Source organism: Lepisosteus oculatus, chromosome 5 (genome assembly GCF_040954835.1).
Source record: "Lepisosteus oculatus isolate fLepOcu1 chromosome 5, fLepOcu1.hap2, whole genome shotgun sequence".
NCBI classification, from domain to species: Eukaryota; Metazoa; Chordata; class Actinopteri; order Semionotiformes; family Lepisosteidae; genus Lepisosteus; species Lepisosteus oculatus.
This window is the reverse complement of record NC_090700.1, coordinates 1291555-1579912: the sequence shown is the minus strand read 5'-3', so window position 1 is coordinate 1579912 and position 288358 is coordinate 1291555. Positions and strand designations below refer to the sequence as shown.

General features: G+C 44.5%; 7 protein-coding genes across 19 annotated transcripts in view; 2 read left to right on the top strand and 5 right to left on the bottom strand.

Annotated features, from left to right (window-relative positions):
* Nucleotides 1-22955, bottom strand: part of pola1 (polymerase (DNA directed), alpha 1) — a 78029-nt gene extending 55074 nt beyond the window's left edge. For 2 of the 3 annotated variants that reach the window (XR_001477883.2, XM_015341474.2), the window contains exons 1-26: nt 22764-22954; nt 21860-21984; nt 21558-21654; nt 21228-21308; nt 20510-20628; nt 20258-20320; nt 19987-20088; nt 19722-19878; nt 19207-19375; nt 18863-19044; nt 18124-18236; nt 17547-17660; nt 17061-17135; nt 15854-15992; nt 15230-15384; nt 14133-14217; nt 13961-14022; nt 13595-13684; nt 13200-13316; nt 12892-13067; nt 12519-12648; nt 12063-12182; nt 11604-11703; nt 11162-11286; nt 10458-10607; nt 9928-10050 (exon numbers count right to left, since the gene is read on the bottom strand). Coding sequence is in view for 2 of the 3 variants with exons in the window: in XM_015341474.2 (XP_015196960.2) it covers nt 9928-10050; nt 10458-10607; nt 11162-11286; nt 11604-11703; nt 12063-12182; nt 12519-12648; nt 12892-13067; nt 13200-13316; nt 13595-13684; nt 13961-14022; nt 14133-14217; nt 15230-15384; nt 15854-15992; nt 17061-17135; nt 17547-17660; nt 18124-18236; nt 18863-19044; nt 19207-19375; nt 19722-19878; nt 19987-20088; nt 20258-20320; nt 20510-20628; nt 21228-21308; nt 21558-21654; nt 21860-21984; nt 22764-22812 (3018 nt within the window). In the remaining variant the exon portion in view is untranslated. Of the gene's footprint in view, nt 1-9927; nt 10051-10457; nt 10608-11161; nt 11287-11603; nt 11704-12062; nt 12183-12518; nt 12649-12891; nt 13068-13199; nt 13317-13594; nt 13685-13960; nt 14023-14132; nt 14218-15229; nt 15385-15853; nt 15993-17060; nt 17136-17546; nt 17661-18123; nt 18237-18862; nt 19045-19206; nt 19376-19721; nt 19879-19986; nt 20089-20257; nt 20321-20509; nt 20629-21227; nt 21309-21557; nt 21655-21859; nt 21985-22763 lie in introns of all 3 variants that reach the window. The other variant, XM_015341475.2, reaches the window with a different exon arrangement.
* A 1942-nt stretch (nt 22956-24897) lies between these two features.
* LOC102694276 (choline-phosphate cytidylyltransferase B) lies at nt 24898-38385 on the top strand. 2 transcript variants are annotated; one of them, XM_015341762.2, is made up of 8 exons: nt 24898-25413; nt 30631-30730; nt 31953-32069; nt 33045-33196; nt 33788-33866; nt 34413-34555; nt 35095-35283; nt 36389-38385. In XM_015341762.2, the coding sequence occupies exons 1-8, from the start codon at nt 25225-25227 to the stop codon at nt 36584-36586; spliced, it is 1167 nt and encodes a 388-aa protein (XP_015197248.1). In that variant the 5' UTR covers nt 24898-25224; the 3' UTR covers nt 36587-38385. The 2 variants fall into 2 exon arrangements, with proteins under 2 accessions (XP_015197248.1, XP_006627793.1); XM_006627730.3 differs by lacking the exon at nt 24898-25413 and adding an exon at nt 27606-28554.
* Nucleotides 38386-39538: 1153 nt separating this feature from the next.
* pdk3a (pyruvate dehydrogenase kinase, isozyme 3a) lies at nt 39539-61226 on the bottom strand. Its single transcript, XM_006627729.3, has 11 exons — nt 60853-61226; nt 52037-52178; nt 50620-50691; nt 48671-48855; nt 47949-48038; nt 47642-47719; nt 46121-46197; nt 45025-45126; nt 44480-44590; nt 43991-44104; nt 39539-43196 (listed from the first exon to the last, which is right to left on the bottom strand). The coding sequence occupies exons 1-11, from the start codon at nt 60956-60958 to the stop codon at nt 43053-43055; spliced, it is 1221 nt and encodes a 406-aa protein (XP_006627792.1). The 5' UTR covers nt 60959-61226; the 3' UTR covers nt 39539-43052.
* A 3216-nt stretch (nt 61227-64442) lies between these two features.
* Nucleotides 64443-80681, bottom strand: slc51a (solute carrier family 51 member A). The gene is made up of 8 exons (XM_006627878.3): nt 80227-80681; nt 73749-73900; nt 72893-72966; nt 71866-72024; nt 71103-71214; nt 70580-70726; nt 69696-69801; nt 64443-68630 (listed from the first exon to the last, which is right to left on the bottom strand). The coding sequence occupies exons 1-8, from the start codon at nt 80297-80299 to the stop codon at nt 68452-68454; spliced, it is 1002 nt and encodes a 333-aa protein (XP_006627941.2). The 5' UTR covers nt 80300-80681; the 3' UTR covers nt 64443-68451.
* Nucleotides 80682-84377: 3696 nt separating this feature from the next.
* On the bottom strand, nt 84378-97178 carry zdhhc20b (zinc finger DHHC-type palmitoyltransferase 20b). Of its 5 annotated transcripts, none has more exons than XM_015341333.2 (14): nt 96911-97178; nt 94874-94900; nt 94395-94489; nt 93526-93646; nt 93135-93204; nt 92680-92712; nt 92277-92397; nt 90754-90789; nt 90068-90200; nt 89315-89441; nt 88859-88948; nt 88292-88404; nt 87963-88010; nt 84378-87514 (listed from the first exon to the last, which is right to left on the bottom strand). In XM_015341333.2, exons 1-13 carry the CDS (start codon nt 97026-97028, stop codon nt 87967-87969), a joined length of 1128 nt encoding a protein of 375 aa, XP_015196819.2. In that variant the 5' UTR covers nt 97029-97178; the 3' UTR covers nt 84378-87514; nt 87963-87966. The 5 variants fall into 5 exon arrangements, with proteins under 5 accessions (XP_015196819.2, XP_006627940.2, XP_069045928.1 ...); XM_006627877.3 differs by having other exon boundaries at nt 88292-88407; nt 96911-97176; XM_069189827.1 differs by lacking the exon at nt 96911-97178 and adding an exon at nt 95588-96877 and having other exon boundaries at nt 88292-88407.
* Nucleotides 97179-98198: 1020 nt separating this feature from the next.
* micu2 (mitochondrial calcium uptake 2) lies at nt 98199-185352 on the bottom strand. 6 transcript variants are annotated; one of them, XM_069189824.1, is made up of 14 exons: nt 179542-179632; nt 146067-146218; nt 134904-135033; nt 120190-120222; nt 116413-116444; nt 115840-115915; nt 112681-112728; nt 111710-111792; nt 108749-108805; nt 105757-105857; nt 101755-101926; nt 101308-101416; nt 100880-101037; nt 98199-100145 (listed from the first exon to the last, which is right to left on the bottom strand). In XM_069189824.1, the coding sequence occupies exons 3-14, from the start codon at nt 134950-134952 to the stop codon at nt 100041-100043; spliced, it is 1023 nt and encodes a 340-aa protein (XP_069045925.1). In that variant the 5' UTR covers nt 134953-135033; nt 146067-146218; nt 179542-179632; the 3' UTR covers nt 98199-100040. The 6 variants fall into 6 exon arrangements, with proteins under 6 accessions (XP_069045925.1, XP_069045924.1, XP_069045926.1 ...); XM_069189823.1 differs by lacking the exon at nt 179542-179632 and adding an exon at nt 178932-179318; XM_069189825.1 differs by lacking the exons at nt 146067-146218; nt 179542-179632 and adding an exon at nt 185330-185352.
* LOC102693875 (fibroblast growth factor 9) lies at nt 183806-199055 on the top strand. Its single transcript, XM_006627728.3, has 3 exons — nt 183806-184872; nt 191961-192064; nt 197787-199055. The coding sequence occupies exons 1-3, from the start codon at nt 184611-184613 to the stop codon at nt 198030-198032; spliced, it is 612 nt and encodes a 203-aa protein (XP_006627791.1). The 5' UTR covers nt 183806-184610; the 3' UTR covers nt 198033-199055.
* The last annotated feature ends 89303 nt before the right edge of the window (nt 199056-288358 follow it).

The following is a 288358-nucleotide window of genomic DNA, read 5'->3' as shown; positions in this document are numbered from 1 at the left end:
GCCGGCGCAAACTGAGACAGCCGGCGCAACATCTTGTCATCAGCAATTGCCCGAGCTCCCTCTTTGCCCCCCGCGGGTCGCTGCCACCAAGGACACGGGGCTATTTCCGGCCGCAGGACTCATCTCCTTCGGACTGCAGTGCTGCTCGCGCCGCCGGCTTGCGGAGGGGGGCCAGCTGGAAAAGAGAAGGAAGGCGGTAGCTGGGGGACTGAGTTATTCCAGCCCCTCCATGGGGACTGACCGCACCACGCAAGGTCACCCAAGGCAGGAGGAGCTGCCAGCGGCGAGGCCGGCCCCCTTCCGGAGAGACGGCACCTTCGCAGCCCGGACCGCTCGGGGAAAAGAAATGCAAGACTAAATGTCGGTGGACACCCTCGCTAATTAACGAGCCTCTGCTAATGAGGCTCTGCGGATTATCCCCCGTGTCATGTGAACAGGTGCGGAGGGATGGCAGGTGGCCGACAGTCGGCCCATAAACACCCCTCGGCCAGCGCCTGTTACAGACTCACATCCAGCCGTTTACAAGAACAGGTTCGCAACACAGCGCTCTGTGGGGCAACGCCAACCAGAAACAAGCTCACTGGCTGACGGGAAGGATTTCTGACCTCCCTTGACCTCCCATGGCCTCCAAGCCAAGAGACGGATACTTCAGGTCCACTGAAGTACTGAAGGGAACGGTCAGCCCCTCCACGTGCTGCTAACACAGTTGTGCTTCAGATTCATTATCGAATGACCGAGCAGAGGCTGCTTCCAGACTAAAAAGCAGAAGGGAGGAAAAAGAATAAAGGGTCCTGCCGCTGAGCCCCATCAGGTGTGAGCGGGAGGAAAGCACAGGGACAAGGAACAGAGCAAGCCGAGCGAGCGAGCGTCCGGTCGCAAGGAGAAAAGCTGAAATCTGTCAATGAACAGAGGAGTTCTAAAAAGAGCTCAAGCATGGGGGTGAGGATGAGGATGAGTGTGGCTGCTGCTTATGCGGAGTGGGGATCCTGGAACCCCCTGGGAAAGGGTGCAGACAGAGGGGGCAGGGAGAGAGAGGTCTTCTCCCTCTGCCCCTCACGCCCTCCTGCCTGCCCCTGGGCAGGGAGTCAGCTGCAGCACCCTCGCGCCCGTGCGGCCCACACGCTGACCGGCACGAGCGACCGCTCAGGACGCTCAGGACGCTCAGGACGCTCAGGACGCTCAGGACGCTCAGGACGCTCGGAAGCGAGCCCCCACTCTCCGCCACTGAGCACACAGCCTAGCCCCGCCTCCAGCAGCGGAGCCAGGCGGGCGAGGAGCGAAGCACTCGGCACTTGTGGAACGGGCTCTCGGAATCTACTTACACTCATTTGGAAGTAATTTATCGGCACTCCACGGCTTTACATTCTCCTAATTGTCTCACGAAACGCATTTCATGTAAAAAAAAAATGGGATCCAGGTGTCCCCAGATTACAGACTTCCAATTACACGGAGAAGTCGCGGCCTGACATAAGTGATTGAATTAATTGCCCTCCTTGTCTAATTAGATTTCTGCTCAACCCCCCCCCAGCCCCTTGACACCAATCCGTGTCAAGTTAGTCACAGTTTTCATTAACCTCTGACCTCTGCGAGCAGATGAGCCGGCCAATATTTTGACAGGACTGACAGCTGGGGGAGAAGGCTGCAGCCCCTGAGAAAAACAAGTAGACCGCGCAGGGTCAAGGAATGCACTCGTTCTCCAGGCAAGGAAGGGGGGAGAGAGGGAGAGCCGCACCACCACCGAGATCGCCACCACAACTCAACTTTCTGAGCTGTCCGACAACTGGATTCCAAGAGAGAAAAGCCATCGACTTTAATTACATTTTGACTACCCTCTGCCGGGGTTAAATCCGCAGCTCGGCTAATGGCTTATTAATTGCGGTCAGAGCAACAGCGGCTCAACGCTGCGGCGCGCGGAAAAGCACAGCTTCCTCCTCGAGCCTCGGTGCAGCCAGCTCCGTTAGACTCGCTGACACTCTGCCAGCACGCACGCCTCACTCAACAGGGCCGGGTCCCCCGCGCGGTGCACCTCCGCGCCGTGGTGAGGTGGGCGTGGGGGGGGCGGCGGGCCAGCCTGTCGAGGCTGCCACACAAACCCGCTGCCTCCCGCGGCATCTGTGGGTCTCCCGCACACGCCTGGCACCCCCGCAGGATGGCAGGCAGGGGATGAGCTTCCTGTCAGCTGTGCGCCCCGACAGCAGGGCTGCCTAAAGAGCCTCTCATTCCTCACTCAAACCGGGAGGTGGGTTCAAGGACACATTAGCACACAGGATCAGCCTGATGTTTTAATGACAGACTTGTCTCTCTTAAAGCTCGCAGAAGGGCAAGCTGTAATTTAAAGACTCACGGCGAGCCATCATTAGGCCATCCACAGTGCCCAGGCGGGGGGGGAACACCGGCGCTCGGAGCTGCAGCCCGTGGGCACCAGCACAGCCTCTCTCCCGATCCTGCCGCCTTTTCTCCGACTCCTCATACAAGCATTAATCAGTAACACCCCCCTTTTCTCAGTTTTGTAGCCACAACGCTTAAACTTGTGGCTGGGCAACTACACGCTCATCGTGCCACAGGAGCTTCAGGCTGGGTGTAGTTTAGGTCGCAGGAGAGAAACGACCTTATTGAGGCCTTTTTTTCTAACAAGCTTCTCATTTCCGAAAGGAGACGCCGTATCCGTCCGAGAAATGTCACTGCCCCCCCCGGACTCTCGCGAGGGGCCTCTCTCCTGATCCGCCGACTGCACTTCCGCGAGGGGTGCTCTTCCAAGACGGGCCGCAGTGCTCCGCGTCTCCTTGCCACTTTCTGGGAACGCAAGTCAAAAACAGACCCAGAGGACCTCCAATCGCTACGCTTCCCATAACCTTCCCCACCACGCGCGGCACAAGCCACCTAACCACCATCGCAGGGAGGGGGCGCGGCCTGCTTGCACCCCGCCAGCATGCGGCCCCAACGGACTTTAAGACTGCCTCACCGCACGAGGCTCCTCGGGCCCGGAGCCCTGTGCGTCACAGAGACCGCAGCACAGCTCAGACCCCCAGGGGCGTGGGGACAGGAGCCTGCTGTTGCTCAGATGCCCGTTTCCAGGGCAAGACACCCCTCTTCTACCCTGCACCCCATTTCTTTTTCTCCCCTTTTTCTGCGTACGTACGCATCTCGCCGCCTGGCTCCCGCTCTGGGCTCAGACGTGGAGAGAGCCGTGACAAAAATAAGCTCAACTTGCCTTTTGCTTAAAAAAAAAAAAGAAAAAACAGGATTGTCCTGCCACCCTTTTGAGTGACAAAAGCAGACTTGTTGATTTACACACACAGTTAGCAGCTACTCAATGACAAACAATAAATCAGGGGCTTGGGCAGGATTCAAACCCAGAACAGGCCGCCGGTGCCAGTTCTGGACTCAAACCATTAAAGGCTGTTCGAGAATCGTTTATCTGGACCTCGCCTTGCTGCCAGGTTCAATTATCCATTTATTTTAATCACTGGTAAGCTGTAAGAGATACTCTTACAGCTGTGCCGCCGGTCCTTCTGATACAGTATATAAAGAATCCAATTCCTTTTCTAATGAGATGTGATAGAAAAAAAAGACCCCAGGCAGGCAGGCCGGCCGGCCGTGTGGTTGTATGTGTGGTCCTGGGTCTTATAAATAAAAAGATTAGTTATTCAGAACAGTTTGGCAGAAGATCCCCTCGTGAAGCTTGTGTTACTGAAATTAGAGCACTACAGCCGCAGTTCTTTGAAATGCTGAGATGCAGGGGATTAGCACTCTATTTAAGTGCTAGTCACAAATCAAATACTTCACCCCCTCTCTCCCCCCAGCACCAGGGCTTTCAGGCTCCCCTTGTTGACAAACAGAGGTGCGCTGTTACAGTTAAAAAGCATCTGCCCTTAATTAATGAGCGTAAGTGGCTCGGCTCCTCGTTAGGCATCGCGGAAAAGTCTCGGAATTGCCCCGGAGGAAGTTCGGATAAGGGAAAAAAAAAAGACGCCCATCTTGCCCTGCGACTGCAGGCAGAGCCCAGATCTCAAGGTCAGACCCCCCTGGTGAATTGGGCCAAAGGAAAACCCCGCGCCGCACGGAGAGCTGAGACTCTCCTCTCCTTCACTCGGGCTATGGGCGATACCCATGAGTGACCACACTACAGCACCTGTTGTTTTATCACATCTGAGCGCTTCCAGTGCTTCATACTGACTTCAATCGTCCGTCTTTAAAGAAAAGACAAAAGTTAAGCGAAAGCCTATAAAACTATTGAAACCTCTGTAACTGTACGCTGGTGACATGATTAAAATGGGCAGAGAGAGGCTTCAGAGACCATTCCCGAGGCGCTTTGTGAAAATCAGGAAAGTTTTCCACCCAGAACGTCCCTGCGCATCAGTAGCAGAGCTCCTGCAGGTGCTGAAACCCACCGGCCCCGACGCCCCGCTCTCCCCCAGCACACCCCGGGCTCCTGACTCCGCTTCGCGAGCCGAGCGAGAGCCAGCTGGACAGCGGAGGGGCCCCGAGAGCGGCCCCCACCTGCCGACTCCACGCCGCAGCGCTCGGGCCTCCCACCAGCGTCTCCCACACTGCTCCCAGGGCAGCGTCGGCACCGCCGAGTTCGGAGATCCACCCGCCGCAACCGGCAAGGCAACGGCCCGCGGACCGGCGTACGCGATAGACACAGTTCAGCGTCATCGCGCTCAGAAGCCTTCGCTGCCGATTCTGCGCTGGGCGAAGGCGTCTAGGCGCTTAAGTTATTCTCAATCACCTGCCACACATGCAGAATTCCAGATACACTCTCTATTGCACTGTAATCAAGCTTAATGTAACTATGACAGTGACTATTTGTAAACTATTATCGCCTCAGTTATGAAAGTGATATTAAATTCATAGTTGTAGCTACTAAACAGAGAGATAGCCCTTCTAAATTCCAGTGTTAAAGTCAAGGCCCCGAAATTCAGCTCGCGAAGCCTGTTCTGATCTGATACAGCCTCCAGAAATCATTCTTGTCACATCACTGGCATGCTGGAGATTCTGCTCCTAGACGCAATGGCAGATTAGCATTAATAATAGTACAAAGAGAAATTCCCCATCCGCATTCCCGGAATGGCAATCTGACACAGATTTCTCAAGAACTAGGAGACACGCGTGGCTCATGTGCTCCACCAGAGACAAGGACACACGGCTCATCGCAACAGAGGGGGGGAAAGGTCACATCAACGGAATACGAAGAGAGCAGGTCTTGGTGCATCGGCTCATTGTTTATTTCACCTGAGACGGACAATCACGAGCTGTCAGGTCGGAGGGAAAACCAACTTAACTTAAAAACAACCACCAAGTTGAGGATTCCACTGCAAGGACACTGAAAGACAACCATTTAAAAAAAAAAAAAAAAAAAAAAAAGACAAGACATGCCAAAGCAAGGCAAACCTCAGGTAGCGCACACATCTACAGTGTGTACAAGTGCTGCTCCTAACAAAGGTTTTTTTTTTTTAACAAAACAAGGAGATCCCTGAGCCATCACATTTGACTCAGACTTGAGAGCATTATCAGTCTGGACTCTCGAACCCGCGACCTTTCAACTTTCTAGGCAGCACACTCCACACAGCCGCCCGGAGCCGGTTCGGGCCAGGAGCTCCAGTGCTGTCCAGCAGCGCGGCGAGGGCACTTGGAGTGCCAATGTACTGGACACATTTCCCAATAAGGTTATCAGCCCTTGATGGGAACCAGATACAAAGACTTAGCGAGTCCTGTTTAGCACTGCCGTAATGCAAATCCAAAAATATTCAATTACACCTACTGTGACTATTTGTTAAGTCAAGTGATATCCAGCACAAATCCTCCTCTAAGCAGGGCGGCTGTGCTTGCCTGGACAATGCTATGCACGATCCTCGGGGCTGTGTGTCCTATTCCTGGAAACCCAGAAGTGCCCTTTGTAATTCTAACAAGCAGGCGCACACGCGCGGCCAGGCTCTGTTTACTTAGATCACGTTTCGCATGCCTCTGTCCGGCCCGCCGCAGCTAAATTACAGCTCTTAACATTGCAGTCATTTTCACACAAGGCCAATTTATTGACAAGGTAATCGGTTTAATTTTTCTCGGAGGAAGAAGGGGGGGTGGGGGAACGGGATTAGGCCGTGAAGCAGAGGCGTGCTTGGGAGGTGAAGTCATCCCATGAGACCTGCGCAGCAGAGCTACTGCTGGACAGACGTGGGGGAGCTCCCCCGGGCCCACACCGCCGCCCAGGCCCTGGAGGCAGAACCGGCTGGCCAAGCTGGGGTCTCCACACGCAGTCAGGCGTGTGGTCACAGCCACTCCTCCTCTCGCACCAGGGGCCAGGGGCGGCAGAGGCTCGCAGCTCCTTTGGAAAGACACCATGCTGCTCCCCGCTGTGCACGGAAAAAAGTGGCAAAAGAGCAAGTCGGGCTCCAGCGAAGAGGCTGGAATCCCGAAAGGGCAGAGCCGGGGCTGGTACACATCCCTCGACGCCCATAATCACCCACCCGTCAAGCCAGCATTCGGAAAAACCCACGTGGGTTCCCAGAAACATATAGCTGCACCTCGAAACGGAGGCCGTCTACAACGGCCAGGAGAAGCGGATCTTTATACTCGTTTCACTCCTGAACCCACGTCAGGGGCATCCAGAGAGCTGCGTTTTCCCAGCCGCAGGCCACACGGAGAACATCTCTGGGCACCTGGACTCCCAGACGTCCAGCTTTTTAAACCAGCCTATACTCATTAAAAACAATTAAACGGGGATGAAACAGTCGTATTACCAGTTTGATTAAGGATTCCATGGGGCAGCTGGACCCAGCCAGAATTAAAACGAGCAGAAATTGGGGTCTCAGGCCCCAGGACTGCAAGGTCTTGCCCTAGTGCGTTGCACCTAAAGACGGCTCAGACCCCGTCTCAGATTAGACCAAGAAAACCCGGGACCACCACCGCTGCACAACGGAATGGGCTGCTGATGAGAAAGTAGCTTTCACCAACTAGTTTGCTTCGGTGTAATAATAATCCCTGCGCAGCGCGTGAGGTCATGAGAACGCTGCAGCGGTCGTCAGGAGGGATTCTCATGCTCTTGCACAAGGAACAGGTATCAGCAGGCTGGCAGCTCCTGGATTAGAGCCTCCCAGCTCCGCACAGCTGTCCCGCCTGCCATCACCACCAGAAGCGCAGATCCAATTAATTTACACTGCCGATGGCACTTCTCCGAACTGCTGGGAGGACTATTAATAATGCCCTTCAACAGGCTCAGCAGATGCACACGACGTATTGCTTTCCGAGGTGTCAGCGCCAGAAAGGCCAGGGCCGACCGCAGCGTCAGCGGGGATACCGGGTAATTGTGATAATCTGCAGGCAGGCGTACTCGGCGTGCCTCAGCACCGCTGTGCCAGTCCGCTGAAGGTCGCTGGAGCCGGAGAAGCCCGGTACAGCGCAGCACCAGTCCCGGACAGGTGCCAGAGAGCAACGCGGAGCGCTGAGAACCTGCGCCTGTTTTATGAACAGCAGAAGTGGGCACCCCGCATGGTCTTGGGGACTTTACTGAAACAGTTAGAGGATTATTAATCTGGACTGAGCGAACTTTAGACACCGATAAAAGATTAAAAGAAGGCGAGGAGGATGGGGGCTCTGCAGATCCAGGGCAGGAGGCCACTGTTTCCACCAGTAAAAGTCTCTGAACTCGGAACCCAACCACAGCGACTCCCGGCCACCTCAGAATGAAGCACGAGCAGGACCGGGCACAATGGCTGGGTGAAACGGAAAACGGAAGCTTAGCGGGGCCTTCGTTAGTGTGTCCCAAAGGGGCTCAGCCAGCAAAGGCAAACAGCCGAGGGCAGGCCGAGCTCCGCGGACATGGGTTCGAGCCTGGGTCTGACTGCTGGCCCTCCCCAATGGCTCACAATCAGCTGAGCAAAAAAACAAAAGAAATCAAGGCTCATCTAACTATCAAACACAAAATAATAATCATAATAATTGCTTACACTTATATAGCGCTTTTCTGGACACTCCACTCAAAGCGCTTTACAGGACTCCCCTGCACCAACACCAATCTGCAGCCCCACCTGGATGATGCGACAGCAGCCATAGTGCGCCAGCATGCTCCCCACACCCCAGCTCTCAGTGGGGAGGAGAGCAGAGTCATGAAGCCAGTTCAGAGATGGGGATTATGAGGAGGAGCTGCCCTGATCTCCTAAGAGGGGAGACTGGAGCATTAAGGCCCAGTCATGCCAAGAATCTGGGACAAGACCCGCTTTCATCCGTTACTCCCGCCATCAGGAGGGTGCCTGAAGGACAGCGCTCCAAGCGCCCCCGGGCGACCTCACCGCTGCCCCGTCTGCAAAGGGGAAAAACGGAGCGCCGGGGCACACCACGTCCCCACCTGACAGGAGCTGGGAAAACGACCGCGGACCCGGACAGCTGGGCCACCAGCTACGTGGAAACTCAACCCACTGGCTATCTGAGGCCCCCCGAAAGGTTACGGGGCTCCTCTGGCAAGACATCAGAGAGCTGGCAGACTTCCCACGCTGCGCCAGAGAGCCGCCGCCGCCGCCGCCTCTCCGCGGGGCTCGCTCACGCCCGCGCTGGGAGCTCACACGGCTCAGCGCCCGGATCTCATTTCTTCAGGCCCGAAAATTTATTAGCCCTCTGAGCAGCCCAGCTGGCTGGATGGATGGTGCTGGAAAAGTGCAAGAAAATATCTAGCTGCTTCTCTCTGGGCCGATTCCAAAACGGCAACATCTAGGTGCCCTGGAATCAATATTCTGCGTTCTGACCAACATTCTTGAAGTCTTACTAGTGGATAGTACAATTTTAATAGACTTTAATTCAAATTCTACCCTTTTAATTCAATTCATTTTTATATAGTGCCTTTCACAACAAGGTTTCCACAAGGCTCTTAATGCAAGTGACCATACATGTTGTGAAAGTGGCCACTATATATTAACTATTTATATTCTAATTGTATTTATTGTTTTACGCTTCCAACACTGTTGAGATGAAAATACATTAACCAGTTCTAAACCTAAATATGCGTGTAGCTTGAATGCCTGCCGACTGAACTTTAAGAGTTATCATATCTGATTCAATCCAGTACTGCTGCAGGATGGTCACAATTCATTCAGGCCCAGGGGATTAATTTCAAGTGTGCCAAATACCTGTTACACATCTGCTTCTATTACGCCAATATTAAAAAACATGAGTAATTATTTTATGCAAGATAACTCACAAAGCTTTTAAAAAGAAAAGCAGAGCCCATTCTTTCACATGATTCAGACATTCAAAAGAATGACACCGCTCTCTAGTGGTTGAAACATAAAAACTTCAGACTCCCATAAAAACTTCAGACTGCTGAACACCAAATAAAAGCAAATAGTTTCATACCTCAATTAAGAAGACTATAAGGAGAAAGAACACACTTTATAAAGCAATTATAAAATGACAAGACGCTCCCTACGAAAAGACAGTGGTTAGTACTACGGAAAAGAAAAAACAGAGGAAGACTGTCAGGGTATACAGTTGGAAATGCTCTTTTTTATAATCAAGGGATGTCAAAATTATACAATTCACTAGCAAGACCTCATTGTGAAAACCGTGCTCTATTGTGATCACCACCTCACTAATTAACAGATGTTATTTCTCTGCAGTCCGTATCGGTCCGGAGAAGAGCAGGAATGTCCTTCCAGCGGTCAGGGTGGAAGAACTGAACCCTTAAAGCCTTGAGCGGAGCAGAACCGACTGCGAGGGAACCCGATACAAACAGTCGCAGTCCTGAAGGACCTTGAGGGAGTCAATCCAGCCAACTCCTCCAGCAACCTCTTTACACGGAGGGTGGTGGGAGTCTGGCACAAGCCGCCCAGCCACGTACAAGTCGATACCCTGGGCTCCTTCAAGCCACGGCCGGACGAGCAAACATCGACTACCAACTCCCAAGCAGCCCCCCGGCGGCAGGACGGCGCAGCCTACCTCTCGTCCTTTGTGCGTGACCAGGGCTGCGAGCGGCTTGGCGTAGAACCTGCTGAAGGAGAAGCCCAGGCAGCCGTACATGCTGTTCGCCGTCAGCTTGAGAGCCTTCTGCCGGATGTCGTACTGCGGAACACACGAGAGTCTCGGTGAAGAGGGCCGAGCTCACGGCCCCAGGCCAGACCCCTGCGGGGCCGCCGTCTCCGCGGAAGGCACGCGGCGGTACGGCTCAAGGTTTAGCTTCTGTAAACCGGTCCGGAAAAAAAGCGAGAGGTGCGATTTCCGATGTGGAGGGGGCCCGTATTATACAGCTGGGCACCTGGCCTGAATTGACGGAGGAAGATTCACCGTCGCGGGAGATCAAGACTGCTCTCTGGACGAGCTTTCATGAAGTTTCAAGCACGGCTGCACCTTCAGGGCGGAGCCGCTGCCTGATCACGACCGTCGGGAACACTAGATAAACGGGGAGAGGGAGCCACAGCCACAGGCACGCCTTCTGTCCCACACGGCACGGACACGGGGGGACGCTGTACCTGCAAGTAGAGGTCGGGGTTTAGATCGGGCTGCTTCATCATCTGCTTGACCTGCCGCCTCCTCTCCACCAGCTTCCTGATCTCCTTGGGCAGGACGCCCATCTCCAGGTCCGGGTCGGGCAGCTCGGGGATGTCATCCTGCTCCTCATCCTGAAACGAGACGCCCCGACATCCGAGGTGACGGCCAGCCCCCTGCATGCACACGCCCGCTCCTCACTGGAGCGGGGCACGTGCGGTGCTGCTTTGGGGTGCGATTTACTCACACTTTGGACAGACAACCTTACAGTTGGTTAGTAGATCAGTTCTGTACAATCCAAATAACTGAGAAAGAGCACTGTGAAGCACCCCTGTGGAAAACACAGATAAGCACCTCTGGGATGAACCCTCACAGCGCTTGGGAACGAGCCCCTTATTTACATTAACTCCCCACCCCACTCAAAACCACTGCTTCATCTGGGACATTGTCTATAAATACTTACTGCATTATAAACTGCGCTGGGCCTGAATTCGGCTACAAGCTCGTATGTCATCACGAGCTGGCTTAGCCACACTCGCGGGGAGCAGGATCATATCTAATACTCCTGCTGCACATACAGCTTCATCATTTGCAAAGGGAGGAAGGGCACTGAAGACTCAAACCACCGCAGGCGAACATCTCACAGCTCTCTGAAAGAGCATCCAATTACTTTTCAGCACAGATTTACCTCCGTCCTCTTCTGGGAGCCCGGCGCCACTCGATGGACAGTGGTGAAGCAGATGTTGAACTCCTGGATGATGGAGGGATACAGGCTGTTGAAGTCCAGCAGCAGCACGAACTTGTCATAGAAACCTGGAACACAGGAAGGCAAACCAATTGGAACCCAGCGCCTTCAGGGGAAAACTATGCCTCTCTCACCAGCCAGCAGCCTCCGCAGCGCTGCAGAAGCCGAGAAGACCAGTGCTCAGCCTTCCAAGGCTGTTTCCCATCTTTCCAACATGCGTTCCACACGGGAGCAGCACGATCTCTCGGACTCTGCACCCTACCCACAGACGAGCGCCAGCCAGCATTGGCGCTGCTGATGTCCAGGGGGTGAGGCTTTCCTCACACACGGAGCCCTGTCTGTATCCGCGGATTCGCAGGAGAGCCCTCTCTCAATCCAGTCTTACCAACTTTGGGATCCAGGACCAGCCCTCCGGCATAGGCAGCCTTCTTCCTCACCTTCCTGGACTTGCCCTTCCCCAGATCCACCTCTTCCTCGTCGTCCCCCTGAAAGCAGGAGAATCGGGGGTGTTCAGCAATGGGCAGAGAGCATGTCCCGTCGCTCAAGATGACCAGAAAGCCTTCCAGCCAACCAACCAATCCGGAGGAGCTCTGGATAAGCCACACCAGTAACGGAGAGGAGCCTGGGAACGCATGGACAACGCCCATAGCGGCCCTCGATCGTCCCCGTCACAGGAGAGGAGGGACACGAGGACACTAACCATCCCTCCGGATGGCACGCCAGGAACACCCACACCTAAGGTTTCCAGTTCTTCTACAAACCGAGGAGGATTTTTCCACCTAACGAGACCAGCAGTCGCCCTGGAGAGCCGCTGGGGCTGGGTGCTGAGGAAAAGGCAACTCACGGGGTCCTGCTGCAGCTTCCTGAAGACCTGTTTGTCAGGCACGATGTAGTCCCTCTCGTGGAAAGCATGGAGCAGGAGGAACTCGTTCCGCTCGGAGCGGCCGCCCATCAGGGTACGCGACTGCGAAGACAAACGTTCAGTTCTCAACGTTTTGTCGATTCGTTTTTCCCCCCCATTTGAATCGACTCAGCACCTGGCGTGATGGGCTACAGACCCGTCACACTGCAGCGGGCTGGGAAAATGCAGGAGCTGAACGAGAACATTAGTACTTAACGGACGCAAAAGCAACCTTTCTGGAAGAGTAACATCACAAAACCCCACCGGATACATCCGATAAAACGGCATATTCCAGAACTTCTGTCAACAGTTTATTTAACCTACAATCCATCCAACCCAACGTGTCTATTAGGCGTGTTCTGACATCGCCAGGGCCCAGCGCCCGCGGCGGTGGCTCACCATGACGTTCCCCGCGATGCTGGTGATCTGCAGCGCCAGCGGGAGCACGTTCAGCTCACACATGATCTGCAAGATGAACTTGGCGTCCATCCAGGTGTTCTCCAGCAGGTACAGCAAGCGGGCGGAGTCGCTGAGGAGACAGGAAGCGGGAGCAGGCTAGCAGCTGGGCACGTGGGAGGACAAGGGGCAGCCCGGGGCCCAGGGCCATCAGGTGCCCGAAAGAAGGCACCAATAACCACAGCCAAAAACTGAGCAAGGGCCAAAGTGGTGGAACCGTTGAAGAGGCATCCAGCAAAAAAAAAAAACCCGACTTAAATCACTAACTCGTGTCTGACAATCACAAGCGCAATCAATAAGCAGCACCCGGGCTCACCTGTAGTAGCTTTTGAGGTTGTCTTGAGGAATCGTCACCCTCTCCGTCTTGAGGATCTGTGCGACCAGCTCCGACAGGTGGTAGCTCTTGCAGCGGATCAGCTCTTTGGCCGAGATTTCGACATCGCAGATCATGCGGCCGCAGGCAGCGTTCTTCTCCGCGAAGCCGCTGCGCCCCTGGAAAGGCAGAGAGGGAAGACAAGTGTCTCATCCCATCCCTCCAAATACCACGCCCGCCCCCACACGGAGCGGGACACGGGAAGAAGGCTGCGGATCTCCGAGCCTTAAATGTGCGAAAAAGAAACTCACCCCAAGTTTAGGCATAGCAGACCTCCGCAGGCGGCCAATCTTGGACCAGTGAGGCACCTTGCACACACTGATTCTCTGCAGCAGGACTTCCAAATCAAACCCATAGATGTTGTGACCCTTCAGAAAAGGATAAAAAAAATAAATAAAATCAGTACAATCTCATGCCCAGATGTAAACCTGCAAAAGTTCTTGAAAGCAAAGAATGCAAAACCAAAGGTACAGCAGGACTGTCATGCGCTTACAATCACAATCTGTCCATCTTAGAGGTGAATTCTGCAACCTCAATGACAGCTCTTCTCCCCTTGACAATGACAGCCAGGACATTGCGGTCTCAGTGTAACTGAAGGTATGAATGTGCAGTGCACACTCCTCTTTCAAAAACCTGTGCCACTCACCACAATGACATCCGGGTCGATCTTGTGAACCTTGGCCAAGAAGAAACCCAGCAGGGTTCTCTCTGTAGCAGCTATCTCTACTTTAGCATTCTGGGGAGAACGGAGGAAGAAGACCATTAAATGTTGCACAGATGAAGCTAGCCCTTTCCAACAGGTGGCAAACCCAGAAAATCCATTCTTATCAAAAACCAACATTCCAATACCATACGTTACAAGAAATCCCCAAATAACAGGCGCACGCAGATCTTAAAGATGACACATGCTCTGCTTTACAAAACAACATTCTATGAATTTGAAGAAAGTCCAGCTTCTAAGCACGTGACCCCACCTGCACGCAGCAAGAGCAGACGGACAGACACCACTTGCCTTTCTATTCACAGCCTCCTTGAAGTCGTATGGGAAGATGCAGTCACTTGGTTTGCTGATGGCTAGAAGACAGAATCGGTCCCTTTAGTCAGCACCTCCGCCGCCTCCCGTGCTCAGACAAGGGGGAGCAGCCGGGCGACAGGGAGACAGGCAGGAGAGGGAGCACACTCACCGCAGAAGTGCGTCTGGAAGGGAGGCTGGGGGGGCGCTCTGTCCATGGGGAACCCCTGGTGGACCAAGGCGGCCAGGGACATGATCTGCAGCAGGGGCACAGAGCGAGAGAGAGGTTGCAGCAGGGGCCTGGACTGGACTGCAGGGGCACAGCCCTCCTGGGCTTTTTACAGGGTCCAAGAACACAGGAACAAAACTGAAATCTCAACGGGTAAAGGGTACAATACACTTTCTCCATGTGTTCTGTGCTCCCTGACTCAGGAATGCAGACCTATGAGGAAAAGTGCTGCAAAACATTGTGATGATATCAAGGTGTTTCCAGTTAAAGAGCACACTTGCCCAAAAACACCATATATTTTCATGAACACAACCCCAGTATTAGGATTTCCCACAGTGCCTTTCATACCGGTCAGCTGATGCCTTTGAGACAGGAAAGCTCAAAACCCAGAGCTTTTTACTCAAATCAGTCCCAGCAATTATGTTTCTCAAATCTCATTTCTCTCCCGCTGGGAATTCTGCCTGGTGTTTACCAGAGAGTGCAGCAGAGTGGAAGGTACACAGAGAAGGAGCAAGCTTGACTAATTGCATCCTCCATCAGAACTGTGTGAAGAAATTACAGCCTCAACCCCAGCTCAAAGAGCACTGCAGTTTAAGAAGGATGGCTCAGCTGATTCTCCCGAGCAGCCTGCAGGATCAACAGGGCAGCTCAAGGCACGCCTTTCTGATACACCAGCCGAGAGGACACTCTCATTTACAGTGACAGCCGGGAGACTGCCTGTTTATAAAGACCTGGAGCCCACCTGAGATTCGAACCCATGACCCTCCTGTGCCACAGCTCTTCCCACTAGTCCATGAAAACTCCCTGAACCGCGCAGCATCCCCCGTTTCTGATGAGGTACACCTGCCCAGATCACACACCTTTTTTGCACAGGACCTCCTCCTATTAATACTTTTGTCCATTTCATGTTACGGAACACCTGCTGGAAAGGCACAAGCCCCTTTATCCAATGCCCACGGACTCAACCATTCAGGAAACACGAAACCGGGAACCAGGGTTTTAGAGTGAGAGGGGAGAGGCTGGGTGGGGGGGCTCCTCACCTCGTTGTGGTGGGTTTTGGCATTCTGTGCGGTCTTCATGCTGATCGCCATGACAACCAGGGGAGGGGGGGGCAGGTCTTTCACCACGGAGACCAGCTCGCACTTCGTGGCGACGGCCTCCACTTTGCACCAGCTCACAGAGGGGCTGCACAGCTCTGGACAACATTCAACACAGCAGGACAGGCGGTCAGTACGCTCCGGCCCCCACTGGCCAGCACGCAGCAGGACAGGGGGGCGGTCATTACGCTCCGGCCACGCCTACATTTGCTTTCAGAACAAACGCAAATTGTAAACGCGAAGGTGTAGCAAATTGTAAATAATTTTGAAACTACCTTCCACCTTGTAAAAAAAAAAAAAAAAAAAAAGAGGTTCAAGCAGACAGCTGAACTCCACAATGATCTTACCATTGTGGGCATCAAGCACTTTCCTCAAGAGAACACTCAGCAAGCTGGGAATAAAGACAAGCCCTTTCCCGACGGAGACCTGGAGACCCATCCGCACAGGAGGGCAGCAGCCGGAGTGATCTGAACGCTCAACAGTGCGGCAGCTATGCCCTCACCACGGATTCAAACCCGCAACCCTGTGGCTGTGGAGTCTAGAACTCTCAGCACTCCCTGCACTCACGGGGGGCCCGGATGTCCAGCCAGCACGGCCCCCTGATCTTTCGGCCCAGCAGGAAGTGCTCCAGGCCGGAAGTGTTGGTCCCAAACACATGGGAGAAGGTTTCGCCCCTCAGGTCCGACGGCAACTGGGGCATCTCGGCCTGGAAGAACAGAACCGCACCAGGTCCACAGTCATCAGGAGGAAGTGTGGCAGGACCAGCAAGACCATACACAATACAGGACAGCAGGGACGTCCAGAGAGCCACTGCGAATGGCCAAGCTTGCATATACCCAAGTCCACCCCTCTGCTGTCGCATGATTTACTACAGAATACAGTCTGCATGGTAAAAAGACATAAGGAACCTTCCCTTAGGTGACACTCAAAGTACTAATGCACTGGCTTTACATTAATCAACTAAAACGGATGGTAACAGGCTGCGGGAAACTCGTTCAGTCTGTCCTCGAGGAGCCTCGGTCTCTGGGACTTGCTGACAACAGTGGGAGTGGGTCTGTGAGCTGTCAGCATCCCCACACAGCACTGCTGAGGCCTTTCCTGCTGGTTTTATATCCTGGCGTAGACGTCTCCTGCCTGTACACTTGGGCATTACCCGGGAGTGAACGCCAGGCGAGACGCGTCTCGACAGCACTGCGCAGCTGGAAAATTATCTTCAATTCCTTACCGAACAGTTCTCTCTCTTCGATCTCCACCACACACAAAGCTTCACCACAGGTTCTTTTATTAACTATACTGCGACTTTTACAAAATCACCAGGGCCATCCGTCACTGGATTTGAAATTCCACTGCATGTACCAGCTTCAGATCACAAGGCGACAACACAGACATCCCTTCAGTAGACAAAACCCCCCTTTTACCGGAGTTTCGCCATTATATCTGAAGTCTGTTACAGCAAGGGTTTACTGTACTTGAAATAAATTCTTTAGAAAATGTACGTCCGTGGCTCAGGTAAAGCTCTGGATGAATGCACCAAAGATTGAGAATCAATTTTTCTGTCCAACCTACTTGTTATTTTAACATCATTTACTAGTTGAATGAATAAGGCCTTCAAAAAAAAAATGCTGAATATATTAGAAGCTGCAGACAATCAGCTGACTTATCAAATGTGTTTTTCCTTGATTGCCTGCTCTACAGGGGTCAATTATAAGCATTCAGTCTGAATGTGATCACAGGAGGACTAGCACAGCAGGTCTGCGGGGCAGGATTTACTCACAGAATACCGCACTTCCAAGTACTCGGCCTGTGAAGGCACGTCTGGGATTTCAAAGGCATAGTTCTTCACAGCTTTCTGAGGAGACAAAGCGGGGAAAAAGAAAAAAAAAACACTGCTGTCTTGAAACTTTTCTAAGCAAAAACAAAACTTTTTTGAAATAATAGTCTTTCAACTGATGGCTTTTGACTATACAGCGAACCAACTGCAAATATTGATTACAGGTTCTGCTGTAACAGTTAAGGTACCGTTGGAGAGAAATGAACACGAGAAGACTCACTTCAGAGTCAGTGCCCAAGGGGAACGGAAGTAGGAGGAAGAAACAACAGAATGTTATTTCTATAGAGACTATTCATCTCAGACACTGCCAATACTGTATATAGCTCCATCCCCAAAAGAGCCCTTAACTCCTCCTTCCTGCAACTGAAATATCCCAGCACTCCCTGGTGCGCCCGAGACTCATAAGCAGGAGCAAACACAGTCCCAAACCTTCGACTTGAACTTCATTATCTTGTATTTTTCCGACAGCTCGCTGAACTCCTGGTAAACATCCATCATGGTGACTCGGACGTCCGACTCCTCTCCGGTTTTCAGGTTCACTTTCTGAAAGAGAGCACATTCCCTTCGTCCGACTCCAATCCCAGAAGGCTCCCAGGCAGCCTGGGGGGTGGGGGCTGACTGGACAGCGGACCTGTCGGACCCTGCCGTGGCTGCCACAGCCCACTCCTGCCCAACGCGTCCTGGCCTGCTGCTTTACACCCACTCCGCCCCACAGCACCTGGACCAACTCTGCGACGCAGAGGCTCCTGCCCTCAGGCAGAAGGAGCCGGATTTTCCCGGCTGGAAACCTGCAAGGCATGCCTCTTGGAGCCCTGGGCATCATCCTGCCTCACGCCGAAAAGGCACGGCTGCCCACCCACAAGCTCCTGCTCAGCATCTATCGTCCGTTAGACAGAAGGACACTTATGTGCTGCCAGAGCCCACTTCATCTGCTAATGGAGGCGCCCCGGACCCCCTGGCAGGGTGATAAACCTGACGATTTCTTGCTGGGAAGAGGGGTACTAACATGCTCCCGAGGCAGGATGTACATCGAGCGCTCGACATTCTTCACCGCGACGCAGCAGCTGACGTGTGCCTGGGCAGGCTCAATCCACACCTTTCCAAAGAGGTACACAACACCTGCAAGACAGCAGCTCGGAGTCAGGATAACCCCTTCCCACACGTCTGTCTGCGCTTGCTCAGCCCCTCCCCTCCTACGTCTGTCAAGCCGTCTGCGATCATTCGGGGAGTAAAGCACGATATACATGCAAGGAATTGTTTCTCATCTTAAAGTGAACTCTCTTCAGCAGGCGAGGCACCTTAATCTCACGTCACTGAGATAAGATCTATTGCAGATTTTCACCCACAGACTAATAACTAAAGTAATGAATATTTTAAAAACCAAAATGCTTTTGCAGCTCCGATATGTATACCTCAGTTAAATAGACTTAACAGCTAACAAAAAGACAATTACTGGGAATTTCTGAACTCAAATCAGAAAGCTCACCAAGTGTGTTTTTGTGCCAGCAAAGTGACACGCTGTCCTACACTGTGCTGTCCAGATTTCCAGGGAAAGGAGCAAAACATGAGCAAGCCGAAAACCTGTCCGATTTCCCCCTCACTTCGTGCACAGTACAGGGTTTAAACATCTTCCAGCGCAGAGCGCAGTGAGAGGGGCTGCCGTCCGGACAAGGGCGAGACTAGGGCTCCGGTCTCTCATCCTCACATTAAGGAGACGTGAGGGGCCCAGTGACAGCGCCGCTCACCTGGCTGGTTGTACTGGTCCTCGAAGGCGTCCAGCCAGTAGAAGCGGAAGACCTGCTCCCCGTCCGGCCCTACCACCAAGGGCAGGCGGCTGGAGTCCACCTGCACGTCCACGGCCGGCTCGGCGCCCCCGTCGCCCTCCATCCTCTCCCAGCACGACGCCTCCGGCGCCGCTGCTGCCCGCCTGCCGGAGAGAGCCGGTCACACCTCCCCGATCCACTCGCTTCACCAGCTACACTATCCCGCCAGGACTCTTTCACACAGCTAAGAACAGCTCAGTCAGCGAAGGAGAAGCTCCCCGAGGCCACCCCCCAGCCCCTGTGGCGAAGTGAGGACTGCTGCTTACTGGAGAGCGCCGTCCGGCCGCTCCACCTCCTCCTTCACCGCGGCCCGCGGCTCCAGCTCCTCCTTCACCTCCGCCGTCGAGCTGCCCCCCGCAGCCCCCTCGTCCCCCTCCTCCATGGGCTCGTCGAAGTCCCCCTCGTCAAACACCAGGTCAGCGGCGGCACCCCCTGCTGGGGGAGCACACACACACACACGCGCATGTTCAGGCCCCAGCGCGACTCTCCGGGCTCCGCCGAGCGCGGCTGCGGGCCTTCTCCCCTGCAACAGTCCTGTGGGCCGGAAGTGTACTGAGAAGGGGTACAAACGGACTCGAGTGTCAGCTAGCGTCTGAATGGAAACGCCCGCTGTTCACAAAACTCAGTGTGGGGAACATTTTGCAACGTAAACGTAGGCTTCTGAACCTCCACTTCAGGAGGCGAATCTGAACTCTGTACTGCCCGTCCCTGGGCTCTCGCTCACTGGCGGTGCAGTGTCCCCTGAGCGAAGAGACACAGCGGCCCTGCGGCCGGCGGGTACCTTGAGGCAGCTCCTGCTCCTCCACCTTCACTCGCTTGGCGTCAGCCGTGTCGGGGGTCTCCAGGGGGGCGATCCGCGCCCTGGCCCCGGGGCAGAGGTCAGCGGCGGCGCGCCGGCCCGCGGAGCTGACCGGTCTGCTGGGCGTCACGGCCGGGGCCTTTGAGAGGGGAAGAACCGTTACACCGGGCGGCAGAGCACACGTGCCTCGCTCATCCCCAGAAACGTGCCGCGCGACAAACTCGGCTCAGCGGTACGCTTCCTGTACCTTAGGAGTCGGAGTCCTGACAGAGAAGGGGTTCGGGGGTACCCCAGCGGGCTTCTTCTTCTTCAGAGCAATGACAGGCGGTGGGGTCAGTACAGGAGACTTCTGGAAAGGGGGGGGAGAAACACATCGATGCCGCTCCTTCACACCAAGAGCAGGAGACAGAATCCTGCCCTCCAATTACAAAACCTCTTGCTCCGAACTGCCAGGAGCAGAGAGGGGGGTCCACAGAAGAGGGGGCGCTCGTGCACGAGAGGTGCTCTCGTCACAGTACCTCAGAATGGAGATCCTGCAGGAGGTCACCCAGGAGGTCATCCTTGGACAAGTCAACATCTTTCTGAAACACCAAAGAGCATTTCATCCGAGTCAGTCATAAATAAACGCTGCTGTCTCGATTACCCATCGTTATCGTGCAATTTAACTTTCAAGCTAATCGAACAATCACAACTTTACCACACCACTGTTACAAAGTTCTCTTTAAGGTATTTTGGCTGGATGAAAAAGAGTGAAGGACACCAAGCCTGACCTCCTTGCTCTTTGCACTGTTGGCCATGAACATGGACTTGATGCTGCTGGGTTTGGACACTGCTGCCTTCTTCACACTCTTCCTCTCCTTGCTGCCCGTGCTCCGGTCGCCCCCCTTCCCTGCACAGGCACAGACAGGGCAACACGTTCACACAGCCGTCTTGCCTCCGAGGGGAACCGCTGTTGCTGCAAGCGTCATCGGCTTTACCTCTGGACTGCTGTTCCCAAGCCACTCTCCTTGCATGGTGACCAGGGACACAGCGGATCACACGACATGGTCCACCGAGGCCCTGACTACGTGGGCAATAAAGATCCCACAGCACTCTCCACAAGAACAGGGCCGTTGTCCTCGGAGCCCAGGCTTAAACGCCACTCTGGCCTCGAGCAATGCGGCCTCCCTCAAGCCCCACACTGCTCCACCCGCGCTGCCGTGCGGCAGAATGACTGCTGAATGGCACCCATGGGACCCAGGAGGGGCTGCAATTCACTGTTCCCACCTGTACATAAAGAGCTTTGGGGTCCTTTGAGATTAACAGTGCTACACTAACGCACACCGTTACAGGTATAAATAATAATAATTACTACTCCTGTTATTAAATGGAATTTGGCCGTACAGTAAAAACACCACGATACTCATTCTTAACCACAGCCGGGCATTTTGTAGAGCAAGAGCACCCTGTCTGCCCCCCAGCCCCGAATACACCCCAGACATCGGTCACCTCTGGGAGCTCTGTCCAGGGCATCCCCATCAAGGTCCTCGTCGAAGATCTCCCGCCCGTCTTCCACGTAGCCTGTCCCATCTGCTCAGAGAGGCCAAGCGTTAACGCCCAAGGGCAAGCTCAGTCACAGGACAGGTCAAAACAACTCATGACAGAGACTCCCTCCCTGCCGCTCTGACACCGAGCAGGAAGCCGGATCCCCGCACTGGAGGTAAAAAAGATGCCACCAGTGACTCCCGGTAATCTCGAACAGAACTGACAGACTCCCGGAACTGACTGCAGGCTACGAGCTCGACCGCCGGCGCCCTGCGTCACCGCACTCTGACTCACCATCGTCGATGATCCAGTCGTCGTCCTGCCTCTCCCTGACCAGCCGGGAGTACTGCTCCTCGTCCACCTCCTCGTACACGCTGGTGAGCTCCTCCACCTGCGCAGGCCACACAGACTCAGAGCACATCGCCACAGAGACCAGAGAGCTGAGAACCCTCACACACACTCCGTGTCATACTGACAGGCCCTGCTCACCCGACACCTTACTGAAGTGCCAGAGAGCGCGACGCCCCAAACTACCCTCTGTCCCCACAGCACCAAGAACGAGCATGCATGTCAGCAAGGAGCGGGCCGCCACAAACCTCATACTTGACTTTTTCTCCTTTCTTGGCTCTCTTCAGCTGCTCCAGGGCAGACCTGCGCCCAGTTTTCTCCTTCTTCTCCCTCCTGGAGCGCGACACCGCAATCCCACAGGAGTCTCCAGCGTCTGAGCACGACAGAAATCATCTCTCAGGCTCACGGGCGGGAAGGATGCCCAGAGGAGGACCAAATTAATCTGAAGTCTTTAAAAACCATCAACTACCCGTCAAACGCAAAGAAGAAAAGATCTGTTTAAGACCTCGGGCCTCTTGAGAAATAAAGCCCCTCAGACCCTTAAAGCTGTCCTGCTATGAACACAAACCCTCTCCTCGGACAGAGCCGGTCTTTGGTGTGACCTGTCACTCCGCCTGTCTCAATACTCGGCCATTCCGAAATAAGGTCTCCGGGTTTCCCGCTGCCAGCCTCTCGGAAGGGATGGGCGCTTGACTATGACGCAAGGGGATGTTTAAATCTCCACCACAGCGTTGCTCGTCAGTGCCAACCCGCAAAAGGCCATCACGCACGCCTGCGACGAGGGTCAGGCAGAGTGAGGGAAACGACCTCTGCAAGAGCTCTCCCGCACTCAGAACTGCCTGCGACCCCGGGAGGGCACCCTCACCACACGGGCAGCCGCCGGGGCCGCGGAAGAGGGACGTACGAGCCCCGGCCGGGCGCGCAAATCACTCGCTCAGAACTGCAGCGTCGTCCTGCTGCGTCCGAGGCTGCGAGGTTTCTCATCCCTTAAACACAACGGCCCGTCTTCGCGAAAAGCAACCGCTCTGATGAGGCAAAAGGGACAGCCCGCCCGCAACCTGCCCCAGACGGCAAAGAAATATCACCCGCAACGTGATTTAAATTCATCGCTGATCCACCGGTCTCCCACTGCACTTGCGGCCTGCTACTCACCACCGTCGTGATTATCGGCATCTTTATCTGATGTGGATACTGGAGCCATAACGATCTCCCTATCCTTCTGACACCGTAATCCTCCACTTTCTATCCAAAACAATCAAGTCCGCGCCAATCGCCTTTCCCGGGAAAACTTGCACAGCGGAAATGACGCGAGGAGACACCTGACCAATGAGCTTCGTGTATTTTTTTTATACCCACAGTACGTTTGTGCGCGGAGGCAGAAAACAGCACGCCCGGACGTTACGTCACAATAAAGGAAGATGGGACGGCGGATTAAGATTAAAGGAATGATGGTCTTTGTAGTTTCAGTCATTGAAGCGCTACAAAGCTTTTCCGTCCAACTAAACATACATTACAGCTTCTTCTTAATTTATTTATCTCTTGCAGTTGGATGAGTTTTTATTTTTTTAGTCTTTATGGGTATTGGGCAGTTTCATATTCATAGTATCTGAGGCGCTCATAAATCTGTTGTACTGTACTTTCTACATATTATTTAATTGTAACAACCCAACTGTACTGATGTACTGTTCTCGGAGACAATTGAATAAATCAAAAACCCACGTTGACCGATAGAGCTTTGGTTCGCCCTACATAGCTGCAGGTGAAGTACGGACCAGTCGGCATCAAACCACCAGAAACTTTCCCTAATTTTCTCCCATTCCCATTCCCTATACACCTGCATCTGCCTGCTACTGTGAATATAATTTATTTTGCTAAACCGTATAAACTCTGACACTAAAAGCAAAGGAGATTAATACGAACTAAACATTTCAACGACGATTAAAAAGATTGCGAATGATTAAAAAGGTAAAATTGCAAGAGTCCCTACAATACTGTTTACCGTTGGCACTGCACCGTCGTTACAAACATCACTGCAAGTCCGTGAGCAATTCGCTCTCGGACAAGCGCGTTCTGTACGTGTTTGTTTTTGCATGGAACAGAACGCGTTTTTAACTCGCTTGTTGTTACAGTCCTAACGCTCAAGAATCTGGCCAGACTTTTCACGTCAGTCATGCCAGCAGAGCATTTTCTTAACTGAAATTGAAATGACTGCGAGCCCTTCATCAGATTACCCCCCAGCCGCTGGTAAAGGCTCTCCAGTGTCTTGTCTTCTCTTACAGCCGGTGCCGGTGTCGTCTGTATCCCAGCTAATTCACCGAACCGTGGGAGAACCTCTGGGATGTTGGGTCAGATAAAAGAGATAACGCCCATCCAATCATTCGCTTTCCTCACCGCTGTATCCAACACAAGGCGCGGGTGTAGCCGGAGTCTGTGCCGACAAGCGAGAAAGAACGAATCCGATGGCATCTCTGATGTTCTCCCGGAAGATCACTTATACTCCGCAGGGTGGCGCTGTAGGGCTACATCTATTTCAAATAAACTCGTGCAGGTGACGCTGGTACACGGAAGCGCAGTTACTGTACATGTGAGAGAAAAAATAGTTTCTGATGGTTTTATTCATTTTTTACCAGCAAAAAAAAAATCAAGCAGTTTTATTTATTTGGTTAACAATCGGTAGGACACAGCTAATAAAATGATATTCAATTACACCTATGTTGTATTAGAGAGTCATTTTATTATTAGTTTGCTATAAAAAAACAGATATTGTGGAGAACCCAACACCATGGGTGTCCTAGTGTGAAGACGCCACAAAAGCAAGCCTGTCCCCGAGTCTCCGAAAGCAAGAAAATAACAATTACTTATTTCTTTACAGTATTATATTATTATTATACATATTATAATATTTAGTCGGATGATAGAGCTGCAATGTGCAGTCTCATTTTCTTTAGCACACAGAAGGCTTTATGTTTATTCGTGTTGCTCGTCTGTACACGTTTCAAACAGGCTTCTTGGATGCTGACAAGCAAAACTAATCATTTAATCAGGTACGCCTGTATCATAGTCTATCCAAGGAATGCACATCTCCCATCGGATACCACAGCTGTCTTTGAAATGAGTTTCCGTCTCACAGGCTGTAAGACCGGCAGACCCGCCACGGGTCAGGCCTGCGCCTTTAAGAGCTGAGCTGAATGGAAACGCTGGGAAAGCCGAGCGGGCGGGCTTCTCCAGGCGCTTGGTCCTGGCTAAATGGGGCGATTTATCCCGAGGAAGCAGTTGCCATGGCTACCACCCCGGGTGCTTCTGTCCCAACAATGGCAGCCTGTTTTCAGGAGCTTTTTCAGACCCTGCTCGCCGAGGCGTGCCGTCCCCCTCGCTCCCACACCACTGCGCTCACACCGGGCTGAGCGAGCGGCCCAGCGGTTTCAGGGCGTCGCTATCGGGTCCTAACCCCGAGTCCCTGCGTTAGGGGAGCGGGGGGCCCAGCGGTCCAGCGGTCGTTCCGTGCCCCTCCAGCGGCAGCAGTCCCGAAGCTCCCCCCCTCCCTCCTTTACATAAACTGGCCTTTCACCGCTCTCGCTGTCGATACCGAGGAGCCCGTCGCGACCAACTTGGCATGAACTTTGCACACTGTCGACTTCGTCAGCAAGGGTCAGTCAGGGTTCCCGAAACCGGCCTCCGTCGCGCTGACAGAGGCAGAGCCTGGCGTGCTCGGGGGCTGCCGCGGTCCGAGATGGTTGGTAGGAAACGCAGAGGCGAAGGAAGAGTTGGGCTGCCTCTTCCAGGCGTCAAAGCGCCCCGCAAGGTAATTCTGTCAATCTCAAGCAGGGGGGAGGGAGGGAGGCGAGAGGGGAGCCGTGTCACTAAATGTCGTTTAGTGTCACAGTGTAATACCTGCCCTGCGGATAGGCTTGGCAGGGGAATAAACCCCGTCTGCCGCTGGACTCCAGCCTGCCCCCCAGCCTCAGGATCGCGGCTGGAGCCGGGCAGACGACAGGTCCGACCGGCAAAACACGGCTCGGGTGTCCTGCCTTCTCGTAATGCGCGCAGGACTCCGGGTGGTCTGTTTAGTCGTGACTTCGATCTATAACTGGTTGACGAGAGAGAACCCGACACCGGGGCAGAGAGAAAGAGCGTGGAAACGAAGTTGACCCGTATGTTGTTAATCGGTACAGACGAATCTGAGTGACATTTTCTGCTTACATTCATATGAAGCTTCTGCATCACTCTGCCTCCGTTAGAAAACAGAAATAGAATAGAAACGCCACAATACAGAAATAAAAGGGAAACATTTAACTTGTCTGCGATTAAATAATAATTTGCATTAACGTGCCGTGAAGTGACACTTACGCATAAACTAGTCGGAGAAGGATATAGCGCACAAAAGGAGTTTAAAATAAGTTAAAATAAGTTTTTCCTGCTAACCAGTTAAAATTGGCGACATCATTTACATATCTTTTAACATGTTGGTGACTTACTGGTAACATATTTTTGGATTTTGGATTTACCTCAATTACACTTGTGGTCCAAGAAAGATTTTTGTTTCCGTTTCAAATCCTACCCTGAAAATTATCAAGGACTGGTTATATTTAATATTTTAAAAATATTCTTCCTTATTTTATCATTCTTTCTTTTCTTCTGATTATATAACGTGTTGAGCATAGAAAGTTCGGTTGAATACAAGTTTCAAACTTATTTTTTCATACACAGGACAGAATGTCATTTTCAGGCAAAATTAAACCATTGCCTTTATTCTCCTTCGAAGTACTTAGAAACCAAAGGGTGTCTTGAATTCAATTCGATCCCGTGTTACAGTAAAATCATGTAAAGAGTTTGTTTTTTGGGGGGTGGGCGGGCGTGGGGCATGGGGGTTGTGTTGGGTTTAAAGGGGCTCCCTGGTTCACTTGCGCTGAGAAAGTAACACTGCCCCCAGGTGTGGACACGAGGAATTGCCCTGTGCAGTATGTTATCGGTCTGTTCTCCTCCCCCAGTCACAGAACGGGATGTGTCCAATCCAGGACCAAAGATAATGATCTCCCATCCCTATGTCACCCTGCAGCTCCCAGCTGGCAGCTCACTGGAGCTCAGCAGTGTGAGCCTGGCCAGTACCTGGATGGGAGACTCCTGGGAAAGCTAAGGCTGCTGCTGGAAGAGGTGTTAGTGGGGCCAGCAGGGGGGCTCACCCTGGGGTCTGTGTAGGACCCAATGCCCCAGTATAGTGACAGGGACTCTGTACTGTAAAAAGGTGCCGTCCTTTGGATGAGACGTAAAACTGAGTTCCTCAATCTACATTATCATTAAAAATCCGAGGGTGTTCCTCAAAAACAGTATGGGTGTTACTCAGGTGTCCTGGCAAAAAATTCCCATTGGACTTTACCAATCACGGCCTCCTAATGATCCCCATCTCTGAACTGGCTTCATCACTCTGCTCTCCTCCCCACTGAGAGCTGGGGTGTGTGAGAGTACTGGAGCATCATCCAGGTGGGGCTATAATGGTGGTGGTGGAGGGGATCCCCATTACCTGTAAAGCACTTTGAGTGGAGTGTCCAGAGAAGCGCTGCTGAAGATGATGATTATTATCATCATCATCGTCATCATCACCCCTTCACCAGAGTATCTCTCTGGGAAACGCTGCAATAATGCATACTTTGCAAAAGTAGTGTGGAGCCTTGTGAAAGCCTCAGTATGTCATTTCACTTTCTTGGACTCCTAACTCCAAGACAGTACTGACAGCGCAGAGGAGAGAACTAACAGGGTATACGTTTCAGTAATCCAAGGCGATTGATATTCCCACAAAACACTGTCTTAGTTTGCAGTAACATCATACAGTGGCATTACTTTGTAAATAAATGGCCAATGCCTAGAAATGAGTAAAGGTAAAAATGCAATGAAAATTTTAAGGTAAGAATGTATTTATAAATGTGGGGTACAATGTCGTCTTTGTAAGCACTTTATGTCCCATGCACACCACCTGGGAAAAGATATCGTATGGGCCAGCTCCACCGGACTCTGTAACAGCTTCTTCCTGCAGACTCTCAGGCTCCTCAACACCCTGGAATCTACTTGCACCCACCCCAGCTCCAGAAACAGGGTTTAAATCCCCCCAGTGTGTTGTGTATAATGTATTACGTATTGCCTTGTCATTTGCACTATCTGCACTTTGTACTATGTGTATCCTGTCTATGTCAGTGTCCTGTCTGTCCTGCCTGTATTTGTTCCGTGGACCAGGAGGAATTGTATTTCGTTCCATTGCATACTTGTACTGTATATGTCTGGAATGAGAATAAATCCCTCACTATACAACTTGAGGTCAGCCAGCTCATTAGCTGCCTGTACCTGAGAGGGTGCCCCCCGCACAGCCTCCTCAACCTCGGGCTGAGTGAGCCTGGCGCATCCAGGGCACAGAGCTGAGCTCCACCCACACATCGACGGCTTCCCTCGTTTGCATATCCCATGACACTCCAGGCCTGTGCGAATCGCTTCCTGGTGGCGCTATGGCCGTGGCAGCCAATCAGCTCCTCCCATGCAAACGAGGGAGCAGCAGCTTCGGCGGGGCTGCTGCTCTCCCTGCAGACGCCTCCCCTCCCTCCCTGCCTTTTTTCTGCCTCCGTGAGGCTGTTGTTATGGTAACCGACCGAGGCTGTGGCTGTCCAGCCTGCATTTTACTACAATACGGTACAGAGGACCCCACCCTCTCTCGGCCTCCTCTCGAGGACATCATAGAGCAAACGAATTGCTAGGAAGAAGCTGCCAACCTTGGAGGGGGAGGGGGGGAGCTGGCTGGAGTGTGGGCAGACGTGTTGGGCACAATAGAGTGAGGAGGATAGCCATGCTAGTGCTCAGCCCTGATGCTGAGTCACAGATAGGTATCCCAAAATTCCCTTCTTTTGAGCCTCCTTCAGGAACCATGGAGGAGATAGAGCACACATGTCCCCAGCCGCGGACGGTGAGTGAATGTGTTTTTTTTCTCCTCCGTGTCTGAAATGTCTCCTTTGTCTCGGCGGAAGCAGCAGCAGGCTGAGGGCTGTGTCTGTGATGTGGAATGCTGAGCCGCTGCTCGCTTCCCCTCGCGGTGCCGCTGCCCGACAGCACCCTGGGACAGGGACAGGCTCAACCTCTTTGCTCTCGCTAACAACAAGCTCCTGCTTGGAATTGCAACATCCCAGCTACCTCCCGGCTAGCCATCCTGTTCCAGGGGGGATTGGGGTTGGATTGACTGTGGATGCGGCCTTTTAAGTTTCTCAGTTTCTCAGTTTTCTCGTCTTGCATGCTGGTGCTGCAGAGGATGTCAGACTGTCACAGCGAATAGGACCAGAATAGTAACCTGCAGGATAAGAGCAGTGTGTCTCAGCCGCCCTTCAGGACCTCCTGCAGTGCATCAGCCTTCTGGGAAGGGTCTTAAAAGGTCGTTACCATTGGCGACACTGTACTCAGTCCCAGCAGCCAGTATGCCTTTCCCCTCTGTTACCTCTGCAGCTAAGGAAAATTGAATATGATTTCTGTCTGACAGAAAGTCTGTAGTCGAAACAATCCAGGTCCGTTGATCAATAAGCATCTGTCACATGCACGTTATTGATTTCTGACCATTTCAGTTCTCTAACCCAGTTTTATCGAGGGCAGTCAGCCCAGCGTCAACAGGGGGCAGTCCAGCTGAGCCAGATGTGCTCTAGCTGTTTAATGGGCTCTTTTTCCGTGGAGCCTCATACTGGAGCCCCTGGACCTCCTCCAGCTGTGCACTGGACTGGATGCTTTTCTTCGCCTCTTGACCATGAGCGGGGTTACATCTTCTGAAATCCCACAACCTCACTTCTGCCAAAGATGTACCTAGAACACCCTTTGTCTGTTCTGGGCGAAATGAGCGGAGTTTGTAGATCTCTCTCCTGTTCCCAGTTCAACGCTGCCTGACCCCTGAACAGACATCTCCTTCAGTGGATTTTACACACCATGGCCAATATCTGTCAGGCAGAAAACTGCTGAGAACATTTGGTCTTTTATTGTTACATCACTTTCATTTTGTTCGTAAATCTATCTGTTACATCCCCGTAAATTTTCGAAACTGCTGAGCAGCTCTAGATCTGTGTCTTACAAGCAGTCAATATCCCTGATATCTAATACAATTAAGCTGTGGTGTGCTTAAACAAAACCTGAGGTCATTGGGGTCAGACTCTAACACCAGAGTTATTATTAAAAAGGCTGGTATTGACAAACATGTCAGTTTCCATCAGGACAAGACGATTTTTTCTACAGCTCTTTTCAGTCCTGTGCTGTTGTATTTAATGAATCACGTCTCCTTTCTTTGACTCTGTGCAATAGGGTACATCCAGAACCTTACCATCTGACAGCTCTGCAGATAATTTTCAAATCACAGTCAGGTCACACTATTTTGCTTTAAAACCGTGCTTAATAAAGGCTGCCCAAAGGCCTTACTCATAGGACTGCTGTAATTCCAGTGAGAGAAAATATGGACAGCTCCAGAAGACTAAAACCCAAGATGCTACGATGTTAGTTTTCTACTTGAACAAAAGGACATGTTTACACGAGTGTAGGAAGCTACAGGCGCTGAATTATTGATGACTGGAAACAGCATGTCCAGATGGACTGGCCCTTGACTTTTTGCCAACCCAGGGGCATGTCAAGGCATCCTGACCAGGTTATGCCGTGCTGGTCCCAAGTATGCATTAAGTGATTGTGCACATTCAAAACGACTATCATGCAGCTCGTCATTGCAAAAAACAACAACACACAACAACTGGACCATACGTATGTTATCTTTGTGTTGTACGCTTGAGCTATACCCAGCTTTCAAAACACCGGAGAAACTAACGGTTCTCAGAAGCATGGCAACAGTCAGCTTTGCAGCCAGTTAGGAGGATGCCTCTTTTAAGATATTGGTCCTACAGTACCTGTTGTTGAGCCTGCAGCACCCGAGGGAGATGCCAAAGACAGGGGAGGCAGGTTCCCAGGAATCTACCAAGCTTGCCAACTCCAAACACACGCTTTCCCCTCTTTTGTTCTATTTCAGACGCTGAGGGAGCCCGCTGCGTTCGCGGACGAAACCAGCTGTCAATGCAGAGCTCCTCACGAGAGGCTCACCGTTGCTCAGGCGCATCTGGGCACACCAGGTCAGGCCCGACTCTCTGGGGCTGCAGGTTTCTGTTGCTACTACCAGGTTCTGTTCTCTAGGTGTTCTGTCTTCCCACTAGCAACAAAGGAAGTGCAACAGGATTGCCACGGCTGTTCATTTTGTGTGCAGTGCCGGTAATTGTCTGAGCACACAAGCAATACCTTCCAGTAACAGCACTTGAGTTTCAATCCAGCCCCGCAGTTTGGCACCGATCTTTGATTCTGGACTGGATTGGAATGAAGAAATTTCATACTCAACGCATGTTAATATTTATTTATTCGAAATATAAATCCTGACAGGAAAAATCTATTCGATCTGAGATAGTCAGAGTCAGATCAGAGACCAGTTCAGTCCTTTCTGGCCAGTCGAACACACTTCAGCAGAAACCACATGGTCATGATTTAACCACACAGAGAGCTCTGTCTGAGGTCCGCTGTCAGGACAAGCCTTACTCTTAAATATGCTGACTAAGCACTGAGAAAAAACACTGCTTCAGCGCCCCATCTGATGCCCTTCTGTCAGCAAATCTGTCAGCCCACAGCAGCAGAAAGCACAGCTCCCCGGCACACTTACAGATAAGGACCACCGACGGGAAACCCCTTGCAGTTCTAATCCCAGTTTCATTCTTAATGTGCACACGGTTGAGCATCGCCTTTCTGATATTATTCCCGCACAGGAAGAAAAGGCTGGTATGAGCAAGTGAGGATAACAAAACAGGACAGTGAGATTTGCCGGAGGGGATGCTGTCCGGCAGTTTCCCTTTCTGGTGTGTGCTTACTGATTTCCCATGGCTTTCAGAGGGAAGGCAGAGCCCTTGAAATCGTACAGTGTATCAGGCGACCAGGGGAACGGCACAGCGCAGGACGAGCTGGGGAAGCCAGGCAGGCACAGTAAGGGGCCAAACCATGGTGAAACTGCAGCTTGGGAAGCAGTGCAAGGAGGATCTGTTCTGCTGTGACTTTATTTCCGTCACACGTTTGGAAGCACACAAGGGATGGGGATCAGCTCATCGAGCTCGTTTGGTTTCTGGAGGATCTCATCCAGACGCTTCTGGGAGGAAACTGGGGTATGATCTTCAGCAGCAGGGCTCTAGACTCCCCGACTCTTCCCTGTAGTTTGATCCAGGACCTGTGTTCATTAGAGGATGGGAAGGCTGGCAGCAGTACGGCCCGGAGAGGGAGAGAGGAGTGTCTGCTGACCGTGTCTTTCTCTCCTCGCAGTGGACAGGCCAGTGAGGGTGTACGCTGATGGGATATTTGACCTCTTCCACTCCGGCCACGCCCGCGCTCTCATGCAGGCCAAGAACCTTTTCCCTAACGGATACCTGATAGTGGGAGGTAGGACTATTTCAGTGTGACACTTCCAGCTTCTTTAAACCAGGCTTACTTACGAAATTATGAAATGCTCGTAGTATCAATATGGTGAACACAAAATCTGAAACTAATAAATGTGACTTACAATGTTACTGGTAGGCCTTCATTCAGAGTACTGCGTTCAGTTTTTATCGTCTTACCACAATAAGGGTAAAGTCTGGAGAATTCATAGAAAGAGCAGCCGGAATGACACCTGGTCTCAGGGATGGTCAGATAATGACGGGTTAATGGAGCTGAATCCCTTCAGCCTAGAACAAAGGAGACTGAGAGGAGATTTGATCCAAGCATATGGAACCCTATGGATAGGTATGGATATTGTCAACCCGCAGGAGTACTGCACACTAAATTGTGAAACAAAGTCTCAGGGTCACAGCATGGAATGAAGAGGGTTCTTTTAGCACAGGTGATAGGAAGCACTTTTCACACAAAGACTTGCGAGTAACCAGAACGGTTAGGTTGTTGAGGCCCAGACTCTGAACGCTTTCAGGAAGTGATGGTATTTTAGCTACTACAGTAGTTACTGAATGAGCCTGTCTTTATTTCCATGTTCTTACCAGAACACAGCTGTCTGGCCTGGCTGGGCTGTAGATGCACACTTTAAACACCACTGTTCCCATCCCCCTACTCAGTCAGAGCCAGGCTGTCAGAGGCTGACCTGAGCTTGATCTGGGCCAGCAGTGAGATACACAGTATACGATAGCAAGACATACTGCAGCAAATTACTGGAAGGTGGGGGGGTGGTCTGTCAATTCCTGCCGCGAATTTCAAAACGAGCTCTGTTGCTCTGAGTCTGTCCCTCTTTGAGGTTCTGGAGTAAACAAGCTCCTGAGATCCAGCACAGTGGGCTGGATGGGCACAGGCTGGACCTCCGTCCTGTAGTCCCGCGCCTCAGGACAAGCGCCCCCGGCTGGGGGTTAACGGCGGTTTTCGGTGTTTCAGTGTGCAGCGACGAGCTGACGCACAAGTACAAGGGCTTCACGGTGATGACGGAGGAGGAGAGGTACGAGGCCTTGAGGCACTGCCGCTACGTCGACGAGGTCATCAGGGACGCCCCCTGGACGCTCACCCCCGAGTTCCTCGAACAGCACAAGGTCAGCTCTGTGGACAACGTGTGCATATAGAGGAGATGGCTGTGATGGATGGGAAATGTTTGATATTTAGAGTGAAGCGAATTGGTTTTGCTATTTGTCCACTCCAAATATACAGATGGATATATCATTCTGTCACTCTGCAGCACTGGAACATCATAGTTTCCAAACCACAGGATGTTAAGGGATGCTGCCAGATTCTGGTACAAAAAGCACAGTGACTTCAGCCTTGATCGTCCTTGGGGCCAGAGCCAAGCTGTGTGAGTCTAAGTGCTCACCCCCAGCTAACACATAGCCATTCATCATGGACCACCTGACCAGCATGCAAATGAAGATTCATTCATGGAAAAAGTCCTTGTGTAACATGGCTCAGTGTCAGACTGTGATGCTATGATGTGCTAAATGGGAAGATGCCTCTTCTCTGTCCTCTGTCTGCAGAGATCAAAATCTAGCCATCAAGAATTATTCACTACAATTAAAGTGATTGGCATTTTGTCCAGGATTGTACTGGACAGTCAGAGTTCTGTGAAATAAGGGGAATTCCCTCTTCAGTGAAATCTTAATCAGATTCAATGCGTCTGTTTGTTTTTGCAGATTGACTTTGTTGCTCATGACGATATTCCATATTCTTCTGCTGGTTCAGAAGATGTGTATAAGCACATAAAGGAGGCAGGTGAGGAATATAAACAACCCTTATGGACTATTCACAATCCATGCCTTGTGTCATTTAATCAGTCACAAATACTCAAACCAAAAACATCTCAGTTTCTCCTTGAGAAGAATGCTGTTCTGTGCAAAATGTTTGAACATCAAGTGAGCTTTAGGTGTCAGTGATTGATAGTAGCATGGTAAAGTGTTATCTAGTCCAGTCAACAGGTTGATGGAATGACACCAAGCTCCCTAGAGGGAAATGAGCAAAGAGCTCTGTATCCCTCTTGTTCACACCAGCATTCAGTCAAATGTGCAAAATTAGAATCTTTCAGAGGAAGAAAGATAACAACACTTAAGAGAGTGGTACAAACGTACAGCCATTGTATGTTGGAAATTAACCTTTTCTGTCTCTCAGAACAGTACAAACATCTTGAGTTCCTGTTACAACCACCTGGTTTACTATAAGCCATGTAGGTATGGATGTGGAATGGTTTCACTTTAGATGGAGCACTACTGCTTCTTAGTAGTCTCTATGCACGTTGGGCCTCGTGTCTTTTTTCTGCTCCAGGCATGTTCGTCCCCACTCAGAGAACAGAGGGCATCTCCACATCTGACATCATCACTCGAATCGTGCGCGACTATGACGTGTACGCCAGACGCAATCTGCAGAGAGGCTACACGGCGAAGGAGCTGAACGTGAGCTTCATCAACGTGAGTGTCAGGCCTGCTGTTCCCAGAGCTGTCCAGGGAGGGGCTGGAGCTGGACTGACAACAGGCTGTTCACTGTGCTGAGCGTGGCTTCGCATCATGGCACCACAGCCCGATGTTCTGCTCTGTAGCCATGTGCACAAACCACCTTAAGTGTCCAACACTGTGTTCCTCAGGTGACATCTGGAGCCTGTCAGCCTGCGGAAGGCCATGGAAATGCACAGGCCATGGGGAAGGCTCAGATCAGCTCAGGCCTGAGTTTCAGGAGGAAGTATTCTCCCCCTTTCAGGGAGGAATGTGAAATACGTAGAGGGCTTCACACTGATGATGTTTAACACAGCCAGACACAGATCCGTAAACAGTCCATAAAAACGTGTCCAAAATGGAGCACAATGAGGAGCCTCGTACCGGCCCCTCCGACAGGGGGAATTAGTTTTTCTGCTCTTTGGCTTCTGCAGGGTGTCCCAGCAGCACGGCTGGGCCTCAGGCCCCTCGCTCCCCCACTGAGCGCCCGGCCCATCAGCTTCTCTTTTGCACCGCAGGAGAAGAAGTACCGCCTGCAGAACCAGGTGGACAGAATGAAGGAGAAGGTCAAGAACGTGGAGGAGAAGTCAAAGCACTTTGTGAACAAAGTAGAGGAGAAAAGCCATGATCTCATCCAGAAGTGGGAAGAGAAATCCAGAGAGTTTATCGGCAGCTTTCTGGAGCTCTTTGGCCCCGATGGAGCCTGGGTAAGAACAACACTTCTTCTGCAGTTTTGAGAAATGTGTCTTCTGACTGTTGCTGGTAAGATATAATCCCTCAATAGTCTACAACAAAATCACTATTAAAATGTCTTTTTTTGACAAATCTAAATGTAAAAATATGCATTTTAGCAGCTGCATGGGGGGGAAGCAAGAGTCATTTTCATACAGTTTATTGCACAGGTGACTTTCAAACTGCAAATGGTCAAACCCATTAATCAGCAAAGGTCTGACACTCAAGAAAGGAGAAAAAGGAATAAGCAGTCTTCAAACTATTTCTTTATTGATCAGTATTTGCTGTAAGTTTCTACATATTAATCAATAAAGTTGTTTCTGACAATTAAAGTGGTATTTGCAGAAGACCATCTTTCAGGTATAAGAACATTTAATCTGCACTTGGCTGCCTTGCAAATTCTTAATATTTACAGGTAAGTGCAGCAATGCACACTGTGAAAAGTATTAGATGCGAATACAATTAAATATTTCAGGTCTATTTTGGTTATATACTGTAGTTGTATTAGAGGTACTCCCACCTCCGAAGATCTCTGTATTCTTATTATAAATTGTTCCCCCTTGGGAAACACTTTTAATTACATGGATATTTTTTTAAACTTATCACACTAAAGCTGCTCGCAATAGATTCATTTGTGCCAAACGACTGTAATTAAAAAGCAGGTGTCTCCTGAAGGAACAGGGGACTCATTTAGCCTTAGTCCACCCAAAACGGCTTAAACCTCACGGATGACATGATTATTCAAGTTTGCCTTCAAAGAGGATGGTTCTTCTCTAAAACGCCCGGCAGAACCCTCAGTTTTGGGTTTTTTTAAAACGGAACCCACAGACCTCTGTTTCAAGCCCTGCTTGCCCCTGCCTGGTGCCTGTAGCACGGCAGGGCACGGTTATTTGAGGAACACACCCAGCACTTGCGTTTAAGCAGGGAGTTTTGCGAAGGCGGGGGGGTACAGATGTCAGACTTTGTCCGTCGCCGAACTCGCTGCCAGAGGTGAAATAAGGGCAGAGGAGACTCTAACGTCTTCTGCAGGGTTCAGGCGGGAGCGAGTAACGGCTGACCGCGTGTGCGTCTCCCCCGCAGAAGCAGATGTTCCAGGAGCGCAGCGGGCGGATGCTGCAGGCGCTGTCTCCGCGCCAGTCCCCCACGGGCAGCCCCACGCGAGAGCGCTCGCCCTCCCCCACCTCGCGCTGGGCCTTCAAGACCTCCCCCCCGGCCTCCCCGCATGGCGCCTCTGCCTCCGTCAGCAGCATGAGCGAGGGGGACGAGGACGAGAAGTAGGGACCGCCTGCCACCCCGGGACGCAGTACTGCTACTGTCAGACAGGGCGGCGCCCTGTGTCGGTCCTTCCACAGCGGCAGGCCGTGCTGTGAGTCGCCCCCGGATAAACACATTACAGGGAGATGTGGACATCGCACATTGAAAGGAAAGCTTAGCCTCATGGGTACCAATGAGAAAATGTATTTAAAAGTACTCACATGTATTCTGACTTGAAACACTTCATTCTGCCTGTCAATTTAATTACTATTAATCTTGAACCTAGAACTAACTAGAGAATAGCAGGTAAGTGTTTTTAAATTCACAACGGAAGTGTCAAAGATCCCTTGACCACTCAGGACCGGCTTACTTGCCAAAGACTGGTGTGATGATACTTGACCTGAATGTTAACCTTCGGTTTTGAACGAACTGGTACTTGAGCCGTTGAAGATAAGCTGGTTTTTGGACACACTTTGCAAAAATTGACATGTGCATTGAAAAAAAGTCCCTCGTTGCTTTTTTGTTTCAAGTCATCAGTAGAAAATGTAAAAAAAAATCTATATCTTAATGATCTTCAGATTGACACTGGGTTCCTGCCTACGCAGATATCGATGTATTTAAAAAAACGGAGGATTGAATTTACTCGCCAGGAGTGGAGCCTGGGGACTCTGTACTCAAGGTCTCAAGAGCCAGTCACCAACAATCATGGACTTTCTGACAATGCAGGAGCTCCTGATGGAATCACAGCAATTCAATACAATTATTGTGTCAAGCAGAAGGTTACTTGAGAATTCTAGAAAATGCTTTTAAAGCTGTGTAACCGCTATAATGTAACATAAAGAGAAAGCTCGTAGGGGGATGAATTTTCTCTGTAAATCTGATTTCTCGTGTTTTTTTGTGCAAAGTTTGCACGTTTTGTTTGAACAAATTCATTTAACTTAATGTAACAAGCAGTGGTGCTCAACTCCAGTCAAAAGAGCAGGTTTGCAGATTATTAGTTCATCATGACTGAGAGGAAAACTGCTCCAGCTGAACAAGTACTCCTGCTTACCTGCCACAGTGTGTCTCCTCTGACCAGGACAGGTGTCCGACGTCTGTTAAATGTGTAATGTTACTGTAACGATTAGTAGTAATGACTGCATAAATAAAAAAAAAAAAGCAAACCAAATTCAAATCAAAAACTTTTTTTTTTTACCACGGCACATTAATGACACTATGGTGTCTTTACTTCCAGTGGTTTAATGCTTTCGGTGCTGTTGAGTGTCGAGTGAAAATGTGACCCTGTTTTCTTTGATCTTCTATCATGTTCAGTGTCTCTGTGCATCATGCACGGATGTTTAGAGATCACGACTGCTGGAGGTCTTTCTAAGAGTGTGCAAGGGTGAATCCTGATCAAACCCCCGTATCGGAGCCCTGTGTTTTAAGGTTAATTGGTCACAATGTTCCATTACTCCAGCACATTCTTCCACCAGCTAACTGGACCTACTGGGGCAGGATATGGTCTGGGGTCACTCTACTTCCAAAAAGTGGCCCTGCAGCACTGGAGCTGTCCACCACGAGCCTACCTATTCAAGAATATCTAATAGGTGTTCACGTTAGGCCTTGATCCTTTCCACACGGAGTGCAGAGTGGGGTTTTCACGACAACAAAAAAAGTCAAGGGCAAAAAAAAACATCTTTTTGCCTCAAGAGTCCATACATTTTGATGCGCTCTGTACAAAGTCGATGTATTGAATGTTCTGGAAGAAATGTTTCAAATTAGATTTTTTTTATAATTACAAAAAAATGGATTAATATGTAACAAATAAAGGGTACAAGACAAGACCAGGTCTTCGTGTGTCTGTGTGTCACAGCCGGGATTTGCTTTGGGTGAGGATGGAAGTTACCTGGAGAAATTTCCCGCTCAGCAAGACCTCCATTTCCTTCTTAGAGCAGTCAGTCTGTCGTACAACGGCCGGAGGTCACGCTGTAAGTTCTGAAGGTGAACAGTGCTCCTTATCTCTGCTTGAACAGGTTAGAAATACAGTTCTCACATGAGACAGGGAACCAGGTGGCTCAGCTGAGTTGGGGAGGATCCGAGTGGTTGGTTTTGCAACTGGTTGGGTCCAGGGATGACAGGATGACACTCCTCAGGATGGACTCCTCAGCCACCAAACCTCCATGCTGGTGACACCGTCATCCCTTATCCACTGCTTGGCGCTACTGAGCCCAATATCATCAGGCCTGCCTGGCTCTACTGGTCCCAAATCATCAGGCCCGTCTGGCGCTACTGGGCCCAACATCATCAGGCCTGCCTGGCTCTACTGGTCCCAAATCATCAGGCCTGCCTGGCACTACTGGACCCAAATCATTTAATGTAATGTTAATGTTTCTTTATTAGCCCTATACAATTTCTTGCATTAGGAATTCGTCTTTTCGCATACCCCAGCTTTTCTCCATGAGACACAGACACACAGACAGGGAGAGAATCATCGGGCCCGCCTGGCGCTACTGGACCCAAAATCATCAGGCCCGATTGGTGTTACTGGGCCCAAATCATCAGACCCGCCTGGCGCTACTGGGCTGCACAGTTCAGTGGCATGTGAGCATGTGACGAAACAGGGCAAGGAAACTCAGGAGTTTCTGGAAACTCCTGAAAATCCATGTTTCACAGATGCCAGCTGAAGGAAGACTGAACTCCCCTATTCAGTCACTGTAGTGACCTGATGAAAAGGTCCAACTCTAAGTGACTAATATTCTGACAAGATCTGTCCAAAGTATATTGAGTGCAGTCCTGGTCCAGGTTAACAATAAAATCCCATAGAACTGATCAACACAGTCCTGAGGTCCAACAGCAGAACACGCTGGCTTTCAGACACTGAATTTACTGTTAGAATATTTATCACACCCTGTCATGCGTTTCTCAAGTTCTTTTGTATGAGTGGTGCAGAGCAGAGATAATCGCCACAGGGAAAGGGAGCAAGCCACACACAATCACTCATGTTTGAAATGTTACATTTTTATTGTCCCAAAACACAGTGAACATGTTCTTTCGGCCAAACCAGTAGCAACATGTCTACAACCTTTTTGGCAAATCGGTAATCAATAAAAATAGACTGTCATCCTCTGCTGATACAGACTGCACGTGTTGTATGTTACCGCACTGCCCTAACAGAGTGACAATGATCAAAGCCGCCTGAACACATCCTCGTCATCTGTGAACACGATCCTGAGCATTTCTCCTCCAGGAAGAAGGCAGCAGCCAGACAAGAGGAAAGCCGTTCTCCAGGGCTCCCTGTCTGTACAGGACACGTCAATCCCAGACCATCCCCCCCGGCTCACCAGATCGCAGCATTGTTTCTCATAACATTCAGCCAAAGACTTCAGCCTCTCAGCAGCCCTGGGAGAGAAGACCCTCTCTTGACTGACACCAGGCTCTCTGCTGTGCGAGAGCCGCCGCACAGCCTTTCCAACACTGATCTTTTCATCTCCTGAAGTCTGAGGGGCTGCTGTGAAGCACCAATGAGCCGGGTTGGCCAAGCTGAGAACTACAGCCTTGCACACAGCTAGTTCTGAACTTCCTTGAAAAAATAACAAAACTTGTTTTTGCATCTCTCTTACACCAGGGTGGGATTCAATGAGTAGCTTATTGGTTTGAAAATTTGCCCGCTTCCTCTGTAAAAAGTATTATCTTGCTTTCGTGTTTGGAATTGTGATGCATCCTGCCCAGAGGAGTGAAAATGGTGCCACTGTGTGAACAACACTGCACAAGCACTTGACCTGCTATGTGGTGACATGTAAGAAACTCGTAGTAACCTGTGTTTGCACTCTTACAACTCTCCACCACATTGTTTCTCCTGCAGAAAAGTGGCGATGACTACAAATGTTCCACAACCTGCACTAACCAAATTAAAAAGGCACCAGTTACAAAACTGAGCACAAAACCAAGCTGGAGAGGTCTTTACCCAAGTCGCTTCTTTCATTGCTGCATACATTTTCCATGTTATGGAATCTGTGGTCAATAACTTTCTCAGATCTAACTGCACTGCTATGCTGATGACGCCTCACAAGCAACAGAAAGATAAAATGGATGCAACTTTACTGGTGCAACAATAACACAGACATGATTGAACAACAGCAAAGTTTATGCCAGCAGACTAAAATAATGTGTGCACAATTGCAAAGATGCAAAGGTTTAATAATTCAATTTTTGCATTTAAGAAATAACCTGCATTTCAATTGATGCCCAATAAGAATTAACACAGCATTTTCCCATGATACCCACTACTTTTCTATAAATCTTAATTAAAAAACAAAAGCAGAAAATAATTAAAAATATAAGGATAATAATGAAGGTACAAGGCTCTCTTACTTATTTTCTGTTGTGCTAATAAGCAGGAAACCAGGAAAACAGGAAACCAAGTTCAGCAACTGAGCCTAACAACAAGGCAGAAAACATTTCATTAATCAAATTTCTATAAATTACACAATATCATTTCCCAGTAAGATTTCCATATCAAGTCAATCTGACAACAATAAAAATGTTCACGACCTGCACAAACACTATTGAAGTGGTAAAATGCAGAATAACTGCACTGGTAGTACAACTGTCAGCTGCCCCAGTTTAAAACACCAATAATAAAAACCTGGTTTTACAATCTAGGTCTTAAAAAACTACAAATAAAAGGCAAAAGAAAAGCAGTAAAACACCCAAACCAAATGATCATCTTTCCCATTCTGGGTCTTTCTTTAGAGTAATCCACTGTGGAGCCTCAGGGAGTCATCCTGAGACGATCTCTGCTCTCGTAACATGAGCTTCGTACTAAAAACACAGACAACTCGCTGCAATTGTTAACCAATGACAGTGGTCATATAGTCACACAGTAATGAATGCATAATTTAAATAAAGCAAATGCTCGTTGTTCATATATAATTATTCACTAGCTCGTAATAAAGTTTCATACAATTAAGGAACAACTCTGATGCATGAGAGACTGCGGAGTGATTTACAAACAGATTCTGCAGTATTCTACACTTGCCCAGTGAAGTCTATACACACTGTGGTATTCTACACTGGCCCAGTGGACTGTATACACACTCTGTGGTATTCTACACTGGCCCAGTGGACTCTATACACACTGTGGTATTCTACACTGGCCCACTGTCTCACGTGAACACCTGAACAACTTACAGAGAAACAACCCCAGCTGTAGCCTGAAATATATTCTCCTCTGGGCCTTGATGTAGCTACTTGGTCTCTACCTTTGCCTAAACAACTTTCCAGCATTGCTGGCCCACTCCATGTGTGCGACACACATCATGACCGTCTCAAAGGGAGCTCTGCCTTTCACGAGTCAAAATTCCCATTTCAGCCGCATTCTTGCGAACGTTGGCATCACCACTCTCCTGAGCGCACACACCTTGGGCTGGTCTGCATCCAGGTGTGCTCCAGATATGAGGAGAGACGCAGTGGGGAGCAGGAATGCAGAACAGCTCTTTTGTTTTTAAACAAAAGCGGAAGCAGCAGGAACTTAACTTACAGAATGCCAATAGGGAGAGAGGAAGACTGTTCTGCGACTGCTGCACACTCGTCCTCTGTTCTTCCTGTATGCGCCCTTCCCCTGAGCTCAAATAAGGTGCGACGATTGCTAAGAACAGCTGCAGTGCAGGCCAATGGAACAGGACTGGTCCCATCCTCACATCAGCAGTGAAACAGCCAGCTAGGCTTTTTGCGGTCTTAAAAAACATAATAACGAAGACCTACTGTATAACATTCTTTAAAATGCCCCAAACATCAACAGTTAAAATCAGTGCAACTAAAGTTTCAAACATCTTCTGTTATGAAACTCTCATCCTCAATATAACTTCCAACAATATATATTATTTATGTAAAATAGTGATTTGCATACACAGCTGTGCAATTTTTTCTTATTCATTAAAATTGTTCCGTAAAACGAACATAAGGTGCTTTTTTTCCCCCGTTCAACAGCAAATGAGTTTTTCTAGGAAAGAATCTGAAACCTTTCTATACCGTGTTGCCTCTTGGCCAGCTTCAGAGACAGAACGGCTCGTGACGACACAGGACAGAGACAAACTCTTCCGAGAGGAATCATCACCTCCTGCAGCATCTCAGCACTTTCTCATTCGGTTTGGAAAGGTAACAAACACCACTACAGAGAGAGATCTATGTGTAAAGTTTCAGCAAGGGCCGCTATTTTGTCACATTACAAAACAAGTGTACTTTTTCTAACCCACTGCAAACGAGAGAGGTCGCTACAAACGGAGACACTGTGTCACGCTCCTGCAGTGGAGGAGCAGCGCTCAGCCGGGCGGAGAGGCCCTGGAGGAGCTCCGCCTGAGCACCAGCCAGGACACTCTGCCTCGCGCTGCCCTGCGGCTGCCGACCACCAGCTCTCACGATGGAAATGTCAAGGAGTGAAGGACGCTGGACGCTGCTGGAGATAGGAACGTCATGTCAGGTGTGCGGGGGCGCGGGGGGCGTGGCGGAGGAGTTATCTGTTGGCCTTGTACTTGGAGGCGTCGCGGGGCTCGCTGCTCGGGTTGCTCCAGTCGTCCGCCTCGGGGCCGGTCTGGTAGTGCCGCCATGCCGACTTGTTGAACACAGGGAGCCGCTCAAAGGACTCGCTGGACAGGGCCTGGAACCCAGCAGAAAGACTGGTCAGCCAGACGGAAGCAGCAGCAGCAGCTGGGAAGGCTGGGATTATCCGGGTGACACGAGACCCCGTCCAGCGCAAGACAAATGAAAAAGACACTGAGCTGAGATCCAGGGTGGATCAAATGTGATCTGCACAAAGATCACGGGGTCAGATCACTTCCAGGCTATTTATTCTTTTATCAAGGGTGGGGCCATTTATATCTGCTAATCGATTCCCTGGATTGAAATTTCGCACTTTCAACTATAAATCCTAACAGCCTGTTTGCCTTTTTATTGCTTCCTCACTCTGTGTGGAAGGTGAAAACGACATGTCAGCATGGATACAGTACCTAAGTCATTTTCATCAGTAGCATCTTCACGCTCTGCATTTTCCATTTTATATTCAGTTTTTGATTCTGCATGTAAAACTCTGCCCTCATCTACATTAAATGTCATCCGAGATGCTTGCCCAGTCGTGAATTCTGTCAGATTGCCTTTGCCACTTCTACAGTGCTGGGTAATTCTCCTGATTTAGTTTCACCTGCCAGACAGTAGCTATGCAGGAAGTATTATTTGCCAACTCTAGATAAGATGAGCAGATAAACTTTGGATAAGTAGAAAACAGACACCTGGTAGCTGGTCTCCTGATCTTACAATGAGGTGTTTCAAAGTAAGAAATGGAATAAGACAAAGGATAAATTCAAGAAATTCAAAAGTGGGGAAAAAAGGAGTAATCAGTTGAATCAGTTGACTAGAACTGGCTGTACTGTCCACCCACACCCCAGCTGCAGGTACCTTCAGGTAGATCACAGCGTCCGTGCCCACACCCTCCATCGAGTAGAGCTTCAGGTCACCCTGGAAGTATCGCGCATACAGCTTGGAAATCGGCAGTCCGTACCCAAAGCCCGCCTGAAAGACACAGAGAGGTCACAGGCAGGAAAAGCACGGCCATGCAGTCTTTACACACAAGGGGAGGAAGACTTATTAGACCCACAGTTAGCAGTAAGAATGATAACGGCGATCCTGCACAGTTAAAACGGGAATAGAAATGTTTCTGACTAAAAGGCCTGGCCCGCACAGTGTCCGACCGCTGGGCCTGCAGCTTGCCAGCCGGCACAGACACCCGTCAGAGGCGCCACACCGGCAGCCAGTGCTGGCTGGCATCACGCCGCGCCTGCCTGCACAGAGGGGGTCCCCAGGAGCTGGCCTCTCTCCGGGCACCGAGGGGACCCCAGCTGCCGGCCCCCGGGGCCACGGGCCCAAGCGAGAGGGGGAGCTGCTCACCAGCGGGGCGGCCCGGGACGGCTCCAGGCTGGGTCTGGGCGCGGTGGAGTACATGTAGTTAAACAGCCGGTCGATCTTCCTCAGAGGAACTCCCCCGCCCTTGTCCGAGATCTGCCAGGCACAGGAGCAAGGAGGGAAAAAACATGAGACATCAGGTGTACCACTTGTCAACAGCACTTCATTAATAATCTGCACTGAAAGAATCCCCCCAAATCAAATAATATTAAGACCCAGAAATCAGAATCGTTAACAAGTGACTCCCATACACTGAAATCTTATTTCATCTGCAGATACGCAGCTATAGATTTTTAATTAATTTTAATTATTGTCCTTTATACAGACAGTTGGGAGTCATGAAAACTGGACTCACACAGACTCCCACTTCCACAGTGCAGATGACTCACGACAACGCATCGCTACACCTGTTTTAAACTCACGGCCCGAGTCCGCAGTGCCAGTTGGAAGGTAAGGAGGCGCCCGTCCTCTGTCAGGTTTTTAACAGCGAGAGGAAGCTGGCGGCGAAAAGAACCGGACAAAGCTCTCACCTTAATAGACAGATCCTCCATTCCCAGGGTGACCAGAGTCTTGATGGGAGGGCAGCCTTCCTTCTTGCCCTCATGGAGCTCCACTGTGGCGCGCATCGAGTTCTGGACACAGAGACACGCCACACTGTCACGCGACACCCCAGAGCACTGAGAACACCGCGTGGGGAGTGAACGACGGCCCAGCCTGCTCCCCGCCTCTCGAGGAGAACCACCTTACTGATCGGATAAACACATTCCTATCAGGTTCTCAGTGGTGCAACAGAGCGAAAACTGAAAAAACAAACCCCATGGACATAAGAGCACTTAAAGACGTAAAGATGGTTTAACAGGTCAAGAGTATCTGACACTGCAGTTCCGCCCTGCACCACTGCGAGATGCTCTTGTGATGTCTAGTGCTCAGGCAGTGTCAGCAGGGTGTACACTGTATATAACTGGTAATAAATGCATGTGCACTTTGGCTTTAATCTTGTTTTTGATCCACAACCAAAGAAACCTCCGGGCTGCCCAACATGCTTATCCACCCTGAGTGAGCAGGCAGTTACTACTGGCTTTTCCCCGTTCGTGAAAACACGACCCTCTTTTTACAGCAGCTGCGTCTTCCACTTGTCTCCGGCTGCGTTCAGGGACAGGTCCTCCGGACTCAGTGTGACAGCAGGATAGTCTGCAGGGTCCAAGGCATGGCAGGGGCACTCATTTCGATCCCTTGCCTCTCCAGTTTTGACCTGCTTTTGCATTTGTTTAGAAAGGGGGGAGCCAGGCCATACTACTCAGCAGTGAATCAAACCAAGCAAAAGCAAGCGCAGGAGTGTACGTGAGCTCAAGGATACCGCACGCTGCCAGGAGTAAGTCTCGTCTCGGCGTCAGCCTGTGCTCTTGCCAGCTGAGGAACAGTACGACCTTCTGAGGTCCTGTGACTGCAGTGGGGGGGAGCAGGCTTGTCTGTGGGGCCCCCACCCAGGACGGAGGTGACTCCTGCAGTGGTGGGGGCGCCCCAGAAACACTCCAAGCGCCTCAGCATCCAGGCTGTCCACAGTAACACGGGGGCTAGGGGCAGGTCTGGGAGACACGCTGCATGGCATTTCAGCGATATACTCACCTTGAACAGCTCAAACAGCATGTGGAAGAGATGGGAGGGCACGTACACTACTTGGATGGGCTTTTGGGGGGCCTTTGCTAGGAGAGGAAAGGAAAAACGAGTAAATAAAAACAGACTGTAAGACGATTCTATTGCAGAACTCTTAAGGACAGCAGCCACTTCAGCATGTGGTAACCTGATCTATTCTCTTTCAAACCAATTTCCCTCAGGGTTTAAAAAATAGAACAGTATGTGAAGCCTCACGGTTGTTGAAGTATATTTATAAAGCAATGAAATCAAATTTTCTTAAACACAGAAATTGTGGTTGACCTTCTCCGGCGTGGTGGCCAGCTGGGACAGCTGGCTAATCTCCAAAAACACTTCAGATATCAGGCTTTGACATTTCCAGTAGGGAAACTACAGGAAATTACCCACTTAATTAATTGTACTTGAGGAGATGAGAGTGTGCCTATAATTGCTTGCAAAGCAAATACGAACTAACTAATTTTCTCACATTTTCTGTAAACCATATTCTAAGGAGGTAGCAAAGCAATATTAGAAAAAGATTATCTACACTCCAAAATACTGGTTTTAATCATCCACAGGCTTGTATGACAAGTCCCGGTTCTCACAAGCTTTTTTAAAAAAAAGACTGATTATGGAAGAACCTTTACGTTTAACAAAAAAAAAAAGCCAAGAAATCTGACAGGAACTCTGGCACGCACAGACAGCTCATCTAAATGCCAGTGAAGAAACATGAATTTCATTTTTATCAAAGGCTCTGCAATTCTGCACGATGACAGCACCTACCGCAGAACACACTCAGCTAATAATACACTCTCCATCCCTTCACAAGAAAGCCTCTTGGTATATTTTAGAATTTTTGAGTGTTGCCCAGCTTTCCTTTTGGAACCAAAAACACAAGAGGTCAAATTTCCAGTGAGACTGGGAGCTGGACAAACAAGGCTCAGAGCTCCCCTGCTGTATTACTGTAGCTGAAGATGGAAAGGCTTCTGACGGAATACTGATGGAAAAGTTACCAATGGAAGGGCTTCCTCAAATACAGCAGGAAGGACTGGCGTTGTTGTCCTTGCATGAAACTCAAAGCAGACAGAATTCCTTCACAGGCCGAGAAGCCTCAGTGCGCTCCTGTTTCCCTCCTGACTTTCATCTGACTCTTCTTCTCCGCGGTGACCTTAAGGGCTTGTATAAATAGGCGCAGCTGTGTCTCTGACTGACACTTCAGTTGCTGGACAACAGTCTACTGAACATAAAAAGTATTCTGGGCGAGCAGTGTGCCATTTCCAGGAATGATTGCTCAAGGGCTTCTACTGCTGCCTCCTCAGGCGCCGAGATTCAGGCATCCTTTTCTAATATCTAATGGATATGCTGGGTTTGTCTCTGAGTGAATCGCACCTTTAAAGACTTAAAATACCCAATATATCCGATAACATCTGCACTGATACGGTGTTGGCAATGCTGAACTCATATAAGACTTTACACAGCACATGTTTCTATACGTACTGAAGCTCACATACATACCATTGAATTCTTCAATCTTTAACTCGGGAGCGACCATGTAGTACTGCTCACAAAGCATCTTGGCGGTCTCGTACGCATCTGAGGAATAAGACAAGACCTCATCAGAGCTAACAAGTAAGAGAGGCTCTGCACAACAGTTCCCAAAACAGAAATCATTCTATTTCATTCTTGTTTCATTTCACAAGTGTGAGCCAAAGCAGATGTCTGGAGACGCTGTCATGCCAAGGCCCTGTGTGAGCTCATCAATTTCTTATTAAATATTTCAGTGCAGCGTTGAAAACCAAACAACAACCAAAAATCCTTTTACCTTTCACAACCTCTGCAACGTTGCAGGTGGGATCAATGCTCCCTATGTGCTTGGGGTGAGCTGGGTTTGTGTCATTACCAAACAGGAGAGCTGGAACAGAGTTTTAAAATACAATTTAATGTGTCAATTAATCCAGGAAGACCAAGGCCCACAGCGTCAGTGCCCTTTATTCTCTACCTCACACAAAGCTCTGCTGAACCTGCATCACAACCAGTTTCAATCAACCTCTGACAGTGTTTAAGACTAGCTCAAAAATATATGGGGATTTGTAACATACAGTATTCTAATGTTAGCTCATTCAGGATGAGCATTTTGCTAAAGGTCCTCCTTTTCTTTTAAGTTTTCCAAACAAGCTTAATAAAAAGCCTCAATCAGGTGTCTCTACGCCAGTCCCTTACTGCAAGAATACAACATGTTTTCTATGTCTTTAAGTTATAAATGGCTGTCCAAGTGAGAAGGCTGATGTCAACCCAATTAATTAAATCCCTTCTCCACAGTCTTAGATATTGATGACTTAAAGATGCATAGAAAACCTGATGGACTCTGTGAACTACAATGTCTGAAGTTGGAAATCCCTGGTCTGAATTAGTTCTATAATACCAGCATTTACTTCTAAACACAACAGTCAAGGCAAGTGAGAGTTTTAAACTCAAGCTTCCAGGGGTGAGTCATGGTCTGTCCTGTTTAAGACTTCAGTCATGCAATTATCATCATCCACTCACTGTGCTGGTTGATGAGCATCCTGAAGGAGATCCGGTTGGTGTAGAAGCGATCCAGAAAGTACTGAATGTTGCTGCTTATGAAGGGGTCAAATCCATACTTCTCCTTGTATTCAATCACTCCCTGGGCCATCGTAGGGACCACGTCGTTGTGTCGGTTCCGGATCTTAATCAGGACGTCCAGGAAACTTCCAGGACGAAAGCCAAAGACAAAAGTTACAGTTCGACTTGCATCAGAGTGAATGCTCTGTACGCTGGATTCCTTTTTCTGCCACTCGCTAGTCTTATACGCCAGCTGTATCCAGAATACCACACATTCTGCACATTCTGACTAGCCATTACGTGCCACACAAAGGTATTCCAAATAAATCCAACCATATTCTGACAGCGGCCTTCTGAACACACGAGACTGAACTGAGAGTATGTTGATCACTCATGGCTACACACTGAATACTGAACACTGAAGTCTTTCTGCTGCTTTCACAAGAATAAATTGTATAAGAAAATTGAACAAGCATCATTCATCTCCTGATTAACTGAGATAAAGATTCTTCAGTGCACAAGATGGCCCTTGTGGACTAAATTAAGACATCTGTAATAGTACTGAAGAACTACCGATACCTAGACCTTTTCATGTGATGTTCACAGCATATGGTAGTACAAAAACCTCACTATCAGCTTACCCTGCACATTAAGGCCATATTTAGAAATTGTGGCCTTATACCACAGCATGTTATAACTACTGTTCTAAACTGATCGACCACTATAACAATGTATCCATACAGTTACACTTAAATAACGTATATATTCATGGACTCAAAGTTAAGACTTCATAATGTGGGCTAAAAGCCTGACCCATTTATTAAGGTCAGCTAAGGTTCAATTAATCAGTGCCTCTGCAGGACCCAACTTAAAAGCAGACACTGCCTTCAAATTGTAATAACACAGATTACAACATGTAACAATGGCATAAGCTATAACAATACTACATACCATTTAATAATATCACTGACTTGATGGAGAGTAATTTATTTAGTGTTACCCATAGATTGAAAGGGATATAGACTTTCAATATGTGACACAACTGTGGCATAATGATACTGCAATAAGGAACATAGCTCTTTCCACACCATACAGTGCCTACACTGTCGGACAGCACAGGCAAAACACAGTACTGCAGATTACTGCTTGAAAAAAACAGTTCTGCCCTAAAGTAGCTCAGCTGTGTGAGAGGGCATTTGAATTAAATGAGGTGTTTTTCCAAAAAAAAGGCTTAGGTAATAGGAAAACTACTGCCAAGTAGGGGGCAACTCTGGGTCACTGGAAAAAAAGACTTTTCTGCTTAAAGGTACATTTTGTTTCACTGTGAAACCCACATCTTTTCATGAAATAGCAGTACTGTGATAGGACAAGCAGTCAGCCGCACAGCTAATAGGTTCTGCCTTGCTTTTGTTGAATGTCTGAGGTTTTAAAATCTTCAGGTGATGACAATCTTTATTTTGTAAAGTGGCTTTCATGGGAATGTGCTGTATATCAAAACTGGCAAATATATAAGTGTTACGGAAAGCCCGATTAAACAAATGGGTTTTGAGGCCCGGTTTAAAAAAAGTCTCGATTCCATAACTCTATCTGGAAGTGTGTGTAGTGAAGTCTAGGCACACAGACGCCGACACCCCTGACACTGACAAACCACAGTCTGGCCTTGAGGACAGAGACAGCACCTAAGGATTCAAGGGTCAAAGACAGGAGCTGGGGGTGTCACTGGGCAGCAGGGAAGAGAAGGGGGGGGGCACTTTAAGATTGGTGCTGGTAAAGGTTTGTTCAATGTACCTTTACCATGGTAAAATGTACCTAGCAGTCTAGCTGACCACCATTTTTACTGACTCTACACACAGAGAAGAGCTCTCGTGCAGCTGCCTCGCGTGGCTGTGGAGCTCGATCTTCATACTTACTCATCCAGCACATGGGGGTCCTCCGGCCTCTTGTTCTCATACTGCAGAAGCTCCAAAAAGCTCTGCATGTACCTGAAAGAAGATGGCACAGCGTTTCAGAGCTGGTCCTGGCAGTCACGGTCAGGAAAGACAATGAGTCAGGGGTCTGGATGAGACACGACGCGCAACGGTTAGAACTTTCTGGTCCAGACCACAGAGAGGGGCTGTTTGTCTTCAATATCCAAAGCAGTGCATGCATTTCACACATACCTGTAGAGATATTGTACTGATTGTGCGTTTTGACCTATACACCACAACAACAGTCAATTAAACGATAGCCGATTCGTTTTGACTGAATGGGCAAGTAGCCTTTCACCTTTGGTCTGACACACTGTAATTGAAGACATTATCAGAGGCTGCACTTGGATCCTATTAAAGAAGACACTGCAAGTCACTCTGAACTCTCTTGGTTCAGGAATGTGTGGAGCCCTTTCCACAATAAGAAATATGCCTCTGTCGTTGGCCTGTGAAACTCACACAGTTATTGGGGTCTGAAGATACTTGGATTATGAGTGATGTGGAACAATAATCTGAAACAGATTACCCCAAATTAAAGCATAAAAACATTTAATGACATCAACAGTTATATGTGTTTGCAAGCTATGGTTCAGAATGATTTTGTTTCTCTGTTCTTATTGTGTTTAACAGGAAATGCTGTCTGCACAAGGAGGATCGGTACGACAACTCAGTGATCAGCTACTCTGAAGCCTTGATTGAATTCAGGGTTAAAGTTCAAAATCGTAATTGCAAGCTTTGCATTTTTGTTTAAAGAAACAAAGTACAACTTGTTTGAGAGAATATAATATCAAAGCCTTTTTAGAGGATAATAAAGCAATTTACAGAGATAATGGGCTGGACTATGAAACACCCAGGCCAGAGTCCCACGTGAACAGCATGCCAGTGGCTCAGTGGCTCAGGCTGGATTCTCACCACCTACAGAAGCTTCCACACCCAGGGCCTGCCGCTGTGCACACCTTGAGAGATGCACCCCTTGATGCAAAAAGGGAACAGGGCGAGTTATTAATAATGAATAATTCCTTACACTTATAGTGTGCTTTTCTGGACACTCCACTCAAAGTGCTTTTCAGGTAGCGGGGATCCCCTCCACCACCACCAGTGTGCAGCCCCACCTGGATGATGCTCCAGTCCTCTCCCCACACACCAGCTCTCAGTGGGGAGGAGAACAGAGTGATGAAGCCAGTTCAGAGAGGGGGTTTATTAGGAGGCCATGACTGGTAAAGGCCAGGGGGATATTTGGCCTGGAGTCCGAGATTCCACCCCTAACACCAGTACAGAGCTGAAGGCGAAGTGGCTCCCGAGCTCTGCAGGAGCCCAGCAGGAGGGCGCCTCCGCGCCCCGCCCAGCGCCGGACACTCACCAGGTCTGCACCAGCCGGACGGAGGGCTGGCTCAGCAGGTTGTCCGGCAGCAGGTTGACCTCCCTCATGGTGTTGGCCAGCCGCACGGGCAGCTCCTTCCGCAGGAACATGTAGGACGTCTTCTCGCAGGCATTGTCCCGGCCTGGAGGGGGCGACAGAGAGGCCCGCTGGTCATTACGACCAGGAAATCTCACACGGCCTATAAACCTCATCAATGACATACAGTGCTTCCCATTACAGGTAACTACGCTGCATACTGTATATAAATATACTACTTGTTTCCAACACTAAACTGACTCGTAGGCCTTAATAGCTATATATTAAGTATTCTGATGTATATGTGCAGCTCATCAGCCTTATGTCATTTGTAAATACAGCCAATTCCAAATTCAAGGGCAGGTTTAGTGTGGCGCTGCAACGCAGAGCAATTTGATCTGTCAGCTTTTCATCAATGGCTCCTAGACTTTACTGCAAGTGGACGGGACAGCTGCATAAATACCAGCAGCACAGATGTGGAATTATCTATATTTTCAGCTTGTAAATTATTAAAGGAGAAAAGTGAAACCGGAGCATTAAAAACTGTATGTATCTTTAATAAAAGTACCAACAAACCTTTCAGGAAGGCATGTACCAATGGACCGAGCATACTGTATATAGACTCACTTGCGAGTTCTGTAACTAGGCATCTACATTGCTCTTAGCAGAGGTGTTTATAGGTCAGTTCCTTTCAGGATAAGGAGCAATTTCAAAACCCGGCCTCTCTCAGAACATCCGCTAGATTATGAACCAGTATGGTTGCCTGTATTTAAATCTTATAAAAAAAGAGATCTCATCTCTTATGTTCAGGTTGAACGTCAGTGTCAAAGTGACAGATTGTTGGCAAAATATTACTGAAAATCCAAAACAGTGAGGTTTGATTTGTCTTGCTTTACACTGATTATATTTTGGAAACAATGACTCATGTTATCAAAGAGGCTTTCAAACTTTATTATTACAAATATTTTTGCATTAGGCTTCTGGCTGTCAAGATTTTCACTAGGAAAAGTGGACTGAAAAAGATTGGATTTTATTTACTTTACAAAAACCATGTGGTTGAGTTTTAATTGTTTTGTTATTTTTTTATTTTTCACTGTGTGTTGATTATTTTCAGTAAAAGCCATTAGAAACACATTGGTTTTTCACTGTATAACACCTTTGGTTTTTTTTTCTCTTGGTGCCTTACTCATTTTTCAGGTAGGATGAACAAACTACTAATAATATAATGAAAAGTATCTTCATAGAATAATTTTGTAATAAACATCTGCTGATAGTACACACTCTTTTATATGACATGCTGGCTCTGTGTGCTCGTGTGGACAGGCGTGTCCCTGCTGTATGTGTACCCTCTGTGGGACCGTGTGCCCCAGCCCCTGCCTGCACCCCCGCCCTGCGCACAGCGGGGTGACCCCAGAGGGCAGTCCAACAAGCCCGAGCACGTTCGAAGACAGGAAGAGTCAAGCTCTTAATTATTACACTCTAATTACCAAGAACAAAACGGCCACACCAGGTGCTGGACAAAAGCACATTCCTAACCCACAAGTCAAACATCCTTACTTTAAATAAAAAAACCCACACCAGCAAATAATCCACAACCCCTGGATGGGAGATACTGGGATGGTTCAGTGCTGTGTACTATTTTGCGTTGTTTTCCATGGGTTTTTAAAAACAGCCTGCGGATGTGCTGTAGTCCGATAGCCAGGCAGGCCTGCCTCACGCCTCTTCCAGAACGCCCCTGCCTGGCATGTTCCTGACCCGGCACACTGACGGACATCACAATCGCACCCTTTCACACCCCTGCCCATTCTGCTGACATGGGAACTTCCCGCCTGTTTACCCCACAGACTGGGCTGCCTTCGCCCACGCCAGTCGTCGGGTCCCTCCATTCTATTCACAGCAGCCTTTCGTGACAGGAAGCCGTCCTCTTGAGCGCTCCGTGAGCGCCGTCAGGCTGCGCGCCACGACGACGTGTCATGAAGGCTTTTCACGAGCTCTCCAGGAGCACGCTGCTTGCGCTCGCTCCCAGAACAGCTGCAGCAGCAGCAGGACTGCGCCCCAGGGAGGAGGTCCCCAGTCGAAGAAAGAACTGCCACCGCGCAGGAGGAAACACTCTCTCACACGTGACTAGCCACAGCTCTTTCACCCCAGTGCCGCTGCTCTGGGTGAACAGAAAAACGGCTGTGCTTTCAGTACAGAGGAAGGACTCGAAATCAGAGCAGGCCACGCGGACTGCCTTCTTCATTTGGCTGCTGGTGGCCGATGGATTCGGGGGGCTCCTGACAGCTGAGGCATCCCCGCGACGCAGCGGTGTCCCACTGCCTGTTCAGCTCTACCGAAGCTGCGGCCGCACAAACACAAGCGGAGGAGATAAAAAGAGCAGCAGCCCTGGCCCTTCGAGTGGGGAGCAGCTCCAGGGACCCGCAGGTGACCCCCGCAGCGCCGTGCTCCTCGTGACCCCAGCGTTCTGGGCCTGCCCTGCTGCAGCCCGGCTTGAGGCCAGGTGTGGGGAGAATGAAACGCACTCCGGCAGGGGCGCAAGACACACTGTAACTCACAAGCTGGTGCTGCTGCCTGCTGCTGCACAGCATGAGCTCACGTGAATGGGGCTCATTACCAGTCAGAACACAGTTCCCGAATGCCAGGAACAGCAGACCACACAGACAGCAGTTTTGCAGGGGGCACTTTAGCATCTGCTATTGTTTGCTTCAGCGCAGGCTGCTCCGCGCCAGGCGCTGGGTTACTGCTGTGCTCTTCTGGGCTGTGCTCTCTTTTTCCATAAAACACCCTCAACGATCCCTCATGGCCAAGTCAAAGAAAGACCGATCTCCTCTTCAGTCCACACAACCTTCACAGGGTTCCACCAGTGGACATCATGAGAAGGAATAAACACAGCTAATTCACTGCTAATTTCTTTCTTTGCCCAGTATTTCCTTTCACTGCACAGATATACGTCTCCAAAGGAGAACCCAACTCGTTTAACTACTGCAATCCTCTCTGGGCTCCGAGCCTCTGCTTCGCCTTCCTGGCAGACAGCCTCCTTGAACTAAAAAACAAACCCAGCTGGAAGCCATTAAGCAGGATGATCTTCGTTATAAGAATGTTTCAAAAACCACCCGAAGAACAAAACAAAAACCTCACATAAGCATTATGAAAACTTTAGAGATTTTTCCCACTAGTTTATGAACAACTTCATTGAAGGTTCTTATATTCAAACTTGAACTTTATTGCCATATGAAACTGGTAATGTACTGGAACAATGGAATTCTTACTTACAAAAATCTCTTGGTTGTTAAAACAAGTGTAAAAACACAAAGTGCAGACAGTGCATCAAGACAATATACAAACAAACAGCAGACAATGTACAAGTAAACAGTTGAATGTAAACAATGACTGGAGATGTGTAATAAATAAGAAATCATAATCATTAAACTTCATGGTCAGTTTTCGTTTGCAGTGGAAGAATAAAAGCGTCTTTTCTGGCCATATGGAAGGAAGTGTCTTTTTAGACTGAGCTCATCAGAGAGGAGGCCTGTTAACACATCACTGACTCCAAAGAAAGACCTCGTCAAACAGTGACTAAGGGAAAAAACACTTCACTATCACATTTGTATGAATGTGCGAGGGCTTTAAAATATATATTAGTCTTCAATGTTCACTGCAAAAATTAAGACAGCCCAGAAGAAGTAGAATTTTGATCTTTTTAACTGCAGAATTTTTGGATACCGGCCAGTGAAGAGCCCTGTTGAGGTGGAGGAGAAGCTAGCGAAAGAAGAGACCCCACGCCCCCTCCCCCGAGTGTGTACATCACCGAGGGAATGGCTCACAAAGGATTCCAGTCTCCGGCGGTGCTGTAACACAATAGAGCCAGCACACTCTGCATGGCCGAGAGACATCCGAGACACAATGGCCACCAGGTGAGGCATCAATGTTTTAACTGCCTTTGCTTCCAGTGAACCAGAACAACGAGCTTCGACAACGAAGCCAGTAGCTGACTCCCCCGAGGCTCCACTGGCGGCCCACACAGCCATGTCTCGTGCGACGTGTGACGTGTGGTGACCCCTGGGAAATGTCCCAGCTCATCCCTGAGGACCACCAAAGAGGAGACGGATGCTCAGAGTGAGGAAAAAGGTCAAACATCTGGAGGGCTTCAATCCTAATGCTCCTCTGGACCTTGTCTTCAGGACCAAGAGATCATGACAGAATTCCACCAGCAAAGGAAGAGCTGCACGGCTGTGTGACGCCGAAAGCCTGCAGGGAGCTCCCGGAAGAGCTCCGCTGTGAGACTCCCTGCACGCCTCACTGCCGATGGGAATCAGACTAATGATGCAATCTAAACGTTCGCAGATGGACACAGGTTTACAGTACCTAATCAGTGTAAAACCCACTTAGTGTGAGTACACATCGTGCAAAATTAAATAAGGATTTGCAGAACAAAAGAGTTACACACAAAAGCAAATATTGCATGGCCAGGCGCTGCTCTTTGCACTGTTTGCAGGCTTTGACTCTTCCTTGCCAACTGTTCCACTCCAGTCCCAGGCCTGTACTCTGTCACCTGGACTACTGGACCTCCCCCTCACCCAGAACCCTGCAGAATGCCCACTCTCTCCCCACCCTGGGGCGCCCCCGCCAGCTCCCTGCTGCGGTACCCCACTCTCTTCTGCTGCCGGCCCCCCCCACGTGCCTCCTGGAGAACTCCTTCACTCCCCACCCCCCGCCCCTCGGCCACCCACCCTGCAGACTTCGCAGTTGACTCTCAGGCAGGTAACGAACTCACCTGTCGCACTTATACACCCCAACCGCCTTGGGTACTGCCCTGCACCACCAGCATACCTGCAAACAGCCATGGACTGTTTCACACCCCAGTCCAGAACGCATTCGTTTCGCTTGCATGCAGCAGCTGCTCTGCATTTCCTAAACCAGCGTTACTGCACTTCCCTGTACCGTAGTTCTAGCATCCTTATTCCTATTTGTCATCATGCCTAATGTTCCCTTCTGTACCTGCAATGTATAAAAACTACAGAAACACTGCAAGTCGCCGATGAATAAAGTCAGCTTTATTGCCAAACCACAGCTTCGGGTTGTCGGGACTTTTTTGTGTTGTGACCGACGTAACAGATGGAAAAATAAAGAGACAGACAGAAGAAGAAAAAGGAAAATAAATAACACATATCATATACAATATACTACATGATGCTACACTACCGTGGAGACAGAATCTACAAACCAATAAATACTTTAATAAAAACTTTCAGAACAATGTTGAGTGGAGAGAGGGAACAGCCTCCGGACTGGTGATCTTTCGGAACCTCAGCTCCGTTCCGGATTGGATACATCTTATCCTTCTTCCCGAGGGAAGGAGCTCAGACAGGGGAGAGTCTGGGTGGGAGTGCTCACTGATTCATCTTCAGAGTTTTTCCTCTTAAACGTGTTGCGTATACGGAATTAATTTAGGAGCAGCTTGATTAGAGTGGTCCACACTGTTTCCTCTCCTGAGTGCCTAAGCTCCCAAACCAGACCGTGACACTAAAGGGTGAGATGCTCTCAACTGCTGGCCTGTGCAAACGGACCATGGCTTCCTGAGACACTTTGGGTCTTCTTCGCTGTCTGGTGTACACTGCTGTCCCAGGTCGAGGTGAAGGAGACTATTGTGCCAGGAAGCTTAAAGATGTTCACCTTCTCTACTGCCTGCCCATCAATCACAAGAAGTCATACTTTACTCCTGTCACATCTGATACCAAAGATTACCTCTTAGGTTTTACTAACACTGGCCCGGGGATCGTTTTGACTAAGAATATCCGCTAACCAAATCAGTACCATTTCCACATCTACCAGCCAGCGACAGAACCCCAGATCCAGCACTCAGCAGTGCAGACAGGAAGCCTTGGGCAGTCCAGACCTGTAATTAAATGGCAGGTTGAAAGTCTGACATGTTCCAGGCAGCAGGTCTCTTATCGCCCTCACACTGGCTCTCACACTGCAGAGAGCTGCACGCGTAGCATTCAGCTCTGCGATGGACTCTGTCCACGAGCAGCAGTATACGTGCTTATTTCTAGGAGCTGCCAAGAACTTTAGGCACGTCTGACACACGACCCAGAGCTGGAAACTGATCCTGGAAAATCTTCTGACCCCTAGGTGTGTCAGGGGATGGGCTTGATACTCAGTGCCGATTGGTTCTGAGCTCTTAATCCACTATTAAGCATGCACACCTCTGGCCAGTGCTGAGCTGTGATCTGAACATGTTGAAGGAGAGGCCCAAGGCTCACAGAAATGAGCAGGAAACCAGTTAATAGTGAATCGCTCCAGGGAATAATCTATGCCATAGTACTCAGTATTACGTGCCGTCACTTACAGTTGACCTTACTACTTGGAGAACTCCTGGATCTTTGACTCTGCATTTCCAATGTAACTACTTACTCCAGGAGAAAATCACATTTAACTGATATGCTTATAATCTATTAATTCTTCATTCCTAAAATACTTCCTGTAATGTGTATATTCCCTTAATGAATGAATGCTCACTTAATACAAGTATAAATTTCATTATATGAAGACCCAGAAATGCAGTTATTTTTATATTAGAATGGATGTTTGCCACTCTGCAAGCATAGAGCAAGTGAACAAACATGTCTAGAGTCAATAAGAGGGGTTTCTGTTAGTCTTTGCAAAGCATGCTACAATGCCATATGCATCCAGTTAATCAGGTGAAAAATTTGGCGACTGAATTCTGCTGTCAAAATGGTGTTACAATAAGGCACACAACTGGAGACACAAGGCTGTTTCCCACATGAAAATAACAAAAAACGGCTTATCCTCACAAGCCCTCTTCCCTGCGGCGCACACATTCCCAGGGCCTGCAGCCTGGGCTCAGTCCGACAGAGAACCCCGCGTGGACACACTCCGCAGAGCCCTGGAGCCTGTCCACTCCTGCGGAAACCTCCGCCTTCATCCGCTGTTTCAACTGCAGCTGGCCAGTGGACACACACCACACCAGACTTCAGACAAACCGCCTCATTTCTGTGAAGACAAGCTTTCCTCTTTGCTCATACTAAGGGGTGACAGTACAAGGGCTGAGCCCCACCTGCCCCTGCTACATGTCTGTCTGCCCCCCACGCTTGAAAGGAGTATGTTTCATGAAGGAATTTCTCTTGCTTAAATCGCATATAAAACCAGGCCATGCAATTCCTGGTGTCGGGACGCAGCTGCCAAGAGAATTGAAAATTTAAAAAGGATCGTTCCACTCTACGCCCACCCAAAAAGGGGGTATTTTGAGACCTGACCACCACAGGCTTGTCGGAAACCTTTCCAGCACAGACAAGTTCAGGCATGCCAATTTATTTGAAGAGGACGTCCCTTTGGGCTGCTTATAGGGAAAAAGTAACCCTGACTTCAGAAGACACGTCCGTCACGCGTATGAAAGAAAACAAGATTGTGAGGAAAGTTACAAACCACAGGAGGCCAGTTGGTCTAGCTAGCTCATTCGGAAGATGGTAGCTTATTGGACCGAGGATCTCGAGCAGCTGTAACCTGAATACGCCACAGTGTCAAGTGCTCTAAACGCACTGGGTGTTTCCACTAGGGCCTCTGGTTTGTGTTTCACAGAGACAAGTCCTGTTTCCTATTCTAACCCCTTCAGGCTTGAATCCCTTGCATTAGGAATTTGTCTTGTCACAGACCCCAACTTGCTCTCCATGAGACACACAGGCAGGGAGAGAGAAGCTTGGGGTCCGAGCACAGCCATGGTCAGCCATTTATACAGCGCCCCTGGAGCAGCTGGGGTTCAGGGCCTTGCTCAGGGGCCCAACGGAATAGGATTCCTCTGCCGGCTGCGGGATACGAACCGGCAACCTTCCAGACACAGGAGCAGACCCTTAACCACAGTGCCACCTCTCCGCCCTCTTCGACACGCTCCAGCTTGTGGCGTGACTTTCCCTTCGGGCCGTACAGGGTAGGTCATTCATCGCCACGGGCGGAACGCCTCACGACAGACGCAGGTCGCAGATCAGAGCTGCTGCCTCACGTCACCCCCGGCATGAGTCTGCTCCAGATCACACGCCGTGCGGAATCTATTCGCTTTCTCTGTGCAGACTCAATAGCGGTGAGGCTGGTTCTATTTTAAGCAAAGCTTAAGGCTGATGCGGTGATTTAGATTAGTCTTGGGTTCCTTTAAATTCAGACACTTATGAGGAAGCTGATTTGTGGCAGCAGATGCCGAATCGTTACATTTCACACCAAGCTTGAACAACAATCCCTGGAGTTCAGGCGATTCACCGAAACATGCTAATGCGTTCATACGTTCCTGCAAAATTTCAGCTTCAGGGCGTTTAAAACTGTTCAGAAATGAGTGTAATGTGGTCTTGACAACTATAAACACACTGTCCCCAAACAAAACGACAGCTGACGTGAAACAGGTTCAAATAAGCATTTGTTTTTGAGTCTGGCTTCTGAGCCTGTATCACTGGAGTGCGGTTAACTGTACTGGCGAGACCGCTCAAGCAGTAGGCTGTGCAGGAAGACTGCAGTTGTCATAGAAAATATTTATATGGTTACATATGTTATTAAATGAAAAACTGACGCCATAACCCTGAATTCAAGATTAAGCGTAGTTTCTTGGTAGCTCAGTATCGTCTTGAACATAAATGAGTTTCAGTTCATTTAGTCTCTATCATAACGGCTAATGACGCGATAAATAACACACAAATAAACACATTTGAATATTGATAGACAACTGATTAATTAGAACAACCAAAAGCTGTTGCTTATTTGGAAGTATTCCTACTTACCGAAATCCAGGAATTGCTTTATGGACAGCGGAGAGGGGGAAAATCTTGAATAATATTCTATCTGCTTCGGAGTGCTGTTTTTCAGGAGAAGTCGAAACAGCCTCATAATTGAATGTTGTTTTCACTGATGATGCCTCCAGTAAAACTGCATGGATGTAGTGATGGGAATAAATCGGGGGAAATTCAATCAAAACGAACAGCCGGTGATGTCATCAGGCCGTGCTCCTTCTTGCTAGCCGGTGCTATACCAGATTGTCTAAAAACTTCGTTATTGCTACATTTGATGCCCTCTAGGCAGTCTTCTGCGATACATTGTGGCATTAAACGGCACGTACACCACGTTCCGGTCAACCATCCTTGAGAACATATCGTCCTGCCCCTAGACCATTTCTAATTGGTCCTTAGCTGCAACGCGGAAAAGTATAATTTCGTTCTATTGGACCAGCTAGGTGTCGCTCACACCATTCTGGGTGGGCTGCTCGGGTCTTCCGCAGGGGTTAGTGTGACTGATGCTATTTCGAAAGTACTGGTGTCACAGTTGCACGCTGTGAAGGGGCTACGCAGGCTGGGGGGCTGCGTCCGTCTTACTGGCGTTTCCATCCGGACGACACGTGTGAATAGCTCAATACAACCACGCCAGGGAAGCACTGATTGCAAACCCCAAAGGCCCTTTCTTTCTCCGTGGAACAGAGCTCGCTATTTCTCCAAGCAGCTCCCTGTCCACAGGTGGACAGACTGCACTGCCACATAATTCGCCGCCCCCGGTATATTTCACTTAGGCTTGTAGGCTGCAAAAGATGTGTCACAAAGCTGGGGTTAGGCTGCTCAAGGTGTGCGTAACGTTCTGGCAGCCCTGACTGCATCTTGCGCGGAAATGGAGTAAAACCGAAATCACGATCCCACCGCCGGTGTCCCCCTTCGACACCGGCTGAAGCGGCGCTCCGGTACGTGTTGCGGCTCATGTTGTGAGTAAGCTGAATCTAATCCTCAGAATTAACTCATCAAGCGCCCAACCAAGGCTCTGCTCTTTCAAGTCACGACCCTGCAAAAGACGCATCTACTGTAAAGGCGAAGCCCAGGAGGAGGCTAATGAGAACGGCGGATTTACAGGGAAGCAAAATCTCATCTCAACAAAGCCCAGTCATGCAAAATCCAAACACATGAAAGGGTCCCAACTGAAATTTGCTAACAATGACTGATCCACAGTGTGGAGGGGCCTTCCAGCTAACACAAACCACAGAAATCCCCCCCTTTGTCTTCCAGACAAACTGAACCAGTTTTACTGTAGATTTGATAAGCAAACAAAATTCTTAACAATAGTTCATGCAATCTGTTGCTATGTCCTTTATTCTCCAGTACCTCACAACCCCCCTGGCTCCCCCCTGCCCCCTCTCCCTGCAGGCAGCAGAACACGCTGGATCTTCTCTCCCCTTGGTAAAGAGCAGGAAGTCCCTTAAGCTCTTTGCCAGCCCAAACTGCAGGAAGGCGTCTGGTCCTGGTTTGGTTTCTCCAGCCACTGAAGCACTGTGCTGCTCAGCTCTCCCCAGAATTCACAGACAGATTCCAGCTGTCCATGGGTCAGTGTGGGCCCTACCTGCTTCAGCCCCTCTGCTATCATCCCTGCTCCCAAGAAGGATCATGCAACCTGACTATTGCCCCTTTGGGCATATACTCTCTATAGACCAGTTGCACTTTCTTCTGTCAATGAAAACCTTTGAGAGCCGCATACTCAGATCCCTCAAAACTATCACAGATTCAATACTGAGCCAATAAGCCAGTGGATGATGCTGTTAGTGTTTGCCTCCACTACATACTACATACAGCATCTGGAATCTCCAGGAACATATGTCAGACTCCTACTTGTTGATTTTAGCTCTCCATTCGAGACCATCATCCCAGAAGCCCTCCGCAAAAAAGTGACTCATTTGAATGTTCTCCTCCCCACCTGCCAGTGGACACAAGGGAAGGCAATGAGTGCAGATTGGCTGTGATCTGTCAGACTGCGTATCTGTGAGCACTGGTGCACCTCAAGCCTCTGTTGTCTCCCCATGACTGTGCCCTCTGTATCCCAAGGACTGTACCTCCAACGGCCCCTCTGTCACACTGCTGGTGGGTCTGACGAGAACAGGCACAGACGGGCAGCGGATCGTCTGGCGGCAGGGCGTGTCAACAGCGCCCTTCAGCTCAACGGTCTCAGAACCGAAGAAATGTTAATTTGATTTTCTGAAAAACCCCTAGAAACGGTCAAGGTCGCAGTGGGTATGGTGGAGTCTTTCAAGTTCCTAGGAATAACCACCTCCAACACCTCCTGTATAAACTCAGACTAAAGAATCGAGCAGAAAACTCCCCTTGTCCAGGACACCACCTGTTTAATTAACCTTGGGGAGACGCTACCAGCCGATCGAAACCAACGCTGCTGGGCACCTGAACAGCTTCTTCCCTGTGGCCGTCCCCCTGGATACGAGACCCACTGCGTCAGGAACTGTGGTCCTCTGTGCACGTTCTTGGTGTGAAGTGTATTTGTATTATCGATTGTTTCTATCTGTGTTTTGGCACAACGACACAAGATCAAATTCCTTGTACATGTAACATATTTGGCAAAGAAAGTGATTCTGACTCTGGTTTATATATAGTATTGCATTTGGATAGGGGGTAGAAAGATCGCAACCCTATAAAATACCTTTAGCATCTGCATTGCGGTTTTACCGCAGAGCTGATTTTCGTTTTTTTTGGGAAATGATATTGTGTTTATTGTTAATCGCAGGTTTTGCTTTTAAAGCGAGCTGCGTGCTGGATTTGCTGTAAGACAGCATTTACACAGAAGATGGATACCTTACGCCACCTAATGGGAAGCAGCCAGTACTGAGCGTTAAATGACAGCAAAGATCATAGTACTGTATGTGGGTGCATTCGAAAAAATCCAAGACAGTGGGGGTTGTTTTTTTTAACAAAATAAATGATGTGTATAAATATTTATACCGCTGCAGTTATAAACATTGAACATTAGGTTACTTGCTAAGAAAGAGCCAAATATCCCTAGTTCTCATGGTCTGGATCTGCGAAGCATTCAGCGTTCCAAAAAAAGATAGGCCAGATCTATCAGGATGGACCTGGGAACAATCCCAAATCCGTGGGAACTTTCGGGAATCAGGGATTGAACAATGGAAGCCCAGAATAGAAAGTATTCCTGAAAAGCATATGATCTTTGGCCCAGTTCCTGTTCTCTGAAATCCAGTTCCTTGACACAGTGCTGAGTGAATGACACGATTTTATTATCATATACCACTGAAACTTGTAAATTGGCACATTGTTGCAGGATATGGATTTTATTAATCAAACCTCTTTATCTAAAGAGCACAATACACATCTTTTAATGAAACAGCAGCCAAGAACAGTTTTCATATCACAGGCAGTTTCAATTGTCCAGGAATATAATATTTAGTTTATACAGTAATTATAGTATACTGTATACATTTACATAGCAACTATTGTGCTTAAAATAAGATAAAATATTGAATAATATATTTTAGTCCAAAAACTGCCAATTAATGGATGTTATATCTTTCTTCAGAAAGCACTCACACACCAAAGAAATTCAACCGTTTATTAGCTCACACAACAACTGATATCTTGTAATCCCAGAACGCTCTCTCTGGAATTCTGATTCCACAAGTTTGCACTGGGAGGACTGCTCATTTTCTCACCTTAATCTCACCTCTTTACTTCGAAACTAAAAGCGTACTGCAAAGTCAAGGACACGACTCATTACAAAATATATATACTTCATATTTGTTATTGTTTGCCTGTTGGTACATCAATTAAGATATTAGGTATTATAAAAATACCCCTTTCTATTTCTTTTTTTTCTATTTATATGCACTTTTGTTTAAAAAACAAACCGATATAAACACACAATGGAAGATGGCATCATATGACAAAGAGCTTTAACAAGATGATGAAGATAATGATGACGGTGTCCATATCTTCTGAGCACAGAGTCTTGTATTATTCTGCAGCCTGACTCCTTTCTGAACCTCAGGCAGCCCTGGTGACTGTGCTGAAAATCCCAGACCAATCACCCTCAATAACTAGTGTTTTAATTCCTCCTCTCTAAATGGGTTCACCACCAGCCTGAGCCACAGGACACTTCGGAAATCTACCTCACCTTCATGAAGGCCCAGAGTCAGACTCTTCGGCTCCTGCGCTAATCACTGTTACAGGCCCAGTCCACCACGGTGAGTTTCCACTGAACAGAAGAAAGACACGTCTGTCCAAAGAAAAGCTGAGCTGGCAGTTTGTCCTGATTGAGTCTGAGCCAGTAATTGTGCACACTGCAGACTGAACACATGGCAACACAGCGCTAGTGGCATCACCTCTGACAACACCTGGAAAGACTGAGACATGCAAATAAAAGCAGATACAAAGAAAAACAAAAAGGCACAAAGCAGAAAATATAACTAGAACAAAACACACCTAAGAATTTGGATAAAACCAGACAAGACTGAGATGTTCTCCAGTTCGTGAATTTTATTCACCATTTGACTATGGAATTCTACTCGCACAATTTCACCATTGTGACCGGTTTGTCAAGAACACAAACAATATCCCTGTTTTTTTGTATTCTTTGTTTTGTCCTCATCTGTTCTGGCAATAAACAGCAAAAATGAAAAATTAAATACATTCAAAATACTTCAATACAGACTTTATTTTTTTTTGAATATTTTTCACTAACCCTTTGTTCATATCCTATGCTGTGCGATTTGTACTGGACTTACTATTCTATGAAAAGGTGCTCCAGTGTAAGTGTCCTAGCTCAGGGAGCTGGAATGTACATAAAGAAATACCTGCAGTGTTACATTTAGATAACAAGGCCAGCTTCAGGTTCCATTTTTATTTCAAGCAAACTGATTCTTGGGTTTATATTTTGGCTTTCTGTTTTTCTTTTTTTTTCAGTCCACACATTAAGCAGAATGATCTGATAACCATATCAGATACAATTTAAAGCAACTTTTATTTTTTTAACTCCAGTTCCTCTCTTTGATAAACTTGATAAACTTCAATGTGATCGTTTTTTTTTGTTTTGGATGTACTTTTTTGTTTACTTTAAGTTAATAAAAACAGGATGTATAAAAGCTTCCAACTACTATACAGTAATAAGAATTAAAGTTGTAGAATTTGTGTTAAAATGATACATAAGCAATTGTTGCTGTGTTTGCACCTCTGTGACATCCAGACTGAAACCTGGTTGTTCTGCTGCTCACTGTCTGTTTTCTCCTGTCGGCACTAGTGTGGGAGATCAATGACAGTGAGGGTGAGGTGGGTTTAGGAAAGACAATGTGAAATAATTCAGAATTTTTCTGTAATACGCAAGAAAATGAATGAATGCAAATGCATCTTTCACTGCTGACTGTGCAATACGCTCAGAGCATGAAAAGCAATGTTTTCAAAAGGGCAGTGTAAGCTGTACCTAAAGGTAGAGTCCAAGAGGATGTTCATTTTTGTTGTGAAGATTCCAGCGACTGTATTGTTAAATTTAAACTTGATATTTTAAGAAAAGTGTCCTGTTGTGGCCTTTTTACACTGGCTCACCTAGGCTGGGGCCAGACCAGCCCTCACAGTGAAGCTCACTGTTGACAACACACAACACACCGCACCACACCACACCACAACATAACACAACACTGTACTGCTGAGCTGAAACCAAATCGTGACATCAGTGCTCACGATGTGCCTGGTACCCATATCTGGTACTGGTGCAGGTCAGGGTCCGAGCTCAACGAGACTGTCTGTCACAACCCCTTTAATAAGAGAAGATACTGGGATCTTTCCTTGAGTGATCTCCAGCTGAAGATCATTGGCAAAAAAGGCTTTCTTGAGCAGGATAGCGGGTTCAGAGATGACCTTCTGGTGATATGATATCAAGTTTAAACTTAATAAGTAAAAAAAAAATCTTAAGGAGCTTGAAGATCAAGAACCAGAATATTAGGTGGTATGGATTGTATATTGTGGACTTGCTAGTGTAGCCTATTGATCTGTGGCTTGTTCAATTTTGGTAATAAAAACTAACGACATCACCAGGAGACACTTGGAATTTTTAATTTGCCTTTTCTGTTGGACACGCTGAGATCTCAATCTGTAGAGAATGAAGCCTATGGAGGAACTGGCACAGCAATTAGAATGGGGCTTTAGTCTTGTGGCTGAGTAAGAAGAGTTTCTTCAGGAAGTCCTGAAACATAATATGCTAAATAAATAAACAGTCAAATACAATGTTAATACTGGGAACACTTTAAGATACTAAGGTAAACACATAATTTGTAATTCTAAAATCAGGGTTTTCATTAATACACACGGCATTACCTTTAGTCTTACTGTGAAGCCCACTTATACTGTATCATGCATTATGCAGGTGCTTAATGTGACTTTAATATACTAAGTATTTTGCAGAGCTATCACTGGGGAAGAAAACACAGACCTAGACTACCACTGTTGTGTTTTAGTACATTTCCTGTCATTCCTGGACTTTCCCATTCCTCTGCGTCAAACGCACATGGCTACCATGATACAGACTTGATTCTGGGCAGACCCCATGGTCTAGGAGCAGGGGGAATCTCAGACAAACCCCAACCTGATGGACTTTTTCCTCAGTTCAAGGTTTTTTTATAATGCTGTGTCCGCATGAGTGGACATTGATAGAGCGCTATTTTTTCAGCCCAGAAGGAGGCCGGTCACTCTGCGGAGAGGAGCTTACAAGTAAAAGAACTTCCACACCTGCTCCAAAGGCGTTTTGTCCTGAACTCCCACCGGAGGCAGAAGAAAAGCAGAAAGAATAAAACAACTAGGGCTGCAGAGTGAAAAATCACCTCTGTGGTGGCGATTCATTGATCACTGTCCTACAATACAATTGAGAATGCTACAGCTGTTCCAACCATAACGTTCTGAACCCATCTGGAACACGAACTTGAAAAACGTTCGGGGAACATTCTAGGGCTCTGCTTCCGTGACTAAAAGGATCGTTTTTGTAACGGCCTGGGAGCCGATATTAAATTGTTACCTGGGCTGAGCCATGTGAAGTGCTTTCTGTAATGGGAATATTCCAGATAGTACACGTGGACACAACTATCAAATAATGTGTATTCTGCAATGTGAATTACTGAAACCCCCCAATTAATGGCATGAAGAAGTAGTTAAGGTTTGGAAATTGCTTTGCGCTGGTAGACTTGCTCGCATGATGAGCATTTTCTGCACTAAGCCCTTTACTGGGTCCCACTCCTCCTCTTCTCACAGCTGGTGCGCTGCTGGCCTTCACCTGCACTCAGCCACAAGACTAAAACGCCCTTCTGTATCAGTTGCATGCCCCCACCCCCCTTTGCCTGCACTCTGACCGGCGTGGGCTCGGGTGGGCCGCTGTTGGAAGGCCGTGGCCTTGGCTCAGCAGCAGCAGGAGGAGGACTGCTGGAGGTGTTGGCTGGGGCTCTATGTCTTGCAGGAATCCTGAATCCAACCCCCTCCCCTCGTGCTCTGGTGAGCTGTGCTGGTCCTGGGAGAAACACAGGGGAGGGGGTCACGCGCACACTGCGGACACCCAGCGCCGGCCTGCTCTCACACGCTCTGTACCCCATCTTCCCCGCAGCCCGCCTGCAGCAGGGTCTTGGCGTTGTCCTTGTTGTCCTCTTCGTGCTCATCTGTCTTGTCCAGGGGGTCGTACGCCCTCCTGTACAGCATCCTCGTCACCAGGGTGATGATGAACATCTCCATGATGAGCAGCTGCTGGTTCATAACTGAGGAGACACAAGGGCAGTGTACCCCAGTCAGTGCGGGGGTCTTCCCCGCGGCTCCCCCACAACCCCCCTGTGCGCTTGTGAGTGCGAGCAGCTCTTATCAGCGGCGGCCGCACTGTAGGAGCGGCCAGTGCACACGTCACCTTCAGCCACCCTGTCGCCGCTTTCCCTGACTTTGTGAACTTTGCTTTGACTTTACAATGCCGGTACAATCCCAGACAGCCATGCGCTGTCGCCTCATGACTCAGTGCTGTAGCCTCCCTGTCAAAGTGTCCCCGCAGAGCTCGCTTTCTGATGAAAAGCACAATGTTTGGTTCATGTTTGTTTTCAATACCTCATTTATATGACTGGCAACAAGTCATTTCCGTGAATATCTTTGTGAAACAAAGGAATGGTGTTTATCTGAAAAGGTGCAACCTGATAGGACTTGGCAAGGTTTTGTATAAACATGTGAATGGCTGAAGCTGGGCCTGTCTGAAGAGCAGGCTGCAGCAGAAGAACTGCATCCATGTTAATTTATGTCCTTATAATACTTGCAGACAGTTTTGTTTCTTTATTATAAAGCTATCTTTTCAGTGTTAAATTAATAAGCACCTTTGTTTCAGACAGCTTACAACACAGGGTGACGGACTGTTTTCACATTAGAATCACTGCTTGTTTCAGGCTTGACTTCACAGACACAAGCTGGAGGGGATGAGGACCTGCAGATGGGCTTCACCCCACTGCCAGTTCCGCAGGGCCTGACGGCTCAGACCGGCGTGTGTCTCTTGCTGACGTCACTGATGTGGCGAAATCACTGCGAGACTCTACTGTTCTGCCAGAGGCAGAGAGGGCCCTGGCACACTCACGCCCACTTAGGGCCCTGCTTATCCAGAACTCTGGCACATGGAGGTGGCAGCTTGGGAAACACCGGCTGCAGCTGGCTTTTGACATCACCTGCCAACATCTGGACCACATGCAGATGTCCAGTGTGGACCCAGGCGCGCGGGCGGGGACTCCTGGGAGTCCCCCACGGCCGTACCTGGAAGCGTGGTAACAAGGCGAGAGACATCAAAGTGAACTTACAGGTCCCCCGTGCTTGGGATGAAAATGGGGGCGCGCAGGCGATGGTGCCGCCCATGGCAAGGATGTTGATGATGGCAGATTGGAGCTGGCTTAGAATGAGCACCATCTGAGAAAATACGGAGCTTAACATCAGCCCAGGAAAACACAACCCCCACTAATCAGAGCCAGAACTGTTACGAGCAGCTGGACAGAGACTACTTCAAAGGTCTAAGAAACACAGGAACATAAGAAAGGATATAAAACAAGTGGAGGCTATGAGCGGACTAATGGTCTAGAGTCTTATATAGTAATCTACTCAAGTCTGCAGATGATACCACATTAGAGGGTTAGAAAACATTGTCAAAAATGAGATAAAATTCATGATTGGGTAGAAAAATTACAAAGGCCGTTTAAAGCAGACAATTGCAGAATATTGTGAAATATGAAATTCACGAAATGTGAGAGACTAATCTTGGGAGAACACATTTATGAAAGAGACTCATGTGCCTGTGCTGACACATCATTCACATCTTCTTGACAGTGTGAAGAAGGAAACGCGGTGTAAGATGAAAATATTGTCAATAGTGTTGAATTTAAATTGAGGAATGTTAAGTTAAAATTGTACAATATAGTAAGATTGCATTTAGAATATTATGTAAAATCTTGTTCCCCTTCTTATACTAAAGATATTAAAGTCCATTCAGAGAAGAGCAATGGGATCCATTCCAGGGAACTTGCCCTTCAGACTGACAGAAAAGACCATGAGGGGATCCGATTCAGACTCTGAAAATTGGGGCACTGACAACGAACGGCCTCTTCTCGTATGTAACCTTTGCTCTGTTTTTTGGAGTCTGGTTGACATTTCAGAAGCCTGAGAAGGAGGAGGAGGCAGGGAGAGCTCCTACCTGATACATGGCAAACTTTGGGATAATCTTCAGGCTGCGCAGCAACCCCTGGACATGTTTGAATATAATTGAAACGGGCCACAGAGCAATGATTGTGAGAATCCCAACAAAGGGATTTATCCATATAGCAGCACCGGTGATGGATAACTGCAAAAAATAAGAGCAATTCTTGTTATACAAATGCATAAACACTTTTGTATCCGACTGCCATGTGTTTGCTGAGAAAGTGCAAACTCCAGAATAAATATACAGTATATATATATGAAATAATGGCCAAGCGTCTGCAGACGAAACAGACAGGTTTCTTTTTCAATGCCTACAACTGGTGCATGTTTAAAAATATACGGATATGAATGACCAGTTCTGTGAATAAAGCTGAGACTTAAAGTGGTGCCTCTTTAATAAATGCAAACTGTCTCTGTCTGCACGTGGGCCTGACACTTGTACACTGATCTTCTGAAGAGCAGCAGTGGATCTCCATAGCTGGGACCTTGCTTGGTACACAAAAGGGACGTGTTCTTACGTCGGCGAGATCGAAGTTCCCATTCGCCCAGAGCACTATGGAAAGGATGGTGAAGACTGTTTTCAGTAAAGCAAACTGGAAAGATCCTGCCTTCAATAAGAACAGGGTTCGTCTGTAAAATGATAAAAAAAAATGACAGCACTTTTAAGAAAAGAGGATTCCTGTAACCCTGGTCGGTCACTTACAGTACATTGACAGCCAAGGTCACCAGAGCAGATGATCCGTTAGAGAAGTACAAAGGTGTTGTGGCACTGAAATACTTTATGTGTAAAGAAAAAGGGAATCCCTGCTAGACAGAGGGGGTGTTGACGTCTTTGCACAGCTGAAGGACTGACATAATATTTCCCTACTTCCTTACCCCTTCAGCATTGCTCACGTCTATTACCACAAACACGTTCTGTTCTATCACACCCTGACTACTCCTGAAAAAGCTTTTGCTGTCCTTTTGCATCGAGCGCCAACCTGTTTTGCAGCCTTTGCTGGAGTGAACGTGACCCAGTGGTGAGATGTACAGTATGTGCTAAACGACAACAGCTGCGCCCTCTGGGATTAAAGTGCTGAAGAATTACGGACAATCACTGGTGGAGGCTCTTCTCTCAAGCGCATGGACTGCCGTCTGGTCCTCAATGACCAGCACGGGGCTGTTCTCCGAACTTCACTGCACGTCACCTGTCCACACCAGGTCTGCGCTCCCCTGACGGAACACGAGGTGCTCAGAGTGGCCAGAGTGACCTCAGTGCTGCCCCAGGCCCCAGGGACTCACCTGGAGATGCCCGCATACGGCAGGCAGGGACAGCAGCAGCAGCAGGGCCCCGTGCTGATCCTCAGGCGGTCTCTTCCGCAGCGCTTTAGGAAGGCCTCGTCGCCTCCGCACTCCTCGATCATCATCACGAGGAACATGTAGATAACGATGGCGAAGTACCTGCAAGCGCAACACGGGGGGGCTCAGTGTCCTACTACTGCCTGCACTTGCTAGGAAAACACATCAGTAACTGGGGACAAATCTTTCTGCAGCAAGCACCACCTTTAATTGTAATGACATCAAGTGCCACGTTTATACACTAATAACCAAAACAGCACCTCGTTAAGGCAGATGGTTCCTGCAGCACCATGTGACTGTGTGCCGGGAGAGTTCAGCAATGTGTCAGACCACAGCAAGGAGTAAAGCAATTAACCCCACCAGCTCGTACAGCTCTGTCTCACGAACATGGCAGCACATAAAACACCAACGGCGAGGGGAGGTTATTCATTTTGTGTCCTACTGCATAGTGATTATTATTAGCTTGTTCCATTGTGTCTCTTATTCTAAATCCTTTACTTAATTGCTCTTTAACTACTGAAGACCCTTGTGTACTGAGTTTAAAGGGTCACTGGGTTGACACTATTAATCCCGCTCAGAACTGGGGAAACTTCAGTCTGATATCTCTACAATCTGTTTCTTTCTGGGCCCAAGAGCCTTTTCTGGCTATTTAAATCACCTGTGTCAGTGTAATTCGTCTGCTCCAACAGCAGTTTAGTAAATCTGTATTTCATTCTATATCTGCTGCACATCTGGCCATCTTTGCTCTGTGCAACACATTCAGCATGTTGTGCAGCAAGCAGGAAATTAAACTATCAAACTTAATGCATGAATGTTATAAAGAACACATTTACAAAGATTGCATGTGCCTATTAGATGTTCAGACAGGAGTCTTGGGCTCTGTTTCAGAGGGAAAGGATGCGCTTGTAAGAGAGGTGACGCGCTGGGGCTCCTACAGTAGAACAGCCCCCGAGTGATGACGAGCCCTTACGAGGCAGCTGTGAAGTCTGTGAACATGCTGGAGCGAGGGATCCACATGCCAACACAAGACGTGACGCCAATCACCTGAAAGACAGTATGAGAAATACTGATGCTAATAATTCCTTGCATTGACCAGGTATAGGACTGCTCACCCCAAAGGGTCTTTAGACACGAACCGCACAGGAAGGGACCCACTTCATCCCCACTGAAGAGCAGGTCAGGGGCAGGAGAGAGAAACTGCTGCACCAGACGGGTTGAGGGGGCACTCTAAACCCACAGACACTCCAACAGCACGGGTAGCAAAAGCGGCACCTACAGTAAGAGTTTCGGACAAACTCCCTATAACTGGCTATAACGTTGACTTCTTGTCATTTTCCATCACTCAGCTGCACCTGGTCCTCAGATGATTCATTCTTTCATCAGAGAACCCAGTGAGAAAGACAGGCTCAATGGCCTCTCGTTCAGTCCTTCTTGTGCTTTATGCCTGTAACAATGACATTCAGGATGGCCATAGGTGCAGTGGCTGTATAACTGTCTTTCCAGGCTAGTGAAAGTCGAATTGCTCTTTAAAAGCCAGGATAGGAATAATTCTGGCACCATCCAGTATAATTTGGTCAGTTCTATTCTTCGGCACATGGAAGGTCATTATGCAGTTTTGTTTTGATGTAAAAGGGAAATAACCACCAAATTCCTGTGTGATTAGTAAGTCCTTACTCACTTCTTTATTAATGGTTCTGACTCAAACTTTGACCAAACTATTTGTAATGTTATGCTCCCCAATCATAGATAAAATACTCCTTTAAGTTAGTGTACTAACATTCAGTTTGGAGGTTTAAATAATGTTAAAAAACAAACGTTTTACTTACAGGAGCTGCACCATTGACCCACATAATGGCCGATTTTTTTGGAGAGGGAACTTTCTTGTAGATGTAAACTGCTTCTTCCATGTATATGAGCACAGACAGCAGGGCCATCAGTGTGAGAACCGAATACAGGATAATCCCGAAGATGTCCAGGTCTGTGGGGGGGAGGAGGGATAAGACGGGTCAGGCTCTGCACGATGAGAACCTTCCACTGGGTAACAAACACAAGGGTCAATAAACTTGAATTTGCCTTCCGCCAAACACTTCTCCTGCAAAACACCAAATTAATCTTTCAGCCTGGAAATGAGTAGACCTCATTCTCCCTTGCCCTCCTGTTTCGAGTGCTACAACACTGTTTCTCAAGAGTAGCTGAAGGCTGATTCACACTCCCTTGCCTGTGCTCTCCACAGCATTTCAGGGAACACAGAGTGCCGTCAATGCAGCTGTGCTCACACGCAGCGCTCCCTGACCGCAGGCAGGCTCCCGAGTCAGCCAGGAGCACGAGAGGGAGAAGCAGTACACTGCGGATGGCAGAGCCACGTGATCTTCGCAGGCCCATCCCCTCAGGATATTTTTTATTGTGTTCAGACAGTTTGCTTCTATTGAAAAACAAAATTCCATAACAGGATAACAAATACAAGAATAAACAGAATTCACAGAACAAAAGCTGGTGTGTGGGGAACGTTCTGGCACACTATGGCTGCCGTCGCATCATCCAGGTGGATGCTACCTGGTGGAGGAGGGGATCCCCATTACCTGTAAAGCGCTTTGAGTGGAGTGTCTAGAAAAGCGCTATATAAGTGTAAGCAATTATTATTATTATTAAAAGAAATAAAAAAAACATCAAGTCCTAAATACAGATTGAATTAGATCTCAATACAGTCTTAACAAAGTGTGCATAAATAAAAGATGCATGAATAATTGAAACGTTACTGAAGTTGCTAAGACGCACAAGGATGATGTTTATGAGTGCTGTGAACCCACACTCGTCACTTAACTCACGCGGCAGACACAAACCCAGGGGAGACAGTCAGAATGAGCCTCTGCAGTTCGGCCCAGACTGTCCCTGGTGCAGGGAGGGACCTCGCTTTGGGACCTCAGCACCACGGAGCCCTGATCCTCCTGCCAGGCCCCTGGAGCAGAGCGGTTTAAGACCGATGCCGACAATCTACCTGCCTTGCTTGATTCAAGGAAATTCATTTGTAAGGTAATTTATATAAATGCTCCTTTACAGGCTGACCCACTGAACCACCAGTTTTAAAAGTGTAAAATCTCATGTGACCACATATTTGTTTTGTAATCTAATCCTTCTTTAATAGATTAACCCAGACATATTCCAACTGTATTGTATGAAACTGAACTATGAAAAACTCAAAAGAAACATTTGCCCCTCAAGCATAAATGACCATTGTCCTCACAGATAACAGAGGGATGTCCAGTGGGATCTGCAGCAGGAGAAAGTGGACTTTCCTTTAATTTCCCTCCCACCTTCCTTTATAACAGCAAAAACTCAGGTGTTCCAGGGAAGTCTGAAACAAATTCACATTTTTACATTGTGCCTTAAATATGTTATTGCATTTAGCTAGGTGTGAAGGAAGAGAGCTACCTTGTTTTCTTAGTTCTTCTTTGGTTAAAAAAAACTGGTAATGTGACCAAGTCAGTCAAATGAACGTGGAGACAGTGATTGAATAATGCACGTTTCTTCCTGCAAGTTGTCAAGTAGTTGTCAAACACGACAGAAGTTAATTACAAAAAGGGCATTAAGGGATTTTCACGCCTGCTGCCAATCGGAGTCCTCCACACACACGGTCGTGCCCCAGTCAAGCACCAGCTGGGGAAGTCCCTGCAGACGCCGCCGATCAGATCCGTTAACCAATCAGGAGAGCTTGCTGGTTACCACACCCTCCACATCCAGACACATTTAAACCCTCTCCCATTCTCACCTCATCGCATGGAATTGTTCCTTGCACTTCCTCTCTAATATAACTAGCGGTCTTGTATTCGGAACCTGTCCTCAACTCTCGGCGAGCGGTTTGGCTTTGGTCGTACCGATTACTTTCCCTGTTCGCATCTTTTCTGACCTGTGCCCAGAACTCTGCATAGGGTCCATGAACTGCATCAGCACCGCATGCCTTACAGGGATAAAGTGAGTGCATGTGCCGGAATAAGAAATGAGAGAATAAAGCATAAAAAGATAGAATTTGGGCTACATTTCGTATCCCAGAGATATGCTTTGAACTCCCCAGTTGCAAGCCTCACTAACCCACTGTGAGAGCTGACACCCCCAGCACAAGCCGAGCTGAGGAAACGAGAGACTCCTACATGAGGGAACTACAGGGACAGAAGGGAGACACACAAGGCAGAACACAGCTTGGGAGCACAATCACAGCACAATAACAAAGGGGAAAAAACAACGTAGAAAAATCCTCTAAACGGAAACGTTTTTTTAAAAAGTAGAATCTGTTTCCCACTCAGATCACCAACTCTCTTCGTCTTAATTCCTACTGAGCCCAGGACAAGGCACAGAGTGGGTTCAGCAACATCCTGTTCAGCTAGTGAGCTGAGCTCACTGACAGGGTTAGAGAGACAATCGTAACGTGCAGTGCAAGACGCGGAGAGACATCTCGGCATCTGAAACTGAAAACCTGCCCCTGGGGAGTGTTGAGAACTGTAGGGATTTGAAGATTACCTGTACTTTGATGAATCAGGCTCTTTTCCTGCCTTGGGCACCATGTACTGTATTGTTGTACAGACAACACCACATGACACACATTCCAAATTCGAAAATGCCGTTTTGTCTAATTCATAACATTCGGGGAGATACTGGCTACAGATTTCATGGAACGGAGACGGTGTTTTGATTCATTTATCTTGTATTTCAAGACGGAAATTAGTCAAGTTCTGAGGCATATCCCCCTTACGGCAGATATCCAGTCAGCAGATGACGTGATGGATAGCAGAGCGTGTTTTTTGGGATGCCCAGGTCTGCTCCCTCATTGTGCTCTCCTAACTGTCCACTCAGGGGCCCTGCACCACGAGGGGACAGTTGACAAGTGTTTGAATCCGTCTGTCATTTGAGCTGGCGCGAGCTCTGCTCCATGTGCCTCGTGGGAGAGTCCGTATCGACAAGAGAAGTGTCGCTTGCCCACGGTATTCCACACTTCCTGGAGATGCCGATGCTTCGCCAAGCCCGGCGATCAATGACGTGACCAGGGCTGCACTGTCAAAGTCTCGGCTACAGGTCTCAGCTGACTGGACAGGCTGTGACAACTCCCTGAATACCTTAATGAGTCTGAACACACAGCCAGCTGCCGTGAACCAAGAAAGTGCTCAGGAGGACTCATCTCCTGACGTGAGTTACTGAAGAGATCTGTGCGACTGGCTGTGGTCTTCATGCACCACGGTGGACCCATCTTTCCTATCATGCTCTATACATGTGGGCTTTCTAATCCTTCGTTTACTACTTGATTTGCATTTCAGGGGCAAATACATACTGTATGCTGGGAGATGTAATAGCTATGTGTGTGTCTACTTCATGAGCTTTTCCAGCCTAGTGTCATGGGGTTTGGCTGCAGTGAAGATGTGTATGTATGTTTTTCTCAATGTGCAGAAACATGTTATTCATAGATCATTTTCTTTCGCACTTCCTTCAGTATCTTTAACAGGTTAAGACAAGTGTGATGTTATTACTCAATACTGGTTCACAATGGCAATGCTGTAATGCTGTGAGACAAAGAGTTTTGGAAAAAAAATCTTTGAAAAAAAAATTTTTTGTCCAGAAAATCAAAAATGCTTTAAATGTGACGTGTCATTTTTAACCACATTTTGCTCTATTTAATCCTCTGCTTGTGGAGAAATGCAATTGTACTGTTGTGTTTTATTACATTTCTGAACCCTATAAAGTATAATAACCAGCCTCAAGCTGTCCAATTTAAAGGTTAATTATTAAACTAGCTATGACGAGTTTCCATCAGAACTTAGCAGTCGTACCTGATTTCTGAAGAAGCACACCAGTCAGTGTAAATAAGGTCATGGTCTGGTCTGGCTCGACTGAATGGAGAGAACATCTGTGAAATGCACAATCTGAGAAACTGTGTAAAATCAGCTAGATTTATGATATCAAATAACACTGGGAAAAATACCCCTCATGCACAGCACAGCCTGGAAATCAATGTAGCTCACAGCCAAATTGCCCTGGGTGTGTCTCTGGAATGAGTTTTCACCTGTTGGTTTCTCAACTATACAACTTGGTGCCATTGACACCGGTACTTTCTCTTTCTCCTGGAGTTTCTGCTCTTAGTTACACTCCTCAGGAGTGTCCAGCGGATTCACTGGTTAGCTCAAAGTGTATAGTGCAAACTACAAACATTGTCAGAGCTCACCTGCAAGTTACAAACTACGGATTTCTACATGAGATAAAAAATCACCCCAACCACAATCTGTTTTCCCCTTCTACCATCTGGAAATGGATACCGGAGCCTGCAGACAAAGACCAGCAGATTTCAAAACAGCTCTTTCCCACAGGCAATGAGACTGCTGAACAGCCAGCCACAGCAGCCACCAGCAATTACACAAACGACCGCCGACAGTCAGTCCACTGTGGTTTTTCTTCTTGCCTGCCTTTTTTTTTACTATTGTGTAATCTTGTCAATTGTTACTGTAGAATTTATTGCATTCTTCTTGTAACCTTCTATCTATTCTGTCCTTCAGTATCTCTCCTTGGCGAGCTTGCAGAAAGTGCATTTCACTGCCAACAACCACCGCTGTATGCTGTATGGTTGTGCATTGATAAATAAGCCTGGATTGATTGATTGAAATGTTTGTTTTGTGGAGGTGTTTTAAATCCAATGGACAATCTTAAACAATCTCCACAGGTCCTTGGAGCAATCAGAGGCTCAAATACAGTATGTAAGACAAGGGTGGTGATCAGAAATGTGGGATATTGATCAACTAGTCTGGATAAATACGAGGAAAAGTGGATTTATCCAGACTACCAGAAGACCAAGGGAGAAACAGAAGGCAAACAGCCCAAGGAAGTTCTGTGAAACTAAATGCTAAGTCCAGAAATCCCAGGATCTTTCGAAACATGATACTTGACAAGACAATAGAGAAGAAGTATTCATAATCCTCGAAGGCGCTGACACACTCTGACCAGACTGTTTCAGCATCAGCAGTAAAACACGGAGCAGAGGTTATCAGGGAAAACTACAGGGAAATGCATGGAGAACAGAGAACAGGAGGCACTTACGAGCAGATGAACAATTTTAAATCCTTGCACAAACAGTATTATACCATCTACTGCTTTGGATTAGTGAGGGAATCATACTCAGAGCTCGAGCCATGTTATCTTTAGAAGGCTATGTCAGCGCCTGGCCAGTACCAGGCTGGGAGATCTCTAAAACACACCCGGTTGCTGCTGTGAGTGGTGGTGCTGGTCCAGGAGGTGGGGGTCTACCCTCTGGACCAGAACTCCCAAATCCAGGGTGGCAATCCTGGGCGCTCTCCCATATGTGTCTGTCCTCTGGATGAGATGCAATGCCAAGTTCCTGACTACTTTGCTCCTTAACGGTCCCACAGCACTTTTGGAAAGAGTAAGGGTGTTGATCCCTGAGCTCTGGCTGGAGACCACTCTCTGCTTTTACAGTCGGCATCTTGATTCAACAGGTCAACAGTATCTCCTGTGTCTTGTGTCTGTGTCCTGGGGCTGCTGATGCAGAATGGCGTTGCAATGTCACCCACTCAGGGCTGATAACCTCCTATGAGCAAAGTGCTTTTGGACCCCTGAGGATGAGCATGAAAAGTGCTGGCACAAATGCAAGGACATATCATTTAATAATATATAATAAATATTATTATTATTATTGCGCTTAACTTTGTTGCCGTACAGGGAGCTCAAAGTGAGCAAGTGTCCAGCACAACAACTTCATCACGACCACCGTACTGGATTCTCCCGAGAGGCAGGTGGGCTCTGAAAGGCACAGGCAGCCCCTGCGGGCGAGCGCAGCCCGGGGGAGTCTGCTCTTCGCTATGACTGGTATGTTAATCCGCCACTCACACGCCAAGGAGAAACAACCCGTTACTGTGGTCGAGCGGCGTGCCAGCAGGGCACAGTCAACAGCTAAGAGCACAACTTGTGCAAGCTGCTCGGGCGGGCAGGAGAGTTTTAAAACAGCATCGCAAGAGGTGCAGAAACGGCAACACCCTGGTTTACACACTGATGTTTTCGAAGCACTGTAACAAACCACCACGCAAGTTATTGGTGCAGGGTCGCTACAAAACACGATCCTTCAACCGTGTTATCTTTTCATTTGAGCAGAAAAGGAAAACACTCCTGTAGATTTGTGTTGCTATTTCGCTATTACCAATGGAAACGCGGGCTTTAGTTTTGTTCGTAGTACCGTCAACGATCTTGACGCATGAACAGAAATCTCGGCGTTTTACAAGGGCTGTTTAGAAATGCAGAGATCCGACTGCCACTCACCCTTTATGATGTCGATGGCAACCGGCGGCTGCTGGAGACAGCTCGGGTCCGTGGCGTTTCCTAACCCATCCATGCCTGCGGCCCCTGGGCGGTGGAGACCAGTGAGGTGTCTGAGCGAGCTGTCGTCGCAGATCCGAGTGCTGGGCCGGGGCTCGGAGCGCCTCTGTGCTCTCTAGGTGCTCTCTGCAGCTAGAGTGCGCCGCCTGAATCAACTCTCTCCAGGTCCCCAAGAGCACAGCTAAGACCGCCTCCTCCGGGGGCACATCCCAAGAAATTCTTTCACGGGCATCAAACGGCTCCAAACCATTAAGCAAGCTGCTCACGCCCGCAGCAGACCGAAAGTTTTCGATTAAGAGATAACTCCTGCAGAGGTAAAGGAAACACAATGATGTCGGAACAATGAAATAAAAAAAAACCCGCTTCTAAATAGTCGCCTCTGATTTGGCTATCAAACTCATACAAGCGGCAGCACAGAAAATGAACAGGTTGATTTTGTATCTTAAGTATATATTTGGGACATTTTGAAACTAACTGCGCGTAATAGGGTAAAAAAAGCGGCTTAAAGCAGCCCTTCTGCGTTTAGGGCCAGCGGGCGATCTCCTCTCTCATGAAAGGAGACATTGAGCACTGCTCAGCATGTGATCTAGGGGAGATGACCGGGGTTGGAGATGTTTTAAGCCTATTTAACACACTCCTAACCAAACTCGTTGTTGACGGGAAAACAATATCCCCACTAAACACGGGCTTCAGAGCACCACTGCGACAGCGACCAGTGTTCCCCGCAGGTCGCCTCTGGAGCCGGGTCTTCACGGAAGGCGAACGGGCTGGGCGCCAGGGCTCGTCCGCAGCGCCTGTGAATAAACTCCCCCATTGTGCGCTTTCACAAGTCGCGGAAAAGGCGAAGAGTCCGGGAGCTGCGTCTAGCAGTTTTCGAACAGCAGCGCTCCCTCCTCTCTCCAGACAAACCTTGAGCCATGCCGGCCCTGTCCTCTGTCAAGGATGCCCTCGTCCAACAGCCTTGCGGCCTTTCATCTTTGAAACCACCAGCTGCCTTGAGGTGCCACAGGAGTGGTTATTAACACCCCTACACCCTCGGCCCCGAACCGGAGGCGCTCACCAGCGCCAAACACGCAGAGCCACGCAGATACTCCCGTGCCGTGAGCCGGTGATTCCTGACAGTTTGCCAGTTTAGATATGCGGCATACTGTCCACAATGTTGCTAAAATAAATATTATTATTTTATTTATTATTTTAAAAAAAGATCAAAGGTGATGAAAAGGCCCTAACTCAAATACATCTTGCATACATTTGCTCTCGAATTCCATGTAACAACATCAAACCCGAATACTTGTGCATAATAGCTGAGAACAGATCTCTGTTTTTAATTATCTGGAGGTGAGCGCCCAGCAGGAGGGGTGAACGATCAGTTAGTAGAGTGAGCAGGCTGATTTGCAGGATGATACCTGGCCTGGAAAGTGAAGATTGAAGACCTGCCGTTCATGCAAGCAATTTGATACAGTTTATTTCAGGACAAACCTCTGGCATTCACAAGGGAATTGATCTATATGTCTTTTACAGAAACTGAGAGGACACCTGTCCAAAAAAACAGTCACAGCGTTTCTGTAGAGGATAAAACCTTTACTAGTAGGGACAGTGTAAACACTGTTAGGCATGGAAGCAAAAACACCTGTCCAAGTCTGGACAGTGAACGTCTCTGGAAGGCACAGCTATCCAGAGATATGGGCATTCTGCAGAATTTATGAAAAAAAAAAACGTTTTGGAACAGAAGCACCTAAAACGACAACAAACAAAAAAAATTCAGCGCAGGTATTCCAAAGCGTTTCCCTCCAGCTGAGAGGCCAGGCTCAGCGCCGCCGCGGGGTGTGGAGATCAACAGAACTGAGGCCGTTCACCTCGGAGGCCTGCTGAACCGCCGGGCGGTCACCTCGCTCCCTCTCACCCCCCGGGAGTGCGTCACCAGGGAACTGCGACTGCACCCTTTCGACGCCACTGCGAGTCCAGGACGGTCACCTGTTTAACATGTGCCCTCAATAGGGTCAAAATAAACAAGTCGAAGGCTTAGAATAGCTCTTTTTTTTTTACTATTTGAAAATGTAACAAAACTAAACTACAGATACATTTTTGGACTTAATGCCAAGTGTGGCTCACTGACTGACCTCTAGCACAGCACTTTAACAAAAAAATGTCGTCTTGTGTGTATGGTTTGTTGTTTAAAACCATATTGTCATAGAGACGATCTCAGCCTAGCCTATCTTCTTTTCCATAATTTTACATGTAACAGATGTTAAGACTTATTGGGTACGATTTAACGCCTTTATTTCTGGGAAATGGCAATTTTCTAGTGCAGGGATACTGGCTCTGAAGAACTGTTGGTATAGTACTACCAACTGTCTACAGAAAACAACTTTTGTTCCCTTCAGGCACACCTGGTTGAATGCCATCAGGCCCTGAAAACTTCAGTGCCATTATTATTGAATCTAGAATTTTGCCTTTCCTCAGAAAGAGGAAACCAGCATGCTGTTGACGTATTCGTCAGTAAACAGCATCTCCTTGCTGTTCTTCAGGAAAGTAAAGCCCAGCTTTCACAGTCTGTTGAATACGGGAATGCGGGATAGTGAACAGCCCCAGAAGGGTACAGTCACGGAGAGCTGTGTGCCAAAGTCCGTGGCTTGTGGAGAGTGGCGGCAGCTTCAGTCTGCGCTGTTATCTGAACTGTGGTGCTGCTGCATGTGACATCACACGCCGGGAGAAAGGACTGGCTAATTCACCTTTAGCCCCTCTTTCTTGGAAGGCACACAGTATCGATTCACTATTTCACAAACACGGAAGGGGGGAGATCTCGCCAGACGAGGATCTGGGCCAGTGATGAGCACGCGAGATGGGGTGGTTGGTGCCCGCGGAGCGGCCTGCAGGGCAATGACCCCTGTGTGAGTCACCCAGCCCTGCGGTCATGCCCCCACGCCCACAGGGACTGGGACTCCCGCCCGCAGACTGCAGCAGTTTCCCCCGATTCAGTTCAGCCTTTTATCTTTGGGTCTGTCAGGTCCCACCATTGAGAACGGACAAAAATGAAAAAAATAAATGGTCATTTCACAGAGTGTTACGCTTCCTGCGATTCTCACGCGTTGAAACTCTGTACAGTCCTGCTCAGCCTCTGAACAGGAGATCTCGGATCTTTCTGGCTGGGACACCTGCTCTCTAGACGCTGTAACCTCCAATTTAAACACTAAAACAGATTAAAATACGGAGTTAGTAGAATCATTCTAATTTAAACGGAAAAAAAAAATCTGAAATAAAATAGACCACTGGTAAATAACCTCAGTTTTGCTCTACATGTTTTCAGAAGACAAGTGTCCGAGATCTCCAAGGCTTACCCTGTCTCAAGGTTAAGTAAAATTCATCTGGCTCAAATTTCCGTTTCATTCTGTAAAGGTTTTGCAAACCTCTGCAAAGCAACCACAATTCTAAAGAAAAGTGGAAACATTTTATATCTGAAAAGAAAAATTACCAGTCATAGAGCCGGCATAGTAAATATTTCCAGGGATCCATTTGAATCAGGTTTGGAGGTGTACAAACCACTGGGCGTAATGAAGCCCGTTGGGTAGGTAAGTAACCGGAGCGTGGCCCCCTGCGGTAGGAGGGGCGAAGCGGGGAGCCCTGGCTCTCTCCGGGCTGCGCTCCGCACACATGGTGAAGAACCACGGAGTCCAGGACTTAACTTTCCAGTGTTAGCGCCCAGGTTTGTCCTGCTCTGTGTGGCTCACTTTTCATGTTCGCAGCAGCCCGCTTCGCGGATTCGGAGCGCTGTTAGTCTGTGACCCAGCGCGTAAGGACGGCGGGCCTTTGCAGCCAGCCGTGGTGGTCGAGAACAGCAACCAGCTCATTTGCACTGTTCTGCAAAAAGTGCGGAGGTCACGCAGAGCTCAGCCTTTCACAGCGCCACCTGCTGGCAAGACCCTGGCTGCACCTCCGAGCGCAGAGCAGAGCGACGAGGAAGAAGCGCACACAGCGATTTAAAGCCGTGAGGAAGTCAAGACTGAAGTGGCAAACGTCCCTCCCTATGAAAACACAAGCAAGGAGTATTCCAGTCGTGCAGACCATTCAGAAATCTATAAAAAAAAAGTCAAGGAGGAGATCACAAATGTTTATTGTCACCTCTTCACATCCAATGTGTAGCCCAGTCACAAAACTTGAACAGGAAGGTGAATTACAGAAAATGTGCAGTGACCTTTTACTTGTGAACAACATGAAGAACGATCTGTCCTGGGGGGAAAGCAGACTACACACATGCGTATACATGCAAAACAAATGTTTTATTTTAAAAGCCTACAAAAAAAGTAACATTTCCCATAACACTTGTATAATGGTCCAAGAGTATCTTGCTAGACAAACATCCATATGGCTTTAAGTTACATTTCAACAGCATATGAATAACTAAATCAAATACAAAATCACCTTTAAATCAGGTGATAATTTATATCAAAAAAGGAGTGCAGAAATTTGTAAAACAAATATGGCTATCTTGGAATACACGTACAAATTCCAATTTACATTTAATTTGCTTTGAAGCATAAGCAATATTGACTTATACTGACTGTATAAACTGTACAATAGAGAACATATACATTATGTACAATTTCTCTCCCAAATGATGTACTTTTTAAAAAAAAAGACAGCCCAGTCTTCCAGAATAAAAAAAAAGTCATAACAGCCCACTATATATGTTTAATAAAAATAGAGAAGAAATGGAGTGAGAGTTTGAAACTACACTGTTCAAAGAGAACCGCATAATGATTTAATACCAAAGTCAAGCCTTACCCAGGAAGTTATGCTAAAAACATTTTCTTGCCTTTTTTTTCCTCTGCGATGGGGTTTTTCTTTACTTAAAAGTACAAAACGCAGGACTTTCACAGCTCTCATGTTAAAAATAAAAACGACACTTATTCTGAGATACTGAACTGTGCTGTACCTGGATCTGTGACTGAAGGGTGACATTCATGTAGCGCATGATCACGAGACAGGACAAGTGACTGAAGTGTTTCCACCTGCACCAGGAAAACAAAGCTGGGGTCCCTTTAATGAACCATTCCCTTTTGCAAGTCCCTCTTAAAACAACTTAAAGAAGAAAAAAAAAAGACATTTAAATGTAATTCAACCTTCATTCCCATTAAGGTTTTTCCCTCCAACGCCTCTCCAGGACAAGATATGAGAAAACGCCTGCGGTTTTACTTCTTGTTTCACACTGGCCAGAGGACTTGCCGAGTCAGCGAGAGACTGGGAGCAGCTGTAGCTCAACAAGCTCCCCCAGCTTCAGTAAGAATGACAAGAGAACAGGCGACCACAGGCGAGTGACTAGAAGTACCCAGTAGTGTTTGTAACTTTGTGCGTCACCAGCTCGCTCCCAGCCTGACAGCCAGCCAGCAACACTGAGCCCAAAGCCAGGTGCCATGAAGTGTTGAAATCGTAGTGCAAAAGGAGTGTGCAAACTGTAGGAGAACACATGTAAACAGAATACTGAGATGTTTTAAGTTCAGCCCTTTTTTTTTTTTTACAGAAACTGACACTAACAAACCCTTACAATGCACCAGTTAAGAATGCGTTTTAGTCTGTCCAAAAAAACGTTTCATTTAAGGGGAAGGGGGACTAAGAGAAAGTACATGACAGCACAAGATCATTTCCCCAAGGCTCCCGGCACTTCACCGACTCCACTTGTCCATTTGGTTTTGAAACAGACGTGAACATATTATGGCACGACTTTAAAGATACCCAAAAAAGCAGCCTTTAAAAGCGCTGGGGTTTGCAAGCCAGTCGGGTATGGCTTTTCACAATAAGCAGACTGTAAAAACAAATATGCCATTGATGTTAAAACAGTTATTTCCGATGCGAAATAAAAAAACCGTGTGAAGCACAACCCCCCCCCCCGGTAGCTTCATCATTTCCTTATAAATGTTACTCATTTACTCCATGTTACTGGACTTGATGTGCAGCTCAAGAGGCCAGCCAGGTTTCCCCAATATCGAAAAATATTACATTCACTGTGGTGTTTAAGGACGTTTAGTGTTATCCGAGCCCTTTCCAACAGCCCCTAGGCCGCCGCCGACACACACTGCACACGCTACGAGGACACCGTGTGGACAGGACGGTTACTGCACCTGGCTGTAACCTGCACTCCTGTAACCCGTGCGAGCCAATACTTCTCGCTTAGTGCTCTAATACCAACTACCGGTGTCCAACCGAAGGCACGTTCCAGCTTTAAATAATGATGTTTGTTAGCTGTGAACAGTTTATGTCTAAATGCATCTTCTAAATAGAACATCTATAAGGCAATAGAGAAAAAAAAGAGACGATATTCTTAATAATTGGGTTTATCGCAAATAAATAAAATTGCAAAATATGATCTTTTGAATGTAGTTTAGGAGTGTTTTGAAATGGACTGGCAACTTCAAATATCCAAAGACAGTTGGGATCCAAGATTTGGAACGTCCTTTTCTGTTACAGTACTTAAAGGACAAAATCGATAATGCAAGACGATCCACTTTTTTTGTCTGCAATCTAATTAGCTGTACCTAGAAAATGTATTAACAGTCCAAACACTGACAGAACACAGTGCCTGTGCTTGCATCCTTAAATGTAATTCCTTAAAGAACCTAATGACTGCCTGTAAAAACAACAGTGGTATAAAACTGATATAAAAGCCTCCAGATATTTTAGATTGAGATGTAGCACCAGACTCAGTCAAGACTTGAGACTCCTAGTTTAGCACGTGGACATCTTCCAATTAGCAATTAACCTAATTTAACATCCTGAGCTCTGGCACATAGTTGTTTTTAGTATATACTGAGCACCGATGACTCTTACAGAAACACTGTAATAAAAATAAAAAACAGGGTTAAAAAACAAAAACATTTGGCCTAGTGCAATACACTTTCCCATTATTTTTGGCGTTAAAACAGGATTCTTCCAATACTCCCAGAGAAAATGTGCAACAGACACTTAAAAACCATTGATCCTTCTCCTGCCCTCTCCAGCAAGCGACAAAGATGACAAACCAGGTGGACGCCAGCAACACGCTTACCGAAGAGGACATTATTTTCTAAAAACACAACTGCGATGCGCTCTGAGGTCTGCGTTCCTGTCCGTGATAAGGGTGTCAGCGTGGAGCTTAAGGCATCTGGCCTGACGGCTCGGCTCTCGTTCAAGTCTCGTTTCTCTCTCCGGCGTCTCTTGTCATCCTGGAACTCACTCTTCAGACTGCAGCTTCTCTCTTCTGCCCAGAGAAGGGAACATTAGCTATTTTTGGGGGGTATGGAGTATAATCATAGTCACAATAATAGACCTCACTCCTGACAATCACTTTCAAGCAGAAGAGCTCCTCAGGCCCTCGTCCCCGAGCTCACTCACAGGGAGGTCAGTTCTGGCCTGGTGCGACATCTGCTGTAGAGCCTGGAGACCAGCAGAGCTCCTCACAATTTAACCCATTTTAACAAATCATTCACTAATTAGAACTTCTGGATATGAGATCCGCAACCGGAAAAGATTTTAAGTTTCCCGGACTTGAAGACGGCAACATTTAAGGATTTTTGGCGCAGAAAACAGACCGGTGGACTTAATGACACCGGTTAAGGAAGCCGGTCAGCCGGTCTGGCCTCTGTCATGCCCATCAAGACAGCCACTGGAGAGCCCTGCTTCCCCACAGCGCCCCCAGCTCATCTTACCCCGTTAGGACTCGCTCTCCATCAACACCGAGGCGCCCTGTCCTCCAGCTGAAAAGCACAAAAGCATTGAGAAAGTTCAGAACGGTGAGTTTAACTGCTGCCCGTCAGCTACATGCACTCTGGAAATTCTTTCGGAAAGCACTTTTACAAAACATCCTGTGCCCCGACCCCTCTCCTCCCCCAGCGTCTTCCCGACAGACTGCGGACGCACAGGAGGAAATCCTGTTCCCAGGAAGCCTGTCCAGCCTGAGCGGACGTTTCCCGCACAGTCACCGGAGGAAGACCGACGCCCAATCCCTCCCTCATGCGGACAGGGCCAGAGCCCGTACCTGTTTTGTGGCTGTCTGCGTCCAGGCTGTCTTCTGTCAAATGGGGATCATTCCCCAGAAGTCGATTTTGGGATTCACTCAAGGGCCTTGTGGGGTGACACTGCCCATCCACACTGCTTCAGGAGAGAAGAATGGGTCACGCTTGCTTTAAAGATTTACAAGGAGGTTAAATGGAAGCGAGAGACCAACATCATTTTGAAATATTTTCAAGCCTCCAACATCCAGTCACATTTTCTTGCTGAACCTACTGCAGCACTGATTTACCAAAAGAAATGAACCTGTGCAAAATCAATAATCTTATTAATAATGTAATTTATTTTAAAATGCTTTTGTCTAGTATATTAATCGGTGCAACATGGCATGAATATCAAAGTGTCTCTCTCTCCAAAAATCCGATACCTACAGTACACTGCAGGCTCAAATTCAAACAAGTGCTTGTTAAAACACGTCTCACCGCCACCCAAAGACAGATGTCGAGTTAAAATTAGTCTAGTTTTCGGTTTTCTTTACAGGGTATTTGACCTTTGCCCTCCTGGTACTTCACCAGATGACTGACTGCGACTTTACCTTTTAGCCGACTCGGGCTGGATGTCGAGGGCTGGCTGCTCCGGGTCAAGATTTACCAGGCGGGTGGGGTACGTCACTCCATCCCCCAAGCTGAGGGAGATGGAAGAAAAACTGGGATCAGTTCAGGGACTGTGGTCTGAACAGAAGAACCCGACAAGTGCTCTTTCTGCAGCATAAATTCAGTTCTGCAACTTTCGGGGGGGGGTTCTTCCTGTAAAATGTGCTTTGGTGGTACTTCACAGTATTTCCTTCCCCAAAACCTTCCTTCCAAATATTGTGCTTGTAAATGAATAACCCTGCACTCAGCAGAGTGCTATGACAACCCTAAAACAAGAACACCACACCCAACCATCTGGCTTCACAGCTGTGCATGTGCTTCTAACCCAACACCCAGGGGAAAAAACAAGAGTCCAAATCAACAGTGAAGGGCACACCAGTCCCTTCTCAGCCACTAACCTTGTAAAAACAGGCAGCAACCAGTATTTCTTTTCATCTCCAAACACCTCCTTTACGTTCTTGACGAACCCCAGGGAAAAGCCATTTTTATCCGGGCCATTCCTGAAGACAGGAGCTCGGAATGCCTCTGTCAAACAAAGAAACAATCACAGGACCACTCCTTTCCAGAGCACAATAGCCTGTTCATTCCTGTGCTACGGAAACTACCACTGTGGCTCGAATCACCCAGGCAGCGTGTGTGCGCGTGCGTGCGTGCGTGCGTGCGTGGAGACTGGGCAGGCCAGCCTGGGCTCAGACTCCTTACTGGAGAAGCACACCCCCCAGCAGTGCAGGCGTGACTGAAAGCCTGAGGTTTCAGTGGAATAACTGCAGATGGGAGATTTCGGGCTCTCTGAGGAGGCCGTGCTCTTGCAGACATTCCCCAGCTGGAAATAACCAAGTTACTTCAGGAAATTCTGACTGGTGTCCTCTGTACGCTGGGGCCTGCGTCTTGTGGCTGAAGCAGAGCAGCCACCCAGGTGGGGCTGCACAGGGCCCCCTCCTACACCAGAAACACTGTGGGATGACTTGGGATGAACAGCTCTGTACAAATAGCAGGAATTACTTACTATTCAGCAGAGAAAGTTCTTTGGATACGTTATAGAAAATGTAACCCAAACCTCCAGCTTTGTTGCGAGTGCCGTCATTCTCCCATCTTTCTGGGGGAGTTTTTCCCCACCTGTTTCGACAGCATCCATAAAGGAGCTCCCTTACCTATTGTGGATCTGTTTTTTCCAACAAGCCAAACATGGTAGCTGAAGAGCGACAGAATACTGATGAAGAACATGGCGGCCACAAAAAAGAGAAACAAGACATGGAATTTGGCGTGAGTGTCTGGAAGATCATTCTAAGAAGGAAAAAAGATTTAAAAAAACACTTATTAGTGTGCAGTTTTTAACAAGACCATACAAAGAGTCTACCAACTCCAATAAGTGTAGAGATTTCAAAGAACCATAAAATGTTGGCAGTATTGCCCTTCTAACAGAAAGGGGATATTTGTACAGTTTACACAATTTCTAAGGTAGACAATAATGGTCAGGCGTTCTACGCAAGAGAAAAGAACCTCTAGCCCCCAGTAATATTTGAAATGTTCCAGGTACAGCTGAGGACAGCAGAGGATGCTTCTCCAGCGCCTAATGAGTTATACATCGACAAGTAATGTTTCCCTGACACTTAATTTTGGAACCGAAGGATGGCTAGTCCTTTTCTTGTTTTAAACATTTCATATTGTTTAATTTCTCAATCCGTTTTAAAGCCCAATAGCGTAGCCTGCTCACTCACACCCTTGACCGTGGACTGCAAACACCCCGCAGTCCCAACTACAACGCCACAGCCTGAGCCCAGAGGCACACATTGCGAAATCACAAACACTGCAAGATGACTGGCATCGCCAAGTTTACCTTTGGACAATTCTCTGCGGATTTCCTCCGGCAAAGCTTTGTGCAAACAGAGACAGACTGTGTTAGATAAAGCAAAGCAGCTCAGAGGCACTGAATGGGGTGGAGGAGTGGAGAAATGAGACATTTGGAGATGGACAGTGGCACTGCTAGTGGAAGGAAGGGCAGTCACAACCAAGCACAGCAGGCATTCACGTGCCGGGAGCTACTGCGGCCATGTCACAACGAGAAGCAAAGTCACACGGCGTCCAATTAAAGGCTCTCTGGTACCAGGTAAGAGAGCAGCAGGCATGAGCAACCGTTTCTCTCTCTCAGATTTCATGAAGTACCCAAGAACACCGAGACCAAAAGGAATGGCAAGTATAAATCACAGTGCTGGTAGGGACACAGACAGCGTTAGGTGCTGGGGTCTGTTTCATCATTCAATCACTGTGCCAGCCTCTTCAGGTTCAAGGTGCCACCCTAATCCTGAACTGTTTTAAGTGCAGTTCTGGCTGTGGTGCGTCTTTGTATTCACAGAGTACTTATTAATGGAGTCTGGCTACTCACTGATGGGTAAAAACCTATAGCCTAATCAACAGCTAAATACATCTGTTCAAGTAAAAAAAAAAAACAGTATGAACTTGAAAAGGTGTTTCTCAGAACGTTCTTTAACACGCGTCTCAAAAACACATAAAACAGGATAAGAAAAAGCACAGCAGTCCTGGGATTTATGGTACTGCTAAAGCAAACAATTTCAATGGTATTAATTCCACAGAAAAAGCACGCTCTTAAATCTATAACAAGGAGGAGGCATTAAAAATGCAAATCTGAGTATGCTTCATGTGGTGCCGCTAGATTCACTGCCCTGTACTGCATGTCTCAGAGAGCAGGTTTTAATTAGAAAGTTACCTGCAACCTCTGTTCTGTATATCCAGGCTTCTTTCACATCATCATTTTAAATGGGAGTGTAGAGTACTATACACCAGCCAAGGTAAGGTCTGCGTCTAACCCTGCGAATCACTCCTGTTGAAGCACAGCTAACTGAATTAGAGAAAGTCAGCGTGTACAATGCGCAGTGATTCAGGTGCACTGCATACTCGGGTCCCAATGGCTACAGCACTGGAGCAGCAAGGGATAAAGGAGCTGACGGACAGGTGGAGGGAGATATCTGGCGATGTTATCTTTCAGCCCGATGGCCTGTTACTACTGTATCAGGACTCAGATTGAAATCTGGACAGTGGAAGTGATTTTAACAGACTGGAAGTGAATGGTCACAGTAGTGTGGAGACGCAGCCAGAGTTCTGGATCTGAAACGGGGAGGGCGATCAAATCCCGGGTGGAGCACGGCTACTCTACCCTTGAACAAGGTGAGGCTTCTCCAGTAAGATGCGTGGCTGTATGGATGGGTACAGACAAGCGATTGTCAGTGTAGAGTTAACCTTTGCATGCTGACACAGTGTCCCACTCCAACATCAAGAAATGGAAGTTGCTTATTGGATAAAACATTTTTTCAATTAAAAAAAGAAATATATACATGAACTTACGGTCCAGAATTTAATGAAATACTGCAGAACGGTGGCAGCAATGAACAGACAGTACACCAGCGAATAGCCCAGAAACAGGATGAAGTATTTATAGTTTGAAAATCCCACGCAGTTGTTCACCCTGAAACAACGATACATAGTATTAAAAAAAAAAAATTTGTGTGTTTAGGCACAGAAGAAACATACGATGAATAATGTGTCTGTTCAATTTGCAGCTGGGACTGAGTGTAATGTGGAAATCCTGAAGTATTCCATAAATGTCCTTAGCCAAGGCAACGGTGCAAAGTCCTGCAATTGACAGACCGAGAAAATACACCAGCATTAACAGCATGAGGAAACACAGTACAAAGTGGCTCTGGTAGAAATCTTCAAAGAAGAGGGAATCTGACACAAAACAACTCACCAAGGACAATGATGGTCCATTTTCAGAACACACCTATTGCAAAAAGAAGGGCTCGAAGTTAATACAAAAATTACACAGTGGCTTTGATTCTGGGGGGGAAGAAAGACAACACTGTATGGCCAGATGCAATATACTGCAAATACATTAGGCACTGCATGTCATGCTACTACGCATACGCTACAGAAACCAGGCAGACTTTATTCAACTTGCATATAGACCAAGATCCCCCAGACTTTGCCCTCCTCATTTTAAAACTCTTTCAGGCCTGAAACTAACTTTCACCATTTAAAATAAAAATTCTAGCCATGTTCCTCAAGCTCATGGATCCCTGGAACTACCAAGATTGGGGACACTGATGCCTTTCAAGAGCGAGGTCCCAGGAACCTCGATCCCGTTTCATCAGACCCGATCACCAAGAGCGAAACGTCCTGCTGAAAGATAGCAAAACAACTTACATGTCACAGGCCGAGCAGTGATGGCATCTGTCAGGTTTAATCACCTGGCACCGGTCGCAGTACCTAATGGCTGGATGAGAATGGGTGAATCAGTCAAGCTGACATGAAACATTACAGTATACACCCAAGCGCTCACATGTAAGGAAGGCCTTTACTACGCTGAGGTTGCTAAACATTTCTGCCAGTCTGGCCAAAGTCAACCGCACAGCGCCAGAGGAGGAGCCCTCGTCCCGCTCGGTGCAGCTCGGGGCCCGAGTGGAAGTGACGGAGCTGTAACGCGCCATCACGAGACCCTGCCTGCTTCAGAGGACACACCAGAAACACAGCCCCTGGTCACGAAAGAGCCCCAGAGACGAGCAGCAAGCACGAGCGCCGCGGAGAGGAGGCTCACCGCCGGTGCCAGTCCTGGTGTAGAGAGGCAGGTCCTTGGCTGCTCTTCTGAGAATCTCCTGCTGCGACTCGGGCCTCTCTTCTCGCTCGTACTGCTCCTTATCGGATTTGGACAAGGAGAACTGCGAAGGCGAAAACAGTGTTTCACTGTCAAACCCATCACCCAGTGCACAGTCTGCAAGAAAACCTGCTGGGCCAAGACATTTGTGCATCAAGAGAACGGTTCTTTGAGCTTCCCGAGTGTTTGTGTGTGTTAATATTTGGCCATCTGAAACTGCTGACAGCAATGAGGTTTACAGGGTTTTTACCATTTGCTTATTATCTACTGCATATTATATAGTACCACTGAGAATTCTGAAATTCTTACAGCATATGAAGCGTGCTCACACCAACACCCTTTATATATACTGGTTCAAGGGAATCTATACCCTCCAGTATGTCAACAACCATGACATCTCTGGGATTTTCATGCACAATCTGGAGAATGCCATAGATGAAAAGCTGGAAGGACCATAGCAATATTTTGGGCACTAATAAAATAAAGCACTCAGCGACAAGCATGGTTATCCTGGTTCTACGAGAGGACTGAGGCAGAATCCCATCAGACTACACCTGCAGCCTGGGGCAGAGCACAGATGTACAGCTTCCAACAGCGGCTCCTCACTGCTGGCCTGTAGCGTCACAGGAAAAGCCTTGCTAACAACAGGCATTAGTCCGTTTAACATCGGCCACGTCTGCTCAATAAAATATCAGCAAACCTTCTACAAAAAAGGTAATTTTCCTGATGATAGCAACTGATTATTGGTCCGATTATAAGCAAAAGGTTTCCCTTGTTGCTCAGTAAATATACAGTAAAAGAAGACGGGTTACCTCCTTGGATGGGTTTGTTGGCGTCGTGAAAATGGTCTTCCAGTAGGACCACACGAACATGATGAACGACAGGTGAAATATCACCATGTAGACAACTGCAGAAAAAACACAGGCATACCCGCTCAATCTAGGCAGTCGAAGGCAAAATAAACTCCAATCAAATGGGTAAGTGTTGAAACTGGGTTTGAGAACATCCGTTTAAGGATCATACATGCTGGGGAAATGCAAAGGAATGCACTGTTTCAAAAAAATGAAACTTAAGGGAAAAACTACCGATATATTCCTCATCGATATTGAACAGGAATAAAAACAACTATCCCGACAGCGGAAAAAAAAACAAAACAGTAACGCATTAAAAAACACCAGCTAAACCAGTGGCAGCGTTCTTCCAGCCTTGAGGCCAGCGATCGGGCTAGACTGGTCTGTCATCACCTGCTGCACCTCAGCTGACGAGGAAAGAGCTTGAGATCTGCACTTACTCTTTTCACCAGGATTCTTGATTGTAACTGGAAAAGAAAAGAAAAGAAAAGAAAAGAAAAAGCACGTCAGCATTTCCAGGTGTTTCAGGAGTCGCCACAAAGCGGACAGCCCAGTTCATGGATCGCACAGAAGATCCTCACTACTTGTGACAACGCTTGATCAACACTATTCACAATGATGGGGATGGACTCTTAAAGATGTTGCTTCAGTCCATTATATATTTTTCCCCCCAAACAAAGAGAAGACATGATCAAATAAAATGGACTATTTTAATGTAATGACATTTTTTCTCCGATGCCATTAGCTGAATAATCTCTGAGCATTAATAGTTTTTTTTTCCCCTCAACGACAAAAAAAATCTTTAAACACAGAGCCAGACTTAGAATGGCTACAATAACACACACACAGATCAAACACCTCCTATAGCCTGCTCTTCCAGTGAGCCTCCCCCCTCTGGGGATCGAGCTGTTCTTTCATGCAGTCTCACTCCCGCCAGTCCCCTCATCACAGCTCTGGTGGACTGGTAGACTTCCTGCCCTTCAGGAGACAGAGCACTTGTGGCTTTGAGCTCTAGTCCCTTATTCCCGCTCAGGCTGTACTTCCACAAGCCTCTTGTCAACAGGACCCACTGCGCTGCGCCTCTGACAGAAACTGGCTCACGCTAATATCGCCAGACATCACACGGAGGAACGCGGAACTTTAATCAACTTCACCTGCAGATCCTGTGACGGCAGACGCGCCGCATCACCCCGTGGAGAGATCATTCTTACTGGTCATGCACCGGCTTTTATAAAGCCATAATCCCTCATGACAGGCCGCTGAATTACTAGACCAAAGCCGAACGAGAGGGGATCAATACTATCAAAATCAATCAGGAAAAACTTCGCTGCCAAGCTGAGATACTATTATAGATTCATTTCATAGACGTATAATTGGCAGATCGCCCTGTGGGGTTGCAAGGAGGCCTAATTAGTGGTTGTGTTAATGCATCAACTTCACTGTACAATACGCGACAGGTCCTTCAGCGAATTTCAGGACTCGCATTTCCACACATGCGGCTGAAGTGGCTCTGCTCTGCAGTGCAAGCGAGCAGCCCTCCCTGTTGTCAAGCGAAGGGATGGAGCTGACGAGCTGACGCCCGAGTCTCCGGGAAGAGCTCCTGCAGACTGTGAACTTCCACAGTCGCCGTCACCCGTGCCCCCCCGCCCCCCAAAAAAACCAAAGTGTCTCCCCAGCGGAGGGGCTTTCCAGGAACACCCCTCACCCATGTGCGCTGCCATACACCCTCATCAACAACCTCGCACCCTTTTAACTGACGTGCCGCTGTCGTGGAAAACGTCTAACAGTGCGAGCCGGTAGAGGAGGTGCCGATCATCATCGTGATCAACCCGGCGGGAGCCTGGGACAGTAAACGCCTCACACCCGCGGTCAGGGGGGGCGCAGGGGACCCCCGCTGCTGCACACCGGAGGGGGGTACCGAGAGGGCAACCCAGGGCAATGCGCGGCGCCCTGAAGCCGAAAGCAACAGAAGAGCTTCAGTAACCCTGCTAGTCGAGCTCGTTTGCAACATCGGTAGCTGGTACAATCCGCTGATAAAAACAGTTACAGTACTGGACCTCCATTTAGACATACATTACCATTAGAATGCGCCGCATTTAAAACCCAAAGCTGCACAAGACCTAGACCGGCGTTTCAGCACCTGTGTGTGTGTAAACTGCACATAGCCGAGATTACATTAATACAAAGACAGATTAATACAACACGAAAAACTGCCATCAAGAATAAACGCACCACGTCGATCTGTACATATATAACCCTTTTCACCAACGAAAAAAAACCCCAACACAAGGCTGCAGAAAAGCAGGATTCGTCCCTAAATAAATATATCTGAAGTATTATTGAGACACTTGGCCAGGCGAGTTTCTAAAGCCAGGGAGCCGTCTGTCTCACTAGAAGCACTTCCTACTCTCACACCCCGCCTTTCCCAATAACCGCCGCTCCCAGGGGCTCCGCCAGCAAAAGAGGAGTTGACTCACAGATGCACAGCTCCACGACATAGGCGTAGTAGGACCAGCAGACAACCAGGGCGATAAAAACCACGGGAATCCAGGCTAACACTCTCTGACAGCATCTCAGGACGTGCGAAGGCGCCATCTTTAATCCCAGCCCGCAGGAGGAAGCGGCTGGGGTGACGTCACGGCCCCGCCCCCCGCCCGGCCGGTCGTCACTAATCAGAAGAGACGGCGCAGCTGAGAGACCTGCAGGGGCGATGCACGATCATTGCTCGAATTCGCAATTCGCACAGACGTTTGGCTCATTTCAACAAGCTAACGAGTGTAATACTGTCCCGCTTGAGCGCTGCGTCCCCGTGAAGCTGCCCCGGGTCTGGGCCGGGTTATGTTTCTCAGTTTTTGTGCATTAATTGAACTGAGAAACACATGTCGATAAAATGTTGTCTCAATTTGTATATTAATTTCTACAAAATGCATATATATTACGTGATATATACTTCGTCAGAGTGTCATTATGGAGTGTTTTAAAAGAACAGCGGTTGTAGTGTTTGACGCCTTGGCATGAGAGATTACTCCCAAGTGCAAACTTGACCTGCAGCTCCGGGCCTGTGGACCCGCCCATCTCCAGAACCCGACTTCACTCCAGTCTCATCATCAACCTGTCTTCAGGCTCTTTCCGTAAGAAAGTCAATTTCAGCTGGAGCCGCGACCGTTTTGTATTTCATCTGAGCTAAATCAGAAATTGCGGTGACTGTGGCCAAATTTAGCGGAATATAGTGTATTTCATAGATTTAACATTGTCAACACGAATCCCTTTGTTTCGTACATTATAAGCGTTCATTAACTGAAAAGAATTGTTTTTTTTTTTGCAGATACACATCATAAAAATAGTCTGTCGGAAAACAATAAACGTCATTAAACGTATTAATGAATTAATAATACATTTTTGAGTAACCAGGTTCTTGTTTACCATCTGTCCCAAGTCCTGCAGGAGGTAACAAGAACTAATGTCCAGCAATGACAGAGCTCTTTCATACTGAGGATAATATATGACCGCACAACTGCTTTGTCTGCACCAGACTGAGAGCAGGTCTCATCAGCAGAGCACCCAGGGATGGATTTCCAGCTCTCAGATGGTTTTAGCAAATTAAAACCAGGCTTGTGTGTGATCAGAGTAACTCCTGCTCTACAGGACTGTGTTGATCAGCACATTTCACCCACACACACAGAGAGACAGCGTTGTCAAGCACTGTCTTCGTGAAACCATCCGTCTCCACAACTGTTACCACAACAAAAAGCACGTCACTCACTATTCTGTAAGAAAGTGCTTTATTGATTACGTTAATGCTGTTCAAATACCAAAACCCTGATTATTACAAACAAAACCAGAACGCTAGCACCCCGTAATACGATTGGAAAACAAGACCACTGTCATAAAAAAATACCAAATAAACACTTGTCACAAAAAAAGCAGTAAACAGTTTCCGAGTTTTTGACTTCATCTTGGTTTTGAAAGACATCGGTACTTTCTAGGCTTTGTAAACAGAAAAGCTTCCTCTCGCTGTGGGAACTGCGCTGTGTGGAACGGGGCTCCTCTCCGGTGGACACTGGGGGTTTTCCCACGCGCAGCCTCCTGCAGTTCCTCCTGCACTGGGTCACTTCACGCGGGATCACGCATTCAGAGCAGGAAAGAGGAGCCGGCTGGCACATTGCCCACTGCCTGTTTAGTGCTGCAGTTGGCCTTTCCGAATTCCGAAGGGAGGGGAATTTAATTTGAATGATTACGCGCACATCTCAGTAATAATGTGATAGTTCCTAGGTATATGAAAAACACTACTGTACATATAGTATGTGACATTTTAACTGCAAAGTTTTCAATTTAGCTTGAAACTCTAGCTACTGTATGACATGATGAGATGGGAAAGGATACAGGCAGGTGGAGGGACGTTTCTTAATGAAGTATGAAGACACAATAACCTCTTTTCCATGCAATTCCTGAGGTCTCCCATCTAGGTAAAAACTAAGGGGTGTCTCATTTCTTGGTCTCTTAGAGTCCCTGTATTAACACTCATCTTCTACTCCTGTGTGCCCTAAATGTTCATTGATGTAAGATATGAAAAGGTTCAAATACGACATCAAATTAGAGATCTAGTTACTTCATTTCATTTTGCACGTACCAAGAGGCAAATATTTTAATTTACCATCTCCACACACTTAGAATTTAAATGACAATTCCCGCTGAAAGCCCCTTTGAGAACACAAGTAATCAGAAGTGCAGCTGATGCATGCGATGGGATCAGAGATGGAATGAGTTGTCGTCTGGGAAAAAAAGTATTTCTCTGTGTTAACATACTAAGTAAATGGCTCCATTTTCAGGTTCGGGGTCTCTTGTGCAATCTTATTTACTGCTTTGTAGGTTCTATTACAGTATACGTAACTCCAGTCATGCCCTAACATTAGAGCTCATATTGTAGCATTGCACACTCTCTCATCTTACAACCAGTGTCCAACACAAAGGACTGAGCGATGAGCTGGAAAAGACCCCCATGAATCCACAGCAAGTACACTGGAATGCTGCAGTCTTAAAACAAGTCTTTTTAGACAGGACCTTATCCAATAGCAAAACAAAGGGTTTATTCACAAAAACTGACTGGTTAAAAGGGAAGGCCCTCCACTCATTATCAGAGAGTCCCTTGCTCCTGGAGAGAGCTGAGGCAGTCTGGTCTGGTCCGGGAAGTGGACGGCACAAGGTGGGACTGCACCCAGGACAGGACTCCCGTTCAGCGCAGGGCCCACACTACACAGGCACAGTTTAAAATGAAACCCGCCAACATGCTTTCACAAGATGGGAGGCAGCCAGAGGACCTGACGAACAAGAGGGAGCACGCAGGCTCCACACAGAAGGAGCCCCAGGCCAGAATCAAACCCCGAACCCGAGAGCTGCGTGGCAGCTGCGGGGGCCGCCACACCGATGTGCCTCGCTCACACGTGCCATGTCAGCTCTCGCCGCTGTGTCAAACCAATAAGACAGGAAAGTGTCCATACAAAAGCAAAGTGACAGGACTGGAAAAAGGAAAAGCTGCAAAACGTATCATGCCCCCCATTCCACATCCCCAGCATGCAGCAGTGCAGAAGCCCATGTGACTGGCGGCTGTCAGAAGGGGCTCCGGCCGCTCTGTCCCAGAGCCTCTTGCGCGGCCTTCAGGGTCTCCCTCTTCACGCACTTCCAGTAGCCCTGCACACCCTGCTGCTGCTGCACCTGCGCAGAGGAGAACATCAGCCCATCTGCACAGCCTGCTGTGGCTGCACCTGCGCAGAGGAGAACATCAGCCCATCTGCACAGCCTGCTGTGGCTGCACCTGCGCAGAGGAGAACATCAACTTATCTGCACAGCCTGCTGCAGTGACCTCCTGTCACTGGCAGTTACTCACTCCAGTCCCTCCAACACTGTAGTGTTTTGCTTACTGCTCTCATTCACTGGGAACACACACCACCAGGCTGTTTTCATCTCTGCTGTAATTTCATTTTGCCTGGTGCGGCATTTGCGTTAACCCCCCGCTACCTTGTGCTGACCTTACTGTCGTTTGATTCCTATATCCTGTTGTACACAGGGTACATGATTGTTCCTTCTGCTTGCCTCATGCAAATTTCACGCACGCATTAAGTTGCCTTGGATAAGGCTGTTTACTAAACAAATGAATAACAATGATGGAAAGCTGTTCTCTTGCACAAAGTTCCATGTGATTGGACAGTTTGGTTTTAAATTCCAACAGGCTAAAATAACCCTCATGGCTTCTAAACTGCAGGCATTCCACAATACAGAGTTTGTCGGCAATCCTCACACATTCTGACATAGGTAAATGCACTTCCACTGTAGCTGCCACAGAAAGGAAGTTGTCACTGTGTGGGAATAGAAACACATCTCTATCATAACCTCCATAAACCTTCTGATGCTCTCTGCGAGTCTCTGGATTCTTGTCCCCCTCAACTTACCTTCAACCCCCGCTGAATCCTGTCTTTCATCACTCCCAGGAATTCCTTATGACTGAGGCAGTTATCACCGTCCAGGTCAAATATCTTGAAAACAGTGTCCAGAACATTTTCCGAAAGCTTGTGTCCTGTTGCGATGCTGACGGCTCTTTCGAATTCCGCTACAGAAATAAAACAAACATTGAGATTGTTTTCCTGGTGTGTATTATTGGACAGCCTATCCAGCAAAATAATGCAAAGAACGTTTTGTACAAAAAAGCCCGAACATTATGTATACTGTTTGAAGAGATGGGCTTCTGAACTGGCTACCCATGGATACAAAGGGAGCTGTTTTCTCGTTGGGACCGAGACTTCAGTTCAGTGCTGGTGTGCATGAAGACGGGCTCGAAGAAGGAAAGTCGAGCTGCTTAAATGACTCATAGGAAAGTTACCCATTCCTATAGGGCGGTTCGCTTCATTGATTATTTTCACTGTGAAGGCAAAGTCCTCTATGTTGTTTGTGAACAGACAGAACGACTTGAACTCTTCAAAAGTGATGCTCTAGAAGAAAAACAAAGGAGAAAAGTCAACAGAAACATTTGGAAAAATGCAAATACAATCTACTGTTTTCACAAGAATGTCACCATTCAATGGCAATCTAAATGCTGCTTCTAGCTTTTTAACTTCATGCTTCATTGGCTGTAAAATCAATCTTACAGACAAAGTTAAGTTTTTTTGTACAAAGACACTTCCAGAAGACCAGTTATCTGCACCAGACTAGACTTGTCACCAGACACCCATTACAGCAACAACCTAAACCTGCAGTTCACATCACGCCGTGATCTGCAGCCCGAACGCTCCAAGCGGCATGAATGTCCGTCCGTCTGCGCAGCTCTGACCTGGCCAGGCGGTATCCTCTTCCTCATGTTTTCCCAGTAGGCCTCGTTGTCCTCCTCGTTGGTATAGTGCAAGAGCCACTCGGCAAAGTCCTCTCTCCGCATGGTGTCCATGCCCTTGGAGAACTGCAGGAATTCCATCTCCTGCACTTCTGCCTGCAGGTCTTCCATGAACCTGGGACAGGAAGGAAACTGCTCAGGCCATATACAATAAGGACAATTTCCCTCCTGAAGCCCCTGGGCTATAGGTGTGCTGCACAACGAACGGAGCGGATCAGTACACCAGTAAGAGACACGGCGCCACTTTTTGAAATGGTAGTTATACCTGGACATGTTCTGGGAAACTATATCAGCACATTGTTACACCCTACTGCGGCTGCGCCTGCGCAGAGGAGAACATTAACCCCTCTGCACAGCCCTGCAGCTGCTGCGCCTGCGCAGAGGAGAACATTAACCCCTCTGCACAGTCCTGCAGCTGCTGTGCCTGCGCAGAGGAGAACATTAACCCCTCTGCACAGCCCTGCAGCTGCTGCGCCTGCGCAGAGGAGAACATTAACCCCTCTACATGCCTTGCTGCACCATGCAGGCTCCTGGGCTATAGGTGTATTGTAAACTAAACAGACTTCAATCAGTACCCTAGTAAAGAGACACAGTGCCACTGTTTGAAACAGAAGTTATACTATACTTGGACATGTACTGGGAAGCTTACCAGCACATTAAGCCACCTGTCTTCTTCACCTGTTGTGAGATGAGAACAGGAAGCCAAAATTGTCCCGGATATTTGTCAGGCCGTTAATTTATGAGTTAAAAATGATTGTTAAACTTAACACAATATAAATCCATCCTGAATACGGTACGGTCCTCATTTACTGGGGATTTTTATGCAAATGGCTGCTATTCTTAATTGTATGTCAGCACCTACATGAGCTGCAAGAAATCTTCCCCAAGATTAATTGCAAATTAGCAAATTTTGAGCAACATGAGCACAATATTCATCTTGGGAGACCAGGTTATTTTTCTGTGTCCTGACTTCTAAATTTAAGATCATAGTTTGCAAATGAGAGGAGGTCTCTAACTTGCTGGCTTTATGGTAGCTAATTTATCTCATGCATCCTTTTAATGAAAGTAACAAGGGTATGATCCTCAATAGTGGGTAGAGTGTTCCAAACTATCCTAACCTTTTATGTAAAAATGGGACTTCTGCCTTTAGTTGTAAATTATCTTCTACATTGTTTTGATTAATCTTTCTCTGTCGGTTCTGACAAAGTCCAGTGGTTTGGTTTGGTCTTTTTTATTATTACTGTTAGAGGTCTCTTGCTTTGTTAGATAATGCATCAAAATAGAACTTCAAATTAAATACCTTTAATATTTAATATACTCTTTATATTTAAAGTCCACAATGTAGCTGACAGTGTTAGGTTGAAGTAGTTCAGGTAGGGAGCTGCGTTAGCATGCGTAGACTGCAAAGGAACAATAGGTTTATTCCCTGCTGAAAAGAGAAGAAAGAAAACACAATGTTTTGGCTGTGGAGCCTTCTTCGGGTGTAAGGCTCCACAGCCAAAACGTTGTGTTTTCTTTCTTCTCTTTGCAGCATTGAATAAACCTATTACTTGTCCCTTGACAGTATTAGGGTATGGTTTACAGCCGTTCAAATTCACTTCAACTCATTGCATTACCATGGTTCTAGCAGCAGAGGGCGCCAGAGGCTAACCTATGTAAAAAAAGAAGATGCACTTGAAAAGTGCATTATTTTTAGTTGAACCTCAGACACTCATGTGTACCATAATTTGAACCATCTGATGAATGATGTCATGCTGCCCTGCAATCACACAGGTTACCGTATGAAGAGCCAGCGCGGCCCTGCCCTGCCGCACCCGGGCGATGTAACGGATTGCAGCCGTGTCGCTGGGCTCTGCCACTGCAGTGGCGGATCTGGCCAACATCCGGACGGTCAAGCGCTGTGTGCGCCCCGAGTGGCGCCCATGCTATGGGCTCCGAAGATGAAACCGGATAAAAACAACGGGTACGTGCCGAGAAACAGATGGGCGAATGTGGAGTGTGACTGGCACAGGTGGTGCGCCCCCTCACGCCCCCTGCACCCATGCGGCTCTCCTCCAGTCTGCCGGACCCGGACCGTGCAGGCGAGTGCAGACTGGTGTCACGACCTGGCCGCCTGCGCTCGTGAGCCAGACTTCCGGGCACCGCATGGAGACCGGGGCGTGGGCCAGATCGCCGTGCTCCAGCCGGGGGATCTGCCCACCTGGCCAAGCAAAACGGACTTATCCAGGACTCGTCAGGGGCTGAAGGTGTTCGCAATGGTTAGCCAATGGACTTCAGAGGGCTGTGCAACTATGTATCAGGATTTTACTTCCCTGCACAGACGGAGGAAGAACGTAGTCTCCGACTACAGGAACCCGACTGAGATTAAACCTACAACACCGCACATCTACAGTTTTTTTTTCTGTTGCTGTAAATAAATACTGCTCAAAAAAGAGCTCTAGCAAATACCGGTCAATCCATAAAACTGAATGAAAATATAGGTTTCAATGTTTCAGAAAAAAGAGTGTCCTATAAAGCTGTCAAGGTGTGACACGTGTAGGAAAGCATGCGGCTGAATTTATTTTCCAACAGTTAAAAGTTCACGATGCAGTGCATCTCTGTTTATAAACTACAGCACATAACCTTCAAATGACATCGAGTCTCTGGCAACTGGCAAGGTTAAGAACTCTCTTGAATCCCTGCATCACAATTCAGCGGTTAATTCAAAGTCTGAAAAATAAGCCTTTTAAAAAACAAGCCCTGAATGCATACACTGCTTAAAATGTAATTGAGATTAAAATGGATTTTTAACAATTCCATCTGACAAAAAAAACAACAACAAATCTCAGTAAAGGATCTAACTCTTCCCTGACAGTGATACATGCCTGTGGTGCTCATTAGTCACTCATCTCTTGTAAAAACAGCAAGGCCTCTTTAATCAGGAGCCAGCGATGGCTTTCCTGGGCAAAGCAAAGTGCTGTCAGTGCACAACAGATAGAAATCACATCTTCCACCAACAATGGGAACCAAGACGTGATGTGCTTGATTTACTAACAAATAAAATCAAGTGAAAAGCGATATCTGTGCCTGGGTTAAAATGTCACTGGAGTCTTTATTCTGCGCTGTAGATACAGAACAAACTTCACTATCGAGAAACAACTTAAATGGAGTGTACACATGGCGGTGGGGCGGTGTAGCATTCCAATGCAATTAAAGGAAAAAAAAAAAAGCTCTGTCAGTTTGTTGAAAAATCATCTGCATCACCCCTGAGAGGCCTGAGAAGTGAGGCTCTGACGAGCTGGGCCTCCCTCTCACCGTGGTAGGAAAACCTCTCTCTGTGTTCACTTCAGTCCTCCTGAGAAGCACAGTGTCTCTACAGCACAACCAGAACAGGATACAGCACTCTTCATAGGAAAAGGTCATGCGTTTACATTTCCTCAAATTCCAAAGGCTAAGTCTAGTATATCTTATTCATATTAAATTGAAGAATAATTTTAATTACACAGACCTTAACTGAGAGGGCACAGTTATCTTGACTTAAGTTCAACCTTTAATTGAACTTTAATTCAATTAACGTGAAATCGGGCCAGTTTCTAAAATTCCGCTTCTGAAAATGGGATTAAATCATTATCAAGTCTCTGAGGTCATTAAAATCCCAGAGTTTTTTTCAAAAACAGTAGGGGTGTTAACCCTTGTGTCCTGGCCAAATTTCCCCCGTCCTTTTCCAGTCATAGCCTCCTAATAATCCCCATCTCTGAACTGGCTTCATCACTGCTCTCCTCCACACTGAGAGCTGGTGTGTGTGAGAGGACTGGAGCATCATCCAGGTGGGGCTATACTGGTGGAGGGGATCCCCATTACCTGTAAAAAGCTTTGAGTGGAGTGTCCAGAGAAGCGCTGTTTAAGTTGTTATTATTATTATACAGGACAGCCCAGGTGTACAGGATGCAGCATGTCATGTCTTACCTGCAAAAGTCCTTGTACTGGAGCTTCTGGTTTCCAGTCCTCCCAAAGAAGTACGCCTGCAGAGTTGTGTACACTTCATCGCCAACCTCAGCACCAGACTTCTGAAGAAAAAAAAAAACACACCAGTTTGACCCAGCTCTGCTCCACACTGCCGTCACGGGACAGCGCCACCAGCACCCTGCAAGCAGCTGCACTTCAGTGTCATCACTCTGCCCCTGTGGGATACCGAGCTCAGCTGGAGCAAGAGGACCGCAGGGCGAGCACAGAAGAAAACCCATCAGCATGCAGCACAGCAGGGTGGGAAAGGAAAACCAGTCTTCCGGTTGTGTTATGTTGTACAAAGACGGCATGGCCTTCACAGCGCCTGCTGGATTTCCAGAGCTTTCAAACTCTCCAGCTCACAGCGCTTTGACTGCAGTCTGTCTAATTCTGTGTGCCGCACATGCCAAGAGAAAATATTTTAATAGGATATAATCTTTTCTAATTAGAGGAGCTGCCAATATTGTTAAGAGTATAGGATTGCACACAGCGGTACAAGAAAGCTTTTCAATTTTCCACCTCATTCTAGCAAGCCTCGGAAGCGAAGCCATTCAGAGTCTTCCGGTCTCCTAGCTGGCCGGAGCCCTGGAGACAGCGTGCCATGTTTCATGTGGCGCTGTGGGTTTTTACCGCTTAACACTCTTCTCCAGCTTCAGCAGGAAAACCCACAAAAGTGGGGAGGGACCTGTCAGTAATTATTAAACTGAATAATGCAAAGGCAACCCCTGCCCTACCCAGCCCACCGCGGATGTCAGATTGCCTTGCGTTAGCCTGCTCCGCCATGAATTTTCAGATCTGCAGGAGGTGACAATTTAAATATCAGGTCTCCTTCTTTTACAAAACCGAACATAAAACCGTCTAGGATAGTGCCAAACTCTGAGCTGCTCCCAGTGCCGTCAGGAGCCCAGTGTGACCCCCAGTGCGTTAACCGCCGAAACGGCCAGCTGTCTGGCGGAGTCTACAGGTCGAGTGGTCAGTCACATGGGCACACGCAAGGGCGTGTGCAGCCCCCGTTGACAGACGGGCCTCCCCGGCTCAATGTAGATCAGAGAATGACAAGCCTGAGCAAGTTTTTAATTCTGTAACGAGGGCGTCTTGTGGACTAGGTGAGGCTCCCAATCTTAATGAAACCGAGAGCTGGCAGGGAGTGACTCACACCTGGAAATCCATGACAAGTGAAAACTGGGCTTTGTCAGTGCAGTCTGATCTTCCATGTGCGGCGCGCTGGGATCTTGTCACAGTGCATTCTGAGGCACCCAGCCACTCCCTGCCCCTGTCCACAGGGGCCGGGGGTCCTCACCCCAGCCACCTGCCCTGAGCTGGACCGGCCCACGCGCCCTGCGGCACGGCGAGAACAGTGTGCCGCCTCCGGCACTATCCCGCGGGTACTTCCTGGTTCTGGTGCTCGTCGGATCACGAGAGGGGAAAGGGAGGCTGGCGGAGTGCGAACCTGGGGTCTCCAGTGGGCTCGTGATGACAGAGTGTGACAGTCAGGGCCCGCGAGGCCAGGGCCTCCCCCAGCCGAGTCCCTGCCTGTACTTCAAACCCCTACCTGACTGCAACAGGTTCCTCTTTTCACCTCAAAATATCACCATCCTTTCAAATGAGCACATTTTTCAGTATAAATAGGCAGGGGTCCACGACTCCAAACATCAGGAGCATTTGCCAAGTGTCTCATTAACAGGATTCCCCCTGTGGAATGATGTTAAGAAACACTTTGATCTTGGAAGATTCTGCCGTTCCTGGCCTGGCCTTGATTTGGAGCATGTCTGAATTTCAACAATGAAATAGTTTTTCTCTTATTTACAATCGGCCAATAAAGCACATTGCTAAAGCATCTACCGCAGAACAAATGCTAGTGTAAACTGACAGAATGTGAAATCAGCACTGCTTTTCAGATGTTTGTAGGTACTGTCAATGGAGCTGGAAGTATATTTACATCAGAAAAATCTGAAAATAACTGTGTGTAATCTTTACCGTTTCAAATTTGATTCTATGCATGAAACTAAGATTTCACACTGAACCACTGAGAAAAACACATTTTTCTTTTAATAGTTTAGACTCTGGTTTATGCACAAAAACAATTTCCTGCATCGCTCATAAATCTGTAGCGATTTTTCTAAAGACCTTTAAACAGTTTTTGTAGTTTTCTTGATGCAATATCTAATGTTTAACCATTTAAATTTCTTCATCAAGTAGCAAAGTCACCTTTTAATTCAAGAGATTCACACAGAAATGTTGGATTGGTATTCTAGACAACTTGCACCTAGTCTGATTTACTTTCCTAGCGTGTATTAGTAACAAGGATCTTCAAGCCAAACAAAAATTCTACAAAGAGGCTGGGCTTTTGTTAGAGGCTTTCACAGGCATTTCAGCAAAACTATTCTTATGACATCCAGATAGCCCCTACCGCTTTTATTATCTAAAGAGGCCAGATGAAAGACAAGAGCCTTGTCATGAAGCAGTCTCCTAATGGTTATTTAGCTTTCAGCATCATCGGTAACAAGCCCCATTAGGTCCCGGATTGCTTCATGCTCTGTGCGTGGGCGACATCCAAAGTATTTTATTGTAAAGGGTAACATTCCTGAGAGCTGCTCTGAGCCACATCCCATAATTCCAAGAGGCGCACCGGTTGGGGAAACTTTGCATGACCTCGTCCGTGCCTGTCATCCCCTCTGAGGGAAATATTTTCAGAAAACAAAGAAACAACAATGCTGTTTCCCAGTTGTAATGATCACTTTGGATTGGCAGGACAGTATAATTTAGAAGGTATCAGAAATTCAACTACAACATCAAAGTTTTTAGTGCACGGTCTGCTTCCGATTTCTGTCACCCAAAACATGATTCTTCTTCTAGCAAGAACGTCGGATTTCCAATCAGAAAAAGTGTGGGAGCTCTGGAATGACAGCAACATCAGCAAACACAGAGTAAGTCAGATAAAAGCACTTCTCACCTCTGCATCGTCTTTCGGGGGTTTTGCCTCTTTCCTCTTTGAAATTATGTTCTTGAGCTTAAGTGCAAAAACAAACAGGGCAGAAAACATAAAATACTGAGTCTTTCTTTAAGATGAATTTGTAAGTATATCCCCAAAATTAAAGTATGTCTGAGTTTTATAGCTGTTCTTTGGAGGGAACTTGCATTGAACTGCACCAGTGAAAACACTGCAGAGCTTCTGGACGGCCCACTGTAGCCTGGAGCTTGTCCTGCTTGTCCTGAGCTCAGAGTGTGTTTTACAGGCAATTGGACCATTTATGAAATGAATGTTTGTTTCAATCTGCTGTACAAGGCATGGAACAACATCCTACATACATCTAAGCAAGGAAACATCCAGGTTAACTGTTAATTAGCAACTCAGGTTGGAACCAGAAGGTGCTGTGGCTTGAAGTAAGTGCCCTGTTATGATGAATTCTGAATTAGAATAAATTACATTCTGAATAGTCTTCTCAGGACCAACACATAACACATGAGTCAGAGTAATGCAATCATCCATTTTTTTTTAAATGTGCAAAATCCATTGCACCACTGAACAACATTGTCAGACTAAGTTTAAGGTTACATACCTCTTTCACGATCCTGTGTTATCCAGTGGAAGGGTAGCATTTAACAAAGAAATAACCTGTCATTAATCATGATTAAAACAAGCATTCCCTGTGGCAGCTATTCAGTGCATGTCAGTATACGCAGACTGTAACCAGTCCGGTGAAGATATGGCAAAGCAGAGTTCAGCCTTGGTTATTACTGAACACAGAACCTGGACCCATGAGGAACATCAGGGGATGAAGAAGCCAGGAGCAAAGTATGGGACTGTTCTTTCTTAATGGGATTGTTATGCAATGAACTTTAGAAACTTTCAGCAACAGCATGGAAACACTACCGCGGTTTGGAAGGACTTGAAAAAAAAAATCTGACCAGTTTTTACTATGGGCAAAAAAGATGAAACCGCAAAGAGAAAAGGAATTTTAAAAAAAATAATAAGAAACATTGTTTCACTGTTGCTTTTTTTTTCGCCTCTAGCAACCATCAAAACAGTGGTGCAGGAACAGAAATGTTGACAGATTAAACTGTTATTTCCATCAAATCCGTCGGGCTCCAAGTAACAGATGTATTTCAACACGAGCTCCCTTGGCCAGGTATGATTCTCGCACCGAAAAAAACCCCACCAGCAGCAGCTCCACCCCTGTATCCTGATTCTGTCACTGCTGCAGAGCCGGACCCGCGTCCGGACAGCGCAACGTGAACCCGTGAAGAGGTCCAGGCCTGCCACCTGTTCCTGAACAGCATCGATCGGGACTCGGGCCGAGCCGTGCTGACACTCCCAAACACAGCCCCCCTCCTCTGCTGCAGGAACCACCAACGTGTTCTGGAGATACCCAGCCGGGGGGCAATCTTGCAATTCATGACAATCATGCTTAGAAAAAAAAAACTTCACAGTTCCCAGAAACACACACCAAGCTCAGGATCCGTCTTTTCGCTCTTCCCCACAAGGGGAGGCAGCTACAGGAAGCCAGTCCAGGACCCACTCGATTTGCTCCCCCCGGTGGACCACTGCCGGCATGAGGAACCAGAGGAAACTGCTCTAATACTTTACAGGATCACTGAAGGCTGAAGACACGAGCTTTTACTATTCAACTGAAAACACACAGAAGCAGGAAAGCAGACGCTTGTGGCTTGGGCACACAGAAGCTCGTTTTATTTTGCACAAAAAAAGCTCTGCAAGAAGTGCCCCCAGCCCCCCCACTGCATCTCTCACTTTCCCGAACAAGACACGGGACCCGGTCTGCAGCACAGGCGACACGCAGCTGCCTCAACACTGAGAACGAGAGGCACCGAACCACAGCCTGCGCACTGACGTCCTTCCTCCGGACAGGGGAGCTGGGGCCCAGTGGAAGGAGTGGGTGACCATTCTAACCCTGCTTCAAAACCCCCACTGGTTTTCATCCCCGCTGGGCAAACGTCTGTGCCCCGAGGGAGAGCTCGTGGTGAAACCGCCCTCCGAACACAAGCACTCCAGAAGCATCGAACAGCGGATTAGGGCACGGTCAAGCTCCAGCATAGGGGCGCGCCGAGGGATGGCAGTCAGAACAGCTGTCCTCACAACAGCTTTGAGTCCTTTGTGTCCGAAAGGACCAGGTGGTTCTTCCGAAACCAGGAACACACAAGAAATACTGAAAGAATGCATGTATGCACGTGCGGCAAGAGGTAAATTCTTTATAATAGAAGTGGAAATGTCTCCATTTGCAGTCCTTGCTGCTCCTCAGTTGCAGCAGAGCACGCTAGAGCTCCTCTCTGAAAACCTCTGCGTCCAAGTCCAGCCACCTGGAATGGCTTTATGTGACATCTTATAAACATGTCTCCTGAGGCCACTGAAAAACTGCCTGGCAGGCTTTTAACAAACCAGAGGCTACAGCCGTAATCGTTTTCTTCAGTTTCCAGCTATTTTAAAAGCGTGTTCACCAAATCTGAAATTAAAGTTTTCATTCCCACCCATCTGCTGCAGTGCTGCTGGAAAATGTGTGCACAAACGCAGCAGCTCTGCTCCATCCTGACGCTCCGGACAACCTCACCGGGCCCAGATGATCCAGCCCAGAGGAGAGAGGACACTTAATTCTGTCTCCAGAGAAAAACCACAACTGCTTCATCTCACTGAAGAGACTGGAGCTGCATGAAGCATCTGCAAGAGTCACTGAGCTCAGCAACGTCACAGATGCCATGAGGACACTTGTCACTTGGCACAATCATGACAAGTCTTTTATATAGTCCAACAGGAGCAGCACTATAACACAGCAAGCATGGTGGAACAAGACTGAACCCACCTTCCACCTCAGAGGAAATGGGCTTTAAACAAAAGAAGTTATGTTATTGGAAATGTTATCACTTTATCTATAAAATGGATTCCATTCAGAAAAGAACATACCTTCAAAAATTCCCTTCTATCCACATGCTCATTGCCATCGACATCAAGCATTTTGAATGCAATTTGAAATCCCGTGTGTGGTTCTGAAATAACACAGTCCATCAATTGCATTTGTGTGTAATATAGAAAACATTCTTTTCCATTGAACAAAACAAAATGGATTTCATATACAGTGTGAATTAGTGAAGCACATAAGCCACAAGGCACCTAAGGCATTTTCATGCTGTACACTTATACAAGAAATGCTCATGCTCAAATGCAGAAAGTAAATGCATATTTTTAAATAACGTAAAATGTAACCTTTAACGGAGCTTGAAACATGAGGGAAAGCACTCTTTTACTGCTTCTAATCGAGACAATCCAAAAAATAGTCGGCTATATTTTCATGGGTGAGGCCGGGGCAGCAGTGAAGCTCCAGTGGCAGGGCTGAGCCGAACCGGGCTGGATTTTCAGAGGCCCGCCTCTAGAGGTGACAGTCAAAGGGTTAACGCAGCCTCCCGAGCGCGCTACAGTTCCAGAGAGCGTTCCAAACTGGACTCAAACGGCAGCGATTGACACGACCTATAATCAAGCACGGGGTGTTGCAATGAAGGAGTCTTTAGAGGCCAGCCCATGCAAGTGCAGTGAGTCCTGCAGCTCTCTATGCAGAGCAGACAAACAGAAACGTTATTTTTTTTTTTACACTGAGCATTCTGTCACACAGGCCTGCAGACCCTGCCAACAGCCACAGGTTCTGGAAAGGAGAAGAAACTGAGCTGCACCTGTGATTGCTTAATTCTGCAAACTGGAAAACACGAGAACTTTGTACTTGCTAATGCTGTTCCGTGGTCTCAGATAAGACACTGTGTGACTCAACAGCCTCTCCAACTACAACTGTTATTAATCCTTTGTTTGCAAACAGAGCTTCACAGAGATATAAAACCCACCCCACTGAAAAGAAGTTTAAAATATTTGGTTAACGCTCAACTTACTTGTTAAAATAGTCAGCAAGAACAAGTACTCAGTGTAGGAAATCAGCCCTGCAAAGGGAAGAGAGACAGGTTTTTTATTAAGTGTTCCAAAAGAGTAAACTCATAACCTATTACTGGGAGAGAAAGGGTTGAGTTCTCTAAAAGCCACAAAGTGCTGTTTATATTCTGCTTGTACCTGATGGAATGGTCCCGGAGAGTATTGACAAAAGTCATTTATGTGCTTTTGGCAGCTGAAGCATTTCCTTAAGGTTAATATTTGACCTGATTATAAACAGCACAGCCCAGGACCTTATCTGCAGGAGAGGTCTGGCTATCACAGGTTATTTCCAGGTAGCTCCCAGTGCCTGTGAGAGAGGACAGCCAAATTTGCTGAACACATCTTGAGAGGGAGATAGGATTGTTTGCAGCAATAATGCACTGCCACTTGCGCTGTGCACCCCTCGGTTTAATTTGTGTGTTAAATACAGGAACGCTGCCTTTGTCATGGTGAGTGCTGAGGAACAGGGAGCTGTGAGGCTGCCCCTCAAAGGGATCAAAGAATTTCATCTCTGTACCCAATCTGGAGGCAAACAGAATGGCAGGAGCAAGGCTGCTTCTATTTCTCCAGAGAAATGGCAACATGCAGAGCTGCCAAGGACCCTGATTCTTAAGATAGTGCAGCTCGGCTCACTGCCACGGGGGGGGGGGGGGGGGTCTTCCTTTTTAAAAACAGAAACGTGTCCTTTCCACAAGGTGAAACCATGGCTCCCCGAAGGAAAATTCCAGCAATTTTCGGTTCAGACAATTCCTTTTTCAGAAAACGTACGAATCCTTCTGCGTTCTTGTCGGGGCTCCAAGTGGCAGAGACTAATTTAAAAATGGGAACTTCAAAGTTCTAAGGCATGTTAACAAACTCACAACACACATACGTATGCACAAAATGCAGACATAAACATCTTTCAAAAATATGTTATATACAAAGAAATTCACAGAGGAATCAGCCCTGGGAAAGTCCAGTCTGTAATGTCTTCTAACACATACAAACTGACACTAGAAGGCTCCACACAGGTAGAGAAATATGACGATGAACTAGACGGCTTCTATTTTTAGAGTTCTGCTTTGTCAGGAAACTATTTATAGGAGCTGCTTGTTGATCTATGTGCGGTCTGTGACAGCAGTGCCGAAATCATCAAGGAAGCCTGGAGGACAACTCCCCTAAAAGGAGCACTAGAACCTCATCGCCAGACCGAAGACCAGCTTTACCCCAGGATAAGAAAAGAAATATCCATCTGCCGTGCATGGATCATAAAGCATCTTAACTCTCCAACAATAATCACTCTGGAAGTCCAATAAATAATAACTTTTAAATTGCCCTAAAATATAACAAGCAATATTCATTTATAAAATGCTAAATAAACGATAAAAATCAAGCAGCAGCACGAAGGAGCAATTAGGCATCTGGAGATCCTTCCAGGGGGTTGTAGGTTCGAGACAAGCAAAAGGCAAAACAGATATGTACTGAAACGTATTAAGACTTATGGGAGCTCCTGAGGTTTGGAGCTTTGCTAGAGCTGAGATTCCGATTCCTGGTGAAGCCCAGCCTGGTCCTTCAAGCGCCCGTTTGTCTGCCAGGTGAGCTGAGAGCTGTCAGCGACTCTGCAGGAGATCACGCCCGCCCGTCCCTTTTGAACACAACAGAACACACGCACGCCACCTGCCTTCCACTGATGTGTGCACTTGCAGTCGTCTTCAATTTTAATCACATACTGTGGCTTGTCTTATGCCAAGCGTTAAGTAGTGTGATGCATTAGAAACCGGATAGCATCTGTGGATTTGTTCAGTAACGTTCAGCAACCAAACTATTATAGATGCTTTCTTCACCTTTTGAAAGCTAGGCATCTAGAACTACATGTAAGAAGTGACTACTATGGCCTAGACTGTACAGCCTCCTTCAGCTGGCCCAGAAGATTCCCCAGTGCTGCTCTCCTGTACAGCACCTTTCTCCGTCTGCATTCAATTCACACAACCACAAGAGGGCATCAGATACCCTCTGAAACAATAACAGCCGCTGGGAAGACTCCTTGCCCTTTAGAGAGTAACTTTGTATCTGTGGACTAAATTATGAATTAGCACATTTGTTTCTTTAAGACGGAGGAAACAAATAACTGCCAGCAGCAGCAAGAAGAGGTTGCTGAACCTTTCAATGGCCATACTAGACAAGTTATCTGTAAACGGAATAATAATGATAATATAAAACATTACCATGTTAGGAAATACATCCGAACAGATCAGGCCCAGCTGGTGCGAAACATGGTATAGATACCAATCAGGGACTCAGACTTTGGGATGTTTTCTAAAAATAACTGTCTGTATTTTGAAAGAATGGAGAGCAAAATCAGTAACGCCCTTCCAGGGCTGGACTAGAAGGAGGCGTCACCACCCAAGGTGTGGTGCGGTGATGGTTAGCCACGAGCAGAGTTGAGAAGACAGGCGGGCTTCCCTGATCCCAGAGCCCCAGCCACCTCGCCGAGCTCGGGACTGCCATCGAGGGGCGGAGCAGACCCTGCCCTGCTGCGCGGGGGTTAATCTGCGAGACGGAGTGAAGGCGACTCCCGGCCTCAGGGGTGTGAGGGCGGGCCCGAGAGATCTCCCCAGAAGGGCTCAGGGTGGAGCTGCCACCTCAGATCGCGTCAGGTCTCCGTGTGTAAACAGGGAACATCCGCTTGCCCGACACCTAGTCTGCCTCGGAACAGAGCGCAGTCTCAGGGCTGCTGGGACGCTGCACGAGACTTCTCCCAGGCCGTATCCAGGTCCTAACGCATGGGGCACGGCTTCTCTTCTCAGCGCCTCACAGAAGACGCCCAACACCAGCCGGCGGCGGGCAGCACCTCACTGGGAAAGTTCGAATCCGAGGTGTTTCAGAAGACAGAACTGGAACAAGCCAGGGCTGAAAACCCTTTCGGTATTCCAGTCATGGGTGCCAGAGGCAGACTTTTGTATTCCTCCACTCTTACTGATGGCAGCTCTGCCAAAGCCCTTCAGCGTAAGCCAGACTTGACTAATCCCACTGCGTCACAGGACTCTCACTCTTATTACTCTCGCTCTTGCAGCAGAGTATCAGGGCCTGCGAAGACAGAACCTGTGTCTGTGTAGAGTTCGAGGCCTGAGTTGGGCACTTACCATAATCGCCCAGGTTCCTGAAGAGACCGCTGCTGGGCTTCGTTTTCGATGCAATGTTCAGCATGCCATGCACTTCCTGGGTGGACCACAAAAGGGGGCAGATTAGAAGGAAACTCTGTGTCTTTGTAGTAGCAGCATCCCTCTGGACATTAAAGCAGAGAGGCATTTAGGAGGTTCACATCTTGGGGTGCTCGAGTGGGGGGGCTGTGTCGACCTATGTTGGTGGCAAAGGAACAAGCAAAGGTTTATTCCACGTGGGAAAGTAGAAAGAAGAAACACAACATTCCGGCTGTTGAGCCTTCTTCAACTGTCAGCCTGAAGCTGTGAGAAGCTGAAGAAATAGCGTTTCTTGTTTCTAGTTTTCTATGTGGAATTAACCATGACTTGTTCCTCCACATCCTTGTATGATAATTCTGACACAGGGTGTCCAGGGTGTCTGATAGCTCTCCTCCTGCAGCTGAATCTCTCTCCAAGATCTGTGATAAGAGGGGATGGTACTGGGTGCTGCAATGTGGAAGAAATCTCCATCTTCACTGGGATTTTTATTTTACTAAGCCTTTGCACGTTGCTCACCTCTTTGGTCAGCATTTTTTTGTGCAGCTTGCCTGCAAAACAAGAATGGAGAATTCAGCATTAATCGTCACTTATCTGTCAATTTGCCAGCTGATGCTGGCCCGAGAGTACTGCCCTGCACTACAGATGAGGAGCTGAGAAAGCAGACTGCTCTATCCTGTCTGACAGAGTCACATCCTGAGCTACAAGCTCGAGGCCTATACCCAGAACGGGCTCCCACCCTCGTCCTGTCCACTGCTACCATCAGCCTGAATAAATACAGAATAGGTACGGTCAGAACACATTCCTTCTGGACAGGAAGCTGCCGGGCGGCTTTCTGGCAGCAATCCATCAGAGCCAGTCCGGGTTATACGTACTGTACTTGCAGAAATGCAGATCATGCTTGTTGCGTCTTAATTACTTTAGCGTATTATCGAGGCTTGTTTTATTACCAGCGTGAGACAAACAGGGGTTTAGTCAAACAAAAGAAGGACTATTGAGCTCTGTGATGCGGGGAGATGTTTAAAAGCGTACAGAGGTTGCTTTGTGTGATACATAACCATTTCTTTCAATTGCAGGACTGAAAAACCAGCAAGTAGTCTGAAAAATTTCAGTTTACAAGAGCTATTAAAAGACAGAGCTTGAGAGAATCATGTTTTATACATGAGCATATCATGGGGAAGACTATCCTCTGATCTGTTTTTAGAACAAAAAGTGCCTGAAAAGTGGCTTAAATGGACTTTCTATGTTCTGGAAGGGAAAACTCTGAACGGATTGGACTATCTACTCTGAGCTCTTGCAGCACAGTGAAAAAGGAACTAACAAGTGTACTATATATTTTGAGGTGCGTATCCAAAGGTCTTTCAGATATGATACCTCTTATACTACTGCGTGTGAGTAATTTGCATGTGTTTTTCCGGTGTTAAAGATTTAAATGAGTGTGTTACAGACACACAATGTCCTCCTGTGATTTGGGGGTGTTCAGGATGCTGGTCTTTCAGAGGCACAGGGGCTGTACCCTTGAGCATGGGGTTCCCAAATTCTTCCAGCAAACCCAGCTAGATAAACAGGCACCTCAATACGTAAGTCACAAAAACAGGTCGCTGTAATCTCTGCAAGTCACTCTGGATAAACGTGTGAAACAATTCCGGCTGATAGTATTCAGCTGTCTGGAGATGAGGGTAAGGGCAGTTGTCTCGGAAAGGGTTACAAATCTCAGAGTACGTAACAATGCTGTACTTTTTCAAAATAACATGTTCAAAGCTGGGTTAAAAAACACAACAGCGAGCACAAGGCACAGACAACAACAATGGTGCATCGACGTGCATGCATCAAGGCCTGGGCCTGGCGTTCGATCACCGAGCGACAGCACATGCAAGGATCAGTCAAGGTGTCAGCCAGTGGGTTAGTAGGACTTCATGGGCGTGGCACTGAGCAAGCTAGTGACCCTGCCTACTCGCCACCGGCTCTGAGGGGGAAGGAGAGAACAGACAGTAAATCGGTAGTCGCTTATGGCACTGTTTCTCAACCTTTCTGTACCGGAGAACAGCTCCTCCTTCAGGGCTGAAAAGCAGGCCGTAGCAAGGACACAGTTCAATCGGTAGTGTTACTGAAGGCCGGGGCAGGGCCTGGTCATCACTGCTCCAGACCAGGGTTATGGCACCTAGGGAGGCACTGAGCCTACGCTGGCGTCGCCATGTACATGAATAGAGCACAGCCTTTAATCTACACTCCACAATCACGCTGTAAAGCCACGGTACTCTTTCCCACACAGCGCCTGTGGGCATTTTGAGAAAGCGCATGATTCCCGAGGCCTTGAAGGCTCCAGTGTGATCTTCCTGCGATTACTGGTGTCACTGGGAAGTGCAGCATCACTAGAGGAGGTCTGCTCGAAACCAGAACGAAGGCCTGTTTCTGTAGCAAACCAGTTATTTACACAGTGCAAAACATTTCACTCTTTTACTACAAGATTGTTGTTATTAGATTTTGTGATTTTGTGATAAAAGTGATTTTGGAATGTTGGAATATTTTCCAATTTGATGCTGCAGGAATTCTGCTTCCTGTACAGAAGGCGGATGAGAACGAGCCTTGAACATACAAAAGGAGGTTTCCTGCCCTGAAGAACTGCATTAAAATTAAAATTTGAAACTTCTTTTGCATTTTTAAGCAAAAGCAATATTTTTATAATTTAGGTTCATTACATAATACTGCTGAGCATAACCTGTGGGGTCAGGCATACTGCTGAAGACCACTACTGACTGAGAAAAACAGTTTATCCTCAACACTGAAAGATGAAATGAACCATTTCTTACTCCTACTTTAAAGATCAAGAGGGCCTGACTTTCTACAGTCAGAGTTATCTGCTACAAACAGATGATAGCATTTTCTTTACCTCTGACCTCATGGAATTAAAATAGTTTTACAAGCTATATTTTAAACGGGGCTGAAGTAATATTTTCAGCTGACTGAAGAAGGAGAAGCAAAACAGTGGGATGATTTAAGCATTACACACAGCTGAGATTCCATTTGTTTAGGCAAACAGTCCCAAGTGCTCATCACCAGTATACTCAGGGTATGTGCACCTACACTGCATTCCTCCCGATTTCTTCAGGGGCCTGTGCCAGGTCTTGAGTATGACAGACAGGGAGAGAAGACTCTCGGTCACATCGATGACAGACGTGGTTAGTGACAGGTGACCCTCACGCTGCCCCTCAGCGCTGACGACACTGTCTGGGGCAGCGACTGGGCCCAAGAGAGGGGCGCCAGTTTAAAAACACGAAGCACTGCAACGCAGAGCTCCCCCCAGACGCAAGAGGACCTGCTCTGGGACTGGCACTTCAAGATGGAAGCTCATCTGCTTTCGCTGGAGTAAGGGAACCTGGGCAGTCTTGAAGTCTGAGCCCTTCATCACACAGCAGTGGTAGAGCATACGCCAGAACCCCCAGATTGTGCTGAGCAGTACAGTGGGCAGTACGTCTGTACTCTTAATGATCCATCATTCAGCGCCCGAAGAGCTGTCCAAAGCCAAACTGTTTTTGATCTGATGGAGGCCCTGTTGGGCAAACTAAAGCTTCAAAAAATAAACCCGCACCTCGGACTTTGCAGCTGCTTGCAGCCTTTTAAAAAAAAAAAGAAAAATGAAGTCTTAGGGGTGGGCTGACACTTAGCAATTACTGCTGTTAAACAAACTTCCTAATGTAACGCAGCGAACAAAGTAGCTTTTATCGGGCTTATTAAGCACACACAGCAATGGGTAACGTCCTAATTTTTTTTCTATTTGTACCTGCTCACTGACTTCTCTCAATTCAACAGAAATGCCGAAATGTCATTTAAATCAATAGCAACACTGCCTGCACTTCATACGAATTATGCAATTTATTTACAAGGAAGCAAAGAAGGACTGCAATAACAGCTAAGTGTAAAACCACCTTTTAATTTGTACCGGAGCTGTTGGCTGAAAATCATGCAAACAGATGCAACGTCTGAGAGGGATCTTACCTCCATGTTAACAGGCTCTTCCATGCGGACTGTACCTGGGAGTACAGACTGTTCTCATGTGGAGGGCGCTGGTAAAAGCCACGGCAAAGGGGGCTGCTCCATTCCAATTGATATATTGGACATTTTAGTATATATTATCCTTAAAAAATGGGATGTGATTCCAAGCTACAACCTGGGAGGTGGGATTATAAAACCGATGAGAACACTCCTCCACATGAGAATTCAGCCTCTGACATGCAGGATTTAAAAAAAAAATGAAAATGAAAAATTTAACATAAGATAACTTTACTCATATCTGACCTCTCTCAGAATCATTTGTCCAGCTGTGCTCCTCTGAAGGGGGGAAAAAAGAAATGAGAAGAGTTTAATGATATACTGAAGATTAGGAGAATACCTCAGTCTTCAGCAATGCAGTCTTAATTCACAGATATGCAGGCAAGGAAAGAGACATGAAACTGGTCAGGAACATTCCCTGACTTCATGATGTTTCATGTAAAAAGACACAGTAAGACCAGTGAAGAACAGACAGAAAATACTGTACATAAAATGGCTTGACATTTTGTGACTTTTTACTCTAAGCACTTTAGGATTTGTGTATCTGCTTTAAGATGTGAAACCACTTTAGAACACAGGGATATTCACAGGCACAGCTCTAGGACAACACTTGTAGGTAAAATCGGTATTGTGTGTTTTGTGAGAGAAACTGGTTAAATGGGAAGAAGGAAACAAAGTTCAAAGCTCCAGAGGGGAGTGGGAGACATCCACATCCATACCGCTTGAGGAAAACTTCATGAGAGCGGTTCATGGCACAAGTTAATAGCATGTCCTCTATGACTGATGCCGATGACTGAATTTCAACAAGAGCATCCTTCTATCGCCAAGCGGCACAATTTTTGGTGTCAAAATTCAACCGCAGCATCAAAGGAAAGCCACAGAGAGGAAACGTGAGCCTCGTAGATGGCAGCCTCCACCCTCACACGAAGCACCAGCTGGGGACAGGGTAGCAGGGTAACGGGGGGATCTGCACTCACACGTCAACACAAACATCACACGCAAGCACTGCAGCCTTTCAATAAAGCACAACAGTTCACGATGCTAAGCACTGGGGTTATAACAATGCAATTCATTCAAATACCATCAGCTTGGACACAGTCAGTAACCTACACAAACATGAACCAGAATGCAGGAGATTCATTATTCTGACACACTGGACAGATAACGCTGTCAGTGCAAGAGGTGATGAAGTTTGGGGTCTTGGGGTCTTTGCTGCCACCGGTGGCTGACCACTGCGAGACTAACTCCAGGCCACGAAAGGGCATACAGTGTCAGGGAAAGAGAGAGCACTGTCCAGTCCTGGGTCAAGACTCCATCCCGTTGACCAGCTCTACAATGGACAATTTCTCCGCTCTCTAAATAATTTTAAAGTTGAAAAGAGTTTGGTGTTTTTTTCCCCAGTCATGACGGTACCCTAACCTTTCTCTTCCAAACTTCTAGTGAATGTCATAAGCCAATGACACTTGAGCAAGTTAAATATTATTAAACTATAAATAAAGTATTATAGCATATAACACTAGTAAAATAATTTGTTAAATTCTAAAGAAACATGAACTTTCAACTCCAGCAGTGCTGTGAGAGAGTATTTTTTTGTCCTCTGTTTCAGGTTTGAATGCCCCATTACCAAAAAAAACAAACAGGACAAAGAACTCCATCAAGATGGTATCTCTAAAACGACCGGTTGATCTGTACAATTAAGCATTATGCAGTGACAAAAGTAAAACAATGTTGTCTTCTAAAAATATATAATTGCTCATTTGCAAGATTTCTTTAGTAAGGGTGGCACTGCTGCCTCATGGCTCCCAGTCTTGGGTTTGAGTCTGCACCAGGAGGCCTCTGACGTGTTCCTCCCATGTGCCTGTGGGTTTTCTCCAGGTGCTCCTCCCACAGCACAAAACATGCTCTCCAGCTCAGCCGGCTTCACTAAACCCCCCCGGCCCCCGTGAGCGACCGGCATTCTGCTCCGTGCCAGCTGGGCCACGACCCTCGGAGGACAAAGCGGTTATTGAGAATGCACAGAGGGAAAGATGGATGAAAACTGCAAACCAGTTCTGTGTCCTCATGAAGGACTGCCAACAAGCACAGAAAATTCTAGTTTTTCCACACAAAAAAAGAGAAGAAATCATTGGAAAATGGGAAACCATAGCCTGACTCTGCACACTTAAAGGGGATTGCTCCTGGTGTCCATGTTGCATTTTGTGCAAGAAGGCTTGTTTCTCTGTTGGCTGGGACACTTACAGTACATCACCACTGGAAATCAGTAATGTGCTTGTGCTCCAAACTTGCTACAGCTGTTGTCTGAGGCGGCTTCTCTGACAGCCAAAGTCACCTTCCACAGGCGCTGCAGGCCTGGCAGAGGCAGCACTCATGCAGTGCAGGGCTGGGAAGCCCTTATACACATCCGGTGAAACTGTTCACTGCAAAGCTTGCAGAACCACAGAGGAAGAGCAACCTGTATCACTGCTTAATACAAGAATGACTTTCAGATGAAACTTTGAGAACACGTGGACTCCTTATGATTCCATTTTCCTTTTCACTAATGTTGGCTCATCCAGAAGTTTGGTAGTTGGGTAGCTGACCGTTAATTCAGCCCAAGGTCTCATCCAGCTCTTTCCTCAAAGAAGCCAGGGTATCGACTTGTAGCTTGTGCCATACTCCTACAACCTTTGGGGTACAGAAATGCTGGCTGTTCCCAGTTTTAAAAGCACTTTTCCTAGTTTCCACTAGCGCAGTCTGAACTGTGTTTCACTGTTCAGTCTGAGGAAGTGTAATGGGGTGACTTTTATAAGTGCCTTTGAAGATTTTGAAAACTTCACTTCTTAAAGAACTCTACTGAGAACCCACCACAGGACAGGAAGTGTTCTGAAGATTAGGTCATTAATAATAATTGCTTACACTTTTATGGCGCTTTTCTGGACACTCCACTCAAACCGCCGTACAAGTAATGGGGTCTCCCCTCCACCTGGATGATGCAATGGCAGTCATAGTGCACCAGTACACTCCCCACACACCAGCTCTCAGTGCAGAGGAGAACAGAGTGATGAAGCCAGTGCAGAGATGGGGATTATTAGGAGGCCATGATTGGTAAAGTCCAGGGGGAAATTTGGCCAGGACGCTGGGGTTACACCCTTGCTCCCTTTTGAGGTAGGACATACTGTTACTGAGGTGCTCCTGCTCTTTTTGGGGTCTCTGCAACACTGAAACTCTTCTCTACTGTTTATTCTGTGCTGGGGAATCCATTTCGATTATGATGGTTTGGTTAAATAACCCACTTCAAAACAATTCACAAGTACCTCCAAAACATATTTTGGAAAAAGGCAGTACAATAGTCCAGTATGTACAGTAGCTGTGGTAATGGATGGTGTTCAGTCTCCACCAGTAGTTCTTTAAGGGGAAGACTGAACACCATCCATTTTGGAGGCAGGGAGGGAGAGATTGTTCAAGAGATGTCCTTGGCACTTTCTATGGAGTCCCATGACAAGGTTCACAAACCCCAGACAGCTCTCTTATCACATCACTGACAGCTCCATTATGTGCACACCTACTGCCTCAGCTCCTATTATCATCTCTGCTCCCTATCGCTGTTTCTCAGCGTGCAAAAGTGACAAACAAGATGCCAATGCGTATAGCACTGAGATAACGGACAGATCTGTAAGGTGCGTGTATTAAAAAAAATCAAACTAGGACTAAAAATAAAGAACAGACATTTTAAGTACTTTGCCCCAGTGTGCACTGCGCTTAATATAAAGCAGTTGGTGTTGCGTGATTGGCGAAAATGTGTTTTTTATTACTGAATAAGTCAAATATTTTATACTGGTGCAGAAATTCCCAACTGTTCTATCTGGCTTTTAATGACAGAAAAAAAATGCAAGGCCTCTTAAACTGCATTAACATCAATTGACATTAATGCAAATTCTGCTACATTAGCCGCTAACAGCTCTTCTTCATCTGCGGCGCATAATGACTAGGATCTGGATGCGTTGCATACGCACAGGCACAGCCTCACAGAAGCTCATGTCTCCTTTTCTCTTGTAAGCCGTGGTGAGAATGCTCACTCCGGTGTAGTGTGGCCGGATCAGCACCAAACTGGTGATCGTGACTCCTGCAGTCGCACACTGCCTGCTTGCTGTGTCCAAGGAGAAAATCGATATTCACCCGAAATTAATCTTGGCTTTATTTGCAATGCAAGATTGTTGAGAATTCCTTATCCTCTTATTGTAAATGCAGTGTAATTCATTCCTTAAGGCAAAGCTTATTGTTATCTATTAAAAACCTTATAGTCTTTGCAAAATAGTTTGTTTTTAACAGCTTCTGACTGGGATGAATTAAGAAGCTCCCTGTGGCAGCAGGTTATGAAAGCTGTTTTACTCGTCAGATGAAACAGAACTGATGTTGCTTAAAAGCAGTAAAGTAGTGAACACGAACATGAATGCGAGTGAATGAGCACGGGGTATTAAGTGGGTTTCACATAAGTTATTTTTATACCAGGCGTCAAAAAACACTTCTGCAGACACACGGCACCACACTACAAAAGACGTCCATTTGTGAGGTAGCGTTTCAGAGCCTGGTCTTCTGCTTTTTGTCTGGCTTTCACATTTTAATACGGGTCCTGAAAAAACAGCAAATCATAACTGCATGAATCGACACTTGAATAATGTACCCTGCTCTTCACGAGCGATGGGTAGGAAAGAATGCGAGGTATGCGCGGCAGCTGTGCTTCCAGCTCGCTGGGGCCCTCCAGGAGCAGGAGCCCTGTCCTCCTCGGGAGCGCTGAGGCGTCTCGTGCTGCAGTCGCCCGGCCTCCTCGGGGGCAGCACTGCGGGGTTCCTGTTTTATTCACTACTTGGGAGGACAAGGTGCCACAGACGGGCAGCCCCTCCCTCCGAGCCTGCCTCTGTCCCGAGACACGCCGTGTGGCCCAGCGGCCCTGCTGTCCTAGATAAGCGACACTCAAGGGGAGGCAGACTTTCTCTAGGAGCGCATCAGGGAGCAAACGAGCTCTGGACCTTCCGTCTCCTTAACTCAGCTTTCTGCAGGTCGCTGATGGGACAGCAGCCGCCTCCACACAAACCATAAGAAACAACGACACAGCCATGGCGTCGAAGACTAAACTCGAAGAGCTGGTTGCCAACTGGAAGCCTTTAAGTGAATTCTTGAAATAGGCTGCATTACTTCTGAGTCACAAAATTCCATATTTACTGAAATGGTCTCATAGGAAGAGAAAAATCTGTGCGGAAAAAGAAATGCATTCACTGCAGAGTAAAAAAAAAACTAAATTCAGAGACATTCTTCAAGCTCTCACAAAAAGTTTCCAAAGAAGATGGGTTGACAACGGACAGAGGCTGTTTATAATACAATCACTGCTTACAATGCCTCCGCCTTAAAACTTTATTTTTAAACCTTTACTCCCCTCCTAGGCACGGAGTTAGCTTTGTCACAGTGGTTTCCAAGGAGGAGAAAACAGAAAAAAACAGCTGCTTGTTCAGCGCATGTGGGCACAAGTCTTTTAAAATCTGATCCCTTATCTGCTTCCATCCAAGGCTTTCATGTGAATGACAGCAGGCTTTAATAGGGCTTTCTAATACAAGACATTAACAAAATAAACATGGGGATCTCAAAATGACGTGTCAAGTGAGATTTTAGAAACCATTCATTTAATCATCTGGGCTTTTTAAAAAAAATGTCTTTTGTGAAATCTAAGCAGAGCACTAAGGAATGTTGGAGAATAGCTATCTGAAAGTACTGTTGGATTTAAGCATGCACATCCACTCAATCAAACCGAGGGAAATAAAGATATATGTTACCTTCATTATCTACAAATATGACGGAACTCAACAACTTATCGCTAATCAACCAGAATGTGTGTCTATATATGCTGTCCAGTCTTTAAAATACTTACACAGTCAACCCGCAACAACATTTAAAGAGAGTTAAAAGGTTATTGTGACCATTTGGTTCAGACGAGCATGGTTTTCCTCCTATAACCCCAATGAGTGGATAGCCAGGGAGATTTAACATTCTCAAAACAATGTCCCTACATTCCCAGGCTAAAAGAACTTAATCTTTTTAGTCTTGAACACAGAAGAAGTGACCAGATCCTGGCATTCAAAATCCTCAAAGGCACTGACAAAGTCACCCCAGCAGACTTCTTCTGAACTCTGTGAAGCTCCAACGCGAGGGCAGAAGTACAAACTACACAGAAGTGCATTTAAATCTGAGAACAGGAGGCACTTGCTTTTGCCGAGGGTGGTGGGAGTGTGGAACAAGTTTCCCGGGCAATACCCAGGCTTCTTTCGAGAAACGACGGGATGAGATCTTTGGATCAATTAACTACTAACTACTGATGGACTAGATGGGTTGAATGGCCTCCTCTTCAGGACCTTTCTTCTTATATTCATATATTCAGGATCTACTGCTCAGACAAGCACCGACATAAAACTGTTCGGCTGAATTCCACCTCAAGAAAAGCAAAATCAGCGCATCAGGGCAAAAAAAAATGGCAATTGCACGATGTTTACTGTATTGATTTACAGCTTCTCCTTGGTTTTCAAAACACCGCAATTTGGAAGCTAGCAGAGCAGAGCTGCAACAGAACACTGTTTGAAGTAGAATTGTCCAAAGACACCAAAGGATTTTTACAGGATGACATGATAGGAGTGGATTCAAGAGTTTTGCCCAGAAGGCCAGGAGCTGAAAAATGAGCTAAAAATGAATCTATTTCAGCTGTTCCTGGTCCGTGATGTTTACCATTAGACCACCCAGCGTCTCTAATCTAGAAGCACCCCTGGAGGCCTTTAGGAGTACTGAATGGTTTGTTCTGATGTGTTTTGCAGAGTGGTTCAAAATCCTGTGGCCTAGTCATTGTTTTGACTGTCAGTGTTGAACCCAGGATGTCTGTGCTGAACCTGCACATGGCAGGCTAATGCAAGGGGTTCGAAGATGTTTGCTTATATGACATGGCTGGTACCTGATCATGACCTGGTCACACCAAAACTCAGTTTTGTGCCAAACCACTTTAAACAGCTCTTCCCTGGGAGCAACACCAGTGAAAGTCAAGAGCTGTTTCACTTGAAAGAAATTTCTTTGAGCAGAAAAACCCCATCAGGCCTCACCAAATATTTCCCCTTTCTGCAGAGTCTGCGCCTTTTCTCCCATTCTGACGTTTTCTAATGTGACTCTAATGTTAAAGTCGAGGACTTGAAAGCATGCACAAACCTTTCTGACAACACAACATAAAAATAGAACCACTGGGAGGTTTGGAAACCTTCCTCCTGTAGACGTTTCTCCTGAGGCAGCTGGAAATGTGGGAAGAGGAAAAGCGAACCCTTATGGGCCGCCTCTCGGGCCAATGCCACGGGGATCTCTGAAAAGCGAACTCAGCCGATTTGCTGCAGACGGTGAGTTTTTCTTGGTCAGGGGAATCTCCCAGCGTAAATTAAGGGATTAATGCTACAGGTGTTTAACCCAATAATAATCTTCAGCCTCCACAAAACTTTTTACCTGAAATCCACTCCATTCGTCACACTTCCCACATTAAATAAGTCTGAAGGCATTTAAAACGCATCCCGTCTGTCCAGGCTCTTCACTTGGCAAGAAGTCTTCCCTGGCAGAAAAGCAGCAGTGCCCAGCGGCTTGCAGCAACAGCAAGCAAGCGCAGATGTGACAGTGGGAAGCCTTCACTATTCACCATGACAGCCTCCAGAAGGGAGAAAGTGCACAGAAAATGTGTATGTGTACAGGTTTGGGGCCTTGTGCCACTGCACCCAGATCTCGCTTCCCACACGCAGAAACAAACAGATCTGGCCTCAGCTGGGATGAGTCAACCTGTAAACAGCTGGCTAACCACATGCACTGCGTTTCAAATGACCGTCATTTGCCCCTCGTATGGGGCTGCCATGAAAGAGGTTTTAGTAAAAAGATATTTACTTTAAGGCATGGTGGTTAAGAAAGCAGAGAGAGGCCTCATTGCTCTACCTTTAAAAGACTAGGACGGCATTTTTTTTTAACAAAAGCGCATTTTCGTCTAACGGAAAAATAAAGTACCACCTGTATCAGAAGCTGCATTACCCAACAAACATGCACAGCTTAACGCTGCACAGATTTTTTAAAAAGGAAGTATTACAACTATTCAGAGTTGCTGTTCCCTCATTTGTTTGGAAGGAAGCAGTAACTGTTCAAGACTGTACATTTTATTTATTCCTTTCCTTATTTTAGAGGGGTTTTCAAAAGTTTCAAGTTTCGTGTTGACTTCAAAATCCTCATGCTCACCTACAGCATAAGGCTCTGCATGGCTCGGCACCTCAGTACCCGTCTGATCTATTATTGCCCTACTCCCCACCTCGCAACCTCCACTTCTCTAATTCTGGTCTCTTAACTGTCCCCCAAGCTCGTCTACACTCTATTGTTGACAGGGCCTTCTCCTGTTATGCACCTAAGGTCTGGAATTCTCTCCCAAAGGATATCAGAGACTCACCTTCTCTAAACTCCTTCAAATCCAGACTCAAAACCTTCTTCTTCAGAAGAGCCTTTACTTAACTGGTTCCATTCTTTACCCCTCTGCTCCCGCTGTATCCAGTACCCCCATCTACTGTCTCCTCTGCACATACTCATCGTGTTTATCTTGTGTATTTTTTATTGTTTATTTTTAATTGTTGTTGTTGCTGTTGTCATTCTGTAAAGCGCTTTGAGAAGCCACCTTTAAAGGCACTATATAAAATAAAGTTTATTATTATTACTACCAAATGAGTCTCATCTCTTCTGATATTATGTTCATAAAAAAACATTGCTACAATCTCAGAGATGCCATTAATGTCAAAGCTCAACAGATACAGAGTGAATTATTTTATGTGCTCACATTGCATTTTTATTTAGTATTGCGAACGTGGCTTTTAGTATTAGTAAGCCGCAGCCACAAATTAGATGCTAGTTAAGTAACCAAGATTCAATTTAATGCCTGGTGCTTTGCAAATCTAAAAATATTTTGTTATATTTTGTATTTTGACTTCCTATTGTTTATTGTTTTATAAAATCACACACACCGAACATGATCTTCAAAAACCCATCAAACTTGAGCGTGCATACTAGTTTCACTTTGAATTTACATTTGCTATCTTGCACTAAAAAACATCAATGTAAACAGTTCTATTAATAAGAAAATTATATTCTACAGCTCCAGAGAATGTGGGACCAAGCTGCACGTAACTGAGTTAGAAAAGAGTACACATGCTTGAAAATTGTTACCAACCCATCATCTTTGTTTGATTTTAGTTTTCAGCACCTTTTTTACCATTCAATACACTACTGAGGTTTTTTTTTGTTTCAAAACAGCATGTATATAGGCCTCAAGGGTTTTGCAGCAAAGTGTACAAGAGGATTGTCTTTAACTGCCACAGAAATCACCAAGGTGTCAGTGAAAAATCAAATGATTCCTCAGACACAACCTACCCTTGAAAAAAACCCAACAGCAACACAGCAACCCTGATGAAAAACCTAACAAGACAGCCTTGCATTTTAGGTGTTAACAGCTAGTCTGCTAAGAACCAGTGTGATCAGCAACAGCTTCGACTGGCCAGGTTCCAAGGGAGTCTTCTCTGGCGTGCCGATCTGACTGATAAAAAAATTCATGATCACTCTAATGTCAAAGAGTTTTCTCAGCACTCCGATTGCCTTGAACAATCCAACATTCCTGGACTTTGCACATTTCTAAAAAAGTAACATACTGACATACAGTATAATGTACAGCACCGAAATAAAGCAACTTGGTGGCTAACTTCAAGTATTTTGATTGTTATGGGCCTCGCATCTCTACCTGCCTTCTTCAGCTCTTTTTGGAGAGCCTGTCAGCCTCTTTGGATTAATATTACAGTGCAGCTTCTTCTTTTCTCCTAAGCGTCGGCTTTCATACTGCTGAACGTCCTGGAACATTGAAGAGCTCTTAAAGCTGGCCCTGTATTAAAAACCAGCAGGCCAGGCCTTTTACAACAAGCGTCAGGGCTCGCGACAGCGCTGCACTCACAGCTGCAGTCTGCTTTCTTCACGTGCTGCTTAACAAAGCAAAAGGGTCTTTTCAATATGGCGGAATGCACCGTCCCCAAAGTTTAAGTTAAATCTGCCGTGGGACCACTTGGCGACATACATTTACACAATTAAAAATGTCTAAATACGATCTTCAGTGCAAGCCCTTACACCCTGCATCCGGTTCAATGAAACACAAAGCCACAGATGGCAACATTTCCCAGTGTGCTTTTTCTTTGTCAATATTATCGCTTTGCCAAGTTAAGTCAAATCTTACTTCCTCTGCTTTTAAATAGTCCTTTAAGAACATGCTGTAAATGATTAATGTATATTTACTGTAGACGAAGCTGATACTGTGATAAAGCAAATATTACAGGCAGCGAGGGTTTTCGAAGTAAGAGGTCTGTTCGACATTTATTTGCTCCTACTCCTCCTCCCCAAAGCCTCCCAATTGTTAAAAGTGTAAAACAAATAGTTTAACAAAGATTGTTCTCAAATTATTGACCCCTCTCTTCGAGCAAACGCTATACCCCAAAATACTGGCTATGACTCTCACTGCATCTACAGTACATGAGTACATGAGTGCTTATCTATTAGGAGGTTCCTGAGGGGGGAGATACTGTATGGATAAGGATGTTGGTGATACCCAGAGATGCCAAGTTGTTCTTTCAATTCTTCCTATCTAGGCGTCCTTCACGTCTCAAAACATATATATGAATAATTCAACCCCAAAACATGCAAAAGATGCCCTTCTTTTTACATACAGTACTGGATGCTGGTTTCATTTTTCATCAGGAGGTTCATTCTGTACACAATACCTCGTATGGGTTCTTAATTCATTGCTTCCTCAGACTTTTTGACCATCTCTCTCCCCCCAAGCTATGATTTTCATAAATATTGAATTACGTCTCACATTTGAAATATGGTACATCAAAAACAGATTAACTGAACCCTTTTTCAGTCTAATGTCCCCCCCCCCCCCCCACTGTCAACAGTAACAATTTCAATTTTCTAGGACAACTGATGTGAGACTCATTTTAGTCACACCAATTAGTGGTATCAAAAGCTGCATTGTGGGTTCTACGTTACTAAAAATTCATACTATATACAGTAGATTCAAGCCTAGGAGTCATTTCAACAGGCGTATTTATTGCAAGAGTAATGTGAACTAGAGCCAAAATCCTAAAGCTACATAATCTTTCAAAATTCGCGTAATCCAGTTACATGGTACATGGCTTTCTGAGCAGGGTTTGCTGTGTTAAGGCGCAATGATCAAAAATCCAAGGCAGCATGCTTAGATTTAGTCAAATCTATCATAATGCACGTTTGTTTTTAGTTTTCTTATGGCATGTGTTTGAATAAATATATCAGATCAGGCTGCACCAAGCCGGCATTGACTGTGGAAACAGGGTTATACGTGCCCTGTGTTTGGGACATTTTCACTCTGTTCATGTGCAGCTCAGTGCTCTGTGTTCAGTTGCAGCTCTTCTCCCTGCTCTGTGTTCAGGGGAGCTCTGCTCTCTGCTCTGTGTTCAGGGGAGCTCTGCTCTCTGCTCTGTGTTCAGGGGAGCTCTGCTCTCTGCTCTGTGTTCAGGATATTCCTGCCGTTCTTGAGAGACTTCCTCTCCATTCAGCTTTCACACTTTCCATTTGAAAAAAAAAAAGGTTTCTTAATGTCAGTTGAATTGATCATGGTGTTCTCAATGAAATTCAAACATACCTTTCTGTGAAAGCCTGTTTTAATGAATCCAACATGTACAGTATGGGTCATTTTATTCTGCATATGCTGGGCCATCTTTAAAAATGAATGGTTTAAAAGCATTTCTCAGATGCAAAATGGTAGTATCTTTGCTTCAATTTGAAGAACATAACATTCACCTGGTTGCTAATGGCCACGTTTTTCCAAGTATAATCACGACAGTCCCTGTTCCGTCCTGTTATTATTTTTGGCCAAAATCTACAGTCCTTGATTTCTTTTCAGAAGCAGTAAGGCTAAAATACAAAGTCCCTCCTTATCAGCTAGGACTGTTTACTTGTCAGACTGTAAATATCCCCTGTGACACCTTCTGGTCAACACAGGGCTCACAGGTGTGATGTGATCAGTAGAGAACGCAGTGATCTCACAAATTCCTGACCGTATCAGCAATTATGTGATACAAGAGTTTACCTGCCCCTGAAATGAGGTCGGGAACCTTTCTGCACACATTCACTCAGCTTGTAAAACACTTTATAGCACCATACAGGCTGGCTCAGCTACTCTGAAGGGGTGCAGTTTCTAGAAAGTCACCGACTGGCGAGGGCACGCTGCAGTGCCAGGCTCCGAGAGAAACACCTGTAGGCACAGAAGCTGCTCTGCTGGGAGAAACAAAGAGAGGTCCCTTCTGGCGGTGCACGTGGAAAAGAAGGAACGTTCTGAGGACAATATACAGTTCTTACTCTGCATTTGCTCTTCACAGGTTCAACCCCCAAGTACGTATGAAGCATACAAGTTGTCTTTTGGGCTTCGATTCCTCCATTTTCCCCAGTGAATTGGAAGTGATTGTACTGTTTGCAAAGAACATTTAGGGTCGGGTATGAAAATGTACCTATTCTCTGTCATAAATGTAGGCTGGTACCTACTAAGGGCAAAGGGGCTGTTAACTGTGTTATATGCGCCAAGAGCTACAGGAGTCAAAACCTGTTGCCGGGCTCATTAGCTAGTCATCTTTGCAACTGATATTAGTTCAGTCTGGGGGCCTTGACGTATTAATTTCATAGGACACCTGTTCATGTCAGCAATTTCCTTAAACGGAGAACAATTCACGAATCCATCTCTACCCATCCATATTTATAACCGGCACAGTATTTGCCGGTGTTTTATTCAGCTTTGGGCAAGTCAAAACATCATGATGAAGGTGTGATACATCAATCACTATACAGTACATTATCACAATTTTATGAAACCATGCATTGTACTGGATGCAAAGTTGAAAAGTAGTATGCTATCAGTTAGACAAGCAATCTTTGTAATAACGTAGTTTTGAGATAGGATATGTTAGGTTTCAGACAAAAAAAGATGCTGTCTAAATCAGTTCCTGGGAGGGCATGACACTCCCATCATCCGTGACAACAGCCGTGTTTGTGACAGAACACAATGACTTTCTTTTTTATGGAAGTTCACTGACAACATTTACCTCAATTGCAACTCAGAAATACATGCGGTTGGTCTTATTTCAGAGACAAGTTCACTTCTGCAGCTTTCAGGGATAATACATCATGCAAACTCAAGAGTCAAGTTTACAGAGCCGATTCTTTAGGGTAATTCTTAACATGCTATGAAAACCGTGGAGTTCTTTTAAAACAACTTTACATCTATATAGCCTTTGTTCAAACAGGTGATTTCCTGAGGTGCATAATCTCACCTTCAAGAAAATTCTTCTTAAAAAAATAAATAAAAGCCACGATTGTCAAACTGTACTATATGCCGAAAACCTAAAATGACTGTTCAAGTGTCAAGAGACATACAAGTAATTTTAAGAACAAGGGATTTTAAATTATAGACTTATCAATTTACATTTGAAACTAGTACAAGGTAAACAGGGAATATGCCTCAGCGTGCCCTGAAAATTAGCCAAAACATTTTTGACCTATTTTAAGTGTCAGCACATGATGCTGTGTGGTTAAACACCTCTGACATTGCTTTGGAGCTCTTGGCTAGAGGAATTGATTGATAAACTAAGGCCTCCGCATTGCTCTGAAGTACATCAAAAGAAAAACTGTTCACAGCGAATTATTTTGCTTTTACATTCCTTGTTAAATCTCTGCCAAGGAAATGTACCTTCCTACAAAAACATGCATTACAAACAATTAAATACTGCAATCAGCAATCTCATCACCTAGCCAGCTCAGAAGACAGTTAAATGCAGTGTTCAGTGGCTCGGTTCTGGAGTGCTTCTGGGGAGGAAGCCCAGTCTGGTAGTAAATGTCTCGCACTATTATTTTATAATTCCTGAGAAAATAATATTTTATAACATGACTCAGTCCAACAGAAGCACCACTCCAAGGTATTGCAGCAATACATATGAACGTAAGAAAGGTTGTAAATGAGAGAAGGTGATTTGGCCCGTCTTTCCCGACTGGTTACTAGTAGTTAAATAATGTGGGGATCTCATCTCACACCCTAAACAATCTGAATTAATTAACTGCTGACCCTTCAGAAATATTACATTTCGTGTGACTTTCTCTGAAATCCAAATCAGTAAATCTGATGGATGAAGCTTGGGCTAGCCTGTCATCGGAAGCACAGGTCAGGAATAGATGATGAAGTCCGTCATACAGACAGACTAGGAAATTGAATTACCTTTCATTACAGGGTGCAAACTGCTGTCCCAGATGGTTGGGGAAAAAAAAACACGGCTAAAGCGATCACTGGCTTATTTATTCTGTGCGGTGATGAAAGGATTTCAGTAAATGTTTTACTGTAAGATGACATGGCATTGCTTACTGTAAAACAATTTCATTACTAATTAATAGCAGTATGGTCAGTGCAGCTACTCTTGAGCAATCACTTCAAAACCAGTTCTGGATGGCTGCTGTGGATTCCTCCTAATTGGCAGCTGCAGGCGAGGTCTTTCAAACATGCATTGTTACTCATTTTCCTGGCTTCATAATGTGCCCCGGCTGCTCTCTGTGTCACCTCACAGCACCGCGGCCACACGCAGGCACACGACCCTTCACCGGAGTCTTGTCGGAAACCTGCCTGCGTGTGCAATTAATCCCACACATCAGCTGAGGAGAGTAAAGCGCTCGTTTTTGCCTGTATCTGAAATGTTGAAATGAAAAAAAAAGAAGCTGATTTGCCATGCCGTCGTAACTCATCCCAAGTCCCGGCTCATCGGCGTGGCGAGGGGGACAGGGCGCCGGCGCGGAGGAGACGCCACCTGCTCGTCGTGTGGAGGCCTACTTACGGTCCACGTGCTCCAGCATGACGGAGTAGAGGAAGTCCCTCGGGGTCATGTAGGGCTCCCCCTCGTACAGCACCGAGGCGAACTGGTCGAAGCGCAGCCGCCGGGGGGAGAACAGGCTGTCCTTTCGGCTCTGCGGGGTCAAGGCAGGGAGAGGGCGGTCAGAGGAGGAGGAGCGGCCTGCGGGCACAGGGTCTCATGTACGGGCCACGCCAGGGGGGCTGCGGGCGCGTGGGGGTACCGCCCCCCAATCTGTGCCACCAGGACCAGCCGCCAGCTGCGGTCACCATCACGGGCCTCCAGAGGGAAGCGCGGCGTGGCACTGAGGGACACAAATAAATACCGCCCCATGTTTCTACCACCCCCAGCACCCTTTTGCGTACAGCAGGTACGCAACCTAGCGGAGGCGGTAAAGAATAATGAACTGGCCAGCTGGGCTCTGGAATCGCGTATTAATTATCGCAAAGTCTCACCGCTGACGGGGAGCTGAGCGCCTGGCCCGTCACAGCCAGGGTCTGCAAACCGGCTGCATCAGTATATATAGGAGGCACCCGGAACACGGCAGAAACAACTGGTTTCTAAAACGACTATACCCACCTCAAACGCACAGAAAGGAGAATATTCTCCCAGTGCCGGCCGGCCTTTCATTTCTTAATTAAACATGGGAAAGAAGGTCCCAGAGCTTCACCAGTTTAGCAATGTGCAATCATCACGGTGAGATCAAAGCGAAAGCCAGGAAAGGGAGTACTCCCAGCATAGGCAGCAGAAGTAGGTGGTGTCCTTCCCTAGGATAGAAACCTCCCTCACACTTGCATCCTCTTTGCTGGATGCATTGCTGTGAAGGGTGGCAGACTGCAGTGGAAGTGCAGAGCTAAAATAAAACCCATACGGAACTCCCTAGGTAAATGTTTCAGGGAATATTTTAAGCCATCTTCCCTAAGCTCCAATTATGGACACCTACTTCATGCGGCCATCGCTGGGGGAAAGTACAGCAGGTTGCTCAACAAGGCTGTTGAAAAATAATGTGGCAATTTGTGTCAGATGCATTTTCCTAAAGTATCCCCATGATTAAATCAGTGTGCCTGAACTACAGCATGGAGGGAGAGGGGGCGGGGAAGTGACTTCACCCATGTGCCGTAGCAGAATGAAAGAAGGACGTGCCTACCACTTCTACACAGAGCAGAAAAACACAGACCGCAGTATCCACTGCGCTCAGGCCCACTGCAGTGGACAAAGACATCACTGGGATCTGATTCAATATAAGCAACCGCAAAAACCCAACACTTCAGCTCTCACACCACACAAACAAAACTGAACTGCATTTCTTTAGCATGCAAAAAGCTAGCTTTCCATGGTTTTTAAACATCCCCTTTACTACTACTCTTGCTGTACTTTTAAAAAACGTGGAGGTAAATACAGAGTTTCCAAAGAATATATCACTTAATCATACTGTCATTTAGAGTGCTATAATGGATTCTGTTTGACTTCAGTACAAAGGACATTTCTGGACTGGCATTCCTTAGTACACACCTGCTTTTTGAGAACAGTAAAAAATGTACATGACTGTAAAATGTTGTAATGTTAGAAAGAATATAATATTACAGTGATGGAACCCATGCTAGATATTGTAGGAGAACATACTGCATAAATAGAAGCACAGCAACATAATTCACTTTCATTAAAGCCCCCAATTTGTCAGACTCTTTTGACTTTATCAGTGAAGTCTGTAGCTAAAGCCACAACCTAAAGCCCTTTGCAACAGAGGCTTGAGCAGATTCATTTCAACAGCTCTGCATTTACAAAGCAAAGGAGAAAAAACAAATAAATGGGCTATTCATTCCCAGCTTTGAGGTCACTTCTATTCAACAGCCAGTGCCAAAAAGTTAAAAGAAAATCTTGAATTAGTTTAATCTGCTTTGCAACAATATTTTCAAACCACTCAGCTTCCTTACAGACTTCGAGCTATTGAGCGAGACGAAGTACAAAGTTAATTCTTTAGATACTGCACGGCGCAGGGCATTAGTTTAGTTACTTAATCATGGGCAAACCCACAGAAAGATGGCTTGGCAGACAAAGTGAGCTGATTAAACAGTGCGTAAAAGCTGGGACTGAATGGTACAGCAGCAACTTAAAGCACAATTGCAGGACCAGTGCCAGTAAATGAAATGAGAAGTGAGCTCCTGACAGAGCCAGACTGGCATCTGGGGTCTTTCAGAATCGGCGGGGAGCTCGGTAGGGGGGGGGGGGGGGATCTGTTTGATTGCAAGACAACCTTTTGTAGCCTTTGGAATTAACCTGAATGTATCAGCAGATAAAAGAGGACAAATCAATTAATGCAAATATTTTAGCTGTTTAATGCGATGGTGCAGGCACTATACAAAGCACACAAGTGAACACTTACCCCAGCAGAGGGGAGGCCACCATCCTTAAATCATAACCCTCCAAACCATTTTGAACTGACCACAATTAACTCATTCCATTCTGCTGTGTAGATATCATTTGAAAGGACAAAACTGATAACCCTGAGCCTTCAAGGACCAGTGTGCCAGCCCTGGCTTAGCTGAACTACTGAACTTTTTAAAATGATGAAACTCGCTATTGATCTTCCATCTTCAGAAACGGGTGATTCGTGGGCGACCCGTAAGGCCTGTCCAGTCCTGATCCAGGTTTTCATTGCAACTCAACTCCTAACGAGCCAAATCAGCTAATGACTGGCTTAACTGCAATAATTTCACAACTTTGCCCACCTGCTGCTCCTGCAGAAACCCAGAAAACCTACAGACACCTTGTTGCAAAACAAAGTACCACTATGACAAGGTAAATGATGAGGAAATATAAATACCACTAGGCTCAAGTGACTCTAATGGGGGGGGAGATCAGACAAAACCTCTGTACATCGTACCTCCTCCAAAAAGCAAAGAACATCTTAACCCAAAACAAGAAACATATACTGTATCTGAAAGCATGCGAGTCTTGTGGAAAAAAATGAAAATTAACAGCATGGCAGATATGATTATGTGTCCGTGTGGATTCAGTGAAGTTTCCTGCTATCAGAGGGCACTGATAATAGAATATCACTGATAAAAAACAGGTCTGCTCCACATTTTTGGTGTACGTGATCTTTTTTTTTTATTGGGAGCACTGCAGAATGCAGTTATTGTCTGGTCTCCAGAGCTCCCCAGTTCCAACCTGGATGGTCACTCTGCCTCAACATTGAATCAATACACCTTGCAACTTCTGTACTAACTGCATACCTCCGGGTAAAGTCTAAGGGCAGATTGTTTGAAAAGTAGGGTTTCCAGTCTTGTGGATTAGAAAGGTATGTGATAAGGCATGGTATATCAGACAGGAAGCCCCCCCAGGCCCTTGTGGCTGGAACGGTCTGAGTTTCCGACAGGGTAGCTACAAGCTGCCATAACGTTTGCGTGGACTTTTTTAGCAACAAATAAAAAAATCTGTCAGTATTCTAGCTGACAGTACAGAAGCCGCTCGTTTCTGAACGCTAACAGTGAGTTAAATATATAAAAACACGTGTGCAGGGGAAGACCCAAGATAACATACAGTAACTGGATGATGTGAAGTAAAAGGTCACTGCCTAAATCAGGACAGAAGACTGTGGGATTCTTCCAAGAATATGAGAAGAGTTTTTATTCTGTGTAATACCACAGGAGTAGGAGCTGTAAGTCTTATCAGTTGATGTTTTTTTTTCTCTTGAAAAAGAAGCTATCCTATTCCACACAGGATTGCAGGGGGAGGCTGAAATGTAGCAGGCTTGCTTTTCAGAGCCAAGGAGGTACTGAGATTAAAGAGGGTTATAACAATTTCAGAGCAATTACAGCAGTTTTACACCTACAAACAATGTGGAGAATTTATGTAGCTCTGATACAGCCAGTGACCTGTTGGACTGCTACTCAGCATTGCTCTGAGTTCAACACACAATAAAACAATTACGTGACAAATATGACTCTGCTTATTAACACAAGGCATATTTTATATTCTAAATTCTAAATCTGTTATACATTTTTTTCATACACAAAATGTGAGGTTAACCCTTTAAATAATTTAAACCCAATCAATAGATTCATTGGTAGCAAAGCAATTTCCAGTGGGGGAAAAAAATCAATATCATTAGAAGAACTACATTGCCGAAAGGAAATGTGATAGACAGGTTCTCCTGCAATAACTGAAACTCTAAGAATAACTGTAGACATTTTTTTATTTTTCCTTGAGCAGCAAAAGCCCATAATAATTTAGAAAATGCTCAGTGACAGACCATAATAATGAGTATTATTACTATGGCTGGGTGTTCATGGCAGATAATCATAAAAGCCTGCTTACTTTATATTGTACATTAGTGTAATTATGCTGAGGGTTAAATATACTGCAGCCCCAATTCTTTAAACACAATATTTTTCATAAATGTGACACTGGAAGAACTTTAAAAGATCACTGTTTTCTTCTACTCTGCTTCAAAACATCATAAAACTAGAGTGCCCCTCATTCCTCTTCCCAAAATCCAGCTACAACACTGTTAACACTCTCAATCCACTCGGTAGCAGAGACGTTTAGCTGTTAATACACAGAATGTTTCTGCATGCACCTACCTGCCTGTGTGGAAAACATGCACTTCAAGACAGGAATGTTTGCTTAGCAAATCATTAAGCAATCTCTTGGAATAATGCAGAATTGCTTTTAGGCCCCACTGAAGAAAAGCAAAGACAAACTGACTCCTTATAAGGAACTGCACAAAAATACTACAATATCAGATCTGTGTTTTGGGAAGCCTGTGTACAGCAGTCACTCTATAGAAGGGAGCTCTGTCAGAAAAGCAATGTTTGGTTATAATGCATTCCAAAGTGCATTCCTTTTCCAATGCTGAGCTCAATGTGCTACATGAAATTTTGGCTCATGGCATCCCAGTGTGTTACAATATTAACACTGAGCTTGTTTGCTTTCTGCCAAAGAATTTGCAATGTAAGAGCAGGGCACACTCCATTTCTCACTCATTCTCAGGTGATGACATGGTGTATTTTGCCAAGGAATTCCAAGCATCTGATAAACAGCAATAAGATAACATATAGTAATGTCACACCTGATTCTCAAATGATACATTTCATCAATGATTAATGCAAAAGCCTGCAGGCCAGGGACTGCACCATATCTTTCTGGGACAAGTAAAGGAAAGCACAAGTTTTCATCTGCAGCTTGTTCTTTATTAACCCACGGTCTAAAGAAACTTCCTTCATAAAACTCCGAAGACTTTGGACTGGACTCTCGGTACAAAATTTATACCCTGTGTTAATAAGTCTTAAAACTAGTCATTAGCCCCTGTCTTTAGATCAGTTCAGTATATTTGTCATATGAACAAGTGCAATGGAATGTTTATTTGCATGTATGCTCCAATATAAAGACATTTAAGGAATCACCAAAATCATCAACACAGAACAGCTGCAGCAACAACAAGTTGAAAAATATACAACTGTAGATAAAAGAAAAGCAGAAGTTTAGAAGAACTAGATTGCAGCAATATGAACTGCATGTGGTCTAACAGTATTTTAGCTTACAAAGTGTCACAGAACACACAAAAAACCTTCTCCAACCTTTCAAAAGCCCATTAACTCCTAATGTTCCACTCTTCTCTCAATCTCAATCCACAGCATGTGGCACTAAAGATTCTCTAGAAACCGGGCTCTGACATGTTTTAGACGGTGAGCAGTAACTCTGGAGAAATCTAAGACAGTTCAACCCAAAATGTTATGATTTCATAGAAGAATTCAGACTAATCTATACCACACTTACCCCCTTCTTCCTCACTGTTTTTCCCCTCTATGTATATATATACACAACTTATCAGTACCCACTGCTGTGAAGTAAATCTGTTTAATTGTATCTTGAGCTTTTGAAAACTGCTTACACCACTTTCAGGATTGAAACGTCACAGCTCTCCTGAGCTCTTGACTCCTTGACTCTGGGCCATCAGGAAAGCCAGAGCTATTCAGCTACCCAATGAAATGCTGAGAAATCTATATCTGTATATGCGTGATCTCCTGAATCACAAGTCCAGGACACATTTCCACAGCACAATTTCTGTTCCTGTAGACTTCAAAATCATGAACACGTCTAGAAAGCCAAGAGGCAGAATAACTGGCGTGTTCATGTATGTATCTGAGACCCTTAAACCTCAAGTTTCTATAAGCTGGACACGGAAACAATGGTTATACACAAGAATATTACGAAAGGTACAAAGGATAGGATGTCATGATTCTTCTTAGCAAGCTGGACGGGTAAATTGGGGTACTTGGAATTGAACTAGGAACTGATCTGCAGTCAAATGATCTACAGTTTCTAGTTTCATAAACTTAACGTCTGCTACAGTAGCTGAAGGGAATTCCTAAAACAATATTAAAGTACTGTATTATTGTTTTCTTTTACAGTAAGCCTGTTTCCCTTAAAAGTCCAGTTTTTCTCATCTCTGCTAGGGGGCTTTGTGAGTACAGCAATTTACTGGGGAGACACAGGCAGGTCGTTTGAAATGCCCTAGGTCACAGGCAACATTTCAGTAGATAAGCTCAAATTTATTGTGGGTTTGCCCAAAAGAAGAGAAGAAAGGCAAATGATGAAGATGGATACTGCCCTGAGAATAAGGCATTAAAGAGAGGAAATAGTACATGCTACAAGGTCTGCTTAACTTTGGTCTCCACTCAAGAACGACCCTAGGCACACTCGTTTCAATCATGTTTAATAACTGTAATGCATTCCAGCACTTAAAAAGAATACAAACTCATTTGTCTTCATACTGTTCCGTTTAATTAATCACACACAACCGCTTGAGTGAAATGTGTAAATGGCAGGCCCCTCGTTAGGGTTCTGATTAAATTCTATACAAATTGTTTTTAACTCTTCGCCTCCTGTGGACGACAAGGAAACGCACTGCCTGAGCTCCTTCACCGGCAGCCAAAACACAAAGGTCAGGAGTTCGACAGCTCGTGTTAGTCTCCTACTTTAGGCGGCTCTGTTATCACTCCCACTGTATTTGTATTCATACTAGAAAATTCAATGTGAACAGAGTGTTGGATGAAATACTTCAGTGCTGTATTTTGCTCTAAACAAGCCAAGGGCCATGATTCAACATGAGGAGCACGTCAACCACCTCCTCCAGCACGTTACAGCTGTTTTTTTTAGAACTGTAACAGGCTGGGGGTATTATTGAATAACAGCACTGTAAAAGGCCCAGTTTCCTGGGTGGGGTACACAGAGAGTGAGGACCCCACCACCACTAAATCAATGAGGTTTCCTGGGCTATGGAGGACAGACCTGCCCAACACCTCATCTAGGTAAGTGTCAGGAGTACAAGTGCAGCTGTTTGACCTGACCTTCTGACCCCGAGCAAAACGAGCTGCTGCGTCCTCCAAACGGCAGCCTCTCAACAGGTGAAACGCCTGGTCACGCTCAACAGAAACAAACGCCATTACACGCCACAGGCTCTTTTTCCTGAACTTAACCTCCGACCCCGCAGTGCTGGCGGATGTGCCGTCAGGCCAACGCGGCCCGAGGCCCAGGCTGGAGGGTCAGGCCGCCCCTCCTGACGCAGAGCAGGGCGGGCAGCGCTCACTGGGGGGAGTCCCGAGGTGAAGCTGAAGGCTCCGTCAGGTCCTGCTGATGTATTCCCTGCCAACTGACCACACAGTCACTCCCGGGCTGCACAAAGGTGAGGATGTGTCTCCCACAGGTGATAAATAATTCAAGGAAAAGAGCAAAGTGTCAGAACTATCAGGAGATCAAGGAGAGGAACAAGCCAAGGCAGGGCTTAAAAGCTTTGCTGCTAATCGAAGACAGATAATGGTTTCTGGACAAAGGCTGCTCCAGGGCCCATGAGTAAAACCAGTTAAATGATGTCAGTAGAGTCTTTCCCATCACGCCTGACAAATCGTGGTTATTAACTCCTTAGAAAGCACCCCACCAAGGTAATGATCGTTGCACTGGCTGACATGAAGGCCACATGAAGAGCAATACTGAAATGGTTAATGTAGTGAAACTGCACTGCAGGGAAGAAGGGGAAAAAATAAATGGAAAAAACATGCCTCACAATGATTCCCCGACGCATTTTCCATGCAGAAAAACAAAAATAGATAAATCATGATCCCTTTTCTACTAATGACAGCTGCCAGGGTACGACAAAAACTTCTAAAGATGATTAATTGACTGTTGGTTTAATTACTTCATCGACCAGGACCTTGCAGTCAGAAGAAGATGGTATGCATTTATGTGAACCTGAAACAAGCACGTGTTTTGCTTTAAAAGGAAGAGATTGCAAAACTGCTCTGGTGGATATCTGAAGAGGGAAGACAGCAAAAGACAAGCCCCAATCAAGGTTAATGTACCTGTAGAAGAGAAAATGAAAGAGTGTCTGGCATTTGCTCAAATGGATGTGATGGAGAAAAAGTGAATGATTTTTCCTCTACTACTACTTTACCTGGTTTGCCCAAAACGTTGCTTCTGTTATGACTGTACTTTGGAAAAAAGCTTCAGAGAACCTCAATACTTAGAGAAAGAGGTGGACAGACTACAACGTCTACACCTTTTACCCAGGTTTCAAATGGCTTCTTCTGCTCACCCATGTTGAGGGAGAGGGGACTCATATGTACTGTATAAGAGTCTCCTACAAAACACATGAACCTTTACATTCCTTGAACACAGACTACGAATCTTGGACTCTAAGACATCAGGAATAATAAATACAGAAGAGGTGAGAATATAAAGCAGCTCAGGTCCGAGATTTATTGTTCTTTAAAAGAGAGAGGTGAAAGTGAAGAGGTGGACACAGTTGAAAAACAAGGATGCAAATCATTTAGCAGCTCGTCTCAGATGAGTGGCCTTCAGGAGCGGCAGAACAGGACTGAAACAATCTGGCTTTCTTCAGCTGTGCCACAGGGAGCCGAGCAGACACGTCTGGTTACGCTAAGCAGAAAGACAAGTGGGACTGGCATAAGGAAATGTATGTATAATATGAACATGGTGAGGGTAGCCAAAAACATGTTTAAACGCAGGCAGTCTAGAACAAATATATGAAAAACATTCATGTGCAATTTTAAACAATCCATAACCATGGCAGCCCAAGTTACAGACAATTTACCGATTGGTTTCCATGATAGTGTGGTGCTTTGGGACAATATCTTCGGCTCAGCCAACAGCAGCACAATGAAATGGATTGAACCAGAGTATTGTTACAAAGGCAAAACTCTGGGGTATGGCTCCACAGCAACACGTCAACAGACGGTCATCTTACGCACTGGAGCAGCAGGAAAGGCAAGTGGCAGCCCTCAACCTGAGACTACAGGCTGATTACTGTACTAGACGGGTTTCACATACTGTTGTCGTCACAAATGTAATAATAATAATAATAATAATAATAATAATTGCTTACACTTATATAGCGCTTTTCTGGACACTCCACTCAAAGCGCTTTACAGGTAATGGGGACTCCCCTCCTAATGTCTCTGTACAAAACGGAGTCATTTCTTTCCGCCTTTGTCCTGACCCAGACTGTTGTGCTGTAGGACTGACAAGCTCTGTTAATTTTGAACAGCCCTCTGGGAGAAATCCTATTCTCTGGATGATCAGTCTAGTAGAATTATATCGCTGCGCTAAATGTGGGACTTCAGCCAGTTCGTTTTCCTTTCCCTTCACCACTATTTAAACCTAAACTGTGCACTGACAACAGTGCCGCCTTGGCACGGATTGCGTCTTTACACTACACACTCCAGTATCTCGGCAGATTGTCAGATTTATTCTTCAGTGCGCTGGTAGCCTTCATCGGATCCTTCCAGATCTCCAGCACCAGATACTGGAGTCACACAAAAATCCGTGCCATCGTATGCATCTTTGTGAAAGCCCAATTTCATTTTGATTGTGTGACATATCGTTTTAGCTTCACTATTAAAATTCCCCTTCTGTTTTTCTAAGGATCAGGAATAATTCCTCTGAAACAGGACAGAGAAGACATCAGATTCCTTCAGTAAGCCCCCCCCTCCCTTCAAATCCTGGTCCTCCCAATATGACTCTCAAGTCCTAGATGAGGGCTTTCTCTCCTGATCTTCAAATACATTCCTGGTTAACATCTCTGCTTTTGTTTTGGGGAGGGGGTAGAACTTTCCCTTCTCTTTTTGGTGCTCTGAGATTATGGCACAGTTTTGCCCGTCTGCTATATTTAAGTCTGAACCACTAAAGTATCAGTAATTACAGGGCACTACACACAAGCTGCACCAGCATTAAAAAAGAAAGAATCAAGGTCAGGAATATGATTTCAGTCTGAAGGACTTCACAGCGATTTACTCAAATTACATGGAAAAGAAGCTGCATTAGGTGCACAAGAGAGGTACCGTAGATGTTAACCAGTCCAATGAAAAAAGAAAAGCAGAATATTATTATAGAACAAGCTGTGTTTGTGAACTATTTTCAGCAATGGGTTACACAGTTCCATTACAGTAACCAAACTCATGCAATGGCTGGAAAATGGGTTATAACCTCTGATTTATTTTTTACTTCTTATGCTGTTTTTTAGTTCAAAGGACTGATTTTTCTGTCGGCACTGCTCTGCGTGGTCTTTAGCTGTAGGCATAGCACAAAACATAAAGCAGGTTTCTCACAGATTGTGTCCTCTGGTTTCGCAGGAGGGAGGACCCAGGATCTGGGTTCGGTTCAGTCACTGAGAGGTGAACAAAGAACTGGGACCGGTCAGGGGAAGAAACACGCGGTTCACGCAGAACATAAGCTCCTGAGAGCCTTAGCTACGCACCTCATGCAACCACTAAATGAAAAAAATGTTTTATAAATAAACAAACACAAAATAACTGGCGTTATCATAAAACAATTAAAAATTTAGCTTGTATCACAACGTTGCAAATGGAAAGAAAATAACATGAATAGCGAATTAACTCAACATTTATACATATTTATGTGCTTTATGGGTGAGTAATTGAAAGATTCAAAATGGCTGTCTGATAACAGCCAAACATATCTACTGATTTTTGGAACACATGTGCAAAATACATGTATTGTAGCAGGAAATACCTCAGCGTGAAGAAAATTACAGCATCTGACTGAAATTTTTTATTCTAGAATTCTACCATTTATGGGCACAAACCTGACATCTGCACCCAGACCAACCTTGAGGACTGCAGTTTGGAGCCGTCTTCTGGACTCCGGTCATGGGTTTGAATCCTGTGTGGGACACTGTTGTATCCTTGAGCACTTATTTATTTCACACTGCTCCAGTAAAACGCACACTCAAAAGGCTACATCGTTCTCCATTGGCCTATCTGGATAGATAAAGTGTAAAAAAAAAGAGGACATGCATTTAGCTTAGGAAAGAGATCAGCCGGAACAAAAAAGGTCTTCGAGTAAGCGACTGACACAGGTTTTCAGATTTAAGCCCCATGCACACAGCAGGTTCAAGGGTCACTTTGAACTTTTGAATGCACTTAAAAAGCTGCTGCACTTGGAAAGCAAACAGGGACGAGTACTGCAGGGTGAAAGAGGTGTTGCACGTGCAGCTCTGTGCCGAGACCTTCTGACGAGCTCAGAGTCTCAGAGGAGGCAGGTGCTGCAGCTCACCGCCTCCACACAAAGCACCTCGTGCCTCTACCCTCCCGCAGGGGTCTGAGGCTGGGCCATTAGGGGCGGAGGAGTGTCACACACCTGAAGGAGGCTCCACAGCCGAAACGCTGTGTTTCTTTTCTTCTCTTTCCAGCACGGAATAAACCTTTACTTGTTCCATAAGCTCATATACATTAGAATTCTCCTACTCTCATAGGACAGCAGACAACACAGAACACCACACAGCGCAGACAGTAGATTTCGTTACAGTACGTTCGTGCACGTCCGTCAGAATCTCACATGAGCACCACCCCGGAGAGCCGTGCACAAACTCCATCAGCACCGGGCCACATGGTTCTTAATAGGAGCTTAATCGCGAGCAGTGATCCCAAGCCAGTATCTATCCTGTATCAGACAAACTCAAACCAGAGGTGAGAGCTGTCTCAGGTTTAAAATGAATTTGGCCTGGGAGCCAGGTTTTACTGCTCAGAGGAAACAGCAGTGGTAACACAGAGGTACTGCAGTATCATACTTTATCAACTATTAGTTGGACAAGATTATTTAAGAAGATTATTTTTTAGCATTTAAGAAAGTAAAGAGTGCCTCACTGCAAATGCATGCCAAATCTGCTATGCACAAGAAAACTATAATTCAGCACTTCTCTCTGTGGAAATAATTAACACTGACAAAGGTTTTGTTTCAACTATGGGTGATCTAACATGACGTCAGCTAATTCAAACTGTTACAAAGTGGAACACATAACGATCACATCACATTAGAGAAGCTTCTCCTGTCCAAGACCAGTCAAAATACCACCAATCATCACAGCTAGTCTATTTAGTGTCATCACTAACATTACAATGTTTCAGGAAAAAAAAACTCAGCAAAAAGAATGGAGAAGAAAAGTAATTCTACAAATAAATGACATCACTGGTGCTTAAACTACTGAAAAGTCAATTTAGGTCTGGGCTGACAAAACTACTGACAAACTGGTTGTATTGAATGGGTAGTGATAGCATTCAAGTACCTCATTTTAAAAAATCAATCACACAGCTTCACCAAATTTCCTATCAATTTCATGTTAGAGACAGAGCTGGATAACGGCAAATCTTTAAAAATGGACAAGGATCATTTCACACCCAAAATGCAAGAAACCAAAGGGGGCATAGGGAGAAATTAAAGGGAGGGCCACACCGTGTCTGTCTGTCACACTGCTTTAGAACATCTGTACAGACATATACTGTATGTTATGTGTCTTTCTGATGGATGACTCCTTTTCCAGTACTTCAGTAGAGGGTGTTGCTTGTGTACAATGACAAAGCAGAGATCTAAAACACTTCAGCCTCTGAATAATCAGAGGCAAAGACACAAAATAGTTTTTGTGTCTTTTAATGCCAATTTTTAATGCAAACAGATATCAAAGAGATCCGCACACGGGGGGGACTCACATCACTCCCACTGAAGAGCAGCCCCCCTGCGCAGCTTATGCGGGGAGGAGAGAGGAACTGCTGCAGCACTTGAATTCAGGGGGACCTTTGGGAGGCCTGATGTTGTCTGTCCAAGCCCAGTGGAATACAGCCAGGACACTGGGGTTCACACCCCTCCTCTTACAAAGATAATTCCTCGCTGGCAATGTGGACATACAGTACAGGCCACGAGAAGTCTTTTAAAAATAAAACACCTTATTAAATAGATATTTAATAAGGTGTCATTAAAAAAATCTATTCAGCGAATACCTAAAATCACGGGCCTACTGCTTCACATTACAGAAATTTACTACTGGTTTCAATTTAGTGTGCATGTGTTCTGCTGTATTAAAAAACCACAAGGGTCCGCAAGGGTCTGTAGTACTTTTCATTTGCAGAATTACAAAAGAGCGAAAACGTTACAAATGCAGCACGCAGAGTGGCAGTGAGAGACATGGCGACAGCCTCTGCCCCCCGATCTCCGAGTCACATCAGCTCCCCGGCCAGCAGAGATGTGCACTCAGCACAAGGAAGAGATGATCACAGCAGCTTTCAGAAATGACTTGTTTTTCAAAGAATTCGTTCTGAATTAAATGTCTGGATTTGACTGCTGGATTTTCTTTTTGCTCTCACATTGTAAGGAGCATTGCATCCTATAGATCTTATCATCAGGACTCAAAGAAAAAGCACACTCAAAAACAGGAATTAATTACAGCCAGGCAGGCCAAATTACCAGGCGACGCATGTTACTAATTATGCTTGGCTTACCGATTGGAAGCCTTTGCTTTTTAGTGGGGACAGGTAGAATAGGGTTAGTGTCACTTCCACAATCCCTTTCGGCACTTTCCCACAGCAGGCCGGTCGGACCTTCACATACCTGGACAGGAAGTTGCTTTTTTCATTAACAGATTTATTCACTTGGCGCTGAGCTGCGAAAATGGATTCTGTCCTCCCCCCCACCCCGTGTGTGAGAGGTCTCTCTCTGCCGGCCCGTTCCGGCGGAGCAGAAGGTTAAAATGCAGGCTGGCGCTGCCTCTGTTCAACAGCTCTCACACCTCATGCAGAGAGGTTGGTTCCCAAATTGAAGAAAGCACTCCCTGATTTATAATTCCCAAGCACTTCACAGGATCACAATAAATCTGGGACAGACCATTACAGCCCCCCCTTGCTCGGCTGCCCCGATCAAGCACACCGGTTTTAAAAGGAAGAAAAAGCTCCCCCCCTAAAAAAAAGAACAGGAGCAAGTTAATGGTTAGTAGTGAGACTGAAGTACTTCTTTAACAAGCACTTCAGGCAACACTTTGATCATTCATACCAACTTTACCCTGAGCCATTAAATCATTCCAAACTATGCGGCGTTTTTATCTGCCAGTGCGGGGAAAGTGTGCTCTCCTGCAGCCAATTAGGAGCTGCAGACGTCCGGGTACGAAGCGGTCTTCTGCTTCACCTGTCGGGATGGGAAAGCCCAGTTCGCTTACCTTAGCCAGGGGTATCTGGCGACGGCAGGCGGAGAGAGTGGCGGGCCCACACAGCTGGTCCTCACGGCAGAAACCGGAGCGCTGGAGCCGGGGCCGCGGAGCCATCTGAACCACTCAGCCCTAATTACTGGAGATATACTACAGCTCCCATTATTTTCAATAACCTACAGCAACAAAGCTGTTTTCAAAGGAAGTTGATCTAATTGGGCTGACCCTCCCGGTATGATATGCTTAGGGACATACTGAAGACAAGCTCCTTAATTGGTGTGTTTTAAGAACAAGACATCAAAGCGTGTTCTTTAATGCTTGCATTGTGTTTGGATGACGACATGAGCGCAGCAGTCGAAATGCAGGTTGGAGATGTGGTGCGTCATGCAAAATCTCAATCCACAGTGCTGAATTCAATCTGCTAAAGGCATATCACATGATACTGAAAAAGTATCGGTTTTCCTTACATTACCACACACAAAATGACACTTCTTTCCATTCTGAACCTCGGTTCCCTAAACCCTCATAACCAGCATTTAAAACTATGTTGTTGTTTTTTTGGCTTTTAAATGAATGACGGAAGTACAGTATTAAAACAATTTCTCTGCCTTTAGCCCAGAAGTAGAAACTGGCCAGGTCACATCAGGAAGGATAGGAGCTGTCCTTTCCCCACACTTTCCCCTGATGATCCAAGGAAAGTGACACAAAACCGTTCCTATTCCAAGTTGGCTTCAATGTTGAATCTTCTGAACAGCCCGCTGAGGAACTGTGGAAGCAAAAGCTGCTAAAGGACGCGGGGTATTTTTGAAATTTCGGAACTACTCCTTTGATCGTAAAATTTCCACAAATCTGAGAAAAGATGGGTCTTTCTCAGAGACACACTGCAGCTCTGCACTGGAAGACCATAAATCACTGAAATATAACAAACGGTCAAGAGATCTGAACAGCCCTACCAAAGGGAATAGTTTTAACTGCCATGGAGATCAACATCCCAGCTGTCGAGTGAGGTATAATCTGCATTTAAAGCCAAGCCAATTAGGCAACCAATTAATTTGCTCTGTTTCTCTCTGTGAAAAAAATGTTCAAGGCATACTTGGAATACCAAGAGCAGCAGGATCATCCCCAACTATTTTAAACAAAAACACCTAGAGATGCACTCGTGCGCCACAACATACCAATAAAAACATTGTATGGGGTGCCTTGTAAAAGATGATCAATCTTTATGATCGCCTAACATTTATCAGGCAGTATCTGGTTAAAAAAATACAACTTCAGGCTAATATGTTATTGAGGAAGTCTGTTAAAGCCAACTACCCCCTTAACACTGGTCCCCAAGCAAACTGCACGACAGAGGTCTCTGTAAGTTCTGAAGCCTGGCATCTTACAGAATTTGTCAATTACTAAAGGCATTTGGCTGATGCTTTTATCCAAAGCAACTTGCAGTACACGTGCACCCGTTGATACAGCTGGGTATTTTACTGGAGCAATTTGGGTCAAGTACAGTATCTTGCTCAAGGGTGCAACAGCAGTGTCTCACCTGGGATTTGAACCCTTATCAAATTTCCGTAAGTGTTGCAACAAAGTTTTTATCATTTTACTATACCACTTTTCACTCACATATCCTGAAGAGGATGTCATTTGTTTAACAGAATAAAAAAATTAAGAACTTAAAAGATCTTAGGAAAGGCATAAACAATTAATAGGTCTTAAATGTACAGTAATTAATGCTCTCTAACGTTAAATAATAGAGAATTTCAATCAATCCAAAGAAAGTATTTTCAAATAAAATACTTTTAAAATATAATTACACTTACTTTAGGAGAATCGTAAAACTAGTTTAAATTTGTTCCATTTAATCACCTTTAATTATCAGGGATTAAGATGCTGCCAATTTGCTAATGGGCTCAGTGCAGTACATCCAGTTCCTATAACGTGTTCGATCTTTTTTCCTGCCAAAATAACTTCCATTGAGCACTGAAAAAGAGCCAATATTTGTTTTTGTAATTGAAGGACAAAAATATATCTCTTTACTGTCACATTTGAAGCATGGGAGAACTTACAGACAACTAGTGCAGCAATTGATGCATAAGGTTTAGATCTTTGCACTCAGACGTTTATCAAAAACCAGGACAGAACTTGAAGGGCCCAAAGCTTCTTATAATACTGCCCTCGCCCATTAGGAGAAGCTTATTTGCTCTTAAAGCGAGAGGCCAGTTTAATCTCCACAAAGCTTTGTGGCAATGTCAGCACTGAATGACGCCATGACCTAATATTCGGAAATTTGAAATTCAGTGCTTCCTCGTTCCAAACGATTTATGTGGACCTTAGCGCAAATTCCTGACCTGAAACGAGAGAGGAGCTGTATTACAGCTATTGCATGTGCCCTGCAGCAGCTCAGCTGGACAGTACAAAAGGGCACTGCAACGCACATCCCCGAGGCCATGCTTTCGGTGTTTGCAGCACCGTATACAGTGGGTGTGACCAGGCCTCTTCCTGAGGGGGTCAGAAGAGCTGCGTCTGGCGGTGCTGCTGTGTGCCAGAGACTCGCCCTCACGCCCGCCCAGGAGCGGCGCAGCCCGGACAGCCAGAGCGCCGGGACGACTTCCAGCCCCGCCTGAGAAGGCAGAGTGTTAGTTATCCCAGACCCCAGTCCCTCAGAATCCTACAGAACAGCACCCGCGGAACCGGCACAGACCCCACAGGAGCCCCGCTGAAACGGACCCACCCTGGAAACCCTGCCGAAACGGCTCAGCTCGATTCCAACACAACTGGCAACGCCGCCGCAGTCTGGGAGAACAGTGTCTCGACGGAAAATATACTGACATCTGGTGTCTTTCATTAGGCATTTTTCTGAAGACAGGTTCCCCCACAATCTGCTGCCATTCTAATCCAAAAAATGACAATAAAACTACATTTGATGGAGGAAAAAAGTGCGAAGATCATAGTACACTGTGTGTGTGATAATTGAAATTTTTCCAGTATCTCAGAAATGCTAAGGTTTGATAAGAGCCCTCGGTAACCAACACCTACAACTGTAAATATTTTGACACAGGATTCTGACGGATAGCCTTGGTGATCTGGACTCTGTATCCATCTCGCCGTGAGCGGCTCACAGCGCGGCGGCCACCCTTTAATACTCTGTTACGAGCATCGCACACACTAAGAGAGACTGGGATCAGGTCTTGTTTGTTTAAGATAACAGGGTTTTCAACTCGTCACAGTAATGTGGCTTCTGCTACCAGGAGGGTCCGACTCCCCCCAACACACTTGTGACCTTTAAAGACCAGCCCAGGCTCTGCACAGCTCCAGGAGGGCAAGTCAGGTACTACAGCCCCTTCTGCCCTTCCTGTTTCCATACTGCCCCCTGTGTGTCTCCTGCGTGTGTGTGTGTTGTTGCGTGTGCCCCCTGTGTGTCTCCTGCGTGTGTGTGTGTTGTTGCGTGTGCCCACTGTGTGTCTCCTGCGTGTGTGTGTGTTGTTGCGTGTGCCCACTGTGTGTCTCCTGCGTGTGTGTCGTTGTTGCGTGTGCCCACTGTGTGTCTCCTGCGTGTGTGTCGTTGTTGCGTGTGCCCACTGTGTGTCTCCTGCGTGTGTGTCGTTGTTGCGTGTGCCCACTGTGTGTCTCCTGCGTGTGTGTCGTTGTTGCGTGTGCCCACTGTGTGTCTCCTGCGTGTGGGTTGTTGTTGCGTGTGCCCACTGTGTGTCTCCTGCATGTGTGTTGTTGTTGCGTGTGCCCACTGTGTGTCTCCTGCGTGTGTGTTGTTGTTGCGTGTGCCCACTGTGTGTCTCCTGCCTGTGTGTTGTTGTTGCGTGTGCCCACTGTGTGTCTCCTGCCTGTGTGTTGTTGTTGCGTGTGCCCACTGTGTCTCTCCTGCGTGTGTGTTGTTGTTGCATGTGCCCACTGTGTGTCTCCTGCCTGTGTGTTGTTGTTGCGTGTGCCCACTGTGTCTCCTGTGTGTGTGTGTTGTTGTGTACAGTATGCCCACTGTGTGTCTCCTGTGTGTGTGTTGTTGTGTGTGCCCACTGTGTGTCTCCTGTGTGTGTTGTTGTTGTGTGTGCCCACTGTGTGTTGCCTGTGTGTTGATGTTGTGTGTGCCCACTGTGTGTTGCCTGTGTGTTGATGTTGTGTGTGCCCACTGTGTGTTGCCTGTGTGTTGATGTTGTGTGTGCCCACTGTGTGTTGCCTGTGCTGCTGTGAGAGACTGGACAGGACCTCTGGCCTTTGCCACAAGAGAAACTGCATGAAATGTGGGACAGACTGGAGTGGGGTGCTCTGAAAGATCTGTGGGTTTGAAGGCTGTGTTGCCTCTCACTTCCTCTGCTGCCCTGATATGCACTCATTTACAAAAAAACAAGTGGACAAGTAAGACAATTAAAGAATTTGTGTGGCAGGGTAAGAATCACCTTTTGCTCACTTTCAGAAATCTCCAGCTGCTTGTCAGACAGATTTATATTCTCACAATATGCCAACATCTCTGTTAATGCCACCCCTCCTGCCCCCAGTAAATAAGAACACAGTACCCAACTGGCACAGACACTTGGCAGGAAAACTGGAGCTGATCAGGAGCTGATAAGAAAAACAAGAAAATAACCATTATAACCAGTTTTGACTCCAAATCTCAAATGCCACATTCAAAACCTGCACTTAAAAATCTAAAAATCAAAGGTCCTGCAAATACTGTATACAGTTATTACTATACACTGTATGTACAGCCACATACAGTGACCTACAAAAAGTCAGATTGGTTTCTTTCAACATTCATATGCAGCACACACTCTTATCTTTCCCACTTCCTTATTTTACATTATAACATAGAAATAATGGTTCTCTGCAGAGAAATGCAGGCAATTAAGATTTTATCTGGGTCCGGTGCCAATTGAAAGAACAATTCCCAAGCAACAACTCTCGCAGTTAGGCCATCAGAAAATGACTACCGCCGTTTCCGTCTGCCTTATAAACTCTTCTACTGCTTCTCTCGGTACCTGCCTAAATCTCCTTTATCCGACCTGACGGCTTTGCTGCAGATCCTACAGATTTTTCTTCTGAAACTTGACAAAAATAATAAACAGATTGACCCTGCTCTGACAAAACATGATAAGGCCCACAAACAAGGCAATAAAACCACATACCACTCATAGCTCGGATGGGTTTGATGTAAAGCACTGGACATTAAATCACTATTAAATACAGTAGTAATGCACAGATGCGGGCACTTAGCTTCATGGTGAATTAATTTATTGCCTGAGCGAAGCACAGCTCGTTGAGCCCTTCTGTTTTATGTCCAGGGTGCTTGACTGGAGCAGTTCTATGTGTAGTCCGGCGTTTTGCAAAAACACCTCCACCAGCCCGGTGCTGTCCAAACACAGTCCTGAAGTCCTCCTGCGCCTGCAGGCTTTTGGTCCAACTGATGAAGTCAGCCTTCCGAACCTCTGAGACAACCATTTGCTTTAAAACCCAGTTTCGGTGGCTCTTCAAATACAATGAGAAGTACTGAATGCTATTAAAAATTAGAATTAACTCTTAGGCTTTCACAGTTCCTCTCCTTTAGGTGCATTGCTTCTATTTGGAATTTAAACAGAGGGTCTAGAGGTCACTAAGATGTTTATAATGTGAGTGGCTGACAGTGCGGAGGCCATATTGATCGTCCTCCAGGTCTTCTTTAGCAGACCTCATGTGTCAATGCAAGATCCAGGCTGTTGAAAAAAAATCATTAAAGATGCCCATTTTAGTTTTGTGTTACCCCTTGAGTGTTTTTACTGAAGTAAAGGATCGTTTAATAGTGAAGGTACAGAGTCTGTACCACAGAACCCTGCAACACTACTGGGGGTGATTGGTTTATTCTTGACTCGAGGGAGTTGCTACCTTGTCTTTTGGAACACCTGGACTCTGGTGTTGGCTTTGACAATGCTGGGTAATTCTACTTTTGAACTTAATACACACGGGTTAATCTTAGGAGGGCTTTGTCAGGGTCCCATTCTGGGCCTAGTCAAGTACTGGGAAGGGAGTCCTCCACAGAAAAATAGGTTGCTGCAGCAGCAGGTGGTGCTGGTGGACCAGCAGGTGTCGCCCTTGCATCTCGACCAGAATTTCCAAACAGTTTACGCCACAGAGGTCCTGACTACTTGGTCATAAAGGGAGGGGAGTTAACCCAAGTGTCCTGGCTGAATCCCACTCTGGACATGCAGATTCTTATCTCCAGGAAGTCTGAGCTTTATTCAGTCTGTGAACTAAATTCTTCTCCACCTGATCTGCTGTGTAACGGGGCTGCGAGTGCAGGACAGATGCCACATGTCACCAAGTGGAGCTGCATCTCAGTACTGGAGGAACTAGATCCCCCCTGTTTCTGAAGCACCCTTGGGATAACATGCACCATACAAATGCAAGTAAGAGTCAATGAACAACTACCCGTTTAGTAAACGTGTCACACTTTTAATTCTTAACTCCTTAACTAACACTCACAACTCAACAAACAAAAGTCCAACCATCGTAAAACTTGTGAAAAATGAAATAACACGTAAAGTACTATTCGGAGCTTAATATCACAATAATAAGACTGGAGGAACAAGCATCTCAAATGGGAAGGATGCTCAAATGGGAAGCGAGGATTTCTTCAGGAATCACTTTGATTTTTTAATCTTCTTGTTTCATACTGCCGAACCACTGCACACACAAGACCTACACGCATGAAAACACGAGTTTCCTCCTGAAAGGCTCGATGGATTAGAAAACGACAATCCAATCCATCCCTCTGAATAAGAGCCGAACACCTAATCCCTCCAGATCTGCACGGGAGTACTGACTGGTGGTGAAGGAGCTGCCACACAGGCCCCGCCAGACTCGTCCAGGCACTTCAAGAGAGGCTGGGGCTATAAAGGACTGAGTCGACACAAAAGCAGTGGAGCTCAGCTCCTGATCCTGAGCCACCCCACAGGCGGCCCGGCGGTTTGCCCCTTGAAATGAGCTCATGCTGTTCTCCCCCTCTAAACTACCAGCGCTGCAAGAAACGCGCACAGTGTTCGTCAGCACTACAGCCAGCAAGCGGCCCAAACTCCTCTGCGCGCTGCCCCGCGCTCCGTGGGCTGGGCCGAGGAGGTTGACAGTCAGCGCCCTCTGCTTTCATCTTCTCTGAGCCCCCGAGCAAAAAGTGCGTCACTCAGCCCAGACGTCAAAAATCATCTGGAATACGTGACACCGATACACCGCTAAGATTAGTTCACAAGTCCCCCCCCCGACTACCTTTTAATCTGTGCCATCTACAAGCGCTAGATAACAGCACATTATAACACCAGCTCTCAGCCGCAGGTAAATCTGACTGTGATTACGGCTCTTTCCTGTTGACTCACGGCGAGCAGTTACATCTCTCTGTTAAGCAAGAGGACGACCTATCGTTGTGTAACCTCACTTACTTACATCTACAATGAAACTGTTTAGTCTATTTAAGGCTATTAAAGTATTTCAACGAAGTATGAAACCCAAGTGCCCAAAAAGGAAATCTTAATTTGACCTTCTAGTCTGAGACAGCTGTAAAAGCATGGATTTCTGATTCTGTGCGAGTGTGTGAACATTGTTCGCACACAGCACAGACTCAAGACCACCTACAGATCAAGTAGTCACTTTAACAGTTTCCAGAAAACTTGGCCTACAACTTTTCTCTTTTTCCATGGCCTTTAGGTATGTTACCGTGAAATATTGTCAGGGATGACTACACAGAGCCAAAATACATCTCTCAAGTGCAGACTCTTTCTGCCAAGACAGTAATGGCAATTCTCACAATGCTAATTAGCCTGATGCAAGTAGGTGCTGTAAAAAGGAAGGAAATAAAGTTTTAAAGCGAAAACAAATAAATCAAATAAAAAAACAAAGGTAACATCCAAAAAACCATTACACATATTACAGTATAGACTTTTTCCCCCATCAAAAGGAAAGGAATGAAGGAAAGATTTCATTCCAAACCTTTCAGTAAATAACTGGAGGGGTATTTCACATGAGTTGTTACACGCTGATGTCTACAAATTAGCAGCTTGTTTCACCTTATAAAAAATGTGCAAACTGAGGTAAATAGTCTGTGAGTTTGGCACATGGTACTGAAAAGAGAAAAGAAAAACTCAGACTCATTTTACTGTATTAAAGAGGCAAATGAAAAACACAAATGAGGAGCTGCTGGTGTGTCTGTGGATAATATTACATTAGCAGGAAATTTGTCATATGGTTCAGCAGCATGTCTGAACAGTCCCGTACTGAGTGAGCACGCACATGTTTCTATAACCACACCGTGGTAGACATCGTTAGGACATACAAATTCCACAGGATGCCGTTCAAAGCTATGAGCCACGAGACAGAATACTAAGAGATGACGCGGCCAGCTTAATTTTATTATGCAGCACAGTAAAGTAAGGATGTGTCCGTTTGCATCCCTCCATCTGTTACCTGTTACCAGTCAAATACTTACGATATCAAGACAATAATGCCAGCAGCATTTCAGAATCACAGACAGAAGAAACCACACGTTGCATACAGCGTTTCTGTAAACAATCCTGATCAGAGAAGGAAAAAGGAACTCTTGAAAGGAAGCAATTGATTTTATTGACGTGAACAGAGACTTCTCATTTCGGCATGTGTCACCATTTCGCAATGCATATGCGCACAGTGCAGCCAGTTCAAAAACCATGTGATACTTATTAATGCTTTTTATTAAGAATCTGAGTGTATGCACTACATAAAATTGGAGGATACTGTCTGTATCAGCACATTCAAGGCCGTGCTGTAAGGCTGTATCAACATTCCATGCCACAACAGACACGGCCGTGCTGGTTAAAACATAAAAACACTAACAGGATTTCTCAATTCATCTTGATTTGCGAGTTCCTGGTGTCACAGTCATACTTCATGCAATATCGTCTTACTTTATCTATTGGAGTACAATGGGATAAATCCCAGTATTGAATTAAATAGCCATTTCCCCCCGTTTAGCAGAGCTTGACTGAAAAGCCACACACCGTTTTAAAAGCAATCCATTAGACTGCAGTATCAATCACTGTATCAGCAAGTTATCTGCACATGCCCTGGATGACACGTTTACATAACAGGGCTTTACTGTGGCATTCTTTATAACTAAGATTAGAAAATGTATTTTTCTATTAAAAGTTTACAGCTAAAATGGTGTCCTGGGATGTATCAAACTTAATGGACTGCAAGACATTTCCCTTATCACCTATTTTGGCAATAGACATGAACTGCAATCAAGGGGAGATCGAAACTACAACGTGAAGATTGCTCGGCGGCAAAGAAGAATTTCTTTTTGCCGAATGTCACCCTGAAACGCAAAAAAAAATAGTGTCTACACATTAATTTGCTGGCTCCTGTAGTTGAGGATGCTTGTTTTCCACGGACCCGAATGTGACTGATCGCACCAACACAGGATCTGCTACCTGGTTCTGTCTTTATTACACTCCTCTACCATCGCCTCTGGGTCTTTCACAGAAATTCTGACCCTCATCTGCTGTGGTCCACGACCTTTATCTCCCACAGGTAGAGATCGACTGTTCATCCCTTCATGCCCGCTTTTATCGCCGCTGGGGATGGGACACACTTGGGCCCACACACCAAAAATCACCTAAATGAGTGCCGAGACCAAGACGACTGGAGGTCTCCTTCACTGCAGCCCTGTCCACCAGAACAGAACAGCTGTTAAGAGGTTCCATCCAGCTGGACGGCTGGTTCATCGTCTGCCTGCTCCGCCCTTGAGGCCGCGGTGGCCACTGGCCAGCGTGCTGAGTATGGAGGATGCAGGAATCCTAACAGGTCTTCAAGGTCACCGACGCGCTCCAGGAATTAAGCCCTGTCAGTCCTGATCCAACACTACTCACTGTACCTTGCACCAAGCGCCTTGTTATACCATGGTGAACCTATTTCACAAAGCACCATTTCAATCCGCACTTCCACGGAACCAAAATGACCAGCCAGGCATCCTGCCCCACGTATTTACTTTGAATATTTAAAGCTGAAAGAATACCAAGATCTTTAAGTGTCAGTATGCAAAGAAGGCTGACAACTGCATTGTCCATTTCTTCCAAATCTGTTAAACAGGCACAAATTGGTCAAGTTGAGTTCATTTCCTATGTCAGTGCTAATACAATGCTGAAAAGGGCAGGACTGTAAACCTTCCCTTTCTTTCACAGGGAATGTGTTCAAACACAGAAGAAAAGAACAAAGTTCAACAACTGTTTGCCAAGGAAAGATCAGCTCCCTTCTCTGTGCCTACACCTGCCTCCTGTCATGGGGGAACAGATTTGTCATTTCACAAAGTCAGTGCGAGGTTGCCAATTTTCAGCTCCTAGGTTGGAGTTCCCAAAACCCTTGGGGACTGATTCTATGTGACTGACAACTGACAGGTTCGAATGGCAGTTATTGTCAGCTGTAACAAAAATAAGCCCAAAACGGATTTAAGAAAATCACACTCTTTGGCAAGAATTGCTTATCCTGCATCAACAAAAGCTCCCAAATATTCTAAACCCCACAGAGGTTTCAGGCTTTTGGACAACCTGCCATTAGCATGACTTTCTGTAACAGTGGTACTCAGCAAACCAGTTGCACTTCGACACAATCAATGAAAGATAAGACAGATGGCATAATAAATCAATATTAATCAACAATGAGTTAACTGCCATTCGATTGTTCAGCTTAAGATGTTTATTTTTATTTTGGAAAAGGGATGTAACTATATAACAAGAATGCTGAAAGCAGAGGTTTTAATCAAAATGTAATTTCTCTCTCTCATTCACTGTCCTGTGAGTAAGCCTCTGTTGTTTCCGAGTGCCTAGTGAGGTGCGATTCTGTGTGACCACACCATCAGCTGTGACCACTCTAAAAGGCTCCCCCCAGGCTTGCTAGCTGACTGCAAGGGGAAACAAGCAGGGGAAGAGGATCAGCGATGCGCAGGCTGTGGTGCTTCAGGAAGTTGTGCTTTTCCGTTCCCACCTGCTCGATCAGAACTGAGCGGGCTTTACAGAAGCTGTTTTTGCTGGAATGGTGAGTCATGACATCACGTAACACTCACAAATGAAAATGAAAATAAGTCCAATCCAAAATAACAGTGAAATGCAGACAGCATAAACCACGGCTTTAAACAGAAATCAAGCTAAAATAAAATCCCGAAGCCTACTAAACATGGGCAGGCTTCTGATGCGATTATATCTATAATTAAACGCGGATTGCTTTTTTTGAAAACGCTGTGAAAATAAATGATGCTGAGTTAAGGACAAGGATAAAATTTCCTCCCTCGGAGAGCACTGAAATCTGATTATGAGGTCGATCACCACAGCAGGAAAGCACCATTCCCTGAGAAGACACGCAGTTAGAATCATCAGCTTGCCTGTTATTACAGGACGGGATGACTTGAAGAGCTACAGGCCCCTGAATTCCCTCGAGTGTAGAGAACTCATCGGTCCTCCATCTTGGAAACCTGAACTAACCACCATTGTTCGATGGGACAGCGAATCCACGGCTAAAACAGTTTTAAGGAACAACAAAAGAAGTCTCCAAATCTCTGGAAATGGAAAAAAACACGACCAGTGCCACCTGAAATATAAAACGTTTTAACAAACTCGTGCTTGACCTGAGGGGTTAAGTTTTCAGTAGAAAAACTAAAAACTAATTTTGAATTTTTCAGGCAAAAATAGCACTGGCCCATGATGCCTTAAAACTGCAGCACAACAGGAGACAGATTCCATGTGGCCAGTGAGCAGCCCAGCCCTGTGCTAACACACCTCCCTGCACTTGGAGAAGGCCAGGGAGCCCACACTACTGGCAGCTTCTTCCCTCCAAAAAGGTTTCTCAGCTGCCTTCTTGATAGAGATAAAGGGCAATTTATTTGATTTCAAGCTTGTAGATGGACACCACTGGACACCGGTGGGAGACAGTTACTGAGAAGCTTTGGAAACCAACTTTTAGTCCAAACTAACGGACTGTAAACACAACAGCTCCAAATCTAAGTCTTTTAAAACTTGCGTGATCTGGAAAATAAATTGATCAGCATCATATATCTTTAAAAAAAAACTAAATAAACATCATGGTCCTTGCAGCACAAGCCAGCTGAGTTCAGATTCAGTGCTCTACACCTTCGACAGCTCATAAAAAAATCATCATAGGTATGCTGGGTCACCACTTTGATTTATTCACTTCTCAGAGCTTTCAAGCCTTGTTTGCATGACTCAGCCACTCAGCTATGAAGACACATTTTACCCATTAATACTGAGCTCCAGACTTGTCCCTTGAGGAAGAGGGCCAGGTGGACTCATTTCACACACTTACAAGTACCACTGGTGATGCAATTTTGTCCTAATCTTCTGTTATTCTGACAAGCCAGTTCAATTATAACCTCCAATCAAGCAAGCTGTTAGAGGACTGTGTTCTGAAGTTTAGACATACCTTGTCTAGATATTATATTATGCCTGTCCAACAAGCCTACATCTCAGACTTTCTGAAGCTAACGGGCTTTATAGCACTGACACTAGTGACCAAGCATCTTTAAAAGATTTAAAGGTTTAAAAGATTCCTTCAGAGCTCAGATCCCAGAAATGCACATTAACAATACACCCACATTTACAAGCAAGTGCAAGGGCTGTGACACCCAGAAACGACAAAGGACAAGAGGAAGAGGAAGGGTTAAAGTGGTCTTGGGGTACAATGTATACCGAGTCTGTTTTTCAAAACATAAAGAGCTTTTGTTATGTTTCTCTTGGCATCAATGCATGCTATTTCAATCGCCTGTAACACGGCTTACTTACTAAAGTTACTATCCCAGACACAGCACATAGCTGCAGGCTGCGAAACAGAAGTAAACTGTTTATATAGCAGTGGCTGAGAAAATGCTATGTAATAATATTGCTGTGCTACTGGACGGCCCCAGACACCACGGGGCTTCTGCTGTAAAAGGAACATGGCTGTTTTCTCTGCCCAGGAAAGACTGGCAAGGACGCAGAGAGGAGCAGTAGAGGGGCAGCTCAGAAGAAAAGGCAGGTGACATGCAGGTGAAACACAAATGAAAAGAAACCTTTTTGGTTACTTCAAACAGAAATATTGTCCTAATTGACCAGTAGCTAGCAATGGAACACGAGAGTTCTCCTTTCGAAAAGTGTCTGTTTAGTAGAAACAACCTTGTTATAACAGGACCAAAAACACAGACAAAAATGAAATATCACATACTTTAAATGCCATATTTAATATCCTCAATTATCTGCATATTAGACAATTTTGCATGAGGATTAAATGTCAATCTTAAATGGCACTATAGCTTCCTCCAGATGCTTCTCTGAATCTTTAACCTGCATTTTATTTACATCCTGTAATGCAACCCACTTTTTACCACCATTATTCAACATAATTCTGAAAAAAACACACTGATCATTACCAGGAATATACCATATGATTTGTGATTTATACTAATATTAGTCTTAATAAAACTAGATTACTATATGATACGATAGTATATACCATATGATCAGATTTGTCAATGTCTGACATAAGAGAAACGCGTCTCCACAGTTCAGCACTGGGAAATTAAATCGGACACCCAAACAAAATTAGAGATTTTCCACGCGTCAGAAATGTCTTTTCTTTACTAACAATCAACACAAACAGGCTTATAGCTCTGCTGACTGTGCAGTACCTTCTGACACGCTCTGAGGATGGATTCTGTCTTGAGTGAAGAATGTGAATTAAAATGTCCCATGGGCTAACATTAAGACAAGTAAGGGTTATGTGGTTTAAGGTAGTTTTCGATGCTGTTCTTTCTAAAAGTGGGGTGCATGTTAGCAAGTTATAACTGCATGAACAGCACACAGCTAATCCACCACATCAGTTAAATATTTGACTGGTCCTGGTGATGCAGAAAAGCCCCTTTCTCAGTGGAATGAGCTAAATATTCCATGTGCATCAAACGTTTTAGAATAAAATAACATCTTCATTTTTTCCCCATCCTTGGATTTTGTAATAACGGGGTCTCCACCAAGTCACGTTTATGACTTTTACAGCTTCAGACTTGACTGACTAGACTCACGGGTCACTTGGCTCAGAAAAGTGGAATTCCTCGGGGTTCCTGAAAACGCTGTGGAACACCCGATGCTCTGGTACACTCCCCATGTGCACGCTCACCTGCCACGCAACAGAAACGTCACAGCTGAGAAGGAACGTATCAAGGTTGAAAACTAAACCAGCAACTTTGCATCGAATGGATCTAAAGCCGACTATGGTTGTTATAAAATACACAATGTGAGAACAGTATGAGGACATACATTCTTTTCTTTAATTCAGATTCTTAATTGGTTTTAACAATGCGGTGTTCACATGCTGTTTGCCATATTGTATGACAAATTTACACCCCAACTGATAATTTCACTAAATACTTCAGATGTTCTTTAGAGAACTCACAGCCTGTTCCAGGACTCTGATACAGAACAAAGCCTTTTTTTCACATGTACTGTATGCTGTGGTGAAATATTGCATCACCTCACCTGTTCACACACGCACGGGCAAACTCTCACTCCTTCAAGGCACAGCTCTGAAAGCCAGCGTCTGCCGTGTGAATTAGAAATTGCTCAGAGTGTTACGAACGAGGATGTGCCAACACTGGGAAGACATCCCCACTAGAGGAAGTGAAATGATTTCCAGTGCAGAGATGCTGCTTTTGATCCTTGGTTTCAGATTTCAGGCCTGTCCCTCAAAGAGGAGCAAGCTGCCAGATGCTTGAGGAGGACTCTCTTCTGATGGCAGAAGTGTCGAGGCTCTTTGTAATTTCTAACTGGCAACCGTAGAAACTGCCTTCTCCGCTGAGGACCGCACTTGTGGCACAATGAGCTGGATTGAGAAACCAAGTGCCGCGGAGATCAGAGGGTGACAGGTACCGACCATGCTTAAAGTACATGTATCTAGTTACCACTTCGTATACAGGAATGCTTAAAGTCTGTCGTGCAGAAGATCTGAATGTGCAAAGCACACTGTCCACCCAGCCCCACTAAGGCGCAATCCATCATGCACCAAAACCTCTTTTAATACAGGTTCCACCCAGCAGACATTCAAATCCCCCCTCCGCTGCAGGACTCCAACTGGTTCGATACTTAATTAGGCCAGCCCACAGGGAACAAGCGCTCAGCTGAAGAGCAGGTTAGTACCTCCAAGCCTCTATACACAGTTCAGAAGGCCTTCGCGATGAGAAGCCTTGAGTCACTGACAATACCGCAGGACACCCCCATCGACAAGCTGCGAGGTTCGCTACACCCTCACCCAGCAGGCTTCATCTCATTTCCCCACACGAACCCCCCAGATTACACCACAGGGCCACCCGTGATTCAGACACCTGTCTGCCCAGTAAAAAACCTGCACTGGCTCAGAAAACATCCAATGCTTCAGGAGGACAATGGCACACACAATGAAAAAGAAAAACAACAAATTTTTAATACCATAAACCAACAGCTGCAACATTAAGTAATGTTGTGGCAATGTCAGAACAAACAAGCTTTTTTTCTTCTTTTTTTTCCTCCTTGGACTTATTCCTCTAGGACTGTTTCCAGTTTAAAAGCAACTCCCACATTGTGACTAAATTTTGCAGTCTCATAAAGTTTAATGTTGTTTTCATTAAGCCATGTTATTGTGCATATTTGCCATTTCTTTGTCATGTATTCAGAAAATAACAGCATCTGCTGCTCTGCACCCGGTCAGAGAGGCACCTGCCAGCTTTCCTGTTTCTAAATTAACAAGGAGGTCATATCTGAGAATCTATCTACAAAGAGTACCCCTTTTAACTTTTATGGGCTTTTTTTAAGCAAAGCTCGTAAACTTAGTTTGTTGAGCCTTTGTGTGCATACCCTTGTTTACAAAGGCCACAACCAAGCTGGCAAAGGAAGAAGTGCGTCAGCTGAGGTCAAAGCCCCTGGCTCCTCGGCCCACGAGGTGCACCGAAACTCCCATCCTGCCCAGACGCGCAGCACCCTGCTCCGCGGAGATTCAGAATGCCGCCCGAGAGGTGCTGTCAAATGAATTATCTTAAACGGGATCTCAGCTCTTGCCCTTAATAAAAAGTTCCCCTGTGAGAGTCAGTGTTGGAAACAGGTTTTTTTTTGTTTTTGGAAGTGTTAAAGCAACAAGCAATAAAAGTTGGTCTTCAAAGCTTAACTTGCTAGTTCCTAGCGAGTGCGTAAACGCTTGAATCAGCCATGCAGACGCGGATCTCGCGACTGCTCTTGCCTCTTGGCAGGAGCTGCACATGCCCCTGCTTTCATGCGGTTTGCGCTGGCACCCTGAGGGGACAGCTCAGTGCCTTCAGGTACACGTTATTGTGCTTGTGGTTTCCTCTTCTCGACAGAGAGAGCCACCACAACAAAAGGTCTGCTGACTTTTGGGAAGCGGGAACAGGTGTCTGAATCCGGCGTCATCTCCCGCCAGCTGGCTCGACAGACCGTGAACTCTATTAGCCCCGGAAGAGTCCGAATGCTCTTGCCGGGACACCGCCTTTGTTTTCCCTCTTTCTTCTCTCATGGGGTGTGGAGACACCGGCACCACACTGCTGTCGCAACCGAGCTTGGGAAGAGAGATACGACAGCCCCTAATTCACGCAGAACAAACAGCACATAAGCCCAAATAATTACAGAGCATAAGGGCGCCCCCCTTCTCTCCATAACCATGCCATTTCAACTGGCTGCACTTTGATTTTTTACTTCCATTTTAGTTTATTAACATCAAAGCATTGTCATCACTTCACAAGGCGATTTCCACCCCGGGCCTTAAGGAGGTCACGACTCCTGTTCTTGTCCTGTTGCAGGAGGAGAACTTTACTCCTCGTTTGCCCGTTACTTTTTATGGCTACAATAAGTTTGTTGCCTGGGGCTTGTCAGCCCTTGACTGAGCTGTCAGTGTGCATGAGCATTAATATCTCAATCCGCTGTGCTCCTCGCCTGTCTTCCTCGTGTCACAGTCATGGAATAGAGTAGACTACCACACATCTGGAACATATGGAACACATCCGGAAGTGTCATTTCTCCTTTGGGGTACAGAGGCTATCAGACCTGCATCATTATTAAGCTGCCACCGACCAAATACAAGACTGTTCTTACACAGCAAGTGAGATCTTTACCAGTAGTAGACTTATCCAAACTAAATGAGATTGGTCAATGTTCTTAATTTCACACAAAGCCAGATACAGTACAACATTTAAACCTGAGTTACAGAAAGGGCCTCATCCGTGTCCCTCAAACAGCCTCTAGAGCACCTGCATAGCTTACTCACCACTAGCAGTGGAAGGTCAACCATGAGCATCCTTCATTTATTATATTAATTATGGGCAAAATGGTTTTGGTAACATTGCCTGCAGGACTGCTAGATCGTTCTTTCCATGTTCTCTGCCTATGAACCCTGAGGACTCTTCACTTGCACAAGGCATGTGGGCAAACGCACCGAGGAGATAATCACAGCAACGTGTGCAGAAACTAAAGTGGCTGACTAATCAACTCTGAAGTTCGCAACATAACGTCCTTACCCCCTACCTGTGGTGCAGCACGCACAGACAACACGCAAAGCCAAAGGCTAAGCAGATCCCTGCCAGTGGCCATGACACAGACTCACCATCTTCACCTGGGCTTTCAGACCGTTGTCTGTCAACACCTGTGTACTCATAGGGAGGAGGAAAGCCTCCAACTGCTACAATACCACTCCATATAGCAATTAACCAAGATGTAAAACCACCTCATGCTGGTGCCTTGTTGTATTTCAATACAGGCCTTTCTTTGTGGTCTTTGCTGTACATCCTACCATCTACAGTAAACTGATGTCAGCAAGCCTGTGCATGACTGAATTGAAATTACAAACACAAAGGATACAAGCATTTGATCTCAGTGCCAGCAGCAGATAAGTATAACGCACTCACAGGAGAATCGGTGTCCTGCAGTCTTATGTATCTCATTAGATTTAGCCTTAGTTTTCCCTAATTGACCAATTCACTTGAGATTACAGGAGACATCTGACAGGGAGGATAAACAATGATGAATACAACAAGTCTTTGAGAACTGCTTTCCTTGCATCTAGCCAATGGCTGGCTGCAAGACAAGTTGTCAGTGCTGCAAGTGTTATTCTGCTGGGAAGACGAGCTAAGGAATTTGATTAAACAAGTTATAGCATATAATCCTAAACCTTAGGACCTAAATTCTTTACAGAGTTATTCTGTCCCATCTCCAGCAAAGTAGTAACATTACATAGCAGGGGACCTGGCATTTGTAGTAATTATTCATTTTTAAGTCTTAATTGGCAACCTGTTTTCTCTCATAAAACCTAGAATCATATCAACCAGCTTTATATACCCACAACAGCCATAGCTTCTGCACTCTCTTCATTGTTCTGGGTTTTGTAAAGGGCTCACACACGAATTCCCTGCAGGGTATGGTGCAACGAAAGGTTTTCTGATCCCGCCACAGATCAATGCATTGATCAATGCCAGCGAGCCAAGGCATTTACAGTAAAATGACTTTGGGAGGCGCAATTCTCCCAAGGCATGAATATTTTAAAAATAAATTTTAATATTAATAGGGGCTACAAGCCCCACTGAGATTTTGTGAAATAATACGGTCAGGAGACACCTAAGGAAACAAATGCAAATCCAACAAAATGAAGCACAGGCATAAGAAACTTCGCAGGCTGATTCCGTTCAGAAACAAGCCTCCGCATTTCTGCCTTCCTTCAGGAGCAAGGCTGGAAATCTAGGGCAGCCTGCATCTCAAGGGTCCGAGCGCTGCCACAGGAGCAACGGAGGGGTCTAAGCCCTTGGTGTTTCAGCAGGAAACTGTACCATCTCTAAATTTTCACTAGACATCCAACAATCCTGCTATCCTGGATATTTCACCTCATCCCCTGGGGCATCACCTTTGACCATCACCGTTGCTCCTGTCTTAGGAAGACAAGAACACAGACCATGTCATAAAAAGCAACAGCTAAACAGCGAGATTCATACTGATAACACAGATAGAAATTCTGTGGCACCTTATCATGGAGCAGATATGCTTTTAAAGGGAAGCTGCAGACACCCAAGGCAAGAGTTTTGATCAAGTACCCATACACTGTTCTCACATGACTCCTGACTGGTTAGTGCTGTATAACTCACTGTCTTCAGTCAGCTATCTGACAGGTCTCACAGATCCACCAACAGGTCCCACTTGATTCAGAATCAGCCGCTGTGGAAACAGAAAAACACCTTGCAAGGCAGATGGGGCAACAGCACTGCACTGTGGAGACAGTTTTTAAGAACAAAACTAGATGCATTGTATTTTCCACAAACTTTTAATAAGGCAACAATAATAATATTACTTATATACATACTGTACCACATATTTGCAGTTTTTCATACAGAATACTGAAAACTGCAGGAAAAACCTCAAAGCACAAGAATGTATCAAAAAGATCACAACAGACATTTTTCCCCACTCGTTATTTCAAGGCAGCTACGTCCTCGATTTCAGCAATTAATTCAGGAAGCATGAGATGTGGTCGCTGAAGTGTGTGCCACACACAGACATGTTGAAAGTAACAGTTTGCTCTAAATGTTATCAGCTTCCCTCACCATAAGAGTCAGCGGAGCAGAGCAGCCATCATGCAGGTTTCAAGAAGGTCAAGCTGATCAAAGAAAGCTGCTTTCTGCACGCCTGCATGGAACTTCTGACTTGGTAACAGGCCAAGTCAGGTAGCTGCTTGGTTCTGCCAAAGCTACAGGTCTATTCAGAGATTCAGACCCCGACTGTCCATCTCGAACAATAAGATAGTCTCAGAAATATCTGTAAAAGGTTCCGATACAACTATTTCATGAGTGAATGTTAAAAAAAAACCATGCCCTCACTAGTCAAAGCTCTTCAGGTTTTAAAAAAAATATTTTACTTAAGTTCCAATAACCTGGGATACTGGAAACAATGTTATTTAGCTTGGAACATTCTTCTATTTATCCTTCACCTCATTTATCTTGGTTTAAGAGTGGAAAAAAAAAAAACGAGTGACATTATTGGAATGGAATAATATGCAAGCAGAATATTCTACAATGCTAAAAAGCAAAACCAATTAGGCTTTTAGAAAAAGTGTGTATTTCCTATAGAAAATGGACACAGTTCTGCAACATACCCTAATTTAAGGTTATCTCAATGTCAACTCCTCAGCTGAGAAAGCTGACCTCTGGACTTGAGACGCATTCATGGAGACCTCCCAGAGGTGAAGAGGTAAGCACATAAGTAATGACTGCTGGAGAACACCAAACTACACACAGGCAAAAACCCCATTTGCTTGGTTCTGCAAAAGCACTCACGGGTATACTGTACGGACTGGAAAACACATACCTTTACTAATCACGTAAAAAGACACGGCTACTCAATACACACTATGGCCAAGGTGCTTCTGGGTGAGCTTGTTCCAGTTACTACCTCTTGGCAGCTGCTTTAACAAACCCATCCACCACCGTGGCTATAAAAGCGATCAGCAGAATTTACTCACGGGGAGATGCGTTACTTAACTGATCTCACCGCAACCCACGAGGCATTTGGAGATGATCGGTTTAAACTTTACGGACAGAAACATTGTTTAATGCTCACAAGCATGCAAGCGTGAGGGCTACAGGCCTAGATACAGCACTGGTCTGTCGGGCCTTCCTCGTGATTGAACATTTCACACAATAATCGATCTGCTCCATTGACCAGTCATGCGAATGACAAGCATGTCCCTTGTCAAGAGGGATCACACTCCTTACCAGCCTTTTCTGCTTCTTAAACTCCAAGTGCAAGGGATCTGCCAGCTGTATCAATGCGTATCTTACAAACATCAGAGAGACCTTCTGCTGAAAGTCTTGAATAACAACAAAAACACGCAGCATAGGTATATTTGTATTCACATGACCCATAAAGGGTCTCTCTCAGAATAAAAATTACACTTGTGCAGATCTGTGGGCCTGAGCACTGCTTGTTTTTGAGCTGAGCTTTCTTTTACTGCATGAAATAAGAAAATCCTTAAATATGTTTTAACTGATTAAAGCTAATCTTTACCATTCATCTTTTATCTATTGAACTTGAACTTCCTTACAATAAATGTCTACTGCTTGGGTTCCTAAAGACATTTAATGTATTTTAGTGGCTTGTTTGCATAAAATAAGGCTTGGCTGACAGTTGTATTTTTGAGACTTTTCACTTATTAGAACAGCAGACCAAGTGAAAGATAACTAATTAAGAGATGCCACAAGTAACTGGCAACCGGTTGTATTCTCTGGGGTGCTATACATTTCTTTCCATCAAAGAGTCTGGCTCTCCCGAAATGTTCAATGCTGGTGTCAGTCAGCAGAATTTTGTGCCTTAATCTCAGAGCCTGTGAAGTAAGCATTATCGCCACAACGCTGCAACAGCTGTCACTCTGGACAACCTCTTCGGCAGACCCTGTCAAGACCCAAAGAAACGCCAGCGGGCAACTTATATACTTAACTTGCAGCTGGAGGCATTTCTGATCAATTCACCAGCCTCCACTCCCGAAGCGCCTCACACACGGTAGACCAACACAGGACAGTCTCGTCTTGAGCGGTCTATGCAGGTGGCGAGTCTGCTTGCAAGGAAAACTCGAGAAAGCCTGTTATCTGCGGTATGCATCTCCCTTTACTTATTGGAATGCTATCGCATGCATCTCGGCTAAACAAAGCCTATTAAGTTAGTCAAGGTTTCCAATTGCAAACACATGTATCTATTCTTTTGTGCAGCTTTTCAGCAAGAGGGCTATCGTGCAAACATGCTGCTTCCTCATTCCAACACAATAATATAATGAGCAAATAATTAAAGTCCTCTGGATGAGAGGTATTAGGTAAAATAACAGGGCTGCAACCAGGAATTGACTAGCAACCCCCCATGCAGACCGTGGAGCAGACAGTAGACTGTGGGCAGTGTTTTGCCCTCCTCTATGCTCAGCAATGAGTACAGCAGGAGGCCTCACCTTGAGGACACATTGGGACATGAAGTGAGCCAACAATTTCTCTGACAAATACAGTAGCTGGAGCCTCCGATCGTGTTGCTGTGAGGCCCTGACTTTATTTTTAATGGCAGAGTTAGTGTTGAGTAAGATATACTGTGGTTTGTTTTCAGGTGAGATGCTGGTCACACCATTCCCCCGTCCTCCAAATTTTAAGGTTTGGAGAAGAAGCTCAGTACATAAAATGAAATGTTCTAACCTGAAAGCAGAAGCCAGTGCATGGTTCTGTTCATAAGTAGAATGGATATGTACCAGATGCAACATAATGGGACAAGTGACACTTCCAAAAATGGTGCAGGAGCTCCTGCACACCTGACTGCACTCAACTACTGTGCGCTGACTGTTTGAAACAAGTCCTGTTAGTCTGCAGTTTTTACAGCGCCATGCCGATACACTTCTGGGCCTCCTCCATCGCCTGACATGTTGGAGGAGGTTTCAAAATATAACCTACAGTACTGGAGAAGACTAAAGATGGAATTACAGCCTCTGATAAATGTGCATCTTGATAAAAGCCCTCCCCTGCAAGATCGTACCAACACTTGTGCTGGCGTATGGGCCGCCGTTTCACAACAGAAATACATGAAGAAGACAAAAATAGACGCTGCACAGGAAAAACTCTCTGTTCTGTATCTTAAAGCAGAAAAGCAGAGAAACTCCTCTTATACAAAGATCTAATTGTCCTCAAACTGCCACCCTTATCAGCGCTGGGCTGGCAAATTCAACAGCCTGGGCTTTCTGCAAGTCCTTGTCCAGCTGATACACAAATGCTTCAGGAGAGAGAAGCACAGCCGATCAGGAGATACAGCAGTGCTTTGCCATGAGCTATAAACCTCCGCAAATTCAAATAAAACATTTTTATTCGCCTTTAAAAAATACCCAAACAGCAACTCAATTTCCCTCTGGTTTTCAGCATTCATCCAACAAATCTGGATACAAATCTGAAAAGTAATATCTTCCAGTCTCCCCCAACCCCTCTTTTTCTGAAATATTTTCTTGGAAAATGAATCGATTCCCTTCAAATCAAAAATCCAAGGCAGAAAAAAAAACCAGACGGACCTGGTGTGCAGTTTCTGTACAGACAGATACCCAACTTAGCCTACTGCACTGGTTACAAACTGGACACAAGATTCACATGAATGTGCCTGAGCCGTGCTGCAGTAAAAGAAAAGAGTGCACCTGTGTTAACAGTTGATTTCTATCCTCACAGAACCTACGCATGACATGCTTTTCCTGAGCCTCAGCGAATTATTCTTTCACAACGTTTCACTGACATGATTATACACAGAACCACTGGACCAGGAAGTGGGATTATCTCCACACCACCACTGGAGTGCCGTTTTAAGAAATAAATACCACAACACATTTATTTGGAGAGTTCTAACCTAGCCTGAAACTCAACCTTATCTGTCGCATACTGTACAGCATCTAATGTAATGCCAGAACTTACAATTTAATAGCTTAGCAGAGTTTATGCATGGATATTAGTTTACAAAGCTGTTTATTTTTGTATATAGGGGCAGCAATGTGCTGTTGGTAAAATATGTGAAATATAACCCAACTGTGCTAAAATTAACAAATCACTATTGTAACCAATTCTAAACACGGGTTAACTTTTGTGTCATTTTTATCACGACTGTACGGTTTGAGAATGCCAACAATTACATCTTAATTTAGATGAGGCTTCCATAAGCCCCAGTTCATTAAAGTTCTGAAGCAAGACACCACAGGATGCTTTCAGGCATATACCTCCTCTCTCTGGAAGAACAGTCTAAAGATACCACCAGAGAGACTGACTAAGCCTAAAAAAGCCCTGCGCAGTATATTCATCCGCACACTGGTGAGAAGGGGAGAATTCCACAACATCCCCCGACCTCGGCGCTGATCCTACAAATACCCGAGACAGCGCATGGGGAAACGTGAGGGGAAAAACAGAGCTTCGGTGCAGGAGGCTAATAATGGCTAAAAGTGTCCAGCAAGATGCAAGGAAAATAATTTCCTGGAGCAAACATTCACCTGAATTATTCCCAATCCATCCAAGGAGCTACTGTCAGGATCACTGGGCTCCTGCAGCAGCACATTCTAATGTGTATCAAACACTGGCTCAGGTCTGAGGCAGCTACCTTCTTCCTGTCTTCCAAGAATCCTGTTTCTGCAGGGGCTCAGAGCCCTGTTGGAGACTTCTTTTTGGCATCGCCTACCCAAATTCAATAACCCCTAAGAACTGCAGTGCGGAGCAAACTCAAGATTCCATCTGCTCACAGCTGTGTTATCTTGATTGGAATTACATGTGGTTCAGATCAAAATTAAGTGGAACTCCTTTTCTGCCATCCTTAAAGACTCTAATCAAGATGATTCTCTTTTGATGTCATTATTTATTCCATTAAGATAATGTGTAATGCGAGACAGCTGTTTTGTCAGCCTAGAATAGCTGAACATGCTGAAACACTACAGCATTAAAAAAAAGTACAAGGAGTGTATGTGGACCTTTTAAATTGCACAATAAGTTCTGTACACGATAATCTATTGCATCTCATGTCACAAAGCAAAGTTAAAAGGAGAGAGGGGCAGATCCTATTACTTAAAGATACAAACAAAAACAGCTGCAAAATCCTTTTATTTAAAAAAAACTCCACAAAATTAGCATCGGTACAGAGAACTTCTATGAGCTTCAAGATAAAATACAATTTAGAATAATGTGTGACAAGCCAGGCAGAGGGTGTTATGGATATTTTAAATGATACTGTCGGAGTCATCAGACAACAGCCAGAACATTCAAGACGCAGGCCTATTACAAACTCCTTGAAGTGCAAAGTCATGGTCCATGTGTCCGAGGCCACGTTCTCTGGAAGTGAAGCCACATATTTATAGTGGAGTGAAAAGACTGTGTTGGAATGCAGGTCTGAAACTTGTTGCTAACACCCAGGGGCTATGGACAGAACTTAGTTTAGTCGCACTCTCTATATATACACTGATGTAAAGTTCTATACACGACACTCCCTCCTGCAATTGGCAAGCAGTGATAACGCAATTTATAATTATCGTTTTCAAAGTTCCTCTCAGCTGTTAAGTTCTCGCACACGTGTTAGCGTCGATGCTGCGCCTGCTAAAATAATCTGCTCTGCACTCCCGCTTATGCGGAACACGCTGCCTATGTGTTTAATTTCACACTAATTCACACTCCACAGAGCGCAGTGCATGGTCTTGACTGCAGTTCATACATACTGTAGCAAAAGAGCATCATTACGGGGGGTTAGCCCATTTCACATGCACACCAGACAAACTGACCCATGTGTAAACATGACGAACAGGTACGTCATACAGTAGACACGAAAATTAATGTTGACTGAATAATTAACCTAAGCCATTTTTGGAGTCCTTGTCGATTAGCAGGGAGTTGAAAACAGTTCTGTGATCTCCCCTTCACACCGGAGGATCAAAGAACTCATGGAAACTCTGCACAGGCTGGGTATAAAGGTGGAGCTGGTCACATGCACAACCACAGAAATGGGGTTAAATATCCCATAGCACTTGAAAATCACTGTGGCGCTTTATGCCAAAGACCTTTCACAGCCTGCTCTAATCTGAAAATACCAACACTCACTTGCTCATTGAGAGAACCTGCAAATCACAGACTTTCCTCCTGGTGTGAACAGGAGTCTTATTAGCCCCTCATGGAACTCCAGGACACAATAACAACACCATCCTCTGAAGAGCAAGAGGACTTTAAGGTCTAGCACAACCTAAAAAACAAGACAGAAAAGGCACCATGTGACGTTAGCCTATTCAAAGCTGAAATTTGATATCTTGTATAACGTCATAATTCAGATTTGTTGAGTTTGCGGTTACAGAATTGTATTTCTAGGGATTATCTTCCAAGGTAGACAGATTAGGAGGAGACACAATAACTTCTGCTCTCTCTCTGCTGGGGGACTGCTCTGTGAAAGGGTATTTGCCTGGGTTACTGTCCCACGTAGCTGTGTGTGCCTTTCATTGGACTCTGCACTGTCCTTGCTAGGATCAAGGAAAGTCACACCATGGAAAAAGGCTCAATACTGAAGTCCAGGTCATTGAAAATCACCAGAATCCCAGTGAAGCAGTAACGGTGCACCTCTCAGAACGGTGCCCCTGCAAAATCACATAGACAGATGTTCCCCGACCCGCACGTTAGCTGTGTACAGCCCTGCAGGGTGGGGACGTCAGTTCCACTTATTTGTTGTGTGAAGACTGACAGCTTCGGCCACCATGTGCCACAGGACACTTTGGCCGGACTACATACTGAAGGAAGAATATCTGTGAAAGACCCAGAACTTTAAGACCCAGAGACGTCTTTGATGAGAGGGTTGAAGAGGCTTCACTATGACTATGACGTCTTCTAATATTCCTGAGTTTCCTGCCAAAGAGTGTGCAAATCCTGTACGGGCATGACTGATGAATGAATGATTTCGATGAATGAATGACTCCAAACCTGCACACAGTTCAGTGAAAATATATCTAACCCCTTGCAGAAGTGCTGCATATTTTCATCACTGAATGTTATCAGAGCTTTATGTGGGTCTTAGTGGTATGATAAAGGGAGACACAAACTATGACTCTCATCACAGCCCCACAGAATCTAGAGGCACATCATGCCCCAAAATATTTCTGAAAAAAGTAATTGAGGCCTATCTGTCTGGGAAAGGGTACAAGACCATTTCTACAGCTCTGGGGCTCCACCAATTACAGTCAGAGATATAGTCTTGACATGAAGAAGATTCAGGACAACAGTGAATCTTCCCAAGAGTGGCCATCCTGCCACAATCACTCCAAGAGCACAATACAAAATTATCCATGAGGTCACAAAGGACCCCAGAACAACATCCAGGGATCTGCAGGCCTGTCTCTCCTTGGCTGAAGTCAGTGTTCATGGTTCTACCGGCAGAAAAGCACTGGGTAAAAATGGGATTCATGGGAAGGTGGCAAGTAGGAAACAATTGCACACTAAAAATAACATTGATGCTTGTCTCTGGTTTGCCCAAGAGCACCTAGATAACCCTCCAGACTTCCGGAGGAATGTTTTATGGACAGACGAGTCAAAAGCGGAACATTTCAGGCTACATGGGTGGTGCCGTGCCGTGCCTGGTGAAAACCAAACTCTGTGTTGCACAATAAGATGGTGGCGACAGTGTGATTGGATGAGCACGCTTTGCAGCCGCAGGACCTGGACAACTCCCCATCATTAAAAGAAGCATGAATTCTGCTTTATATCAGGTCTTTACAGGAAAATATCAGGCCATCTGCCTGTCAGCTGAAGCAGAAAATGAATCTGATGTGCGATTAGGTTGTGCAGCAGGACAATGATCCCCAACACACTAGCAAGTCTACAAGAGGATGAGTGAAGAAGGCATTCAGTGTTTTGGAATGACCAGGTCAGGGTCCAGACATGGGACTCATAGGGGTGCTGTGGCAAGACCAAAACAAGCAGTTCATGCTAGTAAACCCTCGAATGTTACTGAGTTGAGGTGTGAGTTTCAAACACTGGGGTTCATTTTCTGACTGCTAGTCTCACTGCGAGGGGCAGAGCCTGCAGCAGCAGCCACTCTGCTATAGCTCTACGCTGCAGGCTTCAAATAAAGCATCAGCCCGGCTCTGTGAGTTTTAAGGACTTAAGATGAAATCATCATTTCAGCATCCCATCCTGAGGAATGCACCCTCCTTTGGGACTGTTGAGGGTGTGAACAGACATTCACACCCTGTTCCATCAGCATGGTTAGCACCACCCAAAACAACACTGATGTCAAAGGTGTTTCTGGGTCACAGGGCTGATACAAGCAGGAAATGTCATAAGAGATTCATCTGCACTAGCTGTTAACAGACAGAATTTAGAATTTAAATATATAAAATGATATATCAGTGAATTTACAACATCAGAACGAGCAGAAACAGGACATACCCAAATAGTGGAACCACTTCTGCAAAAGGACATTCTAAACTTCATCATTTAGCAGCCAGCAGCCATATCACCCTGCAGCTCACAGCTGGCAACCCACTGAAGCCCAGCAGGTGTGAGCCTGGCCAGACCTGGATGAGAGACCTCCTGGGAAAAACTAAGGTTGCTGCTGGAAGAGGTGTTACTGGGGCCAGCAGGGGATGTTCACCCTGTGGTCCATGTGGGTCCTACTGCCCCAGTATAGTGACGGGGACACTATACTGTAAACAGGTGCCGTCCTTTGGATGAGACGTAAAACCGAGGTCCTGACTCTCTGTGGTCATTAAAAATCCCAGGGCGTTTCTCGAAAAGAGTAGGGGTGTAACCCCGACGTCCTGGCCAAATTTCCCATTGGCGCTTACCAATCATGGCCTCCTAATAATCCCCCTCTATGAACTGGCTTCATCACTCTGCTCTCCTCCCCACTGAGAGCTGATGTGTGGTGAGCGTTCTGGAGCACTATGGCTGCCGTTCCATCATCCAGGTGGGGCTGCACATTGGTGGTGGTGGAGGGGATCCCCATTACCTGTAAAGCGCTTTGAGTGGAGTGTCCAGAAAAGAACTATATAGGTGTAAGCAATTATTATTATTATTTATGTCTTCCATTCACTCCATTAAAAATACATAAAGACAATTACAGTTCAAGAAACAATTCTATGGTATTTCAAAATAATTTCAAAAGATCTGTGATTTTCTTGGCTGCAAAGCTGAAAAATAGATTTTTTTTTCCCTTTTTGCAGGTTTAACTCCACAGTGCAATAAAAAACTCCATCAGGTCTACCGTAGGCCACTTCCTTTCATATTATATTTCATCTCAGAGGCAAGAGACGAGTTTACTCAACTGATTATTTACATGTATTTATTTGGCTGACTCATTTAACCAAATCAGCTTACATTAGCAGACATGTATAGGGCTGGGGTATTTTACTGGATTAATTCAGGTGAAGCCTTGCTGAAAAGTACAACAGCAGCATCTCACCTGGGATTTCAACCCACAACCTTCCCACTACAAGTCCAGAGCCCTGACCGCTGCTCCATACTGGTGCCCTGTTACATCTGGACTGTTCTATATGGTGTTCCTTGGTGCTGTATAATATGGTAAGTGCGCACCTGCATGACACTAGGATAATTACAAAACACAACTAACTGTACACAAGTAACTGTACTCACTATTTACTTGAACTAACTACTCAGTTATATCGAAAATTGGGCCGTACACACATACAAATACAGTATATACCGCATGTATAAATATATTAATCAGGCAGATTGTACACATTAAACATCTAGTAAGTAAACCAAGTTCGCTGGGAAAAACTACATATACTGTATAGCAAATTGATAAAAAAAAACATATTCAGCCTTACAGACTCCTCCATAATGTTTGCTGTTTGTTCATGATGACAGTTTATCAGACCACCTTAACGAGGAGCAGGAGAGTGTATCAAATGACGAGACCACGGTATCGACCGCCCTCCCTGTATGCCTTTAAGACAGTGTGACGTAATGCCTTACTTACTGCTCATGGTATTGAAAGCACAGATTAAACTGGTAGTGGCAAAAAAAGTTGTAAAACAGCCGTCAAGCTTGAAAGAAGGGCTCTTGTGCTAGGCTAATCTGAAGTGCTTGCAGTTCCGTGACTGTTTTTGCCTGCACCACCCAGTGACGCCCATAACGTGAGCTCATGAGCTGTCCAAGAATGCTTGAAGTTGAGAAGACAAGAAGACATAAATACAGAAGACAAGCTTAAAACTAAAACTCACGACGATCCGAGCTGGTAAAAAAAAAAACGCCTGGAATTCACTTCCGAGAAGTAATTTCAAATGAAAACCTTTCCATTATTGCAGGGTGCTGTACTCCGCCAATAACGCGCACAACAACGCTTTCTGGGGGCATCGATCGCAACCGGTGTTTCCCACCTCATAAAATACTGTTTTTACGACTGTCACAGCCTGTCAGCTTGCACAAACGCATGTCAAGGGTTAAGCATCACCTGGCGTTGCCTAAGAAACCGTTAAACAACAACAACAACAAAAACAAACAAAGGACAAAACCGGTATCGGTTGTCCACATATGCCAGTGTAGTTCCCTGGAAGTTGGCATGACGCCGGAGACTCAGTGAGACTCACCTTCTCCTCCTGCGCTGCAAACACCGTGCAGACACGCAAGCGCGGCCCGAGCCCGTACTGGTGACAGGCCCAGCAGCCGCCAAGAGCGGCGGACCCCAGCGCCCCGCAGCCCAGAGCGCGTCGGAAAACGGGGGGGCGCGCCCCCCACAATCGGCCGAAGCCCCTTCTCAGATTCACGGCGGCTCGGCCCCAGGTAGCCATCTTCACGGAAGTGTCAAACCGCCCTCTCGCGAGAAGGGCGGGCGGCCGCGACTCAGCGCGACTTGCTCCTTCCCCCTGTCGCGCGGGGAGGGGCTGCGCGCGGACCTGCGGGTCGCGTGAGCGTGCCTTCCGCCGGGCGCACCTAGCGATGATGCCGGCCCGTGTGGGCAAATGTCACCCTTGCGACATCTCCCTTCCAATAGCTCGGTCCCCTTGTCACAGATTCTCAGCCCCCCCATGCACACGATTGCTCTCTTCCAAGAGTAACCGTGCAGTGCAAAGTGCGGATGACGTACATGATTAGGGACCCAAAACCATAATTATAAATATGTGCATTACCCAGGCATTGAAATATTATTTATAGTGTGCACGCATGTTTTAAGTGCTGTGTCGCAGTATTCCGTAGAGGCATACGTTTTGTAGAGGTTGTTGACATCCGGGATGTATTGCAGGGGGTCACACCTGAAGTGTTATTGTTTTATTCCTCAGAGTAATGAAAATATAATCTTCCACACAACTTTCAGAGAAGCTGTGGGTCTGTGTACTTAAATATCCTGGGATACATATATATTTAGGATCTGAGTGTTGTACAATAGCATTAAAGACTTCAGGCTGAGACGTGTTCCAGAACCGTTCTCTTTCGTTTTGTAAAAAGCGTTTTTAAACTCATACAATACTCAAAGGCCACAGTGTGTTTTGCAGTACATGACAACAGAAACACACAAAATGTTTTATGCTCGTTAAAATCAGTGCACCGAGTGGTTGAATTGTCAAAATAAAATGACTACAGTATGAAATATTGTAAAAAGCCAGTACAAATCACATTAATATATCTTGGTTTTCTTTCAAACAGCTCTGTTAGTCAGACTAAAGCAGTAGCCTTTCTTGCTATTTATAAAGTACTGTATTATTTTTGGCCATAATTTATCACACTCAAAATCTAATGAAACACCAGACATCACTGGTAACATTTTCAAAATGTAATAAGACTTTGTACAGTGTACGGAAATACCATTTCCTTTTAGTTTGCCACAGCAAGCCAAATGTTTATTGTTAATTATTGTATTTATTTAGCTTTAAAATGCACTTGAAGGTGTCTTATACAAACCCTGAACACTCTCTGGTCAAGTCTTTTGGGATTCTTGGAAAATTTGTTATAAATTACTGTTCCTGGAATCGGTGTCCTATCTGAAGGTTCTTAGCCAGCACATTCCTAGACCATCACAAAACAACCAACATTTTTCCCTCTCTTAGCAATGCATTAGTCAGTACCTATTCTGTACATTTCTGTACTTAAATCTTTTTGTGGTCTTAGTAGTGAGAAGTAATTAGTTTCACAGCATGCATTAATATATTATTTCTAACAAATATTCACTAATGTGACATGTGACAGTAAATTATACTGTATATTGCAAGTGTTACCAGTAATTCTTTTTTTTATTCTAGATACACTATTATTCTAATATCTCTCCTGCTTTATTACAGTGAGATTTAAGTGTTTTTGTTTGCTAACTTGTTCACTCATGTAATCTGTATCAATTAACCAAATAGTAAGTGATGAGCTTTAACATTCTTAAACCATAACTTTTTATAGAGCACTACCAATATCTGGCTTGTTCAAATATATTTCATGCTGTACTAGACGCAGTATGAGTTGTACTACAACAAAAACAGAAAAAAATAAACAATTTGACCTCTAGAGTCAAATTGAATGTCATGAAAAAAATGCATGGCTCAAATATCTGGACACCTTAAATAAATTCTAAAAATAATAATTACTGGGAAAGTTTGGATATGAATGCTTGAAATAAGATAAATATTTAGAGTGGCATTTATAGGACATGGAATAAACTGAAAAAACAAACATTACTTATGCCAAAATAAAGACACTTAACATAAATTTAAGACTGGTTTACACACTATACACTATAACCTAATATACCTATTTCAAATTCCTGCTTACCGGTACATACACCCAAAGCAGCACAGTATGTACAATAACTTAGTACAGGTATTTAGTAAAAAAGCATCTTTCTGTAATTCTTGCCAGATGTTAAGTCTCTTACACAGATTTGGAAATATTATCACAGAGACCCAGTTGAAGCTTTGTAAATCTTTTTTTTTAAATGCAGAGACAATTTTATTTGTTTATTATTTACCTAGCAGATGTCATTAATAATGACTCAAAACCCTCCTTTTCAGAAAAGCCTTTACTTAACTGGTTCCATTCTTCACCCCTCTGCTCTTCTTAATACCACCTTCCACGGTCTCCTCTATTGTTATTGTTGTATTGTTGTAATTATAATTGTGTCCTGTCTTGTGAAATTTTCTTATTTATTGTTGTAGTCTTCTTATTTATTGTTATTGTCATCCTGTAAAGCGCTTTGAGAAGCCACCTTTAAAGGCGCTATATAAAATAAAGTTTATTATTATTATTATTACACAGGGTGACTTACAGGTGCACATAATTGATACAATAAGTGGATAAAGTAAGCTTATCAAATTGAAATTAACATTATAGCAGTATAAAGATTGTAACCTGCAGAGGTTTAGCTTTTACTTGAATGCAAAACACAATTAAGTGTCCTTTACACCTCTGGCTGTTCCTAGTATCCCTGGCAAATTAACAGAGTTAGGCGAGATTTCATGGCATGTTAAAAGCATTCATACTGCATGTGCTCTTTTTGGATATTCTGTTTTGTGTAGAAACCATTTCCCAATTCCTCCAAGCTTCAGAGGATAGGTTACATCCAGGTGGAATGGAAACCAGGCATGATGGGAACTGAGGTTGATCCAGTTCACAAGCCTCTGGAAACAGAAGAGACCGTCAGGTCTGCCGAGGACCAGAACACACAGAGAAAGGAAAGGAAATACATAGCCAGTGTCTTACACATTAGATGATGACAGAACTTCAGCACGCCTTTAGCAATTGTGCCGAGAGAGCAGAATGTTGCTGTGGACTCTGCACAGGACACTTTCTTTCACATATTGGCTGTATTGAACAATCATTGCGCCTAGCCCTGCATTTTCCTGAGATTCCAAAACCTGCAGGGAGTTTCCAAAAGGTGGACAGAATTGTGTTCGGACGCAGAGCCTGTGCTTGTAGCGTGCCTGGTACAAGGCTGCCTTCCTGCTGTGTGGAGGCCCTCCAGTGCTTCCTATTCTGCAGAACAGCAGCTTACTTAAGAAGTTAGTGACCCATCTGCGTGTCTGCATTGCTCTGTGAGAAACCAGGGATGGGTTAACTCCTTTTGCCCCATTGTTTGCAGGGTTGGGAAAAGTGGAAATGAACTGGCCAGATTCTTTGCAGACTAGCACACAGTGATTATGGCGATATCCTGTATGTAAACGAACAAGTAATAGGTTTATTCCATGCTGAAAAGAGAAGAAAGAAAACACAACGTTTTGGCCATGGAGCCTTCTTTGGGTGTGAGGAAGGCTGTATGTACTGTATGAGTCAAAGACGGTGGCCTGGAATTGACCAAGGTGGCTGTTCCACAACACACTTTGCCACCTGCAACAGGGGACACACTGTGTTCTGAAATAAAACAACACAGCAGGTTGTCAAACCCAATGCCTACATAATAAAAAACCCTGTTGAAGGAAGAACTTGTCTCGCACTGGCATACAGCTGTCTTTTAAAATGATGAGCAACAAAAAGCAGCTCGTCTGAATCCTATCATTTTAAAGTCAATTTCAATTTTTAATTCATAGTGCATAAATGTATTTCGTTAATAAAAAAATATTTCATTACTGCGCTACAAACCCAGAGAGCATTTTTATACAAAAAAGGAAAGTGCATTACCAAATATGAGAAACAATACGTTGATTAAGATTTTTTTTTTAAATATATTTTTGAATTAGTTTATTCCGCCACGCTCCCGAAAAGGTCGGCGCAGTTACGAAGAAACAGGTGCAACTTGCTTACGAAGCTGCACTGCTCTTCTGATCACCTTGGTTTCAGGACAGGCACTTCGAGAGCGCTAGGACCGTGGAGAGCTCTGGCTGTCATGACTACCCCGGGAGACTACCTTAAACCCAGCCCAATGGTTGCTTTGCCTGCGTACTCTGCGTGCTGGATGGGGAGACTGAGAGAAGAGCCGCAGCTCAGTGCAGGAGTACAACATTTCACCGCGAGCTCCGCGGAAGGAACACCTGTTTCCACCCAGCCAAGAATTACAAGAAAAAAGGAAAGCGCTCTGGCGTATTTCTGTTCGCCGGTGATCGCCCAACATTCCCTGTACCTGGACATCTCTCATCTCTGACAGCTCTTGGATATTGCCTTTGCACATCAGAGAAGATCAAAGTTTTATGGTGGGATTCTGTCTGTGGCAGCACTGTGCGATCTCTAAAAACAACATATATGTTACACATTTGCACACTTGATTCCAGGATTCCTGCTGGTGCATGCAGTGTATAATACAGTAAAAACAGCGCATGCCTTTATGGAGGCAGAATCCATAATTCTGACGTAGCCTGAACATCTTAAAAATTCCCACAACGTCGGCTTTTTAAGTTGGCATGATCATTCCAACCTTAACTCTAATGGAGAAGCTATGGATTTTTATTCTTCAAACAGCTGGATGGGCTGAAGACCACATTACCTGTTAAGGTCTGGGGGATCTACCGTATGTATATAAATTATGTCAGTGCGTGATTATAAAGTGGCGGTTTCTTAGACTAACAGCGCTGTGACCTTGAACCCGTAGCAGTCAAAACAAAATATTACTTTTATTTATGCGTTTTAATGGATTAAAGGGAGAGCACCTTCACCAGTAACGGCAACGAGGAGAGGGAGTGGTAGAAGATCTCTTTGGTTGATACCATCATTATTGTTTATTCTCGTTCTCTAAAAGCAGAATCTTCTGATGGCTCCTTTAGGGGAAGTTGGGAACTATTTCGGTGCTCAGGATGCTCTTCCTCTGGGGAACGTGCCGGTTTTACCGGCGGATAATCCGCACCTGGTTCACTCTGAAGCCGGGGGGCTGCCCAGGGGGGCCGCGGTGACGGACCTGGATCATTTGAAGGGAATTCTCAGAAGGAGACAGCTTTACTGCAGAACCGGATTCCATTTAGAGATTTTCCCCAATGGTACCATTCAGGGTACGAGACAAGACCACAGCCGATTCGGTAGGTATATTAACTCTTCGGGTGCGGGATTTTGAAATGAAAACGTTTTTCCCCCCCTTTCATTCTCTTTCCTCACTCTCCGAGATGACTGCTACTAACTGCACATTCACGCGTCTGCATTTTCGAGGCAGATCGTTTCCTCTGTTTTGTTTTTAATGTGCTGCTCGGCCTTTGCACGACGAGGCCAAGAGGCGTAAAAACCGGGGATCCCCTTTATTTAAAGGTACAATTTCAGCACACTTCACAGGGGGAATCTACAGCATACCGCATCATATGAGTGAGTCAACACATTCTCCTTCTGTGTGTGTGCCTCTCTGCACCGCTGCTATGCCCGATGCGTAAAATCATAATCACACATGACATTGTACAAGTCTAGAAACAAAATATATTTAGGTCACAGGGAGTGGCTACTTCTGCAGTTTCTGAGCTAATTAGTGATTTATTTATCTGTACTCACCCTTTCGTTCGCTGCTATATCTTAGCGCCGCACGTGTAAAAAAGATGTTTCATTGTTGTGTCAGAGAGGTGTGTCTGCGAGAAATTTAAACCCATCGGGCATGTACAGTAGTTCTCGAATAGGAAGAGACTGTCTTGCCTGAATACTTCAGTCTCTCCAAGTGACCTCCGAGTTAAATTTAGCATCCGACCAGCAGAACGAGCATTACATAATCCAGAAGAACAATCATTTATCCGACTGTTACCGTGACCTACGGGAGGCACATTGTTATGTATTGACTTCGTAAAGCGTGCGTTTTGAAACGCAAAAGCCTGTATCTTGTCCATTACATTCTACGATAACGCTGGAATAGTTTTTCGCGTTTGAAAAAAAGAAGAAGACCGGACTAGAATGTAGAAACACTACGTTATTCTTATTCATGTGGTCGCTTATAGTTGACTGCGGACTGCGGCCACCTGCCTGCACTTCAGCTGGGGGATAAACACATGTCCCGAGGCGACTCGTCTTCTTCAAGATGAGTGATCGCCCGAACTTCGGTGCGCTTTTTTTAAAGTGGCGGTAAACAGTGAAAGATTCATCTTCCGATACCTGGGTCATCGATTGACCGATGCGCTGCAGATAAACGTAACAAGATGAAAAAACTTGTTCTGTGCTGGGGTCCTTCATAATAACAGTGCTTTAGAAAAGTTGTAGGCAGGTAGACAATAATGTGTTAGTACTAGACTGCGGTACCGGCAGTGCGTGCACAGTGCCCCTGCTTTTGGAGTGTGTTTTAGTGCAGGTGATGGCAGCGTTTCTCCTCGCCTGGGCAGCGTCGTCAACTTCAGCTGGGCAGCGTTTGCAGTGTGAGTGTGCCGGAGGCGTGCCCGGCGCTGCGACAGGGGCGTGCAAAGCCCCCCGGCCCGGCGGCTAACGAACACGTGTCCCGGGTCGCCCGAAGACGAGAAGCCGGTCTAACGCCGCTTGAAAGCGAGACCCGCATCACGCCTATCGCAGGTGCCTGGGAGTACTGCGATTGCACTGCTTCGCTTACGCTGGGCCGGAGGGCCAATCGGCAACCTGCTGGGTCCTATAACTGGCCGGGTAACCATCACATGCAAACCAGTAACATTTCAAGCCGTGGAAGGATCGACCGCATTAAATTTGACGCAGTGCGAGAGGCGCTGGAGATGCTATAGTTTCCCGAAATATCCTTCAGGCGTATTGACTGGTGGGGATGTTTTCTGCTTTCCTGCAGCTTTACCCTAATTATTCAAACGCGTGGCTGTCCAAGCCCACCTTGAGTGCTGAGAGCCTGTCAGAACTTTATATCATCTTTTCAAGCTCCTTTCGCAGAAAATAAATAGCCTAAAATGAACGGCCGGTTTCGAGAAATATTTGGGTTCTAAAGATAATCGTACCAATAAAATAATTTTAGATCGATGTATATATAAAGTTTACTTCACACGCAGGACGCTGTGTCTTTTTCACAAGAATATTTAAAAATAAATCCCTAAAAAGGGTGGCCAATCTGCACTGTACGTCTGGAATGAGAGCCATTTCAGCTTTCGATTTAATCTTCAATCGTGAAACACACCACTATTTAAGGGAAATGAATGCCTGGACGATTCTGCTCGCCATGTCTCTGGAAGTCAAGTGTGTGTGAGGAGGGAGTAATGTTGTAGGGTGAGGCTGTGGTCAGAGCTGGGAGGTTCTGATTCTGGTGCAGTAGGTCTCCAGCCCATTGTCGTTTGGGTCTCCCTGTCATCAACACTGTAAGATCACAGCCGTTTGTGCTGAGTGTTACACTTGCTTTACAGTCTGGGCTATTCCCAGCTGGAGAAATGAGTAAGATCAGATGGGCAGATGCCTGTTTCCCTGGTGCTGACTTCCATTCCGGTTTTGGATTGTGATCGGCCAACCTGGTGAGTCACAGAGACCTTAGATCTGTATTCAAGTTATTTCAGATGAGACTTCAAACTTAATCGCTGGTTATACTGGGGACATCAAAGAGGGAAAGTTGTAATTGCACATTTATGGACAGAAACCTGTAACCGTACAGTGTTATGATTCAATCCAGTACAGTTAATGAAACAGTGTAAGACTCTGAATCACTTGACTGTTGTTCCTTCTTCTGATTGAAAAGGGTCAGTTTCTCTTTTTTTTTTACATCCGCACAAATCAGCAATACCTGTTTTCTCATTTTTCTCTAAGAGATAGGTCTATAAAGAACAGAATAACTGTTATTGGGAATGTTTATTACCTGAAAAAACAATGTAGTTTAAACATCACATTTAAGTTAGAAAAGTTAAGGAAAGAGCCACAAATATTCCCTTGGAGTATGAGCTGCCAGTTTTCCAGTGAATGAGAAGTGCACTTTTATGAGTAGACATAACCCATTACTAAACACATAAGAAATATCATTGAATGATTTTAATACCATGCGTCACAATTATGAACATCTTATTGTGTGTATACCAACAATCCTGTCTCAGATTAACTAAAGGTCAGGTGTATGACAGTACAGTAAATCACAGAGAATATTAGTGATGTAGGATAACAGTACTACTGATGTACTGTAGTTTTCTACATCTGACCTTTATTTCTGTCTTTGGAGGCTGCATAGCAGATGGTGGATTAATACCACGTCCTTTGTGACTTTTTGAGACAAAGATGTCACAGCGAATCCAATAACTCTGGGCAGCAGAGGCGTGTCTGTTGCATCAGCAAAACCTCTGCATGTGCAGCATTAAAACTCCAGTCCCAGCAAAGCAGCACTACAGCAATAACGAGGTCACCCTTGCTGGAGGCCGTCCAGACAGGAGCCGAGCTGTGCTGAATGAGGATTACAAGGAGCACACCTTGCACTGTAACAAAATGGATTGGCTTTTACAGCATTGCAAGTAGTGCATATGTTCATAGCCTTCCGATCCGGATGTTCACATGAAGAGAACTATTCAGTCCACTGGCTTTTTATTGAATAAGATAGTCTGAGCATACTGTTCAGAGTAATGCCATAATAAATGATTTGTTAGGGTGGGTGAAGGTATGTTGTTTCACTCAGTTTCATGATGCATTTCCTCAGTCATGACTTCCTACAGTAAAGGATTCCGTATGTGTCCAGGGAACATACAGTACAGTATCTGAAAACATATGAAAAGAGAAGAAAAGAAACAGAGCATTTCGGCTGTGGGTTTCTGAAGAAGGCTCCTCAGCCATAACGTTTTGTTTGTTTTCTTCTCTTTTCAGCACGGAATAAGCCTTTACTTGTACCTTTGCAGTCTATGCACATGTTGATGCAGCTCCCTACTTGAACATATTTACCTGCTGTCTAGATTGTATCCATCATATGTGGTCAAGGTCTGGATTTAGCTTCCGTCTTCCAATATAATCACACAAGAAGTAATGGAAGGTTAATGTTGGTCTACACTGACATCTCCCTGTACCTTTAAATAGCTTCAGTCTGAATTAGTGACTTCATTATTTTTTGTTGCAGTCCACCAGTGTTGAGGTTTGTGGTATATCAGTTTTCCTGCACTGTTTTAAGTGCCAAATGTAAAAACATATCACATAAAAAGCAGGCAAAAACCGGAAGAAAGTGTTAAGTTGTGATTTTTCATCTTTACACTTTGTGATGCAAAACAGACAGTGTATTTGGATCTGCTGAATAGCGCCTGTGTTGTGACACATCTTTGTGTATTTATGCCATAATAATTTAGTCAGGACCCATGTTGTGTCTACTTCAACAGATCAACAAACACAACAGTTTGCATGTTATGTGATGAAAAGGAGAGTTGTTGTTGTCAGAGCAAACTGCACTTTGTAATAAGTGCTTAAAGAAAACCAACCGTGAACTAAAAGAACTGAAAATTTAATTGGTTCAGTAAATAAATAAATGTTGTCAGACATTTCTGATCCTCCTACTGGGAAAAGAAATGAAATATCTGTTAGATTGTACAGTGGCCACTGTCCTTTCTGAAAGTTTACATCAAACCATGAACTGAGCACTGTGCCCAGAGTCTCCAGCAACAGCTACACAAGCGTTTAAGAGGACAGACTGACACTTCCTCAGATATATAAAATCAGCATCAGGTGAGCAATTTGCCTTGACATGAAGAATTATCAGGTTGCACCCTGTGGTGTCCTGGTAAAAACATTTGCATTCATTGACAATGTGCTGAAATGTGTTGTACTGTGGTAAACACAATGAGCTTCTGGGTACCTCTGTTTTCTAAACCAAATAAAAATAAGTTTTAGTAACAGCACATTGGGTAATGGATTAGAGGTGTCTGCGCTATAAAAATGTTTTACAGGTTCTTTTAAATTAGTAACATCCATACATAGCGATTGTACAGCAGTTTGTATTTAACATGCCTAGATGTGCTGACGTCATGCAGCTAACATGCTGGATAACTCCTGTACAGCTACGTCTCCATCACTCTGCTCCCCTGATGGTCAACACTTCAGAATATCCGACAAATAATAATCATTCCTTGCTTTTATACGGCGCTCTCCATGCCAAAGGATCTCAAAGAGCTGTGTGCAAAGGAGGAGGCTGACCTTACCAGCCATGGAACTGCAGCTCCACCTGTAAAATGCACATTTGTGAACAACTCAGGGGCTGTGCTCCATTTCTGGTTAAACTGCAGACACAATTGCTGCCATACAGTCACAGTTAACCCATGCGTTACACATGCTACATGTTTGCTATTCTTAATCAAATCACCAAATCTCTATCAAGTTGCAAGGCTTATTTACATATACAGTATGTTTTTCTTCTGAAGTGTCACAGAACATAACACAACCCTTCAAAAATGATTTTTAGTTTCACAGTCCTAAAGTGCTACCTATAGGGAAATGGGGCTGCAATGCATCATTTCAGTCTGTTTTGCATATCTGATTAACAGCTGGCAAGGAGAAGGCTCTTTTTGGAGAAGGCTTTTGTTTCAAGGAGTAATGAAAGTACAGCCAACAATACTGGAAAAGGTTAATGCTGGAAACTCAAACACAATACACATATTTCTTTTGGACAGGACTGTTGGAATTTTTTTCAACATACCCACCGTATAAATTTAATATATAATAAAGTGAGTCTGCTAATCCTGTCCTAAGGCGCTCTTCTGCAACATCGACGGGCTCTCACTCTGCCTTCTTGTTACGAATGCACTGTCTCCTCTCTTCTGTAAATCAGCCTGTTACCTCAGAAGAACCGGATCCGAAGGCTCCTAAACAAGGTGCTTTCGAGGTTCCCGGTTAAAAGGCTATGTCCTTGACATACATGTAATAAAACTAAACACGTTTCAGTTACAGTCAGCTTTGATTCCTCTCTTTCCTCTCGTTAGCTTTAGGTTTCGAGCCTCTTGTGTCAGCCTCCATGTGTGTTTCAAGCTCCCTCTGTCCAGCAGGCATGTCCTGGACAAGTTTCGTGTGCCGATACTGGAGACAATACACGTTATCTAAGGAGAGAGAAAATATTAAAGAATGAATTGAGAAACCTCTCAAAACCCTTAAAACACTTCAGTTTTAGGTTAAATATGTGGTCAGTGGGACAGACGGGAAGCATAGGTATCCAACACTCTTTAAAAAGACGTACATCAGAGACAGGAAGTATTTCGCCAGATAACATTTCGATTCAGTGTTCTCTTGTTTTACTCCGAGAATAAAAATACAGGAACACTGTGCTCTACAACCACATTATTAGGCATTCTGCACATGTTGTTGTACCCAAAACCAACTGCAAAGACTGGGAGGGTAAGCCATGCATCAGAATTTGTGCATCAGGACAGAGGACGAGGAGGAGTGGTATCTAGCATGTGGTGACATGCTGTGAGTTAGTTGGGTGGCTGGTCCTCTTCTAGATAATAAGCCATCAACCTTAACCTCCAAGCCTAATACGAATACTTCTATGTTGAGCCCAATAAGCGGTTTATATTTTTACCTCTTTTTTATGGTTTACTGCAGCCATTAGGAATGTCCCATGACGACAACAGGTCATTAAAACAAACTAAACCAGTCCAGAGAGCATGATGATGAGGTGTGGTCTCTGTAATCACTAGCTCGTTAGGATCAATTAAAACGCAGCTCTTAATGGGCAGGAATGGACTATCGCTTGGCATGGCCTGTTACCTGTTACCTGTTACCTGTTACCCTCCACAGGAACGGTCCTCAGCCTTGAGCCTTCCATGCGCTTCTTCCGACAGGAGGCCGATGTGGCCCCGCTGGGTTTTGCTACTGAGCTGGGAGTCCCATTCAGAATTATCCCCTGAGTAAACACTCCAATGATTGATGTGTATTACTCCTTGGACAAGGCTTTTGTTCCTGTCTGTGGCTGACTGGACCAGTTCTTTGCCCTGTGGTAACGGTTCATGTGCAGGGGGGTCGTAAAGGGATTCTTTCCTTGCTTGAACCTTTCTCGCAATGGGTTCACCCATCCTCCTCGTTAATATAACCATTTATACTCCTAGTGCTAGTGCAGCATAAATGTATAAATGGGTGAAGTTTTAGTTAGCTGTGGATAAAAAACATCGGGCAATTAAAGCTGATAACCGAGCCAGCCCGAGTCCTCCTCGGTCTCCAGGGCTGCGTGCTTGCAGAGCAGTGCTACGTGCGGTGTGGCTGTTTGCGGGAAACGTCCTCTGCTTTGTCTTCTCAGGTATACTGGAGTTTATAAGCATAGCTGTGGGCCTCGTCAGCATCCGCGGCGTGGACAGCGGCCTCTACCTCGGGATGAATGAGAAGGGGGAGCTGTATGGGTCGGTAAGTTCAATACACAACCGCAGGTCGTGGCGTAAGATTGCACAACCCGCTTCACTGACAAAGACAACAGGCTGAGGCGCTTCAAGGAGATGTCTTTTTCCACCGTTACTTTTGATGGATCTCTTGCAAAACAATACACTCCCACAGAAGTGTCCTGGTTACACAATTAAACTTCTGTCATAATACTCTGTTTAAAAAGACATTTGTTATGAATTCATGTACAGTAATTAGGATCCTTGATTTATTAAAACAAGACAATCATAAGGAGCCCAAGTAGTTCCCTACTTTGGCAGGTTAAGTCAGACAGGTGTGGGTTTGTTACCTACTGTATAGCTTTCCATTTGCAGATCTAAAGAAGTTTGTTTTTTTAATCTGAGAAGAGCATCATTTTATTATGAGGGTAATGAAAGTGTTTGAAAGGAAAGTGTTGCCCAGGGCTCTCACTTTATAACATCAGATCACATGGCTCTTTTATGTGCTCGTGCTCAGAATTTGAACTGAAACTGAAAGATTTGTACACTGCAGTCTCAGGATATTTCAGCCAGCTCTCATCTGACTCACAACGGTGTATACTTCTATAGCAGCATAAACCATTCAGAATGGTCTTGTTAGGGGACTGAGGGTGTTGTGAAGACAAACAGGGAGCTCCTAGCAGGGACAGACTGGGTCCTGCGACTGTTCTTATTTACACGTTCTTTGCTGCCATAGAGCAACGCGCTCAAAAGCTGCATGTCAGCATTAACCCCTCACTCAAGGCTGCTCGATTGACAGATGCACCTGGTTTGGACCTCTGTTGGCCGTTGGGGGGCAACGTTTTAGATCTCTTCCAAGCAAAGGCAACATTATCTGCTTACAATGACCAGAGAGGACATGACACAATTACATTCACACTGTAAGGATGTTGGGAGTAATATAAGTGGCAGTTGTCAGGGGTTACTGTGGTCCATGTCGGCTCTTGTATATCTGATTATTGTATATTTAGGGCTTAGCCACACTGCCCATAAAGCTTCAGTAATGTAGTAGCTGCTAAATATAACAGACCCTTGTTGAACCGTAACTCATAAGTTGAACTTGTTGAACTAAAATCTCATAAGAAGCCCCAGTTCTGACTGTTTCGCTCGTCACCAAAAGGGCCGAGGTGAAAGGGATGGTTGCTACCACACGAGGGAGAGGTCGTAGGAGAGTTTTACCCAAATGTGTGGTCAGAAGAGAAGTTGGGTGTTTGACTCAACAACAGTTGGGAATCTGCAAACATAATTCATAAGTAGGATCCAGAGTCTCTTCGATCACCATCCAGGGTTGGTCCAGTGAATTTGGGGTTCGTGGGAGAGCTTCATGGTAACATAAAAAAGACATGAATTTGTCAAATGGCAACTAGTGACTCCCACGTCAGTTGGGACAAAGTGATACAGGAGGAAGAAACACAAATGGAGTTTTTGGACAGTGTCATCATGAGTCTGATTAGCACAGAAAGAAAGTAATTGATGAGAATCAAAAGAAAGTCGTTCCTTCTGAGAAGAACAGAAATATTCTGATCTGCTTCAGGATTGGTTTGCGTCCCCTGGTCCTCATGTCCTAGACAGATTACAAAGTTGCCAAGACACTTCTCTCATGAAGCTCATGCTTTGTCACAAGTTGGCTGTTCAACAGGGTATCAACTCAAATCCCATGTCAAACTCAATGAGGCAAAGGTAGAGCAGAAAAATATGTGTTCTTGGTTGTCACAGCCTCCAATAGAGGACCTGTGGAGTTTCTTTTAATATCCTTATGTTTAATAACCTATTAAAAGTCTACAGAAAGCACCTTCTCAAAGTTGCCAAGACCAAAAGAGGACTCATAAACTCACTTGGTTAAGAATACATTTGATCATTGTGTATTTAGAAACATGTAACTGTTTTTGACAGGTGTTCTTTTTAGTTATAAAATATTGAAACTCAAGCAAGCCTTTGAATTATTTCTCTAAACATACTAAATGTATTCATGGATTTTAAATTCAGCTTTTAGATACAGTTCATTGTAGGTATGAGTAACTTTGGAATCTTATTGTTTCCAAAAAGAAAGGTTCTGTTCACTATGGTCTGCAAGATGCCATATTACTTGATACCATATCTTCAGAAGGTCTCACAAGTCATAAATAATATTTAATCAGTGTTAAGAATCTTTGAGAGCAAATTGGTTTTTAAAGTTACTTAAAATTTCTTTTTTTAAAAACTTTATTTAAAATGTTAACTTAATTGTAACATTTAGGTGGGAGTGGATGCAATGCTTTTCTGCAGCTCCCTGTTTCTTCACCTTGTTTTTTGTCAGACTCAGTTCTTATACAATATCTAGTATCAACGTTGTCTTGTGGTTGTATTTCGAAATGCTTGGCACCACTGTGGAGCACATAAGCAATTCTGATCAGTGGGCTACGTTTGATCTAAAAGACAGTCTTTCATCACAGGGAACGCCTTTGGTTGAGTTATTCGTTATCATATTACACTGTTTTATTTGTTAGTTTAAACCTAATTACTTGGAAGTGAAGTTTGTTTGTTTTGGGTGCTCTTCCAGCAGGTCATTCTTTGGCTTTGTTTATGGTCTAACTTGTAGCTACTTGCTGCCAGAGGTAAAACCAGTCTTAAGGTTTTCTTCAAGATCTCCTCAGTCCTCTGCTAAGGCGCTCCACTGCCTTCTCTTTTACACTTGGCTGTGTCTGCTCTTGCACCACACAGAGAATGTGCTTGGATTTCCTTAATTGGGCTGCTTCTTCCAACAAGGGTTTCTTGGTGGCAAAATGACATCAAAACACTATCTGTGTGCAATCTCTGTAATGAGATCATCTGTGAGTCTCCCTAGTGATAGGAAAATGCTCAGGCCTTATCCAGTGGACTGTTAAATAGGTCTTCAGAGCGTCTTCTTCTTATCTGCAAATAGACAGGCAAGCAGGGTGAGGTTGTGTCTTCTTATCACTGACAAGTTCAGTTGGATGACATGCCATATGGACACACAAAGTTATTTTTCTTTGAGCAGAATACTGTAACATGAGGAACTGTTTAACAATGTGAAATATGTCATCTCCCCAACACCAGACAGGTGATATAGACAGCCTGTTTTCATATAGACGCCTCTATAGAAAAATATGAAAAAGCTCTTTCTCTGGAAATGTGTGGAAGTTTTCGGTACAGTCAGAGCCGAACCTAAATGCTGCAGTTGCCATGGGAGCACCTTGTCCGGCTTGGAGCCGAGTCAGATTCTTTCCATCCCCCGAAGTAAAGATGATAAACTCCAGGAGAACAGGAACGTCCACCGCAGCCCGTCGCAAACAGCAGAGCATGTCGTGATTCTTCTCTGATGAAGCCAACCCCTGCTGTAGGTGGGATGTGTGACCATAATAATGCTGCCAACAGCAACAACAGTAATAAAATCACCTGCAGGTTACAACTTGGTAAATGTGAAGCAGGAATTCCTCGGAAGGGCCATAATAACAGGTGGACTTTGGGAGATGGCCCTGGGAAAACCGCCAGGACTGAATTAAAGGCTGCGTGGGTCATTCCTTAGTCTGTTTTTCCACACGTTTAAAGTGCGCAGCTCTGCTGGAATGTGTGTGCAGATCACTGAATCACCCTTTTCCCTGATCGAGTTATTCTGCCCCCTTCCCAGCGTGTAACAGGGACGCTGACATGTTCCAGAATTCAGAGGAAGGCACGGAGAGTGCAGGACTTTGCTTCACTTCGTGGTTTTGCCACTAATTGAACCATGGAGAACAAACTTGCCAAGTCTCGCCAAGTAGCATTAATTAAAAGCAAGGCCATATTTGAACACCAGTAAGATCTTACGTCTGTAGCCAGAATGTAAGAAAATCACAGAAGTATCATCTATTGGCATTAGGAAAAAAATAACATTGCTTCATAACATTTCTTAAAAACAACCCTTTGGATCTGCATTACTTAGGGAAAGTATCTCTCATTCGGCTGTTGCTGAACAAGGGGACTCTGTTTCTTTCCATTCTTCCTCTGCTCTCACTGCCGCTTCAGGAATTTTCTGGCTTCTGCGAGTTGGACTTTTCACCCCCTTAACATGAATTATGGATCATTTTCGAAGCACTGTCTTGACGTTTTCAAGAGGCGCTCAGAGCCTGCATCTTAAAACCACCCCCGACTCTACCGATCTAACACGCGAGGTTTCGAACACGCAGCCCCCCCGTGGCTGGTGGGGACGAAGTGAGAGACCTGTCGGCACGTAAGCCACACGCCAGCAGGGCTCCCCGGATGCGCTGTTCGTGACGCAGGGGGCGAGGTGAGCCCGGACGCGCTGCCAGTTCCCACACAACAGCTAGCGCTCACTGCCTGCGTCCTGTGGGATTCAGCCTGGGTCCAGGCTCTCGAGCTGGAGTTCCGTGAAGTGTGCCAGAAAAATACATCTGTGCTGCAGTTCCTTTAAAGTCCTCTGCTTTGATGAGGTCGGGTGGGGGGGAATCCACAATAACGCGACACTACCCCCGTGATCTTTCCCCGTGATCTGTGTGTTTGTGTTCTTGATGGGCGAAGTCAGCTGCAGCTACTGTGCGTCTGTTAGCACTCGCTTAACCCCTTGAAAGACACCCCGTCGTGCAATCATGCGGCTTCTTCGTGTCTTGTGTTCGCTTGTAACACACAATCACGGAGGACAATGCTGCTGGCAATGCCTGAGAGGTTATGACAAAAACAAAGATTGCAGAATAATTCTGTTCCACTCTAGCATGGGATACTCATTTTCACAATGAAAAATAATACGAATCACCTCGCTGAGTATAATGTCATATATTTTGAGAGATTGCGTGGCTCTTAAGATTGCTATTAATACATCTCACTTCCTTACATCGCGTGTGTAATGTAAAGGAAGTTTGGATGCTGAGAAAGTTAGAAAGGCGGAAGAACAACCTACAGTTATAGTTGGCACATGGCAAACTTGTGACAAAAATAAGTGAAAAGTAACAGCATGTACAGTATGTCAATATTTGTGTGTGCACACTTTGTTTTTTTCTGCAGCACCAGATACCACCCCATCTTATTGTTTTTTGAACATCTTTTGAGTTCTGCGTCCCATGAGGTTTCTGAGGGTAGAATCAAGTGGGACTAGTCTCTAAGTATTTTTCACCCATTTTCTCCCTTCAAATCCCCCAACTTAAGTTTAGATGATCGCCGCTTTGGCAGTGCCAGTGTCGCTTGCGGAGCTCGGAAAGGCTCTGGCAGGTGTAATGTTTACACAAACATCACAGTCGCATCATGTATATATTAACCTGATGTGTCGTTATAATGTTAATGGCCTATTCGATTTTACAAGCAAACGTTTCTCAGTCGACAGTAATAAACTGCGTTAGCTCACCTCAATGAAATTTGACAACAGGTAATATCCCATCGGGACAAGTGAATGTTTCATCATGAACATATCCCTTCTCAGCACGGTCAAGATTTCTCGGAAAGGAAGCTCGAGGGTTTTCAGTCTCTGTATTATCGGTGCAATAACGGAACCTGGAACAGCCTCTTCTGCAACCGTTGGAAACGTGAAAATTTATTTTTTTAAGTTGACTTAAAAAATATTGTTTCCAACCCTTTCTGCTTTGTGGCTGCCTCGTGTTTAACTACACTTGATCAACTTGAAGGGTGCTTTTTACAACTTTCTGTGCGGCAAATTAGCTTTAAGAATGTGTACCTTTTATTGATACACCTGTCTAGCACTCATCTCTTCTGTGTTTGCTCTGCAGGAAAAGCTGACGCCGGAGTGTGTGTTCCGGGAGCAGTTTGAGGAGAATTGGTACAACACGTACTCCTCCAATCTATACAAACACACGGACACTGGACGAAGATACTATGTGGCGTTAAATAAGGACGGCACTCCGAGAGAAGGGACTAGGACTAAAAGGCACCAGAGGTTTACACACTTTTTACCAAGACCTGTGGACCCTGACAAAGTACCCGAACTATATAAAGATATTTTAAGCCAAAGTTGATAATAACATACGGTTTTTTTTCTGGTTTGAGCCCTTAAAAGTGGAAACGACGACAACAACAACAACAACGACAACAAAACAAACTAAAAAAAATATATAAAACAGAATAGAAACAAAGCAGACAACAAACACTCTAGAGATTTTTGTGCGGTGGGCTCTTATTGATTAGCTGTGTCATCACATCAGCTGCACTGTTGCCAAACTTCGCCGCATGCATAATGTATGATGCAGGCTTGGATGGAACGTGCCGGTTTCTGTCCTGCACTTAAAATACGGTCTGTCCTGTTAGAGGGGAGCCCGCTCGCTCGGTTTCGTCACCAGGGGCAACGCAAGACGGGATGAGAGCCGGAGAGAGGCGCCTGGACCCGTGGAGAGAGGCAGAGAGGGAGACTGAGACTGAGAGGGGTGTGGCCCGATGCATGTTGAGAGACGGACACGCTTTTCATATTTTTTTCTCCACCAACCCCCCCCCATCAGTTCCTCCTCATCTTATATCAGCATCGCTGCGTTCGGGTTTTGGCTGGTGGCCTGCTCACGCCTATCCTGTATGAACGGTGGCATGTACGATGCAGTCTTAAAAAAAAAAAAGGCAAGAGACGTTTTCAGTTATCAGCTCCTTGGAGCTTAAAGCAAAGACCTCTTAGTAAAAAGAAAAAAAAAAGAAACCTTAAATTTATTTATAGAAAACTTTCAAAGGCAACATTATATTTATTTTATATATTTATTTATTATATAGAGTTTATTTTTAATGAAATATGTATAGACCAAGATAGGCATTTCGGAAAGCTTTAGATGCTGTAGGCATGTTGTGCCGGAGGCCGTGGTATCTTCGTGGACGAACACAAATCCTGTCGGCATGGACAGAAGATATTCTAGTGACCCTTATTGTACTGAAGGTGACAATCTATTTTTTGCCCATATTATTGTAATAATATGCACAGCACTCATGACACTGAGTATCCACTCTTCTTACCGCTTGTTTCATAGCTTTCCCTGAGGATTAAAGAAAAACCTGGGTCCTGACTGTTCCTACGCTGTGTCTTTTGTGTCTTCCTGTCTGATGTCTCCCCACTCTCGTGCTTTCTCTCAGGAGGGAGGATTTACATCGAAAAAAGGAAGCAGGCCAAACCTGCACCCCTTTGTTTAAAAACCATTATCTTTCATAAACTCAGCAGTCACGGGGCCTGAAATCAGACTGCTCGTTACATGGACATCTGTCCCGGTGTTCTCTTCAGCTCCCAGTCCGGTGTTCTTGTAGCACACATTGAGATTCTGTCAGGAAGGACTCGTGCACACACCACATGTGTTTTATGAGTGTTTGCCACTTCTCTCAAGGTTAAATATTGCCCACTCTGATACAACTGTTATGTCTCGCAAGGACCTTGTTCTGTTCTAAACGTGAAAACAAAATGATCACGTTTCAGGGCTATAGAAACCTAGCAGAAGGAATGTGTCATATTAAACTTTGCCAGTTGCTTTTTGGTGACTGTCACCTGAGTAGCTCTGAGGTGTATTGATTTCTACACCAGCGACATTTACTTAAGGTAAGAACAGGATTAAAAAACACCTGAGGAAGTGGATTTCGTTTTGAGGACACAACCCAACATGCACGACTCAATCACTGATGCGTGAGACATATTTCCCAATATTTCCCTAATATTTCATGTTGTTTACTATTATGAGTATCCAACACATGTGTGATAGTTTTTTTATCTATCAGACTGGACTGATGGTCTGAATATCATAATACAGTACCTTATATCTCACTGAAGAATGGCTTTGCTATAGGAAAAAGAATAATAGTTTAGTAAACATCTTAGTAAGTTATGAGTGAGTTAATAAAACACCCCACATGGAAAATCCATTCTTTGGTGATACCCCAAATCACCAAATCACCAGACTTAGATGTCTGTCTAAGTGAGGTTATATTAATGTTGGTCACCTTTTATTCTGTCAGCATGCCTTAGCCTGTCTAGAGTCCATCACTGTTTCTGAGGCGAGGATATGTATTAAGCAAATATCTTCAGTGAGTTGTATCACTTAACAATAATTGATATTCCCTGAAAAAAAAACCCACGATTGCTCTGATGCAATCTGATGCAGTTTGTTTCACCTGTTAGAACGCTTATGGAAAGTGCCTCTCATTAAGTCCTGCGCTCTGCTTTACGCCCTACACAGGGTCCGGTTGTTCGGGAACCTTCTGTCTCCACAGCACCAGCAGTGTGCGGGGCTCTCCTCCACCTGCGTTTGCACTTAAGACGAAAGTGACAGAGCCCCACTGTGCGCGGCACGGCTCACGTCCGATCTGCCAGCGCACGTCCCTTCACAGTGCTGCATCACACTGTAAACAGGTCACTAGGCAACTTATTGTTAGCGTGCCCTTCAACCTAGCCTCCTACTGCAGAGATCTGCTGTGGAAGGAGAGCGCGAGGAACAGCACAGACACCACAAAAATTCATTATTGAGTTTCTGCAATTGACTTTCATGTTGGTCGGCTTAATTTGAGTTGTTCCTAATTACTATACACATCCAGTTTGGCACAATGGGAGTTTATTTCTAACCCCCAGGTATGGTAGCTGTGGAAGTGAGACAGTGTGAGGTGGATGCTTCCCAGTTTGACCACATCTGGCTGTGTATTCGAACAAAAAAAAAAGGATCAATCCCTCTTCTAGAGCCTTTAAGTGATCATATTTAAAAAGATTTGCTTTGATTTAACCAAAAACATTTTTTTAAATTCCATTTCGGCATCGTGAACATTTCTTAGTTGAAGTTGCAAATTAGGTTGCAAATTTAAAACTGCAATAGCAATACATTCCAGATATTTGCATAAATAATAATAATTAAATATTATTATATTAAATTATGCATTATTGAATATTAATTAAACAAGTTATTAACTAAAATATTGCAGTATAATCTTCAATAATATTGTTGAATCTGGCAGATTGATCCCAATTACCAGATCTTTTAAGCAGACATATTCACACAGTACTGGACATTAATCCAGATACCAGTGACATCTCCACCTGGGATAGATTCACCCTGAAAAAGTAAGCTTTACTTGGCATTAGAAGTGTAGCATTTGATTTGAATGTTACTCCAGACATGTTGCATGACCCCAGCTGTGGTCCAGAAGACCCTTTTTCACCTGACCAGCTGGACCTGAGTGCTGTCCCAGGAGACACCACACCTGAGTGACACTGAGAGAGCAGGCACACGAGAGACTAACAGCTGGACCTGAGCGCTGTCCCAGGAGACACCACACCTGAGTGACACTGAGAGAGCAGGCACACGAGAGACTAACAGCTGGACCTGCACGCTGTCCCAGGAGACACCACACCTGAGTGACACTGAGAGAGCAGGCACACGAGAGACTAACAGCTGGACCTGAGCGCTGTCCCAGGAGACACCACACCTGAGTGACACTGAGAGAGCAGGCACACGAGAGACTAACAGCTGGACCTGCACGCTGTCCCAGGAGACACCACACCTGAGTGACACTGAGAGAGCAGGCACACGAGAGACTAACAGCTGGACCTGAGCGCTGTCCCAGGAGACACCACACCTGAGTGACACTGAGAGAGCAGGCACACGAGAGACTAACAGCTGGACCTGTGCCGTTTCTTAAATGTTACTGGAGAGGTGGCATATAACCTGAGAAGTGAGTGAGTGCATTGCACCACCTTCAGAAGAAATGACAAATACTGTATATACCGAACCCGGGGATCTCCACTGGGGGAGGCTTCATATCATCCTAGACTATTGCAGCCGGGCCCTGTGTCCAGCCAGCTTTGTGGAAATGCAAAAGAAAGCCATGCGTACAGTTGCCCCAATGTGTCCCCGCAGGACCAGGTCAGAGGGGTGGGCCCCACGCTCAAGGCACAGTGACATCATCAACTCCACGTCTGCCAGTGACATCAGACCTGCTTTAATAAACCCGTGGCTTGTCCATGCCATGTGTCTGCTCCATTAATACTCTCTTCTACTGATCTCACCCGTAACACTTTCCATGGGTCATGGCTGAAATCCGGCCAGGATGCAGGGTTTCCATGGTGGAGGCGGGCATGGTGTGTGTGTGAGGGTGGCTGTCACTGGAGCCCAGTCGCTTCGGCCTTCTGGCCGTGTGGCCAGTCCCCCCCCGCTTGGACGTCACTCACCTCAACACAGCTCACCTGTGCCTCCAGGCTGCATGGCTGTACAGCTTGCAGGGGGCTTTTTCCTTGTATGCTGTTTACTGTAACTCTCCAAATTTGAAATGATCGAAAAAAAAACTCCGATATAGCACTGCCTCTGCACGCCCACTGTCTTTTAATGTTCCATGCTGCCACCCTGGAATATTTTACCCACCACTCAGCTGGACGTAGTGTCCTGAGAGCCGTCCGTACTCATGGCTTTACAGGTTCCACCTGGGCTGAGATGAAGGGCCGGCCAGCAGGACACTGCGATCTGATTTGTATCTGTCAAACTGCTCTTCCTTCCACAGTGAAGTCTGAAATTGCATTTTGAATATTATGGTTGGAATATTTAAAGAAGATATTGTTATACAGTATGGTCAGGAACATGCTACTGTCTGTAAACGTGTGCATGCAGGTGTGTTAATATTACTTATGCAGGTCTGTCATTTTTATATGTGTGTAAGTAGAAGTGTTAGCTTTATTTATGTGTGCAATAGTATCATACGGGTGTATAAAGAAGCATGTTAGCATTCTATATGTGTGTATGCTGGTGTGTTGGGACTGTGCTCCTAGGTTTGTATGCTATTATTATATATCTTCATAAACAGGTATGTTAGTATTATATAGTGTATGTGCGTACACAGGTTTTATAGTATTGTATATCTGTGTGTGTTGGTGTCAGGATTAGATACAGTAAGTGCATAGCATATATGTTAGTCTTATATATTTTTGGTTATAGGTAGGCTTTAGAGTTTTATGTGTGTGCATGTAGGTGAGTTAGTACTCACAGTATGGGCTGTATGTAAACAGATGTGTTAGTGCTACATGGAGTATATACTGTATCTATGCAGGTTTGTTATTACTATATGCAGTATATATGTAAGCAGGTGTGTTAGTACCACATACTCTATATGTGTAAATGTACTTTAACAAATACCATGGACCTGCAATTTAAACTGGAGTTCATTATTCAGCTGTGGCAACATTCTCATCTCACCAGTTTTAAACAGGAGGAGGTCAAGCCCTGATCTCACCCACTTCAACCTGCCGACATACCAACATCCTGCTTTTTGCCGACTCGCTTGAGTGTTTCATTTTCGCTTCCCTGGTCCCCCCCTCACCCCGTCCTCGCCCCTCTCTCACTCCTACCTCACTCCGTCTTCTCTCCTCCCTCACCCCTCCCTCACCCCTCTCACTCCGTCTTCTCTCCTCCCTCACCCCTCCCTCACTCCGTCTTTTCTCCTCCCTCACCCCTCCCTGGCCTCTCTCTCACCCTCCCTTGTCCCTCCCTCGCCCCTCCCTGGCCTCTCTCTCACCCTCCCTTGTCCCTCCCTCGCCCCTCTCCGGCTCCTACAGCAGCTGCCTGGCTCCTCCTCCCCTCCCTGGTCCCTCCCTCACCCCGTCCTCGCCCCTCCCTCACCCCTCCCTTACTCTGTCATCTCTCCTCCCTCACCCCTCTCTCACCCTCCCTCCCCCCCCCCCATCCCTCGCCCCTCTCTGGCCCCTGCAGCACCTGCCTGGCTCCTCTCCCCTCGCTGGGGTGGGGGTGCTGCGTGTGCTGATCTCCTCAGCCAGGTGAGGGGCTCCAGTCCAGCTCACTGTTCGACTCACCCTCACCTCCACAGTCATCAGGGTCTGACCAAACTCCTGAAGCAAAGGAAAGGCACTGGCGATGAACCAGACAGCCTTGCCTTCTCACTGAATCAGCTGGCTTCCAGACCTTCATGACAGCTGGGCCAATAAACATCTGCTACTTCACAAAAAAACTTCTCAGAAGTAGTTATAGATGGTGTTGTGTTATCGTAACATAAAGGCGAAACGTTGTTTGGTCTCGGAACAGAATCTGCCAGTAGTTTGCCCCTCCTAGTGAAGTGAGTGTAAGAAAAGCCTAGTGATCTGTCGTCTGAGAACCTGTTTTTACTGTTTGCATTAGGTCACTGTAAAGAGTGTTGAGGTTTATTTATGTGTGCTTATTGCAAGTTACCACAGAAATAATATTTCAGTACATAGGAATGGTAACAATCTTAATTACATCTAGTAGCTCAAGACCTTAGATTGACCACCATATGGTTGTTCTATTTCAACTTAATTGCAGCCGAAACCCAACCCCGAATACTGTATAAGTTCTTATAGATCCGAGCGCTACCTGCTCAAAGTACCAAAATCCCTTTGAGTGGAGAATCAATACAGTACACTCTTTGTGTGGGGGCAGCAGACTTCTACATTGCTATGTAAACTGACAGAGGCAAATACTGACCTGGGAAAAACTATTCCAGATGAGTTGGCTTTTGGTGTGTACGCAGTCATACGGAAATACATGCCCGATGAACAAATAAAGCAGGCATGTCGTGTAAAGTTCAGATAAACAAATTGTGCACCTATATCAGTTGACCTTTATACTTGCTTAGCCTCTCCAAGTCATTATAATACAAACAGCTAAACAAGTTCAAGTTTTCCAAGTCATTTCTGTCCCTTATACTTTCTTGTCTGGAAAACAGATTTTTTTATTTGCTTAAAGTCAGGAAAGGCAGAAAATGATCGTCTGTGTTGTTTTATATACAGCAGTAACTTTGCGTAATAAGGTGGTTCTGTGTAGTTGCTTCAAATACGGTATCTTTATTATTTTGTTCAGGTTTTGTTGATTAAAAACAGGCAAAGATGAAAAAATTAAATTCAACAACCATTATTTTCAGACTCATTGGTTATGGTGTCAAGAATCAAAGTCCAGGATTTCAATAAACACCTTTCAAAACCCGCTTTCTGGGTTGTTTGTTTTGTCGAGAAATACCTAAAATTTGATTTGATATCCGAACGCTTTATGAATTGAGCAACATATGGCTGGAAAATTTAAGGGAATTACTGTATATAAAAGAGCTTATTTTGACAAATAAAATAAGCTTCAAAAATTACACACTGGTCTTGGAACCTACTAACTAAACTACTGAAACTTGTTAAAATAGCCACTACGTGGTTTGCAAGAAGTGTCTCTGAAAAGAAATAGAGAGTATGCTATATACTGTAGAAATATGCAGTAAACAGCACTTAAAGTGACATATAATCCTGTCATTTAAAACAGTGTATACCTGTAGCTTTGTGCACTATAATTTTGATAATTTCCATATCTGAGATTGACCCAAATATTGTGGTCTTTTGAATGCTTGGGCTATTTCAAAGCTTTTTTCGATTTACATGGTTGGAAAAGATATTTATGCAGTCTACTTGTTGACAGGCATATATATCAAAAAGAGTTTATTTATATTAATTCCAAACTTCTTCTTTGTTACAAACTGGGCTGATTTTCTTTGATACAAGACACACCAAAAAAGTTCTACTAATAAATCGACGATGATGCAGCTTTCAAAAATTTAATTCCTCAATAAACTCTTCACATTTTTAATGTCTGAAATTTAAACATTCCACAGATGATACAAGTAACATCTCTAAAATAAAACACTGTGTACATGGTTACTGTAGAAACAGTTTATGGTTATGCCTTTTATCAAACTGGCTGTAGAGCTACAACATTATTCATTGCAACCTGGGCTAAGATTGCTTAAGTATTCGCTTAATAAATACGTTTGCTCAGCAGCACTTGGTGCTAATTACTGCTTCATCGTTCAAGACTATCTCACAGCAGGTCTAAAGGCATGTAGTTAAAATAACGTACACTTGATTTGAATAAGTTCATAATCCTAAAAAAACAGTCACATGCAGTAAATGCAGTATATGGAACACTACAAACATGAATGACACACAAGGGCAGACTGGGTCGTTCAGAATTACACATTTTCTGTCTTCAAAACGAGAGCAGAAGTCTGTAGAAAAATTGGGGCTATTCATTTTGAAACTTCTTGTGTTTGCTAATATTTCAGTGGATATTCCACCAAGTAACAATTGCAGTGATGCTTTTCCATGCTATTGTTTAGAGAACAAAAAAAGGTCATGATTTTTCATAAACCAGCTCTCATAAAGGAGGTGTCAGTGACTCAGAAATGACCTGTATTCCTTATTTCAAGAAGTGATCTATGAAAAACACATAGACAGTGCAGGGATAAACAAACTCAAAAGTAGGCAAATTGCATGAAACTTAAGTCAATTCAGCTTCATTTATTTAATCAAATCTAATCCCCCCAAAAAATATTTAGCCTCCTGTTCAGAAGAAGGCAGCAGAAAAAATGTGGATTACAATTGCACTTACATTCTGTAGGACACTAAGGAACTAAAAATATTAACATTCACAGGGATTGATTCCTATAATGCCTATGGCCATTTGACACCTTAAAATTGAATGCTGGATTTGAACCCTGAAAAAGCATCTAAACAGACAAACGCCTATCCATGTTCCAGAACCTCTCAGCCCAACGGAGCATCATGGAGACCTTACCTGCAGATCCTCTGGTCTTCCCCTGTCCCTGGACACTCGCATGGGGACAGTTGGCAGGAAACTGGCACACCTGGAGAAGGCTCACACAGGCGTGGAGAGAACCACGAAGGTGTCCCAAAGACAACACCATCATGCCTACTGCCATGGTTTGATAAAACAGGTGAAGTCACAATTATTGTTTCTGCAAAGAATACTGTAAGTACTATCTGATCTGTTAGGGAAAGCCATATAAGCAAGCAGAGTAGGTGCATAATGGCCGAGATTGTAAAATTAAAGTTTGTGTGTAAAAAGCACCCAAGAAAAAGTTTATGCAAATCAATTGAAATTGATTTGCCCGAAAGTACATTTGAACTAATTAAAAACATATTTGCTTGTTTTTTTTTTAGATCTTACTATTTTTATCATCCTAAATTAATGTACAGTAATTTTGAATTAATTCTGGAGATACTTATTGGGTTTTACCCTCCCATCAATAACATTGTGGTTCATGTAGTGATTTTCCTCCCTCTGTCTGCATTTTAAGCTAATTCAGGCTCTGCCCTTGTGGCAGAAGTCAATAACAGCAACATCATCAGACTGACAACTTTAGCTGTGACTTGCTGAGTCACTCTTCCTTGTGTCAGCCATTGGATTGGTGGAATTCTCTCATATTCTTAAGACTGTGACTTGACATAATATTGAGTCAGCAGACAGCATCTGTCAAAAGTTTTCCTCGTGTTCATAGTGTAGCATTGTGAGCATTGAATGCTGCAAGAAAAGCTTTTCATAAATCTTTCACTTGCTTTCAGTGAGTACGACTGATTTAAATGGCAGTGCAAGATTAAGTAAGGAGCTTCATGTGTTTAACACTGGCAGACAGAGCTACTCTCACTAAAACATCTCATTGTAAAGGTCAAATCAGGTACTACTAAAAAACTTTTATGAGCATTTTGGCTGCCTGGTCAGCTGGCAGTTAGAAAGCACCTTAAACAAATAAAAGGAAAAAAAACAAATAGATTTGATTTAAGATCACTGAGAGCACACAAAAGAACAAAGTAATGATATCTTGTGGAGTGATGAGTGGTCAGATATTGAAATCAGAAAGTGAGAGAGATAAAATATTGTCCAGACCTGGAAAACAGTCTGAGAGAACAGGAGAAACGTGTGGCAATGCATCTGTCTGAGTAACCGAGCATCTGTAACTTTAACAGCAGTGATTGTCAATGTTGCTGGTGCTGCAGATTTGTCTGCAGAGTTGGCAGCTATCGGCAAAGAGTTCTTCACCTACAATTTTGCAATACGGCTCGTTAACATAATACCCTAAAATCAAGACGACACTTTGCTGTACATGCAGTCCTCTGCTAAAAATAGCTCAAGGTGTTAGTCTGTGTCATCTCTCCAAAATTGTCACTTCTTTTTGCTATTTGTAGGCTGCAATCTTCGAAGACAGGCAGTTTGATGATGCCTCAGGAATTCAGATTGTACTTGCCTAAACAAATTTGAAGGGTTATTTTAGCCAAGAGAGTTCTTCCAATAACAACAAAAAGCCCTCAACGCACCTATATTTGTTTACCTGCAAGGACATTTCAGCATGTATCTGCTTAAAATAATTGGTTGACACTGACAGATAAAAAAAAAAAAAGATTGGCCATTTTCTTGCTAGCATTCCTAAACTCTGCCATTGGAGTGTTTTTCTTATCACATTAAATAAATTGGATTTTGAATTATAACATCCCTGGATTTTTGTTTTCTTAATCACAAATAAGACAGTGTGGAATTTTTCAAAATGGATGCTGTGACTTTGTGTACAGTATATATTAAAATGAAAAAAAATCTCCTTCAATAATTTATGGGATTTAAACCTTCTCCAGTAAACTCTAATAGTATTTAAACTTTCTGGATAAAGTGCAATGCTTATGGCTGCCTTTACATCATATAATTGCATTGATGGCCATATTAATCCCGTGTTTCTTTTTTCTCGCGTTTTCTTATGATGCAGCACAAATATTCAACTCCATAATGCTCTGCTGAAGAGATGTGTTATCAGCAGCTTTGTGTTCAAGACATACCTGCTGTGAAGAGATGTTTCAACAGGGAACAAGTCACCAGATGATGATGGGTGACATTTGAAAATGTAAACTATTTTGACCATGTTCTGTTGTGTCTCTGCGGGTGTTGTGATTTCAGGTCCTTGGAAAACAAAACCTTCCTAAAACTAGAAAACAAAAACAAAAAAAAACTCTACCAACACTTTGCAAATCTCCGTATAATGACAGATCTGACCTTTTTATCCATCTGTCCAGTAAAATGCAACACACTCCTGCCCTAAGTAGTTACAGATTTCACTGTACTTTACACATTAGGCGCATGTTTAAGCTTTGGCCATAGTGCTCCATATCAACAATGCATATAATACTCATAACTGTTTCAGCTATAACAACTGAACTTAAAATGATCTACAAATGGTACGTATCTCCATCAGGGCAAATCTTCACTTGTTATTGTAATATTTCAGCAAGACAGACTGCCTTCAGCACAGAAAGAAAACAGCGACCAGTCTCAGATCAGAGGAGCCCCTGTTTACAGCAACAGGGTCACTTCTCTCTGAAGAAGTTCTGTCTTCTCATCACACCCAAAACAACAAAAGTGACATTATGCAAGCAAGAAGTTTCTTAAACAATATAATTCAGTTCAAGAAAAGAAGTCTTAAAACTTTGCATGATTGCTAAGTGAAGAACTGAAAGCCTGTGAAGAGTCTTTCCAGTTTTGTGTTAGTTCAAATTAGAGAAGGTTTAGTGTAAGGGCACCCTTATGATCCTGAAGGTACCTTCCATGGTATTTTATACAACCTCCTGAGGCAGGACTATGAAACAGGTTCAAAATCATGATCAGTTCCAGACTCCCTAACATAGTCTTTTCTGCCCTTGTTAAACAACATTCTATACAAGACACAGAAGTTGGGGATCAACGCTAACATTTAACTTTGACTTTTAAGTTGAAAGCCACGCAGGGATTGCTGGCGAAACACTGAAGCCAGAAAAGGTCAGAAACTGCAATCTTAAGCACAGGCCAACCGCTTGGCCTCATTTTTGCTGAACATTTTGTTCGTGTGCGAAAAACACCCACCTTACATGGCTTCTCACTAGAGTAACGTGGTTTTGACATTGTTGTCTAGGAAGTTCTGCCAATGAAGCACATTCCGGGAATTTCTGAGTCTTGGGCTTGATTCAAATGGACAGGGAATACACAAAAATTCAGGATCAAAATCCCACAGTACTATTAGATAAATCAGACGTGCTTGCGGCTTTTATACAGGAGCAGTGGAGAACATGGGTTTCTATAAATTGGATAAGATAAACAATGATGGTGCCATAAATGGCAGACAATTTTAACGGTGTTCAGACCACTTTCATATTGATGAACTGGTTTGTTAGTGTAATTATGACTCTGGCTTTCTGTTCAGCGCCAGATGCTGATCCTGTGCAAGAGAGCTGGGATGCATGAAGATGATTTGCAGGTAGAGGGTAAAGAGCTCCTGCTTTCATCATTTCTAGAGCACACATGAAGCCATCGACAAACACAAACTATTTGCTTTAGTTTCTCATGTCAGTCTCAGCAAAGATCCTCCTCTAAAAAAAGGAACCTTCACAGAGCTCTTGCTAAGGGACGTCAAATGCCGCCCTACGCTTTCCATCTTTGTTTTTGGTCGACCCAGATGGAAATAACATCTGCCACCCATGTGAGGCGTGCACTGGCTCCTCCGAGCCCTTCCGGGGGAAGACGCGCAGTCCAGGGAGGCTGTGACATGTGCGAGGGTTTCTTATATAGAAATGAATCAAGGCCCTGGGACTTCGCTCTTCCAGAGCAATGGCTCCGGGCTCCGGCTGACGTTACCCCCTCGTGCGCCTCTTGGCTCGACCCCTGCCCTGAGGTCCGCGGAGCTGCGCTGCGACACTCCTGCATGAGGATGACAGGGTACAAGGACCGGTACGTGCTGTGATCAAGAGGCGCTTTGTGGCTCTTCATCCAAATATAGCAGAAGCCTCAGATCTAGCAATGCAGGCTGTGCGAGTAACATAGTAATTCACTCAGGGTTTGTCCGTACTGCTGCTCCCATGTGCCAGCTCGTTCCTTTCTCTCCCCCGAGCTCTGGAAACCCACACCGCAACACATCAAATTATCAAATGACTCGGCACCCTGTTGATGGCATGAATAAAGCCAGTGGGATAAATTGTTTTCATTTCAGGGCCCTGCAAGCATTTGGCAGTTGCCAGCCAGTCTAAGCCACCAAATAAGTCTCTCCCAAAACTGGTGGTGGATAAATATGATTTGTGTTTGTTATATATAGAAACAAGTGGGACACATCCTAATTGTGTCTTACCCACGTTATCCTCTGTGACGAATTCCGTGACATGCAGTCTGTGACTTCTTAAGAAGTTGTATCTGTCAGCAAAAGTTCACATACCCTGATGGTGAGCATCAGCAGCTCTGAAATGGAGTGGAGACTGACCTGAGAGCCCTGTGCCCTCTGTGTTTATTTTAAAAAGCTGCTTTCAGTGTAGAATTTGCATATATAATATATAATATACATATAATATAAACTTTATATGTGCCTATAACATAAAAAAATGTAACAAGAGCATTGATCTTCAATTCAATTCAATTTATTTTTATATAGCGCCTTTCACAACAAGTTTGCCCCAAGGCACAAATCTTGGTGTTAGGATTTAACCTGCACAATTTCAATTCATGCAAGAATAAAAATAATTTTCTGGATGTAAATGCACATACTGTAAGTGAAAATACTTAATATACGGTATATTGTAGGTGGCTCTGCCTTTCCTATGGAACAGATTAGTGCTTCTGAACAAAGTGTTTCAAATCACTTTTAAGGTGAATGTTCTGCTCAAACCCAAAAAGGAAGACTAAACAGTTCATATGAGAATTGAGTGCAGTGAGTGCTGCAGTGCTGCTCATGAACACCAGAAAACTATACGTCAACATAACAACCAACAAATCTTACACAGGTTACATTTACACAACATAGCCAAATAATAATGATGGGAAATATTCACTCAATGAGTGCAGTCTATTATGAACAGCACACTAAAATAAATAAAAGTTACAAGTTAAAGGTTTATTTCATGCTGAAAAGAGAAGACAGGAAAGACAACGTTTCGGCTGTGGAGCCTTCTTTGGGACACCTTTAACTTGTTCCTTTGCAGCCTACGCGTGCTGACGCAGCTACCTACTCGAGCTAAATAAGAGTTCATTTATTACAATTCTAGGCGGTTTGAGAACCACAGCAGTGTTTGTTCTTTAGAAGAGCTCGGTGTCACGGACGTCCAAAGGGACTAACCGTGGGGAGCAGGAGAGCGGAAAAAGACCCATATGCGTAGCGGCGAGACGGGAAAAAGGCCCGGGCTCATAGTGCAAAGAGTTCAGGAATGCCGTATAGAAACGTATGCCCTCAGGGAGCGGACGTGGGGCGCCCTGGTGCTAGGCGGGTCTCAGGACATCCGAATGTCAATGCTGAGCGAGGACAGTGTGCAAGACCCGAAAATATATAGCCCAAGGGAAAGAGAGGGACAGGAAGGACAGCAGACCGGAAACTAGGGACAGGACAGAGAAGGAACGCCCTCTGCCTACAGAGGGCGTGACACTCGGTATGACTTGAAGCGGGTTCTCCTGAATCCAGCAGATGCTGTGAGACATGCACCATTCTGGACAGGATGGCAGTCCCAGGCCAGAACATTGCTTGGCCTGCTGGCATCTCCAGACCTTTGCAGGTCTGTGGCAGTGTGGGAAAATGTCGCAATGATCCTTCCACTGCCAACACATTGTGAGACCTGAGTCAACAGACAACTGCTGACTTCAAAACCATCTGTTTCAAGCCTTATTAAAAACTGCAGCCCAAGCACTTGAGAAACACTGCCTGCAGTGCACTGCCCTCTGTATATAACTAGTGCATTATGGACATGTCACATTCCCCAGCTACCCTCATTTGCTTCAATGTGAGCCTTGCTCATTGCTCGAGGCTAATTTGACAAACACATCCAACAGCAGGAAGCCAATTACGAAGGAGCTTTCTTCTCATGAACCTGTTCTCTAAGGCCTCTTCATATAGGGGCCGGGATGATGGAGTCTGGAAGGCCTTGCTCTTGGAAATGAGACATTCGTGTTGTCCTGAAGGCTCTGAGAGCAGCCCACCCGAAACCGCTGAAGAAGAGGTGGAATGCAGTCTCCGAATTCCCACACCCTGCTGCCAGACAGCACAATCCATGTCCCACCAGGGGGATAAGGAGATGGAATGTGTGATTAGGACACATGGCCATGTTGATTAACAACATGGCTGAGATAGAGTTTAATTTAACAGTCCTAAAGAGCCATGGGAGAAAACATGTGTATGACATATGATTAGACATTCTGGTGGGGTCTAAGAAGTAATGAAGCAAGCGTAGTGATAAATCAACATTTTTCTGATGGTTTAATAATTAACAGGAATATGGTGTGTCTTTGAAAGAGATTTTCATCACAAAAAGAATCGTTGTTATGATCTCTAATTTTATTCCCACAGTGTAATTAAGAATAAACGGTTTATAAGGATAAAATAGAACACAAAGGAAAGAACACAAGAAAGGATACAAACCAGAAGAGAGGCATGTTCGGTACTCAGTGACTCACTGATCCAAGGATCTCCTCCAGCTGTTTATTGAAGGAAACCACAATGCCAGCTTCAACAACAGGACTGGGTAGCACATTATGGCATTAAAGTCACTACATTTCAAAGTTCTGTCTATTGTTCTTTATAATGTGTATTGATATAAGAGGTTCAATGACACTCAGTTTTGCTGGTAACAGACGTTAAAACAGACTTTACTTATTTTTTCAGCAGTCAGTCATGCGAACAAATGTTTTTGGGAAGATTTATTTCTATGATTTAGTCTAAGAAATATAGCCTCTGGGATTAATGTTGCACACTTTTTTTTGAGAAGCACATAGGCAGAAAGCTGTTTGTTTACACATGCATGTCATTTCATATTAAACAATAGCTTTGGGACGACAGGAAAAAATACTTTCACAGACATAGATATGTGGAATACTGCTGGTGAAACCATATCATTATATGAGATTGACTGCAAAGTGCTTTTGTTTTATCAAGGTAAAAAGATCACTCTGCATATTCCCCATTTAATTTCCTAGTGCTGAGCTGACACGCTGCTTAATTGGAAGCAAATGAAAGAGAAAGGGAAAAGTTAAGAGAGGAAGATATCATGTCGGCTCCCTGTGGATGATTTGGAAACACTCGGTATGTAGAGCAATCAAAAACAACGTTTTCAAGGACTCACGGAAGTTGTAGCTACAGATGCAAGCCCTCAATTTTTCCCAGTCGGGAAAGACAAAAGGGGTATAAACAAGAGCAAGGTATTGAGGACCAGATGCTCCGAAACAGCTGTGTCTGCTTCTAGAGTTTTGCTACTGTTTAGCGCTTTTTAAATAGAAAACACATTGACGCCAAACTCTGTGTGTTCCTAACAGTGCTGAACAAGCTGGTGCTTTCGACGCAAAAGGGGGACTCTGTCTAGTGAGATTCTTCTTAAATGTGCTTTACAGCATGGCAGTTTGTCAAACCACATCCCCACTGAAACCCAGAAAATAACTTTTTTTTAATTATTATTTTGTTTAATATGTTGTGGGAAAACATTCCAGGCTGGTGTTACTGGAACCGTTCGTCTGACTAACAGCGTATCACAGACCTCGTACTGTTTTTGGTCAGTTGTGGCATTCAGTTATTTTAATTCTGTTGTTTACCTAGGACCACCATCAAACTGAGATGCCTCAGCACCAGAATGGTGACAGATATTTGAAGACTTCTTCAGGAATATGCATACTCACCGTTCTCTAATCCACTGGGAAAAAAAACAGATTTCTGCAGCATCTTCTGTCCTCATGGAAATGAAACAACAAGAAATAGCTCTTGAAATAATTACAACAGAGATTCGGTCATTGTCAGCAATGTAAAACAGAATAGAATAGTAATAAATGTAATTACTGTTTCTACTATGATAGCTGTTGTTTTGCTCTGTCCCAGGAGTTTAACTCTGCTTTGTCTTCGTGCAATTTTAAAGATTTCAAGAATTACAAATAGACTTTTCAAAAAAATCAGTAAAGGACTATGTTTGGTTTTCTATCAAAGTTTAAGATATTTAATTAATTAATTTTTGATCTTTTATCTGATTGCTAACATATACTAAAAACTTTCCGAGCATAAAAGTACAAAGTCATATATTTACAGTGTGAGTGGCTTGTATTTGGCTGACACTTGAGTGCACTTTTAAAAAACAGACCCCATACGCTGCTGTCTTATTTTACTTTTCTGTCGAATGTGGTTTTGACCTTTCAATTTTGTTTTACAAAGTTGGCTGATCTTTTCAGATACCAGGGTCTCTGCAAAAGCCCTTACAAAGACAGAGAAAGAGTCACATCACAGTCAGCCTGGAAACAATAGGCGAACAAAGGAATGCCTTTCTAGAAGACAGTCTCTTTCACCAGCTGTTCAGAGACATCAGAGGGGAAATCAGCACTGGAAAGGGGCTGTCTCCAAGACGGGCTGTCGAAAAGACTGCGCTGTGCTCTTCGCACTGCCGGGACACAGCAGCACTCGGACGCTGAAACATCACAGTCTTACCTCTGCGAACTGTCGAGCCCAGGGCGGCTTGCCTTTCCAGTTAAAGAACAAACAAGTGCAAGGTAAATGAACTCCGAATGAAATGGTGCATGAACTTCAGTCGCCACAAAAATAAGGAACATACATGCTGAAATCCCACCAAATTGCTAGGCTGACAAAATAGCTGGCACCACGTGGGCACGGGGAGAAATAAATAACCCTCACAAATGTGCAGGTAGGAAAAACTGTTTTTTTTACTAACTCACTCCTAATTTTAGTCTGCATAAAGCAAACACGTTTTCTGCGGCTGTAGGAATGAATGGAAATACAATGACAGGTGCCCGGATTGCTCCCAGGCTGCTGTGCAGGAGCAGGAGTGTGTGCAGGTGCTGGAGACTGAGGGAAGAGCCAGCCCAGCAGCCGGGAGCTTTCATGGGGCTCATTTTCCCAGTTTCCCACCTGCAGCAGGTCAGTGGATAGTACTGAGTCCATCCACGGAGCTATCACTGAGTTCTGGGTGCTGCTGTGGCGGCAGCTTCAGTGAGCTCTCTGTCCAAGCTTCACGTGTGTTAAGCCCTCAGTCCTTTAGACTTCCCACCAGCCCCACGCGTCTCTGGTCTGGTTATGGAAACCAGAGTCTTTTATGCAGTGTTTTATATCTGATAATGGGGCATGAAGGTACCATAGATGTTCAGTTCTGGGAGGAAAAAAAGAAGTGGGAGGAAGAAATCTTGTCATTTGATTGCTTACACTTATAAAGCGCTTTTCTGGACACTCCACTCAAAGCTCTTTACAGGTAATGGGGATCCCCTCCACCACCACCAGTGTGCAGCCCCACCTGGATGATGCTCCAGTACTCTCCCCACACACCAGCTCTCAGTGGGGAGGAGAGCAGAGTGATGAAGCCAGTTTAGAGATGGAGCTTATTAGGAGGCCATGATTGGTAAAGGCCATTGGGAAATTCGGCCAGGATGGCAGGGTAACACCCCTACTCTTTTCGATAAACACCCTAAAATTTTTAATGACCAGAGAGTCAGGACCTCGGTTTTACGTCTCATCCAAAGGACGGTGTCTTTTTACAGTACAGTGTCCCCGTCACTACACTGGGGCACTGGGACCCACACAGACCACAGGGTGAGTGCCCCCTACTGGTCACTCTAACACGTCTTCCAGGAGCAGCCTTGGTTTTTCCCAGGAGTTTCCCATCTAGTTACTGACCAGGCTCACACCTGCTGGGTTTCAGTGGGCTGCCAGGTGCGAGTTGCAGGGTGATATGGCTGCTAGCCATTAGGCTATTTAGGTGGATAAACATTTTATTAGAAAGGGCCATGGTGACTAGCCTACTGGTGGTGGCTGCATAATTTGTCAGCAGAGAGTTTTTGCATACCCATTCTGTGGCTGGCCCAAAACAGAGCTGTACCTTCAGTTTCAGAAGCAGCTTGTTTGCTTATCTCTGCTCCCTAAGTGCCGTCCTACTGCTGTGGTGCTTCACAGTTTCTGTCGGAAGACGTAATTCCCTGTCAGTCTTCTCCACGCGTGGCGGCTCTCTCTGTCACGCAGTCTTGCACACGGCAGCTGCACCTCCCAAGCTGAAGCTGTGAAATGATGTAATTGTCAAATAAATAAACACGATTCCTTTTTGACACTGGCAGATACTGGTGCCGCAGGCTGGGATCAGATCAGATCATGTTCGAGGGGGCTGGTGCCTTGAGTGAAACCTGTCTGGGTCTGGAGTAATATTTAAGTTTCTTAATCTGTTTCAAGCACTTCTTCCTTGCTTAACATGGTGAGTAAACAAGTTGCCACACAATTACTTGGATTTAAAGGCTATCAAATTAGAACAGTCTTGACTGTAAATTAGAAAACGACTAAACTTACTTTTCTTAGCATTCCACTGACTAAAGATGAATTAAACTAAATTTTTTATACACTTACAGTAACATAACTAAATTAAACAGTGTGCTTAAAACGTGATTCAAATGAAATCAATTTAGGTTGACTGGTAGTCCATTAGACTAAATTAAAAGTACATGATTAAAACTGTGACTATATCTGATAGACAAATTAGTTGACTTGACTAAGACTGATTAAATTAGAAGCTGATGTCTAAGTGAACACTGGTGATCAGATCATGTTCAAGGGTGATGTATCCTTGAGTGAGATTTATCTGGGTCTGGTCCTTCTGTCTGCAGACCCAGACAAATCTCACACAGCACCTCGTCTTTGCCTCTTGCATGTACCAGCCCAGCTTCTTTTGGTGCTCCTCATATACAGTACGTGTATGGCAAATGTTTTGAGAACTATTATTAGTTATACTGACAACTATTTTGTCAGTATAACTAACAACAGGCTACCTGGGGGCATCAAGAAGCGCATCTACTGTAGCTGCAATGCCAGCGCCGTTTCCCGGATGCTGCAGTTCCCTTAGATAATCTCCACTGCCCCCGTTCCTGCCGGTGCACACAGCCCACGGATGAAGACTCAAGCGTTTTGCTGTGGGTGCAGGGCAGCACGGTCTTTCACTTAGTGACAACCATCCAACCTGCCAATCGCCCCCAGAGCACTGATCCGTCACCAGCTGCCCGAAAGAAAAGCCATTGAGACCTGCAGCTGCCCCTTCTTTCAGGCTCACTGTAACGAACAGTTCTTTCCGGACCCTATGCGGACGACACAATCCGAAGAAGTGGGGAAACACTGGGGAAACGTCATGCAGGAACACGGGGCTGAAGACAAGGGGGCGTGTCCAAGGTGTGCTGAGGCGAACAATCCAAAAGAATAATCCTTAGAGAGTATCCAAACAAATGGGTAAATCCAAAACCAGGAGATCCATCAAAACACGCAATTAAAACCAGAGGCCGGATCGGACCGGGACCGGGCGCTTCCAGGTCCCGGACTCGCACGATACGGAAATCAGATGCAGAGCCCGGATGAGCGTCAGCGCCTGGCTTTTAAGGTGGGCTGGGAATAGGAATCAGGTGCACAGAATAAAGTCTTAAGTGAAAGGGCTGGAGCACCCTTAAAGAGGGGGGACTATAATCGTGACACTCACGAAGGAGGGAAAGTTGCTCTTTCACCTTTTTACTTTTTCAATTGTTTCAGACACTTGCTAGAAGAAATGTTTTTTTCCCCTCCTGCTTAGTGTTTAAAAACAGAATCGAAAAACAAGTCCACAAGTCAAATAGTTTTTGATTATATTAGGTGGAAACAATAATTATATAGGCCAGTCTCTCTAATAGATCATTTATTTGCAGTCCTTACAAAGGCTATTACTGCCAATCAGTGATAGTCTTACTATTGGTCAATAGATCTGATTGTTCTTTGCGGGCAGAGACCGCAGTCTTTAGTACTGACATGATGAAACACAAGCACTCATCCCCTTACACTTCCATTCCATCTTCTCCCTGGCCTGGACCACGCGGGCCTGTGACTGGGCTTCGGTCTTTCTTATCACCCTACTCTGATAAAGGACACCAAGGCCTGTGGACTCAGGGGAGCCGGGCCAGTGCCCAGCCCCACTGCCTCTTCCCAGTGATCACAGCACCCATCCAGCGTGAGCGCTCTGGGGCTGCAGTCCAGATGCAAGATGTTTCAGGCTCAACACACGGGGCTCTACACATAGAAACAGCAGAGCCGAAAATGACTGAGACAAGCATCTGCATTTTGAAATGTAAGAATGCTTGTGCATTTTTTGCGAGTACACTCCGGATTTTCCGCTTTTTAGAATTTAGCATTTTTTTAATTATTGGCCACTTACTTCTCGTGTTTCAGTCACAACATTTTTCGGACATAGATTTAATCAGTGATCACTACTTTAAATCAGGCGGATTTTTGCCAGAGCTCAAATTTAATGAATACGTTGCTAAATCGAATCTAAATGAATAAAGCAGAAAACATCCTGTTCTATTTCTGCCGTGTCTGCTGGGATTGTAATTGCAGGTACTTCTGTTCTGCAAACCTGGAAAATCTCTGGTGACACCCTGGAAAAACACGCTGTATTGAATTTCCCGGCAAGAAGATCGGAACAACCTCGCTACCTCTATAAAAAACAGGGATTAAAGTAAGATCACCTTTTCCCAACTCTCATGCCACCTGCTCGCTCAAAGAAGTGTTTGTATGAACAAAAGGCCTAATTTTCTGGTTACTTCCTTGACGAAACCTAATCATCTCGCCCCCCCCCCACCCACCCCCCAAAAGGCCAGCCTCTTTGTCTCACCTGTTGTAAGGAGCCAGTTTAACTCCCTGAGAGAAAATTAGCTCCTGACGTCTTTCAGATTTAACAGAATTCTGAGGATTTTCTCCCTTTGGAAAGGTGTATATTGTATGAATTATTAAATTAAGGTACTGTTTCAGATGCTACAGAACAGCCAGCTGTCAGGACAGGCAACAGAGGCCTCTGCAGGCGTAGGCTGAGGGAGGTGAGGGGTGCTGAGAGAGAGGATCCTGTCTCCCCTGCTGCCAGGCTGTTTGTGATTTCCAGCACCCATGCGAGGCTGATCGCCAAGACGCTGGGATTTCTCTCACTGAGCCCCTCTGATAGCTCAGACACATATTATACAAGAGCAGCTTGGATTCGGAACGCTGACAACTGCTTTCAGGCAAGATACAGGGAAGAATAATTTAACAGCTCAAATTTAGTAATGAGTTCAAATTCAACGCTCTGCATGTTTAGCTTAGTCTGTTTTATAGATTACCATGTCAGTGGAGATCTTAGAAATTACAACACTTCGTATGAACTGTCTTAAACAAGCTTGCCCGCTTTCAAAAGCTTGCTTGGTGTCTTGTGAAAGAAACTCTTTTCTCAGAATAGGGTGTATTATTTTATTTCCAATATTCTACACATTCGACACACATTCTGTACATCTAGAAATACCACTTAGTATTAAAGGTATTATATACATTTAATCCCCTTCACCCAGATTACTTCAATCAACCACAGTAATTAGGTTTCTTATCTTACCTATTATTTGTTGTCGAACAACGTCAAGTAAGTTACCTTTGCAGTACACTGATATTTGACAGAACTTCATACAGCAATTATAACCATAGCAAGGAATGGAGCCTCACATAACGGGAGTCTTTACAGTTCAATCCTTTTATGGTGATGACAAGACCAGAGCTGCACCTACAACAGACAGATTCCTGAGAGCACCCTAATCGCCAGTAGTAACTAGACAAAATAAAAGAGCTATATTGATGACTAAGCCTTGTCTTTTTTTGGGCAAACATAAGGATTTGACTAATGAACCCTTCTATCACATAACCTGGCAGACTCTCCTAACCAGACCGCCTACAGTATAGGCAATGCTCATGCATACATGAAACCCAGACGTGACCGAGGAGCTCTGGGTGTTTAAGGAACAAAGCTCTCTCCCCTGGGGTGGAAGATATGTTGTGATTTCTGAATGAATGGGAGCGGTTCACAGGTGACTCAGAGTTTGAATTACAGTTGTGATCACCTTTGCACTGCTTATTGCTTTTCCAATCACTTTGCTGGAATTACTGGAGGTATTGCAAATTTGCTGTTCAGATTGTGTAAAATGATGGTTACAGTACGTTTTTAGATGCTGGTATTTAACCAGATATGAACTCTCACGGACAGAGTGCAAGAGTACCGCCTGGAGGAAACCCCCAGGAATACTCAGGGGGTCCTTTAACTGCCCTCTCCCCGCAGATGGGGGCGCTCCAGAAGAGGAGCCACCAGTCGGCCGCCCAGAGCGAAGACCACGGTCCCGCGCTGCCGACAGGGCTCACGTCAATCGATCTGATTGATCCTCAGGAGGACAAGCGAAGACCACGGTCCCGCGCTGCCGACAGGGCTCACGTCAATCGATCTGATTGATCCTCAGGAGGACAAGCGAAGACCACGGTCCCGCGCTGCCGACAGGGCTCACGTCAATCGATCTTATTGATCCTCAGGAGGACACGGTCTGCGGAGGGAATCAGAACTCTGTTCAAGTGCGGAAAGGAAACTTAGCATCACCCCAGTTCCCATGCCAACGCAGACAGCAGAGTGTTGGGCAATATGGGGGCCGTGACCGCGCTCCCTTGCAGTAAAACTGTATAAAAAAGATTCATCGCACTCGCTGGCTCTGGTCATTCTACAGAAGGGGGGCCTGATAATAGTGATGTCATCTTACTGCTGCTGCAGAAACACACCCGCTCCCTGTCTGTGCTACAGAGCTGAAGACACAGCCCTGCAGCACACTGCTCTAGTCCTGAAGGTGACGGGGCGGCAGTGCCAGCGGACTGTCTGCCATGGTGGACGCACAGGGGAAGATGCAGACACTTGTGTAAGATCCCTGTACCTTTTTTAGGGCATGGCTGATGGGCATCATGTTTATTGACCTAAATATAATGCAAGTAAAAATGTGTTAGAGTCACATTTTGTGTTTTCATTAACTGACGTGCAAAACAGATTGAACATGGTTTTTGGACACCTGTGGACAGTCGGATGGTAAGATGTGTACTTGACTCCCTGCCCTGTTAGGAGTTTGACTGGCTGTTTTTACATTTCCGATGCCACAGAAGGTCAGGTTTGAAGATTTCCTGTGATTCCCAGCAGTGCTTAACTTGTGAATGGCTACTTTTCTATTTATTGGGTTATTTCTGCATTAGATGACAAAGACTTGTTAGGTCAAGTTTTATCTTTATTTCATGCTCTGAACAAACACTTCCACTACAGGGCTTCAAACAGGCCAGGCTTTATTTTTATTCTTGCATATAAAACCTATTTCACAATAGGAACTATTTCACAGTAGTTAACAGTAGTTATTACAGAAATGTTTTGTTAAATTTGCGCAAAACCATTTACCAATTTTCCCTCAAGGAGGAAAGGCAAAGTTGTCAAGGTATATAGCAAGATAATTTGGCTTAAATGAGCAGGCACAATAGCAAAAGATCCTAAATTAAATGTTTGTTAAACAATTATGATATAATAAGAAACTGTCATTACCTTGTATGTTCCTTTTTAGTATTTCGAGCTCGAAGGTACACTGTCATTATAACCTCAAAGTGGTAATTGCTTGGATGTTATTGTGTGATGTAATGAGACTATCTAGTGAAGTCTTCATTGTGGCATGCTTATTAAAAGTGCCCTTGCAAAGGATAACGTCTTCATCGCAGCAGATATCACCTTAATGCTTTCCTGACTGAACATTTGGTTTTGTGTAAAACACTATTAATATACTGTAAGAATGCTTCCGCTGACATAGACATAACTACAAGTTTTCATTGTTGTGCAACAACTTTTACAGGCTCTGGGACGCCGAAAAAGGTTAAGACTTAATCTAAATTTGGTGCACATAGGCTCAGCGCACTGTGTACAGTGGGAGTTCTGTACACACATCACATGGAAGCACAGCCCATGACCAACCACAGCCTTTGAACGGGGAGAACAGTGTGATAAAACCTCCAGTAACACGTAATTTTAAAAGCGTTTCTTTGATCTCTGTAGAATTGCTTTTGTTTACTATTAAGATTTTTCTTTCACAAGAAGTGATCACACCTGCATTGCCTGTTTAAGAAAGACACGAACATCCAGTTCTGCAAGCGGCCTGCTGCACCCCTGAGGCCTTCGTGCCAGCCTGGGTTTGTGATGTGGGCGCCTCTCCCTTTACCTTGCCCTGTCCTGCCACCTGCCTCATGTAGCACCTCCTGCAGGCTGCAAATTAATCAACCAACCAACCAATCAATCAATCAATCAAACAACCAATCAACCAACCAAACAACCAACCAACCAGCCGAGGGCAGAGGGCAGAGGGCCGAGGGCAGAGCAGTGGCTGGGTTTCTGATGCCTCACTGGGAGGTTCGTGGGGTCAGACCCTAGACGGGACACTGCCGTTGTATCCTTGCCCCAGTATAAATGTGGCCAGTGTCAGTGCCTCTGAATTTAATTGTCAGAATATATGAATAATATTTATAATAGAACATTCCTCATTGGAATACATTTGGGTCTTTGGATAGCAAGTAAGTATTAACGTAGGGGGAATGACATACAGTAGCTGCCGTACTGTAGGTGAGTCTCACATGCTGCAATTGCCTTTTCAATTGGAGACAGTCAGGCAGTGCTTGTATGTACACAGTTTGCACAGAGAATTGGATATATAAACTCTTAAGTGGATTGTTATCGACAGTTTGTCCAGCAAGGCGGGTTACATTTCACTTTATAAGCAATACAGCACTACTGTCCTGGAGCGAACCCAGATATAACGGACACAAAGTGGCGGTACAAGCAATGTGCTTTTTAGATCTATCGTCTATTTAATGAAGTTAAAAAGTATCCATTTTAAATCTAATGTTTTATGACAAATATACTGTAGGGCATATTAGTATCCTGAAAAGGAACGAGTTTTATTCCATGTTGAAAAGTGAAGAAAAGAAACACAGTGTTTCGGCTGTGGAGCCTTCTTCGGGGGCTAGTAGTTCGAATATTAGTATCCTTCTTGTTCTTCTATTTCAATTGCACTGCAAATAATATTTTTGTGTTTTGAGAAATAGTGTACCAATTTTGTTTGAGATACTGAGATCAGCTGCAGAAGACACTTCTCAATCTGGTGTATTCAAAGACTGGCAAGCATGTACTGTAACTCATGGAGCCTAGGCTACAGGATGTATCCTGCAGATATGTTTCTCAAGAACATCTGCAAAGCAAAATATTTAATATATTTACCTTTTTGGCTTAAAAGGTGCAGTACATCAAGATCGTCTGTAAACACAGAACTTGGTGGCTAACCTAGAATGTTGTTTTGAAGTATTAAAAACCTGTACATCTCAGTTTTCACAGGACTATACTGTAAATCCCTTTACCTTTCAGATGTGCAAAATAGTAGTAAATAGATGTCAGAAATAACTAGTTTTATTTTCATTCCTTCTCTTATTCACAGACCAGGTAGTGTACCATACCACTAACTAGACCGTGGTTAATTTCTGTGCCACAGAATGTCTTTGCTCTTTTTCATTCTCACATTCCAGGGATATTTTGGAAAAAATGCACAAAGTTTGTCTATTGTCTCCATAACCCAAGCATTTAGCAAAAGTCCTTGTGCATTTGCTGAGTAATGGAAAGCTGACAGTTTGATTACTAAATTTTCAAAGCACGTCTAACAGCACTTCACCCACCAAATAACAGGGGGAAGAAGGATCCACAATGTCACTTTGATTCTTATTTATTTCATTTGAACGTGCGTACTAGCAATGTAGACTTTTACCTTCAACCACACAGGAGCATAAAAAAACTATTTCACCAATGAAAATCAAGAATGATTTTGTATCTTGAGCTGATAGTTTGGGTTAAAAGCCATTACGGAGCTGGCAAGGTGATTTCTGAGAGTTGTGGTGTGTTACCTCACTTTCTTTCTTTGCAAGTTAATTGAGAGATGGTACAGTGAACTGTCCTTGACATCCTCCCGATGGAGAAAAATAATTGTCTTTCATTAAAACTGACACACTCGTTAAGACAGCCTAGGCTTGCCACCATTGTACATTAATGCCAAAGTAAACACATCATCAAATGACAAGAGGGAGAAATTCCAAAACAAGACCTCCAAGTCTGCAGATATGTTGAAGCTGAAGTCACAGGAACTACTAAAGAACAATGAAACCTTATTTGAGAGCACTGGCATTGCTTCTTGTAGGTAACTGAACTGAAATGTACTTTTATGCAGGCAAACATTATTCTAGAAAGAGACTTTTGTATGGATAAGTAATTGAATTCGTTAATCTCATTGCATGTGGTGTTTGGTTTCCTGACAGAAGAACAAAGATCACCCCCATCACTGAAAGCTTACATTTTAAACAGTGTAACAATAACAAATGCTCTAGGCAATTAATGAACATATCAATACACAATTGTTTTTGTTCTTTGTTCAACACAATTTTTTGATTGCACAGCTTGCTCCAACATGTTACATGGATTTCCTGAAATAAGTAGATCATGTCAGACAAAGAAGGCAGCATAAAAACAAGCCAGAGTCATCAATAAATACCCAAAAGCTATTTCAACAAGATTACTACTCGTTTCTGGAGCAAATGGTTTGTAATTAGTCTCTTCTGATACTAAGTCTGCTGTTTTGTGTCCTGTAATGTTCATGTGGTTTCACCTTCTGTTAGGAAAAGCAGGAAAATCCTTTTTAGCCACTTCAAAGCTGAAGATATTGTTTGCCCAATGATGTCATTTCTGATTCACCATTTCTGGTGCTCATCCCTGTGGTAATGGCTCTGTTCCTGTTTTTGTTTTTCAGACACGTTGTGATGTCTGCCTTGCAGTCATGCAAAAGTACGTTAATATATATAAATTAAAAAAAAATATTTGTGAAATTAATCACAAGAGTGCAATGTAATGTTTTTCTTCCTACGCTGCAATAAAGTACTAAGAAATTATCAGTGCATCTATAGTTCACACCAGATGTGCCAACTCTTTCCAAAACAACAGTCTGAAACAAGACTGCAAGATTGCAACTTAGGCCAGTTTATAAACTGATCCACATCCAGGTCTAACATTGAAACATCATCTTCTATGTGATCTGGGTTCCAGCTTTCCTGACCATTCCAGTCAGCTTTCCTGACCATACACCTACTGTATAAAGACCTGTAAGACACTGCTCTTGCCAGATTATTTCAATATCCCTTTTCCAGCTGTTGATTACTTTTAATTTCCTCTAGGTGTGTTACTGTTTAACTAGTTCATTAACATAGCTGAACAGGAGTAAGCTTAGTGCCATCTGGTTTCAAGAAACTGGAATTGCACAGGAAAGGAAATCATAACAGTTTGGATTCACACAGGGCATCAACAAAGAAAAAGCAAATTCCAAAAAGCAGTTTGCACACTTTCACCAAAACAAAATGATGCTTCAGAGTCACTTGAAGAGTTTGGGCTCTCAGCCTCTGGTGTGTCACTGTTAAACAGCGTTTCCTTGAATAAAGTGAGTATGCATGTGTTTGTTAAAGGAGTTCGAAGGGTGTATTTTAAGGAGTGTGCCTTCCTTTGACACTTGTTTTGAAATGAAGTGGGCAGCTCTCAGGTTGTGTAGGCTGACCTCCTGACCTGGTGCGGAGAGCTCTCCAGCCGGTGTGATGAATACCTCCAGCAAGTTCAAAACACCCCCCCCCCCCGATGCACGAAGATGAGTCGTGAAAAATGGCATTTCTGTCTGCTTTGCCACTGACGATGGGTTCTAAAGCAACAAAGGAGGCTAGTTGTCAGACAATTTTTAAGTTACACAAGACAGGTGTTCCATTCCCCTTCAGCTTTGAAGCTGAGTACTAAAAAGAATGTTTCCGGTATACAGTAATCACTTTAATACGGGAATGAATATACATTTCAGCTTTGTGTAAAAACAACTGTCAGAACCTTTAACTGGAATGGAATGTGGGCAGTGAAGCTAAAGTAAAGCCTTGTAAGTCATTTGAGATCAGTCGTCAGAGAATATTTCTCTACCATGTCATTATGCGATTAATAGCCAGGTTCCAAACTAAGCTGGGGCTAGAAGGATAACCAGAATCAAAGGAATTCTTGCTTTTCACATATAGCCATGCCTTTCAGTAATAACGCTGTCTTAGAAGTTATTTTTTTGGACAGTGGCACACCTCATAAGGCTCCATGTCATAAAAAAAGAGATAAAGAAGATTTTACTTAACTAGTGCTTTGACATGACCCCAGATTCACGAGCCACTATTTTTAATCAGGAGCCCTGTTTAAAACAAGTTCTACTGGTACAGCATTTGCTCAATTTGATAAGTGAACCTCATCTCTATCAGGGATGTGTAGGAAAAGTGTAACCCCTCAGAACAATAACTTAAAGAACAGGACAGAAAAAAGAGTGAAATTTAAATAGGAGATTATGTGATAAGGAAAATGTTGTTCTATGGCTTCTGAATGAGGTGTTTCACTGAGACATACACCAGGCATCGTGAATTTAATCTCTTACTAACTCAACAGAATCACATACAAGAAAACAATAAAAAAGACAAGTGAGGTTTCAAAAAAGAAAATAGGTGGTAATCAAGTAAATTCTTTTTTTTCTGAATAAGAGCACAGATCATCTATACTTAATAAACATACACATCACATTTCCATCCTCTTACTTATAATCCTCTTCACAGGGCTTCCACAGCTACAATATTACATTAGCACAATTCCACTGCAAGCTTACTTGCCAACAACTTCACATTGTAGGAATTTGTATCAAACATTGCCAGATAAAGTCTTTTACAAACCGGAACGTCCAAAATGTTTTGTCTGACAAAATGACACCACCACCATTCATCAAAGGTTAGAAATCATGTTGCAAAAGTTTCTTCTAGCTGGGGAATCTACCTGTAACTAATGCAAAAAAGCCATTTGAATGAGCTAAAGTTTGCAATAAGATGATGGGATACACAAGACACCTTACTTTCAATCAGGAACAGCCTCTGGCCTGGTGAGAAAGGCATAGAACTGGTCACCACAGCTACTAACTCCCTGCTCTGGCTGAACCAGTGTGGCGCGCAGTGACCAGGAAGTGAAATGGTGAAGATGACAGAGGTCTGGCAGAGGAAGAAGGGAGAAGACCAAAGAGCCATGAAGGTCAACACTGGATAGTTTAGCACTACTTGAGCTGCCATTGACAAGCTCAGACTTCTCAGACACTAGGCCTTAAGATCACTTTATTGCCCATATGCAATTTCTTGAATTAGGAATTTATCTTTTCTCATACCCCAGCTTTCTCTCCATGAGACACACAGACAGGGAGAGAAGCTGGAGGTCAGAGCGCAGGGTCAGCCATTTATATGGCGCCCCTGGAGCAGTTGGGGTTCAGATCCTTGCTCAGGGGCCCACAGAGTAGGATTCCTCTGCCGGCTGTGGGATACAAACCGGCAACCTCCCAGCCACAGGCGCAGATCCTCAGCCACAGAGCTAAACTGAAGGGTAAAGCATCCTTAGAAACCAGGCCTATTGCGGGCAGCTATTTGTGCCCCGATTAAAGGTCTGTATAAAATATTTCCAGCAACAGTGTGATTAAGGGCCCAGGACTTGTAACTGGGAGGCTACAGGCTACTCTCCCAGGTTGGGATCAAAGGCCACGTAAAGTTTTTCCTTGCAGACAATATCATTGTCTAGGGTGCTTTTTTCTAGGATATCTAGGGTACTGTGTATCCGATTAATATTTTGCAGTTATTTTTTTTACTTTACTATTTTGTTTTCTTGCATATTTAAGAGACAAGGATTTGTCCGCTATTGTTAATTCTGACTTGTAGAACTGTGCACATCTGTAAGAACCCCTTAATGGCTTTATGCAATCAGCAAAAAGATGCCTACAGTACTTAACTGCGGTCTGTAGCATTAAACGTGTATAGGATAAACGTGTTGTACAGCGAAGGTATTTTTGGTAGACATTCTCTGTGAGTGTCTTTTGTACAAACAGTATCACTTTTCAGGATTGGTATGTGTCCTGATACCACTTGTAGAGCAGTTGATTCCTACAACATTAATGACAACTGGTTTTTCACAACAGCAGAAAAGAAAACGTCTTAAACAAGAATGAGAAAGTGCTTAATTCATTTTTACTTATTCAGCAGAACAAGGAGGGAATAATGCAAACAGCATATCTGAACCCCATAGATTGGTGTTTTCAAAGTGACAATGTGACAAAGGCGCTGACAGTTTAAGAGGTGGCTTCTTTACTGTCTGATTTAAAAAATATCTGTAATGTCCCATGACGGAAAGAAAAAACTGTACTTATGGTCATTCAAGACACTGTTTGTCAAGCCAGGAGAATTTGGTTTAAACTGAGCTGAACTCCAAACAAAGCTATCCTCCCTGGCTGTGGCTCAGGCTGATCCCTTTTCAGTGAAACTCTCTCAAATACACAGCGCTCAGGGGCTCAGCAGAGTCTGTCCGGGAAGGAACGAAGGTTTGTTTCAGGCTCCTGCCACGCTCATGCATCTCTCGTGATGTTGTGTTTCTTTGTCCAAGAAGATGAATGGGAGAGCTCTGGGCACCACTCAAGCCGGAATTGTGTTACATGTTGTCTCCTTCACTCTGGCTTTTGTGTCCTGTTCGTAGCTGTCAGAGATGGAAACACAAGCGCGAATGTAGAGCAGCCTCATTCCACGCTGTCTGTCCCCTGACAGAAACCCCAGATGCAGCGAACAAGTTCTGACTGAGAGCCCTTGAGTTTCACGTTTCCACTGCCCACCCAATGCGCTGAGCAGACATGCTTAGCGTGAAGGAGACACGGACAACTCTGCTTATTATTTCAGAGATAACAGCTGCCATTGCTTGTCACTGCACCTCACATTTCCATAATTACCTAAACCCTCTTTCACGCAGGAGAAACACAGCTCATTGTTTAGTCGCACTTAAGCTTTTACTTTCGCAGGTTTTCTTCCTTTGTGTTTGCATTTTGGCACTTTATCTTTACTGTGACCTTAAGGAAACAAATCAAAGGATCATGACAGCGAACAATTTGGATGGAATTGCGGCTTAACAAATTGCCAGACATCAAAATATAAACAATGAAGGTGAATTTAAGTCACTGAATTAAATTTTAATTAAATGATGTCTTTTGTGACATCATGTGAATTATGGATTATGGATAATAATATGATTGATATTCTATATTGATATTCTATATTTAATATGATGGATATTAACTTATCCACTTTGTGGGTCCAATCAGAACAGGAATGATGATTCATGATTTATTCTGATAACGTGGCTGTCTCTAGATGAAGAAAATGATGAGGATTTCCAAGTCAATCGCGTTGAATTGGTTAAATGATTAAGAAGCCACCCATTGCTGTTAAATGAAAGCAAAGAAAGATTTACACATTTCAATCCTTCAGAGGTGCAGCAGAAATGAAAACCCCACAAGCACTGACAATGTCTGCCCTGGAGATTCCTGTAGGATCAAGAACACGGCATGACCCAAGGGAAGTGGAAAACACAAGGAAGTGCATTTTAAAACAGAGAACAGGAGGCACTTCTTTATCCGAAGGCTTGCGGATGTATAAAACAAGCTCAGCTGTGTTGTCGAAGCTGATAACTTTGTTCAAGCAATGCCTGGAAAAGACCCTGGAATCAATCGGACTCGCTACCAAACGGTTTCAGTGGGCTGCATGACCTCGTCTTATTCCTTACCTTTTTTATGGTCTTGTGTCTTATGCATGCGGAACATGAATGAACAGAATGACACTCCAGAAACCAGAATTACGTTTACACATGATTTATTACTATAACAATCACATTACAGAGCTCTGTGGTTTTTTTTTTTAGTTTGGCATAGGTACATTCTCTTTAATTAGAGAAATCTCCGCCATATAATCTGTCTTTTGTCACATCGGCTTTGTGGGTTTGTTGAGATTCACAGATCTGAATCTTAGGTTTCTGGAAAACTGATACATATTATTCAAAGGGTTGATGGGCTACAGTGATGAAACCAGAACCCTCAAATCCATTCACCAATTTCCTTCAGAGCTGGCAGTGATTACAGATTATATTAGGGGGATTTGTAGACCATGGAGGAAGGAATTATACACCGTTTTCTTTCTTTCATTGTCTGTGTCTTTCTCACTTATCTGCGTAAGAAATTTTAGTTATATTTCCATCAAGGCATGTTATTCAATAGCCACATCTGAGGACAAATTCAATAACAGGAAAACGGCAAATGTGGTGGTAATACTATCCTAATTAAAATGAAGTAGGAACTCTTGCTGCTTCAGGTTACAGGCAGTGGGCATCCAGAGCCACATGTTTGGCATCTCTCCTGCAAGTAATGAAATTCGTACTCAGTTTATTCTGTTTGGCATTAAGTGTGGTCTTCCAGGTTAAGTACAAAAACACACAGATAATCCCAGAATTGAACAACTTTGCAATAACTACAATAAACAAGATTCTAGAAGGAAAAATAAGTTGATTGACTGCTGGGAAGGTTTCACACTACTGTTTTCATTTCAGATTCCTTTTTTAGACAGATCTGTTCACAGGCCAAGTGGAACAATAATACACAGTGAGCTATGGTCGAAAGCAATCTAACACCTGCACATGGTGTTAGAGTGGCTTCAGATGTCTCTCAAGCACCACAGAGGCAGCATGTTTAACGTCTCCTAACCGGACTTCACTAATTCAGTCTAGAAGGTGTGAATTGTTCATATTATTTTTATTTAGCAATCCATTTCATTGGATCAACAGATACAGTCATATTAAGAAATACCTTTGGAAAATGAGTACCATCCACACTTTTGTACCGCTTTACAGGAAGGTAGAGAAAAATAAAAATATTATTTTTACTACAATAAATCCTTAGCACTTTGTAAACCCTGGAAGCTAAGTCTCTGATCCCAATCAGTTCAGTGATCCTAAGGGGCTGAAGAGCCACCTGATGTTTGCAGCCAGAGGTACCTGTGCTATCCAGTACATTTGTAGCTATTATTTTCTGATGTTCCCTCACGGAGCTGCTGTGTGCACCACAGGGAGCTTGAGGCTGTCAGAGGTAGCATGCATGACGAAGAAGAGAGCCATCTTGGTTCTGGACATGGATCAGGGTGTCGAGAGGAGGCCCTGTCTACGGTCGATTTGAGGGTTGTCATGTCAGGGTTAGCATTCGGGTTATGAGGGATATTAGGGCAAGCAAGGTCTAGTTGTCCGAATCTTGTCCTCTGTAGCCTGATAACTTTGAAGCTTCTACAGATAATTGACTTCAGGTCTCTGTCACAGGCAGGTTACAGAACTGAAGCAGAAAATGAATGACTGACATCACACAGAATAAATTTCCATCCATAAAGCACAATGTATGACACTTGCATGAAACCCAGACTCCTCTGGTCCAGTCCACACATGGAACATGGTAGATGTTAGTATTCATTATTAGTAAAAATATATCTGGAACTCTTTTCTTTACAAAATGATGTTGGATGCCTGATTTGTTTTGCAGTCTGCAGGACGAGAACTTCTGACCATGCCACTGCCCAGTACTTGAGTTCAACACTTCCCTTCCAAAAATTGCTTTAGACGCATGCAGTTGCCTCTGGTCTGTATTTCATTTTCATAAGCAAAATGTGTCAGTCTTGAATGGGCCGTGTACAAGGTGAGCGCGTGCAGAGCACTGTGGAATGCTGTTGCCGTCATTAATGACTACATCTCATCAGAGAGCCCAGCACACCGATATCTGAATGTGGGCGTGAGCAGCACGAGCAGGGTTTGTGTGCCTCCTAAATATTTCAGTTTCTCCCTCGCACCTCACGTGATAACGTAATGGCGGTTAGACTTGTGTTTTTTTGTCCCGGGCCGCGCGGTTTGACAGAAGGATGTTTGCACTGATTCGGGGTTGTGGGGCAGAAGCCCGCCCTTGCCTGCCTCTCGCTGCAGGGGCTTGCTGTGCTGAACGCAGCCACAGAAAAGCCCTCTCCCCGCTGGCTGGTGGAGTGGGAGGAATCCCTCTCCTGACGCGGGCGCGGTGACTCGGAGTGGTTGCGGTGGGCATGCTGGCGAGAGCCAGGCAGTCAAGGGGCAGAGCAGCCGCCCACCTCGCGTGTGGGACCCGACAACCACGCCGGCAGCCTGTCTAGTGCCGTGGCGAAGCTCAGGAACCACAGGTGAGGTGGGTTACAACTTGTGGTGTCACTAGGAAGGAGGAGGAAAAACACACATACACAAAAGAGCCAGAGGTAGAAAATCAATTCAGACAGCACAAAATACTAGGAATATTTTATTTTAATTTTTAGTAATGCATGTACTGAAGTACTGTACTGTATATGGATGCAGGCATTTCCTTTATAAGCCTTTCCCTGCTTTTCACTTCTTCAGAGATCCACAGAAACGTTCAGATACTCTACAGCTGGTAAAGGGTTTATTGACATATTGTGCTTGTGGAACACCACAAATGCTGGAAAACACTGAACAAAAGTAAACGGAGATGTTGTGCTTTCATTTGGTTTGAAGGGTGGAAGGCCAGGTTATATCTCCTGCTGCAGGAGAGTTTTACAGAAAAGGTGCCACAGAGCCATACTCCACTGAGCTACTAAAACCCCAAACAGGCCAGACGGGCGGAGAGACCATCGCTTACTTACTCCTCTCTTGTGCTTCTTAGATTGGCTTTGCATGTGTACGGACATAATATAGAAATAAGAGGATCGGGCGCAGAACTGAGTCAGCCTGCATTGGCTGCAAAGGAACGAGTTAATTCAACTTTTCAACCTTTTCTTGTCCGTAGCACTTAAAGAATACACATGTAAACCTCCCTTGTATGAAACATTCTAGAGCTGCAGAGCTCACCAGCTGCTGACAGCATGATTAAAATCAAGTTTATTGCTGTGATTGTTGTATTTTAGTTAGCTTTTAGGATCACTGAACCTTGCATTCACTTGCCTCCGATCTCATTCGACCGCGAGGGGGGTGTTTGAGGCGATGTGTGGAGGTCTGGCAGCCCACAGCAATCCACTGGTGAGTAGCCTTGCCCCCCGTAGGACCCACCTGCTCAAGAGCAGCCCAGGCAACAAGCGTGTGGGTCTTCACGGGGGCCTGTGAGCAGGTCAGGAGTGGGGGACCAGATTTGCACAGTTCAGAAAGCTCGTTTAAGCACTCCTGCTCCTCCTTTTTAAAAATAAAACCTGATTTCATTTAAATTTTCAATGTATCATGGATATAGATAATAAGTGGAGCATATTTGCCATGGATCCGAAAACTTTGAAAGTCTTCCTGTACAGCTTTAGCCTTAAGATTAAGTGTTGTTTACATCTGTCTAAAAGCATACGTTTAGCTTGGAAACATGACTGTTCATGAAAGGTCTGTTTGTGTACCATTGTAACTTGCCCTTCTTTATGCCTAAAGAGAAAGGCCTAAAACACAGTTTCTTTAATACAAGCATACTGTGTGTCATAGCACGTGTAGCTGTGTTTTAATTGCCAGTCTTGCTACTGGGCCTTGCTCATTCAGAGGTAGCGTTCTAAACCTTTGATATATCATTATAGGGATGGATGAAGACATACTGCTCTGTGTACTTTCTGACACAAATGCATATATTATACTCATAGAGAGTCTCCATTATTGAAATCTGATGTGCATGTACTGTCGCGCAGTGTGAATCTGGGGAGTGTGGTTAGAGCAGAGTGTCGAGGGAGCTGAAACTGTCCACATGGTAGCTGTGGGGTTAGCTGTGCATTCCCTGTCGGACAGCCCCGCTTGCTGGCACCGCCTCACCCTGCTGTGCCATTTTCATTACAGAGGCTGATCTTTTCTTTCTCTGCCCACTACAGCGGAGCAGCTTCCAGGCCAGGTTGTCACTGTCAATGAGAATTCGTTCTCCACTGAGTTATCGGCTTAGATAAAGGCTTATTCTGGTAATTATTCCTGGCGTTGAGAAAAGCCATTGACAATGAGATAAATGCTGACAGAAGGCATAAATCCAGAAGTCTTCTCCTGTGGTCGTTTTTATTGGAATTATAATGTGGTCAGGCGCAATGAGACCCAGGCACATGCAACTTGTAAGTGCTGAGCTATGGTTTGTTCACAAGCAGCCTAATATGGTAAACCACTCAATGAGTAATATCCTCATTTTTATGACCCATTGAGTTCTATGCTTTTATTTCATTTCTTTTTTTCTATTCACTTGATGGAGCTGCAGCACACAGAGAAGCCATTTTTCCCTGACATCATTTAACAGCTGGTCCAATATAAGGAATAATGTTAACATTGCTGACATAATAGTGGAAGAAGGATTCGGAGACCACACAGGTGGCTGTGTTATGTCTGTGTAATAAAATTTCCTGATGCTTATTTGAGTGCAGGGCTCCATCCCTTTGCTATGTTTTCCTTTAACAGCACATTTGATGCTATCTCACAATTTGATTAATTCTGCAGAATAGGGAAGAGCAAAGCCTTTTAAAGAATTTCAGATAAGTCCTGCCAAGAAAAACTTTTAAACGGATTCATCTTATTGTTGTAGCACTCTCTGATCCTTGGGGTATGTATTACCATACTCAGTCGTTATACACAAAGTTTAAAACAACCTTTTTTTAGAAGTGTGGTCTCACTCACTGTTTAATGTTTCTTTTTTTCCCCAGAAGTCTTCTTTTTAATATTTGTACCATAACACACAAGACATCTTACTGTAAGTTCAAAATACCTCCTCCTGAATGTTGTCTGTATGTGAAACTGGAAAACAAGTTAAGTTGTTATTATTCAACTGAGAAGAATCAATTTGATTAATTCTTTTATATTTATAATACATTACTGTAATTTAGTAGACAAGAAGACGATGAGCCCGTTGTTTTATATTTATTGTACTGTATTCATCTGTAGTAATAGTCACCTATAATTTCTTTCCATTTGCATTACTGCCTGGTTTAAAGCAGAGCTGACCAGGTCTTTTCTCTGTGCACGCTGTAGTTGCCTGCTCACGATGAGCCATAAAACCCACAACACACTAAATAGATCTCTGCGATGCCTTTACTAACGTCACATTATTAAACCCTTAAAGAATCTAAAAGGTTTCAATTGGACAATGAAAATGGAATTGTGTGACAGGTGCACTTTTAAACAAAGTAACAAAAACTGAAATGTGATTGTTGCAAAACAGTTACATTTTGACAGACTCTTATTTGTGTAAAACAGACAATTTCTTGGATTTAGAGCTATACTAAGTAATCATGGTCCTCCTTATCTCTAGGATGCAGGCAGACAAAGCTCATTGTTCAAATAAAATTTAAACAAAACTGAAATACACAGTGGTTCCTGCACTCTGGTGGGCTGAACCCCTGACGGCATCATGAGGTTAATATTTAGTCACAGACTGCCAGAAGCGTCCTTATTATACAACCACAGCAGCCGCTATAAATTCCTTCTGTTTAGTTTTGAAATAAAATGTCTTCTTCTTTCAAATCACATCAAGTCACACAGTATACAAAATAATGGGAAAGTGGTGTCATAAATCTTAGAGCTATGAGCTTCACTGAAAGAGGCAGCGATTCCAATGTGTTTTAAATCTGCCCCTTTACAATGGCACCAGAGGAAAAGAAACATCTTTATCCATCTTTATCTTATACAGCACACTTCATGTAAGAAAACAAACACAAAATACCCCACCAGCATAAAACCAGAAAAGAAAAACACTAAATATGGGAATATATTTGGTATATTCCATCTTCTTGTGTACACAAGAACGTTCCTAGAAATGAAGGCTGAATGCTGTGCTGGTGTCGCAGCCCTTTCCATCTGGGATGATTTGTTACTGGACCTGTCACCACCGGGATACTGGGGGCCAGGGAGCGGACTGGTCACTCCTGGGCACCTGCAGATCTCAGAGCTGCGTCTCCCATCTTGTTTATTGCGTATGAATGTTTGTTTATTTATCTCAACATTTGGGGCCTTCCTTCTTTATCGGTTTTATTTTATACTGGTCTTGTAGTTGGCAGATGTACCTTTGTCTATGTGGTGTCCTGCTGTCCTGGGTGGGAATGGGCTGCTGTCCTGGGTGGGAGTGGGCTGCTGTCCGGATTGTGAGTGGGCTGCTGTCCGGGGCGAGGGTGGGTTGCTGTCCTGGGTGGGAGCAGGCTGCTGTCCGTAGTGTGAGTGGGGTGCTGTCCGGAGTGTGAGTGGGCTGCTGTCCTGGGTGGGAGTGGGCTGCTGTCTGGAGTGGGTGTGGGCTACTGTCCGGGGTGAGGGTGGGTTGCTGTCCTGGGTGGGAGAAGGCTGCTGTCCTGGGTGGGAGTGGGCTGCTGTCCGGATTGTGAGTGGGCTGCTGTCCTGGGTGGGAGTGGGCTGCTGTCCGGAGTGTGAGTGGGCTGCCATGATCTACAGTAGGAGCTGAAGACTAGGGCAAGTCGCTGCTCCAGTGGAACTGGACTCAAGAACGTTTTATCCAAATGTGTAGTCAAATGTAAGTAAAAATGGGGAAAGTTAAAAAAAAACTGTGGCAGTTTTTTGAGTTAGCAGCCATGCCATACAAAAAGATTTCAGATTTTAAATAAAACTTCATAAGAACCCACTACCTCCAAAGCTCTACCTATGCAGTAACAGCATTAAATAGCGCTTAAACTAGTATTTATTTTTCTTAGGCGTAACTCCACTTTTTGCAGCTGTGCCAGTGCTTTTCACTAATTTAAAATTAAACCCACCGAGATGAGGAGCTCATGTTCCTCAAAGGACATAACGTACATGTTTGAATAACATTGGAAAACTCCATCCTTTTTCTGGGGCTCTGCTTTCTTTTTCCCTCATCATATGCTGCTTCCCTTTAGGAATTTGTGTTTAACTTCCCCGGACATCAAACAGCCCTGGAAAGGGGGGATGGGGGGTGGGAAGGTCTGAGGTAAAACAGCGAGGAACACGAATGGTGGAAGAATAAAGAAATGTTAATGAGTTCTAATTTGTTGCAAAAAAAGATTAACTTATTTAAAAGCTCAGTCAAAAGAATCAAAGACTTCATCTTAAACATGGAGCAAAACCTCAGAGGGTTGCATTAAATTTGCAAAACCGATAATACTCTCGCACGTTTGAGTGTGTTACCATTTGGGTCTTTAGATGCAGGTTACATAACAGTCGAGATTTATATTTGAGCAGCTTTTGTTTAATGGAATTCTTGGCCGGTTAATCCCAGTGGTGCTGTTTTCTATTTTCTACCACCAGATTTTCCATATTTTGCTGAATTATTCTGTTTCACTCATCAAAATGGACTGTTACATCATCGGTTTTTCTATGACACTAGTTCTAGCCTCTGAAGGTTTTGAATGGCTTTAAATCTCTAACGTTAGAGGCTAAAGAATGGCATTAAAATATGAAACTGTACCCTACAAATGCGAATATTTGTAATGTTAATAGAGCAATGTTAATATGATCTTCAATATGATGTATTTACCTTGCAAGCAGAGTGGGGTCCTCAGAGTTTGTTTTGTTTGGTTGCTGGCTGTCTTTTCTCCCTTGTCTCTTGTTCTCCACAGTTATTTCTCTTAAATGGAAATGCTTCGTGTGTGTAGACAACACAATTTCACTGAAGTGACTTTCAACATAAAATGCTTTGCTTGCTATAGTAGATAGTGATTTCTGGTTACACACAGGTCCTGTCAATTGTTTGATTATTTTTGTCAAACAATAGCTATTGGTTACAGATTCATAGTTCATCTCATTGTAAAAGTGGCCACTGGAGAGCGGAATATTCCGTGATGAAACAGGAGAGACAGTCACAGCACAGCAATATCCTCCTGATCAATCCTCCTGCTTTGCATGACCTCCACATTATAAACTGTGCAGACTCATTAAAAGCAAAACCCTGTCCTTCCTTTTTTAAACTACTTTGGTGAACTTGATCTTTGCTGCATTCTGAACTCCAACCACATGAGAGTATGGCAAATATTTAACTGCTGTGCCATTGAGCCATTATATTAAACTGTCTAATTAGACATGTTGTGTAGTTATTTCCTATTGTAAAAGTCAAGACAGTGCCTACAAGCAAAAGCAATTAGACAGCTGTGGTTTACTGATCAGCAGAACCCTCTAGCCAGTTTCTAATGAATCCCCCCACTAGATAGTCTGTAGTCATAAACAGGACTTGTGTGTGCTAAAGGTTATGTTAACAGGTGGTGATAAATCAGGAACTGTGCTCAGAGTTTTATGAAAGTTACTTTCTGAGCAGCAGGGACTCCATGTTAACTTGAACCAGACACAAAACTATATAATAGCCTGCATACCTGCCATGCTTCAGTTTCACATAGAGCATGGTTTAAATTAGGATGGGCAGCATTAATAGGAGTGCACTGCTCAGCCGGTTTAGTCATCTGGTCTGTGATTTGTTTTATTCCCCACAAGGTAGTTGTGGTTGCTTTCATAAGAGCCATTACATTTTCACAAACAGTCATTCAGTGAGTCCAGAAAGCAGTGAAGCATGTAACCACTTCAAAAGTCATAATAGTCAAACACACACATGCACAACAATAGCTTAGTGTTCGCTCCAAGCTCCAAGCGTGGACTTCAAGATTCTGTCTAAGAATCCCATCAAACTGCTTGAAATACGCAACAATTGCTCACTGTCCTAACTGTGCATGAGCCAATGCCATTGATTTGGTGTTACTGTGAGCACAGCAAAAGCATTGAGTTGGTCTCATATTAAAAAGAACCTGGAGTTGGGATTTGGGTGCATGTTTAACACTCAACCCTGCAGCATTGTGAGTTTTCAAATCGAACACCAGCTCCCAGGGCAGAGGCAGATTAAAAACCCTGTAACACGTGCCAGCTAAATGTGTGATTTGAGTTTTTCTTGCAAAAAAAAGGATAATTGGAAAATGTATTCTTAAGATCATGTGGAAGAGCTCACAAGTGTATGGATGTGTTCTATTAGCCACAGAAATGAGTGAGTAAAATCTGTCCTTTCAATTAGCCCAAACAAAACATAGAGCACTGAAAGAGCAGGAGCAGCACCAATTCATTGCTGCGTTTCACAGAACTCTCTGACTTACTGTCTGCAAGCAGTTTTCAATTGTTGCACAGTACTGCTTTCAGAAGCTGAGTCATAGTCACGTCTATACTAAATAATCCTCAGCAGAGTTAGAATGCAATGGACCACGATTCGCATGGAGTCCTTCGGTGTTCCAGTGTTCCCTCTGAAGAGCAATTAGTTCTGGGGGACAAAAAAAATCTTGTCTTCCTCCCTTGATATTCTCTTGTGACTTCCAGTGCATTGAGGCCTCACAAATATCACAGGAGTACAGAATTTACAGAAGGTTGAGCAGCATATGCTTAGCCAGACATGTCCTGAAACACAGTCACTGCCTATAAAAATATTAAACAACACCTAAGGATCAGGAATGTTCTCTGCACTAATAACAGGCAATGCGAAAATGAGAATATAGTGGTGAGTAGAAAACTACCATGATGGATTAGCAGCAGTTTTTTTTGTGGTTCCAAAAAGTATGATTTTAATCATTTTCTGACTGCTGTCACCATTCGGCAGTGTTCTTGTTATTTAGAGTTGTACTGAAGCCCTTGTTGCCAAGACGTTTCCTTTCTTCTATCATTATTGTAACAATAGATATTCGACAGCGGCTGGAAAGTCATGCACAGTGCCATTTTCTCTCTCCCCCACTTTTTCATTTCTGTTTCTTAAGAATGTGGAGCACTGAAAACCGCAATGGAAACAGCTGATCTGGGCTTGTACATTAGATAAACATCTGGTTTGAGACGCTGGGTTACAAAAATATGATTTTATTTTTTTTTCCTGAACAGCTATCATCATCACATCAAGTGCCTTATCTCAACATCAGAGCACTGCAGTGAGGAAGCCATATCCCAGCTTAGACACAAAAGAAGAAAGCACCGAACAGGGAAGCTAACTTGTAACTACGATTATCTGTGTTTCATAATATTTTATGTTGTGGAAATTACACATCTTTGTCCTTACTGGAATACATTTGATTGAACTAACACTTGGGCCTGTTGTATGACTACCCCTTGTGATCCCAGTGCAGGACACTGGACTGGTGTCCTTGTCCAATAGGCCAGTGGATGTTTCGTACCCCTTTCGGTCGATGAGGCTGACATTTTGATTTGATCCAGATTCCAGCAGCAGAGAGAGACGCTTGTTGGAGCAGGAGTGCAAGAGATGGCACTGAGCTCATTGATGCCACCAACTCCAGGAGACACTGGTGCTAGCAAAGACAGGAAGAAGTGAAGAGATGTACAAACTCCTCAAAAACAGGGAAAGGAAGGAAGAGTACTCGTCCCATCCGGGGCAAATAAAATAAATGCAAAATTTCCAATTTGCTCCTCATCCTTTCATTCCTCCAGTACCTGTTTCTATTGATGTTTTTTTACCATGAGTAACTTACTGAAAATACTAACAGTGCATTGATTTAAATGCTATTGTTTTAAACTGATGACTGCAGAAATGAAAAAGATAACTGATACTAGCTTGTCAACAGTTGGAAGACTCTTTAGATAGAGGTAATTAAACCCATCTCCTTGTTCAGGGTAGGTTTTGTTGCTTGAGCTCATGTTTTTGTTTTTACAATGTGAAATATTGGGCATGATGACACGATTCACATGGCAACCATATAAACAACTTAAACTTTGGCTACTGTACTGTGTGCTGCTGAAATCCAGGAGGGTGCAACTTTTTCTTTTACACGACTTAACCTCTGGCGAATCATAAAAAATCTGTTAGTTTGCACTCAATGTTTTCAACAGCTGCTCAGAACTTTAGGTATTACAGATACTCATGCACTTTTAAGAAAACACATTTTGCCCACAGATAAATGACATGTGTCAGCAAAGTCGTTCAGTTGCAGGTCTTAACTTCTTTATTGCATAAAGTTTGTCTGCATTCAATCTCAGTGGTAAAACTCTGCTCTAGTAGCTGTATTAGTGCTGAACATCGTAGAAATACATTTGTCACCAAATAAAATGGACCTCTTCTTCCGTGTCTGGTACTGGCGTGTTTCCTACACAGACACATTAGTGTGAAATACCTGTGCAAGAACATGAACAACACAAACTCTTTGGCATCTGTCCTGTTTTCTCCTGTGATTGATGCCGAGCCTAACAGAACCACAAGAGAAGGCCACAATTGAGGATGTGAAGTCACACCCTGCCTTTCTGGGTGCTTCTGTCTCACTGCGGGGCACACCTGACGCACACTTCCCTGCACAATCAGCCCGCCCTGGGGGAAACCTCCTTTCATGTTCCAAAGTAAAATGCGTCAGTTTCATCAGACGCCTTCTGGAAAAGAAGCTAATTGAAAAGGTGCGTCAGACCCTTAAAAGGCTGTATAATCACTGATTAAAATGTCACACAGTCACAAACACCTCTGTTTCAGACTGCTGTCCTACGTAATGAGGTCACTCATGTTTTTGTCTACAACTAGATACCCTGTATTTGTCCTTGATCATCACCTTAGCTCCTGTTTTGTGGGGGACAGTAGCTCTGAGGCCATCAGATTAGAATTCTGACTAACGCATTCTGTTCTCTGCAGCTTGGCAGCAGCCTCTACTGTAATCCTTCAAAGCTGACTTGTAAAAAACACAGTAAGTGAAAATATACTTAAACCTCCATATGTTCCCTGAAGTAGCAAACATGGCACTTACTGGCGAGGGAATATGGGGGTAAACCCAGTTTGAGGTTATAGCTCTGAATGTGCTAGCAACACTTAAGCCTCCCATAAAGTATTTATTGGTAGTCTGTTAAACAATACAGAGAAACAGTAATATGCTGGGCTTAAACATTACTCAAAGAGTACTAGGTGCTGGAGCCATTTCAAACAGCAGTTAGGATTAGACCAGTGATATTAACACAAAACAGTTTTATTATAATAAGATTTTTTAAAACAAGTGAAGTCAGTGCCAAATGCAGCCTGTATTGTGTTTTTTTTAAATTTGTGCTTTTTGTTGAGTTTCAAACCTATCAAATTAATGACTATCCTTTAGCTTGGCTTAGACCCAGACTGAAAAACGTTCTTGGGATTTAAGATCCTAGCTTAGAAGTCACCCACAGAGCAAACATTGCACTGAACCATAGCCGTGATTTTAAACCACAGCTTCTCTGTGAAACACCACTTTTAGCTCCATGTTGGCTAAATACTGCCTACAAAAAACCCTTCCGTCAAGGCCCCACATCAGTAAAACAAACAAGTACAAGTGTGGAGCCTGAATGTGTGCTCTGTTCCACGGATCCTCCTCACACTGAGCTGCTGCGCTGACTCCGAACTGCTCTGCAGAGCTCTGGATACTCTGCCAGTGTCTGTGAGACAGAGCTAAAGGCTTGCAGGCACGCACTGGCAGCACCAGAGCAAACCTAATTGCAGACTTATAAAATGTAATTTAGGTGATGCCTGATTCAGCCAGTAATTACATTCAAGGTAGTTTTCTGACAACACAAACTGACTGGTCCTAGACCATGGCGGGTCTTGTCCTGTACTTGGGACCATTGAGCTCAAACAGTTCAGGAAGCTTGCTAATTGCATAATCCAAGGTCTTCCCTGGGGCTGTGGAACGACACAGGCTGCCTCCATGCTCTTCACATTCTGAGTGGGACAGAGCTGCACAGCCAGACCCCCGTCGCCCCGACTCCAGCAGCTACAGCAGTTCTGCTCCTCTCTCCAGCTGCCAGGGCGACACCCTGTCCCCCTCGGAGCGCGCTCCACCAGCGGCTCGCCCTCACGAGCCGGGGAGCTGCAGGAAGTGTCTACTCACCACACCACGGCCACGGCCTCCAGCCTGTTCTTCAAACGGACAGCTGTAATGTGTACGGTACCTCAAGTCTCATGTGCTCTGCTAGCTGGACACAAACACATGCAAGAAATCTGGAAAATAAATCAGCGATAGGCACACAGCCTATCAAGTAGATATTGCTGAACAGTAGCAAATTGTTGCTGGTGACTATGGGAGATTACACTGCTTTAAGACGCTCACTAACCATAATTGAATCGCAACGCCAGCAGCAAATTGTTTTCTCAGCCTTTTAGGGTTAAACACTCTCAGAATGGAAATGCAGCTTTCAGTAAATCAGTCTTTGGTTTTGATGAATTACTAACAGTGTGTTTCTTTTCCACTATAAGACCTGGTTGTTGTTAATAGTTGTGTTCTACACTGATTGTGGGTTTATAAGTACTGTGTACAGTAAATACATTCATTTTTTAAGACCGAAAAGGCAAGACATTCTTTCAAACAGGAACCATTCATTCAATTGACAGGAAACTGTTGACTAAATTTCACATGGTTTAAATAAGCCACTCTTATCACTTTGTGTGTCAGTTTTTGTTTTGCTGATGTTTGTACAGGACATTGCTAGCTTATCAGAAAGGTTACAAATGATTTTAAATTCTTTATGTGTAATTATTGAAAACAAAAATTTTAATCCTGCAGGAAGTCCCTTAAATTGGAAATTAGATTTTTATCTGACAAATCCAAATCCCCACTTTAAACAGTGCAGGTGGTTTTACAACAACAGCTTTACACTTTTTAGGGGATGTCTGCCTTCTGTCCAAAGTTTCAAATAAAGCTCCACTGCCTTTTGAAATGTTTGTATAGTATCTGATGCTGAATCTGAAGATTTAGAGATTATGCCTGTTTAAATATGTAAATCCTTTGTCTACAAATCACATCCAAAGAAATGAAACTTAAACACATCCCAGATAATTAGTATGCTGGTTGTTCTACTCGGACACAAAAGTGCTGAGCAAAATCCACGGATTATAGAAAGACATTTTCAAAGGGTGACACTTGACTTTTCACAAACCACAGTGTTTTCTGCTCTTTCACTACCTAAAAAAGCACTACAAACAAACAGAAGAAGGATTCCAATGGGGACGCATGGAAATGCAAGGGTTTTCCAGCTCAGGACAGCCATATAGACAATTTAAGTTTATTTTGGAAAAATACTGGAATTCAGCAAAGGATTTAACACTTCAGAATTCGTAAACAGAAAAGAAGTGAACATTCTACAGGGGTACAGAGTACTTGTGTTCGCAGACCGGAAAGAATCTCAATTAAAACATTTCCAAAAGCCACGCCAAAGAAGTTTCAGATGGGAAAGATGAGTTTGCTTCCTCAGGAGATAGCAGCCACATCAATTCATCTTGAATGCTTAATAAATGAGGAAGCTGTAAAACTGCCTAATAATAATGTCTGATATGATCTCCAAACCCCTGCTCTAGGCTGTGTCGTTATCATTCGTACCTCATGGTATTCTCAGCTTGAAGTGGAAATAATGCCTGACATTTACAGGGAAACAGAAGTTTTTAAACCACATATTTCTGCCAGCTTGATAACTATCACAATCCAAATACAACCCTGAGCCCTTTTGAAGATAATTAAGATGTTGTCTCCAGTTTGAGTTGATACCAGCTACACTGTGGTTAAGTTAAAACTCAAAAAGCCACATACTGAACAACAGACGAATGCTTTTCCTCAATCTGATCAGAAGGCTCTTCGTTATCTCTGCGTGTGCTCTGCATCACTGATATCTGCTCCGCATCTGATCAGTGCACATCGGTTACCAGTGGTGGCTATGTTCTGGAGTATGGCAGGATTCTGAAAATAATGCAGGGGATGGTTTTAGTGATATGATTTGAAGTGAAAAGATTTATCTAAGGCAAAAAATAAAATCTCTATGGCTTTTACATAGTCTTTCATTTTCTGTCCTGAAAATTTCCTGTATTCTCCATTCAGGAATTTTCTTATTGCTCGTGTGCACGCTACATGTTCTTTACGACATTTCTTAATTTAACTTTTTTAGGGCATTATCTACAATGCTTGATTACTGTTCTAGTAAAAATAGCCTCTTGAAAAGACTGTTTGCAGGGATGTGTGCAGGGGAAGGTAATCAAGGCAAATTCTGAGAATAATGGAGAATAATTTTCTCCATCCACTTGTTTTTTCTCTCATACCTTAGAGACAAACTAATACATTACTCCTTAATTATTGGGCATGAATTGTTTGGCACAAGTGCTTCTATTTTAACAATGAGTAACTGAAAAGCTCATTTTTGCTTTTCCAAGTACCATATGGTTTTGTCATAGAATGGAATTCTTAAAACAACTTTTAATTATTTCAATTCTGTTAAACAATTCTAGAAATAACCCTTGCTGGGTGAATATTAATTTTCTTTTAAATCACCTGTCAGCTGATAACAACACCACCTGCTGTCTACAAACTTATAAATACACATAGAGTCAATTGTGAGCTTTAAAAATAGACACTGTCTGATTCCCCAAGCTTGTTCCCAGAGCCAACTGGAGAAATGACATGTAATTCACATAGCATTTGAGTGCTATCTCTCTTAACATTTAAAAACGTTTGGGATAATAAGAGTGTTTTAAAGAATATTAGGTCAGCTACAAAAGAAAACCTGAATAAAAATAAAGGATATAACCAAGTTCACTAATGCATAGACTATGAAAGTGTTCAGTTCCAGGTCAGATTCTGTTTTAAAATGTTTTGTACAAGGTTTCATGGATCTTTTCTGTGAGAGGGATTGTACCAACAGTTGTACCAAGCACAACTGTGTTTGATTCTTCACAGAAGCTATAATGAGGTTCTGAAGATAGAGAAAAGGTTATATACAGTACGAGACACAGATTTGGGACCTGTACTGTATATCGCTGGCCTGGCTGGTTGTGGCTCAAGGATACAGCAATCCCATCCAGCCATTCCTGAAAGGGTCCCAAGAGTCATCTTCCACTTTTTTAAAGAAACGTGTGGCAAATAGCTGTGAGAGTTGAAAAGAGAGTGTATTTCGAGTCATTATAAGGGAGTGAAATGTAGTTGTTACACGTTTTGTGACAGGTTTTGTGACAGGTTAAAGCCTTTACCACTTTCATCACTGCAGGGCTGTGTGCTGCACCCCTCTTTGTCTGTGCCCCCTGGTCATTTCGAGAGAGACTCCTCTGGTCAGCAGTACAGAGTGGCACGTGCCAGGAGCTTCAGCTGGCAGACACCCAGAAACTTTCCAGCTCCTGGACTCTGAGGTCTGGCTGCACTCTGTATTTCACTCAGCAGGCTCAGATGCAGAGAAGGAAGAAGAGCAGGGCTGGGCAAGATGCTACTGTAGGAGCACCCCGGACTGCTTTTCGGAATTAGGAATTTGGAATTTGCTCGTCTGTTTTTTAATCTGTCGTATAGTTGTATGTCTGCTGTACCCAGCTGTCAGCAGCTGCTTTCTGAATTTCATTCGTGCATTTTTCAGCCCAGTGTATGCCTCAGAAAGTGGGAAGAATAAAGATTGAATGGGTTTGGTCTCGCTGCAACTTCAACGGTTCTGTTGCACCTGTCCAATATGTTGACGACAGGGGTCAAGAACGGGGGAAATAAATCTTAATAGTGGATAAAAATGTTGTTAACAATAGAATAGAAACTTATTGATTTTTTCACAGTGTAGATGCCCAGTTAAGACACGTCAGAAATGAAAATACTGTATTTTTTTAGTAAAAAAAATAAATATATATATAAGTGCCGCGGCAAATAGAGTCATTTTTTTCTTTAGCTGTTTTCAGTTACTTCAAGGTGAAGCAAGTGCAGAAGTTTGCTTTGATTAGAGGACTAAGTGTCTGGGAAAGTGTCATAGCTGGTGTTTGGCTGCCCAGGTGAGATTATACGGGTGGACTTCTTGGAATCGGTGGGGAGGAAGTGCGTTGGACTTACAGGTAGTGTGTGAAGAGGAGTTCTGAACCAGCTTGTGATGGGGATGTCTTTGATGTTCCACACATATTAAACCTAATGATACCTTTGAAGGCTGTGGCTATAAATCCATCTGTCCACTTATGTGGGAAATTACCGTTTAAGACTGTCATGTCTAATACTCTTTACACTCTGATTTACTGCAGACACTTTGCTGCATGAGCCTTTCATTAATGTGTTATCAGAAGACAATAACTCAGCCCTTTGAAGCCTTTAATTACTTTTTGGGTTAGAAGTTTATTCAACATAGCAGACCACTAACACATGTTTGGTATGTTACCTTTAAAAAAACACTGGCAGAGGCAAAGTTGTATAGCCTTGGTTTATCAGCACACTTATCATGCATTTAGTTTCACATCCATTTCCTTTTAACAAGAGATAAAAATGTAACTGTGCTAATGAGGGTTTAATTCCAGCTAGACTGAAAATTTAAACTGACAGTGCGGTCATGCTTTTTTTAACATCTACGAGCAAAACTGTCACAAGATAAATGTCAACAAAAATTTGCTACATTTTATTTAACCTTTAATATTTTCTTAACCTTAAATTAAAAAGAACTCTTCTCATTTCTAAAACGAATGAAAGACGGCAGGTATGTCAAGCCCCTGCAAGTGGCTCCTGAGAGGACGAGGGCACTGCAGTGTCCAGTCTGTACCACAGGGTGTCTCCGAGAGCTCCTCTCAGCTTCCAGCACCATGAAAGCAGATTATTTGTATTTTTATTTATCTTCACTCTCTCTGCCCTTTCCTGCCAACCAGCAGGCCCTATGTAACAGTGGCCTTTGCTGTTGTCAGCACACTCTGTGCACACCCTGGAGGGACACAACAGACAGGATTTGTACAGAATGTAGTATGTTGCGATACTAAGTAAAATAATTTGGATATTCAACAATCAGAGGTTACACCCCCTCCCCGAAAGCAGACAGTTAAAATGCGAAATCCTGCTGTTTTGCAAGATTTGGTAGATTTCAGAGCATTTTACTGTTATCTTTTTGGAAGAGCCTGAGGTCTGCAGGTGCACATCTCCTCAGCTGACAGAGACCGATGCCTCCAAGCCCAGAGCCAAGCCTCTTCAAAATGGGCAGGGAGACACCCACCAGTGGTCTCACTCTTGACATGGGTGGGAAGCGCATGGATACACGTTTAAAACTGGGAGCAAGAGGCACTTCTTTACACAAAAGGGGGCGGGAGCCTGGGACAAGGCTGGGTGGGATGCTAGGATCAATTAGCTGGATAGGACGAACGGCCTCCCTTCACCTGCATCCCATCTTCTGCTCTCCTGAAGAGGTCAGACAGGAAGACCGTTCTGTCCTGGACCTGCCTCTCCACTCTGGGCACGCTGTCGGAGGAGAAAGATCAGGACCACTGAGTTTGTCACAGTTGCTGTGATTCAGGGCATTGAAATCAGTGTATTCTTCGCACGTGTGGAAAGTATACAGCATCTTAACACAAGAGGCCTGAGAGGGGGCGTACTGAAGCAGCCCGGTGGCACACAGCTTGTCCTGCAGACGGAGACAATGTTGAGCACAGCGTGGCAACAGAGAGGGCTGAAGCGAAATTGTGCTCCTGTGTTTCGTTGGGCAACAGTGCATGAGAGGGAGAGTGAAGGATCATGCCACACTTGGAAGCTGACTGTCAGCCACAGCAAACAACTTAAGCATGAAGGAGGAGTAGAGCTTGTCTAAACCAGTCATGCCTTCCTTAGCTACACAGAAATAGCTGGCTAGTCCCTGCAGTATTTCCCCGCAGATTGATTCAACTGAAGTGAGGGGATTTCCCTTTATATGTAAAAGATATATGGAGACATCTGTGCTGCTTTGATTCCCAAATCTTTATAAAAACAATGGGATTTCCATTGGCATCCATCCCATCCTGCTGATCGACCTTAAAGGTGTAACAATAATTTCTTTAATAAATATATTTTATGCATTTAAAGTCTAATTTCTCAAAACCAACTCACAATAATAGCACACTTTGCAATAGAAGATGTTTTGCCCAGTTAAGAGGACAAAAGCTATGAAGTGCGTCTCCAGATAAATAAATGCATTTAAAACACAAAGTACTATGATACTGAATTGGTGTCCTGGGGGGATCGTTCTTGTGCGTGAAACTGTTTCATATGCAACAGCTGTGGTTCTTTTTCAATTTCCACCTGGAGCAGATATTAAAGTGCAAATCATATCAAGAGCAATAGCATTTAAATGTTGCCTGGAGTTGTAGCCACTGGGGTGGCTGGGTTAATTTAGAAGTTCAAACAGAAACGTTGCTGTGCTTTTGTGAAGTATCAAAGTCCAAACAGAGGTGTGCAAGCCCCTAGTAGCTCACAGTTGCTTGCACACTGTGAATCAAAAAAGACACAAAGTTCAAAACACAAGCCACAGGCAGAAATATGCTGAGTTACAGAACTCACAATGGCAAGAAACAAGCAAACTGCTGGAGCACAAAAGAGCCAACGTACCAGCAGTTCATAGAGTTGTCCTCAGTGCTTGAATTGAGCTGTTGCTCATATTGTCACTTTATCACTACTAACTGCATTGCCATTTAGCACTAATATAACAGCAAAAGTACCCAAAAGTAATGAATGCAGCTCATTCATAATAAGAACAATAATAAAAAACCTGTAATACCACAATGACACATTTTTATTTAGATGTTAATGTTTTATAATTGGTTTTGGATTTTGAAGGTATAGTTACTGGCATTATTATAAAGTACATTAGCATTTATTTCCAGAAGGTTTAGGCTTGGTCTGAAACTGTATGTAAAGGGATACATGTTGAACTCACAAGAAATATCCATTGCAAGTATTGGCTAAGACCACAAAACCATGTCTGTCTGGTTTATAGTGAATATCAGATATTTAAAAAAAAACTCTTAAAAACTAGAGGGACACAATAAAAATGTTATGATAGCATGGAAAAGGTGTTAGGATAACTCTATTTGATCCTCATGGAAGGTGCATGATTAAAGCATGCGCCATGCTGAGCTGATTACCACGATGACCCAGAATCTGGACGGATCGCTCAAGTCTCAGAAATTTGGAAAAAACATCTGAGCCCAAGTACCTTTTCCAGTTGCCTTGTGCACTGGAACATCTTTACAGCAATGAAAAGACGTTCCACTCTGTGAATATGCAGATGTCCCACAACACCAGGGGTACAATTATCACCAACACTGTTGCTAGGTGTTCAGACATATTTTGAAAATAGGGAATGCAACTGCAAAAAAAGTCATGATCTATAATTCTTCTGGGCTGATTTTCAAATAAGCATATTTTTCTTTCAGTGGGACAGCTATTACGTCAATTTACATTGAGTGGACATGCTGCAGAAATGAGAGTGTGCTCCGTGCATGCAGCCTCTTTCCACCAGCTTATCACTTTAGCCCTGCTCCCCAGGTGAGTGCAGCCATCGCTCCCAATATGTGAAAAAATTACTCATTTGTAAAAATACCTCACCACTCTTTACAATCCTGCAACTTGTGCTTTTCCCAGAGAAAGCAACGGAACGAGCTGTAGAAAGTCCTGTGCTCTGGCAGGCATGCTGAAACTTCCAGCACTGTGAGCCTCCATTGTGCTATAAGCTATCCAGCTATTTCCACAATCTGCAGAATGTGCAAAGCAGCAAGAAATGAGAAAACAGCTGTTTGCCCCTTTAAACACTCTGGTGTTGATAGCCATCACTATCCCTCTGACTTAGACTGCTCCACCAAAACAACTGATCCTCTCTGCCAGCAGAAATTTCCACAGCCCTCCTTTTGTGTCCCGTTATTAATGTGATTATGGACAGCATGCATTTATTAATAAGACAGTTATGAGACTGGATGGCTTCCAGGAGTCTGCATTTAAATCAGACTGGTGATATTTATTTTTTGAATTGTGTGGCATGTGCTTTTTGTGGGGAAAAAAAAGAAGCGACAAAACTATCTGTCTCTTCTAACAGTTGTCTCAGCAAAAACATCTGATAACCCAAGTGAATTTGTTTTTTCAAGCATTGCTTTCTTTGGCACATTGGATAGTTTTTGCAGATAAAGAATCAAAAACAAATTGATGCTTAGCTGATCTCAGCGCAGATCTGAATTCATTTGTTCTTTGTATTGGGAATCTGGGAACTGACCTGCATTAACAACTTAAAACAAAGGTCTGAATGAAGTTTTTTCTGTTTTCCAGCCAGGAAAACACCTCTCAGTATCTGAGAAGCCCTGAACTGGTAGTGTCCTTTTCAGCAGAGTTACTGTATGGCCCGGGTCACGCAGGGAAGGGCCCTATCCGAATGACTTTATCCTCTGTGGGTTATGTCATTTGAACAGGGACCTGACTTTTGGATACTATAGGATTACTTAGCTTTTGGCTCCTGTAAATATTATTGTTTTTACCAACACAGGGAATTCAGAATGCAGAAGGAAAAAGTCACGTGTCTAAGGCCAACACCCAGGTCTTTAGACCTTTCTGTTTTCTCAGACTGCTCAGTGACCCTTAGTCTCCACACCTACTTTTCAAATGCATTTTTTTCCACACGTTTTTTAGTGCAATACAGGCCTGTCTCATTACAGAGAATACTTCACTACTGTGCCAAAATTCAATGAGTGTATTAGGGAAACATTACTCATAAAATAATAAATGCTTTATTTCTTTAAATTCCAAAATGTTAAAGCAAAATATTTATCAAACTGGAGCAGCCTCGCAGATTATTTTCTGATCCCTGTAGTCTATACAGACATCTGACTTGTTCAAATGGTGCTTATTAAAAGAAACAGTTATTAAAACGAGCTCCAGAAGAGGGCTGGCTATTGGTAACACTTTATTTTGGCATCAGATTTAAATTTCACAATCATCAAAGGCCCAGATGAATGGCATTAGCTTGCTTGTCAGTTTATAATCAAAGAAAGGCTCTTTCTGAACATCACTTAAGAAGATTCCTATGTGTGATTGTGTTCAATTAAATAAAAGTTACTCCTCCCTGATATGGAGCCACTGACACCAAAACTGAAAGAAAACTTGCCAGATAAACGTCTATGTCAGAATTCAAATCTGTTGTGGATCTTTAAAGAATCCCATCAACATAAACATAAAACATAAAAAGACATAAAGTCCAATTTGCTATTCATCTTGAGACACCTCATCCAGGAGAATATGCCAACCTGTTCAAATTGTGTCTTATTGGTGGTGATGTTTTAGAATCTACTTTTGGTTCAAATAAACCAAAGACAATAGTAACGTTATGAGCCAGATATCTATTTTCTTCCAGACAGCTGTGGCACACATACAGCTGACAAGTCCTAATACATTAACAAGGCTTATGTTTTGCAAAAACCTGCCATCCCAACCACTATGTTAATGCTGTTCCTGCCTGCAGCGCATAATCGCCATGCTCATCGCAGGAATACAAAGGCCATGTGGCTGGTCTGGAGTCACAAGAGCAATTCCAACAGTGAAAGGCCAGCAAGAGCAAATGAGCCTTAGAGGTTTGCAAGGAGAGACATTTTCAGCATGGGGTTTTTTTCTTCTCTTCCCTCTTGATTAAAAAGGTATTTTCTAAAGTGGAGCATTTGTTCGTCCACATGATCTTTTAAACCAAAAAAAAAATCTGTGGAGGTGTTAAATTACAGGTAGTTTAATTATTTCTTGCATTCAGGTTTCCTGTAATATATACAGAGGATTAAGCAAAGAATCGCAGGTTTAAGTGATGTAGGAGACTTAATTTAGAGCAAGGTTGCTTTGGAGTCAGGAGAACAGGTCACTTTCGAGATTAGGCCGCTCCATTGAAATCAGGAAAAACATATTTTATATATTTTGTTTATTTCGGTCTTAATGATAAATCCTTCATTCTCAAATGTGCGAGAGTTTTTTGTTTTATTATATTTGTTTAAGAGTGAATACTGATGGAAAAACATAGAAAATGATAAAGTTTTCTTTCCTCTGATTTTCCAAAGAACAGAATAATACCCTATAATGGCCCAGGTCCTCAATATAAATATTTATACTTCGGTGTAAAATTCTTAGAAATCTTATGCAGTATGCTGTTTGAATACATCAGCAATTCACTCAAAGCTACACTAATGTTTTCTACTGTTATAATAACTTCATGAAGAATAATGACATCCAAGAATCAGATACTTTGTGAATGTGTATTGAGTATTTAAGTATACTATATTTTGGCTTAACCCACGTGATCCTGACAAAGAAATGAATGAACCCCAAATCAAGCAGTGCAGAATCAGATACAGAAGAAGCGTACAGGCACAATATAGGAATCTTATTTTATCTTATTATGATAAAAAGAGAAGGCAGACTCTAGGATGCCTTCTGCTTGACCCAGCGACAAGACCCCCGTACAGATCCATTAATAGTGTTATGTGTGGGATGCCCACTGACTGAGTCAGAGGTAGGACACCAGACAGATCCAGGGACAGTGTTTACTGTGGGACACCCTTTCACTGAGTCAGAGGTAGGACACCTGACAGATCCAGGGACAGTGTTTACTGTGGAACTCCCACTCACTGAGCCAAGGGTAGGACACCTGACAGATCCAGGGACACTGTTTACTGTGGGACACCCATTCACTGAGTCAGAGGTAGGACACCTGACAGATCCAGGGACAGTGTTTACTGTTGGACACCCGCTCACTGAGCCAGGGGTAGGACACCTGACAGTTCCAGGGACAGTGTTTACTGTGGGACACCCGCTCACTGAGCCAGGGGTAGGACACCTGACAGATCCAGGGACAGTGTTTACTGTGGGACACCCGCTCACTGAGCCAGGGGTAGGACACCTGACAGATCCAGGGACAGTGTTTACTGTGGAATGCTCGCTGATTGAGCCAAAGGTAGGACACCTGAGAGATCCAGGGACAGAGTTGACTGTAGGACACCTGCTGGCCGAGCCAGGGGTAAGACACAAGACATATCGGTGTTAACTGTGAGCCGGAGGTAAGACAGCTGACAAATCCAGGGACAGTATTAACTGTGGAACATCCGCTGACTGAGCCGGAGGTAGGACACAGGACAGATCCGAGGACAAGGTGATGGCATCAGGAGCAGCAGGTCTGAGAGGGGGGAACCTTGGATACCAGGGAACAGAAACAGAAGATGGCACAGAAAAATGATGAAAGATTAAAGAACATGACAGAAGGAAGAAGGCATGTCCTTTTAATTCTCAGGAGTAGAGTCTATGTTTATATGTATGAGGCAAATATGGGGCAAGTAGCTTATTTCCTCTTTTTATTTTGTCTTGTTTTTGCTTTTCTGCTTTTTGTTTGGACCAAACTCCACTTATAGCATGAATGTGACAAATAAAAGAATCATCACAATGTGTGAGGCTAATATGAAACAAGTAGCATATTTTTCTCTTATGTTCTGTCTTGTTCTTTCTTTCCTTGTTTGAAGCATAGTCCACAAATAGAATGAATGTGACAAAAATGTGAGAAGAGTCGTGTATAAGAGTTATATATGTAGCGAAAGTCAGTAATGATTGTGATGTAAAACAGCTGGGTGAGACTGGCTTGTCTGTCATTATTCCACCCGAACTTCAAGTAAGAACTTCCATTTTGATTGTTAGTATAGTACAGATTGGCGGAGAAGAATCCATGTTGTGTAGCAAATTTAATTTAAACATGATCACAATCTAACTCAAGGTAAACTATACTCAGGCACCTTGTCTCCGTTGCCTCTTACGATGGGGGATGCCAGTACAGTGGAAAATGTCTCTATTTTTTTTTGCTCACCACGGATAGGTGAATAATAGAAAAAGTGTTAGTTTTCTGGAAAATAACAAAACATCTCTATCAAAGACCTTGCAGGTGCACTGTTACGATGGACATACTGGACTGCTTCAAAACTCTTAGAAATGAGCAAGGGCAGTTAAACCTATAGGGTTAAAGGGCACTCAGGTCCGCCCATCCAGACTGACTGTTTCAACACCCAGAGGAGCTGCCTTCAGATTAGGTCTCACCCTGCAGAGAGTGATAACACAGTCTCTAAGAAGACTGGTAATTCTATACCTCCTTATTGTTCCTGCTTTTCTGTAAACTAAGCAGATTTGGAATTATTCATGAGAATGCATGAACAATTTCTTTAATAACAGATTGGGCTGCTTGTTGTCTTGAGATTCTGTATCCAAATTGGGGATGCAGTGAGGGATAATAAAATGCTCTTAATACGTATTGGTTCATACTGTAACATCAGACAGTGTTGCACAAATAGCTTGTGTTGCCAGTGCACTGTTGTAAGTAGAAGAATACAGAGGATGTGGCCACAATTAACCCAGAACCAATATTCAGTGTTAGAATAACTAACACACACAGCGGCCAGTGACACCAGCTGGTGGCCAAAGAAAGAGACGAACAGTCTAAATTAGAATATAAAAGCCATTCTCAGAGATCAGGTACAGATGTGCCCTTTAAGATGTGTCTTAAAGCAAAACATAAAGTAAGAATTATTTTGGTTGTGCCACAGATCTGAAGAGGAGATTGAGGTGTAAAACGTCTAGTATAATTCCTTTTAACACGTTTAATTTGCCATAAACTATGCCCTGCCTTGTAGTTAGAGTATTCCATTACATTAGTTTATCACTAATTGTATCAACCACTATCAAACACTCTCAATGTATCAATTGATTAAAAATGAAATATAAATGTAATGTTTTCTGAATGCTATTTGGAATGAACGAAACAGAGCACTGTTTTTGAAACAAAGTTACAATAGGGTTATCATAAATATATCTTTCCCATCATGTACTGTAAATATGATCTGGCACATACTGTATGTAAGGATCACAGTAATTTGCTGATTTTCTGTATTGTTCATTTTTGCTTGCAGCCAACAGTGGGAGGAACACAGCTACAGTGTCTTCTGGTGAAACGTGGCACATCAAGAAGGCAAAGACTGTATTGGCTGCAAGCAATGCACATCTGATATGTGTATTAATGAAGTCCAGTTCTGAGGTTTGAAACAATAGATAGGAGTTAATTGCAGAGCTACATGTGTGATCAATCCCACACAGCCGGAAGCAGCGCAGATCACTGGCTATTTAAAGAACAACGAAGAAGGAATGCTGGTCCAGAGCACCCACATGGCTTGCCTGGTCTTCTGAGTTAGAAACAAAGCTAAAACAACATGTTTGTCAATGATTAAAAAGAACTGATTGACAGTTTCTGCGATTAATTATCTAAATATGTGATTAGGAGGGATTAATCATGTTAAACGCTAATGATTTACCATGTACAAAGCACAGTATCATCTCCCTAAATCATGGAATTTTGTTAGTACTCTGTAAATAATGTAGATGGAACTCTTACTGTAGCAAGATCACGTAGATGCAGTATATATACATGCATGTAGAGTAGTAAAAAAGATTTGCTTTTACAGAAAAAATTAGGTAGGTGGGACCTTTTCTCTGTCTGAACCACAGACGCGTCTTGAGCCACAACACTAGAACAGAACCTAGCCCAACACGTGATCCTGGCCACAGCACAGACTTTTAAACTAACACCGAGGCCTGGTTCTAAACAGAAATGTAACAATTTCAGGTCCCAGTGAACCACGTTCAGACCTGGTACTTCACTAAAACAAGTCTCATTGGCCACTATTTTTCTCAGTTTATATATATATTTATGTAATTAAAAAAAGAATGCCAGCTGACTCATTGTAGGCAGACAACTTCTCTTTTCTGACCATTGTCTTGGCTTAACTCATCATTTTCTATTTAGGTCTGGTCATTTCACCAGACAACAACAAAAAGATCTTTTGATATTTTGTTCAAATATATAGAATGGTCCATGTTGCCATACTAAAATACATCCAAGTAAAACCTGACAGTTGATGCCACAATCAGGCTCTGCAATTCTGATTTTGGCGGTGGTACAGTTAACTAAGGCTGTATGAGATATTGCTGAGAAGACCGTTAAGTTGTCTTTTCCATTCAAGTGCAGTGGGTTGCTTTGTGTGTCTTTTATTAAAACTCCCGGGATGTTAACAGGCTGGTCTCTCCTAACTACATTACCCACAGTATTTCGGTCTTGAGTGCATTTATTGTAATTTCAGGTTTTTCTGGCAAGTTTTTCTGTGAATAATCATTTCAATGCTCAAAGAATTGCGAGGGAAAGCTGAAGGCTTTTTTTGCAGATAAAAACTTGTTGCAATTCTTGATTCTCATCAGTCAGCCATGTTCATGTCTAAATGACACATCAGCTCAGCCTCTCTCTCATGAATTGTCACAATGGCTCTAGACCACTTCTGTAGGTTTCCACTGTTCCAAGTTATGCCAAAAGGTCTTTCTCCCACTAGTATACATGTAACCATTACAAAGGCAGGTTAAATCTGTAAACAGAACCCCTTTATTTTAATGTAAATGATAGTTCTCCTTCGTTCTGTGTATTTACCAGGGAACAATGACCCTACTGTTGAGCATAATAATGACAGGAAAGCTACGCAATCAATCGTTGTGTCACAAAACTCATATTCAGAGGTGAGGTTGAGGGTTGGGTTGGGTTGGGAACGAAAATATATAGAGGAAATAAATTATATCTTTGTGTACTTCATTCTAAAGAAAGTGTCCTCTAATATTTCACAAGGTTTCTTTTAAATGGTTCTTTTTTCTGATTTTCAAAGCAGACATGGTCCTGTTCCGAGACAGACAGAAGAAAGACAGAGCCTTGGCAGGGAATCATTGACTGTATATCAAGGTGGGAGAGAGCAAGAAACACACCACAGCAACAGAGAAAGCGGAGCAGGATTTGCCATCTGAAGGCGTCTGTAATGAAATGAGTTCTCAAGTTACTCCCGTATGCTTAATTATGATTAATAAGGATATTATGTATCATTCGTTATTTTTTTAAAAATAGCCTAACTTTATGGAGAACTCTTTTATGATAAGATGTATTTCAAATTGTCACCCTGGCAACAAGAGAAGCAGTGATTCTTCAAGATCAGTTGGATGAAACAGCTTACAGACAGGGTTTTAGAGGAATTTAAAAGGGTACATACAGTATATATATAAACTTCAGTAGGACTGGTGGTGATGATGACAGTTAGTTCTTCTGTAGAAAGAAACTCACTTTTACTGGTATCTCTTTTTCAACTAAACCTTAAACCTTCCTGATATACTTGCTCTGTCTATAAAGAAGCATTATGTCTGATAAATCCTTCAGCCAGGCTCCTGTATTCAGGACAGCAGTAAAAGAGATTGCTTGTTTCAGAGCCGTGTAATAAATCTGCCTGAATCACGTGTCTTTATGGTATCAGATGGGACAAAGTTCAGAGTATTCCTGTCATTAGATTTTGATCAAATCCTCATCACTTGTCTTTAGAACCAAGGGCTTACATCTACAGCAACCGTTTTAAGTTTCTCTTTGTAAAGCACCAACTTATTTCAGCTTTGCTTTTCAATTTGTGAAAAGTGACTTATATACAGTATGAAAATATCCTGCATCTGACAGTTCTAATTGGAAGTCAAGAAGAGGGTACACATTCATACCGTAAGTCTGTAATTAGAACATAGTATTCTAGCTCACTTTGACTCACCTCAAGAGGTTCATATCTGAAACTGACATAAAGACAAATTTGGTTGCTGGAATGATGATACCGCAGATGGAGTCACTGAGGACAAATAGCCGAACTGCCTCAAGTGCTGTTTGACCTGAGTCATTGTTATTGTCGTTATGAGCATCAGTCAGATGTGTTCTGGAGGCACATAACATCAACTTTAGCATTGGGTCTGCCATCATAAACATTTATATAGATAAATCAAAGTTTTACACATTAGGGTGAACATGTCATATAGGTGAATATTAAGTTATTAAAAGTTATTGGTGTAAAAAACAGTGTTTTCAATAAAGTCTGAAACTGTGTATTAAATTTTATGCTGTTTTTATTTTGAGTACTGGCCATAACATACTCTTACACAGTACTGCACTAATGTTTTAACTTCTTAGATAGGAAATGTTACTTGCTGTAAACAAGGCACATACAGTACGTCTATAGGGTGTCTAAATTACTGGTCCCTTTTCCACTGTGTGCTTTTTTAAAATCCTTACTATTTCATTTAGTTTCAAACAGCATTTTTAGTCCAACTTGTTTGAGATTCCTTGTCATTTTTCTAAATTAATCTTGTAATTAATTGTGCCCAGTCATGTGGCTGAAGATGAAACCCTGTTTACTTTCAAGAAACAGCTGGATGTGATCCTGGGATCAATTAACTACTAACTATCATGGCCTGTTCTCACTGGTAGCCTTTACGTTATTATTAAATATCATATTGTACTCACACTTAATGTAATATTTCTAAGAGTAAATCTTCATAAGGGCGTTAATGGAGACGATGATATTGATGACACCGGAGACTCTTGGAGGTGCAGTCAGTTTCTATATGTGTTTGATTCCATTTTGCATACAAGCTCTCAAAACATAATTCCACCCTCCTCCCAGAGCAGCAGTTTTCATTACATGTTGCTAATGAATAGCTTGCTGTAAGCTGATTATCTTCTTCTTTCCAAAATTGTAAGATAAGCAGATGTGGCAGGTATCTGATAATAGCACCACATTGTGCTTTATTCCAGCTGGCGCAGCTCGGTTTTGAGGTGAATCCAAACTTCTTGGATGTGTTGCTGTACGATGCCATGACATGCGTGACTTGTTGTTTGCAATGCTCCTAGAGGATGTGGAATTTCAGAATCAAAGTAAATTTCCAGATAAACTTATCACCAGCAGAATTGGAGGAAGCAATCAGACGGCTCCTAATGATGAGGTGATATGGATCTATCAAATGCAGATGGGCTGGATGTTTGCCGATAGGAAATATGCAAAAGACTGATCTCTATGCAAGATTATCTATAGATTTGTGGGTTGTTTGGTTTCTTTAACCACTAATAATAGAACAGTAAAGAGATTAACTCAGGCAACCAAGCTGTTTTCCGGAAAGCTTAAGACAAAATCACACTTACTTAATACAGTTAATCATTAAACCAATACAGAACATGAACATTACAGTCGTATTTATATCCAGGTCACAGCACTGCTTTATGGACAGCTCAGTAAAATAGGTTCCAGTGCATGTTATCATACCTTTTTGTTTTGTTTATATAGCATCACATCTACAGTATATATAAGAAGACATTTTGCATTGCAAAAAAGATCGGTTTGTAAAGAATTCTACATTCATGCAGAATGGCCCAGAGGGTCATGCACAGCCCATGGCACAAGCCCAGAAGACTTCATCTTTTCAGATTTTAACACAGAAAACACCACCACTCTCTCCAGGAACAACCTTTAAATACCAAACACAAACTATTCCACCGTGTAAGAAAACGCAGGAACAGCATTCATTACAAATCCAATTAACTACCTGATCAACACCCACTGTGCAGCTATTTACACTGATTACAGGCTATCTAGCGGCCTCTAGTGTCAGGCAGATTGGGTGTAACTACAACTTCTACATAACCTGACCTGCTACACTAACGTCTCAGTTTAAATCATCAAACAGGCTTTTGGTTTTGAGCGTTCGTTTGGAATGATTCTCAGCTAATATTAACTAAAGGCACCCTGAGGGAAATCCTACAAAAACTGTTTTAAATCATTCACTTCTGTGAGTCTTGTAGGTGTGAAGGATGGGATACCGGTTGTAAGAACACATCTAGTGGAATTTAAAGTCAAATAAAGAGCCACCTGCATTACTGTCAACTTGCTCTATTGATTACTGGGTTTACATGAGCAAAATCAGTGCGGTTTAGAGCTGGATGATAGTGAATGTAATATGCACAGTAAAAAGTGCAGGAGGGATTGCTATAATCCTGTCACTCTGCAACAGGCTCTCCTGACTGAAAGCACAGATGAGACAGAGATGAAAACTGTTCTAATGGAGTTGCCGAGGCCTGGAGCGCAGTCTCAGGCTGATTACAATAAACACTGTTCTACGGCCAAGTTTGTCACGGGCCAGTGGATACAAAGTGCATTCGTCATCTCCAGCTCATGTTGAGATTTCTGATCACTTGTTCGTGCACTTGTCATGTGAAGCTGACATGTGAGACTGGTTCGCAGATGGTAGTAAATGTGATCCGAATGGAAAATGACTTAATTTGATTAAGCGCTTGTTTCCAAGAAGTCCATCAATTACAAGCAGGATTTCTGCTTTTACTTTAAGCAAAACCACTCCTATTGGAACTGATATTGTAAACTTTCAGCTTCTCTGGTTGCCGAGCAAACATTACCTTGAGATTCTCTTTGAGCATGAGTGACTGACACAAGATTCTTTTTAGATGTGTTGTGTGCCTCACATACAGTACAGTGACATGCCAGGAACTCAGTGCCTCAGCAGTAAACAGGGTTATTTCGATAAGATATAGAAAATGTCTATTTTCTTCCATAGTTCTGATGCCATCATGGACATACTGTAGGTTACATCACATTCTGTTGATATTCAATTTATATTGCAGTTCAATAAAAAGATGTGTCATCTCATTTAAGAGAATAGAGACATTTTTGAATACAGATGTTATTTCAGACTGTGAGGGGACCTGATATAAATATTCTAAATCCTGAAAGGCAGACACAAAGTCAACCCAGCTGGCCTCCTCATGTTTGAAACCTGTTTTATGTTCTTCATAAACATCTCCCATGGTGATGGAGCTTCAGGAAGTTAGGCATGAATGGATCTGGGTGGTTGTGTAGATTGTTCTCGGTTCTCACACAAAACAATGCTGACAGCAGGGTGGAGCAGTGGTCACTCTGTTGCAAACCAGAAGGTGGTGAGTTTAAATTCAGTGTGGAGGCCCTTCGAATGTCCTTCTGTATAAATGGGTTTCTAGAAATTTGAATAAATATGTCTGATAAAATAAAGGAAAATTACATGTTTGACTTTATAGAAAAATGTGTGGTATTTAAACAGCAAAATTATGACAAAGTTCGGACCTGATGTAGAATAATGTGATCAATATTGGTCACGATGCAACCAAAGGAAAAATATAGCTATAGAAAGATTTTGAAGATAAACAACAAGAATGGTTCCCAGTATGAGAATGTCATATATGTTCAGGTCAAAGGAACTGGAACTCTTCTGTTTAGAACAGTGGTGGCTGAAAGGAGATTTGTTTCAAATCTATAAAGTCTTGGGGAGTACAGACAGCATCAGCCAAGAGACTATTGCTCACTCAGTTGTGAAACAAGGACATGGGATCACAACAGGAAAGGCTAATTTTCTTAGAACAGAGAATAAGAAACACTTATGAACACTTATCACCCACAATGAATTGTGGTTTTCTGGAACTGGCTTTCCAGTTGGACAGAACTTTAGATTCATTTAGCTGCTAAACTGCCAAACAAGTTAGATGGGCCAAATAACTTTCCCTTGTTTCCAAGCCTTCTGATGTGCTCATGCAAACTGTGAATCTTTTGCCTGGCTAGTACTTTAGGTTTTTACCTAACCTAAGGCCGGGGTTGAAGAAGAGACGTGCATTTTGATTGTTTGGAAAATAAATAACATTTTTTAACTTGTCTTGATAGTGGAGCCAGGCTTTCTCAGACTGTGTCTTTGACAGACCTGCAGTTTCAGGGAAGCTATATTTATTCAAAAGAGCTACAGTATATTTATTCAAAAGTTTACTAGGCAGTGAGATGTGATCACGTCCGTAGGGGGAGTGTGATAGTGTGGGGCAGTAAATTGCACTAACATCCACTAACCCTTGCAGACAAGTCGGCAAGAAACACCAAAAAGATCATGGGCTTGGAAAAATGTAGGTTTCACACTTCGTGATTTCAGTAAAGAGGTATTATCTTAATAAGCTGCTGAGGTAAATATGATGCTGCAGAGGTTTGTGCTTGATGTAAATTTTTCATAACTGTGTGGGTTTTACACCTGACGATCCTTGCACGTGCAGCAGATGATGTTTCATGACTGCTGTCTGTGCAATGCTTGTCTGAAAGAAACCCAGCCCTTGCACTCTTGACACTGGGTAGTTAATTATTGTTCTCTTCTGCTAATGCCAAATGACATCTTTATGTAATGTATATTGTGTCTGGAAAATGAATAAAGAGATATTAAACTGAAGAAAAAAACACTCACACGTGTTGCCAATTACCAGTTTTGAAGGAGTTCTCGTATTGTCTTTTTCGCCTGCCCAGGGATTGTTCCTCTCTCTCTTTCCCCCCTTTTTAATCCTCTGCCATTCTGTTAGATCAGATGAATTTCAATTCAGTTACGTAAGGGCTTGGATTTGCACGTGCTGTTGTAGTGGATGACATAATACGAGGGAACAAGCTTGAGAAAAACCATGAGATTAATGAAGTCTGCGGTCTGATCACTGGACTCATCAGAACAGAGAAGTGAAGTCCTTGTGTCTGCTCTTTTTTCCCTATTGGCTAAAGCCAGCAGCCATATCACCCTACAACTCACACCTGGCAACCCACCGAAGCCCAGCAGGTGTCAGCCTGGTCAGTACCTGGATGGGAGACCTCCTGAGAAAAACAGCAGGGGACGCTCACCCTCCGGTCTGTGTGCGTCTTAATGCCCCAGTATACTGATGGGGACACTATGTTGTAAAAAGGCGCCGTCCTTTGGATTAGATGTAAAACTGGAGTCCTGACTCTCTGTGGTCATTAAAAATCCCAGGGTGTTCTTCAAAAAGAGTAGGGGTGTTACCCTGGTGTCCTGGCCAAATTTCCCAAATTGGCCTTTACCAATCATGGCCTCCTAAAAATCCCCATCTCTGAACTGGCTTCATCACTCTGCTCTCCTCCCCACTGAGAGCTGGTGTGTGGGGAGCGTACTGGACCATCATCCAGGTGGGCCTGCACACTGGTGGTGATGGTGAGGGATCCCCATTACCTGCAAAGCACTTTGAGTGGAGTGCCCAGAGAAGTGCTATATAAGTGTAAGGAATGATTATTATTATGCTTATTAAAACAAGTACTTCAAGCAGACCTGAAGGTGCTGCTCTGTGCCATTGGGCCACAGACAGTTCATCTATCGAAATACAGAGACTGGATGGTGACTAGCTTTGAAAACACCTCAAAATCCCAACTGCACAGAGACAGCATTACAGCAATTATTATTTCTTTTTTTGTTAGTGATTCATGGATTAATTGAAAAAATACCTTGAAACACACGAGGACACACAGAAAAAGTTTAAAAACTATTTGAATACACTATGAGGCACCATTGTGACACTAAAGACATGAAGTTTCCTTCCTGGTGTTCAGAAAAACTGTGTGCTATTACTCCATTTGGAGTTTTTTTTATGACTCACTCATACAAAAGCAGTTTTTCATTTCATTTGGAAGGACTCAAAGTTATTGCAGAATGGGTTGTTTTCATATTGCTTCAGAGATCCTAGGTTTATGTGGAATGTCCTATAAAATAGGTCCCCACTGGGTGACAACTTGCAATTTTCTTCTGTTGTTTTTATTCTATCTTCAGATTAAGTTCATACAGTACATTAGGAGTAGACAGAGTATGTGTAATCATAGTAAAAATGTCTGATTATTAGCAAGACTAGTATCTTTGAGGATGTGGTTTTGTGCTAATTTCTGAAAGCCATGAAAAAGACTGGTTCCAACTTTCCATTGCTCTTGTCTCTAAGAGACTCTTAGCAATTGCTCAATTACTTCCATAGTTAACACATGTAGAATATATAATGTCCAAATGAAAAATCCTGAGCAAATAGGTGTTCTGTGTGAGCAAGGTTTGAGGTGGAGTGCAGATTTATTTCCAATACAGTTCTGCAATCTATCCCCCTGTCTTGTTAAAGTATACTGCTCTTATATTTCTTTTAAAGCAACAGTTTATTTCTACTTCATTTGAAGTCATTCTCTTTGAAACATATGCCAGATATTTTTGGAACAGTATCAGGTTCTAAACTTCTTGCCTTCCCCAATAAAATTTTTCAGTCCACAAAGACTTCGTTTTTTTGAAAAAAATGCTTTGAACGCTACATAATGTTTTCCAAAAGACAGACTGTCATGTATGTGCAGTCAGCCATGTTAACACATTTTCTTCTCAAAGCGACATATGAAAAGAGATGTCAGTATGCCATGTCTCATTTTAGATGTCTGAAACCTGGTGATTAGGTACTGTAGTAGAGAAAAGCCTTACATTTACTCAAAACAAAAGCTGAAACTAAAACCAGTGTAAAGTTCCACTAAAAATATTTCTGATGAACCCCAGGGTACATTTTCTTTCTGCTCCAATGATAGCAGTACGTGCTGTGATAATGAAGAAAAGCAAACTGTAGGGGTTACTATACTGTAGCTACCCAGCCTTCAAAAAGTGGAGACCTAAAGATGTCTTGGATTTGCGAATTTTCCACTATTACATCTTTTTCTAAGAAATAGCATTTTAAGGTGGTAACATTTTGTATGATTACGTTATGAAAATGAATGATGTCTGGAAGATAAACTTTTGTGGAATTAGCCAACAGGAAATACACAATTTTAAATAATGCTGCAGCTAGTGACTGAATTCTGAAAGAACTGTTTTGCTTCTCTAAGGTGACCATCATTATGGTCCACTTCTGGTCATCTGGTAGCTTATAGTTTGGCAACGATGCCAAGACCTGATCAGTCCCTGGGCAGACTGCTGTGATATGCCACTCTTCCTGTACAGGTGCAGCCAGCTGGTGAAGGCTGGCTGAATATGATTCTCCCCTGTTAATGCCATAAGTGAGGTCTTTCCACAGATGTTCTATTTGACTCAGGTCAGCAGAAAAGCCTGACCCTGTCAAGACTTTGAGAGTGTCTTCTTAAAGTCTTGCCACTGACATAATCCCAACACTGAAAGGGATTGACAATTTTGGATTGTCCTGCAGGAATGCAATTTTAATTTATCAATGTGTCAGAGGGCAGTGAGATTGTTCTCAATCTGCACCAAATGCATTATTCAGTTATTATTAAAGGATGTTCCTTCACCACATCATCGCACTCACTTTGAAATGTACTGTATATACAATTGTGCCCAATGAGCTATCAATGTAAAACCTGATCATTCTTGTACATTACCTTATCCTGTATGACAACCAGGTTTTTCCAGGTTGACACATCTGATGTGTAGTTTTTATCTTTTTTTGATCTTCAATTTGAAGGCAGTAACAAGTTTATAATCAGTGATCTTTATGCAGTATGGAAGGTAAATTACACAAGAGTCAGATTAAATCTTGTAGATTAATCACATCAAGAAAGAATGTCACAAAGTGTTTTATTCCAAATTACTCCAAGCCCTCATTTTGTTTCTTAAGAAGTGAAGCGTATTTTAATATAAGTGCAAAGGAATCTCACTGAAAACCCAAGGATTTCAAAACAATATACTGTACAATAATTCTTCAGGCCTCGCATGATCTGCTAAGGCTTTGCACCTTTGATTTAAAATAAGTAAACGAAATGTAGGTGGAAAAAAATGTTCAAATGCCACGGGAATATATGTCTTTGTGGATTTCCCCTCGTTGCTTTTCACTTCAGGGAAAAGAAGGGAATTCCAGAAACAAGGAGCCAAAAACTGCAAGCGATATTCAGCCAAAATAGGAGCGAGCTTTGGAGATGTATTTAATGTTCTTGGGTGAGAACACTTTGAGGCATAATTTATGGCCCAATAAGTATTATAATTCAAAAACATGCAGGATATTGCGATTGAATCAGGCAACGTTGTTGACAGGGTCGAATAAAAGGCACAAATGAAGAGAAAGCTCAAGGCTGCGGAGTGGATTGAAACAGACTGTCTTCAGAGGGCAGTGTGAGGGTGTGGGGTCAGTGTGCGGAGCGGTGCTCCATGAATAAACCTATCCCACCGCTCCACTTGTCTTCGGAAAGAGGAGCTGGAATCCGTTACAAGCTGACCTTTAGTTAGACCTTTAGTTTTTGAAGCTGTTTGCACCGTGCTCTGAAATTCAAGATGCTTTCCTATATTTGCTTTCCTGTCTTTGTTGAAACGTCCCTTTCCCTTGCCCAAAGTACAGGTGAAGTACAAGAATGCAGGGGTAATTTATGGCCTGCACTCTCCGTCTCTTTCCTAGAAAAAGGTGTGCAATGGAAATTGACAATGATGCATTTTGCAGACTGACAGTATTTGGGTTTTTTAATTATATCTCTTTTCCAAGTTAATCGCCCTTAAAGACGACAGCGCAGCACACAGAAACAGTATGTGACTGTGAATTGTTATAAGTTTAAAAAACTACACAAGCTTCCTTTGTTGTAAAAACACAACTATAGATTTTGCGATCAGTTAATTAACAAAACAAGATATTTTAGAACAAGATAACAGGAAGCCATGAGCAAATGGGACACATGTGATCTATCTTGTCTATCAGTTAAGATTTATGCCTACACTTCACAGTCAGCGTTCCTGTTTTTATCATTTTGTTATATGATGTTTTTTACGACAGGGGATGGATTTTAAAGATTTATGTGTTTTAGTGCTGCTCCTAACTTGCCAAGGTGCTCCTGGGAGATGAGACATAAAGTTGTATTGTCTCTGTCCAAAAACCTGCTCTGATACCACAGCTGTAGTCAAGTTACTGCTAATGTTTCTTTGTCATATTCTGTCATAAAAAACTGCTCCTTCTAGTCAGTCATATCAAACGCATAAAAAGAGAGCATTCTTTTTAATTCCCAAGATAAAACTTACACATTCGATTATTTTGTCCAATTATTGCTTCATATGCATACAAACTGCAGAACCTTGTAGTACTGAATGTTTTCAGGCTTGTCTAACTTTCCAATAGGGGCACCAAAGCAACAATGTAAACGTCCCAAGTGAGTTTTATTTTGAGGACATAGTACGCTAACACTTGTCGTGACTCAGTTTGTGACATTTTTAATATTCAATGTATTGGAAAAGGGTGGAGGTGGTCATTGATTCATATTTCAAAAATGAAAAGGAGTAAACACATTTTTCCACACTTGGCATCAGAAACCCGTTATGTCATTGAGCGCTTGTATTGAGTGTTTTTAATACGTGAGAAAGAGCATCGAAATCGAATCTGACGGAAAGACACGTTGATTCACAGCTGAAGTGGAGAAGGCATGTTTGTTGTGATAGACCTCAACAGTTGCCATGCAAGCTTTCTGGGGTAGCAGATTTTGCACAAGAGATTAAAAAAAAACATGGAATTTGATTTTAAGTCATCCTGTGTTATCTGCTGACTTTAATTAATGGAAACATTTTGTTGAGTTCTAATTAACTGTCTGTGTTTGCAGAGTGTGTGAATTAAATACTGATAACTATAGAGCTCTTTTTCCATTTGCAACACTGGTGAACTTGTCTCCCAGTTTCTAACCACACACCCTGTGCTGTGTCTAACTGCCTCTATCTTTGGAGCAACACACTCTGTGCTGCTCTTGACTGTCTCTTATTTTGTCTTTTTTTCTCCTGCATGCAAGAGATTCACCTCTCCTCTCTCAGAGGTGTTTATCCTGGCAGCACTTTAAAAGGGAGTGACTGCCGCCCAGTCATGCCAACGTCTGTTTATGGTGACAAGGAAGAATCTCTCTTGCCAAATCATTTATATCTGTTTAACCTTTAAATACAGATTGCGCTTCAACACATTTCAACTGTAAATATGAAAACCACAAGTGGAAACAGAGCTAAGTGTTATTTTTTCCAAGCTGGGCGAACCCCCTGTGAAAGAATGCTCCACCTAGTGAGTTGTCCTGAGAAGTGTGGGAAGACATGACTAGTTTAGATGGGATAAGATGCACAGATGTTCAAAGTGAGGCTTCCGGGGCCCTACACATTGCCTACATGCAATGTGCTGATCTCATAATGTAACTGTTCTTTATTTTCATTCTGACTGAAGGATAGCATCTCAGGAGTCCCCCTCACACATACAGTATGAGGTGCTGTTGGACAAATGGAGGGGGGAAAAGAGTGACAAAGGAACAAAGCGTACACGTTTTAGACTCAAACGTTGTGTCATCAGGTCAGTGACTACATTGAAGTGTTACAAGAACGTTAGGTTTACCAAACGTTTGTAAAAGGAGTTTCTGTGCTTGCCCCAGGCACATTTTGACAGCGCAATCAGGGAAACGACTGGCAGTCAGGTTCTCAATTAGTGGGTGGTTTTCTTTACATACTGTGTTTTCAAAGCAATTAAATTTCTAAGGTTTACAAGGTCATCGCATGCAGCAGCTTTGCAAACCGCAGCTGAACGAAATGCTTTTGATCCCCTTTCGGAAGATCAGTGTTGGGTCTGTCTTGAGCCGCTGTGCTGGAAGTGGAGGTCTGGGGTCAGGGGTCAGGGGTCAGGGCAGCCCCTCTTTCCAGCTCAGGTTTTTTTGGAGACTGTGTGTAAACACTAAATAAGAGGGCAGTAACACAGTAACCAAACAGGGAAAAAAGTGTTTCAAAATCTTCATCCTCTGTAAAACATGAGGTTTAGATTAGTGATGAGAAGCTTGTATCACCTCGCATCACAGTCATTTGGGCCCTGGAAAAGATGACCGCGTTAGAGAATGAGGTAAAATACAATAATTGGGCTTTTTTTTGTTTCTGCCGACATTCAGTAGAGAACAATATGGCTGACATTTGTTTCCATTTCTTTATTTTTCTCATTCTTTAGCTCACAGACCCGACAGATGTTCCTCAGCCCTGCAGGAGTGAGATGTGCACTGATCACTCATCAGCAGAGCCCCCGGGACCAGTATTCACACCACCCCAAGGCCTCATCTCGAAGTTAGTATCTTAAGTTCCCAAAGCAATAGCGTGGTAGTTTTTTTTTTAAGGATTTGTGGTTTTCTTCTGTCTCATAAATATCTTTTTTATTTCAAATCACATGCCAAATGCCATCATCTTGAATTATTTCGAATGCAGTGTGTGTGGTGTGGAGGGGGAGGCACTGTTTACCATTGTGTACTGTCCGTTTCAATTTTAATCCTGCCTGAAAAAGCATGATACTGATATTTTAATAGCCTCTCTTAGGAGTCTCTGTCCCCAGCTTCCCAGCGGCTCATGGAGGAGTGTCGTCGTTCTACCATTCCAGTTCCTGGAGATGATGTTGTGGTGTCAGGGGTTCAATGTTAAAAAATTGTATGTGTCTTGGAAGGAGCCTACAGTATCTAGTATCTGAGGTAAAATCATTTTTCCTGACTAGGTAGCATGTAAAGAGCTTTTTTGACTTCTCCCTTTTCACTACAGCGCCATGCAACGGCTGCATTTTCAGGAATGCCTGCTCAGGACCTGCCTGAGCGTGACATCACCCGGTTTTCCTCAGAAAGGTGCAGAAGCTGAGAGCAGGAAACAGGGGAACCTGGAATTCTGGCTCTATCAACATAGAGGGCAGGAATATTGCTCAGCCTGTGTGTCTAATCTTAAAACATTTATTAGCTTTCATGAAAAGGACAAAACAATGACTCAGCAGGTTGTAAATTTTGCATGTCTTGCCTTAATTGGATTTGGATATTGTCTGAAAGATAAGTTTCCAATAGTACTTACGCCATTTAAAATATTAGTTGCAGCTGATATAAACAGAATTGAATTCTTACGCCTAGGAATTTTTAAGGCCATATCGATCATAATTTCGTCAGCAAGGAACTCAGGGGTGCTATAAACAGGGCAGGATTTTGTATTCTATTTTATTCCAATAATTCCCATTTCTCTGAAATTTACAGATGCCCTTTAAGGCAATCTGCTACCAAGGAGCCATTAATCTATTTTGTAATTGACACCTAGATTGTTTTAATTTCAAAATGACAGAAGGAAAAGAAAGTGTTTTTCTAAAGGTGAACAGCAGATTTTTTAGGTGTTTTTCCAAAATATCCCCTACTTCCCATTTTGCAAACAGGAAAATTATACAGGTAGAACTCAGCTGTCCCACTGTTTCTCCATGCTGAGTGTTTAATTGTAATATCCCTCTCAGTCTGGTTACGTATTTCACAACACATGACCAATAACTTGCCAAACAATCTTAATAACCAAGCTATAAATGCTTTGCAATGTAGAAACTGCAGAAGAATGAAACTCTGCCTCCCACCTGCCCCTCTCTCGAAGACCTGAGGTCTCAGGAGAGCTCCCTTACTGTTTCTGTTTGTGACTTTCGGATCTATGGTTTGGGTCTGGCACACAGTACCCAAGACAAACTGTTGGAATAAAGCCTCCAATATTCCACGTATCGTGGGTACAAATTGGTTTCTCATGTTGAGCTCAAATATGTCGTGATTAAATTATGATGCTCTCTTGTTTTGGAGAGATGTGGAGCTGCTGTCAGGTTTTTTTTTTATACACTTAACAATGAGTATATGTCTGTGGGGGACTGACCTCTCAACAAGTGTGTATCCTGCCCTGCGCCCGCTGCTTGCTGGCTCCCCTGTGACCCTGCATTGGATGAAGCAGGTAGAAAATGGATGGATGAATCTTACTTTGGACACATACTGAGACAGCCTTTGCTGAGGACGGACTTGTCTGGAGTACAAACGTCTGGCCAAGAGCCCAGGGACAACTAGTCTGAAAAAGGTGAATAGCTGCATCAAAGACACCTCTGAGACACCTTCAGCTTCCCTCTGGGAATGAACTGGGATTGGAATCTTTGTTCAGGTAGATTTTGCAGCCTGGAGAAACTGTAGCTGTGAGCTACAGTGAGGAAATTAAAGACTGCAGCAATGGTGTAATTGTGGGCCTGACAAAGAGCAGTGTCTATTGCTCTTTGGTATTTCAAAAACAAGAGTCTGTGAAAAATTCTCAGCCATGGCTCTAATCAACTGGTTCCCACCACCCACTAAACTGCCAGCTGGCTCTTATACGCTTGCTCTTTTTTTGGCAACCATTCAAATGCTTCACAAATTTTAAGCAGATGGATTAACCTGAGGATTCTTACCCCAACCTTTTCATCTGGTTTGGAGTACAAGAAGGCCAACATTTAATTATCGCTAAATGAAATCAGAGTGCAACAGTAAGGCATCATTAATTAGGCTATAGAGCACCACACAAAGCTGCAAAGTTAAACTAGAGTGCAGAAGACAAACACTGTCTGGGGCACAAATGAAATCAGTCAAATATTTTACTGCTGCCTTTTAGTAAAGAACTGGAATCTCATCAGCATTTCAGATGACACTCTGTGTATCAAGGGAGACTGAGCTAGAAAAAAACAAGAAGGGAGTGTTTTGAGAATGGCACTTCTTCAGAAAAACAGAATTTAAGTCCTTTTTTGGCTGGTCATTCCTGAATATAAAAACAGAAGTCATTTACTTGCTTAAGATTTTGCAGCTCTACTTCAAGCTGTGATCCTTAAAGTCGAAATGAGCACCATGTGTTTCTTTAATGACGCATTACAGTATTAACCAGATGTGAGTTACAAATTACTGAAGGTTAGCCCGCTTGAATACTTTTGAATATATAAGGATAATCTTGCTGAAGGTTTTAGCATGTCATTTGCAACTGACTTTTTTAATTCTTCTCAGAGATGTATTAAAATATTCAACCATCTTAGTAATATTTCTGTCTCTGGCTGTGCAGTACGTTTGTGTGTTGAAATCATGTACAGTTGGTCTTCTACATACAGTGCATCTGATACATGAGCATCAGAACTACTACCCAGAAGAGTTATTGTTGAAAGCAGTTTTTGAGATGGCATTACAGCAGGAGGAAGTCAATTAAAATTAATGTCTTTCCACTGCTGGGGATCAAAAAGGAAGAATAAGAACAAAACACAAATTTCTTCCTGGAGATATTTCTGTATCAAAAGATAGGTATTCTAAACAGTCATTGGAACAAATGGCAGGTTTTTATTAATTTTAAATTACATTTAAATGCTCAGCAAAAAATAACCTTCTTTTTGCTCACTGTACTTCATCACTTGTTTGTACTTATTGTGTCTGGAATCATTACACTATATAAAAAAAGCTGATGCTGGAAGCACTGAGCTTAGTGCTTTGAGTTCTCTTTGGCCACTTTGCCTATAGGGATGTTATTTGATTGCACTCCAGTCACATTTATGGTCTTCCGGAGAAATTTCCTGCAGTATAGCATAGACATGTCTGTTAGATAAAACAGCCTTTGCTCAATTTACAAGGAGAGGCAGAAAATGACAAAAACTTTAATCCCAAATGTGAGTAAAAACTTACACAGTAATTTTGTCACCAAACCATGCCTGCACTGATATTTTATTAATAGATGGACAAAGCACGTTTATGCATTGAAATACAGTGTTTTGTAAAGCTTGCAGAAACTGATCTTTTTTAATTCTGTTTACTCACAATGCATAACCTGAAGCATGAAAGAGCCAGTGTGAAAACCTTGTTCCCTAATTAAGACAAACGGTTTTGGTCGAAATATTCAGTCATACGGTTTATTCGCCTCTCTGATAAGAATATATGCTGTACAAACTTTATTTTTTCTTTGAGCTGGGACCTGTCGCTGTACACCCTGTATGTGTTTTGGAGAGATATTGCCGTAGTATTTTTGAAGCAGGTGCCTGCTGTTCCTGCAAACTGAGGCCCGAAACGTAACTTAAGTTAAGACAGTATTTACAATGGACATCAAGGTATTTTAAAGGATTATGGAAGCTGATTCAAACAATGCAGTACAGTCACATGATTCTACAGTTGTCGTCTTTACCCTTCCAAAATAAGGTATGTTCAAACTTCTCCAACATCTGGGCTTTACCCAAGAGCATTTTCCTCATTTTCCAGAATCCAGAAGATTGTCAACGGTTTTCCATGAACACAGTAACAGACAGTTTGTTAAACACTTGCCTTTATGCAGCACTTGAATTGCTCAGGTGTGTGGGTAAGAAAAGGCCCCTAGAGCATGAGGCTCCAGGGCACATGGCCCATCTGCATTATGTGCTTATCCTCTTGATTAAAGGAGCGGAACATCGTGAATGAATTGCTGTATCATTTCAGATAAAGATCAGCACACAGTCACTGTGTGGAGAAAGCCATACCGTACTGCAGAAGATGCAAACAAGTTACACCCCAACTTGTAAGTGATAGAAGGAAACATGTTCCTTCGAAAATAAACATTTCAATTGGGAGGTCAAAAATCAGTTTAATCCACAAAAGTTAATTTACAAAATGTTCCTAACCCCCCCCCAAACAAAACAGAGACACAAAGGAAAATGAAACCGCTTTGAGAAATGCAGGCGAGAGCTCAGATTTCAGTTAAATAGCACTCCAGAGTCAGAAAGGGTTAGGACACATTCACAGTGAAAACAAAGGAACAAAACATTTCACTGCCGACCGTTCCCAGCAACAAATCCAACCTGCGAAATGCATTTTCTCAGTTTTGAAAAATGTATTAGATAAACCAGGACATACCGTATTAAATAAGCCAGCAGTCTTCCATTTTTAGACTACACAGTCGTCCTGAGCCAGAACATTTAAAATGTTTCCTTGAGTCTGTGAAGAATTTCAATTTTTCCCTTGGATTACAAAGATTCTATGTTATTTGTCAAGCTTTTCTGACAAGAAGTCGGGACTTTCATTGTGATAGCAGCAAATGAAAGCTATTTATTTTTCTTTATGGTGCTTGAAAACATACAATTGAGGCTGTAAGAGTGAAGATAATTGAGGAATGAGATCCCGGGAGAATACACCCATACATTCCAGTTGCCAACGTTTTCCAGTGGATGGACATTCTTCACTACAATGTCCCTTAGATTTTCCACGCAAAGTGTTTTGGAGAAGCTTCCTTTGTTTGACGATATGGATACAGTTCATCCTTTCTCTCCCCCCTCCCCAGTCTTCCAATCTACCAGTCCTATAATTTCTCTCCTAGGACATTATTTCTACACAACCAGCCTCCTTTAGACTGTGAAGTCAGTGGGATTTCTGTAAGGTGGTGTTCCAGATGTGTTAAAGATTTATATAAAATGATTACTGTTACTTACATTCCCATAAAAATAGATACAATTACTGTATAGCTATATCTATACTTATAATATAGCACATATAATATAAGAAGAGATAAGAGGCTGTTTTATTTTCAATCAGATTACATCAGCTTGCAATAGATGTGGTTAGGCCCCGTGGTTAAGTTGTGTTAGCAAAAGAGCATTATTTGGTGCTAAATAAACGTGCAGTAAAGAAGGTACTGACATCCACTGTTAGGCTAGTATGTCAATAAAGATGCCAAAATAAGTATAAGAGAAAGCAAAATGAAATGGGAATTTGCCTGATCAAAGGTTAAACCCTTTTTAAATTCATGTGTCAAATGTTACTACAATGTGTGTGTGAATCCCTTTAAACAGAACAGAAATAGTGTCTTTAGTGTCCACAGTGTGGAGTCAGTAGCTGAGCCTCCAGCAGCAGCTCTGCAGCCAGGAGAGGAGCAATGGTTGACCAAACCCACCCTGAAACTGGACTCAGCAAGCCTGCGGACAGCACTGAGAATGCCAGGAGCTGCCAGGAGGAGAATCTCACACGTCTCGTGACTTCTTTGACTCTTCTTTGACAGAAGCAAAGTACCTCGGCCTGTGAAATGCTCATGTGCACAAGCTGCACCGTCTGCAGAAGTTCCAGCCCCAGAGGCCCCAAGCTGTGAAAGGACAGACCTCCCCACGTCCACTTCCACTGCTGCTTCAGTCGCCCGTCAGTGTGACAGTAAACAGCTACATGGCCCTGGCTGTGATCCGTGCAAGAACATGTTCTCACCATAAATTACATCACTGACATGTATTAAACGCGAGCAATTTTAATGTCAGAGCAATGCAAGGAATGTTTGTGGGTGGAACGACCTAAAGAAAAAAAGCTCAACCTGTAGTGTCTCTTCTTGTGGATGACTTGGTAACAGTCCAGCACTTTAACCAGACATTAGACTGCATTCTGTGAATATCTTCTTTTCACTGTTTCAGATACACATCTTGTAAAAATTATACACCTATCACTTTAGTGTCATTTCACATGGCATTTTGACTGAGTATTTCAGAGAGCGGGGGGGACGTGTAAACTAAACACTGTCAAAAATCAATTCTTCTCTCTTCTGTGTCATGTCGTTTAGCCTCTTTAATCTGATCAGGAACAGATGCTGGTTTGGTGAATGTCTCGGCACCTTTTCCACTTCTGCTTCTATCACTTAGCACTCACTCCTCAGCTGAAACATATAAATGACCGATTGAACGTTTCAGAAAAAAAGTTTTGAGTTTCATTTCGGCTGTGCCAGCCTTTGCAGCCCTAATGGGAAAAAAAGGCTTTTGCTTATTGTCAAGACAAAAAAAAAATCCTGCGCTTTCCTTCTGTCAGTAAGTAGATTTATCACCTGTGGTTAGCTGAGGCTTCGCTGCAGCTCCATAAAGAAATACCAGATTTCACCTAATTTTTGTCATTTTTAGTTTTGGAAGATTGGGTGCAGAGGTCCATCTAAGGCTTGCAATCACATCTGTGGCACAAATACTACAGAGCTGGACTAGTGGCCCAGCTCATTCCTGCAGAGTGTCCCTCAAGCGCATTCTACAGCCATTAGCTAAGATCCCAGCTGAACACCTTTAACTTCATGCCCAACATCCTGAAGAGCCTCTTGAGGTTCTTGATTTCTGTTTTGTCTCTACACAGCAGTCCTTCACTTGGGCTGGAAGGTAACTACATGAAAAACCCTCTGGTGAAGGCTGTTCATTCATTTAACACAATTCCTTTCCTACCTTTTGGCACTTAGGCATTCAAAAAGTAAACCAGATCGTCAAAACCTTTGCTTTTTCTTCTTGCACTGTATATATCTGCTGATTGCTTCAGCACTTCTTTATTGCTCTCTGTTAGGTTTAAACTCCTCCATGGGCTGCTGTAAACACACAAAAAAGGGAATTTCTCAGTCCCTGAGGCTGGGAGGTGGTGTGGTAAATTTACATTAGTCCTTGTGTTTCTTTTCCTTTTCTCCAGGCACACTTGAGCAGATGGAGAAGGAGAAAAAGCGAAGGATGACAGCATCACCTCAATGGCAAGTCACCCAGACGTATCGTCATGGCGATTGGTAAGCGCAGTGTCTGATCATTCGACAAAAGAAGCAATCTCATTAAACAATCAGGGGGAACCAGCGTGAGACCTTCGCCTGGGCTCCTGAAAGCTCCTCATCGAAAGGAGCACCCTTCAGCAGTTTGTGTTTTAACAGTTTCTTTGAGTTTCTGCTTACTGCTAATTTAACAGGAGCCTGGCCTGTGATGTCAGGTCAAATAAGGCTTTTTCAACAACGGAAAACTGGACTCCACTGCATAAAGCAACAGAGGTAAACTGAGACACTGGCTGACATTTCCCTCACTTTTCAGGGCTGTCCGGGCTTCTCCCCTGTCTGTCAGCAGAAGGAGGCTGTCCCAGCTCTGACTAGCGGCAGGTATTGTCCTTTCAGACTTTCCTCCTCGACAGGTCCTGTTGAGAGATGTCTTTGAAGTGCAGGTCAAAGAAGCCTTCTTTGATAATGAACGGGGCAGAACAGGGACTGACCTGAGAAGCCAGCGAGACCTTTGTTCATAGGAACAGTCTGACTCACTCGCTAAAACTCATCTGCCCTGAAACGGTGACCCTACACATTGTACAAAATAGTTTTCCATCTGTGAGTTAAAGTGATAGGTGTATTATGTATTAGGTGTGTTATATATTAGCCTGCTTGTTTATAACATATTAGAATTTAAAGGCAGTTTTCCAGATTCCCTCCTCTTTAGAAGGCACACAAGCCCTTAATGCCTGTACTCAGAGCTGATTATGGTGTGTGTATTTTAAAACGGTAATGTGCTATGTATTGTGTCTGTTAGAGCCTACAATGAAACCATCTGGCTTTTATACAACAACAAAAATGCTTAATTTGTTTTGTTGTCCTATCATGAAAAGTATTATTGTTATTATTTTGATAAGAATTTTATTTATTATTTTGATAATAATTACAGTCCCAGTGAAGGCTCGTGAGTGTAGTTATTTTTCCCAAGTTAAATAGCGCAATAATTAAAGATCTGGATCAAAGGGAGTGCAGTGTATTTTTGAACTTCTTAGGCAATTATGGAAACTAAAACGTTTTTTTGCTTCAAAAGACAGAATTTGGGTTATTATTAGAGCAGGTCCAACGGTCTTGTTGGGTTATTTGACGGCCAATAATTACATTGTTTTTATCGCCACCAAACATAGAGCTTCTGGCACCTTCAGAATGCTTTGCAGTGCAATTGTGTTATATCACTCAGATGGGTCATTTGCTTCAGAGGCAGGTACTGTATTCTAACAGCTTTCTGTAGAGGAGAATATTTAGGCAGTTTTGATATTATTTCCATTGACTTGGAGAAATAGCCCTCAGATAAATGGAGCGAACTAATCTGGGGTTGTAATATACTGTAACGTGCTCTCCTGGCTCGTGGACAGAAATATATCAGCACTTTGCTGCAGGGGAGTTCTAACAAACCATGAAGAGCAGGAAATGGTAGACCTACAGTAAGTAAAATAGTCAGAGGTTGTTAGCAGGGAATTTGAACCAAATAAAAGGGAAACCGTACAGAATTTTCCATGCATTGTGATTCCTAACTCAGGCCTTGTTTACAGTCACCTTATCAAACTCATCTAAAGCTTGTCAGAGCAAAGAAAAATTAAAATTGTTTGCTTTGCATCTCTTGAAACACCTTTGTCCACCTGCGAATTAAGTAGGATCCAATTCAAAGCATGTGTCCCTGAACAATCGTTTGCCTGGTTGTTAAAGTGCAACCAGTAAAAGGTAAGAGCTGGCAGCCTTGATCATAGAGCCCTGTGTACTGGCCTTACTGTCTAGATTACTGTATGAAGGACCTGTTGATATCTCACCTTCGCAAAGATGAGCCCAGCTGAGCTCTGTGGGCAGGCAGAGTCGTATGAGCACTGTAACAGACACAGATGACTTAGATTCTTGTCTGAGGAGAACGCCACCACTAACATAAAATAAGCTTTTCAATCAGCACTTTTACATTCGAGCACACTGAGAGCGTGGTCTTGGGTTTCAGTCAGGAGAGCTCTGTTGATAGATCGTCCATTTTCTGCAAAAGAAGAACAAGAAGAGTTATTCCTCTTGCTCTTGGTTCACAGCGATTTCAATTTTAATAAACAGATTTTTTTTTGTTATGAATGACCTGCAATAAATCTTCTAAGGAAATACCGCAATTAAATATATGTCCCCATTAATCTGTTTCAAAAAGTTGTTCTTACTTGGCAGGAGTGAGGCCACTTGAAGCATTTCAAACATGGAAGCAATGTACCTTTTCAGAACCTGAATCAATTATTCAAAAATTAGTCAAGTACAAAGTACCTGTAAGTGGAAAAGGTATTACCAACTAAATTTTGATCATGAACTGTAATTCATGAATTTACAGTTCACAAAGCTTAATTTTGTGAAGAGAATGATTTTACTTGATATGGCTGACTTGGAGGAAAAGCTCATTTTCTGTAACTTGGGATTTTGCTCACCTACATTTCCTGATGTATCTGAGGCCTTCACCTACTTGAGTAAGCAGCACATGCTTTTCAATAATGCAGGCAGAAGAATACCTTTGAAAACCAACAGAGAATCTCTTTGGGGAGAAAACAAGAAGCTTTTTTTATAACCTCAACACTGTCCAGTTAGTAAATGAGTACTCTTCTTTACTAGGGTAAATAGCTCAAAGGGAAAGTTAACTCAGGTGTAACAACGGGGAATAAAAACAATTGTACAGTATATGATGATTTGTTTATTTTTTCCAGCCAACATTAGTACAGAATTGGAATCTTATTATACAGACAGAATATTAGTCATGCATTTAACTTCAAACACAGACCCTGCTTTTTCGTCTGTACAAATTTCTAAATAACCATTAGCACTATTTTGGCAAATTACTGTAATTATTTTGCCTTCCCCTGCCCAGGAGGGAAAGAAGAGTGGGCCGGGTAATTACAAAGGGATTTGTTCATCGTGAAACTTGAGCTGATGGTCCATCTGCATTTTTTTTTCCTTTCAGCACAAAAGGCTTCAGGTTGGGTCCTGTAAGACAAGGTAAAAAAAGCTTCAATTCTATACTTGACTGATTACAGAGTGACTGCTAGCAAAGGGGCATACAGGTGTATTGTCCGTTTCTGAAAACCAATGAAAATGTTGTAAAAACTGAATTACAATGTCAGACAGGAATGATTCAAGTTTCGATGGTGGGGAAAAAGAAAAGAAACAAGTACTGATTTAGATGTGATAACAAGGCAAGCATGAGGAGGAAATTGAGAGCAGTGAGAGCTGGAAAGTTTTAGGGGTATCTTTTGACCACTTATGTGCCTGCACTTCACTGCAAAGGGAGACAATGACAGGCCAGTAGAATACATGAGAGGGTAGGGGAATACTGTACTGAACAATGCTGTGATAACGTTCGGCAGATTTAGAGACCAAGGTTGTCAAAAGACAATTAAAAAATATTTATATGTGAATTAGAAATCAATTAGAACTCATTAGATCTGATTTAAAGATTAATGAGTAGAATACTTCGCCAAAGCTCTGGTTTGTTATACTACATTTTGAACCAAGATAAAATTTACCTTGATCCACGTAGAATGACCGTTAATAGCCGATTTCATTTGTTTAATTATTATAAAACAAAACGATTAAAATTAAAATAAACTAAAAGACACATGGCGCTTTCTAAAAATCTTGATTAAACAAAGCAGAACAATACTCTTATTCTGCAGATCTGAAGCCACCTACATTGATAAAAGAACCTGCAAATTAGAGATATTTGGGTTCAGACCCTTCGTCACCGCCATTCATTAAGTGCATTACTCAGAAAGAGACCTCTGGGATTTTCGAGGGAAGCACAGAGGTGCTGGTACACAGAGACAGCACAGACTCTTATACTCTCCAGACTGAGAGTTCAGTGCCACCTGGCACAGATTAAAATATTCCTACATGACAGCAGTTGAACAATTTAGTATAGGTATGTGTTTTCCAACGAAAATGTATATGTGTATGCCAAGGAAAGTGAAAACGTGAATGGATATGCTAACCCGTGCTGAAAATGTACTCTGCTATGTAATGCAACACTTATATAAAATATAATGACCTCATAAATTGGCTAACATGCTCTATATTCATAAATGCATTCTGAGCTTTTATTCACTGACTGGGGGATTTCCATGACCTGAACACCACCAGTTTCTCAAGGTAATTATGCATAATGTTTTTTCAAGATATGACTAGTTGAGTATTTCTTAGGTTTCCTTGGCTTTGAAGTGGCGGCAGCTTGGACAGGGTCTGAGAGCAAGCTGCGGTGCTGGTACTGGTGTAAAACGTTTGGCCTGTCACTCACCTGGGGGCACGACTTTGGAAACAGAATTGTGCTGCCTGCGCTCCCCTCAAAACTGTTTCCTGGATTTAAGACCCCAGTGTTTTGCATGAAATGCCCAAGAAGGTGATAAGCAGAAATGGAAGACTGGATTTAATTTCCACTCAGGCACTGAGTATAAAAACAGAGGGAACAAAGTTTTTAAAGGGAATTTGGGGATTTGGAGAAAGGAATACAATTTGCAGTATGACATAATGTTTTTAAATGGACTATCAGATCTTTGGGATTTGTGGTTGGAAAATGTTCAAGGTATTCACCTACACCACCGCTGGTGGACACTGTGCATTTCACTGACCTCAAAACAGAGAATTAAGCTCGTTCCTATAAATATGCACGGTATATAGTGTTTGTAAGGCTGTACAGTTATCCCCAAATCTGCAGAATATTATACACCAACAATGGAGTTAAAAAATATTGTTGAATTTCTGAAAAAGACAAATACAAAATAAAATGAATCTTTGGATGGTATACAGCAGATAACACCACCAAGTCTGAAAATGTTGTACAATATTTCATCACTGTCTCTCATTGGGTCATTTCTGCATTCAGTGCACACTTGCTGACATGAGGTGCTGTCAACAAAAGTATACCTCTGGCACATGTGCAGATGTCAGAATCACATAGCAAAATCTTCTAAGAAACTACATTCCAGGAGCAAGGTTGCTCTGGGTTCATTGGGTTTTAAATAACATTTAACCTAACCAACATTATTCCTCTGATATCAAGTTTCATGTTATCTAATAGAAAAGGAATACTATTTTGTGTGTAGCTCTATCACTCGCATTCATTTTTTTTAATCCATACTAGTAACACCTCTGTCACATAATTTGAATTTACATGCAACTGGTTACATTTTCTCACAGTTCAGTTCTAACCTCATAGGTTTACTGTCAAAATATAAAACAGCCAGCAGATTGGTTATCCATTCAAAAGCTGAATGCAGTTATATAAAGATTTTTAAAAACATTTTAACTATTTCTCTTAAAGAACATAAGAAAAGTTCCCAACGTACTGTAAGTAAAAGCCGTTCGGCCCAGCTTGCTCGTCTGGTTGCTAGTGGCTCATTGGATCCCACCCAGTAATTTCTTGAAGTAGAAACTCCTCCAGAATCGACAGTGAAACATCCACCAGAGGACACAGGCACAAGACGGGGGAGCAGAGCATTTAAAACTGACAACAGGGGAACGTTTGAGGGAGGATTGTGGGAGTCTGGAACAAGCTCCCCATCCCTGCTGTTGAAGCCAATACTCGGGATTCCTTCAAAAAACAGCTGGATGAGATCCTGGGATCTATTAGCTGCTAACCCACAAACGGGCTGGATGGGGCCATATGCCCTCCTCTCATTTGAAACCTCTCTTATGTTCTTATGCTGCCACTGCTTCTCACAGCTGCATTTGTAAATGACCGCTGTAATAAATTCAAGCGCCGACTCCCTCAGCTTCTGACAAGCGCTCCCTGAGTACCCCCAGAATTTCTTGGTGTAACCAGGCTGTTTTGCTAAGACACATATAAAAAGAAAAAAGATTGAAGGGACTTCTAAATAAAACTTTTCTTTTTTAACATGAAAATCCTCAAGGAACCAGTGTGAGAGACCCCCTGCCAGGTTGCCAATAGTGGGGAGATTTATGGGCTTAGTGGAAAGGTTTATTACAGAAAGACTTTCATGTTTAATCAGAATCAATCAACGAGTCACAGTTGCCAGAAACCAGCAAAGAGCTCAGAGTCCAGCCTTTGCTCACAAATCCAGCACATTAATTATAAGTAGCCCATATTTACATTTGCGGTTACTTCTCGATGTGTCTCTCTGGCCTGGAAAGACTTGGACTTGACACGCTGTGACTTATCTCGTCCTGGTGCTGACACCCAGCCATGCCCCGCTTTCCTCTGGCTGAGGTAATCGACTCGGCTGACCTCACCAACGGCACATCACAGGACTGCAGCACTGTTGGGCTTAATCCCATGTCATCGTCGCCTCAGAATGCATGTACTCCAGTATGAATCCACTCTCCGAATTTCAACACTTCACTGCCTTTCAAAAACATTCCCATTTAAATGATTTACAAGCAGGGAAGTACTGTAGTTGGAGAGTTGTGGGTTTTAGTGCATGCAGCCTATACTAACGCTGACTTGAAGGTGAAACGAATCAAGCACAGGTAAATAAAACATGCAAACGCACTTTTGATTGTTAAAAAAAAATATCTGGTCTGAACTTTTTTGCAGATTGTTTTAGTTGTGCATTACTTTTCTCTTTAGCACAAATTCAAGTGCATACTGTACGTACATGTCCAGTCCTTAGAGAAGACATGTTGTTTTTCTTCCAGTTATTAAAACTTTAGGCATCTGGTCTTAAATACAAACCTGTAAGAAAGAAATGAATACTGTTTATTTTAGAGAAAGTGGGCTGTATTTTTGTAGTATGTTACCCAAGTTAGAAACAAATTTTAATAGTCTGTCACAAAGCTTTTCAGGTACACCTTGTACAAACTCTAAAGGGAAAAATACTCCTGTGTTTTAAATAGCTGCCAGTTTTGGGAAATTTATGCACATGCAGTGCAGCGGTTAATGTACTGCAAAGGTACAAATTTAAGGTCCTGTTAAGAAGCATGGCATGGATCATTAAATGCTATTGATCCAGGAGTTAAAAGGTGGTTCCTAGGACAAAGGTGTGTAAAATAGCAAATAAGAACCAAAGCACCAAGATTGGTTTTGCACTGGAAAATGGATTTAACGAACAGTACATAGTCTATGATTATTTTTTAGGAAATACATTTTTAAAAATTGTTCCACTTCCATGTTAAATGGCTCGTAAATTAATATATATTTCTCTCTTTCTTTCTTGGCTAGAAACTGATCTGCTCCCTTAATTTATCCCAGCATGACATTCCTTTCCAACCAGGAGCAAGCTGGGTTACTCTTCTTTGTAAGCAATATCTGTCTTGACGTGCGCTAAGCAGAACTGTGTTGTAAGTGAGACCAATGCTCATTAAGTTCAACATGACTTGATTTAAATTCTGCATTGTTTACTATACTGTATATAAGCATTTTGTTGGTTGTTTTTATTGTTTCTCCACATTGGCTAGTTGAAGAAAGTGATGAGCTGACATACTGTAAACTCAGATGTTTCTCATCTGCTGCTTCTTCCAGTTCAATACCAGCCATCTGAAACATGAGTTCCTGTTTGCAGCATATACAACACTACCTTGCTGCTAAACTTTGTTTCCGGGTTGCCTGTCCTGGGATGTGTCTCTTGAGTTGCTTGTGCTGTTGTTAACCAGTAATCCAGCAGGCGGAACGTCGTGTTTCCTTTCTTCCCTTTTCTGCATGGAAAAACCCTATACTTGTTCCCTTGCTCCTGGATTTGTGTCATCTGTGGCATTTGTCTCCTTGTACCAGACTCTAGATTAAGAACAGAGCGGTTCTAGAGCTCATCTCTGTGACTGACCCCTCTACTGACCCCATTCCAGTCTTCTGTAGCTGGATTCCTACAGTTTCAAGGCTGAGGATACCTCTTTCATGCAGCAGTTTATCGAATGTTTCCATGAAAGTCCAAAGATATGCCCTGAAGCATCCTTGCTCAGAGAAGCCTGGTAGGATTGTTAGGCACAGTCACCCTCCATTGAATGCACAATGACATTCTTTTAGAACACAGCCTTAGTTTAGATGCACTTCTGTTTTATTTCTTAAAATGATTTCCATTACTTTGGATAGGAAGCTGAGAAAAGCTGATTGGTCTGTACAGACTAGGGATCTAGGAAGCAGAGATGCTCAGTGATTAAACTGAAAATTGCCCTTCGGTTTACCTGCTCCCCTGGATTCACTCACGGCTTTATCAGACTGAAAATGCTTTCAGCTTTAGCACACCTGTTCTTGGAAACACCTCAAAGCAAGGTGGGCTTAAATGACTGCATTCTGTTTCCTGTCACAAGTCTGCAGAACAGCTCAGTAAAAGCAGAAAATTGACCCTGAATCTCGACTGCACTGAGAGGTCAAGAGGCTACTGGAACAACGCTGGACTTGGGAATGGGAATGTTACTCCCTTCCTCGGCACGAGGTACACTCACAGGGAACTCACAGAGCAATGGCACCCCCCAGTGGTCCTCTCTCGCCTTTCTGTTGTCTCTGCTCATGCAGTTGAGTAACTGCAAATCACAACAGCCTGAGGTGGACAGTAGCTGTCAAGACACTGTATCGCCCTGGAACTTCAAAAAATGTACTAAAGGCTCTGTGGGCGATTAACGAGACGCCTCTGTGTGTAGATTAACAAGATGCCTCTGTGTGTAGATTAAAGAGAGTCCTGTGATGGCTCATTGTAAATACTGGCACTTATTGACACAGGTGTGCAACAGAGGATCTTTAATGGTGCTGAGAGAGCTAGCAAACAAGCTTTGTACAGTATCTCAAGGGCACATCATCTAAAATGCATAATCCAGGGCTCAGCGTAACACCCCTTATTCATCTCATAATCACCTTTACAAACTTTGTGACCTATGACACATCATTCACAAGCACTCAGAGCAGAAAGTGGTGTGAGTCCTGGCTGTTAGTGGAACAGTCTGTGTGTGGTTACAGGACAGCTGAGTCTCACTCAGCTAGAATCACTGCTGATGTCAAAAGCTCTTTTACTTTTCTCTTTTTCCTTTTCTCTTTTTTTTTCATTCATGTGGAATTTTCTTAATCCAAATGGTTGAGGGACTTGAGAAAACATGTAGCTTTGTCTGTGTTTTTCTTCTTGAAGGATTATATGCCTCATGTGACTGAGTGGCATAAGGAAAGAGAGGCGACATCTACATTTCATGAATGAAGACTTAATCTGCGTATTCCTTTAAAAATCACAGTACTGTTTATACGTCTATGGTTTTTGTGCAAGTTTCAGACTCTTACACTCAATTCATGCTCCTGTGTGTTTACCTGTATTTAAAGACATGCTTATCAGGCATTACCTGAACTTGCTAATCAGTGTCACAAAGCACCGACTTTATCTCCAATTCTACAGTAATTGTTTTGCCTTCCAGATACAAAATACAAAACCCAACCACAATGGGTGTTGCTCTTTGTTCAAAACTGGATGCATTTTCCTTGGCACTACTGCTGCCTTCTCTACACTGCAGAGGCAAGACTGAACGAGGGTCTTTAGTTGGATTGCTTTCTCTGACCCTTTTCGGGACAGCATTTAAAGCACATGTGAAACTTTGTGAAACCGAATTCTTGATCAACAATCGCTCCCATTTACAAGTCAAATCACAGCAGCTGTCAATGAAAAAAAAAACGTTTTATAAATATTTAGCTTGATTGCTTCTAATCCTTAAGGAAAATAGGTTTACCACCAGAAGGATTTTTAAGGATTTTGAAGAAGCACTTCAATGAATACAGCCCTTTGTCCGCATTTAATCAGTGGCATGAGTAAGTGTTTTTAATCTCTCGTTCTAGTTAGGTCTTGTAAGAAAATAGTTTGTTATGATTAATGATTTCAGCTTATCTAGCAAAGCACTACATATTGTGGTGTGTTTGTACATCTACAAACTGTATGCCTTTTGTGTCTCATTCTCATTAATTTTCCTTCTTTTAAACTAATGAAATCTCCTTTTATCATTGCTCTGCATGTCTTCTATCATGTTTCAATGCACATGCAGTAATGTACACATGTAAAAACACTTGTGCTTTCCTTTTTCCTTTTGCTGTACTAGAAATGTATGGTCCATGCTTAAGACCCAGGTAACTCCGACATGTGTTTGAGACCTGTAAGATAGACCAAAGCACCTGGAGAAAACACCACACGGACAGAGCCAGATTCGAACCTGGGACCCTGGAGCACTGAAGCACCATCCCTCCTGTCCCATGACTGATGCTTAAAATTGAGTCGAAGTTTCTGTAGCTGCAGTTTAGGTGTGGTTTGGACCTGTGTAAATTAATTGTGCTATTGCTTAGTGCTCAAGGACAAGCTTGTTCATTTTTAAGTATTTAGATGACATTGTTATTTCCAGGATTTCCTGAAGTTATCCTTGATTTTTTTATTCAGAGATACTGTACACACATACATAAAAAATAGAAATTACTTTGTTACAGAATAGCTTTTGCTTTTCGCAATCCATTTTAATAATATGGCTGTCATGCTGTCACCAGTGCCTCCAGGCATCCTCAAGAAGCATCAAATGAAAAAGAATGCATAGCAATATCCACTTGCGATTAACAGTGGAGATGCAAACAAGAGGCTGTTTGTAAGAAAGGAATAAAGAAGGCTTCTGGCCAAGGTTCTCATAAAAATTCAGCTCTCAAAAATAAAGAAGAGAATAACTAACAGAAGACAACTCTGATGGGAACTGTTGTGCTCCTGCTGGGATCAGATCATGGTCATGCATAGTGTCATAGCCACACAGCAACAAGCACCACTGAGCCAAGACACCAGGCTTCCTGCCGCGGAGCTCGTACCTGCCCAGAGGCTTGCAGAGGGCCGATGTCACTCCTGCAGCATGCACAGCAACACTGACCTGCAGAGACTTGGCCCTTCCTTCCTAATGCATTCTAAGATGCATTTCTAAATACCGCCTGCAGCATGAAACAAAAACCCTGCTTGGCGGTTTGACTATAGAACGTATCAGAATGACCCCTCCCTCCATTGGATTTGACACTGCACACTTTCCCTGATGAAGAGTCAGTGCTAACATGCGGTGCAAGGGCGAGTCAGCTGAGCCACACAAGAAGCAGCCACAGGGGTGCAGATCTACAGCAGCGCAGCTGGAGATGGATACCACCTTCGCTTTGTTTGGACTCTGGAGAGGGCGAGAAGGGCGGCCG

Coding starts and splice junctions, on each gene's coding strand:
- LOC102693875 (XM_006627728.3), top strand. CDS start 184,611: ATGGCTCCTTTAGGGGAAGTTGGGAACTATTTCGGTGCTCAGGATGCT. Junction 184,873..191,960: donor ACAAGACCACAGCCGATTCG/GTAGGTATATTA, acceptor TTGTCTTCTCAG/GTATACTGGAGTTTATAAGC. Junction 192,065..197,786: donor AGGGGGAGCTGTATGGGTCG/GTAAGTTCAATA, acceptor TTTGCTCTGCAG/GAAAAGCTGACGCCGGAGTG.
- slc51a (XM_006627878.3), bottom strand. CDS start 80,299: ATGGATGGGTTAGGAAACGCCACGGACCCGAGCTGTCTCCAGCAGCCG. Junction 72,967..73,748: donor GGGTCAATGGTGCAGCTCCT/GTAAGTAAAACG, acceptor ACTGTCTTTCAG/GTGATTGGCGTCACGTCTTG. Junction 71,215..71,865: donor CCGTATGCGGGCATCTCCAG/GTGAGTCCCTGG, acceptor ATCATTTTACAG/ACGAACCCTGTTCTTATTGA.
- zdhhc20b (XM_006627877.3), bottom strand. CDS start 97,028: ATGGCGCCTTCGCACGTCCTGAGATGCTGTCAGAGAGTGTTAGCCTGG. Junction 90,790..92,276: donor ATTTCATTAAATTCTGGACC/GTAAGTTCATGT, acceptor GTTTGCACAAAG/CTTTGCCGGAGGAAATCCGC. Junction 89,442..90,067: donor AAAAAACAGATCCACAATAG/GTAAGGGAGCTC, acceptor TTTGTTTGACAG/AGGCATTCCGAGCTCCTGTC.
- micu2 (XM_069189826.1), bottom strand. CDS start 179,742: ATGGCTACCTGGGGCCGAGCCGCCGTGAATCTGAGAAGGGGCTTCGGC. Junction 116,445..120,189: donor GACAAATGATTCTGAGAGAG/GTCAGATATGAG, acceptor CTTGTTTTGCAG/GCAAGCTGCACAAAAAAATG. Junction 101,038..101,307: donor GAACCGCCCTATAGGAATGG/GTAACTTTCCTA, acceptor TTATTTCTGTAG/CGGAATTCGAAAGAGCCGTC.
- pdk3a (XM_006627729.3), bottom strand. CDS start 60,958: ATGAGGCTGTTTCGACTTCTCCTGAAAAACAGCACTCCGAAGCAGATA. Junction 50,692..52,036: donor GTCCGGCTGGTGCAGACCTG/GTGAGTGTCCGG, acceptor ATCTTCTTTCAG/GTACATGCAGAGCTTTTTGG. Junction 48,856..50,619: donor GACCCCCATGTGCTGGATGA/GTAAGTATGAAG, acceptor TCGTCCTGGAAG/TTTCCTGGACGTCCTGATTA.
- LOC102694276 (XM_015341762.2), top strand. CDS start 25,225: ATGAACTTTGCACACTGTCGACTTCGTCAGCAAGGGTCAGTCAGGGTT. Junction 33,867..34,412: donor TAAGCACATAAAGGAGGCAG/GTGAGGAATATA, acceptor TTTCTGCTCCAG/GCATGTTCGTCCCCACTCAG. Junction 35,284..36,388: donor TTGGCCCCGATGGAGCCTGG/GTAAGAACAACA, acceptor TCTCCCCCGCAG/AAGCAGATGTTCCAGGAGCG.